At 40.3% G+C, this 288,358-nt stretch overlaps 7 protein-coding genes and 1 long non-coding RNA gene across 13 annotated transcripts in view; 3 read left to right on the top strand and 5 right to left on the bottom strand.

Moving 5' to 3' along the window:
* Positions 1–12,859, bottom strand: part of CNIH3 (cornichon family AMPA receptor auxiliary protein 3) — a 79,355-nt gene extending 66,496 nt beyond the window's left edge. For both annotated transcript variants that reach the window (XM_044448229.1, XM_044448237.1), the window contains exon 1: positions 12,779–12,859. In XM_044448229.1, coding sequence (XP_044304164.1) covers positions 12,779–12,859 — 81 coding nt within the window. The remainder of the gene's footprint in view (positions 1–12,778) is intronic.
* Positions 12,860–41,391: 28,532 nt separating this feature from the next.
* Positions 41,392–49,510, bottom strand: LOC123025242. The gene is made up of 3 exons (XR_006415085.1): positions 49,431–49,510; positions 48,369–48,552; positions 41,392–43,367 (listed from the first exon to the last, which is right to left on the bottom strand). It is a non-coding gene; the product is annotated as an uncharacterized LOC123025242 (long non-coding RNA).
* On the top strand, positions 49,173–85,305 carry WDR26 (WD repeat domain 26). 2 transcript variants are annotated; one of them, XM_044433722.1, is made up of 14 exons: positions 49,173–49,799; positions 51,518–51,617; positions 51,825–51,881; positions 61,536–61,672; positions 64,388–64,485; positions 65,122–65,278; positions 67,032–67,170; positions 68,787–68,927; positions 70,615–70,734; positions 72,992–73,137; positions 73,418–73,496; positions 75,080–75,209; positions 77,883–78,068; positions 80,826–85,305. In XM_044433722.1, exons 1-14 carry the CDS (start codon positions 49,444–49,446, stop codon positions 80,849–80,851), a joined length of 1,872 nt encoding a protein of 623 aa, XP_044289657.1. In that variant the 5' UTR covers positions 49,173–49,443; the 3' UTR covers positions 80,852–85,305. The 2 variants fall into 2 exon arrangements, with proteins under 2 accessions (XP_044289657.1, XP_044289582.1); XM_044433647.1 differs by lacking the exons at positions 77,883–78,068; positions 80,826–85,305 and adding an exon at positions 76,217–76,332 and having other exon boundaries at positions 49,350–49,799.
* Positions 85,306–89,057: 3,752 nt separating this feature from the next.
* CNIH4 (cornichon family AMPA receptor auxiliary protein 4) lies at positions 89,058–99,929 on the bottom strand. Of its 3 annotated transcripts, none has more exons than XM_044433435.1 (5): positions 99,796–99,928; positions 96,745–96,813; positions 93,383–93,495; positions 91,007–91,147; positions 89,058–89,260 (listed from the first exon to the last, which is right to left on the bottom strand). In XM_044433435.1, exons 1-5 carry the CDS (start codon positions 99,862–99,864, stop codon positions 89,233–89,235), a joined length of 420 nt encoding a protein of 139 aa, XP_044289370.1. In that variant the 5' UTR covers positions 99,865–99,928; the 3' UTR covers positions 89,058–89,232. The 3 variants fall into 3 exon arrangements, with proteins under 3 accessions (XP_044289370.1, XP_044289282.1, XP_044289455.1); XM_044433347.1 differs by lacking the exon at positions 89,058–89,260 and adding an exon at positions 90,534–90,747 and having other exon boundaries at positions 99,796–99,929; XM_044433520.1 differs by lacking the exons at positions 89,058–89,260; positions 96,745–96,813 and adding an exon at positions 90,534–90,747 and having other exon boundaries at positions 99,856–99,911.
* A 264-nt stretch (positions 99,930–100,193) lies between these two features.
* Positions 100,194–166,087, top strand: NVL (nuclear VCP like). Its single transcript, XM_044432972.1, has 23 exons — positions 100,194–100,494; positions 102,745–102,818; positions 104,040–104,092; positions 104,498–104,594; positions 106,635–106,683; positions 107,784–108,059; positions 110,582–110,708; positions 110,859–110,935; positions 111,561–111,695; positions 113,295–113,396; positions 119,605–119,722; positions 121,843–121,987; positions 124,174–124,444; positions 125,511–125,729; positions 127,316–127,420; positions 130,271–130,333; positions 130,948–131,067; positions 134,491–134,590; positions 137,693–137,799; positions 148,788–148,864; positions 149,508–149,596; positions 160,451–160,521; positions 163,770–166,087. The coding sequence occupies exons 1-23, from the start codon at positions 100,432–100,434 to the stop codon at positions 163,812–163,814; spliced, it is 2,583 nt and encodes an 860-aa protein (XP_044288907.1). The 5' UTR covers positions 100,194–100,431; the 3' UTR covers positions 163,815–166,087.
* On the bottom strand, positions 165,061–175,544 carry DEGS1 (delta 4-desaturase, sphingolipid 1). The gene is made up of 3 exons (XM_044433212.1): positions 175,370–175,544; positions 171,062–171,804; positions 165,061–166,527 (listed from the first exon to the last, which is right to left on the bottom strand). Exons 1-3 carry the CDS (start codon positions 175,449–175,451, stop codon positions 166,381–166,383), a joined length of 972 nt encoding a protein of 323 aa, XP_044289147.1. The 5' UTR covers positions 175,452–175,544; the 3' UTR covers positions 165,061–166,380.
* A 14,284-nt stretch (positions 175,545–189,828) lies between these two features.
* On the bottom strand, positions 189,829–217,666 carry FBXO28 (F-box protein 28). Its single transcript, XM_044433081.1, has 5 exons — positions 217,345–217,666; positions 203,424–203,533; positions 196,086–196,224; positions 195,431–195,626; positions 189,829–193,345 (listed from the first exon to the last, which is right to left on the bottom strand). Exons 1-5 carry the CDS (start codon positions 217,564–217,566, stop codon positions 192,951–192,953), a joined length of 1,062 nt encoding a protein of 353 aa, XP_044289016.1. The 5' UTR covers positions 217,567–217,666; the 3' UTR covers positions 189,829–192,950.
* Positions 217,667–236,491: 18,825 nt separating this feature from the next.
* Positions 236,492–288,358, top strand: part of TP53BP2 (tumor protein p53 binding protein 2) — a 63,318-nt gene continuing 11,451 nt past the window's right edge. Inside the window, exons 1-13 of one of the 2 annotated variants that reach the window (XM_044432715.1) lie at positions 236,492–236,762; positions 264,561–264,708; positions 270,302–270,415; positions 272,768–272,847; positions 274,322–274,423; positions 275,893–276,067; positions 278,339–278,520; positions 278,852–279,016; positions 279,248–279,482; positions 281,104–281,232; positions 281,831–281,985; positions 282,661–283,144; positions 285,094–285,872. In XM_044432715.1, coding sequence (XP_044288650.1) covers positions 236,736–236,762; positions 264,561–264,708; positions 270,302–270,415; positions 272,768–272,847; positions 274,322–274,423; positions 275,893–276,067; positions 278,339–278,520; positions 278,852–279,016; positions 279,248–279,482; positions 281,104–281,232; positions 281,831–281,985; positions 282,661–283,144; positions 285,094–285,872 — 2,775 coding nt within the window. In that variant the 5' untranslated portion in view covers positions 236,492–236,735. Of the gene's footprint in view, positions 236,763–263,867; positions 264,709–270,301; positions 270,416–272,767; positions 272,848–274,321; positions 274,424–275,892; positions 276,068–278,338; positions 278,521–278,851; positions 279,017–279,247; positions 279,483–281,103; positions 281,233–281,830; positions 281,986–282,660; positions 283,145–285,093; positions 285,873–288,358 lie in introns of those variants that run through there. The other variant, XM_044432632.1, reaches the window with a different exon arrangement.

The raw sequence follows: 288,358 nt of genomic DNA, 5'->3' as shown, positions 1-288,358 counted from the left end.
CACTCCTGCAAGTCCCTTGGACTGCAAAGAGGTCAAACCAGTCAATCTTAAAGGAAATCAACCCTGACTTGAAGATGAAATGCAAATATTTTGGATGCCTACTCAGAAGGAACAATTTACTGAAGAAGATCCTGATGCTGGGAACGATTGAGGGCAAAAGGAGAAGGGGACAGCAGAGGATGAGGTGGCTAAATGGAGTCACTGAGGCAGTGGGTATGAGCTTGGGTGGACTCCAAGGGATGGTGGAGGACAGGAGAGCCTGGAGGAATGTTGTCCGTGGGGTCATGGATCAGCGCGACTTTGCAACTAAACAACAAACAATGGCTACAATGTATCACAACTATTAATTTTCCCAATACCTTGCCCAAAATATTCAAAGGGGGAAAGTTAAAGCATTTGTGATGTGATTTAAAACAGTTCTATAAGTCCCAGCACTCCCCAACCAGCCATGCTCTTACATGGTATGGCAACTTTTCCTTATATGCTTGTAAACTTTAAAGATGATAGCATGTACTTTCCTTACATTGTTTAAATGGTACAGAAAACAGCTGGTATGCTGAATTAGCCCTCCTCAACCAGGTGCCCTCCGGATACAATTCCCAGAATCCTTCAGTTACCATGACTGACTGGGGATGCTGGGAATTACAGTCCAACACAACAAGAAGGGATCTACTTGAAGAAGACTATGCTAGTGAATTTTAGCAGCCCAAAGAAAGCATGTTATGCTGACAACCATTCGTCTTTTTCAACAGTCAACTGTCTTCTACTAAGCTTGTTGGGGCACCATCAGTTTTACTCACACCATTTATTAACTACATTTCAAGCCAAGTCATGAATGTATTTCAGTTCCATATTCTCACATACTTGCTAGGAATAATCACCTGATAAACATTAAAGATAGGTTTGAAACAGCCAAGTTTGCCTAATAGAGTATTTGCAATTGGCATCCGTTCATAGTAATGCATATATGAAACAGAAAATTTTCTACAGAACAATAAAGCACTGGATATTTTTCCTGAAAATTGTCCACTCTGCATCACTGCAAATGATCTTCTCTACCACCAACTATTGTCTCAGCCCTCAAAGATGTTGACGTAGCTTTCTTGCAGCTATGACAAATAATGCCACCCTATGTGAATAGTTAATACTGCTTTTTGCTTTTTGTTTCCATTTGTTATAGTTTCCTGTTTATTTCTGAGTTACTAAAGTTAATTCAAATATATTAGGGAACCATAATTTTGCAAAGACTGTTCAAAATATTTAGCATACCAAGGACTTATACAACCAGAGACTCATACGTTCTTATCTGAGAGACTATGCTGAGACTAAGGCTCAGTTCAGATAAAATGGCCAAACCGTGAAGCCAGTTTGGCCATCAGAAACAGGTTTCTGTTAATGCAAAGTTCATTTATTTTCCTTTTTTTTCAAGTAGTCACTGTACCATAAATGTCTAACACGGTATATGGGACAGCAGTCTAATAACTTTTTTGGGGTAGTAACAATTCTATGCATGTCTGCTCAGAAATAAGTCTCACTGAATTCAGTGGGACTAACACCCAGATACGTCTGTACAGCATGTGTCCAGAACCTCAATCTGACCTTTCCCAGACTCCCAACCCCCTTTTCCCCAGCCACTAATTATTTCATGCTTTCCAGGTTTATGTGCAGTTTTCTCCCATTCTAAGAGGCTGAAATGTGTCACCTAAGGCTCAAATAGCTGGAAGTAAAAAATTTAAACTAAAATATGTTGGTAATTTTGGAACTGTTGGTCCCACGACTTTGGTATTCAATACTGGAATGCACTCCTCAGGCTGAAGATCTGACACTAGGCCGTTTAGACCAAGAGTGAAAACCTGGTGCCCTTCAGAAGATTTTGACTACAATTTTGTCACCTTAGCCAGCATGACCATTTGCCAGGAATGATGGATGCTGTACTTCCAAACATCTGGATGGCACCAGTTTAGAAAAGGCTGTCATAGGAATGACAGGTATGGTACGACAGGAAAAGGAAAGGGCTTTCATACCTTTGGCTCCTACAACTCCACTTATACCTACAAATAGAGCTGTATGTAAGCTAGATAGAGTTATATAGGATCACTATTTGAACAAAGTCTTTCTCCCCACACAATGTCTAGGCAAAACAGGTGGGGGACCACATTGCGAATACAATTAAATATTTTTTAAAAAATTGGTTGTAAGAATGTAAGATTTTAAGGATTAACATTTCCTTTGTCCACACTGCAATTTTAAAAGCTAGCTAGAAGATGTGTGGGAGTGATATACTATGGTTTTACTCCAAGAATACAATTAACTCTCAATGACTTTAATGGCTGTTATTGTCATAACCTGTGTAACACTAAATTACACCTGAAACTGAAAGATCACTTAGACCCTGGGTAACTTCACCATTTCCTTTGTAGCTGAACTACAAGCAATTAACATAAAAGACTCAGTTAAAAGTCAAGCAATTAATTACTTACATATGTCCTCCATACAACCCCTATTAGTCCTGCTAGCTGAAGTTGCTGTTTAAATGCTGCACTGACTATTGTCAGTTAAGCACCTAAAGGGATTTGCAGTACAACAGAACTAAAAGAGAGAGCTGATCAAGCTATAAAGATGCTACAGATACTCAGTGCTGTCACAAAGTAATAGTGTCAGGAATCAGAAGTCATAATCTGAGTTCACATAATTAGACTTATTAGCCTCTAGGCTTAGTAGTGCAGCAGGACAAAAAAAAAAGATTCTTGAACTTTTTACTAAAACAGTAAAATTTTTACTAAAACAGTAAAATTATGCAGCTCAGGATCACAATAGCTGATGGAGCACCTTTCCTGGTATGAATCTACCCATATACTGTGCACCTGAGACCTTCCTGCAAGTGTTTTTCCAGATGAGTTTGAAGGATACCAACAGGTCATTTTCTATTCCATTCCTAATTATGTCTAGCCTGAGTTTGCCTTTTTTACAGCAGCCATGCACTGGACTAATATTTTCCTCAAGCTTTCCACTATCACCCCAAGATCCCCTTCTTGCTGTATCACTGTTAGTTTAGCTCTCATCGGCATGTAGTTGTAAGAGGGATTTTTGGACCCAACAAGCATTACTTTATACATATGTATATGGGACTGCATTGCCATTTAGATTCCCAGTCCCCCAGCTTGGTGCTTTGGAGTTCCTTGCAATCCCTTCTGGTTTTGACCATTCTAAATAGTTTGGTGTCATCACCAAACTTGGCCACTTCGCTACTTTCTCCTAATTCCAGATAATTTACAAATAGGTTGAAAAGTGTTGCTCCTCGTACAGAGCCCTATGGGACTCCACTGGTGACAACTCTCCATTGGGTGAAATTGCCATTTATTCTCACCTTTTGTCTTCTGTCCTTTAACCCATAGTGATCCATAAGAGGCCTTCCCCTTTGCAGTTACACTAATGTTTTGTCAGCTGTGAATACCCACATCACTTTGGCTATTGGGAGGCATACAAATGTAATGAATGAAATTTAATGAGATAACAAAGAGTCTGACTTGATTTGTACAATTCTTATCCCCACCTCACCTCATAAAGAAAATGATGTTCTCAAGAACTGCACCACTGAATATATAAAATCTTAAAGGGGCATATCATAGTTGGGTTATTTTTATACACATGAAATACTGAGGATAGGCACAGACAATGCACTTAAAACAAGTCCCCTTAGGGCACAATCCTATGCATGTTTAAATAGAAACAAGGTCCTACAATACAAAGTCCCAAGGCTGGCTGGCAAATGCTGGTAGGACTTTTTATGTTTAACATACATACAAAGTTGCCTGCTTAACTATGGCCTCCAAAAGGAAGGCTGGAGAATAAGAAAAAGGTATTAGCAACCTTTGAAAAGCATTCAGCAAAGCACATGAAAGAAAATCTTCATAATTGTAGAGAAGCATCTCTATCCACCCTTGCTATAACTTGGTGCTTGAATACTATTGTTAGAGGATGCTCATATGACACATTCTGTAAAGTGGTAGATTTGGAACTGGCAAAGGTGTAACAGGTAAAAACTGAATGACTCAACTCATTAGACATTCTGAAAGATACTTCCAGACAGAGGAGTTTTCAGGTGTCAGACATACTGAATCAACGTGCCTAACGCCTACATACCACAAGGGGACTGTGGCAAAATCTGTGCTGGTTGTTGCCAGTCCAAATAGCTAATCAAAGATTACCAGGATAAGCTCAAGTAGTTCAGAGGAGTGACTGCTGAAAATTCTTTTGCAAGCTTACTTCCTCTGTTTCTGATTCAATGCTATATCATGAAACCAGCTGTGAAGGGAACTGATGTCTGAACAAGTTTAGAAATATGTACTGTCTTTAGAAAGAAAAATACACAGGGAGTGTGTGGGGGATATTGCACTAAAAATACTGCACTTAAAAGCATCTTTGAAAGAAAACCACTATGTTGTTTGTTCATGAGGCATGGACTATAGTTCTCTAGGTCTTTCGGTTCAGAGCCTCTTGCAACTCAGGACTAGATCCCTTTTCAGGTAAGCTGGGGGGGGGGTCATTCCAGTGCTGCCTATGGTAAAAGGAAAATACCAGCATATTTTAGCCCATTAGAACTCATCTGCCAGAAACTCAGCCTTTGTAGAAACACTTCAATCATTCAGAATAAAGAAAAAGCTACCCAAAAGCTAAGAAACTACCCAACAATCAATGGTTGGGGAAACAGGTTGGGACCAAGGGAAGATGGTGTGGCCACCCAGTCCAAAAGGCCAAATTTGCCCCCAGGCCAATGGTACTGAACTGCTGCTCCAAATTATGTTTCATCAGTCATTGAGGGTATTTGTGTTGGTATCGAGACAAAGGCCAACCGTGGAAGCAAGAGTCACACAGGTAGAGAAGGTGAAGATATGACTCAAAATGATGGTGAGAGCATGGCAGGCTGTCATCAGCCTGCATGCCACAGAAGAGTAACTGTAGATGTGTGTAAGAGAAAGCAAGAACTAGGGCTTTTCTACATGAGAGATGTATTGTGCACCTGTAATCCCACACAAAAATTGTGTGGCCTTTTCATAACGTTGGCATCCTCCCAGGACCTCTCCTGTGTTTTCCAGTTATTTCCCCAGCTTTTTTAGAATGAGAAAATTCTGCTGTTTTCCTAGGTGGCACCGTAATTCACTGGAGAACACTAGTATATTTTTGCAATTTCACTGTATACCACAGTGCTACCTTTATGCTGCAATGGAGCATATAGGAATATATATAGAAAACTAGAGGGGGGACACTCTTGTGTGAAGGATGCAGTAATCTTCCACAGAAACAGCAACCTTGGTAAAGCATCAATTTATATGCCTTGTGTAGAGCAGCCCCCAGAGGTTGAAGTGATGCGGAGGCAGAAAATAGGTCTAGAGTGGAAGAAGGAGAGGATTTGAAAAAAGTTTGCTATATTGGGAGGAAGCAGGGTCAGAAGGAAAAGATCAGGGTTCCTGTGATATTTAAGTTATGCCTCATTATTGATTCTTTCTCCCTACAGCAGCCTCCCTCAGTCCTTCAGATATATCAGACTAAAATAGCCAAGACTGGCTCGGTGATGATGGGAGTTATAGTCTAATACAGGGGTCCCCAAACTTTTTGAACAGGGGGCCAGTCGACAGGTGCCAGCGGTGGCTAAGGGCCACCAAGGTGGTGCTGGCAGGGAGGCGCGGGCCGGTGTGGGGGCAGGGCATGCATGCATGCGGGGCAAGGCAGACATGGGGGGGGGCATGCGCAGGGCGAGGCATCAACTTGCTCACAGACTTGCTCGTGTGATTGTTTCTGAGCGAGTCCAAAACGATCTCCTCACGAGCAAGCTGCTGCTGTGTGCAAGCACTGTGAGGCACCGGCTTGCTTGCGAGATTATTTTCTCCAAGCGTTTCCAAAATGAGCTCCTTGCAAGCAAGCCCATAGTCTAATACATCTGGAGGATATCAGGCGGGGAGGACTTCCAAGCAGCATATAGTCCCTATTTACAGGCATTCAGACCTCTTCTTACCCCTAGAATATGTGGGGGATTACAATCTGAGCCAAAGGGTCATTTTTTCCATTCCATCATAGCAGGTGGGGTGCTGAGAGGTTCCCCGAGAAGCTCAAATGTTTGTCAATATTCTGTACCATCAGAAATGATCAGTCAGTGTCAGGAGCTTAATAACTCCAAATGCAGTAACAGAACATGGATATTTACTCAGATAAATGACCTGCTGAATTCAGTGCAACATAGGTCCAAAAAAATGTTCGTAGTGTTGCCGCTTATGGCTCTACTGACCCATAAAGGGACATAGGCTGGACTAATTTGGCTGTCCTGGTTTCATTGTCCCTAACTTTCCAGAAGACCTTGTAAAGAACAGCAGTGACAAACTCAAAAATGTTTGCTTCCCCCCTCATCTCACAGCATCCTGTCTGTTGAATATCCCTTGGCTTCCTGCATTTGTTTCTGCTTCCCAGTATCCTCTGTGAATATTTACCTTGGTGCTGGTACCTGATCAGATGTCCACCTCTTCCCTATTTTTCCTAGTTCCTCTGATTTGAACCTGACTCTAACATAACTTAGTCCCAAGTTAGTCCTAATCATAGCAACATAAATCTCCCCATATATATCCAATTAGGCACAATTTTCCAATTATATTAAATATATCCAATTAGGCACAATTTTCTTCCTTCAGATATGTAATTTATGTATTGAATGAAGTTTCTTCCTTGTCAGATTTTCTTACAATATTCTTTCCAGATCAAGTGAATGGGGTTTTTTATGTTGATTCTACCACAGGTTTGACTCAATGAGTCTCAAAGTGCTCAGCAGTTTTTAAATATTTCATATATTAAGCTACAGTACCAGTGAAAAACACTAGTGAACATAGTTGCATAGCAACACACTTTAAAAACAGAATCACATTTAAGGAATTGGCAAAGGGGCAGAAAGAAATGGCACGTAACTATATAGCGATCACCATCCAGCAGAAAGTTGCCTTTCAAAATCAAACCTTACTAGTCTAGTCAAACTGAAACATGCTTGCCTATGCACTGGATTGCAGCTTGTGGTTGTTCAACTACTCCAAAAAGATGACAAAATGCTAACAGATGATGAAGAAACAGCTGAAGTGCTTGATTTCTACTTGGTCTCAGCGGTCTCCCAAAGGAGGATCTATGACCTCCCTGGGAAGGGTGAAGTACAAAGGACAGGATTGAAGCTTGAGATTGACAGGCAAGAGGTCAAGGGACATCTCATTACTTTGAATAAATTCAAATCACCAGGCCCAATCAACTGCTTCCTAGAGTAATGAAGGAATTGGCAGAAAATCTCTCAATACCACTGTCTATTATCTTTCAGAAATCATGTGTCGGTCTCCAGGTGCCAGATGAGTGGAGGAGGGTTCATGTAGTCTCTATCTTCAAAAAGAAAAAAAGGAGAAATCCAGGAACAACGATCAGTCAATTTAACATCTATCTCTGGGAGAATTCTGGGGTAGATCATAACGTAGTCAATCTGCAAATACCTCAACATAATGTAGTGATTATTAGACATCAACACAGATTTGATAAGAACTAATCCTGCCAGATTATTCTGATCTCGTTTTTTGATCAGATAACATCCCTGGGGTACGGTAGGAATTCAAGATGCAACTGGACAGCCATCTGAGAAGGCTGGTTTAACTTGGAGTCTTGCATTAAGCAGGGGTTGGACCCAGTGGCCTTCTGGCCCCTTCCAACTCTACTGTTCTATAATTCTATGAAACCATAAAAAGAAGGTCTGCAGCTTCTTAGCCGCAATCATATGGCATTTACAAGCACGCTGATCATAAACAATAAGCCAGGATTCTGAATCCTGGTTTAATGTACTGTGTGAACCAGGCCATTACCTTGAAGAAACAATTGTGCCCTAAAAGGTATCTTTACCACATAATGAATTAAATAAAGAATAAAGCATATTAAGAGCTTCAGCTAGCTGATATTTTACTGTGCTTATGTAAGCATAGTCTATTCCTATTTCAGTAAGCAGGCTCATTTTGAAGGGTATGCTCATGTGAATCACAGGGTACAGTTTTATGTAGCAACTGATGGAGCAATTATTCTATGCTGTATAAATACTTATAAATGCACTTTCATAAGTTGGCAAAGAAACCCTTTTCAGAGAAGTTTCCACTGAGTTCAGAATAGTCCAAAAGCAATCACAGAGAATATGCTTCTCTTTAAAGCATTTCCCAAAAGAATCCTACAAAATAAGGAGCACATTTCATGTCTTAAAGGGTAAGTTGCTTTATTCTTCATTATCTGTGTGCTTTGCTGAGTCTAAGCATGGACCAAAACAGAGTTCAAGTCAGCGGACTGTGGCGTGCCTGCTTTTAAGAATACAGGCTTCAGCAGCAACACTCGCTTCATCTTTACCATCCCCAGAGCCTATCTCTGTAGAAGAGAAGCTCTTCTTCTTCTGTGCCTCCTGCTTTCATCACCATGGATGCCACCGTGGTGGCATTTTCCAAGCAATCGGTTATTAAAGTTACTCATTAATTGCAAAAAGAACTCAGTGGCTGACAGAGTCAGAGCTCTCTTGCCCTTCAAATTCTTGGAGCTGTCTTGACAGAAAAATAAATTGGTGTGGGTGGGTATGTGTGTCTTTACATTCTCATCCTGTAAAGGAAAACTGCTGAAAGGATCATAAGTGGAAACTGGCCACATCACTTCCTTAGCAAAGTGGTGTGTAATGACATGCTGTAAATGCTATCCCCTTTTTACACCTTGTCACATTTCAACCAGCTGAAAGATGAATACAAAATACCAGTTTTCCCAAAATTATGCCATGATTTTAAGTTAAAGACTGAGGACTAAGAAGAACTAGGCTCTAGTCCCCACTCAGCCATGATGCTCAGTGGGTGACTCTGAGGCAGTCACTCAGTTTCAATAACCCAGTTTCACAGGGTTGTTGTGAGGCTAAAATGGAGTGGAGGAGAACTGTGTGTTCTTCTTAAGAGGAGAAAAGGCAATATACACATGCAATGTGCTAATATTAATCATTAGTAGTAATAACAACACCAAGATACACAACAATATTTGTCAGATTTCAACCCATCTGGAAGGTTCCATATTGGGGAAGGCTGAGCTATCCCATTCCCATGAGAAAATGTGAGTGGCTATAAGATGACAGCAGAGTGAGAAAGCAGATAGTATATAGTCTTCAGTCATCTCCTTGATGCAAAGAACAGATGCCTCCAAGGCAGTCACAGGGAACTGTTAAATTTATTCATTCAGTTGGGACAACATCTGCAGGAATCTCATCATATTTTAAATGAAGTGGAGTAAATTTACTTTGGAAAGGAAGAAAAGAGGATGGAACTTAGATGGCCTTTGATGGAGAACATTGCTGCAGTCATTGTTAACCCAAGGTCTCCAGTGAATGCCAACTCTCCCATACATCATAAAGCTTTTTCCTCCCCCTAGGATAAAGTGGTCAAGTAGCTCTCCATAGAAGTGAATGCAGCCCTATTAATGCTCTTGACAAAGAGCGGACATTTACCCTTGTCACAGATCTTACACAACCTTAAAAGTGATGGGGAAAGCATGGAAAATGTTACAAGCACTGCAGCACTCAAGTATACTTTGGTGAATATCTCAGGAAGACAGACTGACACAATCCATGCCTACAAGTCATGGACTATTTTGCCCAACCTACACACAAGAACTCTATGTGGTTTCTATATCTGTATTGATGACTTATAAATGAATAATTGAAAACTAAGTAAAATTTACTTTTCTAAATATATTCTTCAAATTCTGAGAATTACGAGAAAAACCTCCTACCTGAACAACTTGATGGCAACCTTTTGTGAGTTCTTAGAAGGGCCTTCTCTGTGGTGCTCCCACCTGTGGAATACCCTCTCCATGGAGAAATACAAAAGCCTATTCACACCTTTCTGCTGGCTTGAATTCTAAAAACTTCATTAGTCCAACCTGATTTTGGTTGATTTCACTGCACTGTTTTAATAAATGGCTTAGTCATGACTGCTTTGTTAAATTAACTTCCTACAAATCATCCACATAAAGAGATTACTGTCCAGCCAAAAAAGCAGACTAAAATGCTCCTGGTCTAATTTTGTTTCATTGTGTTTTGAATGCTTTTGTTTCAATCTTGTCTAGTTGGCCAGCTTGAATAAAATGTACCTGGGCCTGAAGGAGGAGTTACCAAGACCTGACTGCTGACAAATACGAGTTTTGGAGGCATTGGACAGCAAGGGAGGTGGCAGTCCATTCTGTGGTATGGATACAGGGCTTTTTTTGTCATAGAACGCACCGGAATGGCGTTCCAGCACCTTTCTTTTCAATGGATTTTACTAAGTGATTTTGAATCACCTGTCGGAGTAGTAGGTCAGCAGCAAACATCATTAAGGGCTGCTTTTGTGTCCTTTTGTGTCCCTGCTGATAGCGAGATAGTGAGGGCACTGCTGGGCTCGACTTGGGATTGGTGTGTGTGGTCGCACACTGCTTACTGCCAGCCGGCCACGACCATTATGTTTATCTGTGTGACGTGAGTTCCGGCACCTTTTTTTTTTTTTTTTTTTTTAAAAAAAAAGCACTGTAGGGATATATGGTTTATATATGAAATAGAGGTATATAATTGATTCTTATATTATTTCCACAAGAAACAGTGAAAACCAGTATGGTCCAGTGGTTAGAGTGCTGGACTGGGACTCAGGAGATCTGGGTTCTAGTCCCTGCTCAGCTGTGAAACACATAGAACGGCTTGGGTCAGTCACTGACTCTCAGCCCCAACCTACCTCACAGGCTTGTTGTGAAGACATAATGGGCAGGAGGCGGACACTATGAACCATCCTGGTATTCAGGCAAAAGGGGAGAAAAGTGGGATATAAATGTAATACTACTACTACTACTACTAATAATAATAATAATAAAATAAGCACAAAAGAGCATACACGGTTGCTTTCCCACACTAGCTTTTGTGACTTGGCCATCAGAAAATCTTGCCACTAGAATAATCTGACAAGTGTGTTGTTATACTGGCCCCACATCTACCCGTATCCCCCATTCTCTTTCGTACTTGTGACACGTTTCATGTGGCATCAATGCAATCTTAAGCATAGGACTACAGCCATGGGAGTCAGTTCCATTGAACTCAATGGTGCATACTTTTGATAGGAACATAGAAAACTGCCTTATACTGAGTCAGAACATCATTCCATCTGTCAACACTGACTAGCTTTCCACAGGTTCAGACAGAAATTTTTCTGCCCCTAACTGGAGATGCTGGGGAGTGAGCCAGGGAGCTTCTGCATGTATGCATGGACTGCTCCATATTGCTAAGAACTATGGACCTCAGTAACTTGCCTAAGTACACATCCAGTTAGCCATTGCAAAAAGCCAAACTCACGAAGAAGGAAATAGAAATAAACCAATCAATTTGCTTGTTCACCCATGCTGATATACATCATTTAATTTCTCTGCACTTGTTTTGCATGCACTGAGTGCACAATGTTTGGAGTCCAAAGGACTGCACAGGTTGTCAGCTGGGGTCCACACATGCATACATAGCAAGATTCTTCCAAGATCCAAGCTTGCTGAGATCTGCTGATCTAGAGATTGATGGGCTTTACAGATGAAAGCCCCTCCAGTATCCCTGCATTCCCCACCAAGACTGCTGTTTCTCTGATGCTATTCACTGTGGGAAAACAGTGCTCTTGGAAGTCTGGAAAATGTGGGTGGTGGTTAGATGACTTCAGGGACTGTGTAGGAACAGCCAAGGCCCACATGTGATCCCAAAGTGTTCACCATGGGGTGTTTGCAAGACCTTGACGCACACACAATTAATGAACAAGTAAGGATTGTACCCACTAGCCATGCTGCTTCAGGCTCATGCATTGCACTGGCCTTCAGGGTCATGCAAACGGGAAACATAATTGATGAGGATTCATATTCATACCCTATGGCCGCCTTCACAAACTAGATGTCCTCTAAAAGTTCTGGACTTCAGTTCCCATCAGTTCCAGCTAGCCGGGTCAGTAATCAAGAAAGCTGGGAGTTACAGTCTAAAACATCTAGATGGCAGGATGGTAGGGCATCTGTATGTCCCTCTTCACCTTGCTGCTGATTGAATGTACAACCACCAGGAGGTGTGGCTAGAAGACACATTTCTACTACCCACTCCTGGCAAGATGGCCAAGAGCTCTACTTTACAAAGAATAATCCTCTATTTGAAGAGCTGCCTGAGGACGGTCCTTTATTTGAAGGTGTCCCCTAATTTATAGACTGCCCATTCTGTGTTGAAGAAGCACAAGGCGACCATGAACCCGTAAATTCCCAGACCAAACCTAGCACCTAGACAGTAGACGGAGTGAGCACACAGGGCAACTGGTCAGTTTTGCTCCCTCTACAAACACGGATTTCTATTTATATTATAGCTATTCAAAATGTGCATTTGTCTATATATCAATGTATGCAAATATTATGTAAATTGGCTCCCTCTTTTCAGCAGTGGCTAAGGGACCACACTACCCCTCACACATCACTGGTCATGATGGGTTCTTTGAAACGTTCCCCACTCGTGATAAAAACGACTTACAGCTTTGCCTCTTAGGCGATGTAAAAGTTCTAGCTGTGGTCTTTTGATCCACCACACACTTCAGTCCTCAAGCGATTCACGTGTATTGTGTGAACCGTTCCTACGAAGAAGGAGGGGAAGTCTAAGCAAAAGCTGCCACTCGAGCTGGTGGAAAGATGAGTAGGAAAAGGGTTGCTGTGGGAAAGGTCTACTCACATGCCAGATAGCGAAGAAGATGAGAGCGGCGCACAGGACCAGCGAGAGCATGTAGCAGAAGGCAGCGAACGTGAAGGCCATGGCGGGAGCGGCGCCTCGTGGAAACGGCGTGCATGCGCCCCGCTTGAGAGGCGGAACACCCTCTCAGGGAGTGTGGAGGAGGCGGGAAGGCTTCTTCTCTTCCGCTTACCACGGAGAGGCCCGCGCAAACTCGCCTCGGAAAGCGGCCCGGACGTGAGAATACACCCCTTAAGGAGTACGCGAGCTGCACAAGCTTGCGTGTGGTTTAAGCCGTGGGGAAGACGGCGGTCCCGCGCATTCCTCCTACGGCTGCTGAGCGGCTAGATAAGGTGGCCTGGCGGAGGCGGGCAACCAGAGGAAAGAAGGGCGCGCGCTCCTTCCCCCCATAACTAGATCAAAGTGGGCGAAAGTCCTCCGAAATGGCGAGAAGGAGTTTTATAAAAAACCCGAAAGGACAGAAGAGGCTGGCTCAGAGCGCGGAGAGGAGCATGCCGGAGATCCCAGAGCCAAGCGGGACGCGCCCTCGAAAGAGAGGGCTCTCCTGCGCACGTCGGATTTCGCTGCGCCCATCCGACGATCTGGGCGGCGGGAATAAAGGAGCCGGAGCGGAAAAGCACGCTTGGTGCCGGCTTTTGGCTCCCGCAGTGGGTCCGTGGCTCCCGCCTCCCCACTTCTTCAGCTGGAGCTCTTTTGTTCTCCTGTCTCGCCGCGAAGGGCCGGTCGCGCCACCCGCCTCACCGCCCCCTCCATCATCGCTTCTCGGTGACCGTGTGGACAAGCCGCCTCCACACAGCCGACTGCTCGACGGGTTGGGGGCAGGAGGAACTCGCCGTCCACTTGCTGCTGTCGCTTCGGTCTGCCCGCCTGTCTCGTTCCTTCTCAAATGTGCAGCCTCCCGGCTGCTCACACGCTTCCAGCGGCACAAACTAGCCGGCAAGGAGGAGACGCCGTGGCCTGACTCCTCCCGCACATGATGCTCGGTTGCCTCCCCTCCAACTTGGGCGCGCTCTCCTGAGTTATTGCAAGCCCGGAGGGAACCACGTGGCTCCGCACCGGTGCGTTGGATTGCATGTAGGTGGTCCTTTCCTCGGTTCCCCCTCCCCGCCCCTCAACTCTGCCAGACTGAGTGAGCGGGAGCGTTCCTTTTAACTCCAGGGTCGTTTCCCCCTTCGGAAAGCTGTCGCCATGGTTCTTCTTTAATTAGAAAGTGCAGGAAAGATCCAATACGCGGGCCCATGGGGCAAAAAAGTGAAAAATGCGCAAATGTGCACGTGCTAATTTGCAAATGCTCTCAAGTATGTATGTGTGCCTTTAAGGAACTCTTGTCCCTAAAGTACACAACTGTTTGTATAAAGGGGCGCAAAGTCAGGGAAGAGAAAGGCATTTGATTTCGGGGAGGGGGGGACTCAGATTCAGGGCTGCGGGGGGAATCCAGCAGGAGGTGAGGCAGATGTGGGCAAAAAGACGCCAAATCCTTTGGGATCAGATGCAACAGAGATCATAAGGGCTCCTGCCCCACTGCAAGGTGATGGAGTAGATGGCCTCCCAAAGATGATAGTTTTCCAGACAGTGGCAAGCTAGCAGAAGCAAACTTTGTTTTATTTTCATAGTCATTATGATGCCTATGATTTAAAGGGGTTTAAAATGTTAAACCCCACACATTCAGAGTATTTTATTTTTTATAAATGAAGGCTGGCAAATCTTTTTGCTGTTTTTCTAACTTATCAGGAATGGAGAAGCAGTTGTAAAGCATAGAATGACAGTTGCGTGGAAAAGACAAATGATACTGATGTTACTACACGTTGCTGTATAAAGTGATCCTGGATAAGTTTAGTGTGAACCACAGACCTTAGATGAGAGAGGGCACAAGGAGGGCACAAGTTCAATTCCAGAGTGCTAATCCGGAAAAGAGAGATGCAATCTTTCCAGTAGGTAAAAGGGATTTGAAGAATTGCTTTTGGAAGATAATCTGAAAAGGAATATCATATTCCTTCTTCTTAAATGAGAACTTTAAAGTCATACATCATTTGTGCAATGAAAGATCGTACAATTGATTTTATTGATGTTTTACCCTCATGTTAATGTTTTTTTATCTTTGCATTTTACTTCTGTTGACCACCCTGAGTACTGTTGGGATGAAAAGGATACAAAGAAGTAACAAAGAAAATGAGGACTTTTTATCTTCTTCATTAAGGAATATCTTGTCATTTGAATGATAGTACATTTTCATTAAATCATATGAGAAAGCCATGATCTAGTGGTTATAAATGTTTCTTGTTTAGAATTACAAGATAGGGTGCATATATGCATATTTACTGCATATGTGGAAAGGTAATTTGCATATGGGGTACCAGATCCTACTAAGATACTGGATCCACTCAATGCACATTTACAGCCAGTTTGGGCATATGTATCAGTCTCCATCTTCTTCAAATACCATTTTGTTTAGATTTTTAACAGAAGTCTTCAAGCTCAAACTGCTTGTTACATTTATTTCCCTATATGATCCGCTTCTGCTGCATGCAATACTGTTTTGACATAAAGATTAATTCATGTTCAAGGTATGTGACATTGATTCACATGGAAGCACACACAAGACTTTGCAGCCACAGCTGTATGGAATGAGAAGCTAATGCGTTTGATAACTTTCCAATCTGTAACTCAGATGAGATGGCCAGCACCACCCAAAAGTAACACAATGTTTTGGTACATGTTTGTTATACATTTTCTTACATGGAAATGATTGCTGTGATAGTCATTATTGTCATTCATTTGTTATGGTCACAGACCAAGAAAAACTATAAACAAATACAACAACAGTAGTAAAATAAAGACACAGTTAAAACAAGGACAATTTTTTTGTTCAAGCAGATGACCACATTTTTCCTAATGTATGTTGCAGTTGCTGTGTTAGAAAAGAAATATATAGGAGTCATTAGAAAAGGTGCACTCAAAACACTAGTAAAGTTTGTAATTCTGTACTGTTTACAAAGATTGTCCAATCATTTGTGAAAAACCTGCTTATGCATATCCAAGTCACCATTTGTTAAAAGATTGTTTCTTTCTAGTTACTATGGCTATGTCTCCTCTCTCCTTGAGTGTTCTATTCCTTGTGTCTTTTAGTTGCTGCTTCAGCTTTCAGCAAACAAATTCCCCAGTTACATAGGAATTCTGGTTCAAAAGAGGCAGAGAATATGCAAACAATAAAAGTATAAAGCCTTTACCTGTTGCATAACCTGAATTGATGTGTGATTCAGTACAGAGAATGCTTGACTATGACATAGTCTGCAGTTCTATATACACTTATCACAATGGTGCTAACTTTTGTCAGAAACAAGCATAGGGTTAAGTATGTTCCTGACGAAGGGGCCTGTTCAAGAAAAAACAAACCCTCATGAAAACAATATTTTAAAATAAAACCTTCAATTTGTCCTCAACATTCTCATACCTTTTTCACTCTCTTTATTCCCTTTAAGGTTATCTTCATTCTTTATAAGCTCATACTATACCACCTTATACTTTTAAATTCCTTCTTATTAGATAAGAATTAGAAAAATAACACATGTGATGAAACCACTAAATAAGCACATGGTATGGCTTTGTTTAGAAAAATGTATGTTCTTTTGGCCATCTCAGAAAGAAATTGAGATTAAGAAAATGGAAATACAATTATTAGGCATTGATTTTTGCCATATGAGGAAAGCCCATTTTGGCTTCAGTTTTGCTCTTGGTACCTGAGCTCCATCCCATCTGCAAATACATCTCTTGCCTCTGGCTTCCACCTGAAAACACATCCTGTGCCTGGTGATCTCCAACCCAGTTGTGATCACACCTAGACCATTTCTCTTTTGTCTTCCTGCAGATTCCCACTGAAGCCTGTTGTGAATCTATATTCCAGCTCTTTCAGCAGCCCTATCAGAAGTCTCCATTTCCGTCTTATTCATAGATGTCAGATAATTCTGAGCTATGGTCTCCAAGTCATGCATAAGAACATAAAAGCCATACCGGATCAGACCATGGGTCCATCTAGTCAATCATTCTGTTCACACAGTGGCCAACCAGCTGTGTGAGCTTTGAGAGCTTGCTGTTAACAGACAATATACGTAAGCTAAAATAACCAGCTGCTTATGGAAAACCCACAAGCAGGACATGGGTGTAATAGCACTGTTCTACTCATGTTCTCTACCAACTGGTGTACATAGACACACTTCATATGATACTGGAAAAAGCATGTACTCTATCAGGATTGTTGCTGTTAGTTGCGAAGTCATGTCTGGCTCATTGTGACCCCATGGATAACATTTCTCCAGGCCTTCCTGTCCTTCACCATCCCCCGGAGTCTGCCCAAGCTCACGCCAACTGCTTCAGTGACTCCATCTAGCCACCTCATTCTCTGCCATCCCCTTCTTTTGCCATCTATTGTTTCCAGCAATAGGCTCTTCTCCTGTGAGTCCTTCCTTCTCATTAGGTGGCCAAAGAATTTGAGTTTCATCTTCAGTATCTGACCTTCTAAAGAGCAGTCAGGGTTGATCTCTAAGACTGAGCAGTTTGATTGCCTTGCAGTCCAAGGGATTCGCAGGAGTTTTCTCCAGCAATCAGGATTAGTTCTCCATAAATATGTCTAATCACCTTTTAAAAACACCCAAGTTGGTTGTCTTCACTACATTTTGTGGTAGCAAATTCCACAGTTCACTAAGGACTTCTCTGCCTTCTGCTTAGGTTCTTGAGCAGTCTATTTTTAATCCCTTGTTTCCCTTCTTGGAAATGACTGTTTTGTGATCAGTCATGCCCATTATGCCAGTAGTATTATGAATGGTCAGTCGCTCCCCTCCCACACCATCCATTTTTTGGAGAGCACCCGCAACACTCCCAAAATCCAAATGTGCTCACTGACACAAAAAGTTTGAGGAACCTTAAGCATCCTTCTCATTGCTGACCTATTTTCAACTAGTTCTTAACCACTTTAGAGAAATCAAATTTGGTCATTATGTAACAAGATCTGATTCTGTGAAGGCCCTTCTGTAAAGGCACCCTTTTAAAAAATCTGGTTTCCAAGTCATACCAGGAGGCTTTACTTCCTGATCAGGAAGTGAACATAACTTTTTACATCATGGAGAGTGGCTTTATGCAAAGCTAGAGGCATGGCCCAAATTCATAAACTAGACAGGAATAACATACCAGGACCAATGCTGTTAACAATAATTCATTACAGTATATTAACTAGTTTCATGAAGTGGAGCAAAATAACTGCACTGGAAAATGCTGAGTTTACTTTGGTCTGTTTGCCCTTTTACAACTGAACGCCCTTTTCTCTTGCAAATGTTGAAGTTAAATTATTTATCCGTAACAGTGCATTTTAAACAAAGACTTAAAAAAAAAGAAAACAAAACAATTTCTTTGAAGAAACACCACCATCTGAACAGTATTGTGTTACATTTCCTTCAACACCTGAATATTTATCGTCCACATTAATATGGATGAAAAAAACAGCAGATGGGTTGTGGATAATCTATGAAAAGCATTCTGTTCTGAAACAAATCTACAACAAGAATACACAGAACACAGATGAAACATCTACAGCATTGTAGTGCAAAATGATTTTTCAAAGTACATTTGCTATGGTTTTCTGCTACATTTCTAAGCACTAGAATTTAGCTTACATCAGTACATTATTCCTAAACACCGGTCGTATCGACAGTTATATCAGGACAGCGATAGAAATATTAAACAGCTTGGCATGATACACTGAGCAGCTCTATGAAAAAGATACACCATGACTGAGATTGCATGAAACTACCCATTGTGGCTAGCTGCCCAGGATGTATTGTGCAGATCCGGACCAATTGCTCCAGGGCAAACTGCAGACAACCCATCTGCTGTTGCATGGATTGCTCAACGCATGAGGGGTGGGTGTGTTGGCTAGACGCAGGCAATTGACCCCACTGTGGATACAGGTAATCAGTTAAAGAGTTCCTTGGCAACTGCAGCCAAGGATCCTTGCTGCTCTTGCCAGGTGGCTCAAGTGTGAATGCCAGTGCCAGCCACCCCAAAAGTACAGAACACTTGAAGGTACAACACTGGCTTCCATCCTCACTACCATGATCAACGGACATTTTGGGCTTGCCATGCAGGTTTTCCCTTTAAACTGCTTTTCCTGGATATAAAAGGCAGCTCTCATGCCTGTTTTTACGGCTCTTGATTTTGACCGCTAAGAACAGTCCCTTCTAAGTGCCACAGTGGCACCTTGGAGGGGCTGTCCAGGGTTGCCCAACATTTTAATATATTTTGTCCCCAGTAATTTTCACAAAATATTCAAACGTGAGTTTGGAGATAGGCAACTTGCAGGGGGTTGCCTGTTGGCAAAATCCAGCAGGTGCCTACCCTTGACATTGTGCCACAGAGGTTGCAAGTAAGTTTATTTTTCTTTCAGTTATGTCTGACAGATATCAAAAGGCAAGGCTGTGAGTCGCCTCGCTTTGTCATTCACCCCCTTTGTGACAACATTCTCGGGTTTGGTGGGGACTTGGGGAACTTTTGCATTTGTTCTGGCAATTCTGCCATCTTAGGAGCATTCAGAAATGCAAGCGACCCCTACTTTACAGAAGTTAACATTGGCAGCTCTTGGAGTTAATTATCCGTTTTTAAAGTGGGGTTTAGAAAGGGTTACAAGAAAAATTTTGGCAGAGAACTATACTGTTGTATAGACTCTATATACCAGGTGCCCACATGGCTCTGAAAAGATGACCAGGCTCATCACTGCTGCTTCCCCCTCACTCTTTGGTCCTCCAGCTGGCATCTCATCTTGTCTCTCTACCCCTTTTCCTTTCCTACTTTAAAAAAACAGACTCAAAATTGTGCACTTGAGGTTGCATATTCATAATTAGGTGTTCATAATTTGCTTGCCTATGTATTTATTTTGGGTCAGCCTTTTGCAAATGAATGCTTACAGCTGTTCAGTATATGTAGACTTACCCAGCCAGTTTCCTTGCATGTTTCAGGGGGTGAAGTAGAATGAGTAGCATGTACTGACACTGATGAGGTGAGAATGCAGGTAAGTTCATTTGTGCATAGTTGCCACGCTGCCAGTTGAAAAGCTTTGACAAGGGTGGGGAGGTGGCACAGGTAGGTGTCCCAAAAGGAATGGAAAATCCTTGGCCTTTAGCCATGTGAGCCTGTAGCTTTTAAATTCTGAAGTGACACTTCTCAGTGGCTTCCATGTCTATTCTTCCCCCACTCTCCAGCTACTCCAGGAGAGGGGGATATTGGCTTCCCACGCTTTCTTCTGCTCCTTTTTGGAGCTCTTACTGCTACAAATACTGTGGGTATCTGATAGTTAAGAAAAGAAACCTGAGGTGGTGGCTGGATGGATGGAATTGTGCAGCACTTCCTCAGAACATTTATTGTTCATGGCTTCAGGTAAAAGAGTTGTCCCCATGGAGAACAAGGATATCAACGGCTGAGTCATGATACGTATTATTATATATTACCAGAGGTAGTAGGAGAAACAAACAGGAGGATGCTAACACATTCCTGTCCTGCTTGTGGACTCTCCATAGGCAACTTGTTGATCACTATGGGCACAGAATGCTGGTTTAGATAATCCTTTGGTTTAATCCAGAAAGGTTCTTCTGATATTCTTAAGGGGAGGGTACAAATCCTTACAGCTGTACAGCAGGGATGAAGGACATTTTTTCCTGCCGTAGGAATATAGGACGTTATAATTAATCAGGCCATGGGTGCATCTAACCCAGTACTGTTGACACTGACTGGTAGTGACCCTCAGGGCCTTCAGGTAGGTTTATTTCCTATCTGTGCACCTGGAGATAGGGATTGCACCTGCCTAGAAGGTATTGTACATGCCTAGAAGTTGTGGGCTCTCCCTTGCTGGAGACATTCAAAAAGCATCTGGACAGTCGTCTGAGTGGGATGGTGTAACTTAATGTCCTGCAACAGCAGGGGGGTTGGACCTGATGGCCGCCTGAGCCCTTACAATACTGCTATGATTCTATGATTTTATGAATGAGCAGGCAATAAAAAGAAAAATACCTGACAATCCACAAAATAATGGATTATCTATCACTATCTAAAGAATTTGATACACGGTCAGCCTTTTTTCAGCGTGTATCAGCAATCAATTAACAACAATTTGCAATAGCACTGAATCACGTATAAAAATTACAGACACGTGTTATTCAGAAAATTTGCATGTTGCAGTTTTGACACACATATGGCATGATAAATCTTTGTTGTTGAATATAAAGGTTAGATTCCAAAAACATGGCTGTGTGTTGGCATATTCTCTTGCATTTAATTAAGTATTGTTCTAAGTGGTTGGGAATGGCTCTAAAATGAAAACAGGCAAAACAAATCTCTTGTCTCAGAATAAATGGTTTGTAGTTTGTGGCAAAAGTTAAGTTTAAAATAGAATGCTTTTACATTCAGAAATTCTAGCTTCAGTTCCAAAAGTCAGTTAAACCTGCTTGTTTAGATTTTAAAACAGTAGTCTAGAACATTATTACTACACTGTCACAATAAAATGAAGTGATTTATCTTTTCCCAGGAACTAAATCCGTGAAAATGATCATTATAATAGCTAACCATTGTTTAACATGTAACATTTCAGACCAATTGGTTAGTCTTCAGCATATTGTTTTGCCTAATGTTGGTCTGTGTCAATGCCTGAAATTTAATTTGTTCAAAATAAGCTTTTGAAAGAAGCGTTTGAAAGAAGAGACATTTAGTGTCTGTTTTTTGTTCTAGATATCATGAATAAATTAGGGTAGCACCCATCAAATCTATCTAAATTTGAAAAATGTAATATATTCAACTATTAGCTGAAAGAATGCTTGTGGTGTATTGAGATACATATTTAATAATAAAGAACTAACCCAGTAGTTCCATACATGCACTGTGGTTTTTTCCACCTTAATTTGTATATTTAAAAAACCCATAATAGATAGGTCCTTTCTCACTAAGCTTATGAAATTATTCACATATGCCAATATACTTGTAGGCAGAGTGAACTAATAGATGTCACTTAGATTACAAAAAGACTTTTGATAAAATCCCTCAGCAAAGAATCCTGAACAAATTTATACATCATAGAATAAGAGAAGAGATCCTTTCACGGATCAGGAACAGCTTAAAGAAGGGAGCGCAGAGTGTAGAATCAATTTTCACAAAGGAGGAATGTAAACAATGAGGTCCCACGAGGTCTGTACTGAAAGCAGTGCTTTTTAACGTATTCATTGTCTAGAATTAAAAGGGAGCAGTAAGATGGCCAGGGTTTGCTGATGGATACCACCTTATTAAAGGTGGTTAAAACAAAAGAGGGGTTGCAAAGTGCTTTAAAGGTTACCTCCAAAACAAGAATGTGAGAGTTAAAATAGCAGATGTAGTTCAACATAAGCAAGTGTAAAGTAACACACACTGGTGAAAAAAATATCCCACCAAGCAAGAGATCTTAGTGTTGTGATGGACAGTTTGATGAAAATGTTGACTCAGTGTGCAGTTGCTGTGACAAGCTCAAATTTCATATTGGACTTGTTTAGGAAAGAATTGACAATAAAGCTTCCTCTGTAATAGTGTCATGATAGGCATCTATGGTGAGATCACTGTTGGAATCCTGTACACACTTCTGGTCACCATATCTTATAAAGGATTTTGCAAAGTGGTGCAGGAAAAGGTACCTTAAATGTTCAAGGGGCTGCAGCACTTCATAGAATCATAGAACTGTAGAACTGGAAGGGTCCATTAAGGCCATTGGATCCAACTCCTTTTTTGCTGTAGGACACCAGTTTACACCGCCCCACTCAGATGATGATCCACTTTTGACTTGAATGTCTCTAGTGGGAGAGCCCACCACCTCTCTAGGCAGTTGGTTCCACTGTCATATGGATGTGACAGTGAGGAAATTTTTCCTGATATCTAGCCTGAATCTGGGTTGTCACAACTTGAATTTATTATTTCGTATCCTATACTCTGGTATCAGTAAGATCTTGACCTTCGTCTTTGTGACAGCCTTTGACTGTGACTTATAGATTGATATCATGTATCTGCTCAGTCTTCTCAAGGCTGAGCATGCCCAGTTCTATCCATCTCTCCTCATAGGGCAGTGTTTCCTGACCCTGGATAATGTGTGTTGCCCTCTTCTGGACCCTTTCTAATTTTTCTGCATATTTCTTATATTTTGATGCCCAGAATTGGACACAGTACTCCAGATGAGGTCTGACTAGTGAGGAATACTCATGATTTGGAAGTAATACTTCTTTTAATGCATCCCCAAATGACCTTTTTGAAGCTGTATCATATTGTTGACTCATATTTAGCCTGTTGTCCACAACAACTCTAAGGTCCTTTTCTTTTTCCATTTTGTTGAGCAACATATTCCCCATTTGTAGTGATGCATTTGGTTTCTTTTCCCTAGGTGGAGGACTTGGCACTTGTCCTTACTGAATCTCATTGTGTTGCTTTCAGCTCAGCATTCAAGCTTATCAAGGTCAAGATTGCCCTGGATCTTCATTCTGTCTTTTAGGGTGTTTGCTGTTCCACCCAGTTATGCATCATCTGCAAATTTGATTCTCTTTCCTTGTACTTCCTCATCCAAATCATTAATAAAGATGTTGAGGAGCACTGTGCCTCCAGCACCCCACTAGTTACCTCCCTCCAGTTTGAGAAGGTGCCATTGATGAGCACTCTTTGTGTCCAATTTAGCAGCCAATTTTGGATCCACCTAATAGTTTTTCTCTCTACTCCATTTTTTGCTAATTTGCTTATCGGAAAGTTGTGGAGCACTATGTCCAAAACTTTGCTAAAGTCAAGATAGATTATGTCCACAGTGTTCCCTCTATCCATCTAAGGAATTCCCTCTTCCTGGATAAGGAAAAGGTAAAACACCTGGGATGGTTAGAAAAAAATGTGAGTAAGGTAGATAACAATCATTGTGTGTGTTATGAAGAAACTGGATAAGAGAACATTTTTCTCCTCTCACAATATTAGAATCAGATGTCATCCTCCGAATCTGATTGGTGGGAGACTCAGGATAGATTAAAGGAAGTACTTCACATAGCACATTGTTAAACTATGCTGTCACAAGGTGTAGTGATAAGCACCAATTTCGGTGGTTTGAAAAAGGGATTAGCCAAGTTCACAGAGGCTAATAGTACTGATGGCTGTATAGTATCTCCACTATGAAAGTAAACCTTTCTATAGCAATTGCTGGGAAGATGAGTGAGATGTTGTTATTGCACTCACATCTTTTTTGCAAACTTCTCACAAACAATTGGTTGGCCCCTGAGGGAACAAAATGCTAGACCTGGTGGACCCTTGCTCTGCTTCAGCAGTGCTCCGGTTATGTTGCTATGAAATGCCTTGGTCTCTTCATAATTCAGGTTTAACTGCTTTTCATAGAGCAGTTTCTACTTTTATGACACAATAATCATAGCTGTGTCATTGCTTCTCACAATGTTCTCTTCTGTGTACCTACGTTATATATTTTCCTGGAACCATCATGAAGAGTTGTTACCACTCAGAGTTCTCAAGGAAATGTTGATTGGAAGATCAATGAAATTTACTTTCCAGAGAAATTAAAGTGCTAAATATAATCATAAGTATTCATTACCTGAATCAGAATAATGATACTTGTCATCCTGAGAAACATGAGTACTCAATAAAATGTCACTGCTCACAAAAATGTCATATATTATATATGTATGTATGTATGTATGTATGCGAGCAAGGGGAAGCATTTGAATTACATACCATCTAGAACAGCATGATATCCTTTGTGCTGGATTGTCTATTTAGAGAGAAGCAGTCCAATTTCCTTGTTATTTTTACCTCAAGATTTTTCCAGTGTTCCAACTATTATCTAGCCAAGCATTACAAGAACTTGAATGGCATTGGTCTTAATTATCTACTAATTAAAAAGTCAAATCCACAAGGTTTTACTTTATATCATATGATGGAGCAAATCCTTGAATAATGGGTTCTGAAGCTGTACACAATTAAGGTCATTTGGAAATCATGCTAAAAACAAGCATTCTGTGCATGCTGTTAAAAACAAGAATGCCACCCTTTTTAAGAAATCAGAGGATTTGTGCATTTATGAAATACTCTCATACTTATATGAAGATAAATTCCAGTAAGGTTTGCACAGACACAGAACATTTCCACATGAGGTTGTTAATCCAGTGAATCTACTTTAGTTTCGTAGCAGAACTGAGATCCAAGCACTACATGAGGGGAATTTCCTTCCCTGCTTTTTAGTTACATAACCCTGGGTGGCAGTATTAGGTCCAGATTTTGTAGAACCCTTATGCAGAATGTCTTCATTGGTTCACCAGGACCAGATGATTGGGTCTGGAAGTTGCAATAGTAATTCCCACACTCCCCTCAACCTATCATTCTGGAGCATTATGGGAAATTACAAAGAATGCCTCCCAGCCACCTGGTGCTGGCAAGAACACTGATTGCCTGGCACTGTAGTCAGAGTATGCACAGTCACCTGATAAGCCTGTCAGGAGTCACATGCACTACAGAGCATTTTTCCAAAGAACGCTTGTAATCTGGAGCCAGACCTGGCTCTGCAAGTCATCAGCAGGTCCACTTCTGATCAGGTAGTCCTCAGCAGGGGACTACCTGACCCCTAAATCAGCCCTGTTTGGCCCTGAATTTTTTCAGTAACTAACACCACCCTGATTCAAAATCGTATTGTTGCAGCACAGAATTGAACATGCTATCTGCCTGATCAAATGTTGGGCATATTACTCCTTATATGATTTTATCATTTAAAAATCTTTTTTAAGGATCAAAAGTAGGTTCTTCATTTAATGGCCCAGAGCAGCTTCCCAAGTATCAAAAGGAGAAACTGCAAAGGAGAACTAGCACTCTTAGGTTCACTGTATGCAACTCAGCAATTATTATTCACTGCTATTAGTTGTTAAGTTCTGTTGAGGAACAAATCATTTCTGCTTCAACTACTTTGATTTTTTATGTCTTTGTTCCTGCCAGCAGACCACTAAAATTGTTTTAGTGTTTTTATTTGTGCTGTGAGACACAAAATGTGGAATCAAAAGACAGTGCATTTAATAAAGAACTCAATTGTTCTGCTTTAAGAAACAACAACAGAATATGTATACGTTCAGAATGGCAGGCTTATAAAATTCTTCACTGCAACCAATCAGACGCCTATGAGAAACCCACAAGCACAACAACACATTCTTCTCACTTTATTTTTTCTATTCCATGCACAAGTTTTATATACCTCTCTCTCACTAGACTACCTAGCTTTTTTTCCCGAAGCTTTAAATTTCCCAGACGATATAATCTTTCCTTTTGGGGGAGCCTTTCCAGCCCCTCATTTGTTTTGGTCATGCTTGGCTGCACCTTTCCCATTCTTCATTATCATCTTTGAGGCTCAACAACCTGAATTGTATACAATATTCCAAGTGGTGGGAGGGCAGACCTACACTAGAGCCCCTTCCATTTATCAAGGGATGCTATGATGGGATTTATGCAAAAAGCATTTGCCACTTTTGGGAAACATGCATCCAGTTCTGGGCTCCACATTATAGGAGAAACATAGCTAGGTTAGAATTGGTTCAGTGCATGGTCACAAGAATGCAGCCGGGTTAGCAGGGATGACATATGAGAAGAGATGGAGGGAACTGGAGAAGAGGCAACTCCAAGGGGATCTTTTAGCAACTTACAGGTATGTGAGGAGACGTCATGTGGAGGAGGGCCATGACCTGTTCTTCCCTGCAGTGGAGGGCAGGATGCGTTCCAATGGGGTAAAGCTCAAGGAACCAGGCTTCTTGACCGTTAGACCCTTGGGATATAAATAGGCTTCCAAGGGAGGTGGTTGAGGGCTCATCAGTGAGAATGTTCAAAGAAAGTTTGGACAACCACATGTTGGGGATTACATGAGCGGAGCTAGCTGGACCTGGAGGACAGACTAGATGACAGAGGGGACCCTTTCTGACTCGCTTTGTTTCTATGAATACAGCTCAGTTTCCATTGTGTTGAAAATGTGATCTTGTGTCACACAGAAATGTAGGAGGACTAAGAGGAACTGGAAACATGATGGGTGCAGGGAAATGGCACTTTTGTTTGTTTGTTTTTAGATCCATCCAGCTAAATGCAGATTTGCTTGTGCAATGGAACAGACTTTTTAAAGAACAAAAAGGTGTTTGCCAGCTCCTCCTACCCCCTTCGCATAAAAAAAAACAGAGAAGGAGAAATGCATGGGGAGAGAAGAAAGGGGGGCTTTGATGCTGTTTGCTGCTGCCCCCAACCTCCCATGGGGGAAGCCAACAGGACCAGCTGCATTGTTCCCCACCACTCAAGTGCAGTTCTGTGAAGCACGTGCATCCCTTCTCCCATGCTGACTTTTCAAAGTGTAAATATCACTGATGATAACATGATTTATTTCTCAGTAAGCATCATTGAAGAGAATGTGGCTGATTTCTGAGTAGGCAGGTAGAGCAACATTTTTCAGCTGGTTGTTCCTTGTGATGAGAAGGCAAAGGACATGTTTGAAACAGCATTCCAAACTTTATTTTTTTTTTTTCAAAGAACGAGGAAGAAGAGAGGGGAAACAGCATGCATTTAGCCTCCAGTTCATTGAGCAGGTCAGAGAGACTGAGAGAATGCCATGGGCTAAGTGGGAGGAAGAAAAGCAATCCAATGCATGTTTGGACAAGGAAACAGCCTACAACTCCTAGCATGACCCAGCCAGCATGGCTGTCTCAGGCATGATGAGAATTGTATGCCTTTTATCTGTCTAAACATACATAGGATCATAACCTTGTTAATTTTGTCATTTTTATAGTTTTATTTTTATAATAGTATATGCTCCACTCTGGGATTATCTCCTACACTGAAGGAATGGTACAGAAAAATTAATACAAAGAATAAAATAAAAATAATGAGACACCTACTGAAGTTCCTCTTTAGCACAACAATTCACAGTGCAGCCAGCTTGTCGATTTTTTGCATTTGGCTCATCTCCTGTCTAAAGCTGGTCCCATGAATGTCTCTGTGAAGCAGGCAGATCCTGGATTTCACTTCAATCCTGTTTTATGTTGCTATTGTTTGAGCTTGTTTTTCCTGACTGTCTCATAAATATTCATATATGAACTTCACTAGGCACTGTAGGTGTTATTGTAGGCCAAAATTGATCCTAGCATACTGTCAGCATCAAATGGGAGGAATTTAGTCAATGCAGCTTACCAGCTGAAGGTTCATTTGCCTGACTCTCTTTGAAAGTGAGAATAAAATAAAAATGAAATTCTTACATTTCCCACTACTGGTATTTTAGGCCTTGGTCCATATCATAGTTGATGGGATTATAGCCAAGAGTGGTAACAAGGGACAAAGTTCACCAAGCATAAACATGTAGAGTGATGTGGTAGATATTATTTAATTGGACTTCTGAAAGTCTTTTGACAAAGCCCCTCACCAAAATTTCCAGAGCAAGCTTTAACTGTCATGGAACAAGAAGAGGGGGTCCTTTATGGAGAAGCAACTGGTTAAGGAACTAGAAGGACAAAGCAGGGATTAATGGATTGTTCTCTCACTAGAGGACTGTAAACTGTAAGGTCCCTCAGGATTTTTTCTTAGGACCAATGCTCTTTGATTTGTTCATAAATGAGCTAGAATTAGGGGTGAGCAGGGAGGTGGCAAAGTTTATTGAAGACACCAATAATTTAGGATTCAATTATTTAGAGTTAAAACAAATGGTTGCAAAGAATTCCCAAAGACCCTACTGAAATTCCTTCTGGGACAAACATTGCATGCAGTCCCTGGGATACAAACAAGTTCTGTCCCTGAAAAAGTGGAAATTCTTCTTTAAGTCAAGTTTATATGCAAGTCAGACCACGTAGAGCCAGCACTCCAAATCTGTGTTGGTTAGAGGTGCAGGACTCCCATGCAAGTGGAAAAATTGCATATATCTTTACCTTCACCCACCCAAACTCCTCAGGGCATCCTCTTTGCGGCAAGAAAACGCTGGAAAGATTTTCTTCTCCACATGGGCAGGGCAAGAAGGCATGCTTTGGAGGCCTCCCTCTCTCGCCTTTTGCTCTCTCCATGGTGATGACATTTTTTCTACAGTATTTTTTTTAAATTAAGAGGCTTTATGGTAGTTCATTTCTAAGTATGGGTTGTTCATGCCTCAGACATTTGTAACCCAGGGACTGCCTGTACAAATGAATGAGCCCTGTCCTCTTTTGCATCTGGCCAGCCCACGAAGCAGTGGAGGCACCCAATCAAACCACTGCAAAACATGTCCTTGTGCATATTTACTCAGAAATAACTTCCACTGTGTTCAATGTGGGCTATTCTCTAGTACAGGTCCCCTATTTTTGGAGTCAGTAGACACTTTTAAAATTGTTAGAGAAAATTGTGGGCATTTTCACAAAATTGTTGCCACAGCAGGTTGCCCATTCATTGAAAGGCTGCTATGATAGGCAGGCCAAGCACAGAATAAACCCAGTCCCCCAGTTATGAATGTCCACGTTAAGAACAAGTCCTACTTATGAATGAGCAAACTCAGAAGTCCCGCCTCATCCTCAGGTGGTAAGCAGGTGCTCATGGGTGGCGAGCGGCAAGTGGGTGTCCGTAAGCAGTGGAAAGACTGTGCCAGGCAATAAAGAGAAACAGGAAGGGAAGAATAGGAAGGAAGGGAGGGAGGAGGGAGGGAAAGGGAAGGAAGAAGGGAAAGCAGTGAGCAGTGCTAGTGAGTGGCGAAGTCAGCAGTAGAAAGCGACTCCAGTGGTAACACACACACCCCCCGCAGCACAATCAAACCCTGACTTTCCAGCACTTACATGCAAAATTGACTTAAAGATGGTCTCAGGAATGGAACTCGTTCTTAACCTGGGGACAGGGTGTACTTATTTCTCAGAAGGCAATGTGGTGGGCTGAAAGAAAAGTTGCCCAAGAACTTAAATATAAAGCAGGGGTGGAAGCTGAACTCAAAAATACAAAACCACTCTTCTGGAAACAAATGAAGATGGGACTGGAGTCAGCCCTTCCTTCTGAATCATGCCAGCTTCCCACCAGAAAAGAAAATAAGGTAAACATGTTAAGAAATACAATAAAAATGAGGAAGGCTGAGGAATCTGGCAGGCCAAGAAAAGTGTCTATGGATACATTTGTGCTCATTAAAACTAGCAACAGCTTTTAGGCTAACCCAATAACTCATGTGGGGTTTGTTGATCTGCTGATTAATTAAAGATGTAAAAGTTTTCCCATTTCAGGATTTTTTTCTTTTTTAAGCTTAAATAGATAATAGGAAGTTTTTTAAAATCTTTAAATGAAGCCATGTTGTTAAAGGAGCTGTTGATTTTGCTCTTATATTATTTAGCATAGGCAAAAGCATCAGACAAGACATTTTTATGATTTAGAAATACTCAGCCAAGGAAAATAAGAATGGAAGATGGAGTTTCCTTAGCATAAATCAAAAGCTATTATCTTCTCTCTAGATATTTCACAAATGCAGGATTAAGCCTTTCTAATGGGGCTTCCATCAGCATAAACACCTATAAATTTTTCCCCTAAGGATGTTATAATTAATATTAGAATAAAGAACAGTGAAAGCTTCAAAGGTTTTATAGAGAAATAATACCAATTTCTTCCCTTTTATTTGCTTGAGCAATAGTGTTATTTATTAAAGGAATTTAGGAAGACGAATTTCAAAAACCAGAAACCAAATAAACCAATAACATTCTGACATTCAGTGTTTGCTTTGAAGTTAAAAAAAAAAAAAAAAAAATTAAATCATTCAGTTATGCAGATTTGGTGCCCCCTGCTGTCCTTTTTAACCATGTGAGCATTGACTAAAAGGAAATGAGCACTAAGCAATTTAGAACTGCAGAAATATCATCTGGAAAACTTAAGGAACTCTCTCTCTCTCTCTCTCTCTCTCTCTCGCACATAGCACATGACATGTAGGAATTAATTATCACAGAACTGTCCACATTCACTGATTTACACTCTCTCAGGATCCTACTTTCTCCCCAGTGAACCCAATTTGTTGTTATGTCATCTCCCAACAAGTCATCTCCCACTTATGGCAACCCCATGACTGAAAGCCCTCCAAAATGTTCTGTCCACTCAGCTCTTCTAGTTCAAGGCTGTGGCTTCCTTTATGGATTCAATTCATCTAGTACTTGGTCTTGCTTTTCTTCTGTTGCCTTTGACTTTCCCTGGCATGATTGTCTTCTCCAGTTAGTCTTGCCTTCTCATGATATGCACAAATATGACAGCCCCAGTTTTGTCATTTTTGCTTCTTGGGAAACCTCTGGATTCATTTGATTTAGGGCCCACTTGTTATCTTTCCATCATTCAGAATATTCACAAAGATCACTGCCCACAGCATATTTCAAACACATCAATTTTCTTCCTGTCGGCTTTCTTGACTACTCCGCTTTCACACCCATACATGGTGTTTGGAAATACAATTGTATGGATGTTCAATCAAATAGTACCCCATAAAAGGAAAACTCCAGTCATTGCTAATTAGAACTGCATCTTGTTAACTTTACATACCACATTTTAATCTTACCTACTCAGGGTTTTTCTACATGATACTGTTAATTGTTATATTTACTTCAGGTTTCATTGCAGCAAATTGAGATTCAAGTTCTCCATACAAAGAGCTCTTCCTTTCCTGACTTTTAGCTATGTAACCTCTAGAGGGAACTGTGTTATGGAAGAATAGCTTAAATACTAAGAGAAACTCCTCCATTTTCCTTGTTTAAAAAAAGGTGCGTGTGGGGAGTATTCTGAAAAAGCAGAGGAAAAACTGGAGGATCATGAGATTGTCTAAAGATGGCATAGGCAATCATGTGTAAGGAATCTCAAAAACATAAAAAATCCTAATATAGAAGAGCTGTAACTAGCATGCCCATAATTTTCATTCCAGCATCATTATTCTACCCCTTTCTCTCCAGATTTTGATGATAAACTGAAGTACATCTCTTGTACAGCTACAATATTATTCAGGGTGGAGCCAGTCTAGATAATAGTAAAATAGGAAATAGTAAAAATAGTAAAAAATAGTAAAATAACATTGAATTTATATATAATCCCCAGGAGGTGGGCTTATTCGTTTCAGGGAGAGTCCCACTCTCAAAGAGCAAGGCTGCAACTCAGGAGTGCACCTGAACCCAGCTCTGTTCCTGCATGACTAGGATGCAGCGGTGGCCAAAACTCTGCTCAAATTTTTGCTTGAGCTCATGAAGGCCAAAAGTGTAGAGAGGCAGGGTGAACCCATTCATGAAGTAGGGTGAGCAGCCTGCATGAGACAATAGACCTGGATGATATCAATTTGCCCTAGCCAAGACCTTATCTTCACCTCTTGCAGGTGCACTGGGACTTCAAACAAGTCACTGTGGCTTGTCTGGTCATACAGACCAACCATGGGCTATAGCTCCATTCTGTGAACCTGTCGTCTGGGTCATGGGTTCCTGTGAGGGATTTATGTTTTGGTTGTAGTCTGCTGTGATTGGGTGTTTGGCCATGACAACATTGGAAGGGAGGGTTTGTTGATGTGGGAACAGCTTCTTCTTTTCATTCACCCCCCCCCCCCATTCAAGTCAAAAGAAGGGAAATTCAATGTGCCAAATCTGAGGCTGGTGTAAAGTTACTGAATCAACAGAATGTGGCTGTAGGTGGAGGAGTCTAGGAGAATGTTCCTCTCCTGCTGCATGCCATTCCAGGCCTTCTGCCAGAGGACCGTACCACTGATGCGTCTTGGGTCTTCCACCAGAGTATTTTGGTGCTAGTGGCGATGTACCTTGCATTACCCCAGAGTAGAATGGCTCCCACCAAATCCTGTAGATCCTCAACCATTTTCCTTTCTGCAGTTGTGTTTGAATTGGACCAACATCACCAGTTGCAAATGGTTTCTTCTACAAAATGTATTTATTTAAAACATTTGTATGCCGCCCGATTGTGCCACAGCACCTCTGGGCAGCTCACAACCACATATATGGTGAATACTTGTGTACAGATGCTAAAAATGTAATATTTCACTATTGTAAATTCATTGAATCTCTCTTTTTAATGAAACTTGTATTTCCGATTATTATGCTTTTCAGTGTTATTATAAATATATCATTTAAATGGACACCTTTAAATCTGGAAATGTCTAAATTTGCTAAATGCTGCACAAGGCCACTAGGTGTCATGATTTCCAAAGTGCTTTCTGCATTGGACAGAGCCACACATCAAGCTAAACCATCTTGTGAATAAGCCATGCTAAACTGGTTGTGCACTAAACAACCCACGATGCACCAGGAAGACAGCTCATTGTGGGTTGCTCTTCCTCTCTTTCACCCTCAGTCTTCCAGGTGGTTTTCCAGTGTCCTTTGCAGGAGAACCTGACTTCTCTCCTCAAAAATTTCAGTAGCACAAAAAAAGTGAGGTGGAATAGGTATTCTGGCCTATGAAAATTTTGCAAGAAAATATTATAAAGTAATAAATAATATATAATTGTCTAAAATTATAAATAATATTAATAAAATATTGATTATATTATGTTTATCAATTGTTCAGTGAATGGGGAAGGTGTGCTGAATGGCTCTCCAATATGTGCAGTCTTGGCTATTCAATTTCCTTGCCTGTTTCAGCTATCAAAAGGATCACAAGGAGAGATGGTGCATAGGCTAATTTGCTCAAAGATGCCAGCTGTCATTTGCCTCGCTGTTAGTTGAAAAGCTCTGATAAATGGAGAAAAAGTGGGGTAGTAGGTGCATCAAAAGGGGGTGGCAGCAAAGTCACCTACTTAGAAATGTAATGTTTTGAATGTTAATTGAACTGATAGTTCTTAGCATATTCCAAATTTTTAATACTTCTCTGAGTCTCCACCTACTACAGAAAGTGAAGATTTTAACTTCCTACAGACACTTTTTGCAACCCTTTTTTGGAGGATTTACTGCTGCTCTTACTGTGATTTTATGGCCATTCTGAAAACCTCATCGAAATATAAGAATATTTAAAGTCCAGGCAGTAGGTCACAGAAAAATCCATGTACCTGCAGTAACTGCTCTGAAATGAGGAGGGGGTTAATGCCCCCTTTCTAGAGTAGCCTCAGACATGGGGAAGTGTTGAAAAGTTGAAGGGCAGTGAAAAGTTTCTGTTCAAGATTTAAAGCCACATGATCACATGGACAAGAGGGTAATAATATCCCCAGTCTTTCTGGTGCCATTTCTTGTTCTGCTTTTTGTGCATTTAACAGTGATGTTTCACGAACAGCTAGGGACTTAGTTCCTGTCATCAATATGGTCTCATCTTGTGTACAGTTGTGGACCTGTGAAGAACTGATGATGATAATAATGGTGATTTTTTTAAAATGTGCAATTTTCAGGAACCTGCTGTCCCCATCCCTACTGTCCTTTCTGAGGATCTGAAAAAATAAAATAAAATATAATAAGCAATAAGGGACACTCCTTCCAAAGTGCTATCTTTGCACTGATGGAAGGACAGTCACTGGTGAGTTCACGAAAGCAAGTGGCAAGGGCCACTGGCCACATTGGTTGCACTGTCCACTTTCTAACAACCCATGATAACATCACCCTGCCAGGTTTGGATGACTCAACAACCCTTTACAGGTAGATTAAACCCTAGGAGAACCCATGTGTTCTCAGGATGCCTTCTTTATGAAAAAAATAACCCACCCTGCAGAAACTGTACCAGTTTCAGTTGACATGACAACCCATCATGGCTGGTTACCCATGGTGGGTTGTTGTGTCATGTGAACCAGGTCAATGTTGAGACTTACTCAGTGCTTTAACAGAGCATTTTAAACTTCTCTTGGGGCATTTATTGTATGTTCTTGTCCATGAGTGTTACAAGAAGAAAATCTAGTGAAGATGGATTTATTTAATTAATTTTTTTATTTTAAGCAATTTTAACCTTGCCCTTCAGCTGAAAAAGCTCTCAATGCACCCTGCTGGTCCCTTTTCAAAAATGCCCACAATGTCAATCCCTGCCCTTGAGTTTACTATCTAAAACACATGAATCAAAAAGGGAAAGGGAGAAAATAAATAGGAAACCCAGGCATCAGTGACCGAGTTCTTATAACAAGAATCTGGAGTGGAATGAAACTTCAGCAAGAGAAGCCTGCCAGGACCAGGGTTCTTATTACTCATCTTCAAGAGAACTCTCTGTCCTCTCATAGACAGAAGCACCAGCTTATGCCCCTTTCATTTCAGAGCCCTCAGACCCAGAAAATCCCCTGCAGCTGCATCCCCTGCTTCTGGAGGAGGTCACATTGCCATCTTCAGACTGCAAGGATTCTACCTATGAATCCACCATTACTTTATTTCTATATTACCAAATAGCCACAGTTATTTGTTTCCAGTGTAAACGTGCTTAGTACTGCACCTTAAAAGCCTAGAAGAATCAATCATGTCTTTGTCTAGTGCCAAAATGGTGTCAATGTAGGTGCCAACTGAGCTTCATGGGAGAAACATTTCATAATTTGGATATCTCTAGAGAACTCTCCAAATTCTTAGAATATCAGGGCAGGAAATTAAACCTCTGAAATTTGGTGACTGATACATCCACACTCACAGAATAATTTCTTAATTGAGCTGCAGAATTTTGTGAACACCCCCAAACCCAGACATCTTGGCAGGCACCTAAGTAGTACTGCCCGCTTTCATCAGTGTGGATCCAGCAAGCTGTCGTGTACTTGAGGGAATGGTGATACTCATCAACTTTATCTGAGATTATCAGCATGCATATTGTTAGATGCAGCACGAATCTGGCACTTTGTCACTGGAAAGTAGCTTGAGCTCATGTTTGTGGAAGAGAGCTCTGTTGACTCCTCCCAGTCTTGAAGGTTGTGCTTCGGAGCGCCCACTTCCTATTGTGCCAGTAATTGTTCCTGCTAGCACAACTTGAATGCCAGCCACTGGTGAAGTGCCAGCACTGGATATTGCCCAGGGTATTTATTTTTAATACTATGACCAGGGTGAACCAAACTATTACACAAGCAAACAGCAAGCTGAAGTTTAGTTAGAGGTTTGTGTAGTGATTTTCCATGCTATTTCATTTGCTGACTCATTTCTAACTCCTCTGCACCTAATTTTCTCTTCTGCCTTTCAACCTTCTATAATTTCCTCCATGTTCCCCACGCTCTACTTCAATAGCACCATTCATTCCTTATGTCAAGTATCAAAACTTTTTCTGAAAAAGTTAGACTACTAATTCATATCTAGAAATACATTATGACATATATATTTCCAATTTTGTTGTATATGGATATTTTATTTACTGTTGAAATACCTCTATTTTGTTCTCTAAAGTTTTCTGAGTCCTTCACATGAAGTTTATACATTGCATGAGCCTTTCTTTCATAAAGGAAAGAGTTTAGAAACATAGAGACACAGAAACAGAGCAAGTCAGAAGGGTCTCCTGGGCTATCTAGTCTGACCCCTGGCTCCAGCCGGCTCCACTCATGACATGCCTTCCATGTACATGTCCTGCCTATCCTTAAACACTCTCACTGATGGGGCTTCAACCACCTCCCTTGGAAGCCCATTCCATACCCTAGGGGTCCTAACAGTCAGGAAGTACTTCCTGGCATCCACCCTGAAACTTGGTTCCCTGAGCTTTACTGCATTGGAACGCATCCTGCCCTCCACTGCAGGGGGAAAAAGGTCACAACCTACCTCTGCGTTTCTATTGTCCAATGCATTGGTGAGCAACTTTTGGCTGCATCTGGCTGTCAGCCTTCATGAATTCAATTCCTGGTGCCTCACACTGCTTCCTGGGCTTCAAAGGTTTTTTTAGCACTCTATTTGCTGCCCTCCATAGTTTTTTCTTTCTCTCAAGAATAAGATCTCCACGGCTAGTTTCTCTCACACATTCAGCCAAGAACAAGTAAGATTTAGAAGACTTCCATATGCTTCCCCTTTCCCTCGATGGGAAGGAAGCACTTAAACCTGTGGGTGACAGAAAGACTCTGACCTGGTTTGTACTGAATGAGAAACCACCATGAATGAATTCCTCTGCAGGGCTTCTAGTAGCACCATTGCTGGTCATTTAAATATCTGAGCTGTAGCAAGGGCATGCTGTAGCTTTTCATTTCATGTGAACCCAACCACGTGTGTTATTGGGATGTTTGATGAGACAATAGTTAACTATTCCAACAATTCACCCTTACCAGGTTTGCATTGAACAAGAAGCTACAATATTCCCCCAGCTGTGGCTCAAATATTAAAAATGGTGGCAACCGTCACAATGAAAACCCCCACAGAGAATGTCCCACATGGCAGCTTCTTCTTACAGGCACAGTAGGTGTGTTCACACAGAGCAAGCCACAGTGGAAACTACATAGGCATGGCTTGTCATTATGTGTGAAACCAGCACCCATGGTGAAGTGCAGCAGGTTTGGTTTCTATGACACCACATAGAGAAACAATGGTTTGTGTAAGGTTTCTGCACTTTACCACAGCTCGTCATAATGTGTGGCCCCAGTGCCACCATAGAGTTTGGTGGCAAGAGCAGCTACTGCTGTTGCAGATACTCTAATCTGGTGTGAGGTTTTTTTTTTTTTTTTTTTTTTTTCCTGCTCTGCCTAGCACCTGCTGAGGCAACTACAACCATGCTCTGATTGGCTGCTTCCTGTTGCTTTTTCTCTCTGTCTGTGCACTGCCTTCCCCAGGCCCAGCTGCAGTTCTGGAGTCTTAGCAGCAAGGGGCATCATGCCAAACCACCTCCAGCAGCAGCGACCTTGGAGATGGCCACTCTTGACACTCCTTTCTGGTCGCTGCCCTTTGCTGGAGTAGCATTTTGCAATGGCTGTGTGTTTGTCTCGCTTAGGGGAGCCAGCAGTCTCGTCATGTGAAGGCTGCCTTACACATGAGGAGCACACAGGCTATGTGTGAGCTGCAGCAGCAGTCTAAGAAGAAGCCTGTGGCTCCCACTCTGTCTCCCCTCTGTTCCTCTCTTGTCCTTGACATTCTTAGGGACTCTCAACAAGCTCCACTGCCACCCCCACCCCCTAAAACTGTGGGACAAACACTGTTCTTACATGGTGTACTAGAAAAGTTTCCTGGAAGAAGCCCAGGGAAAGTCGGCCTTGGGACCCTTGGGAAAGTCGGCCCAGCAGGACTTGCTTCTTCTGCCTCTGGTGTGGGTACCTAAGCTGATGCCTTCTATGTGCCTGGCTGCAGGGAGGAAGTGGCCCCCTCCTGCATGTGCGAGTCCTGCACAAGGGGGGCAGCGAGTCCTGCACAAGGGGGGCAGCGAGGCGGGAGAAGAGGATGTTGGGGTACATGTGCTTGCACTTTGACACAGAGCAGGGCAGCACAGGGGAGAGATCCTTTCATGTTCCTCCTGAGCAACAGTGCTACCCGAGTGAGTAGGCAGTTACCTTGCTGAGCAGCAGAACTCAAAGAAAGTAGAAAGCAGCTGGCTGCAGCCATGCCCAAGGGATTGTGTGAGCTAATGAGGGAAAAGTAGGTGAGGCAGGCAGGAATGGTGCATGTTGGGATTGATTCTGAGTTGTCGGGGCCGATGAGATATGTGCTGCCATTTGGAAGGAAGACAGAGAAACATGGAAACCAAGAGCATGCCTGCACCCACATCACACTGAGGTATCGTGGGTAGCCCCATGGCATGACTAAGCAGTATGTGCAAACACACCTGGTAAGTATGTGTTGGTGACTGGGTAAGAATCCAGTGTATATGGGGGAGGGGAAGGCTGTGCACACCCATGCAGGCCACATCTCTTTACCCTCAAGGGAATGCAGTCCTTTGCGAGGAAAGGTTGCCCATGCCTGGTGTGGCAGATAAGTAGCATTTGACTAAGCAGTCCTGGTTTGAATACCAGCATAGTTGCTTAAGCACCCACTTTTCTCAGTTCTCATTTGAAAACTGGAAATTATTGTTTGAATCTAGCCACTCTGCAGATCCCACAGCATAAAAAGTTCTAAGTACTTGAAGCTGTTTGACCTCAGCTCATTTATGTGGGAGTGCATCAGAATCAAACCAACATTGTTTCCTTGTGCCTTTCTCTTCTATTATATACCATTTGGTCTTGTATCTGTTTTGCCCATTGTATGCACAACATTCTGTCCTGTGTATGAATCACAGAAACCATGATTCTCCAAGATCAGAGGTGAATAAAATTAAAAGGAGTACCAGGTTTCATTATAATGCCAGAGCAGGCTAGTCAAGTTATAATTGGATCTAATTAACACCTTTACAAGTTGCAGCTTTAATTACTAGTGCACACATGAAAACAAAGAGTGAGGCATACTTCCCTATCTCTGAAAATATCTCTTTCAAAAGTATATTTGATCATGTTCTTTCCAGGCAACAACTCTGAATCAGTTCCAGCATGCTCAAGTGACACACATTCATGGAAACTAGCATAGAAACTAGTATCACTGCAAGCTCCTAATGTAACTGGTGAATCCACAGTTCTTGGTGATTTAAAATGAAAGACTGGAAAATATGTTACCCTAAAAACTACAACTTAAAAGATTAAAATCCCTCAAACTGATTTCAGTTATATTGTTTGAACTAGGAATGCAAGAAATGTTCATACGTCGTAACTTATATTTTTTATTTATGTTAATTATATTACATTATTTATTTATTTAAAACATTTGTATGCTGCCCTTCACTATCGTGTCTCAGGACAGCTTACAAGATTAAAACAATCAATAAAACAATATAATAAAATTACCAAAAACCAATACAAATAAATCAAATCCAAACAAAAACAACTGTGAGCCTACTAAAATTCCTAATTTTTAAAATGACAATTAAATAAAAAGGTTGTAACCTGGCACCAAAAAGAATATAAGCTCGGCACCAGGTGAACCTCCCTGGGGAGCATATTCCACAATCTGGGTGCCACCACAGAGAAGGCCCTGTTCCAAGTAGCTGTCATTTTTACCTCCTTTAGGGAGGGTTCTCAGAGCAGGGCCTCTCTCACAGATCTTAAGGGGAGTGAGGGCATATGAGGAAGGAGATGTTCCTTCAGGTATCTTGGTCTCAAGCCATTTAGGGTTTTATAGGTCAAAACCAGCACCTTGAATTGGGCTCAGACTTCAACTGAAAGCCAGTGGAGCCGGTAGAGAACTGGCGTTATATAAGAATAGCGATCAGTCCCTGTCAGCAGCCTGGCCACTCTATTTTGTACCAGCTGAAGTATCCAGACTGTTTTCAAGGGCAGCCCCACATAGAGCATGTTACAGTAATCCAACCAGGAGGTTACTAGAGCATGTATCACCGTTGCTAGGCAGTGCTCGTCCAGGTAAGGATGCAGCTGATTATTAAAACTCATAATCACCAGAATTGGGTAAATTATACCGCATAAGAGCTGAACAGGGATTCATTTTCTTTTACTTGAACATTCTTTGAAGCCAAAATACAAAGGGCCATATCAGAATATTGGTAGGTTGAATGTGCTTGTGGAATGGGAAAGTGCATTCTTTTTTTTTTTTTATAAAGATTTTTATTAAAATTTTTAAACTAAAAACTAAAAACATCAATCATCAAATACATCGGATGTACTGGGTCAGCCCCTTACAACATATCTTTTTAACATTCTATAATCAAATTCAAACCAATTTATAAAAATTTAAAAACATCTTTAAATCTAAGCCAAGTGCCGTTTCTCCAGCCAATCATAAAAAAAAATCCCAAGTTTGATAGAAGTCAGTATCTTCTTTCTCCTTCAGTAATAGAGTCAATCTGTCCATTTCTGCACAGTCCAGAATCTTTTTTAAAATCAGTTCCTCAGTGGGTAATTTCTCACTCTTCCAGTATTGAGCAAGCGCAATCCTTGCTGCTGTGATTAAATGTAGCATCAAATACATTTCTTGTTTGCTAATATTTTCCGGTATAATGTCTAACAAGAAAATTTCAGGTTTAAAAGCTAAGGGTTTTTGTAGCATTTCCTCTAGCCATTTATGTATTTTAATCCAATACTTTTTCACACATTCACAGGTCCACCACATATGGTAAAAAGTACCCACATCATGTTTACATTTCCAACATCCGTTTGACATATTTGGAAACAACTTAGCTAATCGACTTGGCGACAAATACCATCTATAAAACATTTTATATAAATTTTCTTTATACGAAGTTGCTAAAGTTACCTTAATGTTTCTCTCCCATAGCTTTCGCCACTTTTCTAATTCAAGGGAAAGTGCATTCTTGTTTTATATCTGGTCATGAAGTCACAAAAAAGTACAATACCACAGATGTCTGTACCTATTGTTCTTTCCTTTTTGCCTCTGTTTTAACAATTTGGTGAAAATATGTATACTCCACGCCATAACAGAACATTACAAGATAAAAGATGGGCCTCAATACTAATACCTGTAGAAGGTGAGGCAGTGTCCGTCCTGAACTGGTGCCTGAGCTCAGTAATGATGAGGGCCAGCAGCCTGAAACTCAGGCCAGACAAGACAGAAGTACTGTAGGTGGGTAGTAGGTCAGATGCGTTGAATGACCAATACCCTGTCCTAGATGGGATCATACTCCCCCTAAAGTATGATAAAGTATTAATATTAATATTTTTATTGTATAACTTTGTTTTCGTATAACTTTGTATAACTTTGTTTTTGTTGTAAGCCGCCCCAAGGCTTTGTTGCGATGGGGGCGGCATAAAAATGTTTTAAATAAATAATAAATAAATAAATAAAGGACAGGGCTCATAGCCAGAGTGCTCCTGGACCAAAAACTCTCACTTTAATCCCAAGGGGACTCTGTGGCCAGGAGAACCTTCCTTCACCTGCAGCTAATTTATCAACTACTATCTACCATATATTGACAGACAAAGCTTAGCCAGAGTCACACATGTCATGATAACATCCCAGTTGAACTATTGCAATGTGTTCTGTGTGGGGATGCCTTTGAAGATGGTCCAGATACTCCAACTAGTTCAAAATAGGGCAGCACAACTTTTAACAAGAACTAGCTCATAGGCCCATATTACACCAGTTTTATATCATCTACACTCGCTACCAGTAGAGGTTTGGGCTCAATTTAAAGTGCTTGTGCTTACATGTAAAGCCCTAAACAGCTTGGGCCTTGGGCATCTGAAGGACTGCCTTCTCCGATACGTCCCTACCCTGTCCATTAAGATCAAGCCAGGAGGTCCTTCTCAAGGAGGCATCTTCCACGGAGATGAGGGGGATGGTGGCTGGAAGAAGGTCTTTCTCAGTGTTTGTACACCATCTCTGGAATAGGCTTCCCAGAGTGGTATGCCTGGTGCCATCACTGTTATCATTTTTGCATCAAGCAAGACATATCTTTTTTTCCTCCTATTTTAATAGTGGATTTAGTGGAAAATTTTGATTTTAACTTGTCCGTATTTCTGGCTTATAGGTTTATCTTAATTTTAAATCATTTATTTTAAAAGTCTCTAGGTAATAATTTTAATTTTTTGGATTCTTTTTCTTTATATTTTTGGATGTTATTTTTAATGTTCTATTGTTACAGATAATGTAAGCAGCATATACATTTAAATAATAAAAAGTGCCCATTTTATGTCCATTATTCCTTTCAGCAGTCAGAAACTTTAAACCTGAGGCTACTATTTGACCTGTTCAGGAGGAGACACATTGCTGAGCCATCACCAATGACCTCCACACCTAATGGCACTTTTAAAAAACAAACATGGGGTACATTCATATCACTACTTCCTGGTTATAAAGTATGGCACTTTGGATGTTCAGAGAAAGCACAAAAAGTAGAAGTAGCTGTATTTGCCTTAAGAGGGAAAAAGATCCCAAAGTACTATTTCCCTTTTACAAGTACAAACTGTACACACAGAAAAACACATGCTTTTACTGCATAGATAATATATCCTGCAAATGGGCACTTTTCTAAGAAAATACCCAGCTCTGGCTGGCTATAGTCTTATGTACTCTATGTTGGGAATAGTTCCTATTGAATGTCCCTGAAGAAGGCATACATATTATTATTTATTTCCGGACTCTACAAGTTCAGTATAAATTTATGTGATTGCTAGGAAAGACCTTAAACTATTTAGAAACAGTTGCATCAACTTATTTCACAATATAGCTGTAACATTTGATGACACTATCAGGATCTTTTCAGTATATTTAGATCTGTTGAAATGAATTGGCAGCTCAGAGCTATTTTTATCTTCTTGTCAAATTCTGTTTCAAATATGTCTTGTCAAATTCTGTTTCAAATATGTCTTTCTCCACTAATGAGCACAAAAGTCATGAATATATTTTACTTACTTTTTAGATTTATATCAGTATGATGTAGCTAATTCATTTCATACTGATATACCTAAGAATGCCTGGATAATTTCACATAGTTTCTACACAAAAGCAACATGATTCTGAAGGTAGTCCTTCAGGTCCTTCAGATCCAGCACCAATGATATTATCTCTTCCTTTCAAGCTCAACATATGTTTATCACATAGACATGACAGTATGCACTGACCCAACAGACAGATCTTGTACCCACAATGGCAGCCCGGTGTAGGGTAGATTCAATTATTGTTTATGTTCCATTTTGCAGTTGGTGAGATCCACTTAGAATTAGGGTTTCCTGAAAGGGAGAAATGCATTGTAAATATTAAAACTATTACATTTTAGAATAGTCTCCCCCAACCTGGCACCTTGAAGATGTGTTAGTCTATAGCTCCCATCATGCCAACCAGCCATACTGGTTGGGAATTATGGGGGCTGCAGTTCAATGTGTCTAGAGGATGATGGTTTGGGGAAGACTGCTTTAGAGAAAGTACAATCAGTTTCCTTGTTGACACATACATACACAAATACAATTTGTTGTAAACAATTGAGAACATATTTCTATGGATCCTTGCAAATAGAGAATGCCTATTTCCATGTTGTAGTTAGCACAGACTGTGTCCACCTCATCATGCAGCATTCATGCTAATTTCACTGTTAGGCACATACTGGACTAAAATGATAGCATTACTTCTACCCTGTCCCACTCCATCAAAATGCAGGAAAAATGACCTGATAATGAAGCTGGGTGGGACAATGATCAGGAAAGAGCCGATACAACATCCAGTCTTCATAGATCACTGTGTGTATCTCTTTAATAAAATATCTTGTTTTGTACAAGAAACTGAGAAGTGGAAAGTTATCAACACCAGACTGCATGAAGAACTGTTGGTGCAGATAAAGCCAGAAGATTCAAGGTTTTCTCCACCACCATCCTTGGTGCATGGCCTTTCAATATTTAACTGAGGTACATGGGTTAACTTGCAATGTTCACTGAGCAGAACAGAAATAGCACCGCTGTAAATATGCCTTTTATACCACCTGGCACATGTATCAATTGATTTCATTTTATTTATCAATAAATAAATAAATAGCAACAACCACAATGGTAACAGTAATGCAGAAGTGAATGAGTAACCTATTGTAATGAGGACTAGCAACACACTCTGCTAAGCAATACTTAAAATATTAATAAAATATACTTTTATTGTTGCTGCTGCTGTTATGTGCACCAAGTTGTCTTTGACTTATGGCATTCCAATGAATGTTCTCCAAAACATCCTGTCCTTCACAGTACTCTTCAGCTTTTGTAAATATTGAATTCATTTCCACAGGATGTAGTGCTGGCCACCAATATGGATGGCTTTAAAAGAGGATTGGGCTTTAAAAGAAGATTGGTCAAGCAGGTTAAAGCTAACAGTGGCTGCGAGTCCTCATGGTTACATGCTACTTCTAGCATCAGAAGCTATATGCCCATGTTCCCCAGCTGCTGGGGAACATGGGCAGGAGGGAGCTGTTGTACTCGTATCCTACTAGAGGAATCCTGTAGGAAGCTGTTTTGTCACTGTGTACACAGAATACTGGAGCAGACAGACCCTTCATCTGATCCAGTTGGGCTCTTCTTTTCATAGCTGAACTTGCTTCTGATTCACACACAGCTCATGGTACCTGAAGATGTGCAAAAAGAGCTGCTGCCTGATACTAATAAAAATTTTGAAGGCAAATCTTTAACCATACAGATAGCATGGGATGCCTATTTATTGCTACTGAGGGACATTGCACAACAAAATAATGGCAGGAAGTGAGAAAGAATACTGTATCCTGTTGAAACCAGTGGCATTATTTCAGTAGGCTGCTGGGTAATTGCATTTTATAACATGGCATTAGGCAAACAACAACAAGAAGAACAACCCTATTGATGTCTCCTCGAAAACTATGGGAACTAGATACCTTATCATGCAGCACCAAGAGAATGTTAGGTATGTTCAGAAATACATAGGCAGAGATGTAGTGTAGGATAATCCAAATTAATAGAAAGAGAACCACAGGAACGGAGCATATTTCCAGCTTGCAGAAGTTTAAATACCGATGACAATATCAGTATTATTACTATTAATAAAAATTAATCTTAAAGATTGTTATAGCAGCTTCTCCCAAACTAACACCTTCCATATGTGTTGGACAACACCTCCTATCACTCCCCAACCTTACACAGCTGTTGGTCTGCTGGCTTGGGATGACAGAAGTTATGGTCCAACACATCTGGTGGGCATCAGATTAAGAAAAACTATTTTAAAGACTGGTAAAAAGTTGCTATTATTTACTTATTATTTACAGAGCCCCTTGAGTGCCACTTTTTAAGACTATGAGAGAACATGTCCTTTCCCCCATCCTTTCCTATCTTATATTTGCCATAGGGAAAGTAACTAGGGTAGGAAAGGCAGCAGGGGTGAAAAGGGAAGAAATAAATGATTAAGTTACACTTATGCTTAGGATATTTCCAGGTGGAGAGGTCCTAGTGTTACCATTCAAAAAGCATCATACAGCTATATCTTCTTTCCCTCCTAAATTGCGATTTTTTAATGGTTATAAAAAAGATGGGAAAACACACAGTGGTTATTATACATAGTTTAGAGAAAATGGAAAAGGAGACTTGTTTTTTTTTTATTTTTTTATAGCACTACAACCCACTGGGGTTATCCCATGAAGGTGATTGGTGGAAAGACTTCTTGATACAGTACATAGTTAAGCTACAAAAATTGTTAACACATAGTATAGTGATGGCCACCAACTTGGATAGCTTTAAAAGGGGATTGGACAAATTCTTGGAGGGTAAGGTTATCCGTGGTTACCAGTCCTGATAGCCATGTGCTACCTCTAATATTGGAGGCAGTGTGCCTTTTTGTGCCAGTCCTGGGGATCATGGGTAGGAGGATGCTCTTGCAGTCATGTCCTGCCTGTGGGTTTCCTAAGGGCAAAAGTTTGGCCACTGTATGAACAAAATGCTGGACTGCATGGACCCTTGGTATGACCTGGCATGAGTGTTCTTATGTTTTTAATAATGGCAGCCTTTCCAGTCCACAGTTTTTCACACAATAAACGTGCAACACTTAGTATTGATTGGATTTGCTCAAAATGGCAACCTAGTGTAGCTCACAAGCATGGTGAGTTGTCATACCATTTGATCCCAGACAGCTTCCTGCAAGCTGATTTCTCTATTGGCAACAAGCCAACCTGAGAACCCATGGCTTCTTCTAGTGCTTATTGTACCTGCTATGCTGTCTGAATCTAGGGGACTATCATTATGGGTAGGCAGGAGCAGCATGAGTAGTTCAGAAAAAGTGGCAAAAAACACCTAGAAACATAGAAACAAAGTGAGTCAGAAGGGGTCTTCCAGGCCATCTAGTCTGACCCCCAGCTCCAGCTGGCTCCACTCATGACATGCCTACCATGTGCGTGTCCAGCCAATCCTGAAACACCCTCACCAATGGGGCTTCAACCACCTCCTGTGGAAGCCCATTCCATACCCTAAGGGTCCTAACTGCCAGGAAGTACTTCCAGGCATCCACCGTGAATCTTGGTTCCCTGAGTTTTGCTCCATTGAAACGCATCCTGCCATCCACCACAGAGGGAAAAAAGTCTGCTCTTGACAAATTTGCCTAGGCTACCACTGGTGACAGCTGCTCCACCAAGTACTAAAGTGACACTCAGGAAGAACTGTCAGTGGGTTGATCTCCTCTGCACTAACCACAACTCCTTTTGTGACTTTCCCCCCTTCCCCCCATTTTTGGAGATTGTGCAATCTCTGAAGTGATGGCCAGTGACAGCCCCTTCGAATTGCCCAAGTGGCACACTGGAGTGGCTGACACTGGTTGGCCAAGTATTTGTTGTTATTGTTGTACTTGAGATGTGCTCATTTCTTAATAATTTCAAAAATAGCTTTGAGGAGCCTCATCAATGCCCTGGATGTTGTCTGCTGTTAAAGAACTTGAGGCACCATCCATGGGCATTGACAAAAGAAGGTGACAAATAGGTTAAGCTGCAAATAGGCTACAAATGGTGAGAAGCAAAGCCATGAAGGGACCTTTGCTGATGAAAGGGAGTAGTGTGTAAATCATCCCCTTCCTAGGAGGATTCTTTAATTTTTTCGACAAAGACATATGCAGGTTTCATGACTGCATATGTCCCTATCTAACCCACCCCCTAAACAGTGCTGTCAAAAGTCCCTTTGTAAAAGGAAGCTTTGACAAGTGTCTTCACTCATGCTACTATAAATGGGGTGGCTCACACTTTTCCACTTTCCTGAACATTTAAAAGAGTCTCAGGAAAGGGTAGGAAAGGCAGAGGACACTGAGAACATGTCGGTCCAACCCAAGAAACTAGGGGATCTTTTGTTGGGATTCTTGACCTGAAAGGCAGCAAGAAATATTTTACATAAATACATTTCTAATGCAGTAAATAAGCATTATTAATTTATTGTGTGAGACTGAGGCAAGTTTCTTCAAAGGAACAGTTTATGATAGGGACATATTTTCCCTATAGTCAATCAACATTTTGTCCCTTGGAGAAACACAATTCCTATGCTATTGTGTTCTTTTGCTATTGTCCATGCTGTGTGGTAAATGTTGGTGTGCCTCAAGTACCTGTTGGATATATGGGTTCTGGTCATGATGGATCACTCTTCCCTGCATGCCACACACCATAATGTTGGCCTTGAAATATTTTTAATTTTTAATGTATTTTTGTAGCATGGAAGTAGTTTAAAAAGGGATTTGCACAAATTCATGGAGAGCTGACATTTTCAATACTATGTGTTCAGGTGCATGATGGAAAAGATGCTTTTGTGTACATGTCAACTTCTGGCCTTTGCCCTGTGGATGCTGTGGGAATGCAGTGTTGGATTAGTCAGTCTTTGGCCTGATCCAGCACTGCTCCATAATGATGTTATTTTATGAGAAGGTGAATACTACTAAGGCAAGCCCCATGTCCTGCAGAAATTCTCAATCATTTCATTAATCCTTTGATAAATGCATCCCATTGTTAATATTTTGTAATTTGAAAGTTATATGTAACTCTTCTCTAACACCAGAGCCTGATCTTTGCTTCTTCATCATCACCATCATCATGTGGTATGGAAAATGAATGCTGAATTACTAGCTCAAGTTTGAGGTAGGGGCACAAAGCGAGAGCAATACTTTATTAGTCTGAAAATACTTCACCTAAATTAGTGTTTGTGTTCTTACATAAATATGTTTCTAATGTTTAAGGTATATTTATGAACTAGAAAGTAAAAACTCACTCAGGAGGACTGAAATGACCTCAAGGCAGATGCACACTTTAGTCTGGTGTAGCAAATACAGCAGAGTCCTGTGGCACCATAAAAAAGAGCATTCATTTTTAAGGTACCATCTTTGCTGCTCAGAAGGGGAAGTTTTCACTCCTTAAAACACGAAGACAAGTGCATCTAAAACAATGTTTCAGATCTGAAAGAGCAAGCCAACAAGGAAATAATTTGTGGGCCATTTAGGAACAGGTACTGAGCGTGTATTTACATATACCTACAGCCTTCCCCTATATGGGCATATGAGATAAGCAAGATGCAATCATAACCAGCCAGCCGCACGCACGGACACGCAAGCAGAAAGGCAGGAGTTGTGACAAAAGCCCCCCCGAGTCGCGGTCTGTGCCCGCCCAGTGGGTGGTGCTGTGGAGACCGTCCAGAGCCCTTTCCGCCACCGGCCCAAGGCTGCCCTTACACACTCCACACCCCAAAGACTACCCCAGGCGGCGGCGGAAGTGAGTGTAGGGGGCAGTATAGGAATTTCCTGTGACGTCCCGGCCTGGACTCCATTAGGCTGCAGCTAGACAGAGAAGCCACAAAACCAGCAGCTACTGGAGAGGAGTGGGCCAGGCGCCTGGGGCTGCCAGGCGCGGGGGGCGTGTTTCGGGCAGCATTCGCTGGAGGGACCCTAGAGCGGGTGGCGGGTGCTGCTGCCGTCGTGTGAGGGACCCCCGGGGGGAGAGGGACAGTCCCTCCCCGCTCCTTACCCCGCCACCCCCCCCCATCCCCCCCCACCCCCCCCCCCCCTCCCCCCCCCCCCCCCCCCCGGCTTCCCACCACGGCCGCTCTCGGCGAGGAAACTCTGGCCTCCGCTTCCTCCTCCTCCGACTCGGACACCGGCGGAGCCTCCCCGCCACCGCGGAAGAAAGCGCGGGCCTCCCCGGCGGCGGCGGCGGCGGAGGGAGCAGGAGAGCCCGGGGCTTCCTCGGGCAGAGCAGGCCTCACCTCGTCCCCGTCCCCCTCGCTCTCCGCCGGGCTCGCCCCCCTTGCTGCCAACCCCCTCAGAGCCAGCGGCAGTACCAGCAGCAGCGCCATGCAGGCCAACGGGGCAGGAGGGGGTCAGCAGCAACAGCCGCCGCCGCCGTCGCAAAGTCCGGAGCTGGGCTGCCTCAACGCCCAAAACGGCGAGGCCTCGTCGGGCTCGTCCGCCGGGGAGCAACTGGCTCACGCCAACGGGTTGCTGCCGTCGGCCAACAACGGCGGCGGGGGAGGCGGCGGGCCGAGTGTCAACAACGGAGTCTCGGCCCCCGGGGGATCCGCCGCCGAGATGGGGGGAGGCAGCGGCGTCGGCGTCGGCGGCAGCGCCCTGAAGAAGAAGAAGAGGCTATCGCAGTCCGATGAGGACGTGATCCGGCTCATCGGGCAGCACCTTCACGGGCTGGGCCTCAAGTAAGTGGGGCAAACCGAGGGCGACCATTCGTCTCCCCACAATATGTAGAGTTGAGTCTTCTGAGGGGTGCGTGGGGGGGGCGACCCCATATGATGAGACTACCCACTTTTTTCTTCGATCTCCAGAAACCTGTCGTCTCTTCCCCTTTATTCTGAGGTCACTTGGGAACTCACTCTTGGGGAGAGACCCAGATCCTGGGGTGAAATAGTTGACACTCCTCTCGTTAATATCTAGTCTATTATTACAGCTCAAGCAAAGTCAGATAAAATGTGTGTGTGATTGAGGAAGACACTATATGTATCTAGGTTTGTGCCAAAGGGAATAATTGCCCTAGCAGACTTGTTTGTTTTAGGACCCATTGTATGCCTGGAGGAAAGAAGCCAACACTTTTTGTGTATATGTGTGTTGATCCACATTTCTCCAGGGAAGAACCATTTCTGCCAGATTATCCTGTCGCAGTTTAATATCACAGAGAGAGGTGTGGGGGAGGAGATAAATCCAGAGAATGAAGGTCTAGAGGGAGTGAGTTCGTGGGGCCTATTTTTCAGGCCTAGTCCAGTGTCAACTTCCTTCTGAAAGAACAGGTAGATTTTCTGTCGTCCATGACAGTGAGAGACCCAGCAACATTTTGAGGTAAACAGGTATAAAGAGGGAACTGATAAAATGGCATTTTGAACACAATAGTGTATGGAAATCTCTTTGTCTAGGTGGGTCTAAAAACACTGGGTTGCTAGCTGAAAAAGAAAGAATAGAGATAGGCTTCTGGTTGTAAAATCTATATTTGTCTAGTTTGGATTGAAAAATATGTTAAAATATAGTCATGGGTATAAGTTTAATATAGCCTTTGAATATATTAATGAACTTAAATTAATGTCAGATGTGTTGACAATTCAGTAGCTTGCAGCACTGCAGTGCTTTGAGCTGAGTAATAGGCATGCAGCTGGGGTGGGGGAGGGTGAAAAGCAAATAAATACAGGACATCAGCTATTGGGATTAACAAGACAAACCTGATGATAGTATAGTGTAATGCCAGCTAGATGAATATTGGTCTTTATGAGGTGTGTCTATTAGTGCCCTTGGAAAACTAAGAGCTCTTGTATGTTGAGATCATGTGTAATTGTGGGAATGGATTGGCTTTAATTAACATAGTACACAAAATAAGCACACCACTGACATAAGGCAGGTTTACAACAGCAGGCAACAACTCGTGACTGTTCATAGACTACACCATAGTAAATGTGCTATTTTTAGTATAAAAAGTAGTGGGAGAGGGTTGTAGGCTTATAGATTGGCTTATTTTATTAAGTGCCAAACCTAATGGACAATTTACATGAAGGCAGAGAGAATATGTTGGTAGGGAATAACAGCAAGTTAACTGCTTAACTCCAGTGAACAGATCTAATGACAGCTGCTGTGTTTTTTATATGACCAACTTCCAACTTGCTGCTTCAAACTTCTTTTTACAGAGCCATATTTTATCTTGATTGTCAAAATAATTAAGGAAAACTACCTTTGTATTTGAGTGGAATGATGTTAATAATCCATACCTAACTTCTGAGTTTGTGGGCTTACATTTGGAGATGTCAGTACCCTGCATTCCTAGAATTCGATTTTTTACCTTAAGCTGAACCAACATTGTATATGTGTATGTATGACTTATTTTCTGTAAGAGTAAGACTGGTTAGCTGTTTTTTTAATATTGTACTCTTTCCTGCAGTCAGACTGTTGATCTTCTCATGCAAGAGTCAGGATGTCGTTTAGAACATCCTTCTGCTACCAAGTTCCGTAATCATGTCATGGAAGGAGAGTGGGATAAGGTAATGGAAGGGACACAGGTCTGCCTGATCCTAACTAGGGCTGTAATCCTATGCAAAATTATTTGAGTATAAATCCATGGAATCTGGTGAAACTTAGAGTTCAGTTAAGATTTTCATAGGTCTGGACTATGTGTAAATTGCTTGCTGTATTTCACAATCTTTCACTTAGCTTTTTTCCTTTCTCTTTTTAAAAATTGCATCTTTTAGGCTGAGAACGACTTGAATGAACTTAAGCCTTTAGTGCACTCTCCTCATGCAATTGTGGTAAGAGATTCTTGAACTGTTTTGGATATAACTTGAAATAATTGTACTAATTAATATGTGTGCAGTTATTGATTTTAGTTGAGATATCCATACTACTTGCTTAAAGAGTACACATCAACAGTAATGCTAATGCTTCTGCTAGGTAATATTTGAAATTAGAAGCCTTTCTGTATTAAAGCTAATGCTTAGTACCATGCATGTTTGAACATCTTGCTGCTGTAATGTGGACATCATTTGATTTACAGTGAAGAAATGTGAATGTGTACAGTTTTGTATTAAATGCTTTAGAGTGTAGTTCAGTGGAGAAGCCTGAACTCAGCATCCTGCTTCTCCTACCCTGTAAGTTAGCTAGATGGCAGATGTTGTCCATCTAGTTGTGGTACTACAGATGGGGAGGAAAGGAGGCTGGAGTATCTCCAGAGTATGTTTTATTTTGCTGGACCCAGTCTCCTTCCCTCTCTCGAACACCTCTTTTATCCCTTCTCTGAAGTCAGTCTTACCTTGGAGAAGCAGCCAGAGTGGTTCTTTTCTGTGCCAGCTGTGAGGCTGGGCAGTGAGATCTGACTTTGGACTTCCAGCTCTGAAATCAATGTTCTGACTCTCTAGACAGATCTAGGGTTTATAGGTTCTCTTTCCCAGCTGATCCTGAGTGAATCATTCTGCATGGGTAGTGTTGGGGCATGATGCATGGTTTCTATGAAAGAGACATAATGAATGAATGTCACTGAAATGCAGTTACTATTTTAAAGTAAACAACAGTATTCTCTTTCCAGTTAACTCCTGCAATTGAATGGCTGTCTGAAACACAGGTCATTATATATGTTTTTCTGTTTAAAACAGGATAGTCTTGTGATCACCTCACTGAGATTTTTCAACTGAAATCTATGAAATACTTTTTGATACCTCTTTTCCCTTCTGAGATGTGTTTTTTGTGTACATTCTGTTGCCCTGTTACAGTGGTGTTTGTTCCTCTTATTCAAATGGCAAATACAGCATTGGTTCTGAAGTGACCATAGAAACACTGAGAAATACATACCTACTTAGCTATCTTTTGGTTGATTTAGTTTTTGTAAAAAGGATAGTTTTCTTGTTCTCTCTTCTCCCACCAGGCAGGAAGTGAAGTGTGGAAAAACTCATGTCTTGTTAAACTTCAGTTGCTGCCTGAGCATATCTGTATGCTGTTGTTTTACTCAGGTCAATGTCTAACAATTTCCAAACTTTTACTGTCAAACAAATAGATCTGTTATTTCTTATATCACACCAATTTCTTTATTTCATCACTGTGTAAACTGTTCATATGTCTAAAAGGTCTTTAAGTAGTTTACAAAATAAAAAATTAAAATGTCACCATAAATACACATTTCATAAATTACAGTGTTTAAAGTATTTATTTTTATGGTAGCATACTGAAATGCAATGGGAATAAATGCTATAAACAGTACAGTGTGCTGGGACCAATAATACAAATTGGCAAAACTTTTATGTGGTGGTAAATATATTAATGAATATTGCAGTTCAAATTTAACATACTGAAGTTGATAATCTAGACCATGCTAAGCATCTAAAATGTCATTTTCTATTTTCTATAGAAAACAGAATAAGCCATAAAACCAGTGGATTGGCATTCTTTTAGAAAATTGAATTTTGCAGTCTTTCTCAACTGTGGGCTCATTATCTGTATCGTATTCCAAAACCATCCTGATGGCTTTTTCATAGATGCCATATGGCTTTTTCATAGATGGTGTATATATGTTAATAATATAAAGCTATCTGGTGATACAAGGTTGGGAAAGGTTCATGTGAGCAAAGAACAGTCTTTTAAGTATCCAATCTGAAGAAGAGCTGGGTTAAGTTTGAACAAACTGGGTTGCCTTCCATGTAAAACTGCTTAAAGTAGACCGAAAATATTATTTCTGATATTCTATTCAACTGAAGTAGGTGAAATTAATAAAACTAGATAGAAACATTTTCAAAGACTGATAGAGACATACTTTAAGAAAACATTGATAGAAACAGCTATGAATTTGACTTTTTCCAGCTTTTAACAAACTACATGGCCTCTTATGAGACAAAATATAGATCAGTAGAGGTTGAGTGGTGTGCATCATCAGATCTCTTTGAAAAGAAATATTTAGCAGCTGAATTTCTTTCATTTTTATTTCTAGCTCACTCCTCCCAGAATAATGTCAGATTTTAAAAATCTGTCATATTGCCCTACTACATAACGAATAATGGGTGATGCATTACCTTTTCCTGCATACCTCCAACTAAAATGGTATAAAATGCTAACTTAGACATTTTAAAAAATCATAAAACTTGGAAAGCTGTTCAGCTCTGGAATGTAGCAGTTTCTCAAGAAAGGGAGTCTTCTGTTTATGCACATGGGCTGATGCTGCACTAAAAGGTAGAACTGAAAGGTTGTACTCAATTGACCATTTGGGTCTTTATATGGCTTTGGAAAGAAATTATCAAGTATGTTGGGCTCAGATTGTTTACAACCCTGCAGTCTGATAATATTCACTTAAAAGAAAGTCACACTAAGCCCAATGGGCATGATCCCAAGTTGCAGCTTTAATGAATTGGACACAGAAATCTGTCTTAAAACATACCAAGTCTACTTCACATGTTCTGTCTTACAGTCTTACATGAAATCAGTTTTATTTGTCTTGTAATTGGTTTTGTAAGGATGGTTTACAATGTTTTATAACATTAAAAGCAGTCTTGCTGGATCAGACTAAGGGTCTGTCAGGCCACCATTCAACTTCCAATAGTGGCCAATCCAGTTCCTGTTAGCTGCCTACAAGTAGGGGCATGAGGTTCTCAGTGGTATACTATTCATCCACATTTTTTAGTTATGGCCAGATACCAAGAGAACAATAAGACTGGGAATTGAGTGAAGTGAATATGGGGGTGGGGCACATTGATAATCCTTGATGTCATGCTTCTGTATTGCCTAACCCACAGGCTTCAATCATTCATGCAGGAGCCCACTAGGAAAACTTCTGATGTCATAACTAGATTACCCTCCTCTGTGTTTTCTCTTTTATTTAAATCAAGCAGACAAAAACACCACTGGAGCAGAACCATGGAATGCTCACCATTGTCATGTTACCTATGATAACTGTTACCAAAGGCCATAGAAAGTAACAAGTTCAAAATAATGCTTTTTATCTACCTCTAAGTAGAGTTTCTCAGAGTTTCACAGCTTCAGTCTTAATGTTATACTTAAGCTAATTAATTGGTAGAGACCCCAGAAAAACTGAGAGGTTCCGGGTGACACTGTTTCTGGAAGAAGCAGGACTGGGAATTGGGAATTAATCAACTAGAAGGTGTGTGAGAAGAGCTTACAAATAGTCGCTTGTATAGTATTAACTACATCTTATGCATTCATGAGGAAGATTAACTGAAAGGGATTTATTAATTGCCTAATTTATTTGTTACAGCAGTGATTCATCTTGAATCAATAAATAACAGTTGGAAACTAATAAAATGTCATAGTATATAGAGTATAATTATCTATCTGTTTTTCACACATAAAATATTATATAAGTGTTATACAACATGTAGGGCTCAGATATTTATCACTAATATCTATGATTTTACCATTGATTACTAATAGCTTGTCCCAAACCATCTAGTAAAAACATGCCTGATCTAGTTTTTCACTTATTATTTTAAAAAATCCAACTTCATTAATTGGATAGCCATAATAAGATTTTTATTTTTCTGTATGGCTACGCTGTTTCATCATACACTCAAATTATCTTGCGTGAAGCAATCCTAGTTTTCCCTTTTCTTTGTGGTTCCTGTGCAGTTGCACTGATAGAATCTCTGCCTGTAGAGAGAATCTTTGGAAACTTCTAGAACTGCTGCTCACCCTTCCCTTACTGTAAGGTGCATACCCATGCCTAAAGGATGGGGGTAAGCACTTTCCTGCTCAGTTCTCTTCTGAGTACTCTGCAGCATCATGCTTACTGCAAGTTTTATTCAGGTTTTATCCTTTTATCTTTACAATTTTTTGTTTCTTTAGGCTGCTGCTTCAATTTGTTGGCTTTTCCAGGAGATAAGGATTTCTTTCTCCTTTATTAGATATCCAATGCCTTAAATAGCAGCTGAGTGTCAAGTTTCACTTTTTGTGTGAGAAGCAGCTTTCTAATATGTGTTTTAAATTAATTTTAGAATGCAAAATCTATGACCAAGAGCTTTGTTATGCCTTTGTGCAAACCCTTTTTTCAAAATGTAGAATAGCTCTCCAAAATAAAAGAGCTATGCAATAAGTGTAGAATAGCCTACCAAAATACTAACTTCACAGGTCTTCAGTAATTCAGTTTTTTATGTAGAATGTAAAACCTCTTGGTGTAGATACTCTATGCAAATTCAAGAATTGGAGAGTTCTGTTAAAATAGTAAACAAGGTATTCTATTTGTTTGTTCTATTTCTGTAGTGCTCAATAGCCAAAGTTGTCTGGGCAGCTATTATAAGATAAACGGTATAAATGTAAAGGTATTAAAGATCTGGATATCTTATATGAAGGAAGACTGAGAAGTTTCAAGTAAGTTGTCATATAAGAACTGTTGTGCAATGTGATTTTGGACAGTTGCTCCACAGTACGCCTAAGTTGCACATCTGGAGGCAGTTTGATCACCTTGGATTTTAAGATTTGGAATTTTGTGCAGGGGAGATTGTACCATTACAGGCTGAAAGCTGAAGCTTTTCTTCCCACCCCCAGTCAAAGGCTAAGGTTGGGGAAGAAAATGGCAAATTACAATACAAAGCAGTACCAATAGTAATTTATTATATGCAGCCATAGAGATACAGAATTAAAAATTCATATGGAAAATAAAGTACATAGAGAATGGAATCATGAAACAATCATAAATGGCCTGATCCAGATAGCTGTATTTAAGTATTAAAGACAACTGGGTTATATACCTTGGTTTGGTCCTTCAAACTAATCAGCTTTCTCAAAGCAATAGTCAGGGTGGGAAACCGAGTCTGTACAATGAGTCATGTGATGACATCTTCTGCTGCCTTACTTTGGAATGTAGCCATACAAGGCCCTCCAGTGTAGTCAGTGTTGGTATGATTTAAATTCAAGTCTATCATCAAGTTACTGTTTTCTGATTCATATGTTTCCTAAATAAATGTCCATACAATTTGATTGTTTTAACAATTAAAACATGTTGGCTTGGAACTATACAAAGTATTTTATGCTACCTAGGAGCAAAATCCAAACCTTCTGTCCCACAGTTTAGTGACTATTCCAATATAGAATTTATATCTGCTTAGAGAAAGGAGAGTCATTATGAAATCAAAGGTCTGTGTGGCTGTGTTTGTACACATACAAAAATATTGAGCTAGAGCATTTACTTTAAGATGATGTGCCTGGAGTTTTCTGAAACAAGGGCTGGTACCTTCTGGATAGTAAAATGTCTTCTCCATAAGTTGGAAACTGAATATCCAGAACCTTCACTAGATAGGATGGTGATCTGTTTAAAAGAAACCTTAGCTCTGTTGTACATGTTCTAGTTGACCAGTTAATTAACTCTGTTTAAACGTGCACATGAGAATAAACACATGAGAGAAAACAATAGTTCTAAAGCAAACTTTCTTTGATTTTAGGTGATGCACGCATGACTTGCAACAGGCATCTTCTGAAAGGCATTGCTATTCTCATTCACATGGAAGGGAGTGCCTCTCTTAAGATGGCACTTGCCATCTATAGTTTTTATACATACTGGTATTAAAAATGACTATGATTTGTAAAACTCTGAGTACTTTACTGGGAGTGGACCACACATTTAGTCTGTCAAAGTGTTAGGTTTTTTACTTCATTTATTTATTAAATGTTGCAGCTAATTAAATATTCATAGTTTGCACAATCATAAATACACTATATTTGCTCTATTGTATTAAACTTATTTTGCCCAGCAAAGTTAGATCTTTATTTGGTTTTGATTTGCTTTTTTACATAAAAGCCGATGGATATAATTTTAAGTGATGATGAATGTATACCTTTTTACATGCTCTTACTAAGATTTTGACAACATTTTATCCAAACTGTACCTATTTTTAAACAAAGTTTCTATTTACTCAGGCCTTTTGGCTACTATCCTAGCTGCTGATTGGACTAATTTTAGTCCCAGTAGCTCTGTGATTCTCTTATATTTCTTTTCCCTTGTTTGAGTTTGGTGGCACTTTAGGCTTTATCTTAGCCTGACTTTTAGATCTTGTTCCTCTGCCTTGAGTGCCTAAGCTGCCAGACACCTGTCTCCATCTCATTCCTAAATTGATAAAAAGACTGAAATTATTGAAATAAATTTCAAATGAGATCATTTGTATATTCAACTGAGAAAATAATACATTCTTTTTTATCTGTTTCTTCATTTCCATTTCCTCTGTTGTCTCCTTCATGTCATTTTGTAGATTGTATACCTTCTGGACAGAATCTTCTTTCTTTAAAAAGTGCCTTGTACATGAATGGCACTAAATAAATAAATAAATAAATAAATAAATAAATGCCTTTTGCTAATGAAGTTCTCCTATGTATCTTGGTCTTTCCTATTACTTATAGAGTATTTAAAAATGTTAGGGTCTATATAAAAACTAGAAATAACAAGTCTAAATGAGCTTGGATTTAGTTTGGCTTTGTGGATGGAAGGAATAGTGCCTTGTCACCTAAATGTTTCAGTAATGTCACAGTTACAGCCTTCTCACCCACCCTGTCCTGAGTGTAGTTTTTCACTGGTGAAACGCAACATGCTGACTTTGTAGCTACGTTTGCAATGCCTGGCTTTCTTACAGGCCTGTAAAGGCTTTTTATGAGAGAGTACTCTAACAAAGAATGTGAGGTCTTCAGCCTATGAACTTTTCACCTGTAGTTCTTCCCCCCAGTCCAAAAGGTATGTCTTTGGTCCCAGGCATATGGTGGCTGCTTATGATTACTTAGTGGTCAGAGATATTCTGTATCTGTTGAGAGGGTGTTCACATTGCATTGAAATAGGATGTAATTCTGTGAACTCTAGTTCAGAGTAAACCCTACTCTTTGTATCTGTGACTGAATCAATTAGCTGATTTCCTTTTCAGGCAGAGAAGTGGCTTAGTGCTTGAGAAGCTACATGGATTTGTTTTTATGACATGCAGTTTGGAAGCAAGGGTTCTTTTGCCTTTGATATTTGATGTGTGTGTGTGTATTTTGTAATGGGTGCATATATGTGTTTGCCTAAAACCATAAATTCAAGAATGAATGCAATGCGTTATGACTTAATTGTACATGAGAGATACTGAAACCGTCCCACCACATGGAAGCCATCCCCTCTGTATGCATGTACTGATGTTTATTGCAGAGGTGGGGAATAAAATGTTGCTTGCACTTTTAAAGGTACCTTTTCTTTTTTTAAAAGTGTGGGAGAGAGGGGGATGTTTAAAAACTGTAGCACCACCAATTTGACAAGTAATCAGCTGTCACAGATAAATTAAATCCAGGGATTAAGTAAGCAGATATTTGCTCTCAGGAGAGTCCGACTGATAAAGGTGGGGGACGCAGAACTGTTTTCTGGATTTGTCCCTGGGCTTCTGGAAGGTCTACTCTGGAGGTTTGAAGAACATTCTGGATCAGCATTGGAGGTGGTGAAGAAAGGGAATCATCAGAAATTGCTTCCAATCACACTTGTCTGGGCATAAGCCTCTGCTGGATCAAAAGCCCTTGTGGGATATGAAAGAGTAGTTTGTGAAACAAACTTTAGGTTGGATCCAATCTGCTAGCAGAATGGAGTCCTCCCTCACAACTCAAATCTTCTCCAAAGGACTGGAGGATCCTCTGGAGCAGATTGCAGGGAGGAGACCAAGAGAAAGTTCTGTTGGATTTAGGTGTGATTCTGGGTATTACTGAGTTAGAGAAAAGAGGTATTTCTCCTCAACCATATGACTTGAGTATTAGACTGAAAGCCAACAGTAATGTTTTTAATGTAATGGGCACTTAAGTTGTGCTGCTTTTAGACAGCAAAGTATGTAAGATTATGCTTTTTGTTTTTACTGTTTCAAAAACTTTTTAAAAAATCCCTCTTACATAAAGTAGTACAATTTCATCAACAGCCACAGTGTAAACACTGTGGGAGTTGAAGGGTTGATGACTGTGGGGTTTTTTGTTCCACCAAAACAAGATAGTTTTGCTCAAAAATGCAAATGTTTTTTATCTGATGGCATTCTGATTTTTACAGTTTTGAAGCAGAAATTGAGTTTATTGCTTCATTTTTTAATGGTTATTAGAATGCAATCGACAGCTTTCATAACTAAGAACATTAGCAAATTATACTGTTGGCTTCTAGCTGGATTCTGCTTTGTTTTATATTAACATTTGGAATAACTTATATTTATTTTATGACATTCTAACTATGTGATCTCATGCTACAGCTATTATGGTATGATTACACAGGTATATATAAAACACTGAAGAAGAAACTGCTTCTAAAGAATGGTTTATAAGTTTTTTTTAAAAAAATAAGAGTGCATTTAGAAATGTGTTCTCCACAATGAAAATAGATTCTAAGTAAATAATTGCTAAGTAAGTAAATTATGTCACCTGGTATCTTTATGTCATTTTTCTCTCTATCCTTCTGATGTTTTCTCTCTGTCAAAACTGGATTGTTAGCTCTGGCTGTGGGTCTGTCTTTTATTGCTTATTACTGTGTAAAATACCATGTTAATTAACAGTGCTATGATAGTAACAAAACACTACCACCATTTGAGGTTTCGTCAATGAGTACTAAATATTTATCTCCCCTACTTTTTCAATACCTTGTATCCATGGATATATTAATATTTAGTTATGGCTATTAATGAGAGGCCTAACATTCAAAATGTCTGAAGGTTATTGCCTTTGAACATCTGTATTAATTTCCTCCCTATGCTAACTGAACTGTAAATCTGGAGAACTAATATTCTTTACTTTCCTTGGAGTCTAAACTCAAAGTATATACTTCAAGTTAAGCCTTTTACTGTACCTTATTTTGCCATGTTGTAGCATCTCCTTTTTTATATTGGAGATCCTTTACATTCTATCTAAATCTTGTTAGCTGATCCTCCTAGTCTGGCATTCTGTATTATTATCTAGAGTCCTTTATTTGAATAAATATATATATGTGATTGAGGAGATAGCATCCCTAGCTGAAAAACTGATTTTAAAAGTTAAAATGTTATTCAGTTTGCTATTTTTCCAGGTGTGAAATATTTTAATGCTGCTGTTTCAAGTTGTTTTTTATTTTAAATTGCTCTTATGTCTGTAATATCATTTAAACATGTATTTTTAGTAGTTTTGTTTTTATTTTAAGCTGTTTTGTGGAGGCCATTTACTTGGAAAAATGTGATTTAATTATTAGTGGGCTTGGGTACTCAGAATGGGAATCTGGAGGAAGCTTGAAAATATAATTGTGCATTAATTTAGTCTTGCATTTGGATGATTCCTAATGAGTTTCAAGAATCAGTATATTTTGCCAATAATAAATGGCTGTTCAAAAGGTTTCTTGAAAACATACATATTTTATTTCTAAAGGGCAAAGTAGAATGGTATATACTCTTTTGTTTAGGTTCAAATGTTTTCTGAAATTTCAGTCAGCCTTTTCTCCCCACATGACCTGCTGCTTTCTGTCATGTCAGAGGATGAAGTTTTTGCTGCTGCAGCAAAAGTATCTAGAATATCTGGAAGATGGTAAGGTTCTGGAGGCACTTCAAGTTCTGCGTTGTGAATTGACACCACTGAAATACAACACAGAACGCATTCACATCCTCAGTGGGTAAGTACTTTTGGTTGCAATCCTATATATACTTACTTAAAATTAAGTTTCATTGAGATGTACTTTTGAACTCAGATGGATAAATTATACTGTTAGTGTGAAACCATTAGCCTTTTCTAGGGATATTTAAGTAGAGGTTTGATGGACAGCTTCAATACCATCTTCTGTAGTGATAGCATATGTGTTCACATCATATGTGATAGCATAAGGTGTGGATCCTTATGTAGCCAAGATGGAATCAGTCATGCCTTGGTAGGCTTTTTCACAGGTTAAAAAAAATTAGAATAAAATTGAAGCGTGGTAAAGGGAGGTCCAAACAGTTCAGTGAAGACTGAGCATTCTCAGTGGCTATGGAATGTAGGTTGACTGAAAAGACAAAAAATGGAATATTCTGGGGAGTAGGACGAGATTAAATGGAATAGAGTGGTGCATTGGCTCATGAACTTAATCCATTCCAGGACTCTGGTTGTGAGCCAAGTTAAATTTCTCCATAAGGTTCAATGTAAATAAGGTTAATCCATTCTGTAACTATTTTTTTATCAGAAAAATGTGAAGCAAAGTGACAAAGAACAACAAAGATCACGGCAATCCCCCCCCCCACCCTGTGCAAGAGAGTGGCCATCTCCCTGCACTCCCCAGAACGACCGTGATTGAGCCTGTCATCCCTGCATGCGCCTGTCATCCTGGTGTGCTGGGGGGAGGGGGAGAGTCATGCACAAACGTGGGTGCACTGGGGGGCGGGTGTGATCGTGCTGAGGGGGAGATGGTCAAGGTCACAGTTGTGCTCCTGCAGGAAAGACCGGCACAATCTTGGCCATCTCTCCCGCCTATCCCCAGAATGATTGCGGCCATCTCCCCATTTGGGGGTGGGGGGTGGGGAGATGGCCGTGATCGCCACCCAATGCAGAGTTCACAACCTGAGTCAAAATTTTTATGAAATTTTTGCTTGCGACCTGATTTGGCCGTGAACTGAGGTGTTCATGAGCTGAGGTACCACTGTATGTGGAGGCCAGTATGCCTGGATGGGATCCCTGAATAAAAGCCCTTTTTGCTGAGAAAGCTTGCTGAAGCAGGTCCCTCATATCCAAGTAAAAATGCATCTGGCAACTCCTCTGTTGTCAAAGTGGGACATGATGATGGAGTATTTTTCCTTGATCTTCAGCCAAAACAGGGTCTCAGAGCAGCTTACAAAGATTAATAATGACAGTCCCTGCCCTCAGGCTTGCAGTCTGAAAGACATAACACAGAATGCCAGCTCACATGATTAAACAGCCCACTATTGCTTATTTAAGCCATGATGGGTTGTGTGTGCTGGCAGGCAGTTGAATATTCAGTCCATGACCACAGCGAATTGTGTTGCCCAAACTAGGGGTCAATGGGTTACACAAGTGTTCTAAAGCAAGCTGTGGGTTCTGTTAGGGTTGTTTAGCCCCTGTATAACTAACAGTCTCTAAGCTCAGTCAACACTAGCTACAGCTGCAGCTTTGAAGATTCAGGGTGGTATCAATGGATGCCTTAGCTCTCCTTGTCTTAAATATGCCATAGTGAACACCAGAGGATTGTGCAAACCCAGTCACTGCTGTGGTTTGCCTTATCAAAACAGCACACACTAGTTTTTGTAAGCCACAATGTGCTGTAGCACTTGTCAGATAGGCTTCATCTATTCAGTGGTCAGGCGGGGCTTCTTACGTGATCCTGGACAGCTGGGCATTGTGAAAAGGTTAAACAATCCATGCACAATCCATGATGTGTTATTGGGCTCTGTAAGAGTCATTTAACTGTCTCACAACCTCCATTAACAAGTTTCATACAACATATCAGGTTGTTGCTTGCCCATTGAATAGTCCAAATGGACATCTGCCTGCATAGCAGCCAACTGTGGCTTCAATAAATAAGCCATGATAGCCTCTTTGATGGTAAAGAGACTGTTTACTTCCCTCACCCAACCTGGGACCCATTCTTGATTTCAAAGTTCTTAGTGGTGGTCTTTCTGGAACATAAACTTCCTTGATTCCTGCTATCAGAGTGCTTAAATTTGTCTTAAATATATTACACTGTATTTTAGTTGCATAGGTCTTGGTAGGTTTTATTTGAATAATTTAATTACTTCAATATTAAATAATTAACATTCTGAACCAATAATGTACTGTTGTCTACACTTTTCAAGTACATCTTAAAAAGAAGCAGGCTGTTAAAATACAGAAGTCTAAACTGGTCAGAATTGGAATTCACAATCTGTACAGTAATTTCATTATCATGTTCTTTAATTCAATTCTGTTTACTCATAACTGGCAGATTATGTGTGCAACTTCTTTGGATTGTTAATTGTTGTTGTTTTGTGCTGTTGATTCATCCCCAACTTATGGCAACCCCATTAATGAAAGCCCTGCAAAATGTTCTATCGTTGTCAGCCTTGCTCAGACCTTGTCAACTCAAGGCTGTGGCTTCCTTAATGGACTCAATCTGCCTTGTATTTGGTCTTTCTCCTCTTCTGCTTGCCAAATTCCTGAAAAATCTGTGCATTTGAGCTTTATTAAACAGAGAGCAAACATTTACATCATGAAGACTTCTGTGTTAGCAGCTCACCTGCAAATTCATCTCCTTTTCTTGTATGAGAAAAAAGTAACTGTAACTGTTTGGCTCAAACACAATTGAAGTACTGGAATTCCTGTTGTTCCAAAATATTTAATCCATGTGTTTCTTTTCAATATGCAGATATCTCATGTGTAGTCATGCAGAAGACTTGCGTGCAAAAGCAGAATGGGAAGGGAAAGGAACAGCTTCCAGGTCTAAACTTTTGGATAAACTCCAGAGTAAGAAAAATCTTAGTTTCTAGTGGACCTGCAATGCCTGTTTATATTTAACTCTGAAAGGACAAATTCAGAATGGTATAGGAATGCTTAGCAGTAACAATGGCAGGATAATTCTGGTTAGTAATTGAGTAACCGTACTGAGTCATACCTAGTTAAGCCTTCCTAACAGTGGAACAGCTCAGGTATGTGGAACAGAGAATAGGGTGGTTACGGGAAGATCTGCTTCATAGGCAGAAGGTTACTCATGCTTGGCTGGATTTTGCCACTATCTGCTGTTACCTGTGTTTGCCTTCTATATAATTTATAATGTAATTTGCACCAGTTGAAGTACATTGGAACTGACTTTGCAGGAACATAGGTGCAAGTTATACAGTCTGTAGTAGCCAGGCATTTTCTTAATGATTGAGATGGTATTAAATAATACTGTGTTTCTCAGCATAAAAGTCAGGGATAAGCTAAGTATAACATGAAAAGACATTATTAGTATCCCAAAGTTATGGGTAATTATGAAATTAATTTAGATCTGATCTGATCCAATACAGGAACACTGGATTTCATATCTGCTCTTGTTTCTTAAAGATAGTCCACATTCAATACTAACTGCTTACACTGAAATGTCCTTTTAATTTATTGAAGCTTACCTACCCCCATCAGTGATGTTGCCCCCAAGGCGTCTGCAAAATCTTCTGCGTCAGGCTGTGGAACTACAACGAGACCGGTGCCTCTATCACAATACCAAACTAGATAATAATCTAGATTCTGTATCACTGCTCATAGACCATGTTTGCAATAGGTAAGAGAATCACTTAACTTTCTAAGGACATTTTCATTGCTTTCTAATACAACAGAATTCTTTAAAGCAATTCTCATTCTTTTGTGAAGGATCTGCATGTGTGTTAGTATGAGTAAGCTGTAGTTGGGGAAAGTCCATTTCTTTCAACCAGCTGATCTGTTTAAGAATGTTACATATAGTACAGATATGTTTGGAAATATTTGTTGTGCAAGAACTCAGCTGGTCAGTTTAGAAGTACTGTAACAAAAAAGAAATGAGAAAGCATCTTTATTTCTGGAGCATTTGAGCATAAACTTCTTGAAAACCACATATTACTCCAAATAGTTCAGAATCTCTGATAAATTTTCCATTTGCACGCACTGTTGTTGATTTTGATTTAAGTACTAATAGTCTCTTGGTGGTAAGCCATGTTGAGTTCTGGTAACTGTGTATAGGATAGCAATCCAAAACTACTAATTTGTTACAAAAGAGGATGGTAGCTTGGATTGCAGTTCTATGCATAGTAGCATCAAATTCCATTGAACATGTTGAGATGTAAGCAACTTAGCTATTGAAATAATGGATTCCAATATCAAATAGTAAGAGAATGTTATAAATCCAGTTTTCAGGGTAAGTGATTGTTTCTCCTGACATTCCTATTCATGTATATATTTGGGAATATAAATATATTCACAAATCCTAAAAATGGCAGAAATAAATACTAAGTAGTTCGCTTGTCAAAGCAACAATTTCTGGGCTGTTTAACCCAGGAATTGTGGGCATCAATGTCAGATGCTCGCTGCATTCCAGTGTGGCAAAGTGAATAGAGTTCTGAACTGTGTTTCAGGACATCTGAGTTCTGGTCCGCACTTAGCCATGAACCCACTCAATGACTTAAGGCCAGTCACAGACTCGTAGACTCACTCAGAGGATTGTTGTTATGAGGATAAAAATGAAATGGAGGAAAACCTTGTAGGCTGCCTTGCATTCCTTGAAAGAGGAAGAAAGATGGAGTATAAGTATAATCTTCATCAACCTAGGAGCTCCCCTTTGTAATGTGTGCACTGGACACTGGTTGTTTCTCAGTTTTTAAAAAAAAAACTAACCCTACAACAAACTATTCGTGATTGTTGACTCTGGCTTATTTAACCAATAGTTTCTGAGTTCATGTGTCACAGTACAACCCAGGAACAGGACATTCCTGGGTTGTTAATTAAAAGAGGAGATGAGCACACAGCTCACACACTCTACTTATCCCTGCAACTCCTAGTTTAAACAACTGTAACATGCAACTAGTAGGACTAAGCAAGACTTTGTTTTCACATTTTCATGGCCTGAGCTTTTAAATGCACTCAAGGACTTGTGTGGTGTAAGGGAGCCTCAAAATTGAACAGTAGACTTCCGTGCCATTTCACAAATTCTTCTTGAAAATCTGCTCAGCTTCAAATGTAATTTGCCCTGCAGTATAGGAGACTAGTCTTCAAGCAGCACAAGTCCAAACACCTCTTGCAGCATAGTGCCAGTTAATATGTTCTTTGGATCCTGGCTAATGTTTGGCATTGTCTTCATATGTAGATGTGAGCCAGTATGACAGTTTCAAAAAATGAAGATGGGAATGCAGAAAGTGACATTTGATGTAGTATATCTGTAAATTCCTTCTTTGCCTTTAATTAGATTGTTTTGCCTGATGATGTGATCATTATCTGTGCTTAATTAGTTCAAGTAGAATAACTATCTTTCTGCTATACAACTTTTTTGGTTTATATTTTTTTAGGAAACAGTTCCCTTGTTACACACAGCAAATACTAACAGAGCACTGTAATGAAGTATGGTTCTGTAAATTCTCCAATGATGGCACTAAACTAGCAACAGGATCCAAGGATACAACTGTTATTATATGGCAGGTTGATCCAGTAAGTGCTGTGTTGCTCTTCCCCTGCAATGTAGTTCTCTGTTGAATTGTGTGATATTCAAAATTAATGTTCTTCTCTCCTTTAATATTTTTCCTGTTTGTCTCTTCAACAAAACTGGAACAATTGCGTGCCATTTATGGCCAGCTTATTTATTTATTTAAAACATTTTTATGCCGCCCCCATCGCAACAAAGCCTCAGAGCGGCTCACAGCTTACTTGTGAAGTAACTTGTATAATATGTTAAAATTTGTTAAAGTTCTTCTGAGACAGAAAAAGTGTAAAATGAGGCATGAAATGTTATTTGTGTCTGATACACAGCCTTAATCATTGTATAGTTCTTGGGGTGGTCACAACTACCAAGCATTTAGGTACCCTAGCTTATTCATATCCCAAATGAAGATGGACGGTTAGCATAATTCTGATAGATTGAGGACTACTTATAAAACACCTTCAAAGTCAGTATAGTAAGAGGAATTCAAGCTATTTCTGTTGATTTTAGTATTAAAGTTTCCAAGAGGAGGATTTTTAGAATTGGTGCTGAGTCACGTTTTGTATGCAATTTTTAAACTTCAGTATATTTATCAACTAAAGGTCAGTTACTGAAAGGGTGATATAATCTTACTTATGACCAACATCCTTTGGGTTTCATAAATATTAATTTAGCCTTTATTTATTTATTTTATTTATTTATTAGAACATTTCTATGCCGCCCCTTGCCGAAGCCTCGGGGCAGCTTAAACACAATAAAATACAAAAATAACAATATAAAATTAAAATTAACAATATAAAATAAATATAAAATATAAAATTACTATTAAAATGTCCCAAAGTGTTCCTTTGCTGCCATGGTACAGTTAAGTAAAATTTTACTTTTAAGAGCCAGTATGGTGTAATGGTTAAGATCGGTGGACTGGAACTCAGAGGTTCTCGGTTCTCGTCCCCACTCAGCCATGAAGTCCACTAGATGAGTGACTTTCAGCCTAATCTATCTCACAGTGTTGTTGAGAGGACAGAATCAAGAGTAGGGCAAATCTTGTAAATCACCTTGAGTTCCTTGCTTATGGAAGAAAGGTGGGATATAAATGCAATGTGATATTAATTATTATCAACGACCACTTTCTTCTTTCTTGTAATTCTGCTGATAAGTTAAATTGCCTTTGTCTGTATCAGAGTGGCTATTTACATTTTCTAGGCAGTATGCTAAAGCTTCTTTACTTTTCAGCAGTTCTCCCATTTTGAAATCCTACTGCCACTACTCTCTGTACTCTCTTGTATTTGAGAGTATTTTGCTTTTCATAAATTAATTTCAGATAAAGTTGTTGAACTTGAGCAAGGAGGTAATTTCTGCTCCTAAAATCTATTTTGGTTTGCCCTGGTATAGCCTCTCTTAGTATTTGTTCTGTCAAGTAGCAAGAAGTGTTTGTGTGTGTCCACTATAAGGTAAGTGGAAGTGAGGACATGGAGTATCTGAATTCTAGTCATTAATTTACTGCTTTGTAAACTAGCTTGGGGAAGAGGTGGGGAGAGAAGGGACTACAAAGCTAACTGCTTAAAACTGTGCAAATCTTACCAACTACCCTGATAGTTAGGGAATGAATATTTTATCTTTTTGAAAGGATACGCATCAGCTAAAACTGCTGAAGACACTGGAAGGCCATGCATATGGTGTTTCCTACATTGCTTGGAGTCCAGACGACAATTATCTTGTTGCATGTGGCCCAGATGACTGCTCTGAGCTTTGGCTCTGGAATGTACAAGTAAGGATTATTGATACTAAAGTTTCAAAAATGAGATGAGTATGAATTTTCTTTGTTAGTATCTCCTATTCATTAGTGCAGTCATAAGTGCTTAGATAATTGCTATTTTTGAAGAAGATTCCCATTTTAGTTTGGAGATTGAAATCTGTTCACAAACTGCAGTTGCTTACATGGAACAATGGTTTCTGTTTGCTCTTTATTACCAGTAGTATTCCAGTGATGCCACCAATAGCTGCTTTTAATCTTGGATCATGTTAACCTACACTGAAACATGTTTGGATCCTTTTCTCAGGGGCCTTTGTTGGTTCAGTATAAAACACTTAATTGTTCTTCTAATGTAAACGCAGATATATGGCAAATGCTTCAGTTTCAACTAAAATGAAAGGAATAAAAGAAAACCACATTTTTGTTTGCTTCAGTGTTGTATGCAGTGTATATTTCCCCTCTGTGTATTTTACATGTTTGCTTTATCTGTTTAGATAGTAGCAGGCACACTACAGATTGTGTGACGATTATAGATTATAAAACCATATATAGAAAGTTATATAAATGTTTTAAATTTATTTTTGTCAGACAGAAGTTTTGTTTTTGTTTTGTTTTAATTTAAGATGGGTAATACATTTTATCCTGTTCCAACTTGATGACCCTTTCAACAAATTTTCATTGTTTCTTTAGGTGAAGAACTCTATAAATATTGTTTAAAGCTCAACTTTTTACATAGCTGATAGTGCAAGGATTAAATTTAGCTTAAATAAAATGTTCTGCATTATCTCAGGACCAACTAGTTTATAGCCGCATCCTAGCCTGTTAGACATATCATGTTTCTGTATACTGGATAAATTACATACATTGAAGCTCAATTAAGAAAAAGCAATGCTTTTAATGGTGGGAAGTCTGGCTAACCTGGAGGAGTTGGTGATTCCCTTGTTGAGGGTGAGAATCACATTTTCCCTGAAACATTTGGTGCACAGTTTGTTAGCAGTGCTGCAGTTAACAGCGGTAGGCCAAAAGTGCTTTGTTACCCTAGCTGATCTCCCAGCTAAGGATGCTCCTAGAAAAGGATGGCCTGGCCACTGTGATATGTATGTTAATAATGTTAATCCTCAGCTTCTGTACTCTGTTGTCCATTGGGCATCTTTGTTCAGATCCTTCAGTTAAATGAAAATGCAATTTATCAGAGTTTCAAGATGCTGCATTTGATTTAAAAGCCCTAAATGGCCTGGGCCCTAGTTATCTAGATGAATGCCTTTTCCCTTACCAGTCCCTATATGCCAAAATCATAAAAAAAGATTATGAAATCCCTTTCTTTTTAGGCAGAAGAGGAGAAGGACATTTTCATTAGTAATAGTGCCCTTCCTTTAAGGCTGTCCACAAGCTATTTCCATCCTGCCCAGGAGACCAGTTGAGAAACACTTCAATAGATCTTTGAGAGATGGCCTTTTCCTAAATACGTATTAAAAGTTAAGCAAAACTGTCAGTATGCCATTAATATTGTCATGGTTGGCATACTTGGCTTAAAGTGCCTTGAGACCTTTTTCAGTTTATGTGGCAAGATAAGCATTTAAGTAACTATTAATGAATGGACATTATTAATATTAATAGTTTTCCATACACATTGCTCATATTTTTAAAACATTTAAAAGATGTATAAGTTTAGCTATATCTATATATAAAACTTTATCTACAGACAGGGGAGCTGAGGACAAAGATGAGTCAGTCTCATGAAGATAGTTTAACAAGTGTGGCCTGGAATCCAGATGGAAAACGTTTTGTGACAGGAGGACAGCGTGGACAGTTTTACCAGTGTGTAAGTAATCCTTTTGCGGGGTAGGGTGAATAATACAAAAGGCAATAAGTTTCTGAAACTTAGGACTCATTAACCCAGTTATTGTGGCATATGCTTTAGTTTATTAGTTTATTTTTATAAACACATGAAATTTTATCCTTAATTGCCTCTTGAAGAAAATGCAGTGATTAATAGAAGCCAGCATGGATTTATTAAAAATAAATCCTGTCAGACTCATTTTTTGACTGGGTAACCTCTCAAATGGACAAAGGGAACACTGTGGACATAATCTACCTAGACTTTAGTAAAGCTTTCAACATAGTGCCACACAACAATCTGACAAGCAAATTAGCAAAAACTGGATTAGATGGAAAAACTTAGGTGGCTGCTGAATCAGACACAAAGAGTGCTCATCAATGGCACCTTCTCAAACTGGAGGGAGGTAACTAGTGGGGTGCCACAGGGTTTAGTCCTGGGCCCAGTGCTCTTCAACATTGTTACTTATTTGGTTGAGGAAGGACAAGGAAAGATAATCATATTCACAGACGATGCATAACTGGGTGGAATAGCAAACATCCTAGAAGACAAAATAAAGATCCAGGGCAATCTTGATAAACTTGAATACTGGACTGAAAGCAACAGAATGAGATTCAGTAAGGACAAGTGCCAAGCCTTCCACCTAGGAAAAAGAAACCAAAGGCATCGATACAAGAAAAGGGAATACATGGCTCAGCAGAACTGAAAAAGAAAAAGCTCTCTGAGTAATTGTGGATAATAGGCTAAACATGAGCCAGCAATGCAATGTAGCTGCCAAAAGGGCAAATGCTATTTTGGGATGCATTAACAGAAGTATTACTTCAAATCACAAACAGTAGTAGTTCCTCTATACTCCTCGCTATTCAGACTTGACCTGAAATACTTTGTCTAGTTCTGGGCACCAAGATTTAAAAAAGTTGCAGGTAACTTAGAAAGGGTCCAGCAGAAGGCAACAAAAATGATCCAGGGTTTAGAAACACTGCCCTATGAGGAGAGACTGCGGGAACTGGGCATGTTCAGCCTTGAGAAGAGAAGACTGGGGGGGGGGTGGCATGATATCCCTCTATAAATACCTCAAAAGCTGTCACAAAGAGGAAGGTCAAGATCTCTTCTCGCTAATGCCAGAGTGTAGGACACGGAATAATCAATTCAAGTTGCAACAACCCAGATTCAGGCTGGACATCAGGAAAAGCGTTCTCACTGTCAGAGCAATACGACAGTGGGACCAGCTGCCTAGAGAAGTGGTGGGCTCTCCCACACTAGAGACATTCAAAAAGAAACTGGACAGCCATCTGAGTGGGATGGTGTAACATGGTGTCCTGCAACAGCAGGGGGATGGACTCGATGACCTTCATGGCCCCTTCCAACTCTATTATTCTATGATTCTATGATATGTTTGTAGAAAGGAAATCAGTAGGGCCAATAGGCCAAGTAATGCATGAAAGATGGTTGTGATTTGGTTTACTAAAAGTCCTCCGTCTAATTGTTGTTATTACATGTTGTCAAGTCATCTCCACCTTAGGTTACCCTGTGAATGAGTGCAGTCCAAAATGACCTGTCCTTGACATCCCTGCTCAGCTCTTGCAAACTCAAGAGTGCGGTTTCCTTTATGGAATTGATCCATCTCATATTTGGTCTTCCCCTTCTTGTTTTCCTTCTCCCTAGTATTATTGTCGTCTTAAGTGAGTCTTGCCTTCTCATGATATGCCCAAAATATGACAGCCTCAATTTTGTCATTTTTGTTTCCAAGGCAAGTTCTAGCTTGATTTGATCTATGACCTGCTTGTTTGTCTTTCTGTCAGTGGAGGATATTCTCAAAGCTCTCCTCCTAGTGGGTGGGCCTTTTTATTCTGTTTCTCAAATCAGTAGGCTGAAAATACCTGAGGCATAGTGCCTATTCAGTTTGTTCAGTGTTCAGCCACTTGAGGGTGGATCAGAACAGTATCTTTCTGTACTAGATTCCAATTCCCCCACTGAAATCTTTCACACCTTCCTAAAGCCTGGGCACATGGAGGAGGTCCCTTTCCAGAGCAGATTTCACTTGAGCGTAGAGGCTTGTGGGGAAGGGAAGAGGAAGAGAAAGTCGGATTCTACCCATCAAATCTACTTTCTCTTTCTGTATATAGCTCATTTTCCCCTTCTGGATCTGACTTGGGGATACAGTAGTATTGTTTCATGTTGCCAGTTGTTTTAAATGAAGATAGAATTTCTAATTACTTGACTTCATTTATTTCCTGTTTAGGATTTAGATGGTAATCTCCTTGACTCCTGGGAAGGTGTGAGAGTTCAGTGTCTGTGGTGCTTGAGTGACGGGAAGACTGTATTGGCGTCAGACACACATCAGCGAATTCGGGGCTATAATTTTGAGGACCTTACGGACAGGAACATGTAACTACTTCTTACTGTTCATCTTGATGAACTAATACCAAGGCCAAATTATGAAACGGAGTTGAATGACTTAAAATTCCACATGACTCCTGAGTTCATGTGCCAGTTCTGAAATGATGCTTTTCTAAAAATACTCCTGATGGACATATGTTAGTGCAGACCTAATTAGGACATCTGTGCCTGCAAGGCACTAATCATAAAAGATGCTGAGATTGCAGTTAAATTGTGTAGAAATACACTTATTCACAGTTATGTCTCTAACGTTGTTGTTTATTTTCAGAGTACAAGAAGATCATCCAATTATGTCTTTTACTATTTCAAAAAATGGCCGGTTAGCTTTGTTAAATGTTGCAACTCAGGTAAGTAGATTCAGTTTTTAAAAAATAGTATTGTTTCTCTCTAAGAAAAGTTGGCCTGTAGCAGTCATGTAAGAGTCACTTACCAATTTTAAAAAACCTCTCCCAAATGCTTTTTTTTCCCCTTAAGTCATGTGAAGGGTGAACTTTCACCTACCTTTGCTCTGTTGTCCAGGTTTAGCTAGCACAGTGGGATTGAGTAGCTATTTTCTTCTCTTTTTCTCTCCATGTCAAGGAAATAAATGAGAATACAAGCCTGCTCTCCATTACACCACTATGATTGCTGTGTTTTCCCTCTAATTCATAAAGTTTGTAGTTCTGGGAGAGACAAAGAGAGTCAATAGTGCTACATAGCATTGTCCATGTATTTCTCCCACCCTTGCCTTCTAGGAGCAGGAGAGGAGTACTAGTATTAAAAAAAATGGTTTGGAGCATAGGGACGTGGAGACTTAGGTGAGTAGCTCAGGCTTGGGTGATTACACCTAGCTTTTTTATTTAAAAGGCTGAACACTGAATACATTTACATCATAATATATTTATTACCCATTACATGTACCATAATACATGTATTAAATCAGCCTATTTCAGTTTGTTAATTTTTTGTTTAGCTCAGTCTTTTAAATAACTTAGGTTATCTGAACCTCTGTTTTAATTGAACTGTATTTAATGTTGGGGTACTGTGTTTTGTAGTTTTTTATATTGCTTTTTATTTGTTTTGTTTTCTGTTTTGTTTTTATCTTTGTTGTAAACAGCTCAGAGACATAAGTTGTTGCCCCAAAAGCAGAATAAATGAGTAGCTTACAGAAGATGAGGCTTGTTGGTATCACTTAATTCTATATGATGGCATGAACAAACCAAGGCTTGGGAGCAACATGTAGCTCTTTTGAGTTTGTTTTGTGACTGGCTGCTTGCCTTCCACTGCAGCTGCCCATGGGCACCTGATTGCCACTTGCCACCTCACGTTGTGCACTTGTGGCTCTCAAACCTCTGACATTTACCATATGTCTCTTTTATTGAGCAAGTCCTGCCACCCTAGCCATAGGAGAAGGCATGACCTCCACCACCTAAGGGCTCCTGTCTGTGCATGCTTAGACAGAAAAAATCTTAACTTCTAGAGAATGCTGGGACTTGAAAGACTGCGTTCTTTCTAAACATGCACAGGACTGTGTCCTAAATGAAGTCATTTAGAACTGTTTTATATTGTTGCATACAGACATCTGAGACCAAATGAAATTTGCTAACCCAGAATGATTTCCAAATAGGCAAATTCTGTACATTTGAATAGATAAAAATTGTTGGCATTTAATTATGAATGCTTTTGGAATCTAGTTGAATCAAATTTATGAGTAAGTGGCTTTCCAAAGAATGTACCTATAAATCAGGAATGTAGTAAGTGTCTCTAAAGGTGGAAGTGGTGTGCAGAACTGAAGTTTTGAATTTTAAAGTTGTGCAATTGGAAAGCAGCTCACGTAACAGGGCTTTCCTGCACCACCCTCCCACTTTTAGTAATTCTGTACATAGTGAAACCAAACCATGGGAAAGCTACTGTTATAGTAAATTATCTCCACCATATTCTTTCTTCTCAGGGAGTTCATTTATGGGATTTGCAAGACAGAGTTCTAGTGAGAAAATACCAAGGTGTTACACAAGGGTTTTACACGATTCATTCATGTTTTGGTGGTCATAATGAAGACTTCATCGCTAGTGGCAGTGAAGGTAACAGTTATTTTTTTTAAAGAGATCTGTGTATGTGTGCGCGCACACTTGTGTTCAAGCTCATACTTACTACATAGGTATTGTTATATTTTTATTTTCTCCATTTTAAATAGCTAAGTTATTTACAGTAATTCCATATGAGGTATCTCTTTGCTTACTGAAAGGAAATGACTCTGATTCAGAGAATGGTGGATTAGATCATAGGATGTATGTTCCGTTGATAGCTATGACTGTATTTTTGGTAGGCTGAGCGTGACATACTGGAATAGTTTTGGACTTTCTGGTGATGTAACAACCTTCACTTGTAGAGGGTTGTTTTTCAAAGGTAGGTGTGGTTATGTAAATCCATACGAGTTCTGTTACCTCAATCATAAGTAATTATGGTAAGAGAAACAAGTCTTGTGTTCTGCAGGAGATTTGTCATTTCCCATAACTTGGACTATGAGCAACCTGAAATACATAGGGGTTTTAAATTTTTGTAAGTTGTACAAGTGGCTTGTTCGGTAGCTTTTCTAGGCATTAAGGGTGCTGATTCACTCTCAGGATCTCTCTCTGTACTGGTGGTAGTAGTGATTAATATGGTGTGGGCAGCAGCATTCCTGTGGCTCACGGACCTGAAGAGAATATGGTTTTGGGCTGAACAGAAGGGCAATCATAGGTGGGCTCTCAAAAAATAAATAAATATTGAAGGAATGTTTCTTTACCTTTAACCAGTGAGTGTTTCACCTGAGAACAGCACCTTTATTGTACCTTGTATCTTCAGTGCATTGCCATTGTAAATAGTTGCATCAATCCTTATGCATGCATTTAACCCTGTCCCCCTCCAAACAGTTTCTGGTTAAGGAATGTCTAGTCAACTGTATTGACTCTTGGTGTATCAGTCTATGCACCACTCAGGACAGCATGGACAAGTCACTTAGTTACAGCCTACTGTTTGTTTGACATGAATGTGCAGATTAATTTATCCAGGTCAACTTAGAACAGCTTTTTATTTTTTTCATTTTCAGTGTCTAAAAACTACCCAGCTGTAGTTGAAGCTGATGGCACCTTATTTAGATTCGGACTGCCTGAGGCTGTTGCCTCTTTGCACTGAATTGTTGCAAATATGGCTGCTGTGAAAGTCTCTATGTACAAAAAAAGTAACAGATTTAAATGTCATAACCTCTTAAATGTAAAGGTATGTTCTCAGCTAGGTAGGCTTTTCACCTACCAGCCCCAAACATCAAAGTGTCTGCCCTGGGAGTAAAAATCACATCTAAGTCTGTGTAGTTAAGTGTATAATAGCCAAAACAGTTCTCCTCTTAAGAGTAAGTGCTTAGTGTTAAGGTGAATACTTTGATGACTTTGAACTACACAGAGTATATAGTATGGTTAGCTTAGATTGAGAGCTTGAAAATGAAAACAAAAGCAGGTGTGTCTGATGCCATTTAGACGCCGTAGCAGTTTGAGTGTTTAAAATTTTAATATGAGTTAATTTAACAAGTAGGTTATAGCATGACTTGTAAGGGTTGGGAACAGACTATAACATTTTAGACCCAGAGTCACTGCCAAAAGTGCAACCAGGGAGAATGCTGGTATTTTTTAAAGTTACTCTTGTATATTTTGACTTTTTTTTTCTTGTAGATACTTCTATCTGATCACGCATTTAAGTAGAGGCCACAAGCTTGTTACTATAGAATGTTAGTATTCAGCAAAAATCTCATGTTAAGCCAGTCACTGTGACCTTTGGTTTTTAGTAATGCAGACAGTTGCACATCTGACATGGAACCATCTCTGTATGATCTGCAGTTCACCATTACTGATGCCTGCCCAGTGATAGAAGCAATGATGGTACAAAGTTGTTCCATGTCACACTGCTGCTGTTCAGAAGTATACAGGTTTTTGTGTGAGCTCTTGTACTAACTTCATTATACGTATACACCTAACTAAAATGAAACTGGGAGTGTAAATCAGTCTTACTTCAAGCCTTTGGAACTGATAATTTGTTGTTCAAAAATATCTTGATAGAATTTGTTCTGATAGGATAGGATACATAAGGCAACTGTGCGGCTACGTGGGGGTTACTTCATCCTTTCCCTTGCTTCTGCATGTGGTGGGATCAAGACCACGCTTGCCTCGCCATGCTTACCTTCTTCCCTGTCTTTATAATGCAGCAGTCAATCCTTGTATAAAGGAACACCAAAGTTAATTGAATGCAGAATCTTCCATGAAACTATTCAATAAAAGGGGTTTCACTTTCTAGGCTTGGATGGAACCCTGCACTCAAATGGCAGCTTGGGAATTTTCTGCACTACTCATAGGGGTTGTCAGAAATAGAATATGGGGGATGAGCCTAGGGCTTGTTTCTATTCTTGACATATGTAGAAGTGTTGGCAGAGGAAGGAACACCCAAACCACCTTCTAGTCAGATAATATAAAGCCCTCTCAATATATAATATTTTTCCAGTTAAATGCAAATATATTCATCTTGCAGACAAGGTTTGTACTTGCTCTTAGTTTAAATATGGGATTGTTGAAGCTGTTGGATTCACCATTCAGCAGACTTCAGTTCTTGAACATGCATGGAATTTTAACTTGGAAACAATCAAAACATGGTTCAGTGCCATATTATATGTAAATCATATTTTGAAGTTTAGGACAGTCCTCATGGTTTTTCAAACCTATCTGTCTTAGATCACAAAGTATATATTTGGCACAAACGTAGTGAGCTGCCAATTGCGGAGCTGACGGGGCACACACGTACAGTCAACTGTGTGAGCTGGAACCCACAAATTCCATCCATGATGGCCAGCGCCTCTGACGATGGCACTGTTAGAATATGGGGACCAGCACCTTTTGTAGACAACCAGGATATTGAAGGTAAATAAAATATAATTTTATAGAAGTTGAAGCTTGTGAGATTGTTACTTTATTTTCATATTCACTTTGTTTATATTCATTTTTTTTCTTCCAATAAGCTCATGGTGATGTGCACAGTTCTTAGTTTGGTTTGAGGAGGCATCCAACAATCTTTCCAGGAAAAGCAGGGATTGTGTGGCCTAGATAGCTTCACTATGACCTCTGTTCAAATCTCTCCCCAATACTTTTCTCCTTCCAACTATCTCTTACAGTACAGTGTCTATCTTCTCTCTGGCCATTAATGAGTTGCTTCATATAGTTTTATCTTAGCAGTCCTTGTTCAATAAAATAATGACTTAGGGTCAACAAAATCTCCACTAAAACACAACTCAACTTAGAGGATAGCACTAGGTTCTCTTGACTTCAGCAGGAGGCAGAAAACATGCTGTTTTACAAGGAGATCAGTTTCCTTTCAATCTCCATCCAGCACATCAAGGGGATTCTTGGTATAATGACTAACTAATTGGACTGAAGGGAGTGAAGTTTCAGTGTACTGTGTTTCTTGCTTTACTTTGAGAGTCAATTTCAGAGTAGCTCTCTGGACTGCATTCTTGTGGTGGTCGGGAATGAAGGCGGCAATGCAGGGGCAGGATACTAAAAATATCAACATGTTTAAGCTTAAACCTCTTATTGCTCACAGTGAAGCCTTGGCAGTATTTCAAACTTCTAGAATTAGAAGAAAACCAAGAAACCACCAAATGATTAGAAGTTGTGGGGATGGGGATGAGACCATCTAGAAAACCCCAGAGGCCTGGAGTTGGGACCCAAGGCAGGCTTGATTGTCTTATGGCCTAAGGTTCAACATCTGTGCTCTGTAGAAATGCTTTGGCCATCCAGACAACTCCACATCCCCAGCTAGATACCTGACAAGCAAGACAGAGGCCATAGATACCTTAAGCTCCCCCAAGCTGAGGAAGTTCTTGTATGCTTGTCCTTGCATAGCTCTAATAGCCACATATCAGGTCAGAGTAGAACAGTTTGTAGTCATTGTTGTATCCTTCTTGTGACCACACACTGATTCTTGGAAGTTCTTCCCCTATGGCAAGAAACCTTATGGCATAGTGTTCCACACTGCATCAGTGTCCTACTTGGCTGTGCCTACCTGCTTGATATTAGAGAAGGATAGATTCCCTACAGCTCTGATAGAGAGAAGAGGTGATCCAGACCTTTATGTCTTCCAGGAAGCCATACACCATTCTCACATGGAGGACCATGTGGAAAGCCTTCATTAGATAGTCTAGGGGTAAGGCAGTCAAATACCAGTGGCATAAAGTAGCTCTTGTAATTCCTACAGGATGGCTTTACACTAGATTTCAAGCCTAATGCGCAGCACAAGCAAGCTAGAACACCTTCCTTAGTACTTTCCTAGGTGGTCCACATAAAGCTCATCTACACCTGAAGAGCAACTGTAGCATGTAGAGCCACAGCTCATGAAGCACAACATTTGCCTTGGCCATTCCATGTCACACCTCATTTTACCAGAGTAGCAGCTGCACCTGCAGCTTTTCTCACTAACGCTGCCCTCTGAGTTATGTAAGAGTGTCATATGGATGGATGACTTTTGATCCACGAAGGCTGCCTTTGGGAGAAGAGTGCTACAGCATGTTCTTCCTTCCCCATAGCCTCAGCCATTCTTTGTCTGTTTACATAAGGTTAACTTATGCACATACCATTGTTGGATGCCTCTGCACACCAAGGAGTTTTGGGCACTTCATTGCGAAGATACGTCTGCCTTGATGTGATGACTGGTCTAAGTTGTGCCTTAGATTTTTCTAAGTAGCTGACAACACATTTACTGTGGTTCTAGTTTCTGCTGGCATCTCTTTGTCTTGTGTCCCTATGATAGGTTTAACTGGATGTGGAACCTTACCCCTTTATTTTCTAAATGTTTAATTCTGTGTTAGATACATTCTTTTCTAATTTGTGAGTCCTAAATTTAAAAAAATTGCTCTAAGTTAAAAAGTTGCAAATGATGGCAAGTTGCAATGATGCAAATGATGGCACATTTTCTAATAAGCAATAAGTAGAAAATTACACACTGTTTTTAAACAGTAAATATGAATTTAGTTAAACTTCCAGTTTGTAAACTCTTTTCAGTCTCTTGTCAAAATGTTTGATTTGGTTTTAGTAAGCACTTTCTAGGGCAGCTTATATTTCTGAATAAATATTCTATCATTATTCAAAAGTGAAATTGTTTATAAGCAACTTGTCTGCTGAATTTGCCCACAGTCTGGTGTCTTCAGCCCCCATGGGTACCTCCAGTTTAAAGTCTCATGGACTAGCAACTCTTAAACTGTATGAATATCCCAAAGTGATTTTCCTGTATGTTTCTGGGTTCTTAAACCCTTTGAACTACAGTTGATGGAATTTATCACATTATTCAGCTGTATTTTAACAGTTGCATGTTCCTGCAAGGGAAGTTTCAATTCAGTCTTGCTGCAGTCTACTTTTTTCTTTTTGAATGCAAAAGACCTTGTCTCCTGATAACAGGCACTTTTCCATACTATTCCTAGCATACATTGCAGACTGTGCTTGAAACTTAGTTATGAAAGCAGCATACAATTCTCTGCTTGGATAGTAGAATGGTGACTGTAGTTGCTGTGAATGAATTAATTGCTTTGCACAAATATCTGTATATATCTGTATATAACATCTGAGGTGAACAGTTATTATAAAGACTTAATACTTTTCTTTTACATTTCATCTTTTTCCCATTAGAGGAATGCAGTAGCATGGATAGTTGATGGTGAATTTGGAGCAGACGACTTCTGTTTAAATTAAATTTAGTCGTATTTTAAATGGCTTGGGATTTGGTGCAAACAAAACATGATTGATAGCTGGACAGACATGCTCGTCATGAAAAAGAACCATTTCTGAAGCCCGACTGGGGCCAAACATTTTACCACCTTGCTTCATAGTAAACAGTTGAGATGAAGCACGTCGTTAGAACGTTGTTGGACACCATGTTGAAGTAACCCCCCATCGGTTGTGAAGAACTGTGCTACATTCAGGCTAACCATTGAACTCCGTATATACATTTTTCCCTTCTGCCATTTTGTCAGGCAGACTACTGTTCTTGTTGCTCTTCTGTGTAATGAAGTTTAAATGCTTGTTTGGAAAACCTTTTATTTAACAGTTTAGAAGGCTTGATAGAAAGAGTGCTTTAGTCTGAAGAGTACATGTTGGATAGGAAAGTATTTCCTTCTCTTGTTTCTCTGAGTCTCTCCGCCTTATTTAGCTTGAGATCTTTGCAGCTTGGTTCATGGATTCTAGCCTTGCCCATTGCGCAGTGTATCTAAACCCAGATGTTAAACCAGTGAATGACATTTAAAGCACTCTCAGTATCACACTTGACAAAAAGGTTTTGTACTTTTCACATAGCTTGTTGACCTATAAAGGGGTTAACAGCACAATTTTTAAAAAAAAATAAATTATTTATAGCATTCAAATGACTTCATTTGTATACATTTGGAATTTAAACCAGCTTAAAAAGTGTCATCTACAAGTTAATGCAGTATAAGTGGTGCTCCTCTGGAGTGTTGTGTAATTTGGCTGACAGGAGTTTTACACAGACTATATAAAGTATTTTAAAAAAAGAAACTTTGTTTACCAACAAAACGATTTGAGAGCTTTCAGAATCGCCAACTAAACTATTACAATGTAAGTTCTGAAGTTAATAAATGAAAATTCCAAATTGGCCTTAACTTGTGCAATGATTCTTATTTCAAAATGAGAGTAGTACTGGTAGCAGTATCATCGAAAATTAAAGAGTTGATTGTCTCCTGTGAGTAAACTATACACATTGTACAATTTTTATATTACACTCTCCCTCCAGGACATTTTCTGAGGTGCTGGTGTCAGTTGCCTGGCATTAGGTATGGGTCCTGTGTGCAAATGACACATAAAAGGAAGCCAGCCTGATGTTTGCCCTACTTAACTGTTGATTTCAGAATTTCTCCCTTCTAGTTAAAGGGCAAAAATGCACTTAGGGGCATTTTAAAGTGTAAAAACAGAAAAGAAAGTAACTCTTAATAAAAAGAACAAATACACACATGCTTGTGGCACCAGCTAAAATAGGAACTCAGAGATGGAAAGATGTCTTTGACTTCAGGAGAAGACAGACACAGGATCAGAAGGAAATAGCCTTTCTTGTGCATTTTTGTTTGTTTGTTTGTTTTTAAACACACAGATTCTGTGGTTAAGGACTTAGAGTTACATCCGCTGCACTTGTGTTTATCCCTTAACTTGGACTTGCGATATTTCCCCTTCAGCACCTTTTGATCTGATCAGATTCCCATTAGGATTTCTTTAAATATCACCAAAGCAAGAATAGGTGATATTTCTGTTCCTTGATGTAGTAATCCAGTTCTCTCTGAACAAACACAGAACACTATTTTCATAATCAAAAAAATCACTAAAATGGTGACCAGATTTACAGAGAAATCTTTAAACAGAATGCCTTTCTCTTTCATCCTCTTACATAATGGATTTAAGAGCAGTGAAGAAATTTTCATCCATACTTTGGCCCATCTTAAATTGACAGGTTTCAGCTTTATGCAGAAGTCTAAATTACATTTGATATTCTTGTCCATTCACGCATATTTTATTTGGCACAATTTTTCCATCTTACAGGCTTCTTATACTCTGCCTTTAAGCCTGTGTAACATTTTTTGCAGATACTCCCATTCCGTATCTTTAAAAAATCTTACCACTCTATTGTATTCACATGGTGTTGGTACTGCTTTCTAAAACTACCCTAGGAGATTGGAGTGGAAATCAAGGATGAAATGATCTAACATGCATTTGTTTGATTTGCACTTCTTGATTTCTATATTCAGTCTGGTGCTTGTAGTTAAGAATTCTTAGCTCCCATCCCAGTTAATAAATTTTGAGCCACTGATTTTGCTACTTTTGAAATGTAAAATACCTGTGGGAAGCTAAATTAAGAACACTGAAAGGAATACACTGCTGCACATATATTAAGGAATCCCTGGATGTAAAAACAACGTAAATAAAGAGCACTTGAAGAGTGTTGGGCTGAAAGAAGCTTGTTTTGCAAGTGCCACTTCTATAATTGGTTGCATAATGCAGGCAATGCAACTTTTTAAGTGGAAAATTTTCAGATGATGTAATTAACTTCTACTGTCTGGCACAGCCTTCTATTATGTATAACACACTCAGCCACACCCCCCAAGTCAATATTTTCAGCAGCAAAGTTAACGGACTGTATTAACCCTGCTAGGATTCTTTGTGGATGCACTAAACAGGTGAGCATCCTCATTTTTTCTAACATACGGACTGAGAAGCAATTCACATTTGTAATAACCATAACTATATTATTACAATAAGAAGACACAGAATAGGTGTATCTGTAACCTTCATTTTCATATATATTAGATAACATTTCTACTTCTGGCTGTAAATCTTGGCACACTATCTAATTGCTGACCATATGTTACCTTGAGCTAAGATCACGAGGGAAAAAAATATAATAGTTTGAATTTTGCCTTAGGTGTTTGTACCCATCAATTCCAAAAAAAATGCACACCAGCTATAAATCACTACAATATCTTGCCACAATGCTTCTGAACTTTTCAGGTAAGTCATTTTGAAAGTAGGAGCACAAAATAGGAAACAATTTAATTTTTACACAGTCCTTAAAATAGCCTTGGAAATATGTGACTTACTTCCCTTGCTTTAACTTTTTCATTTTTGAATTAGGGGAGTATAAGAGAAATTTTAATGACATCAGAGATGGAAAACGACCCAACTTTTGCCAATAATCTCTTTATGGCTTCCAAGCAGATTAATTGTTGAATGTAACTTAATTTAATGCTAGGTGTTTAGTGCCATCTTAACTAAAAAATAAATAAATCTTCCACCCCAAAGGAAAAAAAGGCTTTAAGTTAAAATATTTTCTCTTACCAGTCCTATGCTGGCAATAAATATATTGGAGGAAAGAGAGTTCTTGTATTTTTTTTTAGTTAACAGCAGAAGAATGTCTAGTTTATAATTTTGGGGTAGGAACAGAAGGGAAAAAGACCCAGTTTTCAGTAGGACTTGGTGCCCTTTGTCAATACCCCAAAGCACACGTTGCCTCAATTTGATGCATTTCAAGTGAACTGTTAAACTGGAGTATCAATCATATATGATTAAAATATATATTGCATTGGCTTGAGTCCATTTTCAGCTGCCATAGAACAAATTGCTCATTTGACAGACATTAGAATTTTGGAAACACTTTGACACTTTTTGAACAGGGTGGACTTAAGTGATTTGTGCAGTGTTGTCTGCAGTAGCTGCTCTAGTTGCTGGAACACAAACTAGAAAACCTATTTCCTCTTTGCTGACTTTGGAGGATCTAGATTCAGCAAAGTGTGTGTATGTGTGGGTGGTATGAATGTGTGTGCGTGAAACACAAACAGTCATGGAACCAATTGTTCTAGGTACATGTCATGTTTTACTGCATACTTTAAGTCATGTTGTGCGTATGTGAATTGTCTAACTTTAAGATTTTGGTTAATACCAATATATTTTTATAAATTTGAAATTCAGTGTGCCCCATCTTTTAAGTGTTTCATTGTTAGGATAAATGTACTAGATTTAATTCTTAACACTTCTTGGCACAGATGGAAAAAGTTACTGGCTCCTTGAAAATGTATGAGGAAGAAACGGATCCTCAAAGCATGTTATGTACTTACAAACCAAGCTGTAGAGATCAAGAAAAGAACTTTTATTGTTCTCAAATTTCTAAATTGTCAAGATTTATATGGAGTTGTGGTGGAACTAGTTAACACTTAGAGCTTTTGGTATGTAATGACTATTTGCTATGGACTGATATTAAATGTTTCAAAGGATTGCGTTCTTAAACTTCCTGGATTTTTGTTACTCTCCTCTTGGATTATATTAAGTAGCTTTAAATTTCTTTAGTCTATTACATTAAAACATAAGAACTTTGGGTCTCCATATTTATTTTCACTTGTTTTTACTAATTATTTACAGAACACCATAACTTTTTAATTTTATAAATATGTAGTATATTAAACATCTCAATGTTCAATTCAAACTACATTAATTCCTGATTTTGTTTTTATTGGGGTTTTTAAAAAAATGACACTTTTCCATGTTGGTGCACAGCACTTAACAAATATTTGTATTCCCTTTCTTTCCAATTCAATAAACAGAATGAATAACTGGACTTGAATAGTTCTTAGCTTTCTAACCTTAAGTGTACTATGACTGCCTTTTTGGATTTCTGTTTCACAGTGTTAGGGAAGAACAAATCTTTCCAGCTAAGACGGTATTTCTCTGCATGGCAGCATAGCTGGCCGACCTGTATTATACCCAGGAGTGTGTAGTTCTGTGCAACAGCAAGAAAGCCTGGGTTCTAAGTGCTATATACTAGTGCTTGCTCCATAGAAACATAAAAATAGCGAGTCAGAAGGGGTCTCCCGGGCCATCTAGTCTGACCCTCTGCTCCAGCCAGCTCTGCTCACGACATGCCTAGCATACATACAAAAAGCTCATCTACACTAAGGAATAAGTTTACCAACTAAGAGAACAGCAATTTCCACATAAATCAGTAGCTCCCAAGTTGACTTAAGAAGCTATTTTTTGAAAAGGGAGTTTCAAAAATTAATTTCTGATTTATTGAAAAGAAACTGGCCTGGTGCATTGAATGAGCTCCTCTAAAGTGAGTTACTGGATTGTGGGTTGTTTTCTCAGCTCTGACTTGAAGCAGAAAAATGCACTGATATCTCACACTTGCAGTTGTGATATTCCAACAGACTCCCAACTATTATTTATTAAATTTAAATGCCATACCCTTCGCCAAAAAGGCTTCCTTGGTAGCTTATAATCAAATTATTACCTTTAGTAAATCATCCAGCAATACCTGATCTTGTAACATTAACACTATGATTCATGCTCTGGCATCTTTGGCAAAGCTTTAATACAGCAGGAGCAATATGTCACTGAAGGGGAAATGTGTTTGAAACAGATACTACTCGTCCACAGCAAAAATACTAGCAAAGGAAAAGGATACAGAGGAATTGAATCCCTCTTGCATCACATCTGTGTAAACTATGCCAATCTACCTGAAGCTACTTAAGTGAAAGTATAAGATTGCGTTGCTTTGTGCAGTGTTGAACTGATGAACATTAGCGTATTTGGCTCTTAATGTACTTTTTGAAATTAGGCTTCAGGTCAGGCTTTTACTCTATTCCTTTTGACTTTTTCGCATGTTCTAATATTCATAATTTTATGACAGATATTTAACCCTATTCTATTCCAAAAGAGGATTGTCTAGTGGTTCATTGTATCCACTGATGAAAGATCTCGTCCACAAGTGGAAAGCACTCTGCTTGTAATGGAAATTTCAGTTTGATGGCAACCCCCTCAACTTCACAGGATGCTCTTTCAGAGTCTTCCTTCATGGATAATTTGGATTTTTGTGCAGGAGTTTAAGGAGTTCCTGCACAAACTTGACTATTGTTCTGATTGGGAGTGCTTTAGCAATAGAATTAATCCAACCCTTTAATATTTTCCTCAAAGTCTCCTTTCTCTTTAAGATACCAGTACAACCACATCTGTTCTGATTCCTTTTTAATGCAAATAAACTTCTAGTAATACTTCTTTCCAAAAGTGACCATGCTGTTTGAACCTCTTTCCAGATTCTTTCCATAGAAGTATATTTGCCAAAATCTTTTTAAAAGATACATCAAACTTAGTTTATTCGAATTCTCACTCAGCAGTGACAGCCAGGTCATATCGTTTCCTAGACACTATAGAGCAGGGGTCTCAAACTCGCGGGCCCATTGCCGGGATGGGTGGGGCACGGGGGCGGGGCCCTGCGGCCTTCAAAGCACCGGCGGCACCCGGGCCGGCCTCCAGATGAGCGGCCCACCACCGCCGCGGTGGTGGAATACTTGATGCGGTTCAGCCTCACCCAGACTGCCCCCAGGTAAGTTGAGCTTGAGACCCTGCTATAGAGGGAGGGTTTTTCATGCAGAGGGTCTGAGAGGTGACGAGGGGGGGGAACATCCTTGACTTGGTTTTGACCAACAGGAAGGAGCTGATAGATGAAGTACAGATTAGGGGAGCTGTGGATGCGAGTGATCACTCCATCCTTTGCTTTGAGATCAGGGGAATGGGGACGTGCAGCAGGTTGAGCACTAGAAGCTGGGACTTCAAGAGTACTTTGAGAATTGGCAGGGGTTCTCTCATACCTGCTGGCCTCCATTTTTGAGGCCTCGTGGAGAACGGGTGAAGTTCCAGAGGACTGGAGGGTGGCGTCAGTGGTCCCAATGTTCAGAAAGGGTAGTAAAAGGGACATGGGGAATTACAGACCAGTTAGCCTTACGTCCATTGTAGAAAGAACAAATGGAAAGGCTCATAATAGCGAGGGATCTAGTGATGCTAGATAAGGAAGGGAGGCTGGCGGCCACACAACATAGCTTTCGCAATAACAGGTCCTGCCAGACAAGCCTCGTGGAATTCTATGACAAGGTTTCAAGGTGGCTAGGTGGAGAGTACACAGTGGATGTGGTTTGCCTGGATTTCATCAAGGCCTTTGACAAAGTGCCCCATGATATCCTGGTTGAGAAACTGAGGAGTTTTGGGATAGACCAATGCACTGTCTGATGGATTAGGGCATGGTTGACTGACCAAAAGCAAAGGGTAACCATTAGTGGGAAATCATCAGGATGGCACCTAGTGACAAGCGGGGTCCCAGGGCTCTGTCCTGGGGCCGATCTTGTTTAATCTTTTCATCAATGACATGGAAGAAGGGGTGGACAATCTGCTGATCAAATTCAGATATTACTAAAATGAGGGCAGTGGCCACAACTGAGGAGTAGGTATTCCAGATTCAAAAGGATCTGGACAGGCTATGGAAGTGGGCAGGAGACAACAGGATGACATTCAGTGTGCTTAAGTGTAAGGTCTTGCACCTGGGGCATAGGAATGGAGATATATGTGAGAGAGTGGGAACTTAAAAACAATGTTTCTACCATTGGAAGAAAAATTGTTAACTATCAACTCCAGGGCTGGCATAGTTTCCCCATTGGGAAGAGAGGGGCTCTGCATCCTATGGAGATGCAACCTGTCCTGGAACACCTGTAGAATTCCTTTTTGTTCTCTCCAATATCAGGAACAGTACCATCTGCACCTTCACAAAACAGTCCTGTCAGGCTGGCTCTCCCTCCTAACCTCAATGGGTGATCTGAAAAAATCTTATGAACTGAGAGGCTTCCCTCAGGATTGTAGGATTCCACCCTTAATGATCCTTTTCATCTTTTATCCAAACTATCTCACGCCCCGCACACTCTTCAAGAGACAACCACATTCTCTTTCTTATATTTGCATACTGGCAGTCCTGAACCCCAAACAATTTAAGAATATAGCTCAATACACATATTAAATAGAGTTAGTCTGCTATCTATGAGTCAACTCTGGCTGAGGGGCTCTTGAAATTCTTAGGCCCTTCTACTCCTGAGGACTAAATGGGACATCCTGGGGAAGAACTAATCTAACAGCAGTTGTCAAACCCAGTCACCAGAGCATAAATGCAAGCAAAAATAACTAGCTATTCTTAGAGCAGTGTACCACTGAACTGAAAACGAAGTATTAGGTGTCTGATACATTCATCAACCAAAGTGCCAGTCCGTGACTACAATTAAAATGACCATTAGTTTAAGCAAATCAATTGATGGATCATGTTTGTAACAGCTGTGTGCATGAAGCACTCACAAATCACCCACCTCTGGCAAGGCTTTGTGTGAAATAGGAAACCTCTTCATATGAAATTGAGGGCTACTGCTTCATCTAATTAGGTGAGCAGACTTGGCTTCATTTTATGACTGCTATCCTGAGAAGCCCCATATACCCTATCTGGATTTGGCAACAATGAGACTGTAGACATAAGTCAGCAGTACCAGAAACTCAGTACCATGGTTTTTTAAAATATTTTATATGTTAAAAAATACAGCAAAAATATTATTTGTTCGAAGAGGAAAAAATATACTGCATGACAACACTGGTCTAGATTTACTTGAAAGCTGCTCCTAGCTCCGCAACATTTCAATGGAGTGACAATTCAGGATTTGGCAACCTTAAGAGCTCCACGTCAGTCATTTATCAAAGCCAGGATCATACTGCAGGAAAGTGAAAATAGCATATCACTGACATGCACACAATATGATTTTTAGCAAGCCAACATCAGCAAAGCTGTTCCAGTTCTTTCCTTTCTATAAACAAATCTTACTGGCTGCCACTCGATTTCCCCCCAGCAAAATGTATTCAGGAATATGTTTAAGCAGAATGTGTAATTGTTTACATAAAGGCTACATGAAATAAATTCCACTATTAGGCTCAGTGCCTGGATCATACCTGAGGGGGTGGCATCATGTAGGACTGTGCATGACTGTGCACAGGGCTGCCTCCATAGAAGATTCAGAACTTAGTGCCCTCTGTTGCAGATGTGTTTGACTTTAAACTTATAGATCATGGTAAGAACCACTTTCAATAGAAGCTGCTTCAGGCACAGTGCACATACCCCAACACAAAATGAGATATTGCTTTGTATCCCCAGCAATCTTGATACAACTTGGCTGGGTTATTTCTATGATTTGAACTTGTTCTTGGGTGTGGAGTCTAGATTCCTGGACATCTAACATCTCAAATCATTCTGTGATTTTTCACGTATGTGCACATGAACTTGATTCCAAAAGTAATTCCACATATGCAGAACAGTAACACTGGCGATGGGTCCATATTCTAACATAACTAAAGGAACAGAAGGTATATCCTGAAGTATGAGACCAGGTCTGTAAATTAATTTTTTAAACAGAAACCCGTAAAGTTAATCCAAAGGCAAGAAATATATGATTATTTTTTAAAATAAGGTATTATCTCCTGCAACTTTTTAAAAAAACCAGGTCATTCTCTCTTGCAATTTCTCCTCCTTGGAGCATATAGAAATTATATTCTAAAGGACAGAGAAGAAACTTGGAATCTCTAACCAAAAAAAAAAAAACCAAGCCTATTCCAATTAGCTACAATCCCCAATGTTTGAAGGATAACACCATAAAAGTTAACCAATACACATTTGTAGATTAATTAGGGAATCAGTGCAAGAATTCACAACGTACCCCTCAACTCGATAGACAAAACATATTACACAGAGATGTAGACGTTTGATGCCCCACTGCATGGTGAAAACCTCACCACAGAAAAATGTCTCCCCATCACAGCTTTGAGAAAGTTCATAAACAGAAAATCAACACCATGGATGTCTTTGTGATAACTACAGTCACCACATGACAAACCTGACTGTGTGATTCTATCCACTAATGGGTAAAATTAAGTGCTGTTAGCAACAATAGCTAAGGAAGTTTAAGGAACCATGTCCTTGTTTACTTGCCTTAACATGGGAATCACAAGTTCAATTAAGTGGTGACAACCTTTGCTGTTGCTGCATGTGGATTAAGTGTCAGCCGTTAAGTTTGGGGATGTGTTTCCGAAAGCAACAGAGGTGCCTTTCTGGATTGTTTAACATTAGATATATCCAGGTCTTGAATCCCTTTCCTGGATGAGTTGCAGTGTGACATCCCAGAGAGTCACAAGATGTGACAGTGTAAACCTAAATCCAGTTACAAACAAATCAGTCAGATCTTCCCATGTACTCTAAGAAAGGCATAAGCAAATATGCAGAGAAAACTGAAAGACAACTAGTACTTTATAAGATAAAAATGAAGAGTTATTAGCGTTTGGCCACTATAACAGAAGCTCAATGTTGCAAAGAAATTAGTAGAGCCCAAAGGAAAACTAAACCCAGCAAGGTCAGATATACGTGTATTAGGAGGAAATTTCAGAACCTGGCTAGCTTCCTTAAAACTTACCTGTAAAGGTACATGAAGAAACAAAGAAGGTGAAACCCAAGCTTAATCATGGCCTCCTTCATATGTGATTTTAACTGTCCTCGATTATGGATCTCTGTTGGGTCAAATACTCCCATGTTTCCACTGGGAACCATAATATACCTGAAACAATTTAAGGGAAAACGTTTCAGTACCAACTATGCTCCAACACCGAGGATGACACAATTTGAGAAAAGAATGCAGGCAAGTTAGTTGGCATGGGCAAAACAAAGCTTTTCAAGAGATTTTTTGAGGATGTTGGATAGCTGAGGGAAGGCTTTAATAGACAGAGGTAGACATGATAAAAGGAGGGTATCAGAAGCATCAAGCAGAATGGGAAAAAAAGGCTACAGGGAACTGCTGAGGCTGAGCAGAAGTGCTCTTAGCTCCAGTAAAAGTGATGTTGAGGTGAAATGTAATACAAGCTTTTGCACCGCTGTTTTTTTCTACCAAAAAAACGGGAAAAGGGAAATAGAAATCTGGCCTGCAACTGGAGTCATGGGAGCAGATTTCCACTGCAACTAGAATTCTTCCCTCCTGCTGAATCTTTCGAGGGTCTCAATATTGGAGCAGATCTGAGTAAAGGACAGGAAAATCCCTTCCATTGGCAGATGGACACCAGCAGCCTTCTGAATGAGATCGAAGGCCTACCTAGTCTAGCATTCTGTTCTCAACATGCCTATCAGAAGCCCTAAGGCCCGACAGAAGTGCAATACCACTTGCTTGTGCTTCCCTAGAATAGTAGGCAACTTTCATTGTTTGAAGAGACCTGGTACTGTGATGGCTGTGAGTTTGAGTGGAGCCCCATCTCTAAATGTAGCTATAAAGATACATGCATAGCTGTTTGGCCAAACTAAAATCAAGACAGAAATTTTCAGTGCTTTGATTTTCAAGAAAACACTTGAACCATTTTTTAAAGGTGTAGGCTACTGAGTCATCATGCCTTCATTCTGCCTTTAGAATAGGAAAATTAGGTAGGCTTTCTTTAAATACTGAAGTTACAATATGGCAAATTTTAAGTTTGTTTGTTCATGCCTACAAACAGATAAGGAATGGACCTTAGCTCAGCTATGTCTACAAGTCTGAGCTATAAGTTGTGACATAGGCGTCTGGATTTCTGTTCCTTTCCTGTATCTGCAGTGTGAAAGCAAACTTGATCAAATTACTGAAGTAGCAGTTCAAAAAGCTTCTGACAGCTTGGGATGAGAGCTGTACCAAATACATTTTCTACTTGCATACAAGCATTCTGAGAACGTAGCAAAATATCAGGGTAAAATGTTTCCTTCTCAACACATGCTAAAGCGGGTCTCATGTAAGGACTCAACAGGCATTTGACCCCCACCCTCGGCCACCACACTCTTGGAAAGTGGTGGTTATGGCCCACAGAAGCATGGTGGTTGGCTAAAGAACAAATTGTGTGTTAACACCTATAGGCACAGAAATCCTTGAGATGGGAAAAAACCCACTTGCCTCCCCTGTTGGTGTTAATCTAACAGTGACAATGCACTTCTGGTGGCTTCCAAATTTGTTCCATGAATGGAAATAAGGTGCATGTGCACCAGCCTTACAAAAAACACTGCCTTTCTTTTTAAAAGGGTTGCAAATGTAGTCTTTGTATTACAGCCTATGAGTTGGCCAAAGAGAACTTTAAAAGCCTTCATACAAAAGAGTCCAAGGCAGAGGGGCAGGAGGGTAGCTCAGTGTAGAATAAGTATTTTGCATGCAGAAGATCCCTGCCATCTCCAGAGGGCCAGAAAATGCCTACCTGAAACCCTGGAGAACTGCTGCCAGCCAGTGATGAGAAGGCTGCTTCCTGTGCTCCCACTCTTGGTAACTTTAGGCCTTTTCCCAAAGGCCTCAAAAGCCATATCAGAAATATCACACTGTTGACCATTTTCATATCACTTTCATACACATGATTGCCACAATCCAGCTCTAGTCAGACACAAACTATTTATGTGCAATTATGAGATCAGCATGGATGCAAGGCTCCCACCACAAGTCACACAGCATGGACAACTGACACTGGCATGCTTTTGCATTTTTAGTCAGCTTAGGAGAGCCTCTTCTGCTTCCACACTTGCCTCTTGTAGCAAACAGACTTCAAGATACATTTAGTAAAATGACCCTAAAATTTCTTCAGAGAAAACATTTACATCATACCTTAAACAAATATACTCAGAAATTACATTTCAGCTTCTCAGTTTCTACTGATAAGAGATTAATTTCATAAGTTACGGAACAAAGACATTTTATGAACTGGGTGTGTTATTTTAAAAGAACAAAACAAAATGACTAGCTTCAAGTCACCGACACCCCATTTTAAAAAGACCCACTAATACACCCAGTGGCTCTTACCTATATATATTCCAGGTTGCTACAGGTAAATTGAGAAGGAAGATGAACCAGTGCAGTGAAATAAGCATTAATACAGTGACCATGGTGTGGCCAACCAATTCAGGGATCACCCACTGGAAAAGAGAGAATTTTTAGAAGCAAAAACACTTATACAATAATCTGTGGAAGTCTTCCACCAAAAACCAATGGAGAAGACAATTAACTTATGCACCTTAAGTTAAGCATACTTATTTATTAGGATTTTTTTGACTGTGTTGACTGATTGCTTAACTAGTATCTAGCAGTCAAAATTTAAATCAAATCACATGCTTGTGAGTAATCTTTTTGAAAGCATTTGGATTTCCAGAATGCCATCAGAGTATCTGGACTACACAGGATACAATGTTGTGCTTCTACAGTGATGATATGAAGAGCATCAGGGACAGAAGTAACAAGTCTGTTTGAGGACACATGCCAGGCTAGAAATGTTCACATTCTGCAATTTTGGGCAAGTGCAGAATTTGGGAAGAGGCGCATAATTAACCATCCTGAGAATTTCAGACCTTTCTTCAAACACAAGTTTCTAACACTTGTGTTTTGCTTTGTTCTTAGTTTAATTTTCAAATAAAGATAATATAATCTGTGTAGCAAGAAAATATGAAAAGATGCATTCCACAAAGTGTCTTGCTTGACTGTGCCATGGGAGGCAGATGTTATATGGATTAAAAATGACTGTGGGAATGCTACAGGGGGAGAACAATGAAGAAATATGAAGTCATGATCTGGAAAGTCATTTACCTAGAACAGGAAAAAAGGGAAAAGAGCTGGAAATGTTAGGACTAGGCAAGAAAAGAAATGGCTTGCAAATCACAAGATGGGTGAAGAGTTTTTGGAGGCACTACAATGACAACTATGGGAACCACTGGGAAGGAGGGCAGGATGAATAAAGCATCCTGAAAGGATGATACTGACATTCAGGAAGACAAGAGTCAGACGGTCCTGTGCAAAGTAAGAAATCACTTTGAGGCTCTTGTGAAAATGAATGGCTCTATATCAGATCTCATGGGCAGGATACAAGTTCTACAGAACAGAGGTATAGAACTGCTTCCTTCAGCAGGAAGAAATAGGTCTGCTGTGGTTAGTGACTGCCTGCCACAAAGATCAGAAGGGGAAGTGTGCCAGCCAGACCCACACAAGAAATATGTTGTTTCCTAGGCACAACATTGGTGAAGTGACAGAGCATCTCCCAACATCCATCAAGTCCACCAATAGTTATCCCCACCTACTTATACAGGTGGAAAGGTACAATATTGCCAGGCACGGCTGTGCCTGTATTGTGTCAAAGTTCTAGGAAGGAAGTTCAAAGCTTTGGGGGCATAAGTTGCATTCTTCTTCAAACTTTCAGTCCATGAAAGAGTATCAGAAGGGCAAAGAAGAATTCTGAAGGCTATGAACACTTGTCAGCAGGGGAGATTTGATTTCTGGAACCACTGTTTATGATTTTTGGATGAAGGACTGCTGGCGGGAGATGGACTGCACCTCAGAAAGACTGGGAAGAAAGCATTTGTCCCAAGAATGACAAGTTTAAGAGAGCTTGTGAGGCATGGAAACAGCAGCCCCAAAGTGAGGACCAGAGTTAAGCTCTTCATGCACTATAGCAGGATCTGGAACAGTGGCTATAGCAGGGCCTGTTAAGCCTCTTAATAAAAAATCTGGGAGATCATTGAGCATAAGTCATGGCTTTTGATGTCTATATTAATGCTCAGAGTTTGGGAAACAAATAAGATGAGCTTGACCTCTAGATTAAAGAAAGTAAATATGACTCAGAGGTATGACTTGAGACCTGATCAGATGATTCTTATGAGTGAGATGTAGCAACTAAAGAATGTAACATTTAAAAAGGACAGAAACCACACAGAGTGGGCAGAAGCTACACTACCTGTTAAAAACATAAATACTTGCTAAAAGAACCAAGAGATTGAACATGGTAACTGTTGTACCCACCAACTTAAAATAAAATAAAAAACATCCTATGGTTAGAATTTACTCCTAACCACCCAACTAAGGAAAAGATTGTGCTTTTCAAAACCAATCTGCAGTTGTGTCAAGAAAGCATGAAGTAGACTTTATTTATGAATGGAAACCTTTACTGCACAGATGCTGAGCACAGAAGGGCAAGGGAGCCGATTAGAGGCCCAGAGACCCAGAAAGTCTTGGGCAAAAAGACTGAAGGTAGTGGGTATGTTTAGCCTCAAAAAGAGAAGACTCAAAGAGGGAAATGGTAGCACTGCTCAAATACGTAAAGGGTTGTTAAACTGAAGAGGATTGCAACCTATTCTCTATCAAGTGAGATAGCAGGACACAAAATATTGGGCTTAAGAAACAGAAAGGCAGATATCAATTAGAAAAACTTCCAAACGGTCAGATCATTCAGATCATGGAACCAACTGCCTAAAGAGGGGTACAGTCTTTGTTGCTGGATGTGTTAAAGCAAAGACTATCAAGCACCTGCCAAATACTTTTAACTGGATTCCTATGCTAAACAGGGAGTTGGGCATGATGACATAAATTGCCCCTTCCAACTTTATGATTCCAAGTGAGCAGAATCTAAGTGCAAAAGTTGGACTATTGGGTATACAAGGAAAACAAATACCGAGATAAAATGAAGGAACTAAAATATAATTGATTAGGGGAGGGAAAGGTCTTAAGGGGTCAAGTGTTGGAGGCTTGGTGTTAGAATCTAGGTTATCCAAGAGCAGGAGGGGAAGAAGTTCTTACTTTTTCTCCAAAGGCAAAATATTATGATTTTGTGCTGAACAATCCCTGCAACAAGGTTACTACCTGGAGAAATTACATGTGAGGGATTCAACTGGCTTACTTCTGATGTCTGACTTCAATACATTTTCCATCAGTAACAAAATTCTCTATACTAGATTAGTGTTCCAAGAAACCCTAAAGAGATGACAATTGCCCAAAGCACTCACCTGATTGACATAATTTCTGCACACTGTAAATATTTTACAATATTTATTTCAACCAGTAAGACAATCCTACATTTACACAGACAGCAATGCCACTAAGTGAAGCTTATTACCAGGTAAGTGGGTACAGGATTGCCGAGGTAGATTATAATTTCGAAAGCACCTGGCCTTACTCAGACCACCCAGGAGTCATGGGTAAGGTATATATCTTATATTCTGCTTACTGGATTAAAGTAACCCCATTTCTAGGGAGATGATAGCTCATAGCTGCCTAACAAACATGATGGCCATGTTATGGTAGCATGTACTGAAAGGATTCATAATTCTGGAATTTCATATCAATTACCAAAAATATGATCATTTCTCCATCTAGAAAAACAGAGAAAAGAGGAGAAAACTTACTTTATTTAGTTTTGAGCAGCAAGATCTAGCATTAATGTAGTCACATTCCAAATCTGATAGTATAATTATCTAAAGATCATGATAAGGAATTATTGTACTATATTTTGCCCGCTCTATCCAGATTCTTTCACACAAGAGCCTAAATGTCTCACCACTGATAAGAACAACAGAGATGAATTCATTTTGTAGTGTTACATAGGTGTCTGCAAGTAAGATTCTATTATTCCAACAAGGGCTACAGCATAGAACCTTCATGAGCAGAAGACCATTTGAAAAGATTCATCTATGAATTATGGCACAAGCCACAACCTCACTGCCCTATGCTAGCAGTCAAACCCCAGTATATCTGGCATCCTAGATACTGTAGGTCTCAGTATCTGTGGAATGACTGTTGTGATGGGTCACCACCAATCACACTACAAGACAAGCACAATAAACCCAAAGGATCCCCCCTTCATGCCCCCACCACCAGTGGACTGAGTGCCAGAACCCCAGGAATGGCTGAATTCACACTAAAACATGGCCACACAAGATCCCAAATACACCTGGGATTTTCTGAAGCTTGAAATAGTTGCATCTGTGCAGAGTTCTGGATCTTTCCACTATCTCACACAACACCTTAAATGTTTTACAGACTGATGGCAGAACAGCTGCGATAGTACAAGTATACAATCACATACTGATCTGGTTCAGCCACAGCTAAAAATTGTCGCCTCCCATTATGTACATGAGTTGCCATGAGCCTTTGGATCACATACTTCTCCCTTCCCATTTGTCATACAACAGGATATCTTGTTTAAGTGTCCATAGTGTCTGCATTTAAACAATTTAGGTAATTCATTCAATTATTACTTAGAAAACAAACCACAAACTGTAACTATTGCCTGATCCATGATTGTTCTCATAAAGTACAGTTTAAAGAAATCACAGTTGGCTATCACAACAACATATGGGAGGGTGTATACTGAAAAAGAATTGCTTCCAATATGTTTGCAAGCACAACAGAAAAGGGGAGTTTGAGTGTGGAAAAGTACAGCTTGCTATGATTCATTCACCTGGCAAGAAATTAGGGCTACTGTGACTTCACACAGCACCAACAGTAGAATCATCATCTTTACTGAGTTTTCCAACTAGAAGCACATACAGCCTGTTCCCAGTGAAGGCAGAAAATAGCTTTAGAGTATTAAGTGAAATAGTTGAGTGATGCTAGGCATCCTGATACCTTACATACGAAAGCCAATGAGATCATACTGTACTTATACAAGAATATTAGTGTTACAACATATGAAAAGAGTACAAGCTGAGACTTTCAGCAAAGTTTTTTTTTTTAAGAAAAAGAACAAAGTCAGTGTTTCACACATAAACCCTTAATGTCAACATCCTGTGTGTAAAATATGAAATGAGACTTGATATTAGTGCAATATGAGAAGAACAGAACTCCTGCTAAAATGGTTAATCCTCAGCATGTATCAAAGTAAGAGCTGTCCAGGTATACTTGAAGTACTTCAGCTTTTGAAAATAATCTGCAATATGTTTTAAAGCATTGCCCTTTGTATCCTTCAATGCCATAAAATAACCAGAATGATAGGGAAGTGACCCTTGGAACATTTACTCAAGAGGCTCCAATCAAATCATATTCACTTCTAAGTAAACACTTCTAGCACTAATGTGTAACTCAGGAACAAGCAGGCATTTCTATACAAATGTTCCATATCTTATTTCATGTTAAAAGATACTGACCAGGTTTGCACAATCACCAGGAAAAATAACCCTCAGAGGATTCTTTTCCCCAATCCAACTTGATTTGCTTAATTACCCTCATCATGCACAGGTTGCTGTGTCATCCTAAGTAGGTGATTTGCAGAGGGGAGAGTGCTCCCAAACTACTCCAGAACTCTACAACAAACCATGGGTTCTGGGGTGGTTTGGAAGCCACTCCCACTACATATCTTGCCAATTTTGTACAACACAGCAACCCACATGTTATAAGAGTAATTTGGCAAATTGCACAGAGTATGGAAAAAAGTTGCTATGGATTTTTCCCCATGATCATGCAACATGACAATTTTCAAAGAGTGGTTGTGTGTTAAAGAACTCGTAGATTCTACTGCAGAACTAAACATATGTTTAATACAAAATATTTAACCAGTAGGTAACGTTGCCTGAAAGGCATCCTACAATGAAATGAGGGCAGCAATCAGCTAGGATTTTACAGATTTTCTATGGCTGGTCTCATAGTACAAATAATGCTAGAAATATTCCCTCCACCTTTCCTTGGGTATTATCATAACCACAGGTTAGCATAACTGGGTATTTGCTAAGGCCCACCAACTCAGAACCCATAGCACTCACAAAGCAATTCTGGCATTGAAGCATTGATCGCCACAGACAATCAGGAATGTCATGCAGGTGAGTGGATGGAATTCCATACAGGTAATTAATCTGATCAGCAAAGGAAGCCTGCACCCATAATGGAAACAATGTTCAACTGCCATTCTGGAGCAAGCTTTCTTCACATAGTTGTCCTAAGCTTGCGTATAGATCCAGCCAATTAGTAGGCAGCGTGGACTATACCAAAACTGACTAGGCCTGGAAGAACCAAAAACAAGTTCCAAAGTTCCTACTACATATGAAAGGAAACTCTAGGACCATTTCGCTGGCCCGTTCTTGCCTACCTTCACGGACTATGCCCTCCCTTTCTCCCACCCTAATAGATAAGGGCTATGTTGAGTCATTTTTTACACAATGTTACAGCATTTTTCTACCCGTATTTTCCTCTAAGATTCCTCCGGCGTAGGCAAAATAGCCCTGGACTACCCAAAATCCAGAGTCGGTTCTTGTCACCTCAGGCACCCCGTCTCTAGTTCTCGTCCACCAGCTCTACCCCGTTATGCCGCCCCGGCCCATGAGACAGCCATTAACGTCCCTCAAGCCCCTTTCACAGCGCCAACGTTCCTCCCCAGCACTCTCACCCACCGACCAGAGAGAGCAAGGGCGCCTCACCCGCCACTCCCCATTCCCAACCCCTAGCCGATACAAACGGGAGGATACAAAATAAACGGAAAGGAAAATCAGAGCACAGCAATCAATGAGCGAAAAAATGAACACCACCGACTCCATCCCGCTGCCGAGACGGCCGCCTCCGATGTCCTGCCGGCCACCGTATACAACCACGCCCCTCTAGTCCTTTCGCGGCCACCGTAGAACCCACCTTCCCATTCTCGCAACCGCAATCGCCCTGTCTAATTTAAAGGCGTTACCCCGCGATGCACTCTGGGAACTGTAGTCTCATTCGGTTGCGTAAAAGAGGCGAAGCGCGCCCCTCGAGGTGAAGGTACAAAAGACTTTGCATTGGTTCCCGCAGCGAAGGGGTGGGATTAAGGGCTGAAACCTGACTGAGAAATTAAATGTGGTCCTCTGTGGATGGGACATAGGTGTCCTAACTAACGCCCGAGTAGAAATCTTAATCCACCGCCTTGTTGTGCCTTTTTTCTCGGCTGCACTGAAACCAGGAGGTGTCTCACGGAGCGACTCGAGTCCCAGCGTTTGGAGAGGCGGCCCACAAAGCGACGCCGACTTTTCTTGTGCTCAGGCATTCCTAAGGCAACCAAGATCTCAACCTCCTCGGCTCGGAAAGGCGGAGCCTCGCCTTTGCTGCAGGTGGAATGTGGAGTGTTGGGAGCTGCCATGCGGAATCGTGGAGGAAGCTACCCAGTCGGGGATCCCAGGCTGAAGCAAAGAGTCAAGCAGGTGCCGCTTCAGCTCCCTCTCTCGCGATTCTTCTGAGGCGGACATAGACTTCCCTAGTCGAGTGCCGTCCAGATTTCTGTTATTCTAGATTTTCCTATTGATCTTAACCTGCAACGGCCAATGGTCAATGGTACTGGGTGTTGTAGCCCAAAATATCTGTAGAGGTTCAGGTTGGGAATGTCTGGATTAGGCTGTGGCTCGGCTGTCCGTCTTTCATTTGGATCCAGTCTGGGGCTGAGCTCCAGAGCATTTCTTCCATTTTAGGGCTTAGCCTTTGGATGTGAAGTACAGAATAACGTACTTCTGAGCGTCACTACCGTAGTCCAGCAACCATGGCTAGCTTTTATATATCTAGCGCTAGAAGAAGCTCCGCAAGAGTAGTAATTTTGCTCAGCTTGCGAGGGCAGTTACGCTAGAGTGAATTATTCTAGCTAGTTCTAGGATAAACTTGCAGTCCGGTTTAATAGCTATGTTTACTTCTTATGAGTTCACAAAAATGCACTTAAAGATGTGGTTTAGAGCTTATAGCCCAAGGCTAGGCATGGGGTTCAGCAGTGAGCCCCATAGCTTGTTAAGCCTTCTTATGTACAAGGTTGTAGACCCACAGCTCAATTTTATGTGCTTTTATAACGATCTGTTGTCTTACGACTTGTGTGAGCTTCCTCAGGATTTGTGAAATTGGAAAACTGTGTAAATTTTATTCATGAATAAATAAATATGAATAAGATTTGGAACCAGAAAAGGAGAGCAGAAGGGCAGACACAGAAGTCCAAGTTTTATTGTGGCTTGTAACAAGAACTGCAGTAGGGACTATAGTAAGAGTGCTCAGGAACTGCATGTAGCGCTTTGAGTTTATCTTGCGGCACACCGCCTGGTACTCTGGGTGCCTACAGGCTCCCATTTGCTGCTCCCTGCCTGCAGACGCTTGCAATACTCAAACATCTGACATTTATTATATGTTGAGAAAGTCTGGCCAGCCCTGGACTATATCTTAGAATAACCTTCTCCAACCCAGTGCCTTCTGGATGTGATGCACTGCAACTTACATATTATTCAGTGAGCACTTAGACATATGGCAGGACCCAGGTTAGAGAATGCCAGTTTAGCACAGTGTCCAAACACAGCCAGTGTGTGAGTTCTGAGTGCTGGAGAGTTCCATTCAAATCTTGTTTTAGTTATACATCTGCAGTAGAGAAGCAATAATACTAGCTTACCTTACAGGTAAATTCTAAGGATTACTAAGATAATGTATGTTGAAATGTAATAAATGCCCAAATGTGAGGTATAGAAATGGTAAACATTACTGTTGGGTCCACCTGCAAATTGGATGAAGCAGCACTTAATGATATGCTTGGGATGAAAAGACCCAAATCTAAGGTCATAGTATAGACTACATATCCCAAGAAATATGCTAGTTTAGGATGCCACTTCCTCTGTTAAGAGATTGTAATATTCTCGGTGTTCTTTGTGTTTGCCCTCTAACAGCTTTGCAATTAAAATGAAAGGCTATAAGTATGAAATCCTTCATGCTAATTCAAAGTTGATTATTAGACAAAAGTAAAATAAATGGCAAATAACACAGCATCAGTATTGGGAAGGGGTAGGTTCTTGTTTAATATTCATGTTTATTGAACATATTTCAGTAAATGAAAATGGTGGGGAGTGGCAGGTTGAAGTGCTTCCTTGTAAATATGGTTTGGTTTTAGACTTATATATAGTAGATTTATTGAAATCACTTGAACTTTAGTTAGTCATTACTTGTGAGCCTAGATGTAACTGTATATCTGCATTTATGTAAGTGGTTGGGTTTCTGTTGGAAATGGCTGGCTAGTGAATCATCCATAAACGAATATGTTTGCAAGGAAACCCTCTAGTCTGCTCTTTTTAATTGGCTGGCTGTTTTACCAGTTCCTTGCAGGTAAGCATCCTAGCCTGTTACTTCAACAGCAAGTAGGTGTTTGGTTATATTTGTGAGGAAGGCACTCTGCCTGTGTTGATAGAGGCATTTCCCTCTATTTCTGTGTTATGAGAGGCTTGAATTCTCTCAACCCATGGATCTGCTTTATAAGGAAAGGCATATGTTACAACTCAGGTTTGCAGATTCCCACACTGGTTATTACAATGATAAGGACATATAGTTTGTCCTTTCTTGTGTTTGACTTGTTAAAAATATACACAGTTGTCTTTTGCATACATACTAATGCAGAATATAAATACATTTTTAAAGCATGCAAAAATATTTTATTACAGTACCTGAGCAGTAATAAATGTGGCCAGTATGTCGACATTGGAATTTTGGCAGCAGATCTACAGAAAACTTACAGGTAAGTAAGATATAATTCCTCTGGTTTATTCAGAGAGAGAGATAGTGTATGACCTTTTTTTGCACATAATGCTTAATTGTGGTTTAGTATGTGGTTTAGTATAAGCCCTCCTGCAGTCACTCGTGCTATGCAAATCCGCATAAGCCATCATGGTGCATTACCATAATGGGTAACCTAGAAGTGCCAAGAAGTCATGGTAAGCTTGTTGTGGTTGCTCTCCTTCTCCCTTGTCCCCACAACTTTCCTCCAGACAGGAGAGATAGCAGGAAGGAATGAGATTCTTTTCTTTGACAGCTGCAATTGGAAGCCAAGTAGGCTCACCTGGCTGTTGAGCTGCAGTAGCAGGGGTGTCCGATCCACTGTCAGGCAAAGGGAGGTGCTGTGGAAAGGAACAGTGCTGCTCGGCTGCTTGCCTAAAGGAAGTTCCCAGTTGCAGGTTTGGGGTGGGCAATCTTACCCTTGGAGTAAGCCCCATTGGGTAGTTCTGTGTAGGATTGCACTATTAAAATTTCTGAATATATCCTAACAGTTGAAAGGTACTTGGTAATTGCGGGTAACATCCCTTTGCTACAAAATGCATTTTACAGAAATCTTTCCTGATGTCTATCTTGACTTTTAGCAAGTTTTTATAGAGCTGTTGTAGTATATGCTGCTGCGTCACAAATTATAGGTTCCATCTATTCCAAACTAGAGGGGCCCTTCAGAGCTTAACTGGTACCTACTTTTCTCCCTTCTCCTGCTTATGCATTTCAAGAAATTAAAAGGTTAAATGGAGATTCATGCACTCATTTCCACCCATTTTCATTTCACCTGGTGCAAGTTGCCTTCACTCTGGAGCATGGGATTAACTTGCATTGGAAAAGGAGGGAGGAGGACATGGGAAGTGTGAACAAACTTCCTGTTCTCCCTTCTCCAAACAGCTGCTCACACCTGCATAGACCTTTATTGAGCCCTAAAAGGCACCTCCACATGCAGGTGATGGACTCGTAGTAGACTGGAGAATGAGACTTCCTTTTAAAATAAAGACTGCCATTTGTAAAACAAATTTTATTTTTAAAAATCTCAGTTTTTAAACTTTCCTTGGTGTCATCTTGGACACCTGTGGGTTGGGCAGGTTTTCTTCTTCTGGTGTTTGCATTGCATTCTGTTACTATATTAATAATGTCGTATATGCAAATAAAAGCCATCAGTGATTCTGATGTGTTCAAAATTGATTTTCAGTGCTGATTATGGACGAAGAAAAAGAAATGCTTTTAGAATACAAGTTGAGAAAGGTGAGTCTGTTACTGCTATGATGGAAGTCATTTTATTAAGCATAGTCCAAGTTATACATGTTTAGACTAAAAAAAGGGCCAGCAACTCCCAGCATACCACTGCCAGCTAGGAGTTACAGGCCTCTTTTTTATCTAAAAGGGTATAGGATTGTATCCTTAGATATTCCCCTCTGCTTCATCCTGTGCACACATACATATCCTAGTAGCTGCTGCTGGCTTTAGCCCTGAGACCACTATGGTCTTATCATTCAGTGCAAAGGGATTCGCTCCTCAATATTTGCACAATACTGGGACTGTTTTTGCTTTTTTGTTCAAGTAGATGCTAAATGGACTTGTGGAGTTCTTCTTGCACATCTTAGGGAGTAAAAACTGCAATTTCATCTGTGCTAATGTTTTTTTCTGTAGTTTTTGGTTTAATCAATGATGAGCTAAAGACAGAGGCTGTAGCGGCTCTCGAAGATGAACATCTGGCAAAGAAAGCAAGACTCAAAAAGGACGAAGAGTAAGTTGAAGTTGATTAATTCCAAGTGTTGCTACTTTTCATGAAGGACTTTGTAAATTATTTGGTCCAGTGCATTACACAGCACATTCTCCTAATGATTGGTTGTGTCCAATTATACACCCTCCTGCCAATGCAATGGCTTTTGTAATCAGAACTGGAAAGGGGGAATCACCTACCCCTGCGTTCGCCTGCACACCCACAAAATCTGCTGTAGAAGGTTGGGAGAGCTGCGATGAGGTTTTCATTTCCTCTTTCTTCCAGTTTCAGAATTAGCTAGGGCTAGCATTCCCTGGTAGTGGTGTTTTTGTTAAACAGAGTCCCAAAAATGTCTTCAGTTCCTATTCATGGTTAGGAGATTCTGCAGTGCTATATCTGCACCAGGCCACCTCTGCTCTGAGTGAATGTAGATGTTTTAATTTTCTGGTATCCAGTACTGTGAGCCATATTGCTTGCTTCCACAGCCTCTTGAAAACTATCTTCATTTAAGCCGCCACTTAGGTGAACTGTGCTGCTATGAAAGTAATACCTGGTGGAGGCACATGCTTGTCCAAAGTGGGATGAGCCAGTTGTATACCAGCTTATGGTAATGTTACTGCTCGCTAACGGCACTACACTCCTATGTAGTTATTAGCATGAATATTTGCTTATTTCACAACAATGACCTCTAGAATTCTTCCCCTTTGGGCTAAGCAGAAGGTCTGGCCATAAGAAGTGGTGCAACATCAGTAAGCGATAAGCCATTGCTATATCTTAAATCTCTTATTTACTTGAGAATGTTCCCTGCCTGATCACTCTGGTCTCTGGTATGACCACAATTGGAAGGCAGAAGAAATTTGGGGGCCCTGATGAATATACTCTGGCACTGCTGGTGCTGCAGCGCTGGTGACATCACCTCTTGCTCTGCCACCAGTGTGCTCTTGCCCGCTGTCGTTCAGTTCAGTGGCATTCTTGGGTTGGTTGAAAATTGAGATCTGAGGAGGCCTCATTGGTCATCCCATAACCAACATGGTGGTGGTAGGTAAGGGTACATAAATGGGCATTTAAGTAGTGGCACTCACCTTCTGGAACACTCTACCACATATGGTCCAAGAGGTGGAAATGATGGTTAACTTTAGGTGCTTCTTGAAAACTGACCCGTTTATTCAGTTTCCTTCAGTAGAACTCCATTCTACTCTTTGTAACATCTTTAGTTCACCACACAGTGAGTTCTACTCTCAGTGCTCATAAGCCTCTGAACTTGGAGACTTAGGAGCATCTTCTGTGATGTGGAAAAAACATTATTGCTGGCAGTCTCTGCTTCCCCACTCTGCAGGTCAGCTAGATGGCCAATATTGGCTGTCTGCTGGCAGTGACTAGGGAAGGAGGCTGGAACACCTCCAAGATACTTGTATATTAGCAGGCCTGATCTCCTCCTCACTATGTTTAACCTTTCTCTGAGGTCAAGTTTCTGACCTCAGAAAAGCAGCCAGTGTGGTTCTTTCTGTGCCAGCTGCTCTGGGAAGGGATCCAACTGTGGATGTACAGCTCCAAGGTGGGGAGTTTTTTTTCAAGCCTCAGAGCTGAGAATTCAAAGACTCCTGTGGCTCTCTACATGCTGTTTAGCTTCCACAGGATTGCTCCATTAATATAGTTATAGTTTACATTCATTTTAATACTTTATTTTATGTATTTTTCATGTAAACTGCTTAAAGATCCTAGGAGATCAAGTGGTATATGATTAGTTTAAATATACACAAAATAAATTTTGAAGGAAATTTGTTATTCAGAAATGGCCTTTTTATAGGAAGAAGTTGTTTCACATGGTTTTGTTAGTTTTCAGTAGTATAAAGTTGAATGTGAAGGTTCTGAAGTTTGTTTCATTAATAGGAGAAAATAAACTGGTGTGATTTAAACACAGCTTTTTCAAGAGCTTCATGGAGATCTGATTCGAGGGAAAATGTTGTACCAGTTGTACAAATTGTTGTACTTGAAAGGAACTGTGTTAAACTTTTAATCTGGAGTTGTTCATCTCTCTCTCCTCCACACCTCATGCTCTCAAAGTGAGTCAGAAAGCTGCGTGGATACCTCAGACACTGACACAGATCTACCAGTAAGTGTTTCTCTGTCTATGACAGTTCTAATAAAATGCACCTAATGTTGTATTTAAAATACAATTTATCCTTCTGAAATTGAGTGATGAAATAAACATATGTAGCTTCTGCCCTCTAGTGTCATGAAGTGGTTTTGCCTCTGAAGTATCACAACACAGAGAGATTATAGTTCAGATTCTGTCACGTCCAGCCAGTAGCCTTCCTGTCAAGGTGTATCCCGAATTCTTACTCTTTCTGTGGCATGCAGCACTCATGCTGCAGATGAGCCACCCGTGCCATTCATTTATAGTCCTTCCTTCCTATTCGTCTGTGTGTATGTGCGTTTCAAGCTGCAGCAGGGCTTCCCAGTTGCATCCATCTGCAGCATTGTCCAGCCAAGGGTGGCACTATGGCAATTTCATGCATACTTGGCTGTCTTACCAGATTTCTTGCATCAGTGGAACAGTGGAAAAAGGACTTTGTGCGCAGAATCTCACTGAGCTATGCTGGAAGAATGGATTTCTCCTCCCAGCCTGTTGGCCCCTTTTGCCCTTCAGATCTGCTCTAGAGCATCGGGAGCATTCCAGGGAAGCTCTGAGGGGTGTGTGGGAGGCTGCAGTGTGAGGAAGACACCTGCAAGAGGTGTAGGACATCTGCTCACACAGCTGGGTTGAACCCTGTGCGTGAAGCTCAGATTCTCTCTCTGTCCTATTTGCAAATAGTCCCCGCAGGGAAATAAGAGCAACAGTCTCATGCAAGAGTAGGTGCATCTTCCTGCAGAGTGACTCAAAAAGCTACTTTCTAGCTGCCTCTATATACGGCAATACATTTTACCCTGAGGTTAGCTAGGTGGGCATGATTACTATTTAGCATTGATTAGTATTCATTTTGTGTTTAATGCTGACTTAATGTTTTATCTTGTCCCTATTTATTTCATTGTTGTTGTTATTTCATCTACCCGTGAATTTGAATTGTTCTTGTTGGGAATCGTTATGATTGAAAAGTGAGCTTAAAATGAACTAAAATGCATCGTTTCATATTTTCTGTATATAATTATATTCAAGCATACTTTGAACAATACTCTGTGTTTTTTTAAAAAAATCTCCTGTTGTCTCTTCAGCCCTCAAATCATATGAACGTGTCTTTGCTGACCTTATACCGGAAAGGAAATCCAGATTCTGCACCAGCATCACCTAAGGATGTGCTGACCAAGTCCGACTCTCCTTCGCATGGGACAATAGCTGGATCAAATACAGTTCTCCCCCGAGTACCACCTGATACCAGGATTTCAGAAGGTGGATGGTTTATTGATAAAACCCCAGACAGAAAAGAAGATAACTTTTTTATTGATCTTTGTGCTGAAGAAGAGAGTGATGGGTCTAAACAAATACCTGAGGTACTCTTTTTAGCACTTCTGTGGCTTCCTTCATTTTACTTGTCCTATCCAAAAAGATCAGGATCAATATTAGCAACATAATATTATGACAGAGGGAAAGTGTATGAGGAGCCATAGCATGCTGGGGATTCCCCAGTTGGAGGGCAGAGACCTCTGACCTCAGAAGGAGGAGTTGCAGACCCTTGTAGCTGGTGCAGAAAGAGCCATGCTAGCTGCCCTCTAAGGTCAGAAAATCAACCTTGGAGAGAAGAAAAGAGGGTGTTACAATGGTTTGGGAGCAGGGGAAATCAGCAAGGTCAGCAGATGAGTCATTCTGAACCTCTGTCAGCCTCCTGCCCTCCCCTCCAAAATGCCATTGTTCGGCAGGCTAAAAAGCCTACCTGGCAAAATATCCAGGTCAGGATAACGGGAAAATGAGGATCCCCTCTGCCACTCCTTCCATCCTGCTCTGGGTGCATGGAAGCCTTGAGGTGTGAGGGCTTCTGGTCATTGAGAGTGATTGATATGATTACATTTTGAAGTGTACATCTACAATCTACCATAAATCATTTTTAAACTATATTATCATAGAAACTAAAGCCTAGGAAATCATATAAAAATAGTGCTGGACTAGGAGTCAGGAGTTGTAGATTCTAGTCCCCATTCAGCCTTGAAACCCACTGGGTGACTTTGGGTCAGTCACTGCCTTTTAGCCTAACCTACCTCACAGGGTTGTAAGGATAAAATAGTGAGGAGAACTTTGAAGTCACCTTAGGTTCCTTGCAGGAGGAAGAAAGCAGAGATATATATGCAATGTAATAATAATTCAGTAGATTTATTATTAAAATAAATAAAAAGATTAAAATAAAACCACCAATAGCACCTAATAAACCTAGATGGTAAACCACTAGTAGGGATACAATGGTGCAAAGAGAGAAGCACATAAACAGTTGCTAAGTGCCTGGGAAGGGAATAAGGCCTACCCAGTCCCAAAAAGAGCATCGTAAAGATGCCGGGTGAGCCTGGGTTGGACAGTACACAGGTGAGGCAGTACCACTGAGGAGGTCCTCTCTTGCAGCGATCCACCTTGCCTCAATGGCAGGGGCATCAGGAGGAGTGTCTCCACCAGCCACCTTAGCCTACAGGTGGCATATGGGAAGGCATTTGATTGGGTTTCTGCCTTCAGGAGTAACCCTTTCCAGTAGGCCTTTTAACTTGCTATTCATTGTATTGCCCAGTTATATCCAAAGCTGTTTCGGTCTCGGTGCTTATCTTATACATCTCTTGTTTCCTGCATGGGAACAAGTGAGCCATGGTTTAAAGTTGGTGGGCAGAGAAATCCTGTTGTCCAAGGCACTACAGGATATGGCAGATTTTGCCTCCCAGGGTTGTAGACATTACTGTGACCTTGAGGCTGGGAATCTGCTATCAGACCATTCCCCCACTCCCAGCAGCTGCCTTTTGAGGTCACCAGATCAAGCTTGGGGGACTTCAGGAGGACAAAAGAAAGGAGGGGAGAACCGAAGAGAGGATCAGCAAGCTTCAACAGCCTCTCCATTGTTGTCTCTGCCCACCGCCAGTCAGGCAGCTAGACAAGCTCAGAAGTTTTATTTCCTCCTGCATTGCTTGGCTCTCACTGGCAGGGCTGTGGATAGTTCCCATCTATCAGTAGCACAGCCTGTAGAAATACAGTGGTACCTTGGCTCACGAACTTAATCTGTTCCAGGACTCTGGTCATGACCCAAATTGGTCTTGAGCCAAGTTAAATTTCCTCATAAGGTTCATTGTAAATTAGGTTAATCTGTTCTGTAACTATTTTTTTTATCAGAAAAATGCAAAGCAAAGTGACAACAACAAAGATCGCAGCCTTCTCCCCCTGCCCACCCTAAGTACGAGTGGGGACATCTCCCTGCCCCCCCAGCGTGACCACGATTGCGCCCCTCGTCCCTGCATGTGCGTGTCATTAGTGCGCTGGGGGGGAGAGACGGGCGCGATTGTGGGCTCGCTGGGGGGGCGATAGGTGCAAGCGTGGGCGTGCTGTGGGGAGAGATGGACGTGATAGCGGATGCACTCCTGCAGGAAAGATGGGCGCAATCACAGGCACACTTGTGCAGGAAAGATGGGTGCAATCTTGGCCATCTCCCCCCTGCCCCCAGCATGATCACAGCCATGTCCCCACTCGGGGGGGTGGGGGCGGGGAGATGGCCATGATCATGGTCACCACCCAATGCAGAGTTCATGACCTGAGTTAAAATGTTTATGAAATTTTTGTTCGCGACCCAATTTGGTTGTGAACTGAGGTGTTCGTGAGCTGAGGTACCACTGTAGTTTGTTTGCAATCCATTGACCATGGCATTCGAGTTTGAAGCTATAGGTAACTGGGGGCTTCTGTCTTTGTGTCTTGGCTCATGAATGAACACAGATGTGGCTGTTTGGGGGCATATGAGGGGCATTAATATGTCTGCATAATATATAAGGTATATGTATAAGATATGTCAGCAGTTCCGTGCCCCAGCACACCCATTGTACTGTCTGTGTTGTAGAACACAAATGATATATCCTTTCTGGAGACTTCAAGAAAAAAACACAGGAGCAAAAGATGTAAAAGGAGGAAAGGAGAATCTCAGGATGTAGATGAAGAAATAGAATCTGCTTTGAGGAAACAGAAAGGTAAGAGAGAGTTTTTCTTTTATGGGGCACTAGTCCTAAAATTGCAAAAGAACCAAATTCTTTCTTAACATTTGCCTGCATCTCCATAAGATTTGGAAGAGCAGAGCAGCCATGTTCTTATTCTTGTAATATTTCCATCATTTCCTGCAGTAAAACAGAAAGGAGTGGAGTTGCGGACATCTTCAGTGAAGTTTGAGGATGTGGGAGGCAATGATGAGACACTGAAGGTTAGATTTAATTAAATTCTTTGACTGCATAAAAGTTGTCACGAACAGCACCTTTGTAGAGACACAGTGAAAGATAAGCATCTGTCTGGTAAGAGAGAGAGTTGCTTTTTGCTGCATTAATTGTGTATGATGCTGATTTTAAAGGCTTAAGTCACAGTGTTTTCTTTGCAAAAAGAAATTAAAATTCTGTGCCAAGCTAGTCCCAATGTAGAATTACAAAAAGCTAAATTTTACAGACATGTTTATTATTTAATAATTCTATTTTTGCCAAATATAGGATGGAACACTGAAGCACTAGCCTCTCCCAATCTTTGTCAGACACCTTTCCAGATGTTGAGATTGTACTACTCATTGCTCATGATGTTTCAAGCATATTATTGTGACTTTAAGGGCCAGAAACTTGCTATACGGTGAAATTAAATGTGCAGGTTTCAGGAAACTATTCAGGCCCTAGGAAGTATTCTCTGTTTCATCTCTGTACTTGTTATTATATCACACAGCTTTGATATTAACATTCACTAAAATGAGTGCTTGAAGTATTTCCTTATTCACTTCAGCATTATTACTATGAAAGGCAGTGACTCTAACAAAAAAAAGTAGGCTAACTTCACAATTCTTGCTTTAGGAGGTGTGCAAGATGCTGATACATATCCGTCATCCTGAAGTGTACGATCATTTAGGAGCTGTTCCACCTCGAGGATTTCTCTTACATGGACCGCCAGGATGTGGAAAGACATTACTGGCACAGGCAATTGCTGGGGTGAGGCCTCTTGCATATCTTCTTCATTCTCTGTCTTTGACTATATATGGCTTAAACTGTAAAACCACAGGTATATTTGTATGTTTGCAAGATTGGTACTAGCAGTAGCTTTGGCATTTGAGGTATTGCAGAGCGTGCTGTAAAGCTAGAGCATTCTATGGAATGCTTTCCCCAGGGGTATCCAACTTGGCATCTTGCCTGTATATGTGTAGACATCAGATTAGACTTTCTTCTTCCAGCAAGACATTTAAGTCACAATCCTGTACATATTTAGTTAGAAAAAAGTCCTACAATTCCCAGCATACCCCAGTCAGCATTGCTAAATCCTTAATATTTAATCTGTTGCTCTGAGTATTAGTGTCACGGCTGGTTCATTAATCTTTTAATGATTTAATAGATCGAACGCTTGGGGGGATCTTGCTTCCCGCTGGCTCATATTTTGTTGTGTCATTTGTGCATAAGTAGACTTACAGTCTAGTCGTTCTATACCATTCTCAAAATCTGGCTAGTCAGAGTCCTCAGATTTCAGCCTCCTGCCTTGTAAAGTTTTTTCCTATAAACCAAAACATGCTTGTGGTAACAAAAGTATATAAGTGTAGTTTTGTGCAGTACTTTTGTGACATCAAGGAAAGGCCTCCAAAAAGGAACAAAAGAAGGTTAAACACCTCATCTTTTGAAAGCCAAAAGTCTGATCCAAAATACTCCAGCAAACAGAATTAAGGTCTATTAGGAAAGGATTTTTTTATTCTGGTTTGAAGTTTGTAGGCCAAACTAACTGTTATGCAGATGAAAGGTCAATAGCTCAAGCATTGTTTTTCAGGTGTTATTGTCAAGATTTCTTAAGCCTAAGCATAACATTACCTGTACTTTCCGAAAATTATTCTTAATGCAGATTGAAACCACCTAGGGAGAATCATTCATTCACAAGGAAGGCCTTTCATAGGCAGCATTTTCCTTGCCTGAGGCACTTCTTCTTGTGGTAACAAAAGGTCCCCAGACATGAGTAATACTAGGTTTCATTTTAACACAGGATGTTAATACTGTATTTATTTTTTCTGCACCTGCCACTTGGGTGGTGTATGAACTAAATAATCAAACAGCTGGCTACCCCACAGCAGTAACATTCTCAGTGCTAGATCTAGTGGGAACACTGTGGAAAGCATCCTAAAGCTAAAAAAATATGTGTGGATCTCTTATCATACTTTGCATTAGGCTGCCCACTTCTTTTTTTTCCTGGGAAGTCAAAATTTAGGACAAATATTTCATTCAGAAGTTCTCATCTGTTTCTTCCTCGTGCAGGTGAGGCCTCCTAGAAGCTCCCAAGGCATTTTCTGGGGCTTCCTCCCTGGGCACCTATTGCAGCTTCTTAAGTGGTACTGCACAAAGGAGTACAGGCTGATATTGTCATGAGTTTATTATCCTGCATGTGTCTTCCTGTTCATTGCCTGCTGAGATCAGGTTTGACATTACTGTCGCTCTTTTTTCCCAGCCCCTTCCCCCTAGTCCAGCTTTTTACTGCACAAGCCTCTATCACTCTCCTGAACCTTGGCAAGTGTTTTTCCTACAATCATCGTCTGGGTTTTGTTCTTGTTGTTTTAGGAACTTGAACTGCCAATGCTCAAAGTAGCTGCTACTGAGATTGTGTCTGGTGTCTCAGGAGAGTCGGAACAGAAGCTGAGGGAGCTGTTTGATCAAGCTGTGGTGAGACCAGCAGGAAAAAAAACCCTTATTACTTCACATGCTTCTTGGCAACTCAATTAACTTTGATGTGCAGGTCGCAGTCTACATTAGCTTGAGTTAATATGTGCTGGATAGCTCTTATGGAAATTTTTCTAGACCTAGTTTCTCTTTTGTGCACTGAACTGTGGTTATGAAAGGAGAATATAATTAGTCAGGCCAACTAACCTCCATTCTTCCTGTGCTTTGCCCCAGTTCTGCTTAGCATCTCCTTGGCAATAGCAGAATCTTGCTATCATTGCACAGAAACAACATTTTAATGCCATCATAGCCTTCTAAAAACATAAGATAGGCAAGCATTGTGATCACACAGCAGCCACCCAGCCATCTGGAAAATCCACAAGTAAGATCCAGTGGATCCATGTGGAAATCCACAAGTAAGAACTATGCTTTCTCCACCCAGTGGCAGTAACTTGAGGATACAACCACTTGGTTAGGGCATGTATACCAGCCTTTACTAACCTAGCACCACTCAGATTCCATGCTGGTTGGAAAGAATGGGAATTTTATTCCAACATATTTGGAGTATGGCATTTTGGAGAAAGCTGTCCTACACAATTGTCTTTGCCTTTTGTTTATTGCAAATAAGCATTATTCTTTACCAGTATATTATATAAAGGGAATTAGGTTTGCTCCTATCTCAGCATGTAGTAGTTAAGTATGCATTTGCTCTGCTAGATTGCAACCTGTTTCTGCCCACATGGGGTGGGGTGGGGTGTATAATGATGCAGGAATTTGTGCTTGGACAAAGTGGAAAGGCTTTTCAAGGTATTGGCTGGGAGGTCGTGAGAGGCAAGACCAATATTGTACGTTTAAGAGAATTATGTAATATATAAGTGTATACCTTTGCTTTCTAAGTTCCTCTCTCTGTATTCATTAATAATATCATTTTTATTGCAATTACATACCCTTGAACTATTGTCCTTTCCTACATAAGGGCATTTTGGTAGTGCCTGGTAGGTGGCACAGTTCTTCCACATTTGGGAATATGCTTCATGATATTATGTGAGCGCCCTGAGAGCAAAGTCATTTGTAAAGTAATAGAATCACTTGTATAAAAGTAAAATAGTTTTCTTCAGTGCACAGATATGATCTAGATTTTACCCTTGCCCTATAAGATTTATGACTACGTTCCCAGTGCTCTTTCCTTTTTCTTGTCTTTCACATTTTAGCTTTCTAGATTTCTCAGCAGTAACAAATATGGCGAAAGAAATAAGCAAAGCCTTTATTAGCTTTGTTAGATTCTATCTTGTGTTACTTGGTACACTTACTGTGAATTTCTTGCAGTCAGTCCTAGTAATTCATGAAAAGCAGACCTGCTTCGCACAATCACTGAGACTTAAACAAGTCATCATGTGCTATTTAAGTTGCAATGCATGCCAGGAGCAGTTTGCTTAGTTACCTCCCTGTGCACATCTTACCGTGTTGTCTGAACCAGGGCAGCATGGCTTTCTCTACAGGTTATTTGAATAATCGGGGCAGTGGCTGTGCTGGTTGCAGATGCTGAGAGTTGTAGCCCATTGTTTCTGGAGGGCAGCAGCTTAGGGAAGGATGGATTAGGGGCTCTGTTTCCCACTTAGTAGTACATGAATAGCACCTACATGCTCACTACCACTCTTCCTTCACTCTCTCAAAACTGCCAGTGCTTTCTTACTGATCACAAGGCAGAGATATCTGTGGCTAAAATTGGTTTGCATTTTTCTTTTCAGTATGGAACTTCTAGCCTCATTCAGTTCTACGTGCCCCCCACCCCCCATGCTCATTGCATGCATACTCTTGTTAGTTAATCCAAATACAATCTGACAATGGGAAATTATTTCTAACCTTACACATATGAAACCACTGTGCTGATGTACATTTAGCTGCCAGTGTTGAACCAGTGATGATGATGCTTAACATTAAGTGTTGATAGTTTCATGATTTAGGTAGCATACTTGGAAGGGTGTAGTCCACATTGATTAGTCATGGTCATTCCTGGGCCCACTGTTCGTCAACATATTTATTAATGATTTTGATGAGGAAATACAAGGAAAGATAATTGGATTTGTAGTTGATAGAAATCTGGGTGGAACAGCAAAAACCCTAGAAGACAGAATGAAGATCCAGGGCAATCTTGATAAATTTGAACACCTGGCTGAAAGCAACAGAATGAGATTCAATAAGGACAAGTGCCAAGTTCTCCTAGGAAAAAGAAACCAAAGACATCAATACAAGATGGGGAATACGTGGCTCAACAGAATGGAAAAAGAAAAGGACCTTAGAGTTGTTGTGGACAACAGGCTAAATATGAGCCAACAATGTGATGCAGCTGCCAAAAGGGCAAATGCTATTTTGGGATGCATTAACAGAAGTATTACTTCCAAATCACAAGCAGTAGTAGTTCCTCTATACTCCTCACTAGTCTGACTTCACCTGGAATACTGTGTCCAGTTCTGGACACCAAGATTTAAGAAAGATGCAGGTAAATTAGAAGGGGTCTAGTGGAGGACAACAAAAATGATCCAGGGTTTAAAAACACTGCCCTATGAAGAGAGATTGAAAGAACTAGGCATGTTCAGCCTTGAGAAGAGAAGACTGAGGGGGGACATGATATCCCTCTATAAGTTCCTCAAAGGCTGTCTCTAAGAAGAAGGTCAAGATCATTTCTTGCTGATGCCTGAGTGTAGGACACGGAATAATCAATTCAAGTTGTGACAACCCAGATTCAGGCTGGACATCAGGAAAAGCTTCCTCACTGTCACAGCAATACAGCAGTGGAACCAGGTGCCTGGAGAGGTGGTAGGCTCTCTCACACTAGATGCATTCAAAAAGAAACTGGACAGCCATCTGAGTGGGATGGTGTAACGTAGTGTCCTGCAACAGCAGGGGGTTGGACTCGATGACCTTCATAGCCCCTTTCAACTCTACTATGATTCCATGATTGTCTTTTTGGTGAAAATATTGGGCAAATTCAATATTTCAAACACTGTATCTAGTATTTTTACATTATTGCTGCTATTTGCACGTACATAAGCAAAGACAGTATTTGTGGTATGGTATGGCAAAAATTATGTAATACAAGGAAGTACATATGTTGGTTACTTGAGTTATGAATGGGAAGAGGGAGGAAGGGGACATGTTCTGCTACTCAGAGTCATGTGGGCATATAGCCCATCTATTATGTTTCTGATTGATTGCATAGTTATATTCCCCAATAGCCAAAGCTGGGTGGTACACAATAATTTAAAGCAGTTTTTCATATTACATATCAAGTCATCTCCCACTTGTGGTGACCCTATGAATGAATAACATCTTGCCCTTGACAGCCCTGCCAAGCTCTTATATTTCAAGGCTGTGCCTTTCTTTATGGAGACCATCCATCTCATATTTGGTGGTCTTATGCCTTCAAGTTTCCCTAGCATGTTTGTCTTCTCCAGTGAGTTTGGCCTTCTCATGATGTTTCAAGTAAAGTTCTGGCTTGACTTGATCAAGGACTTATTTTTGTTCATACCTTTCTGTCAAGTCTAGAGTATTCGCGAAGCTCTTAGCACCATGTTTGAACACATCAATTTTCTTCCTGTAGTATTCTTCACTGTCCATGCCCTTTCATGCCCTTACATAGTGAGCAGGAATACAATTGTATGGATGATCTTGGCCTTGGTCTCCAGTGAAATGTCCTTGCACTTGAAGAACTTTTCTAGTTCCTTCACTGCTGCCTTTCTAAGACTTTGCTCATCATCCTATTTCTTGGTGGAAGACTCTACTCGAAGTAATGACTGAGCCAAGTTATACAAGATCATCTACAATTTCAATTTCTTCATTGCCTACCATAAAGTTGTGTGATTCTTCTGTAGTCTTGACGTTTGTTTTCTTAATAGTTGGTTGTAGTCCTGCTTTTGCATTTTCTCCTTTCACTTTGGTCAGGACTCCTTTCAATTCATTGCTGCTTTCACCAGTAAGATGGTGTCATTTGTATATCTACAATTACTGATGTGTCTTCTGCCAATTTTCATCCCTCTTTCCTCATAATTTCCTCTAATCCAGCTTTCGTATAGACAAACATTTATAGATTTTCTTGTCCGTTATACAGGTTACGTATCGGAATGATGAGGTGCTGAGGCATAGCCATTTTCTTTAGCACCATCCATTGCGTATCGTGAGCCACACACTCAAAGGCTTTGCTGTAGTCTGTAAGGCATAGATTGATCTTCTGAAATTCTTTGCTGCGGTCCAGTAGCCAACCTATATTTGCGATATGGTCTCAAGTGCCTCTTCCTTTTCAGAATCCAGCATTTCTCACTCCTTAGAGGGTTTAGTCTTTCTTGCAACACTTTAAGCATCACTTTGCTCACATGGGAAATGAGTGCAGTGATCTTTTACTTGCAACGCTATTGCATCTCCTTTTTTTGGAATTGGCGTATATACTGATCTTTTCCAGTCTGTAGGCTGTTTTTTTCTTTTTTCTCTTTTTGTTTACCACATTTGCTGGATTATTCTTGTTAGGATTTGGACCAATTCAGTCTCTGCAGCTTGACTAGTTCTATCTATTCTGATTGCTTTATTTCTATCAAGTGTTTACAGAGAAGCATTCAGTTTGCTTTCTAAAATTGCAGGCTCTTCCTCATAGGATTCCACTGTAAAAAGCAGTCTGTTACCTTTGTGTCTCTTTCATATATATTGTTTCTACCTTTTTGTTATTCTTTCCTGTTCAGCTAGTATATCCCTGTTTCTCTTTCAGCATTCCTAATGCACATTTGAATTTCCCTTTGATTTCCTGGATCTTCTGGAAGAGGTATCTTGCTTTACCTTTTTTGTTGTTCTATTTCTCTGCCATGGTCATTATAGTGGTTCTGTTTGTCTCTACACAATAGTGCTGAAAGGTTGCATTCAAGATTCTTACCATATTCCTGTTATCTTTTGCTTTTGCTTCTTGCTTGTCCTTAGCAATTCATTTAGGCCTTTCCTTTCTTGTTGTTGCAGGAATTGTCTTTTGTGTTTTTCTCTAATAATGTCATGGGCATGTTGTGAGCGAAGCCAGCTGGAGCCGGGGGTCAGACTAGATGGCCCGGGAGACCCCTTCTGACTCGCTATGTTTCTATGTTTCTGGTTTCGGTTAACAGTTCTTCTGGTTCATTATCAGTTAAGTTCAGTAATGCAAATCTTTTCTTTATGTGGACTTTAAATTCCTCAGGAAGGTTATTTACTTGTGCATTGGCACTATGTTTCTGTTAGTGATTGTTTTCAGCTTGATATTAAGATTTTTGATTTTTGATATTAAGAGTTCCTAGTCACTACCACGATCTATTCCTGGTGCTGTTTTGGCAGAGTGAATAAAGCTTCTCCGTCTGATACTTCCAATTGCATGGTTTGTTTTGTGTCTTTGTTGGTTATATGGTGATATCTGTGTATATGGTTTTTTGAAGCATATGTTTGCGATTAACAGATTGTTGTCCACAGGATTCTATGTCCTTTTCCTGCTCCATTTCTTACTCCTAAGCTAAATTCTTCCACATTTGATTCTGCTTTGTTTCCTATTTTTGCATTCCCATTACCTAGGATTATTGAGATGACTTGTTTTGGCATGTTGTCAATTTCATCTTGAACACCTGCACAAAAGTGTTCAAAATCTTCTTCAGCATCTGTTGTTAGAGCATAGACTTGAATGAGTATTATATTGATAAGTTTTCTGGGAAGTCTGTTTGATATAATTTGGTCAGACTTTGCATTATAATTCTTTAATGCTTGTGCTGCATCTAGCTGTGGTATTAGAGACATTCCATTTCTTCTGAGTTTATCATTTCAGGAATAAAAGATTTTGTGTTTGTCTGACTGAAAGTGTCCCATTCCAGTCCACCTTAGTTTGCTCACTCCAAGAACTGCGATGGTTAGCCATTCCATTTCTTTCTTTAGGATTTCCAGTTTGCAGCAGTTCAAATAGTTAAAATGCAATATACAGTTTAAAGCAGACTGAAACTGAGATGTGCATCTCCCATTTTCTTTAGTTGCATGCCTACGGTAAGGCTCCTATGCTGACCTTTCCTCAGTTTACAGAAGCCTCCAAAGCTGAGTAATACATATGTTCAAATGTAATTTTGATAAGTACTTTTTTCACATCATGACATGAAGAATGATAACATGTGGCGTGTTTGCAATATAAGTTCTGGTACTGATTCCCCTTTCCCTTGATTCCTAGGCCAATGCGCCATGCCTTCTCTTCATAGATGAGATCGATGCTATCACACCCAAGAGAGAAGTTGCCTCAAAGGACATGGAACGGAGAATTGTAGCCCAGCTTCTGACTTGCATGGATGGTCAGGGACTTTTTTGAACGTTAAATAATTTATCAGATTTCCTGTTGTTCATCAAATGCTAGCACTGATCCATTTGTTTTTAAGTGTCATATTCAGTTGAAATATTCTCTTACCACAAAAGTCCAAGTCCAAGATCTCTTTGTAGAGGAGCAAACTCCAGAGTGGGTTATTCATGTGTTACAGTCAAAGCATACACCTAAAGGTCTAGTGGCACTTTGAAGACAAACTGGTTTATGCTGGCAGGAGCTTTCATACTTGGCAGCTCCTTTTTTCATGCATAACTGCAGACATAGATTTAAATAGAAACTGTGGAGAGTGCAAACAGAAGAAAATTATGTTGTTAGTCTGAACGGTCTAGCAAGGCGAAAGGATGTGCTGAGTGTATCACAATGATTTGTGCTCTGCCAGTCAAACAAATACAAAATCCAATCAGCTTCTTTATGACTTACTGAAACTAGCAGCCACCTGTGATGAATAGGCATTATAAGAGACAATGTTTTCTGTACAACCTCAAATTCTTCCTTGACCAGTTCCAACAGGACAGGTTTTGTAGGGGTGGGGAAACAAGTAGCCCTTCAAATGTTAATGGAATTCCCATTATCCCTTACTACTGATGGCTGGCTAAAGCTGATGGATTTTTCAGTCTGCCAACAACTGGAAGGCCATTTGTTCCCCACCCCTACATGAGGAAGAAGATGAGCTTCCTGCCAAGTGATTGTTTCTTCCTGTGCTCCAGAAAGCACCTTCCAATTCTTGATTGCCTGTGGGACAAGTCATTTCCTAGGCAATTGACATCCCTTTGGTTTCTTCAGGGACAATTTGATATAGGATGGGCTCTGTATTTTTTTTATTCTGATCTGTTGCTTTTGCCTTTCAGACAAGATTAAGATGTAATATGGTGTAGCAATTAAGAGCCTATGCTGAACATCAGGAAGTTCTTGATTTTCAAATGGGATCTTCACCATAAAGCTGCTTTTAGCAAGCAATGTTTTCTCACACTTCCTAGTCTACAATACAGGAAATATTGCTCATATTCATGTCTTTGTAAATATTACCTATATACTGAATGTAAAAAACTTTGAACACTCAACGGTATTCTATCCATGCTGAGAAGTATAAGCTTGACAATGATAGATATAAGAACATATGAAGGGATGCTAAGCATCCACCTAGTTACTCTGCTCATACCCTGCTCAACTAGCTGCCACTAGGAAACCCACAAGTAGGACCCACAACCCTCCCACCCATTTTCCTAAGCAACCCTTGTACATTAGTATATTGCCTCCAATTCTGAAGATAATATATGGCCATCAGGACACGTAGGCATTGATAGCCTTCTCCTCCATGAATTTGTCCAGCTCTATTTTTAAAGCCTTCTAGCTTGGTGGCTTTCACTACAACTTGTGGAAGCAAGTTCCATAGTTTAACTATGTGCTGTGTGAAAAATTACTTCCTTTTATCTATTTAAATTACTTCCTGGTTGAATTTTCTGCCAGCCAGCTTCATGGAGTGACCCCAGGGTCTAGTATCATGGGAGAGCAAGAAAAAGTCTCCTTGCCAACTGCCAGCACACTGTGCATAATTTGGTACACCTCCATCATGTTTCCTCTTGCTAGCCTTTTTTCTAAGCTAAACAATCCCAGATTTTCCTCACAGTTCAATTGCTTCAGCTCCGTGATCATTTCAGTCACCCTTTACTGCACTTTTTTCAAATCTGCAATAACTTTTTTTAGATGCAGTGACCAGAACTGTACACAGCATTTTAAGTACAGCTACATTGTATATTATACTTTGTATAAGATATCATCTCAGCTGTTCTAGATTTTGGTGTTAGCTCTATTTTGGATCAGCATGGATTCCAAAGATCTTGTTTAGGCAGGTGTGGAAAGAAAGCATTTTCATTTGTTCTTCTGATCCTGCCCAATAGCATCCTTGTACATTCTACCATGGTTAAAAGAGAACTCTGGCATGTATGCCTTACACTGTAACAGCAGTAATAGCACATGTTGTCAGGCTTGACCGCTCTGTGTGTTTAGCATAAACAACGGTGCCCGATGACAAAGCACAGTCTCCTTCGTTAGGTGCTTGTGAGGCTGATGTTTCTTTCCCTCATTCCTCAGACTTGAATAATCTGGCTACAGCTGCTCAGGTCCTGGTGATTGGAGCTACCAACAGGCCAGATTCACTGGACCCAGCCCTGAGACGCGCAGGAAGATTTGACCAAGAGATTTGTTTGGGGATTCCAGATGAAGCAGCCAGAGAAAAGTCTGTCAGCTTTGTTTTTAATGTTCTTGTTTAATATCGTTTGAATTTTGGCTTCGCAGCTGCTGATCTAACATATTTAATAAGGGAAGCATAGGAGATATAGCATTTCTACTCTTGCAGTGCTGGAAGAAATCAGTATCAAAATTCTTCCCATTGCATAGTTTTGGAATATACCTATACTGTTCAACGCCAACATTAATAACTCCAGCTTGTGCAGTTGGTCAAAGTAAAATCAATAATAGAAAAGGAATGAAAGTGTTTTTATTCTGTGTTATAATTTCTCATGGTTTTGCTTCTTTAGATGCAATATTTTTTCTGCTGTCCTCTTACTATAGACATATAGTAGAACATGCAGTACTTAGCAGGTTTTCTTAGAAGTAAGTTCCAGTTTACCTTCCACTGAGAGTGTGACTACGTTTTCTCCACTGACTCCCATACAGATTTGCCAAATACAGAAATCAAATCTCCTAGAATTCTTCATGTACCTTCCATTAAATTGTTGGCCCACTCCAGTTGAGGTTTATCTGTGCATTCAGGATCTCCTAAAGGAATATGGTTTTGCAATAATATTGGCTCTTTTTAATTTGGTGAACATGGTCACTCAAAAACAACACATTTAAGGAGGCCTGCTGAATTTGTTTTGACTTGCAGAGTAATGTCCTTGAAAAACAGTGGTGGTGAATGTTTTTCAGCCTGAATGTGTTGTAGACACATGCACACGCTTATACTAGACATTCATACATAACACACATGTATTGCAAGCCTACTTGTTGTCTGGGTGATGGGAGGTAGAAGGTTGTACGTTGGTTGGGGAGGTTTTATGGATTTTTCCACCCCTGTTATAAAGGATGCGAACATATTTTATTAATTCATTTGTTTTTAAACTGCTCTATGTCAAAGGTTTTTTAAAGCTATTTGTCAGATCTGTGCTCTTTCTTTTCCTTCCTTCCTTCCTTCTTTTGTTCTCTGATGGAAATAAACATAAATCTCATGACTGGGCAGTAAGTGGAGAGGAAATGTGTGCTACGCTTATCCTCCAAATACTTTCCAACCATGAAAACTGAATAGATATCTCTGCCCAAAACAATGCACAAGTTTCCCAGAGAGCTTAAAAACAAAATTCCGTGGAGATAGCTGAACAGGACAGATCCTCAGCATGGCCCCATTCACTCAGTTCTATTCAACCGCCTTCACCAGGATTTCTTGACAGCTGTCAGTAAGCCACAGTAACAGTTCCAAAACAGAGCCATGGATGGGGGGCAGCCTTATAATCTCTTCTTTGTGGAGTAGCAAGGGACCTGGGGAAGTGGGGAAATGGTGGGGAGAGTAATGACATGTCAGTTCAGCATGGAAATTAGAGGATTTTATTGCTAAGGGGAAGATCTTAAGCCCATTCACTTTTGGTCCACCTACGTTTTGTCTTTCCAATTGATAACTTACGAAATAAGTGACTGTCATCTGTTCACAAACATGCATTGTCACCTCAGTCCCTTCATTTTTGTCAGATGAAACTGATGTGGGCATAGACCAGGCAAGGCTGTTTTATGATGGTGTGGCAGTGCAGTTCTGGAACTGTAACACACCAACCCAAAACAACAACAGCGTTACATTTTTGGGGACAGGGAACTTTTTTAACTGGTGTGGGGAAGGGGAAGCCCAACCACAGTGTCAAATGTAAAGGAGTTGAGTTTGGAGTGCGGAAGTTTGCTGGTTCTGCCAGAAAGATCACTGGAGGCCAGCTAAAGAGGAAGGAGAGGGGGGCCAACCCACAGTGAGCCCAGCTGTTTGTCAGGCACACTGTGGATTGTTCTCTTATCTACTCACACAGCATAATTTACTGACAGGGAGGGTTATCATGCAAACTTGCCCACTGACTTTGAGCATATTATTTATTTTATTTTATTTATTTATTAAAACGTTTATATGCCGCCCAATTCGCCGAAGCCTCGGGGCGGCTCACAACATGAAGTAAAATACAAAAATAACAATATAAAATAAATAACAATATTATATCATGTTTTGCAAGAGCAGAATAATTCTCTGTTTAATTATCATCTGGGTTGCTTTCTCCATTGCACAATCTTACCCCATTCTGCTTTTAGCTTAAAAGATGAGAATCTGGGTGGAAGAGAGGTTGATAAAAATAAAGACTGTCACAATGCCTTCCTTTGTTGTCTCTTCATCAGAATTCTGAAGACTCTGTGTCGAAAACTTAGACTCCGCGAATCTTTTGACTTTGGCTACTTGGCTCGTATGACGCCAGGCTATGTCGGAGCTGATCTTATGGCACTCTGCCGAGAGGCAGCCATGTGCTCTGTGAATAGAGTCCTTGTTCAGCTGGATGGGAAGAAACCTGAAGTCATGAGAAGTGAAGAAGGAGTATGTGGCAAAGATAAGGAAAGAAGTGTGGAAGAGCTTGCAAAAAGGAACGCTGAAAAGCCAGATCTTCCCACTAAAGTATATATTCCTTCAACTGTAATCTACCATAACTTTTTAATAAAATATTTCCCAATTTTACTATATCAAAGAAGTTATTTGTATTGGACCAGCACTGTAGGCACAGGGAAAAAGAAAAACAACCCCCAATAGTAAGCTGATACTTCTATCAAGACGAGCTAAAATATGACAAATACTAAGCAAACCTTTGAGTTCTCTAGAGTTCATTTTCAGGCATGTTGTGGGGAGGGGAACCATCTCTGCTGCCCTGAATTCCTTGGACAAAAGATGGGATAAAATGTAATAATTAGTTAATTTGAAATACAGGGCAGGGTGTTTCAAAGTCAGTGATATCCTAGAAGTACAGAAGCTGTTATGCAGATTTGCTTAGGTTAGCTGCTTCTAGGTGAAAAGAAAATTTCAAGTTATACCCAGTGCTGCTCCTAATGTGAAGATACTACAGCTCTCTTAACAAAAAAGTTATAATGCCAACAGTAGTATGGATCTGCATTGACACCAGTTCGAGCACATTTATCCCTCACAGCTGAGAGAGCTGAAGTTATGAAAAGCATGGTGATTCTTAGATTAAAGAAGATTTTTTTCTGAAACTACATCTGCATTATTTTTTGTACAGGAGTAACATCTTGACTCAGGCAGCAAGGATACAGTGCCTTGCTGAAATATTCAACCCCTCTTTGACTTTTCCACATTTTGTTGTGTTATAACCTAGAACCGAATTTTTTTTTAACCTATTTAATTTTTTTTAACCTATTGTGAATCCACCAATCATTGAACCAGCTGCCTTTAACCAGCTTGCTAACTAAAATATTTATGAGCACCTGATCACATGCTTTGTTGAAGCATGTGTTGTCATGCTAAATTCATAGCACTTCCAGAACTCATTAAGCTAATAAGTATTCAACAGTGGATGAGGTCGGGATAAGATTAAGGGATTTATTGAGAAATATTTGCTGTTTTCTGCTATAAATATTAGTGTATATGTGCTGTAATTGAATGCTTCTCATTCCCCCCCCCCTTAAGCACTAGTCTGACCCATTTGTGTATTGTTTATCTCCTACTTATGTAGGCTGAATTGCAAAGACTGCTCAGCTTGCTAAAGGAACCAGACCCACTGAAGGAGGAGCATCTGGAAAAGCTTTGGATCGAGCTGAATGATTTCACTGCAGCCCTCTCTACAGTGCAACCTTCAGCCAAAAGGGAAGGCTTTGTCACAATCCCAGATGTGACATGGGCAGATATAGGAGCCCTGGAAGACATTCGGGAGGAGCTCACCATGGCAATATTGGTATGGATAGACACTATATTTTAGAAAATCCTCCCATGTAGGTACAAAACTGCATACCTTCCAAAGGTTAAGCTGTGTGATGCTGCCAAATATTCTGAACCCAGCACATTATTTGGTTTTTCCTTGGAAGCAAAAGGTCATAAGATGTGCAAGCTTTTTAGTTTTCCAGCATTCTTTATCAGACAAACTGGGACTTTATTGTCTAAAGGCACATATTGTCTACTATTCCATTTTATTTATTCATATCCTACCTTTTTCCTTCAAGGAACTCAAGCAGACTTACATAATCCTCCTCTCAATCTTATCCCCACAACAGCTTGTGAGGTAGGTTAGGCTGAAGGTCACCCAGTGAGCTTTCTGGCCAAGTGGGAACTAGAACCCAGATCTCCTGGAAACCCAGTCCAACACTTTCACCACTACACTAGAGCTATCCAATTTGGCTTCTACTTACTTTTTGAACCTAATGTGCCATTTCAATTATCTCCAGACATTTTGTGATGGTACCCAGGACAGTTTCTCAAACTGCTGAACATGCTAAGGCCGCAAATTTTTGCTGAACATGTCTGGCTCCCTTTTCCTATTTCCATATAATGAACTGTAATTTTAATCTAAAGTTGGAGACAGTTCTTTTTTTACTTTCAAAAATTGAGAAATAAACCATTGTTTTATTTTTCATCGATGCAGCCCTGGAGATAGTGCAAAGTGAAACCTGAAAGCATCAGAACTCCTGGAAGCCCCTAATTTGGATGTTGGGAACCTCCTACGTTTTATCTTAAAACTGTGACTAAAGGCAGCCTTTGTGGCTTCAACATCAGCTGCTTTCCTCCACACACTTTTTTCTGTTTTTTACCATTTTGCCAGAAGAACTAGAAAAGCATCTATGCTGTTTGGTGACCTTTGAATTAGCTTGATAAAAGCACTGCCCTAATGCAGTTTTTGTAATTGAGCATATGTCTAGGGAAAGGAAGCAGTGCTTGAAAAGGGTAGCTCAGGGGGTTTCCAAGTAACTATTTCTGTCCGAATAACGGAATTATTTTATCAAATACATTTGTTTCATCCCCTTTCTCATTGCAGGGATCAATGGTAGAGAGGCTTGAGCACAACTATATTGAGAAAGAAGGAGCTAGTCCTAAGAGGAGCTGAAAGGGCTCTTATGGGAGATGTGGGTGGAGGTAAATGCAGAGATGCTCAGTAGGTAATATCTAAACACCATTTCTTTTTTCTTTTTTGGTTGGAGCACTTATTTTAATATTAGAAGGCTAGCTGTGTTGGCGTATTGTAGACCTAACACTGCATCCTATAGTTTTGTCATGCTGAGACCTACCTCAGTAATCTCATGCATTTCAGAGAACCAGCAATGGCCAGGGAAGCTTGCTTTTTGGTTCTCAGAAAAAGACCATCAGAACTGACACCTCTCATTTGAGAATGAAATGATTGCTGTGGTTTCTTTTTCCCTCTTTTCATTGAGCAAGTCCTTTTGTGTCTCTTCCAGTTTTCTTCATCTCTATCTAATAAATATGCTAATGGTTATAGAAAACCAGTTATTTTTCAAGCTTCATTGAAATCTTTTACTTGTTCTGTTACAGGCTCCTGTGAGGAATCCTGAGCAATTCAGAGCCCTTGGCCTCACAGCTCCAGCCGGTGTGCTGCTTGCTGGTCCTCCTGGCTGTGGCAAAACTTTGCTTGCTAAGGTAGGGTAAGATGCTGTGTCTTACTTATTTATCTTACCACTGCCCTGAGGCACTGTAAAGGGTGTGGTGCAATACATACATACACACATAATTTTGGCTGTTTCCAGGCCCAATACAGGACTTGCCTTTCAGGTGCTAAGCAGCTTATAAATTAAGCAGCAAGAGTGCCACTCCCAGTAGGATCAGCCTACCCACTAATTAAAATAATTGGGGAAGCTTTTCTCAGAGTCTCTTCAGTAGGAGAAATCCATCAGGAAGGCACAAAACAGATGGCCTTCCCTGGGATGACACTCCATCCCTGGAATGCTCTTCAAAGAGAGGTGCTAAATCTAACCAAAAGTCTGTGGGGTCCACCATTCTTTTCACATGATGGCCAGCTGGGTACCTATGGGAAGACCACAATAGGAAACGAATTTAAAAGCACACTCCACCACATGTTCTCTGGCAACTGGCATGCAGAGACATGAGACATACCGCCCCTGGCATTGGAAGTCACGTATCTTCCATTGCGACTAATAACCTCTATTAAGTTGCCTGATTAAATTGTCCCGCTCACCTTGGTGATTATTGCTGCATCTTAAAATAGTGAATTCCATTATTTGACTATGTGCTGCATGGAGATGTACTTTTGTTTTATCTGTCTTGAATCTCCATCCATTCCGTTCCATTAGATGAGCCCAGCTATGAGAGCAGAAGTAAGAGGGAAATAGAGTGGAAAAAGTGTACAGAGAGAAGTTTTTCTCCTTTACTTGCCTTTTTTCTAAATGTAAAGGCTCCAAACATGCCAATGCTATACTCCAGGTTAAAGTACTTTTCATTTCCCCATGCAAATAGTTGATGAATGATTTACCCTTAGATTTATTATTTTATATTTTTTGTGTTTAATTGCATTGTTGATGTCTGTTTTTTATCTTTGCACTTTACCACTGTTGTGGGTGAAAAATGATGTAGAAAAAATATAAATAAAGTATTTTAAGGATCATAGTAACTCTGCTTGTGATGAGAGGGATAGATATTAAAGATGGTTTCTCTATTGTGTGCTTGCTGTGACACATGGATCAGTACCAGCCTCAGACACTTTTACTGTGCCTTTGACTACTTAGTATGAACTGTGATGCACATCCTGTGTACTGAGATGCCTTTCTCTAGGATTTGAGTATCCTGACCTGTTTTTCTAAAAGTAACCCATGGTTTCTTTAACCCATGGGTTGTGGGATCCCATGTTGTCATGGTATGTGAACCCAGGCACTCTTGACAAACCATGGATTGATAACCACAAATAGCGAATAAAGAGAACCTGTGGGTTCTCCTATGGTTGTGAACTGTGGGTTATTTAAGCTGAAAGCTGTCTCTACATTTGAATCCAAAAGTGTGGGTTCTTCTGCTGGGCTGCCATGCCAGCAGGCAAGAATGGTAAATACAACTCAGTTACTCTAGTTGCCATTACTAAGAATTGCAAAGGCATTTGGAGTACAGGGAGGGTGTTGCCAAAGAATGAGGAAAACAGGTCCAGAGATTTAGAAAATAAACTGCAATTTGTTCAGTTGTCTGCCAGAGAGAAGCTAGGTAGGGCAGCAAAGCATAGGTCAACAAAGTGCTAAATAAACCATGTGATCAGGAAAACCACAGTGTTGCTATGAAGTAAGTTGTGGACTCTCCTATCACAGCTGTGGTGATGGCCACTAACTTAGATGGATTTAAAAGGAATTGGACACATTCATGGAGGAAGAGTCTGTTGTTGGCCATGATGGTTCTATCACGTCTTTAAGTTTGGAGATTCTCTTCCCCTGCACTTGCATCTCACATTGTGTGACCTAATGAAATCAGTTGGCAGGAGTTTCAGGATAAACAAAAGAAAGTCCATCTTGACATAATGTATAATAAACTTGTTGAATTTGCTGCTATGGGTTCGATTATTACCTTTGAAATGTGTCTTTTGGCATTCAAGAAATTACCAGTTAAAATAAATTATTATTACCTTATAAATAACAATCCAGTTTAAAATTGATAGGTGTCTCCTGCCTTTATGTTTGGGAATTTGTGTGACCATTGCAATTATGCAATGTTCTGTCATTAATATTACCTTGAAAATGTATAGTTAATTAACATTCTGGATATGTGGGTGATGGAGAACTGATGCCTGAACATTCAATTTTTTCAGCTGGGGCCATGCTCTCAGCTCCACTGTCAACTTAGGTACTGCATGTGGCACATAAGATGGTACATGTTTCACAGAAGAAATACCCACTTTGTGAAGTTTCTTCCCCTGGTTGAATGTCTCTCCTCCTCCTGCCCCATCTGCCCTGTTTTCAGGTGCTAGGTGAAGATGGTGCTGTTGCAATATGTGTGAGTGCTAATTGACCATAACTTTGATCTTCTTATAGGGGTTTATTTATGGCTAGGGAAATAATCTCTTTGGATAGGATGATTATTATTATTTTTATACTATTCCGTAGCCAAAGCTGTCTCTGTTGCTGTTTCTATATTTATTTGTATTGAAATGATATCGAAGTGTGAAAGGACATGTGTGTTATACATAGAAGGTCCAAGATTCAATTATCTGGCATCTCAAGGGAAGACTAGGGAAGACTCAGGTCTGAATGCTTGGGCAGCTGCTGGCGGTCCTTGCTAGCAATACTAGATAAACCAAGGGTCTTAATTAAGTCTTCATCCTATGCTGTTTCGGTGAGGGTGGGGTTTTTATTAATTTTTAGAGCAGGTGCATTGCTACCTTGAGGGTCTTCATAGTTTGGAAGGAATCAGTTATTAGAAAAACATAGATTACACTGTAAATATAAATTTAATTTTAAAAAGTAATATGAACTAGTTATACCTTTTACTTTTTTCTAGGCTGTGGCAAATGAGTCTGGACTGAACTTCATTTCAGTGAAAGGCCCAGAATTGTTGAACATGGTGAGTTTTGTTAGTAGTAGCATAGTTGCCACTAACTGGTCAGTTTAAGCTTTGGAAGCTATTGTGTGTATAAGATGAATACTGGATTGTGTTATAATGTAAACGGTTTAACTTTGTGACTTTTTAAGATTGTCAATAAAAAATGAGTTCTCAGCAATTATGAAAAGCCTTCGAAGTGTATAATTTGTGTCACAAATTGCATACTATGCATTTCATGACTATGCATTCTATAAAAAGCTTGCTTATTAGAGCTGGTTTACTAGGGCGGGAAATGACAGATTAAATTTAGTTCTTTTCTGACCTAGTTCCATGAACTTTCAAAATTATTTATTAGTGGTACTTATATTAATATTTGCTAAGAAGTGACATATTAATTATACTAATGCTGATATTTTAGTAATATCTTAACTGCTTAATATACTAAAATTTCTAAGATGGATTTTTTTAATGTGGGGTTTAAGGTTTAGAAGATGAAAGTGAATCTAAAGAACCTGTGGTAAGATCATGAGCCAGTCCAAATGATCTAGCTTTATTATGCTTATCTATGAAAGTAGAGATTATACAACCCCCCCCCCACTTACTTGACTTGCTTGTTTTTCCCTCCCCTTTTTCAGTATGTAGGGGAAAGTGAGCGTGCTGTACGCCAGGTTTTCCAACGTGCAAGAAATTCAGCACCTTGTGTCATATTCTTTGACGAAATTGATGCTTTATGTCCTCGAAGATCAGACCGTGAGGTGAGCCTATATTCACTTCATCTAGTCATTTAGGTTTAGTATAATAATAGGGGATGTGTGTATGAATGCATTTTGTCAGTTTTATTTGTTTTCAGAATGCTCTACAAAGTAAGTTATTGTCCCCATTTTACAGCTGGGAAACTAAGGAAGAAAAACAATGACTTGATCAAAGTTCTCCAGTTAGTCCCTTGCATAATTGATCTTGAACCCATACCTTCTGGATCCAAATCCACCAGTCTCTTCACTGTACCACACTGGTTCGTGTATTCTCTGCTTTAAGGCTTAAACTCATATTTGGAGAAGTGGAGTTAAATGTTGACTATCTAAGGGACACTACACTGGATGAATTATAATCTGAAAAGTTCATATTGAGTGACTAAAGAGCTACTGTGTGATACAGACCAGTATAAATTTTTATGGTGAAGAGATAAAGGAAAGAAGCTGTCTTTAAACACTTGGACCATCAGCATCAATATTTTCAGCCCTAATCTCAGGGAATCTCTGGCAATTGGACGTACTGTAGATCAATTCTACATGCCTCATTCAAGCAAACTAGATGTTCTTACATTTGATCCACCATACCACCAAAAATAGAAGTAGTGCTATTTATGCTGTAGCTAACTGTAAAAAATAGGATTTGAAGGAAGTATATTATTTCTCCTGTGAAAATGGACTGTGACAAAGGCGTCTTAATTGGGCCTGGTTGGGCCTGACTTTCATGGTCAGGAAAATCTAGGTGAGTCATGGCTTCCCATTGGTTTCAGGGAGAAGAAAAACAACATTGTAGGCAAAGTGGTGTTTATCCCATGTTGATTATCTTCATGACAGGGTATATTTTGTTCCTTCACAAAGATTTTATGTGCTTGCTTGTTTGAGGTCTGATCCCTTCAGAACCATCCCTGGCACAGACTCTCCTTCTGCCTGAGGCAGGAGTGAACAATCGCTGTCAAGGTGTGCTCTTCCCTCTGCATTGTGCCCTCTTCCTGCATCAGCCCCCCCCCCCCACACTTTGCTGCTGCCACTGTGCCAGCTCTGTGTAGGGCGCATGGTCAGAAGTGGCTGCGGAACTCCTGCAGGAGCCCTGCAGCCATTTCTTCGAGGTCCCAGCATTCTGTAAAGTTGATGCATTGGTAGCCAGATAGAAAGGCAGATAGAAGAATGGTGGATGCTTTTGAGTTGCGGTGCTGGAGATGACTGATGCACTTCCCATGGTCTGCCAAAAAAAAGAAGTCCTAGACAAAGAGGACTCACTAAATATATCATTTGAAGCCAAGATCAACAAACAAAGACTGCCATACTTTGGCCATGGCATGAGAGCTGACTCACTCGAAAAATCAATCATGCTGGGAGTGATCAGTGGAAAAAGAAGAAGGGGCCACCCCAGCACTCTTTAGCTGGACATCATGAAGAAACACACTGTGATGGACATGGCGGTCTTGAAGGAAGCCGTGAAAGACAGAGAGGCATGATGAGCAATGATCTATAGAGTGGCCAAGGGTCGGACACAACTGAATGCTTGATGAAGATGGCATATCACTAAGAAGCTGAGCTGAGATCAGCGGTGAATTGATTGCTGAAGGGCAAGGAAGAGGCAGAAGCAGGGTTGTAAAACCGGAGTTGAATTGGCAGTGCTTTGAAGCAAGTGTTTGTGCCATGTTTACTTAGCAAAGTCTTTATCTCACAACTGCAGGCAGTCTGAGGGTGCTTGCAACACATTTCTCCTACGTAACCTATTGGCTTGCAGGCAAGCATGTCTCCTTTGCAGAACTGTCTCAATCATCCACTTAAGTTGCTCGGAGGTGGTTCCTCTCCACCTTTGCTTGCATGCTCTTCTCTGTGAGGGCAGAATGCCAGGTGTCTGCTGGGAGGATCCTGGTTCCACTGCTGATGTCCACCCAGCTGTGTTGTGCCCTCTTTCCACTAACTTCCTAGGGACGGAGGCTCCTGAGCCACAGATGGCTCTAGAATTCTGGCCTTAAGATCAGTCATCCTTCTCTTCTGCAGATGAGTTTGTTTGTTTGTTTATTTATTAGATTTATATCCCACTTTTTCATACAGTGAATTCAAAGCAGCTTCATCATTGTCCTTCTCCTGCTCTCAGTCTTATCCCCACAACAACAATCCTGTGAGGTAGGCTGGGCTGAGAGCCTGTGACTGCACCAAAGGCATCCAGTTGGCCCTGTGGCCAAGCAGGGACTAGAACCCAAATCTCCTGAGTTACATTCCTAGGCTCTTGAGCACGGCGCCACACTGGATCTCTTCACACTTCTAGGGACGCTGTCACACAGAGACATTGTTGCTCTCCCAGCAAGTGGCATTTAGAGAGACATTGCCCTGGACCACAGTGTTGCACAGTACCAGCGTGACTAGTGGCCACCAATAGAATTCTCCATGAATGTCTCAAGGCCTTACCAGCAGGCAGGGGAATTTACTATGCTTGTAATTAAGCACCATTGTGCTTTAGCATCATGTAATCTATAGGAAGAGTCATTTTCTTTGAAGTTGGAGATGATTTGGAATTTAATTAACCATGTGTCAGATAAAACCAAAGCATAACCTCACCATAGTAAGTGATCTGAAGCATTGGAAATGAATTGATATTTGTAATCAAGAGTCAGCTCTCTGAAAGAGAGTTCTTTCATCTTTTCTCCCTCTTGGGTTTACTGTATAATTTTGCAGGTCAGAATCAACTGATTGATTTTTACGTCTCTTTTATAATTTACTCTTTCCCTTTTGTGATGTGGTGGCTAGAAATTCTTATGGTTAGTCTTTTTGGGTGGAATGATAGGTTGAAACTAGTGTGATGAGTGAACCAGTTGTCAGGAAAGAAGATAGATCATGGGTATGAAAAAGATAAATGATCCAGAACTTTTGTTTTTTACTTGTGAATGTAAGTTTGTGTCAAGGGTATAGATTTTTTTTTTTAATCCTAAAGGACTGAATTCCAGGCTAGGAAGGTCTCAGGGCTGTATTCCATATGATGATGCAGCCAAAGGCAGAGTGATGATAAGTAATCAGACACTTAATCCTAATTTTAAGGCTGCTCAGATTTAAACGGGGCACACTCTGAAGTCATGTATGAATAAGCCGAGCTGAATCACACAACATCCCCTTCAAATAGCATCCAGATACCAAGTCTCTGCATGTGTACTCATGAGTAAACAGGGCAGGACAAGCCTCAGAAGTAAGTGGGAGTGAATCACTCTAGCTTCCCCACCCAGCCATGTGCCTTCTCCCTCCTCTGCAGGAAAATCTTCTATCTCTGGGCATCTGCTGATCAATGATAAGAGCCTTTTGCTTTCAAAAGATGGTGCAAGCTCTGGGAGAGATGCTGGTGGGCCAGAGGAGAAATGCCAGTAGCCGGAAGTTTCCTATCCCTGATTATGCTGCCTGTGTCATTTTGTTGCCTTCTTATTCTTACAGTCAGGTGCCAGCATTCGTGTAGTGAACCAGTTGCTAACAGAGATGGATGGACTGGAGTCTCGTCGTCAGGTTTTCATTATGGCAGCCACCAACAGGCCAGGTTAGAAACCTTGAACAATTGGGGCTAATCTTAGGAGGATCACATGAGTGTCTGTTCTTAGGTATGCATGTCTCTTGCCCATGATAAAGAGGTAGCTATTCTGCTGCTATAAAGGTGCTTGTGTGTTTTAATTATAGTAGTGTGAAAGCTTTGTGACTATGTTTATTAAATCCAATGGAAAAATGTCATCAAAGAGTTTTATTTTCTGCTGCTGTTTTTTTACTATTTGATTTATGAATAACCACCAAAATGTCACTATATATTAAAAATTCCACCTAAGTTCCTTATCCCTTAATTTTTCTGCTGCAGCCTTCAATCTTTTAGTACAACCTTTTAGTACAACCTTGTTCTCTTTGCCCACATTGTAGTGGTGTTTTAGGCAACAGACCTGGAAGGAATAGCAAAGGAAATTTATGGAAAGCAAATATACGGTGTTTGTGTGTTGGGAGGCATTCCTCAGCAAGGACTTGTGGATTGGCCCTGCTTCCTCTCTCGTTGTGCTGTTTAAAGGACCAATCACTAAGGAACCCCATGCTGGACATCCATGGGGCAGAACCTTATTCCCCAAACTTTATGTTCTGATAAGGCTCATTCAGTCTTTAGTCTTCTTGCATTTGGCATTTGTCTACATATGAAGAGGTTTTTAATTTGTTTTTAATTTTGTCTTGTTCATTGTTCAAAATTCGTTTTCGATATATGTCTCTTTGTTGTATACTTCCATGTTTGTATATGTTTTTTATAGTGTATTTTTAAGGTTTTGGACTTTGTGAACTGTCCAGAGAGCTTCGGCTATGGGGTAGTATAGAAATATAATAAATGAAATGAAGCACTGTCATTGTGTTTACTACTTCAGAATACCATTTCTTCATACATAGATTATATCTAGTGGAAGTTGTTATTTCAGTGCTAAGTGTTTTGAACAGGCTGAAGTTCAAGCTGGTTACAGTTTGGGGTAGTTATTAAGTGGAAAGTTCTCATCAGCACTTCCAAGTGAGTGAATATACAGATCTGAACTGTGAGCAAGTATATTTGCATGAAGGATATTAGGCCAAGTGTGACTCCAGACTAGAACATTTGCTTTCTAATGTAATATAAATAATACTTGGTGTCTTAGCTGGAATGAACCATTTGAATGCAAAAGGTATTCTCTTCTCCCATGGTTCCTGAAACTGTAGAACTACATATTGTAATTTCTTCTAGGAGAGCGGATACTATTTATCCTGCAATAGTGTTCAGATCGTGCTGACCTTTTTCATAAAATAAAGGTTAAGAGTGATTTACAGAAGATTTATTGTTGTTGAAACTGGTTGCTAAGTGTATGCCAGTTCATGTGTTTCTTGCTGTGCTCTGAGGAAGCCAAGCATACAGTGGAATTCCTAGTTATTCCTGTGTACAAGGCTGAATAAGATATTCCCCAATATGCATCTGTCACTAGATTTTCTGAGGGTGACACTGAGGTTGCTTGTTGGAAGATGGGTCAGATGGTATACTTAGCATGTTTGTGGTTTAAGCTTTAGAATCACCTGTAAAAATGGTTTCAGGATAGGAGAGATGGAAAAATACTGTGCTCAGAGGTTCAGTGATCTGATTGCATATAACATGCATCCATTTGTTCCTAGGCCTTTGAACTGCTCCTTCCTTTTTAGCTTTCCTGAAGCAAAGATGTGGCAGCTGAAGTAATGGTGAGGAGTTCAGTGAGATATGCCTCCAGGTTTTTTGTTGGGATCAACTCTTTATGTGGCTTAATCACAATGTAAAGGCAGATCAGAATGTAGAATTCAGCAATATAACACCTATCCTTCCATCAAACTTGAGAGGTGTTCATAACAGTAAAGTAAAAAAAATGTTGAAGTCTTATTGTTTGCTGTAGTTGTCTTAATGCAGCGATTCATCCCAGTTTGTTCTATTATGAGATAATCGCAACACTTCAGATTACATTAGTTTAACTGGAAAAGCTGTGATAATGTTTAGTGATGCAAATGTACAACAAAAGTAGAAACTTGGAGCTTTGTGCTTAGAGAACACTCAATGAATATTCTTTTCATGTTTGTAAAAAGGTTCTCCAATGGTATTTGAATGTAATAAATACATTAATAATTTTTAAATGAAAAGATTGGTCCCATAGTGAATACATTTGTTGAAGGTCTCCTATATAAGGCTGAAGGCAAAATTTCTTGGCTTAATGTTTTGTGATGCAGTTCTTCAATTTAAATGTATATAGGAATGCATATATTGTAGGAAGGTGCACACAAAGAATCATATGTTTGTGAAAATAATATACAAAAATGCATTATATGAAGGTAAACGATTTGCAAAAAAAGTATATTAGGCAAAATGCACATAACATATGTAGGACAATCTATGACTAAAAAATTACTAACTGATGCAGAAATAGAATGTAACCAACTTAACTCTGGGTAAAGGAGAACTGAGAAACTGAATTTGATAGACGCCTCCATCCCTAGTGAGACATGACAGATACATATAAGCAGATAGTGTAAATGCTGCGTTTATCTAAGTATTTTTAAGCTAGATTTAGTCTTCAGTTACCCCCTTGTATCAGTATTAGTCTAGTGGTCTGTAATTAGATCAGCTGGCAAAGTGAAGAATCAAGTAACTGAGTTTCTTTGATATACAGCTTATAATCGGAGAAAGAGGGGAGTAGAGCATGTGAGTGACTCATAGCTCATCCTGTATAAGCCAATAAATTAGCAACAGTGGAGAGAAGAAAGAAGAATAAAGTAGTAATGGAGTTGGAAGGCGCTTATAAAATTATTGAGTTCAACCCCCTGCTTTGCTTGCATGTGAGGTCACCCATCCAGCTGCAGACCTGTGCCTTTCCAACTTAGCAAAGGTGACTCAACATGCTAGCCTGATATATAGCTATGCAGACATCTGTAAAGCTTCTTGGTGCCTAAAAGCTGTACAGTTCTGATAAACAATTGAATTTCTGTTGCTAGAGATAAGGTGCTTTGTTTTAGAAATGTGTCTTTCTGTTCAAAGAAGCACTTCATGATATATCTTATGGTAGTTTTTGTTCTCAAGTACTTCCAATTTTGTATCCAAAGTCTCAATAATGCTTGTTTATAACTTTCCCTTCAGATATTATTGATCCAGCTATTTTGCGCCCAGGAAGATTGGATAAAACACTCTATGTTGGTTTGCCGCCACCCACGGATCGCCTTGCTATTTTAAAGACGATCACTAAAGTAAGTTACGATAAACCCTTATATTCTGGTGTTGCTTAACAGTTGTGTTCTCTTGAACATCTGATAAGTTAGTAAGCTAGCAGGCAACTTGAATAAACCTATCTCTTTCTGAGTACATATGCAAAAGTTAATTTCTTCTTTAGAATGACCTATTTGGTTCAAACTAGCTAACCTTTGGAGATGTAGGTTTAAAATCCTTAGGAAAACGGATTCAGTCAATTAAATCATTTTCTGATTTGTTGGCTAAACTGCTGGCCTCAGATATAGAGGCTATTGAATGTTTGAACAAAAGAAAAATCAAGACTCTGGTAAGGTGTCAGCTTTTTCTAAACTCAGATTCTCAGAAAAGTAAGAGTTTGCCTTTCATATATCATCTGACTGGATGGCAAGATAGTCCCTCAGAGTCTCCTCTGCAATGAACTCTGTGTATGCCTTTTAACCTGAGTCGCTACAGCTAGGTTACATGTAATGAGATGTGTTAGACTGACAATTTATTTAATGAGACTTCTGCCTGATCATTGCTTTCTCACTTTTTAAATACTTGTACATTTGGCTTCATTGTTTTAAAAGGATATGCTCATGAAAAATGTTTTTTCTAATAGGAAGGATTGCATGGCTGCAAAAATACTGTTTATATGCTTAGGATTTTCACAAGGTCTTTGTTTTCCTGTTTTGTTGAGCTTTGGGGGGGAAATCTTTGGTTTCCTGAAGGAAAAAGTTCTTGGGAAAATAGGGCTTGAACTCCCCCAAAAGCTTGGCAGGCTAGGCTGGATCAAGAGGTCCATTCTGTCTGGTGGCAGCCTGTCAGAGATTTTTTTTTTTTTTTTGAGGTATGCCACTAGCAAAAGTCATCCCCACTCCTGGTCCTATAACAAATGTATTTTGAAAAAGTATCCCGTGTATTACCTTTGAAAGTAGATTATTAAGCCATTTCCCCTGTAAGTTTACCTTCCTTGGAAGCCTTGTGTCTGTCAGGGCTACCAGGTCAGGGATGAGTGAATGGCTGAACAGCATTTTTCTTCTCAAGTCAGCCTGGAGTTCCAACAAAGCCCTGTATATCTTCCGCCATGCATGCATAATCTGGATCAAGATGTAGCCATGTAGCAGTTCTTTGTCCCCTAGTAAAATAGATTATTTGCATGTGAAAGGTGGTGCAGGTGTAACCAGCATGAAATTTTTTGTACAACTTCTCATACTGCCTCATTCTCCCTAGTTGACCAGTAAGTTAGATTTTCTATCATGTTGTTTTGTTCCTGTCAGTGGTGAGCTGAGTAATTCTAGATGCTGGACTTAATTAGCTTAAGCAGTCCTCTCTTTACATAACACTATCAATTACTTCGCTCATTTCAGTGGGGCTTCAGGCCTGATTTTAGAACAGCAACTGCCTTGGTTGTCTTCTGGGATGATCTTTGCCAAGAGGGGGACAGAAGAAGTATGATCCTGTTGATACTCTTGAACCTCTCAGCAGCTTTCAATACTGTTGACCATGATACTCTTCTGCAGACAGGTTATCTGAGGCATGAGTTGGAGGCACTATGGTGCAATGGTTCTGATTTGACTTGGGTGGCCAATTCTAGAAAGTAGCACTGGGAGATCATCGCGTTCTGCATTGGCCCCTGTGCTGTGGCGTTCCACCAGGATCTATTCTATCCTCTTTGTATGCAGCATCTACCTGAAACACGTGGAAGAGATCATCTAGGCATGCGAACTAACTAATATGTAAATGACACCCAGCCTTATTTCACCTTTTAAACAAATTCAGGCAAGGCAGTATTGGACTGAATAACGGCCAATAAACTGAGGCTCAATTCAGACAAGACAGAGGTGCACTTACTGTGGTGGCTCCTTTCTCCAGCAAAGTGGTTTTAAACCAGTTCTGGAGAGGATTATGGTTCCCGCAAAGGTTCATTGGCTGTTCTTGGCAGGCCCATTTCTTTTGTCAATAATGAACTTGCTTTTTGGAATGAGATCGAAACACAAACAGTCCTTCAGAGTTTGCAGCACAGAAAAATTGCAGAGATTAGAGACTCAATAGTAAATAAGCTAGTTCAATTAACAGGGCTGCAAATCCAGCACTGAGTTTCAAGATACAATCTGAACAGAAGCTGGGAGAAAGTTTCAAAAAATCAGCAATGTAGTCTGAGGCAGAGTTTCAAAGGCCTAGGCACCTAAATTCCAAGAGTCAGAATTCAAAGTATGATTCTAAGATAAGATCCCACAAACATGGGAACTGAGGCAAGCCAAAAGATTATGGTTCGATTGTAGTCCAAGCAAGAGAGGTTTCAGGTGCATAAGATGTCATTGGGTTCTCGCATCATACTCACCCATGCTCTTAACCCAGCTGTGCACCCAGCAGATGACTGAGCCCTCCATAGGTTCTCCCATCCTCAGGCCTCCAGGCAGTAGTCCAAGGGAGTAAGCATCTGTCTCCTCTCCCTGCCACAGTTGTGAGACTGCTGACCGAAGGAGAGCAAAAAAGGGAGCCTGCCCAGTGCTCCAGTAGTTGGGGAGTTTCAAAACCTAGGAGCAATCACCAAGAAGACCCTCTCTGTCCTTGCCATCAAACATGTAACAACTGATGGTGTATGAAGAGCAGAGCCTTCCCTGCAAATCTTTACAACCAGGGCAGTCTTGTATGGCACTTGCAACTTTGAGCACATGTCACACTGGCTTCTCTGCTGATGTCCACAGTTTGTGCTTTGCAGACAAAAGTTTCTAGAAGTGAGAAGGATAGCGTCTGTACAGGGCATAGTCTTTTAGCCAGGCTGCTGTCTTTGTTCCAGATAATTGTTCTGGCTTGTGCGGTACTATGCCTGAAGGTCTGAGTGCTGCATCCTTGTACCAAAATCTTCGCATAAGAATAGTTCATATATGTACAGCAAGATCCTATATCCACTGGCTTAGTTATTGTGTTTGCAGTCGCCCTTGGCCGAAACAGAAGTCATAATATGCCATAAAGTGCCAAAGGAGGTCTTAAAGTGCTTCCTTCACTTGAAAATTTTCGATTTACTAGGGCAAGAAATAAAATTGCATGCTGAGATAAGAATGAATGAAATTGGGAAAAAGAAATGTATATACTATAAGTCCAGCTTCTAGGGCTACAGCAAAAGCAGTTGCTAAAAGCAGTCAATTTCTGACCCTTGTCTAAGTCAAAGGGAAAGTCTGTATTCAGAAACAGGATTCCGTGTTTGCAGGTCTTGGAACAGATCTACATGGATACAGGGGTCCTGCTCTATTTCTTGCATTTAAACTCCTTTCTACCAAGGGAATATGGTGCTCAGGCTAGCAAACCTGAACTGCTAGAATCTGCTGGTGTGTGTTTTTGCAATGTTGGAAGCAGCCAGCCTTGCTGCAAATGTAATGCAAATGTACACAATGAAGGCAAATCCATGTTTGCACCAGGAAAAAAAGGTAGAAAGTTGAGATGCTATAATTCTTGCATCCTTTTTTCAGGGGAAGAGAAAAAAACCGCCACAAGAGTACAGAAAGGAGCCGGGTGTTTGCCCCTAAGCCAGTGCAGATTGCTTTGCCTCAGCATTAGTTAACCAAGACACAAAGAATGCCACTGTGTAGCCTGCCCATGCTTGTGTAATGGAGGATGAAAGGAATACTGCACCAGAAGCATAGTGCATGAAAGGCAGCCTTTAGAAAGGTAGGGGGGAAACAGAAAGATGAAAAGGTGTGCAAATGCCATAAATTTAAGTCTGAAAATCCTATGTACATTTACTTGAGAGAATAAAGCCTGTTGAACTTAGGAAAAGCAACTTTTGGGTAAAAATACAAAAGACCAAGATGTAACAGAATGGAAAAGAGGGTGTGGGGAGGAATGAGAAACATCAAGTTAAGCCAGAAAAGAAGAGAATGGCAAGTTTGCATGTCATGACAACTCACTCTACAAATAGGATATCAAAACTCTCCAGCTCCTTTTAAAAGGGGCTCTTTGACATGAGTGAGCATGAGAACATAAGTTATGCTGGTTCAGACCAATGGTCTGACCAGTCCAGCAGTCTGTTCACATGATGGCAAACCAGCTGCCCGTAGGATCCCTTTAGCAAGAGGGGTTCCACCTACCTAAGCACCTCAGTAAGCACTTCTGAAAACAGAAGTAGCACAAAACCAACAAGGTTAGTAGCTGATGATATCCTTTTCTACCATGAATTTGTCCAGTCTCCTCTTAAGCCATTCAAATTGATAGCCATTGCTACTTCCTGTGGCAGTGAATTCCACAGTTTAACTATGTGCTGTGTGAAGAAGTAACTCCTTTTATCTGTCCTGAACCTCTTACCAGTCATCTTCATGGGATGACCCCCTTGGGTTCTACTATTATGGGAGAAGGAGCCAGCTATTTATATCCCTCCTTGGGAGAAATTACAATTTATCCTCACTCCCTGCTTCCTGTTCTTTAACCAGTTGGTGAGCCATAAGAGAACCCACTCCCTTATTCCAGTCCTGCTAACTCTGCTCAGGAGTCTTTGGTGAAGGACTTTCGAAGTTCAAGTAACCACTTCTGTCCACATGCTCATCAACACTCTCAAAGAAATCTAATAGGTTAGTGGGATTGAATTTCCCCTTGCATAAGCCATGTTGATTCTTTTTCAACAGGACTTATCCCTCTGTGTGCTTACTGATTTTATATTTAATCACACTTTCAATAGATAAGCTTACTGGCCTGAAATTCCCTAGATCCCTTTTTAAAAATGGTTGTTGCATTGGCTATTTGCCAGTGCTCTGGTACAGAAGTCTGAGGAATATTTTGCACATTTTTGTTAAGAAGGTCAACTATTTCATATTTGAGCTCTTTATGAATAAGATGGTAATATCTTAGATGGATAATAGCTGGACCTAGTAATTTATTAACTTTCAGTTTGTCAATAAAGTTGAGATTTTCATATTTTGGCATTAATTTCTGCCTTAATTTCTCCAACTCCCCTCAAGAAGAGGTTCAAGGTCCTATTTAAGAACAGGCATCTGTTCTGCATCCTCAGATGTGAAGACAGAGGAAAATAATTTATTCAGAATCTTTACACTCTCCTCATCCTCCTTTAGTGTTCCTTTAATTCCATTATTATCCAGTGATCCAACTGGCTCTCTAGCTGCTTGCTTCCTTCTGATATAATTAAAGCACTAAAAAAAGTTCAGAGGAGAGCACCCGAGTGGAAACAAAGCCATATGAGGCAAGATTGAAAATGCTGGGCATGTTTAGACTTGAGAAGATTGAGGGGTGATATGTTAGCACTCTGCAAGTATGTGAAAGGCTGTTTCAGAGAAAAGAGCCAAAATTGTTTCTCAGTCATCCCAGAGGACAGGATACAAACTGATGGGCTCAAGTTACAGGAAGCCAGTTTTCAGATATCAGAAAAAAATTCCTATTAGAACAATTTCCTAGAGGCGTTGTGTGTTCTCCCACACTGGAGGCATTCAGTAGGCAGCTGGACAGCCATCTGTCAGGGATGCTTTAACTTGGAATCCTGCATTGAACAGGGGTTGGACTCAATGGCCTTATAGGCCCCTTCCTGTTCCACCATTCTGTGATTCTATATTGTTGGCTTTGAAGTTGTTAGCAATATGCTTCCTAAAATTGTCTGCTTGTATATCTCTTGCACAAGTTTGCGCCCAGTTTTGATTTCTTGATTTGGGCAAGATTACAATTTCTTGAAGAAAACTTTCTTCTCTTTAATAGCTTTCGTGACTCTACTTGTTAACTATATTGGTGACCCTTTGGACTTTATGCTACCTTTGCTAACTCGTGCTATGCATACTATCTGTGCCTCTATTCTGAAGGGGGTTAATATTCTTAAACTTCTTTTTTGCCAGTTCCCTCATTTTAGAGAAGATTTCTCTTTTGGATAAGACACAACAGTGGACCACTTTAGTAATCTTCCACCTAACTATATATTGAATCTAACAGCACTGCGGTAATTGTTTCCTATTGGTTCAACAACATTTGCACCTGGTGTTATGTCATGGGCAACCCTGCTGAGGATTAAATCCAGGGTTGTCTCCCCTCCAGTTGGCTGTATGACAAACTCTGGGACAAAGTCATTTAGGTCATTAACAAATCTACCCCCTCTGTCAGAACTAGAACTTCCACTTCTTCGTCGTGGCCTCTGTGCATCACACATATGGGGGTACTGCACAGATGGCCACTCGAAGAACATCAGTGACAGGTAAGCAACCTGCTTTTATCCAGTAAATGTGTAGGTAGTTGAAGTTACCCATAATTACAGCTCTGTCTGTGAAGCCTTCCTGATTTCATTCTCCATCTTCAGTGTAGAGAACAGCATGCAATATTTATTTATTTAGCAAGCTTCTATGCTGCCCTATTCGCCGAAGCCTCGGGCAGCTCACAACAATAAATAAATACATATTAACCATATAAAAACAATATAATTGGAGACGTCCTAGCCAAAGATATAAAATCAATAATGTTAACCATTAAAATGATGTTTAAATAAAAAGGTCTTGGCCTGGCACCGAAAAACAAATAACAAACAAGTAACAAATATGCCCTTTCCTGACCATCTAAACAGTCTATATCCAGAGGTGATTGTATTGCATTGAGTCTCTCCATTCCACCAGGTTGTCATCAAGCACTCTATATTTAAAGCTTCTCCTTTAAAACCAGAGATTGTAGCTCTCCTGTTTTGACCCTGAGGCTGCTCACTTTTGCATGGAAACACCTAAGCACAGCTTCCTTCCTAGATCTGTGCAACTTACATTTTGGCACATAGGCCTCTCCAACCGGTTTTCATGCCTCAGTGCATGCTTGTGGCTTATTTTCTCCTGTCTACATTTGGGCAATCAGAAATTTATTTTCCTTCATTCACTAGGGATGGTTTAACCAAAACAAGCAAACTGGTTCCTTGAGAGCCAAGAACTCATTACACTGAGCACACACCCATGGCTTACATACAGTTAGCAGAGAGTCGTACATGTGGCACTCAATACAATACCCTGGATAGCCCCCACACTCTTTTGACTTTCTACCTTCATAACTGGGTCTAATTAATATTTTGGAGTTTGTTCACTTGAAAAACCTAAAATTTGTATTTTATTTCTTTATTTTACTGGGAGAGGATAATGGATTTACTTTAGTTTGCTACTTTATGGTTTACCCCTCTTGACTAGGAAAAGGGAGAACAGAATTCTTGGCCTTTTTGACTTGTTGATGACCTTGCCTGGTTGATTAACTCACTTGTGGGCTCATGCTTCAGTATTGGGGCTCCTTGTGCTGAGAAAGCTGGTTTCCTTGCAAACCAGCCTTCATCTATAGCTCTGGGTAGGCTGGTCCAATTGCTGCTGCAACCATTGTGATTAGAGGGCCTTGTTTGAAAAGCTTTTGAACTCCTGGCCTGCCGTCATTTCCAGTGATTGGGAAAGAACTCTCCCTGGAAGGGGAGATATTCTGTTCAGTGCAGGGCACAAAAGTGAACAGGTTTTTGGAAGCAGACAACAAAGGATATATGATTTGTGAAGGGGAGTAGTTTGGAAGGCTGAGGTCCTTTGTGTGAGATTTAAATCTAACCATAGTTTGTCAGCTTCTCTATAGCCCTAAATACCTGATCCTCCACTGGGCCCAAATTGAAGCTAGCCTTCACTTTAGGTTTATAAGCAGTTTCTTGCAGTAGCCAGGCCTGCTCAGTGGCTTTCTTGAGAGCACAAAGGTAGCAGAATACTTTGTGGGAATGCTTTCCCTCTAGTATCCGTGGTCTTTGTTTTGTGCTTGGCCAGAATCTTTCCCTCTAGTATCCGTGGACTTTGTTTTGTGCTCGGCCAGGTCATGCGAAGCAAGCCAAGCCAAGACGAATTCGGTGAACGCTTGCGGAGCACCAGTTGCACAACCAGCAACCTTCCCCAGCAGATAAAGAGTGGCTGCAGGATGCGGAAGAGGGGTTTGCTAGCAGTCGTGCCAGGCACCATTCCTAGCGAGTCCAGTGACCCACCTTCTTCCCCACCTGAGCCAACAATGTGATGCAGCCACCAAAAGGGCAAATGCTATTTTGGGATGCATTAACAGAAGTATTACTTCCAAATCACAAGAACTAGTAGTCCCTCTACTAGTCAGACCTCACCTGGAATACTGTGTCCAGTTCTGGGCACCAAGATTTAAGAAAGATGAAGAAAAATAGGAAAAGGTCCAGAGGAGGGAAACAAAGATGATTCAGGGTTTAGAAACACTGCCCTATGAGGACAGACTGAGAGAACTGGGCACATTCAGCCTTGGGAAGAGTAGACTGAGGGGGACATGATATCCCTCTATAACTACCTCAAAGGTTGTCACAAAGAGGAATGTCAAGATCTCTTCTTGCTCTTACCAGAGTGCAGGACAGGGAATAATCAACTTAAGCTGCAACAACCCAGATTCAGGCTAGATATCAGGAAAAGCTTCCTCACTGTCAGAGCAATACCTGACAGTGGAACCAGCTGCCTAGAGAGGTGGTAGGCTCTCCCACACGAGAGACATTCAAAAAGAAACTTCTAACTCTACTCTTCTATGATTCTGTAAGGATGCAGCCCATGACACCTAGGTTTGGTTGGGGGTATTGGTGAAAAATTGTTTTTAAAGCCCAAATACATTATGTGCCCTGCTCTCAACGTACTAGCAATTTGAACTCTGTCATATATAGCATATAATGTCTGGAAAGGTGCTCATATTTATTTATTTAAAACATTTGTATGCTGCCCAATTGTGCCGCAGCACCTTCTCATAATTGTGGACACAGCACGAAACTATGCATTTGGCTGTGGATCTCTGCTACCTATGTGCTAGATTTAAAGAGGCTTTTTCACTCGCACACAACATTATGTGAAAGCTGTGGAGCAATCTGCGGAGCAATCTGCTATAGTATCTGTTTTATGTTTATTTTACTATTAAAATATTCAGTTGAATGAAGGGTGTGGATGATGGAGCTGGGTTGGTGGCACCAGTTTGCTTTGATCATCCCTTTGATCATCCCTTTGATCATGCAGGTTGTGTTCAGCTCAAGCCTTTTTGTGTGTGTTGATCTTCTCCATCTGCCTCAAACTAATATCGTAGGGACAACATCAAATTGCGTGAAATCTTATCAAATGTGATGTACGGTACCAAATGGGATATTCCTCAAGAGATGGAAATTGGTGCGTGACCTACAGTGCTCATTGGTTTTGTGGGACTTGCCATGATTGATCAAGTGTCTGTTGAAGTGTTGGTGCATTGTCTTTACCAGGGTTAGGAGAAGAGTTTCAGCTTTTGAAGCTGGAGGAGTTTCTTCTCATGATGCTACCACTATTGTGACCAGGTGATAATTGGATAGTTATTTAGATAATCTATGGACCAAGAGAGGGTTTTTTCTTTTTTTTCCAGGAGTTTTTCCACCACTGCCTTCCTCAAGAATCTAAAGGAGTTGTCACATCACTGCTTGTTTTTAGCTTCCCAGAATGGTGCTCATTGCTTCTGACACTGATACCATTCCAACAGTTTCATTCCCTGAATCCCTCTGGTGAAATGCCTGCATAACATAATTGTGGCTTAAGAACTGCTTTTTGTGAAATAGTTTGAACTTCGGGCGCAGGGGCATGCATCCCTATGTTATGGCTTTCCATGCAAAAAACAAAAGGCATGTGAGAAAGGATTAGGCATCTATCTGAAATTATCTGCAAGTTTTAAAAAGTATAGGAACATCCTTCACAACTGATCCAGTAGATGCATGTTGTGCTTGCACATATATATGCCTGAGAACAAAATTTACATTTAAAGTTCTAGAACAAAGCTCTACTAGATTCAAGTGGATATTTGCCAGAAGAGAAGGTGGTACACATTAGGTGATTTTATTAAATTCTTCCTTTTGTTGCCCAGTGTATGTTAGCATGATGCTTCCTATTCAGGATATGCTGTCATAGCAAGGACTGTGTGTCGGCATGCTCACGACAGTAATATTTATTGTGCAATCTGTAGCCAAAGTGGAACCACTCTGCAACCTGCAGGTGAATCATATCACATTGTGAAGCCTGTGTGGGCCACCTGCTGCCGTTGGGCACACTGCCTCTTTTCCCCTTCTCCACAGCATGGCAATAATACTCTCTGCTAACAAAATACTGATTATCATGTAGGTGTCTGATGTGCACACATAATGCTAAGTCACCTGCATGAGCTGCAGCTGGCCCAGTAACCCTCCTGTTTCTCTCTCCACACTCTGTGGCTTGTTATGCTTGAACTAGAGATTCTGGTTTAAAACAGGGTTAGATAATTAAACAAGTCAGCAAAAAAACCCCTAGGATTTATCACTGGTTTATTTTAAGCCACAATTTCTACTTTGATCAGAATGACAGGCCGGTTCACTTGTACAATAGAACTAAATTCAGCTAAAGTCTTATGCCGTGTGGGAGAAGGGAATGTGCAAGGCTGAGGCTTTGCTTGAACTTATTTTAGCTAAGGCGCATAACTTGTTCTAGCAAATGCGCATAATGCTAAATTCTGGCTTAGAGTTATATGTCATTCAGGTCAGAACACAATACATCTCTGAATCTCTCTCTCTCTCTCTCTCTCTCTCTCTCTCTCTCTCTCTGTGTGTGTGTGTGTGAGAGAGAGGGAGAGGGGGGGCGGGTGGAAGAGGGAGGGAGGGAGAGAAATTTAAGCAATCAGTTCATGTGCTTCTCCTGAAGCATGTTGCTTCTTGGGCATTCATAAATCCCTTGAGGTCAGTGGGTACTTAGAAACTTAGTGAATTGTTTTATAAAACCTAGTTTTCCAGAGTGACAGGTTACAAAGAATGTATTTAATTTTGGCCTTGGGGAATGTTAAAAAATCGTATATTCCAAGCGAACCAGAAGCAGCCAGCTGTTAGCATTCCTCAGAATTCTTGAGGAATGGAAACTCTGCCATTCAGTTGATGATGAAATGGAGTTTTGATACTAGAGTGTTGTGGGCTGGAGACGATTCTGCAGGCCTAGGCAGATACTTGATTTTGACTGAAATCTCTAAACAGCTTCTCTGTTCTCAATTTTTATAGGATGGAACCCGACCTCCACTTGACACTGATGTGGACCTTGAAGAAATTGCTCATGATCCCTGCTGTGATTGTTATACGTGAGTAGCTTCTCCCTTGTTATCTTCCACAACCTCTTTGTCAGAGGTGGTCTTGTCAGTTGTCTCTGATTTTGTTTTTTCAATAGCAGAAACTAAGCACATCCCCAAATGGTCATCTTTTAAGTTATTTTCATCATTCATCGCCCTAAGCATCATTAATGCTCCAGATTTCTTCCTATCTGGGTCTACTGGTTTGTGCAGTAGTGAAATATATTACATTTTGCCAAATTAAAACAACAGTAACTTTCTGATTCAATTACTGTTGAGGCTGTGTTGATATTCCAATTCTGAATTAATACCATCTGTCCAGAGGAGTGCAAGAAATGTTGTATGGAGTTCTTAGAGCTCCATCCAGATTCTTGTGAAAGCTAGCAGAATATACTCACTTCATGCAGAGAAAAATGTTTTTAGGTTGTACTTCTGCACAGGTTTCCTCCCAGTTCTCTCTTATCCATGAGCCAATCTGCTTCTGTTTTGTTTTCACCACTATTAGCAGTTTCTGGGCTCCTTTGTAAATATTTAATTTCTGATTTGTTGTGAAAATAATTAGTGCACATATGCTAATACTACAGTGTTTATGTATTTCTGTTTTTTGGTCATTGTCTTCTAACATGACTCATTCATCTATTCTGTGTTTTTGCAGGGGTGCAGATCTTTCAGCTCTAGTACGGGAAGCTTCTGTCTGTGCCTTGAAGCAGGAAATGGCAATGGCCAGTACCAGAAATAGGACAGGTAACTTGGGGAGGTGGGATTAAATACAATCACTCAAAGATAACCAATTTCCTTAACTATTAAAGATAATTCAATTATAGCCAACCAAAAGCTAGGAAATAGGTTTGTGTTGCATTTGCTGTGGCATCTGTTGTATAAAATCCATAGGTTTTTAATGTATTGAGAAGTTGCTTTGGGCTTGGCAAAAATGCAGAAATTGCAACATAACCTTCCCCTTGTGAAAATCCTTTTTCTCCCTGAAAATGAATATCAGCCCACAGCATTCTTTCATCTCTAGTTTTCAATGGCTGTGGAAAGTTTCAGTTTTTAGATCATGAATTCTCTCTCTTTTCATGGCCTCTAGTCATACTCTCAGCCTGTATCTGCTTCCCACTAATGATATCTAATGCCCATGCATTAGGTTTCTTCTACAGGTAATTCCATGGCAACATTGTTAAATTGATGCTTAGACCAGGCAGGCAGCAGATCATAGCTAAGATCAAGGTCTGTAAAGTGAGAGGGAGATTATTTGTTCAGAGTGAAAAGCCAGGTTAAACTTTGAGCTTTCTAGGACTTGGGATCCCATTAGATCATTTTATGTACTACTTTCCTGTCAGATGCCTCAGGAGTCATCGAGCAATGGGCTATGTGCAAATTGCTAGAATAGCAGTAGGTGCTTGAGTCAGGCAGCCAGCAATCTTGAACTTTGGCACTTGATCCTAGACACATTTTGTAAAAAGCGGGGGCAGGAGTGTGATATGGGAGCATTGCTAGAATTCGCTTCCATGTTGTGATTGTTAATTATAAATTATAATTTATTATAAATAATAAATTGTGCAATTGCCAGCTTTAGTCATAGAAAGGATGCTTTCAACTGCAGGATGCCTTAGGAAATCATTATATACCCAACTCAGACTGTTGACCCTTTAGGCCTGGTATTGTCAAAAACAATTGGCAGCAGCTCTCTAGGACTTCTGGCTGGAGATTTGTCAATGCTGCCTAGAGATGGTGGGGATCAAACTCAGGACTTTAGGCATGCAGAGCTATGGCCCCCTTTCTTTCAAGCCATTCTGACCTCAGTTTCAAAAAGGCTTCAAATGAATGACATTCCAGTGAAAAGTAGCAGTCTTATTCTCAGACCAGGAGGATAAAATATGCAGTTTTTATGCCAGAAGTCCTCTCCCAAGTAAGAGCAACTGGTCCTCAAAAACACATATGTTAAGCAGTATTATCAATAAAAGCAACAGTAGTAAAAGGTACGATAAGCCTGAAGATCTTGTCTTGCTTTGATAGTCCACAGTAGGCAGGCTGATGCTCCAGTTGTGTGTTAAGACCAAAAAAGCACAGGAAGAAACATGGAAAGAAAATACCAAAATGCTGCACATCCATGCTAGCTTGAGTTTCCTTAAATCTGAGCGAACCAAGCCGGCCATTCCAGACTATGCAGTAAGTGTGGAAGCTACTTGAATTTGTGCCCAAAATACTGGAGAGCTGTTGCCACTCAGAGTACATCATACTGAACGAGTTGAACTCATGTTGATATGTGAAATCCTGTTTTGGCAGGCAGGTAGCTTTTGCCCGGCACAGTAAAGTCTTCAGCTTACCTCATGATCAGCAGTATGATTTGAACAAACTTTTATTTCTGATTAGCTCCTTCCTTTATCAATAATAAACACAGTAGAGTTTCCTTGAGAATTTTTAAAAAATGTGTTACATTTCTATAGGTTCTCTGGATGGTTCACAAAACAAGAGTTAAAATCATTAAGCACAATTGCACAATAAAATATTAGACAAAAACATTTAAAGGTTTAAAACACAATAAAGCCAGAGGAATCGATCCAAGTTAAGAGTCAGCAACAAGGCAACACTTTTAAAAGGTAGTCAACACATTTAAAAAAAAAAAAAAACCCGAATGACTAAAAAAGGCTGGAAAAAAGCTTTCACCTAACACCAAGAAGACCCCACTGTGGGCTTCAGGTGGACCTGTCTGTGGAGGGCATCCTGCAGCCAGTGCAAATGTCTTTAGTGTTCACCTGTCTCTCCTTATCTGATGAGGGGATCCAGAAAAGGGCCTTCAAAGAAGAACCTAATGGGGAGAGGACAATAATTCAGGTAACCTGGCCTAAAGCTGTTAGCAGCTTTAATACTAGCCGTTTGAATTGAGTACAGAAATGCACTGGAATCAGTGCAAAGCACAAGCATAATATGACCTTATCAACCGTTCCTGTTAACAAACTTCACTGAAGTTTCTAGATCAAGCTTCCAAAGACAGCCCTACATGTTGCAATAAACCACACAAGTTTCCCAGTATAATTATAGCTAGGCTCTCTCTGTCCAGATAGTACAGTAGATAGTAAATCAGTCTAAAGTGGAGAAAAAGTGCTCTGGATCAGCAAGGCCATGTGTGCCTCTGGTGAGAATTCTGGATCTAAGAGCACCCACAAACTACGAGACATCCTTTAGGGGAACTGCAGCCTTCTCAAGAATCAATTGAATGCCATTCAGAGGGGCAGACAAATCCACTAACAATACCGCCCTGCCTTGTCTGGATTGAGCATCAGATTATTGATGTTCATCCAGACCTACCTTACTAAAAGGCACTGACTGTGATTGCACAACATGACAAGCGACAGGTGGTTGTCATGTCATGCATATGAAGACTACTTTAGATAGAGTGACTTGTATAAGGAGACCAAGCTATCCTGATAACCCATGGCTTGTTTGGGGGTGGCTCAACCTACGATGAGTTGTCATGCCATCTGAACTTGGGTGACTGAACCCCACTGTGGATTGCAGGTGGTGGTGAGCAAGCAACTCAGCAAGAACCATAGAACAGTAGAGTTTGAAAGAGGCTATGAAGGACATTGGGCAAACCCCCTGCTGTTGCAGGACACCCATTTACACCATCCCACTCAGCTGGTTGTCCAGTTTCTTTTTGAATGTCTCTAGTGTGGGAGAGCCCACCACTTCTCTAGGCAGCTGGTTCCACTGTCAGGTATTGCTCAGTGAGGAAGCTTTTCCTGATGTCCAGCCTGAATCTGGGTTGTTGCTGCTTTACTTGATTATTCTGTGTCCTGCACTCTGATATGAGCAAGAACAGATCTTGACCTTCCTCTTTGTGACAGCCTTTGAGGTACTTATAGAGGGATAACAAACTAATTCAAACTAATGGAAGGAAGGAAGGAAGGAAGGAAGGAAGGAAGGAAGGAAGGAAGGAAGGAGCAAAGAAAAGATAAGGGGAAAAAAGAGAAAAAGGACAAAAGTGGATAAAGCTATTTACTTAGCCTTCTACTAATATTAGAATTATTAGCCCCATTCTGTCTCTGTTAAAATATTAGTTTGAATTAGTTTGTTAAGAAGAGGCATTGTGCCAACTTTCATATCAAGGGGCCTTGACTTCTACTCCTTTTCAGGTCCAGTAGACAGAACTAATGGTCGTCTCATAGTACATCATGTTTGTTTTTGTTCTTTAGGATTATTTATTTTTTATTCTTGAGGCAGTCCAGGATCAGCAAAACTATTCCAAGTTCCATCAGGGAGATATAATTGTTCCTTAAAGCAAATCATGTATAATTTAGATCAAAAACAACAACAACAAAAAATCACCCAGCTCAAACAACCAACTCCCTTGAAAATGGCAATGGAGGGGGAGAGAACCATCTCTTCCACTGCAGCGAGCTTCAGCCAAAATCAATTTATAATGTCCAGGATTCTTGAATAAAAATATCAAACAATTTACAGCTGCAAAATTACATAGAAGAGTACTCCTTTCAAAGTCCTTTCCAGGCAGTGAAACAGAAATGTCTTAAAATCTGGATCACAACTAAAATCACAGCCTCAAGTCTCAGCTGTCTGAAAAGCAAGGTTGTCCTTCTCAATTTAAAAGGCACAATTAGACAGAAAAATCCCTCCAGCTAGTATTTTCATACCAAGGTCAGTTAACAGTATTTGTAATTCTTAGTTCCGGAGTAGAGACATATGAGATGCCATCTGTCAACAAAAGATTATCCATTTCAGAGTCCCTTCAAAATATATAAACAACAATGCCTTAAGAGTTCAAGCTGCATCAAATTGCTGTGTTACTCCCTTGGCAAAAAATGGACATAATATAAAAACAAACAATAAAAACTAAAACAAAGATAAAAAGAAAAGAAAAAAGGAGTAAGTGTGGGAGGGGTCAACTTGGTTAACAGTTTCCAATTTTACCTTATCAGGCCATCTCGATGTAATCAGAGCTGTAGACCCAAAGTCTTGATGCTCACCTGTCAGTCAGAGAGGCAAACCCCCCTCAGGGCAATTTATAATCACACAAACATGATAAAGCAGAAAGCAGCAACATTTGCTGCTGCTTCAAGTCGTCATTCCTCTGGAAAAGTGACTCCTTTTCTCTTTTTTGTCTGGAGGGTTGGACACTTGCTGCTCCAGTGCTCCCACCTTTTCTTGTACCAGGGCTACTGCTGCGCAGCCGTTGCTGCAGGCCACCACCACTGTTGAATCTCCTTGGTCCACTGTTTCTGCAACCTTAGTGATTCTGTCTGGGATGGGGCGGCTGTTGTGACAACTGGTGCCTTTGAACGTCTTCACTAAAAGCTTAGTAACACAGTCCTACTAGTAAATGGGAGTGCGTTTTGTAACAAGTGAAGAAAACCAGTGTGCATGTGCGCACATGTGCACCCATGGCAGGAATTAAGATGAAACAAGAGAAATGGGGGGGAATGTTAGGGGCCTCCCCCGTGACCTTCCCCCTCCCTCCCCCAACTCCTCTGTCAAACTGCTTGCTCTCCCTGTTCGCTCGCTCCCTGGGAGCTTGGCTGCTTATTTCCCAGAGGCCCTAGACCTGCTGGGGCGGCTTGCTCTGATCTGCTCTGTTCTGCTAGGAGTCAGGAGCCAGAAATACCCTTGCTGCTCCTATTGAGCTTCTCCATGTAAACTTGCCCGCTGTCTTGCCTGGATTTAATGTGAGAGAGAGCAAGGACATCCACTCCGTATTGAGGCCCAAGTTGTGAAATAACCATCCGTTAATTAAAAAACATAGCTGGACAGAGGTTTGCACTTGAGGGATCCAAAATGAGAAGCCGTGCCTGAGCAATATTCTGGTAAATATTTGTTCTCAAAGTGCACCCACCATAGACTTTTACCCAGAGAGGCTGCAAAGAGGTTGATTTTTTACTTTGATTTCCCCCAGCAGCTATAAAAAGACAAGTTATTAAGAGAAAGCAAAGTGACAAGTGACCTTTGGGGATGGCCAAAAATCACCGTTTCAGTGAGATCCTCTCATCTGTTTTTGTGGAATGTCATTCTTCTCAGTGTCCTTGCACTTTTCCGCACTTTCCCAAAACAACAGATGCTTGGGAAAGTGACAAGGTGTGAGCTATCCCATTTATGGGAGTGTAGAGCTTCCTTTTAAAATGTTTCCACAGAGCTTAACAGGTTTTCTTGACAGGGACATATGCATGTACCGGGGGGGGGGGGGGGGGGTTTTCTGGGGGGTGGCCCTGTCCCCACCCCCCAGAAAAACCCAAGCAGCTCTGTCAAAAACCTATACTGCCAGCTCCTTTTGTGACTAAAGATCACTAGCAGCTTTTGCCTCCCATTTCAGACCCCTGCAGATACGAACATTTGTGCTTGGAGAAGCCTTACTTAATAAAATTATGCAAATATATTGCATTTTTAAAGATTAATATGTGGGTGTGGGGAGGAATGGCAGCAAATGAAAAAGGGCTTGCAGTTACAGTAGAGAGAAGAGACAAGGCAGCTTTGGTTCTTCGTCGTGGCCTCTGTGCATCACACATATGGGGTACTGCGCCTGTGCAGTGCCTGTGGCCGGAAGATTGATAGCTAACGGTTTTTGGCGGGAAGCTCTGCTCCCCCTCCTCCTTGTGGCCTATAAAGAGCGGAGCGTCCGCCATTTTGTTCAGTCTTTGCGACCGCTGTTCACTGTGCCTCGTGCCGCTTTCGACTTTCGCTTTGGCTATTCTTGGTTCTCTTATATATTGCCCTTATACTACTTTCCCCTTTCTTCGTTCCCGCTTCTGTGTAGTTTTTCTCTTGTTATTTCTTTCTTCGATCTATCCAAAAAAAAACCCCCAAAAATGTATACTTGCCTTCTGCACTATCTCTCTTCTTCTTCTTCTTTTCTTCTGCGATGGCGCAGCGAGCGGCTTTCTGCAAATGTGCGGACTGCGGGTCAAAAATGGCACCTACTGACCCGCACGCCCTATGCCTCCTCTGCCTTGGAGAGGGGCATAGGATGGATAAGTGCGTTCATTGCCTAGCCTTCTCAAAGCAGGCTAGGAAGAACCGCGAGAACCGGCTTCGGAGGCTCCTTTGGGATAGGGCTCTGATGCAATCAGACCCGCTTGTCTCCATCCCAAAACCTGGCTCCGCTTCTGTGGCTCCACCCTCACGCCCTTCGGATGAAGGTGTGTCTGCTTCGGTGGCCCCCTCTGCTTCACCAAAAAAGAGGCATGAGAAGCGGAAGCATGCCGAAGAGAAGCCGGCGGGCCATAAGAAGGCCAGAAAGGAGAAGGCCTCTAAGCCTCCAAAGAAGGCGAAGTCCACGGACCGTCCCCGACATCGGGACTCGGAGCCAACGGGACCCTTGGTACCGGTGGCGGTTATGATACCGACCCCGCCCAAACCGATCCTTCAGGAGGCCATGCGGGTTACCCCTCAAGGGTCTCCCCGACGTGCGGTCGACCTCCCGCCTGCACCCCTTCCAACTCTATGGGGGTCTATTTCGGATGGGGAAATCCAGGACTCCCCTCCTAGGGCGAGGTCACCGACACCGATGCCCGCAGTGACATTGGAGACAGAAGCTGGCCTGACCCCACCAGGGAATCGGAGGAGCTGCTCGGTAGAGCAACGCCCGGAGAGTTGGCGTCGTCCCTACTACCAACCTTGGGGAGACTCGCTCTCTGTGAGGTACTACCCTGCTCCCAGGGCACGATCCTCACCTCCGCCCCACAACCAACTGCGGTCAGTGGATTCGAGGAGGGTGCCACCTCGATCCCCGCAAAGCGGAAGCAACCGCTCCTTCTCACTGGCGGAGTCATCATCTTCTGCCCCACCATACTACGGTGCTGATTTGGATGACTCTGAAGTAGACTCAACCTCCCTGGACGTCGTGGTGACATCCCAGGATCTTGCGTCACCCGATGAGTCCCACATCTCCTTTGCGGAGCTGATGTCGAGGCTTGTCCAGTCCCTGGACATCAACACTGCCCAGTGCCCGGGACCGTTGACGGACAAGTTTTACAACGTCGTCCGCGGGGAGCAATCGACCTCCATCGTTCTGCTGCTTATAACCACCCTGTGGCAGGTGATGACGCAGCCCTGGGACCTACCTTCATATCCTCAGCTGACGTCCAGGAGGTATGAGTCTATGTACAGGGTCCGGGAAGAAGTCATCCCCTTCCTGTTAAAGCACCCAAAACCAAACTCGGCGGTCGTTGAATCCTCGCAAGGCAGAGAAGCGAGAGGACATACAGCGCTGAGGGATAAGGAGGGCCAGAAAATAGATTCCCTGGCCAGGCGAGTCTATGCTGCCTCGGGCTTAGGACTTCGCATATCCAACTACGAGGCGACGTTGGCGCGATATTATTGATATCAATATTTTATTATGCAGCGCCTCCACAACATCGCCTCCACCCTCCCAGACCACCAGGGTGACCTTGCGAAGGTCCTAATCAAAGAGGCCATGCAGGTCGCGGTGCAGCAGTTGTCCACGGCACTTCACCACGTGGACACTGACTCCCGGGCCTTGGTCGGTGCTGTTTCCCTCCAGAGACCCGCATGGCTCCGGAATTGTAATTTCCCGGAGGAAACCAAGCAGCGAATAGAAGAGATGCCTTTTGATGGTTCTGGGCTCTTCCATTCACATACCGTCCACAAACTCAAGAAACTACACGATGGCGCGCAGGATGGAGATCCAGTCACACAACAGACGTAAGTGGTCCTGGAATCGGCCATCCTATAGGCAGTCATACCAGCAGAGACAGCTGCCGCAACACCGCCAGCAACAACAGCATCAACAGTGCCACCGCCCTCAGCCCCAACAGCGCTTCCAACAGGGCCGCCGTCATTTCGACGATCGGAGGCAGCACTGACGGGACTGGCGAACCACTCCTCATGCTCCTCTAATACCCACCCCCCTCTCATCTGGGGATCGGCTCCGAAGCCAACTCTCCATTTGGGAGTCTATTACATCTGACATGTGGGTATCATCCATCGTTCAACAAGGCTATCGAATAGAATTTGACATCGTTCCTCCATCAAGTCCGATCCAGTCTACTTCATGTTCAGGGCGACCCAGTCACTCCACAAAGGCTTCCTAAATGGAGAGTCCACACTATTGTCTTGTGTTATCAGTTAGCTAAGCTCGAATTGCCCTCAGTTCCTCGAGGCCATTCTACTAGAGCTGTCGCTACATCTTCTGCATTCGCATCCGGGGTTCCGATTGATGATGTTTGCAGAGCCGCTACTTGGGCGAATCCCTGCACTTTCGCCAAGCATTACCATCTCGATGTTCAGGCTCGATGGGACTGCTCCTTCAGTAGAGCTGTTCTCTCCTCCATCCTTCGACGAGGACACCTTTCCTCCTCCTTTGATGGTAAGCTTGTTAATCTACCCATATGTGTGATGCACAGAGGCCACGACGAAGAAAAGCAGGTTGCTTACCTGTAACTGATGTTCTTCGAGTGGCCATGTGTGCAGTCACACAACCCGCCCGCCGGCCCCGCTCGGTGTTGGTGAGTCGATGCATCGACAGCTCAATGTCGATGAGAGAGGGTGTCTTCGGTACCGACCATCTCCTTTACGGTACCGACAAAAAAAAATTCTATTAAGATACCGTACGTTCAGTCGCAAAGACTGAACAAAATGGCGGACGCTCCGCTCTTTATAGGCCACAAGGAGGCGGGGGAGCAGAGCTTCCCGCCAAAAACCATTAGCTGTCAATGTTCTGGCCAAAGGCACTGCGCAGGCGCAGTACCCCATATGTGTGACTGCACAGATGGCCACTCAAAGAACATCAGTTACAGGTAAGCAACCTTCTTTTATCAAGCCCTCTAAGGATACCAGCAGGAGTACCAAAGTTGAAGGACCACGGGGCAGGTGAAGAGGAACATGCTCCCCCAAGAGGTACACCTGGTGCCATCCTTGCTTTCCTTTTGGTGCCAGGTGAAAACCTTTTTATCTTCCTGTTATACTTTCTTGAATTTCACCACAAACTGTCAAGGCTTTAAAAAATGTCCTCATGATGAGTATTCCAACAGTATAATTGCCTCCCTTGTTTCCCTTGTAGAGCCAAAGACTTATTCCCTAAGACTCACTGGGGAATGGAAACTGAATTACTGTCACCCAGATGACTTATACTAAGGACTTTGTCTCTCAGCATAGTATCATTTGAAAGAATGTGTTTCTACTCAAGTGGGTTTTCAAAATAAGGCAAATGCAGCTTTAGAATATTGACCTGATCAAAAATAGAGTGAGAGTTTGAGTTATCAACATTCAAAAGTTACTTAGTTTCTATCAGAAAGTGGAAGGTGGTTAGCTTTTCCCTTTTATCCTTTTACTTTCCGAATGAAGTCATACCATGCTAATCCATATCCTTTAGATTTTAGAGCTTGGAACTGGAACAAAGAAGAATTCCAGCATGCCATGAGTGCCAGCTTCAATTTTTTTCAGCAGGCATTTGAAGGGCATCTCTGTTACATATCAAGTACAACTGTTGACAAATTTAGCTTTCTTTTGATTGTGCTTGCTTGTGTCGCATTGGGCTTGTATCTTTCCAAATGTTTCTCTAGCAGGTTGTAGGAAGAGTATGGCAGAGTTAACACCTTAGATGCTAGCAATAAAGAGATCTTAGCAATAAAGTGTGCTTGCTTTAAAATTAAGGTCTATACCAGGCATCCAATCTCATACATTTTAGCTGAGCTGGTGGGGAAATAGCATGGTAAAAAGGAGTTATGTGCTGTGCCATACATGCTGCAAGGCTTCCTGAGCCAGGTCTCTGAAGGATGAGGTACTTGTATGGAAGACCTGGTTCACGGTGGAGCTTATCTGTATGGTGAAGGGCAGTGGAATTCATGCCATTCCACCATGCTCTTTTAGAACCCTGTTCCCCTATAAACAAAGGCAAAACCTTCTTTAACCAGTTTTGGGCAGTTTTGGGCCCTTGTGAGTAAGCAGTAGGAATTAGCTTTTTCTGAAGGCAGATAGCTTTCTCCAGTTCATATATTTATTTGCATGATACTCAAATTGTTTAGCTTTTCATCTATATAGATAGAACATAATCTGGAATACTGAGCTGCTGAGTTGAGTGAAAAACCCCCCAGCATCCTGACCTTAATGTAGATCACTATGTTGCACTCAAATTTTAGTCTCCATAAATCTTCTATTGCAATTTGAGTGTCTAGTATGCCCTTGCCATGTTGAATTGTGTATGGGCACTTAGCCCTGTTCTGGCCCTTGCCTCAGTTAAGCAGATTTGGACAAATCACCATGAAAATTGGTGGAAATTGAGTACAGGGAAGGAAAATATATGGCAAATTCTGTCCTGTTAAAAGACAAGGGGTAGGATTCATATTTATGTTGGATCAAGTGTGCTGGCAGAAGTGACCTTCTGCACTTTCTGCTTCCCACAGCAGCCCCTTGAAAATACTGCACAGAGAGGAGACCTTGCTGAATGGGGTGAGCTGGGGTGGAGATGGGTGGGCAAAAGGATGTTCTGCAAGTAGGGGCCTTCCATCCCAAATGATGCAGTTACTAATATAATATATTACTTTTTGTTAATTGATTCACGTTTTATTTCATTAGAATCACTGTATTCTGGAATCATGTTAAGCTGCCCCTCTTTTGCCATATTCTTCTTAGGAGAAATCAAGATTGCTAAAAAACACTTTGTAGAAGCTTTCAAGAAAGTAAAATCTTCTGTATCAAGAAAGGTAAGAAATGCTGTAAGTTTTTGATTGGAGATTTATGTTGACAGTGATATAGAATATTAATGTAACCAGAGACAGCAACCAGAGACAGCAAAAGGTAAAAGTAGTTTTTAAACTACTTAGTTTGGCTGAGAACTCAAATGTTCGCTAAAAGACCAATTTCTGTATGCTCAGTCAGCTTAGGTACTTATTACTGTGAAGGAGAAGGCATCCATTAAACCAAAAATTAATGCTTAAAGCATGACAGCTCTCTTCAATCCAGCCTCCCACCCAAGGCTTCTGGTAAGTGCAGAATCAAAGCTTTCCTGCCTTGTTCCTTCCACGTGCTCTGCTGATTAAATGTGAGTTCAGTGTGGATCTTTTGGGAGAGAAGAGCTGTGTTTAGAAGAGAATATTTCTACACACAGAAAAGATCAGTAACGCTAAACAATCGATCTTTCTCTGGGAATCTCATTTTCTATAAATAGAAAATGAAGTTCCCTGGAACGATTTAGAAACCACAGGCTTAGATTAGTGTATTTTGCTGGGGAATTGGACAGAACAATTGTTTATGTTCTTTGACTATATTCTATCATTTTGGATCTATTTATATCCAGAAGCTTTTACAGTCCTTTAAGTGTTTCAAAGCAGTTCTCTCCAAAAAGCAGTTCAATTACCTTTTGTCAATAACTGTCACATACCTTAGCGAAGTTAAAGTTTAGCTCACACCTGTCCTTTTTCATCAATCTTCTGTCTTGAATTATCTTCATACTATCATTATTTTATGTTAAAAATTACTCTAAGCTTTTTATCTGAGCTTTTCTCCAGGATAAGGAATACAATGGATAAAAGGAGGCTTTAATTAATGCCTGAGACTCCCTGGCATTTTTCTATTACATGCAGGAAGCTTTTAACGTAGGAAAGTATTTAGATAGGTGCATTCTGAAGTACTTTTATTAATGTTTTGTTAATGTTAATTGGCAATTTTATTCTGTAATGGCCGCCCAGAGAGCATGTTGCTATTCAATTTGCTTTAAACAAATTGAATAAATAATAGAAGGGCTGTACTTAATATTTCTGGATTTTAGCTTAAGCTGTCTTCTGCTACACAAGATAGTGTTCTTTTCTGGTTCAGACTGGAAATAGGGTTCACTTGAACCTAGAGAGAGGTGGAAGTATATGTGAATGGTTTTTTCCCCCTTGATTTGCCACTAGCTGGAACAGTGGCTAATTCCCAACAGACCCTTGATCCAGTCACTTGGAAATTAGATGGGACCATGCTTTCTGTCACATCATTTAGTTGCTCTAAATTCTCAGGCTGGTACCTTAATGCTTTTGGGTTCTGTGCTGGACTTTAAAGCCCATTTAAGTTTGCTTATTTCCCAGAGCTTCATTTGTTGACATTCAGCTAGGCAAAACACATAGAAGACAGTCATAGCTGGAAAAGAAACTGGCAACATGACTTTATCTGTGGCCTGGCATAATATATACTTTAGAAAGAATTTTGTTCCAAGTAATCATTTCCAACAAGCATAATTACAGCTGGAATCTAACTCAACATTAATTAAAGCTATTGGGAGCCTTTTCTCTGTTTAATCTGGAAAATTGTTGCTGAAATTCTAGTGAGGTTTTAAGAAAAATCTCTCAGAAAACACAACTGAGTTAACATGTACGATATCTTTCTGATAAGCATGGTTGCATTGGCATAGTACAGGGAAAATTGTATTGATAGCTTTTCTTAAAAATTGCGACTCCAATCCAGCTAACATTAGTTGTGTCACAGTGACTAACCCTAATGCACTCTATCTGGAAGGAAGTTGCATTGAACTCTGTAGGGTTTATTTCTGAGTAGACATGTGCTGCCCATCTCGCTGAAACCTCTGAAACAAGTTGGGCACAAATAACCTGTATGTCATTGAGTTCAATGGGATATAATCATGAGTACCTTTAGCTAGACCGGGGTTGGCAACCTGCGGCTCTGGAGCCGCATGCGGCTCTTAAATCCCTCTGCTGCAGCTCCGTTGCTCAAAATACGCGCCGGCACAGCTGCCGATCTGGTCTGCCCAGGCCCCAGTTACAAAATACCAATAGGTGATGATGAGGCGTCCACTCAGGAATGCCACCCTAGCAGATTAAGTAAATTGTAACATTGCAAGGAAAGAGTGGAACAAGCTTCCTGCAGGCTCTCATGTTACTCAAACCCTGCTGAAAAGATTCTCTTTGTCCAAATGTAATCTCCATCTAAATATTAAAAGCTGCGCTTGGGACCTGTCACAATTCACAGCACTTGACTGTTTATCTGCTCATCAGTCACTAAACATACCTATATCTGCGACTTCCCCCGGTAGGCCAATCATGGATAAATTGAAGAAAAGTTTCTGAAGAAAACCAAACGTTTAATGATACGTGGGTAGATTCATTTGCTTTTACTGCTGATGAACTTACGGGGTTTGCTGTTTAATGCATGCAGCCCTTTAGCACTGACTTTGACTCTTCAGGAAGCTGTTCTCCTATTCAAAATATATGAAAGGAGTCCTACTAGTTTATAATGTAAGATTAAAAATAACAGTTTTTAGTGACTGAACAAGAGCTGCAGCTAAATCATAATGAAAATATACATAGCATTAAGGTAAAAAACGATATATGCAGTGTTATCTTCATTTTAGATGGCAAAAGGGTTTTGCAGCTCCCGGTGTTTTCTTTTGTGTGGGAAACGGGTCCAAATGGCTCTTTGAGTGTTAAAGGTTGCCGACCCCTGAGCTAGACGGACCTGTGACTAGATGTAGAGGCAGAACTCCATACAGACAGCCTGTAATAAATTTAGATTGTTACATCTTTATTTAGCTGCATTACACATGGAGCCACTTATTGAGTAGAGATTTTTAAAATATTGAGCCTTTTCAAGTCATCTTCTTTCACTTTTCTCTAGGCATCTGATCTGATAGTACATGTTACACCAGCAGCATGTCATCTGCCTTCCTATTTGGTTATAGTGGGTGGGAGTCTTGCTGCCAGTAGGGAATGCTTCTGCACAAGCTATGGTTTAATAAATTAAGACACCACTGAGGTCTTAGAGAAGCTTAGGAAACTAGCTGCTTTGCTTTTTCCTAGATTTCTTTTGTAAATAGTGGAGCCAGATCTTTGGCACTAGGCACAGGGAGCTGTTTCCTGCTAGCTTTCCTGCCAGCAAGTTGTCATGAAGCCTAGAAAATGTTGCAGTATTACTGAATACATTTGTTTTTGTCTCCCCTCCCTGTGCTGGATATCATTAGGACCAAATAATGTATGAAGAGCTGCGCCAGTCATTGAGCAGGTAACAGCTGGATGACCGTCTGAGATCAACATACTGCTTACCAAGAGTTCTGCTAGACCGTTTCCTAGAAGCCCTTTTGTGAAGCATAATTTTCCCTCCACTTTTGTTTAATCTCGGAATTGCTGGACTTTTTCTAAAAGGAGCTCTGTGTTGCAATCATTTGACATATGGTCCCTGCTTGCTGTGTTAGAAATGGGCACCTTGTCCTTCACATTTTGAATGTTAAAAAACCTTCCATCTTGATGCATTGATTTGATTCTCTCAGTATCCCACTTATAAACAGTCTTTTAGCTAGAAGCAGTAAAGGGGAAAGTACCTTATTTTCCCTGTAAATAAGCATTACATCATTTGGAAAAGCCTGCCAGCTTTCTTTAAAAATGCAATGTTTCTCACCTTACAAATTCACAGAATAAAGTTGTTCAGGAGTATGTTTTGTTTTTATTGAGCAGTGTCCTTTGACACTGCCTGACATTCTGTAGTGTAGCTTTCAAGTATCCTGAAAACATGAGGTAATAGGAAAAAGCAGGGGTGGGAAGTGAGATTGCTTCTATAAATGAAAAGGTAGTTAAGAGTGGCTAAAGAAGGACCCTAGCCCAAGTCTACAGGGTCTGTGCTTGTGGCTAATGAGGCTGACAATGCAGGGAGTATCCTCAGGTTTGTGGGATCAGTTCTGCTGGATATTTTTCTTTTCTTTTACTAGAACCTTGAGATGTATCTGAGGTACTTAAGTAGTGTGTTTCATCTTCACATCTTTTTCCAGGTAAGAACATGATGAAATTCTTAGACGTAGCACACAGCTCCTTTATCATGGTTCATTTCCACAAAGCTTGCCTAACATTAGGAGGTAGAGCACTAGTAACGTGAATTTAGATCTTTATTTCCCCTATGATTAGTAGAATTTGCATCATTGGCACTCCAACCTATCAACAAAACCAAACCCAACATTCTTAAAGATATCCACTTCCCCACTGCAAAAAAGTGTAACCATTTTCTGGCTAAACTGGATGCTAGGTTTCAGTACAGTAAATACCTACTTAGCAAGTGTACAAAGTTTAGAATTCCCACATGTGATGTGATCCTATTTTCTTCAAACTGCTATTTGAATTAGGCTCTTGTGTTAAGCTGCCTTGGCACTTTATGTTGATATTACATTCCTGACATCAGGTTCCTAACCAGGCATTTCTCAAACAACTCTGTATGTAGTGGTTAGAACTGGACAGGCAAAAAATGCACACAATATAGGAAGCATGTGACAGAACTTAAAATTTATCGGTATATTCTCTCTATTGAAACAAATACAGAAGTTGGGGCAATGAGCAAGGTGCTCTTCAATGCTTTTATAACCTGGACCAGCCAACCTTTGTGTGAAGTGCTAAATGATTACAACAGTTTCCATCTGACTACTGTATACAATACTGTGGCAGAGAACTTCATGAGCTTAATATCTTAGTGAAACTTCTTGTGAAAAGTTGCTCACAATGCATCAAACGTGTGCTGCATGAACTGGAAATACTACTATACAGACTATAATACTTGCATATTATACCATGAGTTGCAAGGCAATAAAATGGAAAGTTATTCATTTAAATAGTGAACAGAAATGTGATACACACTAAGAAAATTATATTTTAACAGCTTGTTAGCAGGGTTGGGTCATCACACTCCACAAGTTATGAAGGAATATAATGTAGTTTGTGAAATTAAAAGCAAAGAGGTGGGCATGCTACAGGCAGTGCACTCCCCACTCATCCTGGATAGACCAGTCTTTATTTAACCCATGGATTGTCTTTACATGTGAACAAACCTATAAAGCCACAGAATGGACTCACGAACAGCTTGAGAAAGTTTACCCAATTAAGAAAGTTTCTAAACTTCAAGGCATTCCGCCTGTCTCAGATGACCCAACAGCATGAGCAACTTCCATTGTTCTTATGCATGCACACAAATACATAGAAAGAGAAGGAACACAGCCAATTTTAATTGTATTATGCCTAAGGAATGTACAGCTGGTATTTTATATCCAATTACTTGGCATGACTATTTTGGAGAAAAGAACACTAGCATGCACCAAAGGCTCTGGTACTTTTTATAACATTTGTAATATATACACCAACTGAGTTAGCACTTGGATTGGTGCAATTTAGGGGTGGTGCCACAAGGCATTTTGTTCATTTACTATATTACTATATTAGAACAATGTTGCAATTTAACTAGAACGTAATTTAAATTAAGCTTTGTTAACATTAAAAGCCAGTGGGGCATCAAGTATAATCACAAGTACTTGTGTTTGTTGAATATTGGTTTGTTCTTTAAATGTTTGGCGTTAACAAGCAAACAGCTATCAAAATACATTAGGTAACATTAAGACTAGCACTATGCACAGATTGTAGTAAACTATTATAGAAAATATTCAAAACCGGAATATTCTAGTTCTGGCAATATTTTAATTCCTCAAACATCTTATTCTAAAATATTCCAGCCTAATCAGGATACTGCTTGAATGCATCATGTACCAATAAGAATGAAGCGATGTCCTTGGAGGTCACAAAAGTAATTTTTTGGTTGATAATTTAGTCCTGTATCACTTCACCACGCAGGTGCCTTTTCACGCGTGAGTAGGGGCTGATAGTATCATCCATCACGAAATCATAGAGTACTTTTATCCAAGAGTTATATTGTGGCAGATGGTCATAGTATTCAGGGGCCATTTTCTTCAGCTATAATTATAAAACAAAATATTCATTCATTCATTTAGAAAATTTCTAGGCTGCCCCATTCGCCGAAGCCTTGGGGCGGCTTACAAATAAATAGATTAAAATACATAAATAGCAGTATAAAATACACATAACTGTATAAAATAAGTTGCCCTGGCCAAAAAACTTTAAAATAAAAATAACATTAACAATTAAAATGACGCTTGAATAAAAAGGTCTTCGCTTGGCGCCGAAAAACAATAACGACGGCGCCAGGCGGACCTCTCTGGGGAGCGCATTCCATAGATTGGGCACCACCACAGAGAAAGCCCTCCTCCGAGTATCTGTCCTCCTAATTTCCTTCACGGAAGGTTCCCGGAGAAGGGCCTCTCCCACTGATCTCAGGGGGCAGGCGGGCATATATGGACGTAAGCGCTCCTTCAGGTAACCAGGACCCAAGCCGTTTAGGGCTTTATAGGTCATCACCAACACCTTAAATTGGGCCCGGACTTCAATGGGAAGCTAGTGAAGCTGACGGAGGACTGGAGTCATGTGAACATAACACCCAGTCCCCGTCAGCAGCCTGGCAGCTCTATTTTGAACCAATTGAAGTATCCGGACCATCTTCAAGGGTAGCCCCACATAGAGCGCATTACAGAAGTCAAGTCGGGAAATCACCAACGTGTGTGTCACTGTCGCCAGGCAGTCGTACTCCAGGTAGGGGCGCAGCTGATGGATCAGCCGAAGCTGAAAGAAAGCACTCCTCACCACCGCTGTCACCTGAGCTTCCAGTGAAAGCTCTGGGTCAAGGAGCACTCCCAAGCTGCGGACCTTGTCCCTAAGAGGGAGTGCAACCCCATTCAGGACAAGGTCCAGGTCCCCTACCCCGAGGCCCGATCCGCCCACCAACAGGACCTCCGTCTTGTCTGGATTGAGCTTCAGTTTATTGGCCCTCATCCAGCCCATTACCTCGGCCAGGCACCGGTTCAACACAGCCACTGCCTCATCTGGATTGGTTGAAAACGAGAGGAAGAGCTGGGTATCATCAGCATACTGATGATTCCACAGCCCACACCTCCTGATGACCTCTCCCAGCGGTTTCATGTAGATGTTAAACAGCAAAGGGGACAAAATGGACCACTGCGGTACTCCATGGCATAGCTGCCATGGCGCAGAGCCATAGTCCCCCAGCACCACCTTCTGGAAACGGTCATTGAGATAAGAGCTTATCTGGTATTCTATCTTACATCAACTTAAGAACAAACAGTAAATTGTTTCATAGAGACAATATTCTTGAGCCCTTCTGAACAATGTAGGGTGCAGCATAACACTTCTGTGATTTTCCTTATTTTATGGTCAAAGCTGACCATCAACCGTGGTATCCTTCTGGGACAGCTGTCTTGAATTGGAAATAGGGGATATTGCATTCCAGTGATTCCTTCCATTTGGATAGTCAACTTCATAAGGTGGTAATTGGGGGATATTGCTGAAGCCCTTGGATTCTCCAGTGTGGAGGTTCCCAAGGGTTAGTCTTGTACCTCAAGCTATTTAATACCTACATGAAACAACTGAGTGGGGTTATCCAGACTTTTGAATGCCTGTCTTCAGTAGTGTAATAACGTAGACCTCTATTTCTCCGTTTCACCTTTAGCAAGGGAGGCTATGGATGTGCTAAACCAGTCCTTGGCTGCAACAATGGACTAAGTAAGAGTTAACAAACTGAAGCTTAACCCAGACAAGCCTGAGATGCTGTTAGTGGGTGATTCTTCTGAGTTGATGAAAGGTGTTCAACCTTTTCTGGAGCGGGGGTCACACTTGCCTTCAAGGAGAAGGGCCATAGCCTGGTGTTTCTGCTTGAGCCATCTTTGTCACTTGAGGGTCAGAGTGCCTTCTACACCTTCAGCTGGTAACCCAGCTATGCCCCCATCTGGGCCTGGTTTCCCTAATCTATACTCTGGTAATCTTTAAACTAGATTACTGCAACACATCCTTTATGGGGATGCCATTGAAGACTGTAGCCTATGCAAAATGCAGCAGTCAAGTTATTAACTGGGACTAGAAGGTTCAACTACATAACACCTATTCAAGATAATGGTTTAAATGTGAAAAGCCCTACATGGCTTGGAACACAATATTTCATAGAATGCCTCTCCCAGCCACAAAATACTTGGACACTACAATCAAGATCTGGGGCTTTCCTACTGCTACCTCCAAAAGAAGCTTGCTTAGTGGCAGTGAGGAGGGCCTTCTCAGTGGTGGTCCACCCAGTTATGGAACAAGTTCCCCAGTAAGATCTACCTGGCACCAACTCTATTATCTTCTGGCACCAAGTTAAGATTGTCCTCTATGATAAGGCATTTAATTGGCTCTAAATAGTAATAGGATGTTATGTCAGTGGTCTTATGTCTTATTTATATCCCACTTTTTTAAAAAAATGAACTCAAAGCTGCTCATATCATTCTCCCCCTGTTGCTCTCAATCTTACCCCACAAGAACAACCCTGTGAGAAAAGCTGGGTTGAGAGTCTGTGACTGGCCCAAAGTCACCCAGTTGGCTCCATGGCCAAGTGGGGACTAGAATCCAGATCGTCTGAGTCCCAGTCCCATGCTCTTAATCACTACATCTCTAATGTCTTAATTTGTGTTAGTTACTTAAATCTGGTTTTTCAGTTTTGTAAAATAAAAAATAGCTTCAGCCCTTGGCTGGTATAGAAATATAAATACATAAACAGGAAATATAAATAAACAAGCAGCAAGATTTGTGAACACTTCTGCTAGCCTTTTGAGAAGTGTGCCAGTGTGATATACTGCTCTTCTATGTAAATTATGAATTGCCTGATTTCTTAGCTAGCTACCATTTCAAGATCAGTTAATGTGAATTGGAAAATCCACAGCAAAGCATTATGTTTATTAGATCAACCAAAACATCCCAAAATAACAAGGAAACTTTCAAATTCTCCAGAATTGTTCCTCAGCCTAGATATTTATAAAGGTGGGATGGGGCAGAAGCTGGCCATCGCTTAAGCCATGGTTCCTGCACTGAGTCACAACAAAAACAATGTGGGAAAGGAGAAGATTAGGCTCTACCAGGTGCCCTGCACATTTCAGATTGCACCAAGGACTGATAAGATACTATTCAAGAGGATCCTAAACTTGGGCCACAAGGGAGGAGTGTCAGGCTCACTTGTGCTGGCACCCCATTTACTCCATGCTGTTCTGTTACCTTTCAGGGTTGTTTTTTCAAAAAAAGGAACAGAACTTTTTACTGGAAATATATACAAATTTCATGGGTGTGAAGTAAATGGAGGGGAAATATAGACAGATGTAATAGCTACAAAGTAAGTGGAGAAGAAACTTGCATCATATTTTCCTCCATTTACTTCCAAGCCATGAAGTCTGTATGATTCTCCCTACAATCTGCTTCTCAACTGTGAAATGTGTGTATCTATCCTAGCTAAAAAAGGATGCAGAAAATTCCCAGATTGTTTTTTAATGTATGATTGCCAGGACAGGATAAGGTTTTAGCACCAGTGGTCCCAATGTGGCCCCATGCAGCTGTTGCTTGGGGAACTTTTTCAGACCTATCAAGGACTTGCAGTAACCAATCCAATGAGTATTCCAAAAAGGGCCTACAAAAAGGATCAATTAACAGCTCCTTTTTCTGCAGTAGGTTGAGACCTGGGGCTTTATCAAAACTGTGGAGAGTACTCAGAACCCATCTTGTCTCCGCACTCAACTCTGATCATTACCCATTTTTATGCTTGGTAAAGTATGTGGAAATTGACATGGTGAGACTGCATATAGGTACAACTGGCAAGGTCAAATGAAAATCACCAGTAAATGTGCATGCAGGTCAGACTGTAGCTGCGCTTGCCAGAGTGGCAAACAAGATTTCCTGCTAAATGATATAATCCTTTAGCTCTCAAATGTTGAACTGATAGTTCTGTCATGAAAGACACTGGGATACCAGCTGGAGAACTGAGAGAACATCATTGTCAGGCACCCCCTGGGTTGTTCCAAACAACAATCCCACTGTGGCTCATTTGCATGTTGGGCAAGCCCACCCTGGATGTAGCACAGGTGTTATGCACATGAGCTACAAACCCCACTTCCAGTCTGAACCTTGCTATTCATTAATGTGCTTGGGCCAGCCTACTTCTGTTCATATACTGGCTGCCAAGCAATTCCGCTGATAAGAACTGCTTGATAGTGTCCACAATATGGAATATAAAAGGTCTGTCCTTGCCATGTGATTGTGTTGAAGACTTAACTTTAACCAGTGCAAGTATTCCAGGAACACCTCACTAACTGAATATACGCTATTGGTACTTCTCCAGTCCTTCACTTACTTGAGCATCCTAATGAAAGCGTGCTTAAGATCACATGGCACATCACTTTAATTTTGCAAACTTAAAATAGACCTGCCCACCTAGAGCTGCAAATCAGAGCACTGAATAGCAGCACTTAATCTAATCAGCTATATGCAAGTTTATGCATGTGAAATGAACAGTTTAAGTAGCTTGTTGCAAAAGCTAAGAAATATGCACTTATGTACTTACCAGTGGAAGGCTTTTTCCAGGAATATTAGGAAAGTCATGGTGCTCGTTATGATAACCAACATTGAATGTAAGCTTATTAAGTGGTCCATAATAAGAATATGTTTCATATCCCTTTAAAAACATGTAATGTTCAGCTATGAAATGTCCCGAAATAGGATGCAAACCCAATCCAAGAACTGCTCCTGCTATCAGGTAAAAGAGTGATTTTACTCCAAAGAAATAGTATACTGCAACATCAAAGAGAAACTGAATTGACAAGTTGATGATTTCAAGTCGAGAAATTGGTTTGGGGTTAATATAGAGAGGTCGAATGGCATAAAAAAGAGGCTGAAGAATAATCCATAACAGCTTTCGAAAACGGGTGCAGAAAAACCATCCTTCAAAGTCAGTTGGAATGTCCACATCAATTCCATCGCCACCAAGATAACGATGATGATCCATGTGGTATCTCTTGAAGGATACCGAGTAAGGAATGCCAAGTGCGAGATTGGCAAACATCCCAAACCATCGATTCCATGCAGCTTTAGAATGACCAAAGGCACTGTTGTGTGCAATCTCATGAATAGCCAGAGTCATGGAATGATCAAGACAACTGCCAAAAACATAGGCCCAAAATACAACCCATTTCCAGTTCAAATCTTTAACTAAATAAAGGGCAACTAGCTGTGCAACCACCATCAGTACAGTCAACCAGACCACACCATAGTCTGGTTTCATCAAGGCTTTTACTTCAGGATACTTTCCTGTAGAGGGGAAAAAAAGGCAGATAACATCAAAAAGTCCATAATCAACACAAGTACCTTGAAGTCCCTGCCAGAACCTTTTTTAACATTTGGATTTTGCTTTCAACAGAATTCCTTCCATATGCTAGAAGTTTGAATAAATAGTATATACCCCATTTGAGCCATAAACTAGTTGAAAAGCCACACTAACATGATACAGAAGCAACTGTTCTGTTTGAAATTTATACCACATTCAGCAATATCACAAGCACATCAGCCTACCAATCCCAATATAAAGTATTTTTCCTCAGACCAGTGGTGCACAACCTGCAGCTGTGCAAATAATGTTTGCTTCTAATTCATATCAGCCCCAGCCAACAGGAATAAGATGCATTTAGCTCAGGAGCCAGAAATGGGGTTTTTTGACATACAACTGGGAAGAACAATGGGAGATTTAAGCCAAAACATTTGGAAGGTCACAAATGGCCAACTTCTAATTTAGACCTCTGCTTTTGCCTTACTATCACTCAATTTAATTTCCAAAAGGTTGCTCTGATCACGAACATTCATTTCTGCATCAGCTAAGAACTGCAAGAACCCTGCAAGGCAGAAAACAGGACTTTTTTCATCTGCCAACCAATTTCTCCCTCCTCTGGTTGTTTTGCTGGACTGAGACCTTGCATCTCACCTGAGTTGTTGGTTTAGCCAACAAGGAAGCTGCCTTCAAAACTGATTGGAAACCTGAGCCAGATATGTTTTCCTTTGGCGACTTTTATCTGCAGGTCCAAATAAATGGTGGCAATGATCCTAAAGGAATTCACCCCTTGGGTGAAGGTGGACGCTCCTAACATATATGTTTTGGTATTTTTAATGTGCTCAGAGTTCTCTTGAACTCCTTAGGGCCTGGGAATGTGCCTTGCAGGGAAGACATGAAGCCAAGTATGGGGATGTGTGGAGGTGGGGCAATCAATGTGATGAAAGGTAGGAGGATACACAGTGCTTGGGAGGAGGACTACCCACGCTAGAGGAATACAACCCAGGTAATTAATGGCAGTGCCATCTTCCAGCCCTTCTTGCATCTACAGGTCTTGTGGTTGCTTAGTTGCTCCTGGATTTCCAGATGCTACTTTTAAATGTTAATTTAGTCCAAATCAAGGCCTCCCTCATCCATAATTTAATAGTGAATAATGTGGCTGATCTGACATGCATCACTAAGGTAGCATTACTGAGCCCTGAACAAGGAGGATTTTTCTCTCCCAGCTATGCCCACTGGGGTACTTGGTCCAACATCAGGGTAGACTCAAGAACCAGTGAATAGGGGTATATGGACCATGGTCCACATAATTTTATTTTTCTTCATGCTCCATGTCCATCTGACTACCAGTGTGGAGTGTTTGCATCTTGTGTTGGGCAAGCAGCGCCGATGAACATTTCTGTGGATGTGCCATGCACCCTGCTACTCAACAGACTCCCTGTCAGAGCTGACTTTAGTAGTCTTAGTTGCAGTGCTCTATTTGAAACAGCTCAGGATTTCATGGACTCTATGACAACCTGACAACCAGACAACCAAGGGACTGCCATGGACATACTAGATCTTTTTCAGCAGCGCATTAGAATATTGACTTGAGGGCAAAGACTTTGAATTAGCCCCTTTGTCATGGTCAGATCACACTGCCTGTTATGATTTAGACTAATGGCAACTTTTCCCTTCCATAAGGCTCTCGGAAACCTATTGAGATGGTCCACCCCTAGAAGTTAATGGAACCAGATGGTTTCCAGAAAGCCCTTGGGGGTTTTCCAGCTGATATGGCTGGAATTTCTATCAAATCCCTGGCTGATCTCTGGAATACAAAGATGATGCAGGTGATTACTCTTGAACATCCTCTCTGTAGTAGGACCCATAAAGCTCTGTGCTATATATAGGACCTGAGAATAAGGAAACGAATTAGGAAACAGCTTGAGTGCAAATGGAAGAAAACTGCTAAGGCAGACAACTGAATCTTGGTAAGTGCCTATAGCCAGGTATACTTAGAGGCAGTGAGGGCAACAAAGAAACAACATCTCACAGCTTCTATTCAGCCTCTCTCCTCTCTTCCATCCAGTGGAGCTTTTCAGGGTCATCCAGGGCCTATTAGGTGACCCGGAAGAGCTCTAAATAGCAATTGGGGGGGTACTGCCAGCTGTTTCAGGAGCCCAACCCATATGAACTTGTCTTAGCTGTTTAAAGCTGGTCTGGACATCTAGAATTTGTTTTGTTCCACAAAAGAACAGGGAAAAGACATACATCACAAAGTGCTATTTTTAACTACAAATATCTTGTCAAGCAAAGGGCACAGCTGATGATCCCATCTGAGGAAATCAGGACAATGAAAAAATGTTGCAGAAAGATAGTTTGCCTATCTTTGCTAGCCCATTATGCACAATTGCAAAACTTTTGGGATGTTCTAGGGCAGTCTTTTCCAACCTGATGCCTCCTGATTGTGCTAACTACAACTCCCAGCATCGTCCAGTCAGCAGATGGAGGCATGCTGAGAGATGCAGTCAAGAACATCTGGAGGGAACCCAGATATTCTAGAGCTCCACCTCAATTCGAGGCTTCGGCGAATGGGGCAGCATAAAAATGTTTTAATAAATAAATAAATTTACATATATGGTATCTAGATTAGTAAGCTGACAAGAGCAAGGTATGCAGTATCGGCCCATGATTACAGAGTGGTTTCTTTTCCACCTTTGTGCACATCTCATTTCATGTCATATGAACCCTGCCAAGGGGTGGCACAGTGGATTCACAGTGGACCTCACAAACCTTGTCTGAGAGTGTATCCTACAATGTACTCCAAATCCCACTGATCCATACACATGAAACAACATTCTGAAAGACAGGAAGTTTGAAAGCTGCCACCCAAGCACACTATTTTCTAGGGGAAGAGCATTTCAACTCTGGCCGCTGTGGCTAATTCCTAACCTGGTGCCTTCCAAAAGTTTTGGACTTCATCTCCCCTCATCCTCAGCCAGCATGCTGAATGGTGAGAAATCCTGGGAGTGCCTAGCCCAAAGCATCTGGAGGGCACGGGACTGGAGAAGGCTGAGCCCAGCCGTAGGCTCATCATCCAAAACCTCGGCTCCACTCCTAGCAGGAGGGAGTCATGAATAAGACGCTTCGAAACCAGCTATCCTCAACAGGATGGCGGAGCAGCGGAACTAAGACAGACGAAGCCGGCGGGCAGAGAGAGGACGAGCTCTTCGAGGGTGGCCTGATGCTTCAGCTCAGCCGCAGGGCCTCTATCCCGCCGCCACTTCAGTTATAAGTGGGCAGCGTCGGCGCCTCCGAGGAGAAAGCCCTCCTTAGAAAGCGCGAACAGAAGAGATGCCAAACCCCAGGCCACGGACGAGACGGGCGTCCCAGGCAGCCCTGCCCGGCTGCTTTCCGAGAAGGGGAAGAGCAGCGGGCTAGCTTCTTCTTCTTCGTCTCCAAAAAAGGCGTTGGGGGAAGGGATAGACAGTTAAGCGCGTGAGGGCGGCGGAAGACAAGCCCCAGGGCGGGCGGGCGCGCGGCACGAAGCGGCGAGAGCACGCGCGCACTCACGTAAGATCTCCTTGCGCCGGTCGGCGTGCGGCTGGTCCGTGTAGACCCATTCGAAATCCTCTCGCGCCACGGTGTTCCCCATCGCCGAGGACGGACTCGCAGCCGCCCAAGGTTCGGCCTGTTCCACGCGCCCCCCTGCCGGAGTCCGCCCGCCGCAGCTTGTACCAGGCTTGTGCCGCTACCTCAGAGGGCAAGCGCCTCTCATAAAGAGAGGAGGAGCCCCCGCCGTCGCCACGCCTCAGCGGCTCGGGCTCATTGGTTGCCGCGGGCGGCGACGTCATGGAAACCGACTGGCCCCCGCGCGCGGGAGGGGGCGAGATTTAACAGTCGCGATGGGCTCGTGCTAGTCGACGCTTATTCGTCGTGGTGTGTCCTAGTGTGGGAGTTAGCATTCGGGCATACTGATTTTGAGGAATAAAGTAGGGCTCAAGGACCGTGTGAAAGGCCAGAGGTGCCGCTATGTGAAGGTGGCGGAGCGGGAGCCGAAGGAGTCCTCCCCTCACTCCGTTTTTCCTCCTCCTCATTCTGTGCTGTGTCGAGAGACGTCGCCCGCTCACCAGAGCAGCAAGCCCGCTTCGTCTCCGCCGTAAGGCTCTTCCAGCTGCCTCAGCGCCCTTCGGAGCCGCTCCTTCACGGTCGCCTCAGTCCTCTCGCCTGCATATCGCCCCCACGGTTCCCGCGCCTGAGCTTCCCAACATGTTCTTTAAGGGACCGCTGCACTCCAGACAGACAGTTCTAGCCTCCGACAGCTGCAGTACGGCAAGGGCAGCCACGCCTTGGGAGACTCACGCTTTCCACGTACTTCTGCCGTTGTCTCAGTCGTAAACCCGACTGCAAGCGATGGGGCTTCCAAGTAAGCGTACACAGGACCGGAGCCTTAGGCGGTACGGAATGTCCAGCTTTGCGCTTTTAGTCAAAGAACGTTTTGAGGAGCTGCCCCAGCCTCCTATATCAAAGAAATGGAAGTCGGATAATAAATTGCCACTGCTATTATCCTGGATATGTAGGCGTTGCTGGGCTGGGTGTGAGGACAGCGAAACCTGATCCAGACCTAAACTAGGCAAATTAATACAGGCAGATTGCATGTTCGCATCTCTGGCGAGGTGAGGCTGGGATTACACAAGGCTTAGTTGGTGAATCTTGAATTGTTCTGGAGCTGGTTTTGACTGATTCAGCGTCTCGTATCAAGGATGAGAAAAGCTCTCCTCCTGATCTTTCTTCTACTCAGCTATTGCGCTCTTTTGCACCTGGTTATGTTAAGGAGGGACTGGCTCAAATTGATGTCCCAAGCAGCTCCATCACACAGTCTGAGAATTGCGCTCTAGCAATCTCCGTGGCCTTGCAACTGACCCTGGAAATCTACTTGGACAGTTTGCTTCTGTAGTACTCCTGAAATATTGCCATGGGAGCGTATTTTGATGGTATTATGACATAAATGAACATTCATTGTGATGTAATGTTCTAGAACACAATGCAAAAATGTTCCACAAGCAATGACACATGTATCTTCTCAGAAAGTCCCCACTTAAGGAAATAAAGAAGGTGGCAACTAGGGGAAGGGCCTTTTCAACTGCAGCACTGCACTTGTGGAATCAGCTTATCAAGGAGGTGTGCCTGTTGCCTACGCTCTAATCCTTTCAGGCAAAAACCTTTTTTATTTACCCAGAATTTTAATAGTTAAAAGATTTTAATTCCTTTAAAACCAATTTTAACTCTGCATTTATTTGTATTTATTGTTCTGCTGTACCTTTGCACTAACTTGAATGCAGTTGTTGTAGGCCTGCTGTTGTTTTTATCTTATGTATATTCAATTTTAATGTTACTGATTTAATGCCCACAGTTTCCCTTTCCCCCCCTCTGTAATAGTAAGTGAGCATTCCTTGCCTGTTGAGCATGCTCAATCAATACTTGGCTGCTTTGGAATTTTACCTACAGGTTTTTGTTTTGTTTTGGTAACTCTGGGAGGCGTAAGGGGGCACAGTTCTAGGATTTTGCCAGTCCTCCTGAATCTTGTGCATACTATCATTTTGACTATGAAGGATCCACATTTGGAAGAGTTTCCTATTATTTATTTATTTAAAACATTTATATGCTGTCCTTCATGTATAACATAGAACGGCTTACAACATTAAAATCAAAATTCAATACAACAATCAATACAGCAATACAATAACACAATATATAACCAATAAAAATAAATCAAAAGCGACTGTTAAATATTTAAATGCTGATTTTTAAAATAACACTTAAATAAAAAGATTACTAGGTGCCAAAATGAATATAGGCTCGGCGCCAGGTGAACCTCTCTGGGGAGCGCATTCCACAATCTGGGCACCACCACAGAGAAGACCCTTCTCTGAGTAGATGTTCTTTTTACCTTCTCCAGGGAGAGTTCCCAGAGCAGAGCCTTTCCCACAGATCTCTATTAGTACGTATTATACATATATATATAATATTATATATATATATTCATATATATATTCATATATTCATATATAGGATTCAGATTATGTGCTACAGTCTTCACCACTATGGTATTAACAATGAAACAAGTACTATGTAGCCTAGTAACAGAGTTCCTGACATCTTTGACTTAGCACTAAATGCTCATCTTGCCTCATTGGACCTGGGTTTAGCAAATACAATGACATGATTAGTGTTAATTCTGAATTTTCTGCACAAAGGCTTGGTGTCAGATGAAGTAGTGGTTTGGATAAGAAGGGCCTACAGGACTCATTCTAATACTTTGACCTGTTCCAGGCTAAAAAAAACAGTCTCGTTTATTTATTTCCTTATTCCATTTTTATAGCACCTCAGCCCTAAGCTCTTTGCCATGCAATCCTGTGTGCCCCTACTCAGAATTTGGACTTTCTCCTTCCCAGGTAATTGCGCTGGACTCCTTCCCAGGTAATCTCACTGGACTTACTCCTTCCCAGGTAATTGTGCTAAGAGCCCAAACAATTCAAGGTGTTGGTAATGACCTATAAAGCCCTAAACGGCTTGGGTCCTGGTTACCTGAAGGAGCGCTTACATCCATATTTGCCCAGTCGCCCCCTGAGATCAGCGGGAGAGGCCCTTCTCCGGGAGCCCTCCGTGAGAGAAATTAGGAGGGTGGCTACTCGGAGAAGGGCTTTCTCAGCGGTGGCGCCTAAGTTATGGAATGCGCTCCCCAGAGAGGTCTGCCTGGCGCCGTCGTTATTTGTTTTTCGGCGCCAGGCTAAGACCTTTTTATTTAAGCAACATTTTAAATGCTAAATATAATTGAATTTTATCTGGCCAGGGCGGCTTATTTTATAATGTGTGTTTTAATTAAGATTATTTTATATGGATATTTTAGCTTATTGTTTTATCTATGTTGTAAGCTGCCCCGAGGCTTCGGCGAATGGGGCGGCATAAAAATGTTTTAATAAATAAATAAATAAATAAAACATGTTTTAGAATTAAACTTATTTTTAAAGTTTAGTTTAATTTTGGCTCAAGTGCAACTTCACATTATGTTGCTCTGGTCCAGGCAAATAATAGGTCAGGAACTGGTTCAATCAGTGATGCTTCCTGGTTGCACCTTCCAGCCACCACCAGCATCTTCTCTTCTTTCCTATGATTGCCACTACTACTTGCTTCACAGGCAGAGAGGCCATAGGCAAGGAGGGAGAGCCATTTACTGTCCCTGCATCTCACTACCTGCTTGTCTGACTAGAACGAGAGGCAGGTTGACAACAAGTCCAAAACACTTTTGTTAGTGCACCTCTGCTTGGATATGAGACCAAACAGAAGCACCCTGGCAGATGCTAACCCCTGCCTACCCTTGATGCTGGCCCTGAAGTCTGCAAACATAACCAATGCATTCAATTCCAGTTACATCAGAATATTTAAATATAAGTACATTATTTACAATGTTTATTTGTACACTGGAGTGGAACAGGAGAATAAATCTGAACATGTTGCAACTATGCATCAGTAATGAGCACTATGAGGCAGGCAGAGCATGAAATTAAATCTTGGTACTTAAAAATAAATTCTTACAGATGCATTAATTGTGCACCCGCCATGTACAGACACTGTGTGAGGACTACACAAAGGAGAAGTTATTCAGCAGTACATAGTAGGTGCAAATCAATAGGTTTGTCAACTGTTTGGGAATTGCTCGTCATGGACCCAGGGGCTTGCACCTCAAATTTTAGCTGGCCTCCAGGTCTAGCAATGTACTAACATTCCCCCCTCCCAAACTTTTCTTAGGAGACAAAGATGGAGTTGGAGTGTTAACAGAGCATCCAACCGTCTGTGAAGGAGTTCAAACAGCAGCAGCCTGAGGAGAGGTCTGGAGGAAGAGAAGGAATGAGTGAGCAAGTCAGCAACTCATCAAAACTAATGCACAATGTCCAGTTGATCCTAAGTACTTCTGCTGTGATGCAAGTGCTGCCTGCCACAAGAAGCACTGAACTAGACATTAAACTAATATATATAGCATTTTGGTAATCCTGCGATGTCCAAAGAAGTGTGGAGAGATGACTTCATTGACATCAGTAAAGTTTCTCCCCTTTCTTAAGCTCCCATATGGGGGAGCATTTAGGGGCAAAATCAGCTGGGTGGAAGATACGACACCATTCCCCCATTTACACATGAGGTTTGCAATATAGATTGGGTATGTTTGCATGTATTAACAAAGGTGGGATCACCTAAATCCCTTTCATTTTACAGACTATCTAGTTCAGCACTTGACTCCTCTCAGCAAACAGTGCATGAGTCAGTAAAGGAGACTTTGGACAGAGTTCAATGATGCATCTCATAACTCAAACGAGCACTTTGTTTCTCCCTCTACCCTTCTATGCATAAGTACAGACATTTCAGTTTTACTGAATTATTTAACCCAAGACTATTGGTTTGTTGCTGCTTAGCCCACAAACAACAGATTAGTTCAGGTTTGCACATCATGCTGACATCCTCTGATAGCACCAATCAGAAGTTGTTTACGATTAATGGAAACAGCTTGCACAAGGCACGCTGTCCATTATTTGCTTCCGTTACATGTGAACAGACCCACTGGTTCCACCAGAATGAGAACAACTACACAAATCGGTTCTTGTCAAGGACTAAGAAGTTTTAGGCTGATCAGACTGGAGACCTGCTTCCTCTTTGTGACATATGTTTAAGTCAACATACAAGTTAAACACAGAAAGGATGGACATACAACATACAGTTTCACATGCATCACATTAGTAGATTACAGGGTTTCTTTTTCCCTCCTAATCTATCTCTTATGAATATAGAGAGAATGAATCCTTTTGTGCTCTCTGAAGGGAGAATATGGAGGAGGAAAAACAAAAACTGGGAAATAATTTGGGAAATGCATTTTGGTGAGGTTACCATCAGTTATTTTGCAGAAAATATTTCCTCACTGAGTACTTATGCATCAGAAATAGCCATCTGGGGAAGGCTTAGGCATTCAAAAAGGAGTATCCTCTTTCTTTGCCCTAAGTAATCATGGGAAGACTACACAATCTGAAAGCACTTTGTAGGCACATTTGGATATCATCTTCATAAAATTACGAGGAGGGCCATAGCTCAGTGGCAGCATATCTGCTTTGCACACAGAAAGTTCCAGCTTCGATGCCTGCTCAAGACCTCCCACTTAAGACTGGAAAAAAGCCCTGTTTGAAATTCTGAAGAGCTGTTGCCAGTCTGTGCAGGCACTGCTGAGCTACATGGATCTACTGTCTGAGTCGGCAGTGGGCAGTTTCTTATACTCCTAGAACTGAGTAAACCCAAGGCACTTATTTCACACAAATATATCAGCTGGGAACTGCTTATAGGCCAGGGAGTGATGCAAATGGTCAAGATAGGCCTGCACACAGTTGCCTTACTCTTGGTCAGATCCAAGGCTCTGAACAGCAGCCTACTGAACTGGGCTAGCTAGCAGCACAGAATACCCGCTTATCGCTTATTGAACCTAGCCCACCCTTGCACACGGCACACCTACTTGCTAACTACTTTATCTGAAAGGTACAGGGTATACCCCGACCCTCTCAGAGTCACGTAAGCATGAACATGCGAAACAAACAAAAAAAAAAAACAGGAACAAGGTGGTGATGGCTATGCACAAGAAGCACGAGCAAGGTCAGGCAGGGAAGATAACGTGACTAAGAGGCCTGCAAGACCCGGATACCAGCACGATTAGGAGTGGTCAGCAGAAACTGTGGCAAGAGACATGCCGAAGACATACGTTAGTACTTTTCCAGAGATAAAAAAATGCTATAAAAAGGCTTGTAATACCGTACATAGGGACCGCACTTTACTAAAGTGTTGGTCCCTGCGCAGGTAAAATAAAGGAGCTTCTCCTCCTCTCCACTCTGGTCTTGTGGTCTGTTTGCCAAGGACTGACAAGGCGTCCTTTGGGATATAACACCTACACAGATGGGCCTCACACAAACCTGATAGTCAATCCATAACAATGTGATTGTTCAGTAGGGGTGGCCATTGGAGTCTTTGCCTGAAATCAACACATCAGATTTGGTGAGACAATGCTTTGGCTGCTTGTTGGGTCAGTGAGAATAAAAAAGATTATTGCAACTTCCCTTCTGCAGTTCGGAAGTTTTTCCTCTGCTGCCATTTCCATAATAGGCAGACATATACAGGTTAGTTGCATTTGTGCTGCTGTGCTGGGTACTTACCTTTAAAAAAATTAAGAGACTTAAATGTTGTTAGCTTTTTATCAGGTGGGGTGGGATTATAACAGTTTCCAACACAAAAATGGTTACTCACTGGAAAAAAGCTTTTTTTTTTTTTTTTTTTTTAAGGTAAAGGTTCTGGACACAATGTTTGTTTGTTTGTTTATCAATTAAAAGTTTTTCTGTCCCCCTACAGAACATCTTGGGATGGCTTACAATAAATAAATAGAACAGTTCTACAGCATCCAACCATTAATATACTAAAACTCCAATTAAAATCAATTAAACATTAAAATGACAGCAAAATAAAAGGTTTTTGCCTGACGCCGAAAAAAAAATAACATCAGTGCCAGGCAAACCTCCCTGGGGAGTGTATTCCACAGTCAGGGCGCTACTGCGGAGAAGGCCAAGCCTCCTTTTCTATGGACAGGCAATAACAACAAAGAAGTTTCTGGCATTTTAAAGGCTAAGGCTGAAATTCTATGCATGCTAAGTAGTGAGTAAGTCCCATGAGAGCTCTTGCAAAAGAGCACTCATAGGGTACTGAAAGGAGAGATGGTTGGAAGAAAACCAAGAAATATATGATGATGTTTGATTTCAGGGTTGTTTCTCCTCAACCCTTATTTTGGGACAGGACAGCCTGCTGTTATAAAGTAAAAGCTGCTTTTTTGGGTATCATAATGAAAGGACTATAGTCCTTGTCACATGAAAAATCAGACTACTGGTTGGAGTTTTTTAAGGACAGAAGCCATCAAATCAATCAACCCAGGAGTAAATGTTATACATTTGTACAAACCTTTCAGCTCAAATGTAAGTGTAGTATATATACATACCAAAACTCGTGTGTGACACGTTAGACACACAACAACAGAGGTAGTAGTACCAAGTATATGCCAAGTGAATACAGAACGATTCTGTTTAACAAGAAAGAATGACTGATGATCTTATCCACATCAGATAAATACACAGTACAGTGCATAGCCATATCCAGCAATTTTCTTGCATTACCTCTATGCAACAATATTAAACCATTATTATTTTCCCAGTAACTCTGTACAGGATTACTAAACTGCCATGGATTGTCTTCAGTACATGATCCTAAACTGCCTCCATACACAAATAATAAACAGTAGTAGATTCTAATGAAAAGAGGTTAGCTTTTCATTTCCGCACTTGTTTAATTTACTTTTTCTGTTATTTTTTTTTTTTTTGTTATTTTCCTACTGCCTTCCTGTTTTCTTTGAGAAGATGTTAATTAAAAGGAAAAAGTTTGGCTGCTGATTTCAACGTTTTACCAATGGGAACAATAGTGTACTTTGCACTTCTTCAGTGGGAAGCCAATGCCTTCATTAATGATATTTTTCAAGTTTTATGATTGACCTTAATTAAACTTGCCTGCCAGTTGATCAACTTACATCAGCAGAATGGAGAGGCAAGAATTCCAAGTCCCTCTGCAGCCCCTGTTCACCCTCAAAATCTGCTCTAGAAACACCTTCCAGATAATATTTTGGGGGTGTGAAGGTCCATGGAAGAGGGCAAGAGTAAGGGTGAGTCCCAATGCTCTAGTGGAATTCTGCTCATGCAGCACTGGATTTTGCATTTTGATTTTTTAAAAAGTGAAAGTAAGAGTATTAAATTTAGTAAAGTTTTGGTGCTATTTCTAGAACTGCTAATAAAATGCTTCATAAATTTTTGTGTCAATGTATTGCCTTATGGAATTATTCTAGAACTTATCCAATTTTTATTTATTTTTTTTAGAAAAAAATTAGAACAATTTTTAGAACAATCCTACTTGCAGTTGTGTTAGTAAGAAAGTTAGGGCCACTGTCAAAGGTAAAGGCAGGAGACAATCCACACATCGGATGCTCTGGTGAAGAATTAAGCTATTCGGGAATTACAAGGGAGAGGCTGGTGCAGCCAAGGCCCATGTCAAGAGTAAGTGCACCCCGACAGAGGCTCACTTACAAAAGTCTCTTGAAGATGCTTCTGCTCTTCTCCATTGCAACCTGCTCATTCACCCACCTCTTGCTCTGGCCCAGACCCTGGTGGGAGCAGGAAAGAACAGTAGATGCTATTCCCTACATGCTGACTGCCTGTCAAGCCAGTAGTAATGAGAAGAAAGTGGGTGGGGAGCAGTGGCCCACACAAAAGAAGACTCACTGCTGGAGAGCATCTTGGTGACTGCTCTAAAAAGCTGATGCCCACACTGAGTGCTCAGATGTTGTGCCAGCACATTCTGCCTCGAACTGAAGGTTATAACCAACCAGTTTCAAAACGGGTGCTGATGTTGGGAACAAGGAAACAAATTCCGCTGCAAAAGCATGTGGGATACATGTGGGAGGACTGACAGAACAGAATTAGCAAGAAAATGGCTCTGTTCGCATTAGCAAGAAAATGGTTGCTTACTCACAGGAGGGTTCAGCATGATGTGCAGATCACCAATGTTTTGCTAGAACTAGTCTGGCAGCAGTTAGCAAACAACCAGTACTTTCTACTGATGACATACTACTTCTGTTTCTCACAATATGTCCAATAAAACAACTGTTGGAGTTTATATGTTTTTATCCTGTGATCTCTCTCCATTTCCTCAGATAGTTTGCTCCAAAACATTGCTATAATTGCTGAAACATTTATAACATGTACAGATATATCAATCTAATTTCTAGTTTGAGAAAAATTGGATATAGTTTAGAGACTAAATCTTGTGTGTCTTATCTTCCTGAAATTACATATTCAAAGGATGTAAGGGTATTTTATGTGCCCTTTAAATACCTGAATACATATATACATACATAAATCTTGCACTAGCATCTCCATCTCCCCACCTCTATTACATAGAAATGTTGCAGTTGCAAAAATTACCATTTCCCTCAGTTTTGATTAACCTGGGATGAGAGAATTTTCTTCGTGGGTGTGATGCATTTCTTCCTATGTCTAGCATTCTCTTTTGATGCAGTTTGAAAATCTGTTCTTTATAGGATCACCCAGATCCCATACATTTCAGGTCCTTCATAGCTGCACCTTGTATTGTTCACTTTAACTTGGGTTTCCACAAAAAGTATTTCTGTCCTTTCCGTATATATCACACTTGGACTTCAAGTTTTGCTTTTGAGAAACAGGACAACATTTGAATATAGAACTAAGATCAATGTAGTCAGTGGGTTAGGGTGCCCACTGACTAGGGTGGGGAGTGGGTTTCCATCCCATGAGCTTTTCATAGTTATTGCCATAGCAAAACATATATTGGAAGGGAATTGTGCTGGGCAGACCTTTTCCTGCTGAAGACAAAGGACAAGATAATGCTTCCTATTCCACATGTAGAAACTGACTGGACTGGCAGTCGAGTCTTACTTCAATATTGGCAAAGGAACAGCACACCAGAGGGAATCAGGCTTGCATCAGGGACACGACACATTGTGGGGCTCACAAAGCTCCGTCCTCCAACACCTTTCCACTATGGACTGCTTCTCACTATATCTTCTGCCTGAAGCAGTCACCCAATTTAGCATCCCAGTAGAACTGGCCCCATGATGTGCAACACTAGGAAATTTGATCCATTTGAGCTTGATGGCTTCTCAACACGTTGCCTATCCAGTGATGAAAAACAATCCAAGGTGGGAGCAGAGGGAGCTCAGCTTCTGTGAAATTGCAAATTTGGAGTCAGAAACTGGTTACCTCTAAGTGTGAGTTGTATGTGTCATGGCTGACTGTTAGACTGAAGTTGTTTTTGTAAGTTGTTGTAGCATTTAACATGGGAAGTACTAAAGTTAGCTTGAATTTTCAAACAGTTCATTTCAGATTTGTATAAAATTTCTCCAAAAATGGGGGGGGGGGGTCCAAATTGTGCAAATTTACCAGTCGTACTCTCTTTTTGTGTATGTGCAATAATTTGCACAAATGATGCGCAAACCATGGGCTGTTTTAAAAATGGAAGGATGTGTGCTGGCATAACTGGCATCAGTGCCAGTGCAGGGTTGATGGAAGAGTATCCATGGAGCCAAGCTGAGAAAAGCCTTCAGTTCTTCACCCCTCCAATGGATCCCTCAGATCCTTACTGTCCCTGAGTTTGTGGTTACTGTATGCTGCTTTTGCCCCCTTGTGTCGCTTTACAAAAATGCCTATTTCCTTTGTGCCAGTATTCTTATGGTGTATTATATTACTTTTACTTTAATATTTCACAAATGTGAAATAGATATATTAGGTTATGAGTCAATGAAGTACTTTTAATACAGTTGTTAATGTTGCTTGCTTGGGATGACTTGATGGATCTATCTAGAGTGTAGGTTAATAGCAAATCTTTGCTTTTCTTATTCTTGGCTTAGTTTTCTTTTTGTGCATAGTATTGTGTTGCCTATTGTATTATCTTCCCATTTTTGAGCCTTCAGCTACTGGCCAATGTAACTTCAGCAACTTAAATGATAAAGTGATTAAGTAGAAATACTTTAAATAAATAAATAAAAATAAGTGGGTGCTTTCCATGTAGTGGCTGAGTGGGTTATTGTCTTGCTGGCAAATCCAAGTGCGCAAGAAGGAAAACTTGATTTATAGAGGGTTTTTGTCTCGAGCAGTTCCTCAAGAGTGTCAGGTCTGCAGAATCATTAAGGGAAATAACCCATAGTGGTTCTTTGTGCCTGCTGCCTAATTAGCATTCGTGGAAAAACAGGGTCATTCCTCCACCCCTGCTTTTAAAAATACAAAAAACCTTATTTTTTTCCCCTCCCTTCCCCATCTCTTTTTGCTTAAGTGCTATGTCTTTTATATGGTCACCTGCAAACAGGCATCATCTCATTTAACTAGCTGTACATAAGCTGCTACAGGAGTGTTTCGCTGAGGAGGATAAAAATACAATTTTTAACAATGAATTTTAAATACAATTTGTACTGTTACAGTACTTGAAATTATTTTCAACAGTGTATTTAAATGGACTTTTAAAATATTTATCTGTGAATCATTTGCAAACTTTACTATATTAGGTAGTATCTGAGTATTAATAATAAACTTAAAAATTGACAGATTACTGCGTGAAAAACACTCAGCTTTGGCTACATTTTATATGGAGTGTTGCCCTCCAAATTGTACATCTTCCCACCAAGGAATAGAAACACAGAAACAGAGCGAGTCAGAAGGGACCTCCCGGGCCATCTAGTCTGACCCCCGGCTCTGCTCACGACATTCCCACCATGTGCTTGTCCAGCCTATCCTTGAACACCCGCACCGATGGGGCCTCAACAACCTCTCATGGAAGCCCATTTCACACCTTCGGGGTCCTTACTGTCAGGAAGTGCTTCCTGGCATCTAAATGGAACCTTGGTTCTCTGAACTTTGCTCTTTTGGAGCGCGTCCTGCCTTCCTCTGCAGGGGAGAACGGGTCCCTACCCATCTCCGTGTGACATCCCCTCACATACCTGTATGTCTCCAACATATCCCCTCCGAGTCTCCTCTTCTCCAGGCTGAAGAGACCCAGTTCCCTCAGTCTCGCCTCATACAGCATCCCCTGCAAACCAGCCACCAATCTTGTGGCCCTACACTGCACTGACTCTAACCTGGCTATATCCTTTCTTGAGGGGCCCAAAACTGAGCACAATACTCCAGTTGTGGGCGCACCAGAGTCGTATAAAGTCATAGTAACATCCTTCTCCGTCTAGAAGGCACACTTCTGGCTAGGCAACTATAGGGCTTCCTCCTCCTCCTCCTCCTCCTCCTCCTCCTCCACCACCACCACCACCACCACCATCTAGCAATTTAGAAGCCATCTGCAGTTCTAACAGAGTCAAGAAGGCTATCTTGTTCTTGAGAATTCTTTCTCAACAAAGTAACCAGAGTTCACTGATCAATATTTTGCAAATTCAACAAAAGCTGATTTCTGTGTTTCTTGTATTGCAGAACCTATACAAAACCAAGAGCAGTTGGTTTTTGACAGAGAGCTGGTAATTGATTTCTGGGTGGAAATGGAAAATTGAAGCCTAAAATTTTATAGTTGTTTTAAGGTGGAATTGGTGCCAAATATCTTGGGAAGCTTTTTGGCTTATTAGAGAATGTGTGTTTGGCTTATTAGAGAATGTGTGTTTGGGCCATTCAAGTATAGTTACTGCAAAGAGTTTTGACTGGTAAAGTAGTTGTACATTGGCTAAGGTCTTATTTTGCAGAATCATCAAAATGTTTGTATGGCAGACATTGAAGTATAGTTTAACTTTCCCTAGAAGGAAGGGCTTGTTAAGATACATGTCATGCATAGTTTGACTAAAGCATATTTAAACAGCAGCTGCTTTAGACAAGTTTGTTTAGTTTGTATACCACTTTGACATTTTAGTAGATAAGGTGGTTTAGAAATGTTGTTACATGCTTATTATTTTGTTAAATCCATTAGTTAGAACTGAAACCAGCATTGTAGAATCCAGTCTGTAAACTCCATCTTTTCTAGCACTGAGGCTTACTAATTAAAATAATCTTACTTCATTCCAAGATGCTGCTAATTTCTTGTTAGGAATCATTTATTCAAAATATCCATCAGTACCAGGACTTCCTTTAGTTTTGTAAAATTGTGCCATTAAACAATCAGAGCTTTGTGTTACAATGGTTGAATACGCATTTTTTAACTGTACTGTAAACTCAGCCCTTATCCGAGTGATAGTTGAAATGTCTAAGCTAGTTATGTGCCAAAATATACTCTTACCCTTTTTATCATTCTCATTCAATTTGACAGAAAAGAAAGTTTTTGCAAAGAAATCCACTGATGAAGAAAACGTTGGAGAGACTATATGGGGTGAGTTTGGGTTTTTTGTACTTACCTTGCTTAGCAGGAGGCTGAGGATTCTGCATGAGTGTATCATTCTTCATTGTACAATCCTCTCTCCAGCTCCCACAGCCTCCTGAGCTGCCCACAATTCTGCACATAGGGTTTTTTCAAACCAGGAAGCACAGGCAGCCTGAGAGGCTGCAAAGCAATGGAAAGCCATGTAACAGAAAAGAAACAAACCACACAAAGCATCCTCAGCTACCTTAGAGTTATTAGGTAACACCACTAGAATAAATTATAAAAACACCCTGGGAAATGGAAAGAGAAAAACCTCTTTCACGGGGAAGAAAACTCCAGGGGCATTAAAGGACAGCCTCCCAGGCACAGCACTGGTTTTGCTTCTTCCCTGGAGCTGGACACAACACCGACCCCCTCACATCTTACATAAAGAGGCTGTGCTACAACTTCAGCCTATGATGAGCGCTACCCCTGAGAAACTGTTGAGAATTTCTCTTTGCCCTGGAAAAAAATGGTGAAATGCCCCCTCTCCCATTTCTCTACACAGAAGCCATTCGTGCACAGCTCTAGCTTAAATCTATAAGGCTCTCACCCCATGTGGCTGCGCATACTCCTCCAAAGGATTTTGTGCCTTCACTGGAAGGTGGGAAGTGCATTAAGACTAGGCCAAAACATTTTAAAACAGTTGGGTTTACTTATATAAATATTTTTCTGTGCCTCACAAGGAAAGTGAGGCATCCCAACACTGCTCAGAGGACAGTAGTGCCCCGCTCCTTTCCTCCCTGTCCCCTGGAATGCTCTAATTGCAGGGCAGCTATGAAGACAGGAGAGACCATGCCAGCCGTGAGGATGAGGGGGGCCCTCTAGGATGCAAACCCCATCCCCAAGTTCGGAAGACCCTGTGGAGGTCAGGACTAGGATTCTGACATCTCCTGTGATCACCTACACAATGTCAGAAGTCTACAGGATTATGCCCTTAATTGATTTATTGTGCTTAATTGGGGTTTATCAGATCCCTATTTTTCAAAACAATCAAATAATTCCTTTATTATATGTTTATTTAGATATGAAGGTTGTTCGTTTTTATTCTTGCAATTTGTACATTTTATTTGAATCAAATATAAGAGATTTTGCTAACATTCATCCTGACTTGTTTAAACTTGGCATAAAAAATGAAACATGTAAGGGAAATAGTTGTTTTCAGCCTCCAGCACTTAGATGTGCTAACATGTAACAGTTTTATTTCATTTTGATGTGTATGTACATTTGAATTGTAATGCTGGTATCGTTATTTAAAATTCTGGCCATGATGGAGTTAGAACAACTGGATTCTTTTTCCTAATTTTATATATACCAAAAAACAGTTCCAGCGTGTTTTTAAAAAATCATAGCAAGCAATGAATGCAAAGGAAGATGAATGGACTGCCTACCCTGTCAAATTGTTGGTTACTTAAAATACAAATTTTAGTAAATATGGATTGGCAACTTGTCCTCCAGATGTTTTGACTTATGACTCAAATCATTCCTATTAGCTATGTTGGCTGGAACTGATAGGCAGCTGTAAGCCACAAGTTGACAATCTATACCATAATGACCTGTTCCATTTATGTACAAAAATTATACTCTAGAAGTTTGAACTTTCCAGCTTCCATTCCCTATGTCTAGAGTTCTTTCCCAATTTCAGTTCCCAAAACAGAATAGTACTATTATAAACCAGTAGTAATAGTAGTGTATGAAAGATTAGTGTTAAAGTACATATCTAATCCTGTAGGCTTTTGTCTGCCAAATCCTGACTAGGTATTACTTTTAGTTAGTACAGCAAGTAGCTGACTTTTTATAATAAAGTTAATGCCAAAATTAAATAATGCAACTTCATTTTTCTATATTGGATTAGACTAAAAGGGAAAAATTAGGGGGGAATTGTGATTTTTGCTGAAAGTTTGATGGCAAATTGCTGCTTTCTCCCCACTGCCTCAAGTAAGCACTAGTTACGCCAACGGCTTATGCTAGGGCAACATCACCTAGCACTAAGCTCAGAGGAACACTGGATACTACCAACTATTCCAAACTCATCATGACATAGGGAATGATGGAAAGTATCCAGTTTACCTTTGTTCTCAAGGGATCAACATCATAAACAGACTAGATGATGGAACAAATTAAAACAAAATACATTAAGTTTTGACATATACTGAAGTAATATAATAATAATTGCTGGGAAATCTTCTATTCATTTATGCAGATCTGGAAAGCACCCTGAGTGTTTTCTTAGTAAACGATAGTGATGCTTGCTGGGTTTGGTACAATTGAGTGCCTTAAAATAAGAAACGTTCAAGTGAATGTTTCAAAACTCTTATATTATCCTTGAGACAATTCAGTGTATGCCCACTGCTAAGATACAATAGCCTGCTCCCATTTAAAATAAAACACACACACACAGTTAAAAAGGCCTTAAGATAGTAAAAGAAGAATATACTTTAAAAAATTAAACACTCCAAACTCCTGACATCAATTTGCAATGTTTTGGTTTAGGGAAAACCTATTCCAAATTATTAAACATGGACTTAACAGTCCAGAACAATCTTTAGGAGAGCTTTGTATTTATCTTTGAAAAGTGAAAACAAGAATTAAGCTTCCATTTTAAACAAAGGTACTGCAGCAAAATGCCTGTCAAGAGTGGCCTTTGAACTACCACTCAAATGTAATTTTCTGTTCCCAATTCAATCTTACCAAAAAAGTCCAGTTAGCAATAGCAGATTAAAAGAAAAATGTAACAGTCGCGCAACAGAGCTACATCATTTAGTAACAACAAATTAAACCATGGATAGCAATATTTGTTGAAGGTGAAAAAAATACAACTGGAGGAAAAATCACTGTACATTACAACTTGGAGGCTGTTAAAGTGACAAATCCAGAGACTGTACAGTGCAAGACATGCTTTTCCAGTTACAACTTCAAAAGAGGAGTGCAAAAGAAATTAAAGCTTTTTTTGTCTGAAGTCAATTTACTTATTAGGATAAAGTAAGCTAGAACACAGCATTACAGAGAGATTTTTCCACATAACAGTAAGGTCTTTTTCTCAACACAAACTTTTAAAACTTGAACCATTGCCTTAGCAAGCTGGGGTACTGTAAGAACATAGACCTTTATGTCCAACACTTAATCATCTTTTATCCTTTGAACTGGCATCAGTAGTGTATCATCAGAAACCTACAGGCAAAAGGAACCAACCTCTGAAGTTCTGCTTTAGCTAAGAGTACCTGTGCTATCTACACGCAGCAGAAGCAGCAATACACCTTGGCTTATATACTCTCCTGAAAAAGTGAGACAAAGCAGCCTCACAAGTAAAGAAACAGTAGTGCTGAAAGCATATGCAGCGTCATGGCTGAGGAACCAAGAAACTGCTCTACAAAAAGGTGGGAGAGGCCAACGATTTAACAGCAACTCCAGGCAAATGCTTTACCAAGCTGACTAAGCAATGCATGCATCTCTCCATGCAAGATAAAAATATGGCTCCAGATGCTTAGAAGTAGGGTATGCATTTGTGAAGATTGGACTGAAGTCCCTTGCTTGTTAAATTTACAAAAATATATATAGCCAATACTGTAAGCTTAAGAAGTCATCATTACTTGTTATGCAGACTCTCACATGTATAAACTACTTTTCAGACATTCTAGAGAAGGTCACTTGCAACAAAAAAGTCAACGTTTTTCAGAATGCAAGATTTTTAAAAAGTGGGTCTTTCAAGTGAACAGGACATCTGCTGTTTATCCAATTTTAATTTTCTAGTCAATTAAGTCTGGATTTATTTAAGATGCTCATCCGTGGGAACAGATGCATAAACATAAGTTTCACTTTAATAGTTATCTGCACAGAAAATGGAAATTAACTGTTCAGAACATGATAGAGTAGGTTTGGTTAGTACAAATCTATGGCAAATTAGAATGTTCCTGTGCAGTAAGCCCACTCAAACAGAAGTAGGGTACAGTTGGGGCTGGGTAGGGAAGTAATGTCTTAGCAATCAACGGGAGAGTTGTTCAAGTCTATCGTGTTCTGAAGAACAAGCAGCCGAAATGACACCATGCTGTGAATCGCAGCATCCAGACAACCTGCTTGGGCTACTAAAGCAGTGCGTTCTCCTGGAGGCATCATTATCTCAAAGTTATTTATTATTTCGAAGGCGTTTCGACTTTCTAAGCGAACCTATTGATTCAGTGGCTTTCTTCCGTTTTCTAGGAGCCTCCTCACTTGGTGTTGATCCAGAGGAATTTCCTACTGCACTTTCCATAACTTCTCGCAGTTTGCGTTCGAGCTCAGCCAGTCGGGCGTTCTGCTCACCTATGATCTGGGTTTGCTCAAGCAGTTTCTGATCTTGGTCTTGAAGTTGCTTCTGCTGCTCTTGCACTTTGGTGCGAAGCTCTGAAATTTCACGCCTCAGCACAGTCACACCCGCACCATTGGTTTTAATTTGCTGCTGGAGTTTGGTGACCTCCTGCCTTGATGGATTTTGTTTGGAGAAGAGCTGCATTGTAGTTAAGGCTGCTGAAGGACCTGGAACTGGAGGGAAAGAGATTTAAGTTCTTCCTCCTTAATTTCAGATTCACCTATTTTTGCCTTCAACCCTCCCCATCACAGAAATGCATCCCTGACCTCAGTCCTTCTTCAAAAGCAAAGCTTTTATAAAATGTAGTGATAGCCACCAATTTGGATGCCATTAAGAGGACAGGACAAATTCAGGGAGAAGAAGACTATCAATGGCTTCTCGTCCTAATGGTTATATGCTGCTTCCCATATCAGAGGCAGAATGCCTCTGAAGAGAAATAGTGGGTGCTGTTGTACTCAGGTCCTGCAGGCAGCTTCTGGGTAAACAGAATGATGGACTAGATGAAACCTTAGTCTGATCCAACATGGCTCTTCTTACTTTGTTATGATTTTTGCCCTTGGTCTGAACAGGGCTGCATCCCTGCTATTTAATCTATGACCAAGGCTTGAGAAGTTTTTCTGAGGGTTCTTTTAAAATGCTAACATTCCTACTTAAACGTAAAGAGGAAAATCCCAAGTAGAGGAAGTACTACCCTAGCCTGCAGTCAGTAGAATAGGTTGCCATTGAAGCCTGAATCCTTTTTGACTCTTTAGATGTCATTCCACTGTCTCATTCCAGGCTGGGTATGCTGGAGTGCACCAGTGGTGTTTTGTGAGGAGCTTCTGTGTGGCTGGGTAACAGTCAAATGGGCTAAGACTAATCCAATAGTTCTTTCTCTTGGAAATCACAGCCCCTCTTTCCTGGTGAAGTGTTGATTCTTCACCTACATGATGACATCTCACCAGATATCTTTTGCTATTGGGCAGCATATAAATTAGATAAATAAAAAATAAAACAAATAAATATGGCTCCATGTTTTAAATCTTACAGTCTGAGGATGGCCTGCTGGTAGCACAGGTCATGATGCCTGTGGACATCCACAGCGAGTATCTTTGGGTCTTCAAAAGTGGTAGTTTACACTCTCCGACTGGCCAGCTGAATTAGAACAGCTTGTTATGATGGAGCAAGTATATTCTAATTACAGGGTTAATTTACTATAACCATTTCTATTCTAATTATTGATGTATTATTACAGCAGTTTGATATTCTCTATTATTTGGCTTATTATTTTTCATACTCAATTGCCACTATAGATTAAAAATTCTCATTTTGCGTATACTGTATTCTACCTATATTACACAGTCATTTGTCATGCTCTGTTTCTGATCTCTCTGTTACCTAAAACTTCAATTCCAGACCCAAAGTGGGTAAGAGTTAAATGTGGTAATCCAAATATTATTCTTGGAGGAACCAGGGTTTGGTAGGCTATTAATTTGCAGAACATTTTAATTGCTGACTGTTTTAGGTTTAATTTTCTTTAAAATTCTGACTGGCATTGTAACTAGTAAATTTGGTATTTTAATTGTGATCTTTTAATATTTATCCAATCTGTTATGTTAATGCGTGCTGCTACCTGGTGCCCCTGCTGTGATGGGGATGTTGTATTGTTTTACTGTTTATTGGTATTGATGCTTTATTTATATAGTTTTTATGCTTTGCTATGGTTTTATTATGTAAACTGTCCAGAAAGCCATGAGGCTATTGTGACAGTATACAAAAGTGTTAAAAAAATACACCAATATGGAATTTCATTCATTGGTATAAAGGACATTACTAAGCAAGATGCCTACACAATGCAGGTTATTTTTTCTGACACCACAGAATTGGATTCAAATGATTTCTTCCATTTCCAAAAGGCCTTCAAACTAACAGAGGTTCACACAAACAAAAGGGGGACTTGATTTCCACTAATCCTCTCTACAGCCCCCTCCTGTGGTATTCCAGGGGGTTTTCCCACCTTTCTGAGCAGATTTGGAAAGCACAACAAAAGGCAGAATTGGTAAATACTGTTCCTTGTTACCTAAGAGAATTGAAAGCACTCTTTCTATGAGCAGAATTCTGCTCACAGGATCTCTAGGACCAACCAACAGTTTCAATTTTAAAACATGTTCTGCTTACTGCAGTCTTAAATATTCAACAGAGACTTTTAATCCTTTGTTGTTGTGGAACCATTGATTTCCTGCATAAGGTATAATACCTCAAAAATCTGAAAAGGGTACCTGGAGCTGCTGCAATAAGACGTCCTGATACATCTGAGCCTGGCAATTTCCTTTTAAGAATTGGAACAATCTTCTCATCAAAATATTCCATTGCCATAGATGAAATGTCCCTTAATTCCTGTAGGACTTCATGGGCTCTCTGAGGAGCTTTAGTAGAGTTTACATACCTTAGCACACGATAAATTTCATCAATTACCTAAAACAAATGGGAAAAATTGAACTGTGGCAACTGGCTAGGCTAATGATTCCTATATGTTTCTACTGGGACATGGCTATTTACAGTGTCTTTTAATTTTTTTCAAATCTAATTTAAAGATACTTAAAATGACCCAGAAAACACTTTAGGGGTCAATTACATTTTGTCTGATGTACAGAAACAACACATCTGAGCAATGGGAAATTAGCCAATTTTAATCAACATTTTATTAGGATTTTTAGCTAATATGTTGGCATATCATATGATCAAAGCCCTAGCAACCAAGTTAAGTCAAACTGTTATAACAAAGAAGAGCGGTCTCACACAAGAATGTTTTGATAAGAGACACGGCTACATTATGCCCTTCTATCAATAAGCTCCTCAAAAAAATATTTAGAACTTACGGAAGCTATTTTTTCTATTCCATTATAATATAATACAGCACTTTTTGGAATTTACCTTCCCAGGAATAAAGCAGCAGAGGTTAGAATCCACATACTTCATAAATGTCATATTTAGCAGCGACAACCTTGTTTCTACAGCAGCAAGAATGTCTGCATGGCGAGCTAGTGAGTGATTTCTCCTTTCTGATTCCCGTCTGAAACAAAAAACAAATGAGCAACGGAAGCTCTTAAGTAAAACTGGGGAACTAAATAATTAGCAGGAAAAGCTATGCATCATAGGAAAAGGAAATACTGTTGTCTGGACCCTTGCAGAACAGTCAGATTCTGCCAACAAGCAACTTTGATCCCAAAAATGATGTGTGCTACAGGAAGCAAAACAAAACAACCAATTCTATTGAATATTCTAGTCAAAAACAGCAACTTAATTTCTATCCGCTTCTGTTTGGACAAAGCAATCATCCTATTATTTTTCAAGTAATTTTCCAACATGAACTTGCTTGGTGGGAACATCACTCATAGGCATTCTTCACCTACAGCTCACATCCAAGTAGCCAAAATTCCTTGGTCCCTGTGAGCTTCCAGTCAGAGCTCCAACTGTGGTTTGCAGCAAGACCCACAAAAGGCCGTAGCACTTTGTTCCTAAGCATTTGCCTCTTCCTGAGCTGAGCTTTTTAAGAGGGCAGAAGAACAAGTATGTCCTTAAATGTAGTTTGAGAAACAGCAACTCATTTACTCAACTATCTTTACTCTTATCAGCTGTTTCCCCATTTCCCAATCCCAGATACATACACTTTTTGCCCTCTGAATCGAACATAATGCTTCCTGGCATTACATTCTGATGTTTGCTTCCAGAAGGAGAATTGAATTCTTTAAAGCAATTTAAACTTTTCCACCAAAACAAGAAATTGGCTTGTTTAGCCTCTCAATATGGAACTGCTTTCATTTCAAAGTCTGCCAACTGCTGTCCAAGGTTAGCTTGCTTTTATAACTACTCTTGCATTACCTGAGCAGAGTACTCACAGCAGTTTCATATGTCATGATACTGCTGTAAGAATTTGGACACCAGGAGCATTGCTTAAAGTAGGATTGCAAAACTGGTCAAATTCAGAACCCAAAGATAAAAATGAAAAGATAATTCATTTGAACAGGAATTTTTGCCTTTGCCATCAATTGCTTCTTATATGCCCCAAGAGTTATTGATGTCTATTCTATCAGATGTCTGATTAATTAATTTTTAATTGATTAAACACATTCTGGTCAAGTCAAAAATCCCTTATTATAAATAAAACTGCATATAAAAGCCACATTTAGACTCAAAACAAGACATAGTTTATTGTTGCAAGAAAGCACCAAAGCCAACCTTGGATTTTCAGGCTCCTCCTTTATCTACCTTCATTGCACTTTCAACAAATTGCAGTTTCCCACATCATTGAAATATGGAAAGCTGTGGTTTATGCAAACCACTATCCAGTTAATAAATCAAGGTATTCAACCAAAATGTACACTGTGATAAAAAATGAAAAATGGTATGTTACAAATCACAAATGAAAGCTTCACATTTCTTCTGTATGAAGGAGTGAAGAATGAAGATATAAGTCCAGGGTTTGTTAGCCAAAAATGCACAATTCATGACACCATCTTAGAAGAGGCATTGCCTTTAGTGTGGAAGATGGAACAATCTGGTTCACATGATCACTGCAGCCCACCATGGCTCATTTAAGTCACAGTGAGTTGTGGCACCCACAGATGCCAAGTTCCCAACATGAACCATTGAGAATGGCTTTTTAGGTTTTTACAAACCTCCTCCCAAGAGGCCATGAGTTTAGGGTTCTTAAGGTGGTTAACAAACTACCTCCCAACAGGCCCTAACAAACCATCCTCACCATGTTCAAATGCCACAAGAAGCCACATCTGGTGACAGTAATTCATGTTCTGCAAACTGATCTAATGTCTCTTCTGAGATGAAACCTGCACATTGTTTTAAACTAACCTTTTCTTCCTACGAAAAGAACGCTATTATATGCAAATTTATGCAAATCACTCAACTAAAAATGATCCACTAAGTTTTAACTGGTGATAGCCCTTTGAGACAGCCAGATTATTTTCAGCTGTCCCCCAGAGAAAACACTGGGTTGGGGAATGCTTGGAGTTATAGGATTTTTTTTCTATCAAACCATGTGTAGGACTGCTCCTGAAGTGCACCTGACAAAGCAACAAAGTGGAACATAATCTGGAAATCTCATCATCTCAGGCTCAACTCATTACCCCAAATCAGTGCCTATGTGCAGTTTATAATAGTGCATTTTGGTTTTCTTTGGTTTGGCTCCAGCGTGTGCATTTAAACATCCTTTTCAGGTAACATTGTAATACATTGTGCTGTTATTTTCTAATACAAATAGCACTTGTATCACTGACTTATTACAGGTTCCACTGACTTGGCTAAATCACAGCATTGACTGAATCACAGCTTTAGCCAAAAAAGCAATCCTTGTGTGGGGTTAGATTTTCTGTAACTGAATTAAAACCCCTCTCTTTCCCAACCTCTCTCCCCACCACTCTTGTCCCTGCTCTCACCAGGGTGTCTGGAGGGGGTCACTGCAGAGGATGATGGTTTATGGGACTGCTGGAGGGGGCCAGGGAGGCTCCTTGGCAGCAATGGCAATGATAATGGTGAACCAGGCATGGTATGGATGGCCTTGGGCACTGGCTGGCTTAAAAGGCCTCACAGGGCCTAATCTATCATCTCCTAATATCCCCCTGCCACCCCCTTTTTCCTCACTGCCCCTCTGGATCTTTCCACTGTCCCAAGGAGCGGTACCACCAACTTTGGGAATCACTGATTTAGGAGAAAGCCCCACAACTAAAGGTCACAGAACTGACTGTAAAGGTGGCAGGACCTGCCACAGAAAGGCTTCATTTGAGGATCTAAAACAGTAAGGGTGGGTAAGAAGGGATGCATTCCTTGAAATCCAAATCTCAAAAATCTGCAGTCCTAAAAAACTTATATGGAAAAATGGCTTCATATCAACTTCAAGCTATAGATTCCACAGGAGATGGTACTCCACAAGAAGTGTTAATTTTCTCTCTTAAATGCCACAAACATGAATATCAGCCCTTAGGTACTTGTGGCAGGATATAACATGCTGGGTATGCTATCCTCTACATTCATTGGGTGGGGGGGCCCTTCAGCACACATACCTGGAAATTCAACAGCAGCCTCCTGAACTCTCTGAAGGTCAAGGCATTTTGGAGCAGCATCTCCAGCATGAATTGCAAGGGACTGCCACTTGAAAGAAAGTTAGTGAACACCTGAACAGATGCTACATTAGGTCCCAACCTTAGATTTGATTTTAAAAATTTGTGAAATAATGCACAGAGTTTCAGCATGATTGCTCATTTATGGTAGCTTTTTTAGATGGTTAGAGTGGAACTGTGTTCAAATGTACTGCCTTTTCAGAGACAAAACTGTCTACTGTCTGAAATACACATGTGCTTTGCACTTGGAAAGGATAGATCCACTTGTATTATGAGGAAGGGGCTAGGACTCAGGCCCATTTTTTGATCTTTGCTTTCTGGGCAGAACCCATAATCTTGTACATTTTGGTGTTGAAAAGACCATCACCATCAAAGGGCAAATCCTCTGTGAAGGAACAAACTTTCTGCAATAAAACTGTAGACCTGAGACAAGAGTGATGCTTCAGTGTGTATGCTCTCACCATCACTTTAACATCGCAATGGGCCTGATGTCTTTCCACACTGATCTGCTGGCTGGAAAGACTGGTAACTTTTATCTGGAAAATTCTGGTCAGTTTTAAATGACCATAGAAAAACCCTACCTTCCCTCATAGAATTGTTATTTCTACATTGCAGTCTGGTAGTTTATTATTTATTTATTTAAAGCATTTCTATGCCGCCCCCATCGCAAAAAAGCCTCGGGGCAGCTCACAACTCAAAGATCTAAGGCAGCTGAAGAGTATACCTACCATCCCACCAGACTGAATCTTCAAGCCTTTGTTGTCTTTACATGATGAACGTACTCTGGGAGATCTGCTAATGATGATCAAATTTGGGGAGGGGGGATTTTGAGAAACAGAAACACTGCCCATTTCCTGAATCTAGTATATGTTCTCCAGCCACTTTGAGGTAGCAGTCTTGGATGACAGAGCCTTCCATGACTGCTGCACTGCCTGTTGCAAGGTTGGGAGAAACAGCATCACAAGCAAGTTAACACCTCTGTAAAGAGGGCTCCAAACACTGGACTTTTCACCTGCTGGATGGGCTGTTGACTCTCCCAGCCTAAAAAGTGTGCCTGTCATGGTTGGTTTTCTTCCTCTCCTTCTATACAGGCCAGGTCAATGGATTTATCCATATAACCTTATTATGTTAATACCTAACGGTCAGTATTCAAGACCAATGAAGAGTATTGCAAATGTCAATAACAAAATAGCAGCTTAACCATAAGAAGGTAATTCCAAGCTGGGATGATGAAATGACATTTTCAAGGTGGGTCCTCCTGCTTAAGGACCAAACACTTGGAAAGTCTGACGTTTCTCAGCTGGCCTACTCTCTTTACCTAATGCTGCACCCCAGGTCTGCTTGCTCTGCTTCCCTCCTCATTAGCATGTTCATGAAGCTTTTCCATAATATTTGAAACTGATCAAGTCTCAACAAGCACATGGCTTATCTACGAGTTCCCTGGCAATTCAGGGATTTCAGCTGCCAATTCAAACTCCACCTGCTCTTCTGACTCAGAATCTGTTCCCACACTCCTTAAAGGCTCTTTCATAGGAAGAATGGGCTCAATTCATACACAGGATTTAATTTGAAAAATGAGCAAGATCCTTCTGATGACAAGGCTAGATCACAGGTCCCTACAGCACTGCTGAGGAAAGAAAGTGATGGAGCAGCTGATGAGCAGGGTAGGCTCAGAAGGGTAATCCTTCTCTGTGCTACCAGCTATGCAGCCAGGCAATGCCTCAAAGCCAATGTCCTCAGCAATGGTGGAAGAAGTATGAAAGCGGAATAATGGAAAGGTTGTCTGGCTCAGCTGCTGTCTGGGTTGCGACAACAAAGGATGGTGGTAGCACTGGAGGAGTGGGCAGAAAAATCCTTCTCATGTGGGTGCACAAGAGTCACTGACAGCTCCATGCAATAGTACCTAGGTGAATCCATTCTCAGACAAGAAGACCTGTGATACCTATCGTGCTCACATCTGTACCACTAGATGCTGCAGTAGTCATAATTCCTTGGTAGCAGATTGTCAGATTAGTTGTCCCATTCTGTTATGAGTGATCAGGACTGAGCCCAATGGACCAAAGGGCAGTATTCAATATCTCAACTCTGTTTCGAAGACTGGGAAGCCATCAAGTTGCACAGAGAGATACAGGTGGAGGATTTATTTGTGGTTCTTGAGCTGATGAAATCCTCCTTATCTCCCCTTCCAACTCCAGTGCAAGTGTGACAGGTTCTGGGCTTGGTACCAAAGCATTAATTAGTGGTACTGGAGACTTGTGACAAGGTACCTGCTTTGAAGTGGCTGGAAAAATACGTCTTAGTGATTGTTCTTTCTTTTTTTTCCCTTTTGGCCATCTGATAATCTGAAAACTCATTAAGGATATACATATCAGAACAATGGGGGAAGGGTGCCCACCTAAATTCCTCTTATAGAAGGTTCTCAAAATTAGGATCCATGCAGTACAGATCCCGTATGTGTGATTCACAGAGACCATAAAGACGAATGATGGCTTAAAGATGTTTAAAACAGGTGTGGCTGCCATTCCCAATAGGCAGCCTAATCTTCCTAAGGTAAGTGAGCACTCAGTAGTTTTCCTTTCATCAAAGATTTTCCTGAATTTCACCCCAACCAATTCCTTGTGAACAGGAAAAGATGTTGCACAACTGTGTTCTGTTTTCTCTTCTGCTTTTCCTGATTCTTGTGACTTTTGGAAGGATTTAAATGTTTCAGAGACTATTTGCATAAGTTCACTCCAGTTAGACACAAAGCAGGAACCCAACCTGATTTGCTCACAAAATTATCATATTTGGTATATTAAAATGAAACACAGTTTATTCAGGCAATAATTAAACACTGACTACTTTAAAATGTTTTTAATTTTAATGATGAACAAATCATCTTGAGTCTTATCTTCCTAATGAAGTCATTTTAGATCTGTCAAGAGTACTAAAAAAAGAAGTACTATCCATTTTTCATCTTTCCTAAGATTCCTTACCCATGGAGAAAAGCAGTTCTTTTTTCCAAAGCTTCAAAAAGCCTGGTAATAAATATTTATATCCTGTCTTCTTCCTTTCAAGAAACTCAAGGAAGCTTACACAATTCTCCTCCTCCCCTCAATCTTATCCTCACAACCACAACCCTGCAGCTAAGTTGAGCTGAGCCTGTGACTGGCTCAAAGTAACCCACTCAGCTTCACGGCTGAGTGGGTCTGGAACCCAGATCTCCTAACTACTATACCACACTGACTCTCTGCATATCTAATTTACATGTCAACACATTTCTGATGGGGAGAAAGAGGGCTGAGGTGTGTACAACTGATGAAGGGAAAAGAAAAAAATGTTTTTTAGGTCCAGTTGTATTGATCTGGTGAGGTGGAAACTGATCAGATGCTGGAAGCAATAATGGAGTTTTGATGCAGTACAGTCTGAATGATGAGAGTTAAATTAAAATGGCTGTGAGGAGTGTGAGGGTCTGGATACCTGTAATACAGAAGATCAGTCTGGGGATATCACCCCATTGTGACACCTAGAGTACAATACTGCACCGCTGGAGAATTCACTGTGACAGTATCTTATACTGAAGGTATGTATTCATTTATTATATAAGCTAGTTTAATCCAGAGACATTTTGTAATTGTTTCAAACTCTGTAACCGAACCACAGATGTGCACCTATCTCATTACAGTACACTCATTGAAATCAGTAGGATGTAAAATTGATTTCAATGTGTTTACTCCAGGTAGAAGCATGTGTGGATCCAACCCAATATTTATAATACAGTGCAGGTCACAATTCCCTACACATTTATTACTGGAGCATTCCTTTATATCTTCTCTGAAGGTCGGGGAGAAAGTAATGAAATGGAAAACAGCAGCATAGGCTGAAGCAGAGGCCTGATCATCACAATATTCTAGCCCTGTAACGTCACACAGCAGCATCAAGGAAACTGCAGGAGACAGGGTAATGTATCCTCCATGCTGCATTATATTCAGAGGCTTCACAGCCCTAAATCCTTCTGTCACAAGTTGCGGATACTTTCTTTATCCTTTAAAGATTTGTTTCACAAGCCATTTTAAGAAATGGTGCTTGTATAATCTTCTGTACATACAAATGATCAGTCCAGTATTACTTTTGACCTTCAGCTGTGGAGAGCACATACCTTGGAAGCTGTGCTTTAACCTGTTTCTGGCACAAGTTATGGTATCTTTCCACTTTGAGAAATCCCTGATTCAGCATTCTCTGGCACACCAAGTCCATTCGCTTACAGACCTACATTGAAAATACAAAAGCAAAACATTTGAAGTAGTTAATAAGCTGAGAGCCCCCTTCATGATTAACCAGCTTATGTAAAGCATTCCAAGGTTACACAGAACCATTTGAAATGAAGTTGAGTAACAACTGATAGTGGAAACACAGCTCTTTGCCTTTTCCAAATAATGTGTTCCAAAGCTTCAGTTTTCATCTCATCACCTATAATTCTGGGAAAAAAAGGTTAGCTAAAATTAAAGTGCAACCTTGATAAGGCTTCCTGCTCAAATTTTCTTTGAGAGCCTTCAAAGAGGCTGACATTTTCAATATATCAAGCATACGTTCCTCTCCACAGAGAGAAAATTGGGGTTTTAAAACTACAAAGAAACTACAATTCATACACACTACAAAAATGTATAAAGCTTGAATGTATGTATGTATAAATGTGATAAAGCTTAAAATCCATTAAAAAACTTACAGTTCTATGGGTTGGGAAGAATTCGTTGGTTCATGTACTTCCTACTATATATATATATATATATATATATATATATATATATATATATATATTTTTGGTGAAGAGCAGGAGGTGGTTTCAAAAATCTGATAAGTTACAAGCAAATATATATTTAAGACCAAATGCCTATTTCTAGCAGGGAACTGCCAGGCAGTACTGTCTGTGAAGAGCTTCCAGCCAGGAACGTTCTCTTCCTGAGCCTATTTACCTTTGATCTTGGCACACTGGCAATGAAGATCTGCATCTCTCTGCAGAGAGATCCAAATCTTTATCACTGATGTGCCCTGATAAGGATAAAGACTGGGAGCTTTCTAGAGTTCAGTTTATCAGGTGAACTGTGCAGAAATCTTGGTCTTCATTTCAATTGGGGTACATTACTCGTAGTTAGGGAGGTTTCGACTTCCCTGTGCAGCATGCTACAATGGGAATAAAAACACCCTTCCCTTCGGCTTATCTATATGGATGAACTGAAGGGGACAAACAGGTGTCTCTGTGTGAAAATGTGGGATGAAGCACTCTGAAGATATGCTTTTGGAGCTTTGCATATCTTTTTCATCTTAACTACCATAAATAATTTGGTGTTGTCAAAAAAAAACCTGGTTACCTCTCTATTCACTCCAAATTCCAGATCATTTATTAACAAATTGAAAAGACCTGATCCCAATAAAGATTCCTAGGGAACCCATGGTTTACATCCCTACATTGGGAGAATTGACAATTTATCCTTACTGTTGTCTGCTCTTTAATTAGTTACTGATCCATAAGAGGCACTCTCCATTTACTCAGGTATGTTCATGAGTCTGGCAAGGGACTTCACTGAAAGCATTTTAAAAGCCCGGAAAAACAGGGACTACCAGATCCTGCCTGTCCATATGTTTGTTTATATTCTCAAAGATTTCTAAGATAAGTTTAAAGAGACATGGAACCACTGATCCAGGCTTCAAAATTATGTAGGCTAAATTACATTATGACTGTTTTTATAAAATATAACAGTAAGCTTGAAGCATTTATGTATATCCACAAGTCCTTGGAAAACTTATTTTTTAATCTGTTACTGGATTATGTCAGAGAAGTCTTCAAAACAGTTGCAAAAATAGGTTCTTGGGCAATGCTAAAAACTATTACCAGTTAAACAGTTATGCCATAATCCAAAAACCAGGCAACTCCTTCCATCCTGGGGGCATGGATTCCTCTGGTACCAACCACACCCATGCCAAACCATTTCTGAAACAGACAATTCAAGAGCAACTTGTAACAAGGCATGAAGTCCCATTGGTCATGCACAAGGTTCAACACAAAACAGTTTCTTGAATCCAGCTCCAAAGTGCAACTAGACAACAATTGAGAACCATATTGCCTTTTATAAAGAAATGTAAATATTGCAACATTTCAAGTTACATTTCTCTTTAATTCAGTAGACTGAGTTTCAGAAATATGTGGTTAAACCAGGTTCAGGTGGCACTGAATCTTTCTGGGGTGGGGGCACACTGAAGAGGAGATACAAACATAACGTAGCCTAAATCAATTAAATTACATCAGGGGATAGGGCTTGCAAAAGTGGCCTGGGAATGCAGAAGGGATGAGAACCTTTGGAGACTCCCATATATGGTTTAAACTAGCAATGGGCAAATACAGCAATGGGCAAATACAGCTCAGTTTGAAACCTGGCATGGAAACTACCTTACAAGGGATTTGAGTTATAGTCATTAAAAAAGTTATCTACAGCCTTTGTAATATTGCAAGCAGTGCTTGCCAACTCAGGCCTATCTGCTATGCAAGAGATTGGCTATTAAAACCAAGAATTTAGAAATTAGAAGACTATATATTCTTACAATTTTAAATGACACAAGCTTCAGTGCTCTTCCAGTTTATTGAAGATAACAACTGAATTGGAAGACTAAGGGAAAGCATGACTAACACTGGTTTATTTGCAAAAACTGAGATTTTACAAAGTCCAACTGCTTACATGGCATGGACATGAAATCGAGGTGCCTTAACTTGTCATTTCTATACTTCCTGCTGCATATGTCAGTGGTTTTTTGATTTCGCTAACAGCTTTTCTCCAGTTTCATTAATTATATGTTCATCCCAATTTTCAGATAAACATATTCCGAAGAAAGTTATGTTCTATCAAGAATTAAGATGCAGACTCTGCCCTTAATCTTACAGAGCATAAATGTAACATATGCTCAAAAAAGGAAGTGGAAGGAAAAGGCAACGGTCGGTGGGAGGGAGAAGACTATGCCATAAGAAAGGGCTATTTAGCTGTGGCAGGGTGATCTGTCTGGACTGATATGGTTGCTTGACTACAGGTGGAACAACTTCTGGTGGAAGAAATTGGACAGCATCCTTCCAGAGTCCCAGAGCAGAGTTCTTTCTGATACAAAAGGAAAAAGCAAATTCCCTGTAGCTGTTCTTTCTCAGGCCAGTGCTTCAGACTAGGATGATCCTCCCTTTGGAAACTGCAGATATTGCATAGGACTGCAGCCTAAAATGGTAACTCTTCTATAATTTTGTACTTTCATTCTCATAGCGCATTGGAGTAGGTAGTTTTTAGTTTAGACATTACAGAAGCAACCCTAGGAGGAGGAATTTGACAACAAAGGAATAATGCAAAGGAATAAGTAACTTGGGTGCAGCACCACATCCTTGCAATTCACGGGTTAATTAAACAACATTAGGGTGCCATGACATATGAACATGGTCTTTAGTGCTCTTGAAAGGCTTACAATAATCATAGCTCTGCCTTCTCCTCATATTTCGAAGCATATGGCAGAGATGTGTTGAGATGATGTCAATACTTAATGTTAAGATTCTCCACTTACTACATGTAAGTAATTCCTTGATGGAAGAATTATATAGCAAGTGATGGTACTGACATCTAGTGACAAAGTAGAACATTGCAGTTACAAGTCAAAGTTTTGCCAGAAGCTTGGAAGGAATCAAGATGGGATTCCTGAGACCAAGGTTATGTAATTCATTCATAAATACTTTTGAGTAAGGCTAAGTAGACAGGCAGCCAACTACACAGAGTGATGGCTGAATGTTAAGGGAGATAAATCATAAGTAAAAAAATAAGATCTTCAAAAACTAATTTCCAAAGTGAAACAATAAAATGGCAGCAGGAGGAGTAAGACAGGGAAAGTGCCGCACACTGCAGCAAGTGAAAGCAACTGATGAAACTAAGCTGCACCTTCTGGGTATATTGGGTGGGGTGTCACAAGGGGCCAGGCTCATGGTAAGTGTTAAAAGCCCTGTCATCTTGAGTGCACACAAGATGGCACTACTAAAATATCATTTCAAGAGGATTTGCCCTACTTTTTAAAATTTAGATGAAATATGTAGAATGTATGAGAAATAATCGCATGTGCTCTTATATAGTACCTCTGTTAAAGCCACACACAAAACACTTTTGCGACCGTTAAAGAGAAGTCACTGAAGATGCCAACTAATTATGCTGCAACTTGGGGAAAATTCCAAGGCAATGTGTGGAAGTCAGTAGGAAAGATACTGAGAAGATGATCATAGAAATATGTGGTGTACCCATATCTGGAATTTTGTGTGCAAGTTTGTCACATGAAGCACATTACAAAACCAGGAAGGGTACGTATGGAACCCCAGGGTAATCCTGTGCAAGATAAATTGGTCAGAGCTTCTAGAAGGGTGGTGGCATTAATTGGACAATGCCAACCAATTTATTATGGCTTGAACTGTCCTAGACAGTCTATCACCATCAAATGCATGAAATGAACATGCACTTTGATGGAGACTACTGCTTAAGAAAAGCTGAAACAGATAACTCTTCAGGCTTTTTATTTATCTGAGAGGTCCATGAATGACCTGCTGTATGAATAGAGAAAAATTCACTTTAGATAGCTGGTGACCATCCAGTGAAACAAACCACCTGGCAACAAATATAATTCAGTAAGGAAACACGCCATGCAATATGTAACTTATGGAGTTTATTGCCACGGGATGTTGTCTCTTCACCAGTTCCATAATTTCTTAACATGAAATTAATTAGTTAAGGTTAAGTACTAGTTAAAATTGCTGGAAATAGAACCTAAATGGTATATACTGCCAATTACCAGATATACTTCCCCAGGGCAGTGACCAACCAAATGCAGTAAACAAGAGTGATGGACTTTGGAACTGATGCTGCAGGGTAAATGTTATACTGTTATGGTATCTTCATTACTTATATATGAGACATATCTTTTCACTCTGGCTTTTCCAGAGTGATCCCTCCCCGCATTTCACTTTCCTTCCTAGTGTGCCTCACTTTGCAGTACGCCTTTTTTAAATCAGGTTATAAGCCTACATGAAATGCCTGGTTATTTTAATCCTATGCTCACTTGCTTGAAAGTAAGCTTCACCAAATACAAAAGGCCTTACTTCTAAATGAACATGCATGGGATTACACTGTAAATTTCATTAATTCAGCAAGTAGTTTTAGGTGCTTTAAATTAAATTACAGAAGTGAGGCTGCAATCCCATGTATGTTTAGACAGAAATAAGTCCTATATCTCTCAGCATTCCTCTGGCAGAATAGCTTGATAATGCTGTCAGTTTGCAATGAGTTGTACATAGTAATGTCAAGACTGTACACCCCAATATCAAGTTTAAGGCATGTCTCCTTCTCATTCTACTGCCTTCCTATTTGCAGTTGCCCTATCTTAATGAGTAGTTCCAAGGAAAAGTTTAAATACCAATCCCTAAAATAGCCAAATGGTACCAGCTTGATAGGTTTAGACATTTCCCAGACAATAATACCAACAAGCAACCCATACTAATTAAGACTTCTTATTTCTGGTATCACATGGACAACTTAAACATATTTTTTTTAAAATCTGGTTAAGAAAAAATGTTTTTTTTTTAAATCCCTAGACAGCACAACTAAAGATCGTCTTACAGTGCTGAGAATTATACTATTAACAGTTGAATTTCTGGAGAAGATACCATAGGAAACAAATAAATATGTCAATATTAGCCAGTGTGGGTGGGCCAAGCAGAGACTATACTCTTCACTCGTAATTATGAAAGGTTTAAAAAGAAGTGGTCAGCAGACTCTGCTACCTAAAGACAGAATAATAACTTTACCACTATAGGTATTTTTGAAGATGAAATACCTTATCTTCATATTCCACTGACTTCCTCCTCTTCAGTTTTCACAGTTACAAAAGAAACTGGACTCAACTGCTGGTTCAGTGACAAGCCTTTTAGCCCCAGGAGGCAGACAGGGCATGCTGGGCAGAGGGACTGCAAATGTAACAGGCAAAAGTACCACTTTCTTATATTTACCAGGAGCCCCTAGCAACTGAAGAACATAAGAAAAGCCATGCAGGATCAAGCCAAAAGTCCATCTTGTCCAGTACTCTGTATACCTGGTGGCAAACCAGCTGTTCAAAGGATCTCTCAAGCAGGATGGGTGCAGGACCTCCATCTGCCCAAGCTCCTCAGCAACTGGTGGATGCAGGCAATCCACCTCTGGTAAAGAAGGTAGAACATAGCCAGCAAGGTTGGTAGCCACTGATAGTCACCACCTCCATTAAACCTAATCACCATCCAAACTGGTGGTCATCACCACTCCCTGTGACAGCAAATTCCACAGTTTAACTACATTTTGTGTGAAGAAGTAACTCATTGTATCTGGCCTAAACCTCCCACCAATCAGCTTCACAGGATGACAGGAAGTGTGGAAGCACCAAGGATTTGTATAAGCAAGTTAGATTTTTGGCAGTTAAATTTTCTGTTCTGTTCCTAATGATGCCTAACATGGAGTTTGCCTTCTTCACAGCAGCTGAGCACTGGGTTGACATGTTCATCAAGCTGCCACCACTACCCCAAGATCCCTTTCTCACTCAATCATGGCTAGTTCAGGTCCCATTAGTGAACTGAATTAGTGAAGTTGGGATTTTTTTACCCCAACATACATTATTCTACACTTGCTTATATTAAACTGCATTTGCCATTTTGATGCTATTTTCCCAGCTTGGAGAGATCCCTTTGGAGCTCATCAGAGTCCCTTTTGGTTTTAACCACCCTAAAAAGTTTAGTGTCATTAGAAAACTTGGCCACCTCACTACTTACTCCTAATTTCAGATCATCTATGAACAGAATGTATTAGCAATGGTGCTAATGCAGAACGCTGTGGGACTCCACTGGTGACATCTCTCTGCTGAGAGAACTTACCATTTATTCCCACCCTGTCTTCTGTTCTTTAACAAGTTAGTGATCCATAAGGAGAGCCTCCTTTATTCCATGACTGCTGTTGCTCAGAAGCCTTTGGTGAGGAAATTTGTCGAAAGCCCTTTGGAAGTCCAACTAAAAAAAAAAGTCTACTGATTTGTTCTTGTCTATGTGATATTGACACCTTTTAAGAACTCCAATAGCTAAGTAAGACAAGACTTCCTCTTACAGAAGCCATGCTGTTTTTTTTTTTTAAAGCAGGGCTTATCTCTAATATTGCTTTCAGGAAGTTTACCCAGAACAGATGTTAAGCTAACTGGTCTGGCATTTCTTCGATCCCCTTTTAAAAAACTGGTGTTACATTGGGCATTCTCCAATTCTCTAGTACAAGGGCTAATTTTAGGGACATGTTAAATATTTGGTAAGGAGGCCAGCAATTTCATGCTTAAGTTCTTTGATAATTCTAAGAGATGCTGAGCACAACATGGCAACAGTAAGTCCTAGACGTCCCCAGCCTTAAATGTTGCTTGGAGGATAACTGCTACTTAGTCCAGGCAAGCAGAAATCACAAAGCTACATTAACTGCTTTGATCTAGCATAAGTAAGACTGCCACCTCCACCTCCTCTTCCCCCTATATTGTTTAGCATTTGAAACATGGACCTCCTTGCTCTAACCAATACTCTAGCCCAGTTCTTAGAAAGAAGTTGGGAATGTGAACAGAATTTGGCAGAGCCTATAATTTTACTAATGGCCAGAGAGTCTCAAATTCTTGCTTCCTGCTATATCTATAGCAACTGCTCTCCATTGAATAGATGACAGTGAGCCAGTCAGCCTGGAGCCATTTGGAAAGAGGTACACTCTGTTGCTGATGTTTGCTGGCACAATCCTGTATTATTTGAATTTTGTTGTGACTTAAGCTAAGATTCCACCAGATAATTTAGCTCTATTCACATTTATTTACTTACTTACTTACACCCTGCCTTTCCTTAGGAAGAGCTCAGAACTCTTGAATGTGACCACCACTCCATTTTTTAATGAAGCTACTATTATCAGTCTTTCTGTTAGTCAAGAAAAAAATAGGTAGAAATCATGCCAGTCTTCATACCTGCAAAAATTCTGACATATTATTCTGTTCAAGCATTGCAGCTTCCATTAGCTAAGCCTGTCATCTCAAAAGAAAGACATATACAAGTGCTAGATACAAGTGCATCTTCCATTGATTTTAGTACATCTGGTGACATTTTGGATTTTTCAACCTGCTTCAGAACTATCAAGTGAAGACTGCAATTAAAAAGGCATCTCAAAGAGGACTGTTATGCTATCCTCTCTTCTTACAGTTCATCCAAACAAAAGAAAATGTGAAGAGGCTCTCTGAAATTGAGAATGGTATTAGCTTTCAAGCATAATATCAGAATGGTATTAGCTTTCAGGTTTATTTCTATATATTTGTCTGCTTGACTGTTACATTGTTACATGTGCTGTTGTGAGTAGTAAGATGAAAATCAAAATTCTGAAGAAGAAATAATCAAAGCAGAACACCTAATGCTATTCTGTCATGTATCTATTCCTCTGATGAGAAGCTGCCTGAAACTGCACATGTAACGATTTACCTGTAACTGATCATTTACTTTTTTACTATTCCTTATTTCTTTCTTTGTTTTTACGTTTATATATCACTCCCATAGCCCTTCAGGGATCTCTCAGTGGTATACAGTCTTACCTGACATTATTGACTCTTCACCATAAGAGACAGCCAAATACCTAGTGCAGGCTATGTTTAATGACAGGAATGTAATTTTCTGCACTTTGGTAGAAGATGGAAGTCTACAAGTACTACCTCAACTCAACATTTTAACTAAGGTCATGCTCAACTAATAGCATGGTCTGAATTCTCTGGGCAGGATACCATTAGGTGGGCAGAATCATGGCCAACAGTGAAAATCTGTTGGAAATACAAGACAGCAGTACCCAGAGTTACACAAATGCAAGGTCTCTATAATGGTCTATTGCTCTCCACAGAGACAGTTCAGAAATGAGATAAATGGAGGAATGGTAAGCTTAGGCATCCTTTTATGCAACCCTGGTAGAATCTATTCTTATACTGGAGGGACATCATGCCTCCAAAGCACATTTTGCTTCTGTCACTTCAATGACATAGACAGTAAGAAAGGATTGTACCAGGCATACATATACATCACACCACGGAAGCAACAAACAGATGGGACTGCATAACTCATCTGCCTCAAACAAGAGAGTACAAGTATTAGGAAAGGAAGCTAACTGAATAATTGTAGAATATTGAATCTTTTAGCCAACTAAGTATATCAGATTTTCATAACACACCATGAACACAGTTCACTCTACACTATTAGAACAATGAGTTTCTGAAGCAGAAAAGAATCTTACTAGGGACCCTTCTTGTCAATTGCTACATATACAGTCAAAATGGGTAGAGCGTATTTTGTTACTTAGCTACATCAGTTTGATGCCTGTGGTGCACAAACACATTAGCAGGTCAAGAGAAGAGAGGTTTTGGCACCTGCTTTACAAGGTCAAGTAGAGGCCCATTGTAACTTTCTTACAGTGTTTTAATAGTTTACCCAACCTAGTTTTTAAATATCACAGTGATAATCACAACAGGAGTTCATTAGCAAGAAAAGAGAGAATCCAGCTAAAGCAATTCCAGCAATGATATTTGCAGTAATTCTGGCTGCAATCCTAAATTCATTTACCTGAAAAAAAATCCTCAGAGAACAGAATGAAACTTTCTTCAGAGTAAACACATAACTTAGGAAACATCACTCCACCCCAAAAATGAATAGAATGTGTGACAAAGGCAATTATGCTCATTTTCCTCTTCCAGTTTAGCATCTGGAACCAAGTTAGATACATGCATATAACTGTTTTTCTACTGGGCTACAAAGCTATTCCCCTTCATGGATCACTGCCTTGTCGTGGCGAAGGGGCTTGCATAGCTCAATGAAGCTATGAGCTATGCCATGCAGGGCCACCCAAGACGGACAGGTCATAGCAGAGAGTTCTGACAAAAAGTGATCCACTGAAGAAGGAAATGGCAACCCGCTCCAGTATCTTTGCCATGAAAACCCCATGTACAGTACCAAAAGGCAAAAAGATAAGACACCGGAAGATGAGCCCCTCAGGTCGGAAGGTGTCCAATATGCTACTGGGGAAGAGCAGAGGGCTAATACTTGTAGAGCCAGAAAGAATGAAGCAACTGGGTCAAAGCCAAAAGGACACACAGTTGCGGATGTATTTGGTGGTGAAAGGAAAGTCCGATGCTGTAAAGATCTATACTCCACAGGAACCTGGAATGTAAGATCTATGAATCAAGGCAAGCTGGACGTGGTCAAACAAGAGATGACAAGACTGAACATCGACATCTTAGGAATCAGTGAACTAAAATGGCCAGGAATGGGTGAATTTAATTCAGATGACCATCAGGTATACTACTGCGGGCAAGAATCCCTCAGAAGAAATGGAGTAGCCTTCATAGTCAATAAAAGAGTAGGAAAAGCAGTACTGGGATACTATCTCCAAAATGACAGAATGATCTCAGTTCAAATCCAAGGCAAACCATTCAACATCACAGTAGTCCAAGTCTGTGCCCCAACCACTGGTGCTGAAGAGGCTGAAGTTGACCGGTTCTATGAAGGCCTACAACACCTTCTAGTCACCAAAAAATGATGTCCTTATCATCATGGGGGATTGGAATGCTAAAGTGGGAAGCCAAAAGATAACTGGAATAACAGGCAAGTTTGGCTTGGAGTACGAAATGAAGCAGGGCACAGGCTGGTAGAATTTTGTCAAGAGAATACAATGGTCATAGCAAACACTCTTTTCCAACAATCCAAGAGATGACTCTACACATGGACATCACCAGACGGTCAACCCAGAAATTAAACTGACTATGTGCTCTGCAGCCAAAGATGGAGAAGCTCTATACACTCAGTAAAAACTAGACCAGGAGCTGACTGTGGCTCAGATCATGAGCTTCTTGTTGCAAAATTTAGGCTTAAATTGAAGAAAGTAGGGAAAAGCACTAGGCCACTCAGGTATGACCTAAATCATATCCCTGATGAATATACAGTAGAGAAGACAAATAGATTTAAGGAATTAGATCTGATAGACAGAGTGCCTGAAGAACTATAGACAGAGGTTCGCAACATTGTACAAGAGGTAGCACCTAAAACCATCCCAAAGAAAAAGAAATGCAAGAAAGCAAAATGGCTGTCTGAGGAAGCTTTACAAATAGCTAAGGAAAGAAGGGAAGCAAAAGGCAAGGGAGAAAGAAAAAGATACACCCAATTGAATGCAGAATTCCAGAGAATAGCTAGAAGATATAAGAATGCCTTCTTAAATGAAAAGTGCAGAGAAATAGAAGAAAACAATAGAATAGGGAGAAAAGAAAATTGGGAGAAATGAAGGGAAAGTTTCATGCAAAGATGGGCATGATAAAAGACCAAAATGGCAGGAACCTAACAGAGGCAGAAGAGATTAAGAAAAGATGGCAAGATTACACAGAAGAACTATAAAAGAAAGAGCTTAACATCCCTGATAACCACGATCGAGTGGTCACTAACCTTGAGCCAGACATCCCGGAATGTGAAGTCAAATGGGCCTTAGGAAGTCTGAGCAACAACAAAGTTACTGGAGGAGACAGTATTCCAGCTGAGCTATTCAAAATCTTAAAAGACGATGCAGTAAAAGTGCTACACTCAATATGCCAGCTAATTTGGAAAACTCAACAGTGGCCACAGCATTGAAAAAGGTCAGTTTACATTCCAGTCCCAAAGAAGGGCAATGCCAAAGAATTTTCAAACTACCGCACCACTGCACTCATTTCACATGCTAGCAAAGTTATGCTCAAAATCCTATATATGGCTGTGATAGTTGGGCCATAAGGAAGGCTGAGTGCAGAAGAATTGAGGCCTTTGAATACTTTGGTCACCTAATGAGAAGGAAGAACTCGCTGGAGAAGAGCCTAATTGAAGGCAAAAGAAGAAGGGGAAGGCAGAAATTGAGGTGGCTAGATGGAATCACAGAAGTAGTTGGCGTGAGCCTAAATGGACTCTGGGGGATGGCGGAGGACAGGAAGGCCTGGAGAAATGTTGTCCATGGGGTTGCGATGGCCCGACATGACTTCGTGACTAACAACAACAGCAACAATGCTATTTGATGCAGAAACAATAAAAATGGAAACTGAAAAGTGGAAATATTCTTCACAGCTGGACAGATTGTAAAGCTGTGACAATCTAGTTATGTGTTTATTAGACTGTCTGTAGTCGAGGCATATGAATAAGAAAAAAGAAAGAAAACCAACTTCTGACATAATTAAACAAATATATCATCACACATATGCCAGTCAGCTACATGGTTTTCCACATAAAGGTGTCTTACAGTACATTTGTATGCATAGTCTAACCAGAAAATGTTTTAGAGTTTAACTATGCTTACTCTAGAGTAAGTGGGTATGGGATTGCCACCCAAAATACCAAAACTTGGGAATAATTCCCTCTGATGAATGTGGGGCTCATTTGTGAGTAATTTTCCAAGCATTGCACTGTTAATCTTTCTTCTGCAAGGCAAAAATCCTTACAACAGCTTTATAAAGAAAAAGCTAGGTGCTTATTCATGCATAGGCACATACATAGGTACATATGTTACCTATGGGGAAACACACACTTAGGGGAAAACACTGAGCACCAGGCTGGGTTAGGTAGTAACAATCCCGAGAAGCTTTCAGATAATATTTACAGCAAGAGCACAAACAGCTGTACACATTTTCCAAGCATTTTTAAAAGTCTTACATAAACACATAATAGAAATATTTTACCGTTCATTTTCAACTACCCTTACAATGTGACTAAACAAGAACAGCTATTTTAGGAGAATGATGTAAGCCTTAGAATAATCTATCTCTAGTTCATTTTTCTCAGATTCTAGAACAGCATTCTACAACCTGGTGTCTTCCAGATGTATTTGACTACAGTTTCCCTAATTCCCCAGTCAGCATATAGGAACTGCAGTCTAACCATCAGGAGGATACCAGGTCTGGAAGGCTGCTCTAGAAAAACTCACTGCATTCAGGCCTCCTGCTCCTGTAACAAATAGCCATGTGAAGAAATGCTCCTATAATTCCACATATTTACTCCCCCTCCACCTCATGAATGCTCTCCATCAGATGTACTTTCTGTACAAAGATCAACCTTCTCCAAGCTGAGATTCTCCAGTTGTGTTGGAGTACAATTCCCAACGTTTGCAGCCAAGCTGTCTTAGATGAATTTGAGATTGTTAGAATTAGTTGTCTCTAATTCTTCAAAATTTTAATAGCATACATTTCAAAATTATTCCTCCAAAAGTTCTCTACACACTAAAAAGCAAATCCAAATGGACATGAACAGTTCTGGACACATTTCTATAAAAGGATATGGTGATCCAAAATATCAACAAAAGATATTGCTACAAAGAGATATTGTGATCCAAATTCAAAATACATGAAGTATCTTGGTGGGGGGTGAAGGCAGGGTAATAGTAAAGACTGGAAAAATGAGTTCAAAGAGATTCTTAAGAAGATGAACGTATGTCTGCAGAGACCTCATTCCCAATGCTTTCCGATCAAACGTTAAGTCCATGCGTTAAAGGTGGAAGAACGGAGATAACAGAGCTCTGTCGCAAAGGGACTGCGACATGTAGCCCTTCTCCTTTCCCTCTTCTCGCAAACTCGAATCTCCCAACGAGAAATTGGGTGCTTGATTAGAAACCCGACTTCGGGGAAAGGGAGCCCAGAGGTCATCCAGTTCGACCATCGGCTATACAGCACTACCACCCTACCCCCGCTCTCCTCAGCGCAGTGGCCACTAAACGTCCAGCGAGGGAAGAGAGGCATTTGGAGGAAAGGAAAATCCAGATTCCGATTCGGTTCTGTCCGAGCGGAAATACTTGTAATAGCCGGCGGCGGGGTGTGGGGAGAGATGGAAGGTGAGGCCGACGGGTATTTCCCGCTCCCCGACGACTCGCGAGCCACCCCCACCCAACGCAAGCCCGAGTCGCCGCTTCTTCCCCGCGCTAGCCCCTTCCTCTCCTCCCGGCGACCCGGCCCCTCACCAGGCGGAGCTGGCTTGTCTCGTCGTAGGACAGGAAGCTGAGGATGCTCTCGATGGCCACAATGGGCAGCCCCACCAGCGTGTTGCTCTGCGGGAGCTGCTCCAGGGTTTGCGCATCCCCCCGAGGCTGGGGCAGAGGCGGAGGCGAGAGCAGCGAGGAGTCCATGGCGCCTCCTTCCCCCTCCGTCAGGATACGCTCAGCCGCCGCCGCCGCCGCCGCCATCTTGGGGCCTTTCCCCTTCCTCGGCTCCGGGAGGGGGCACTTCCTGCGGCGGCGTTCCCGCCTCCTTCTCTGGCTGGACCCTTAAAGAGACAGCCGCTCCTCGGTGAGGGTCTCCGCCGCTCGCCCTTCCTCACTTTCCCCCGAGGGGGCTCGGAGGAGGTCTGTTCGGTGTACTCCTTGCTTGGAAGCCCCAGTCACGCACACTGCAGTCTCGATCCAGACACATTTGAATTGGTTGTGGTTACTTAGGAACTTGTTTACAAATGCTTGCGTGTCACTGCTTGATTGAACACTTGGATTGGTGTGAACTGGCTCCCTACCGTCTTGATCAATACTATGTGAAAACCCTCACTCAGCGTTATTTATTTATTTGATTTCTAACCCGCCCCATTAGCCACACGGCTCTCTTGAGCATGTTTTGTGGATGTAGGTTGTTGCATTGTGTGAATGCAGCCCTGCAAACAAACCATGGTATGTTAGCCACAGGGCGCCCACAGTGTACACCCAAGCAATGAAGAAGGAGCTCTTTTTTTTTGTGTTTGTGGTTAATATCCTGTAGTTTGTTAAAGTGGTTGGATTCCCGTGACAACACCCCAAGGTTCAGCGACGGGTTCAACATCAGCCCATACTCATTCATGAGGGTTATCCTGTTGTATGAATGCAGCCACTTAAAAACATTGGTATGAGGTGATACAAACTTTCCAAAATATACAAAATATTCCAGCAGTGGAATATTTGTAGTTGCCCAGTCACATGAGCAAGTAATCATGTAGCAGGCACCAAGTGAAGAATATGCATGCATCAGATCTTCATAGTGAAGGAAAAACATTTGATATGTGCTTGAAAACTAATGACATGTCTCAGGGCTAAGTTTCAGTATTTGGAACAAATTCTTATGCTATGGTGCCCATTATTAATTGATTTACTCGGGACATTTTTACCCTGTATTATACAAACAACTCAGGACAATATGCTGGCAGCATACAAAATGTAACTATCTAATAAAACCAATATTAAACCCACCATCAATGCTTAAAGCACCAATGTGCCCAGAGAAATCTCTCTTGGCACCTTCAGAGCTCCTTGCCTTGCCTGATTTTTATTTCATTAATGTAATTTTAATTAAAACAGGAAACAATAGGAGGCTGGTATGCTGCAAAGCAATGAGCTGCCCTCTACCTTCATTTTTACTTGGTTTCGAAAGAGTGATTTTGTGTTTTAAAGCTCAGGTGTCACCTCCATCTTATTGCTCACTTAGGTTTCTAAGTAAGTTACTTTCCTTTTGGTTTTTCCAATTTGTCTTCTGAGAATAAAGACTTTATGACCACCCATGTACACCAGGGCAGCCTTTTTACAAATTTGCAATCTATGGCCACATGGCAGCCATTCTGCAGAACACTCATGACTCTCAGAATTACATCTGCCTATCAGGAGGGCTAGAGAGCCTGGTGGGAGGCAAGAGAAGTGTCCACAGGCACTCAGGTGGCCAGAAGCAGCACACCGGAGACCCCAGACCTAACATTTGAGGTAAAAGCATATGAATGTTGCAAATGGACACTAATGTAAGTAATACTCATATCAGCTGCAAATAATTACAATTCCCTGACATTGGTACCTGTTTGGTGTGAACCAGTCCTGAGCTCATGTCTGCCTAGGTTATCATTCTTAACAGCTACTCCCTACAAGCCATATTCAAGGATTCACACTGACCAATCAATCGAGAAAAGTCAAGTTTAACTTGACTGTGTTTGTTTTCCGGATTGTAGTCTAAATTATGTGGTTCTGCAATGACTGAGCTCTCTGATACCTCACAGTTCAATCATTCCTAGGATGGAAAGGTAAGTGATAGACACTAGTGAGGGGCTGAACTACATTAATGTAATATTTCTAAGTATAGGCTAAAGTATCATTTAGGCTGGTTGATGTGTGGTATTTACATGTCAACAGAATTAAAGTACGTCATCCTGTTAAGATGCCAAAAAGATGTAATTAACATATTGCCTATTAATATCAGGCAGTTTATAGGGTTTGGACTTTACCTATGGGTATTTCTGCTTGCTTTGGCCAAGGTAACAGAACTCTGTCCTGCTGCTCTGCAGTTCTTATAGCCTCTTCTAGTAAGTCTGACTAGCAGGGTGCTAAGTACTTCAAATAGAAAATAGACTTAGTTTGAATCTGGTGAGATCCACAGCTTGTCTTTTTTCATGGAAAGCGTTTTTGTTGGAAGAGGGAGGCAATCATTTTATATCCAAAGCCAGCTCTGTCTTGTCAACAGCTTGTGGCTCACTATATTTTTAGCAAGTTTAAAAATTAGGGTAACATTTTAATGCAAGTTTAGACAGAAAAAGGCCTACAGCTATGTTGGCAGGGGCATACTGCAGACAGTAGCCCCTTTTCTGTCTAAACTTGCACAGGATTGCACTCTAAGTCTGTCAAATTGATGCTGGTTTCAAGTCTGTATGACCACTGAGCTGCTCATAGTGATAGGATAGAATGCTCTTACAGAAGTTTCTCTTATAATCTTTGCTGTTCTTAGTAAATTTATGGCATTTTATGTTGTTTGTATTTTGAAATCTAAGATTCCTTGGGTATCTGACTGAAGGAACAAGTATCAATTACTATAATAAATAACATTGGGGTACTCATGAATATCTACAATGAGGTGATACTTAAAAATTAACATTGTCTACAATTGTTCAGCTGTCTACAACTGAATTTACCCTTTAGGGATTTGGTTTTTTCCCTATTCAGAATCATATGACCACTTTGATTTTGTTATGGCCACTGTTAATAACTTAAACCAGAAAGGACTTTGAGATGCACTGACGGGAAAACTTTAAAAAGGAAACTTTAAAAAATTATTACATGCATTTTCTTACAGAGTTCAGAGTTTAAGGCTTACGTTGTAATCCTGTGTTTATTTGTATGGGAATAAGTGTCATTGGATACCGTAGCTGCTCTGAGATACTGCTCTGAGATAACGTACATAGGGTTGCTTTGTTAGCACACAAATTGACTGAGGCTCAATAAGTGAGCACATAATTTGGCTGCAATCCTATATCCACTTTAGGATTAAGACACATTGAATTCAGTTGAATTGAATTCTGAAGAGAGAGGTATAGGACTGCTTTTCTGAAAACAGTGCAGTTCTAAGGATGGCTGTTCGGAAATATGTCCTACCAAGCTTGCTCCAAAATACATACAGAGAAGGTTATGGTCTTAGTGCAATAGTTGAATGCTTGAGGCATAAAGTAAATTAAATACAAGTACAGCAACTCAAATGAACTGTGGATCATAGTCCAAGTAAGAAACAACACTGTGGTGTATTTGCTCTGGCTGATTACAAGTAAATATTGTGTTGCAAATAAGACTTCTTTAAAAAAAAAGAAGAAGAAGAAGGTGGTACAGTAAGCATTTAAAGACTTTAGCATCTCCCCGTTCTTGAGAGGCTGCTTCTGACTCTTCTTGCAATAACTGCACACAGTTGTAAAATCTTTAACAGTTGAAATTCTTAAGCCTACACTTCCCTTTGTTTAGGGAGGCAGTGCAATAAAACTCCTATAGCTTCTCTTTGGACATGTCTAACTAGACAGCTCCTATAGAAAAATGAAGGACGATTTGACAACTGGATGTAACATTAGCAAAAGAGCTTCTTCTCTCCAGCTTGACAACAATGATGAACAATTGTCACCTGCCCAAAAGAACAACCTGCATCCTACTAAGGACAGAAATAATATGCTGCTGATTGTGGTATAGGAGACACTTTTAAGTAACCAGTGCTGTGTAAGTTTTAGCTTATTCTCTGAAAGAGTATCCTATAAAGATCACTCTGTTGCTCTCTTTCTTTTAGACTATACTCCAGACAAACTTAATTACTAGGCTAGTTACATGACATGCATGTTTATACTTTCTGCCTATCCTTCTGTACTTTTCTCTTTAAAGTTTCCTGAAGTACAAAAGCTGGTGACATTAACCCAGGAAGGCCAAGAAGTTTGCTATCTTAAATCAATGATTTTCCCCTCCTTCAAACTTTACTGACAAATAAATTATGATTTTCTCCTAATTTACTTCTTTCTGGAGTACCTAGAGCCTTGGGGAAGTGTGGAAAAGGCTGTGGCACTGAGAACTGTGACTTTGACAGCAGTCACATACCAGGACATTAGCCAGTCAAGACTCTATGTTTCAAGCAACCATAAGTACACACCTGCAAAAGACTGCATTTTAAAATTGCACACATTTCTGCAACCCCCCAAAAAGGGGTTACAAGTCTGTGAGAGTCACTCCAAAGTGCCACTTGGGGGGGGGGAGGTTCCATTGTACTTGGCACTATGGGAAGGATGAGTTCTTCTAGACTTCTGCTAATTGTTGGATGCGTGCTTGATTTCTCTTGATGACTTGATCTATTGCTGTCTGTGTTACATGATACCATACTCAAGCTGCATCTAGGGGCTCTTTCATAGCGTCCATTTTAACTGAATTATTGAGATATTTCATGGCAGAATATGAATAAAGATTATCTAAATGTTGCCCATTGTCCCAAATAATTTCTACATGAAGATCAAACAGCTTCTGTTAATACATGTGAGTGCAACTAATGATAATTTTATTCCCTTCTTGCTTCATCCCCTTCAACTTGCTTCTATCCAGGTATAGAGGATGTAACCATTATGATCTTTTAGCTGGTTATTGGAACCATAGTACATGGAAGGCATCTACCTTTTTCATTTTTTGTGATGAAATAATTTCAGGGCTTGCCTTAGAACCAGTCCAATAAACTAGTGCTGAGAAACGTAGAGCAGTTGCTAAGGTCAGCAATGTACTACTGAAAGTTCATCTTTTGCAGGCACTGTATTGGCCAAGCTGAAGCATCTTTTCAGCAGCAAATAACACACTGGATTGCACTTGGTTTTTCACCACCAGGATTGACTTCTGGCCAGAATTCTGAAAAACCAGACAGGACAGTCAGTTCTCATATATTGACATGAGGTAGCATGCTTCTAGGTCAACAGAATTGTTTCTTGTTCATTCCAGAGTATGGGACATGGAATAACAGACTTAAAAGAAACCAGATTTAGATAAGAATTTTCTCACTGTCGGACCAGTATGACAATAGAACCTATTATCTGGGGAAGTGAGGAAGAGTCCCAGAGACATTCAAAAATTGTTTGGACAGTCATCTATATGGGGTTGTGGAACTTAGTGTCCTGCAATAGTGACGGGGGTGATGGGGTTGGTCTTGATGGCCTTCTGGCCCTTTCTAACTCTACTATTCTATTCTACTATTACTACTACTACTATCAGCAGGATTAAACCATGGCACCTCTTATACACTGATGTATGCTACTAAGTGTATCAGCAGTGTTGCTTTAATATATTAGTACCAAAACCAAACAAATGTCAAACTGAATTAACATAACCAAATCATAGAACTCAGACCAGAAGTAAATCCTGCAGGGCCAGCTTCAGGACTGAGCAAAGTGCATTCTCCTGGGCCACGCCTCTCTCGCTGTGCCCTGGCAACTTATCCTGGTGGCAGCAGGTAATAGTGGGCAGCACTGCTCCATATAGCACCAAAAGGTTCTACCTGTCAGCAGAACTTCCTCAAATGTCCCCAACACAGTATCCCTTCAAAGCATTGTAGAAATGGAAACTAAGGCTACACACAATCATCTGGCATGGCTTGAAATATCACAGCAAGTCAAAAATAGCAATGGCCCATGTCTTCTCCAATGTGGTGCCCTCCACATGTGTTAGCCTGGCTGATGAGAAAAGGTAAAGGTTGTTGTCCAACACACTAGGGAAGGCAACACTGGCAATTTCCCAAGGTGCTGAGGCCAGCCCTGAAATAATACTGAATTTATTTAATTCCCTAGGGTAATTTTCCTAGGGTTAATTTCTACATTAGCAAATAATAATTAGGCTATCAGTTATAATGATTGCAATTAGAACCTTCTAAATTACACCAAGGTTGTTTATAGTACTGAAATGTGTATTACCAAAGAGAAAGGGTTTCAAAGAGTGCTTATATGTGAAAAGAGAGATCCAGGATGGAATTTCTGGACTTTTTTTAAGTGTCAAAGGAAGGTCCAAATCCAGTGAAAGCTGTAGTACTGGCTGACGAAATAAAGGCTGACCTTTCCTCTCAAGGCAGCATACAAATGTTTTAAACAAACAAACAAACAAACAAAGTTTAGAACATACCTTCTAATGGCATCAATTATTTTCCTAAACCTCACTACCTTAAGGGGGAGTAATCTGGGAGGACTGCAACACATGGGAAGAAAGGGGTTAATCATGCTCTCTTCAACTATAATTTCGCCCTGAAATCACACACATTCCTTACAATTCTTCTTGAGGTACTCATGAGCCTCTGCATTAAACACGCAATGTAGCAACTAAATATTGAAGGCAACCCGAGCAAAATTAAGGAAAATAGTTAAATATTGAGGCATATAGAAAAAACTGAGAAAAAGTCTTTTATTAGTATCATTAGTGTTCTTGGAAATAAATTTGCTTTGAAAAAATAGATTTGTAGCCTGTGCCCAAGGAACCAGGCCTATTGATTATCCTGCTCCTACCACTAAAATAGAATACTCAGGCAAAAGATTGCTATTAGTTTGTACTGATGCTCAGTACAGGATACTTTAGAAATGTACTCAAAGAATCAGGATACTTCCAAATAAGTCCTTCAATGTGCAATTGCATTGTCTCATTCATGATTTTACAGGGGTACAGACAGTTTAGTGCTCTCCCATGTTTTATTACTTTTTCATCACCAGGAAAACATTAAGGAAGGATGAAATAACTGTGCAATGCCTTTTGATTGTTAGTGATAGCAGCTCTCTATCTAAAAGCACCTTGTGTAAAAACTGCAAGAGAATAGTTTGTGATTCTATGGACACAAAGACGCTTGTTTATTACATCACAAACAAAGATGGAACTAAAGGAACACTTAAAAGGTACCACAAAGCCTCCCTCTTGTTTTCAAATGAAGACCAATTAATGTGTTATGGCATAACTGTAGTAGACAGAAATACTTATTCAGAATCTCAAAACTATCTGAATAATTCCTGGCAAAATCCTATACCGCACTTGGCTGGATTGTAGAGAGTGAGGAAAGAATATGTCAGTGGAACGGTTATCCAATGCATGCTTAGCCTGGGAGAGGAAAGAATATAAAACACAGAAAAGGCAAAAATTGTCAGAATAAAAACAGATCCTCAAAATAGTACATCTGGTTATGGAAAACCTCGGACTCACCTGATTCTTCTCAAGATCCCACCCATTCTCTTGATAGAGAAAAGTGCTTATCTCCAATCAGCAGGTTATTTAGTGTTTAGGATACTATTGGAAAGTGCTGCTGAGTGATTCACTACTGTCTACTTTGCAGAGGCTTGTCCTAGTCTCTGTAGGCTTAAAACCAGTAAGGATCATATTTGGTCCCACCTTCAGAAGAAATGTAGCTCCTGCTTCAAGTTCTTTATCAGATTGGAGTTTGGCCCTTCAGCTAAAAGATGTTCCCCATGCCTACAACATAACATGCTTCCCTGATTTGGACTTTGCAGCACTAGTAATGTTTCTACAACACTGGTGAGGAGTGGGGGAAAAGGAGGTCCACTTCAGTGTGATTGCAGCAACTAGTTACTGCTGTTTGACAAGAATATCCTACATGTCCAAAATATGGTGTGGCCTTTTATTCACATGGGCCTCTTCATTCCATGTGTAGTTTAACTGCTAAATAGCAAAGGCAACCTGAGAAAATTCAGCAAAATAACTTAATAACATTTACATGGCATATATCCCAGAATAGATGTATTTAATCACAGCAGATGAGACATGTGCTGCCACAATGATGGAAATCACTCCTAGGATGCTGTGGGTGTCTCCAACGGTAGGATAAAAATGTAAGAGACATGCTGAATCAGATCAAAGACCTATCTACTTCAGCTTATCTTCACACTGTGCTCAATCTGATACCCCAATGAGAAGTCTACAAAGCAGGGCCTGAATGCAGTACAACCCTTCTGTTTATGTCCCCCAGCCAATGTGATATGGAGGCACTAAAAAAAGCCACCATCTCAGTCAAAAGGAACAGATTGACACAACTACTTTTGAGATTTTAGGTGGAAATAATCTTATTTGTTGCTAGTTGCGAAGTCATGTCTGACCCTTTGCGACCCCATGGACAACACTCCTCCAGGGCTTCCTGTCCTCCACCATCCCCCGGAGTCCACTTAAGGTCACACCCACTGCCCCAGTGACTCCATCTAGCCACCTCATTCTCTGCTGTCCCCTTCTTCTTTTGCCATCAATCGTTCCCAGCATTAGGCTCTTCTCCAGTGAGTCCTTCCTTCTCAGGAAATAATATTATAGGTAGATCTTAATTTTGTCTATGGTATGAAAATATGAACATAAACAAATCCTTGTCTACATTAATACTTGTTTAACCACATGCTTCTGTATAAACTGATACAGAAATGTTTTTCATTATTGAGTAAAAATAACACGTGTTTCTTGATCATTCTAGGAATAAAGTATCACCCACAGCATAGCAACCTAAGATTAACCTAAGAGGTCAGTACTGCTTTCCAAATGTTCTCTTTAGTTATTGGCATAACTGATTGGGAAGAGAAACAAAATGTTTGCAATTTGAATGTACAAAAAAGGACATGTAACACACATGAAAGAGTTAACTGTAGTGTTTTTTGGCTGTTCTAAAGCGTTGCTAAGAAACACTGTTGGGACTTAACCAATGAAAAGCACCACTGATGAGGTAATGGTGTTGCTTTATGTTTCCCTAGCTTGCCAGTCAAACATTACTGGAAATTCAACAAGCTACAGTACCCTGGGAAGCAAGATTTTAATTCCTGATACAGTAACTGAAGTTGTTAACCTTCCTTCTTTTCCAGTCTTTTTCAGTTCTGAAAATATAACTCTTCAAGATCCTGCAACAATTTCAATGCACATTACAAGTATTTCTAAAACCAAATGGTCAGCTGATTTCTTTCCATATGTGACTAGAATGGTTTTCATCTGGTGATGAACTGTATTAAACAATATTCTTTTCACTGGGAAGTGAAAATCCAATAGTTGTGGGATGGTATAATGATATCATGTTGAACTTGCTGTATGGCTAGGGATTATTGTTGATCATATGATTCGAAACATTGTTTTTTTTATGCTACCAAAGCTTGACTGCCCTTGATTTAAACTGCAGTCCTGTTATATAGTACTGGAATAAGTTCTAGTTTTATTTCTATTTTAAATTTCTGTTTTTAATTCTTACAGTTACTTTGAATTTTGTTTGAATTATAATTTAAATTGTATTAACACTAATATTGTGGGCCATTTTGTGAAGACTTTTTGTTGGAAAAAAGACAGGGAGATGATTTCTTTCTTCCTCAGCTGGAAAAGCTCTAAGGCATAAATATAATAAATAGCTGCAATGAGTTAGTAACCCTTTTTAAAAAGCTAGCAAGCTTGGCTTCTCCACATTTGAATTGGGGTTGGAATTTAGATCTACTGAAGCATATCAACTCAGAGGTTTTCGCACATCTATCTGATCATTCCAATACTTACAGCACTCTATTATCAAGGTATCAGATGTGACCAAAATAAGGATTCATTTCTGTGTTTTAAAATGTAGTCTACAACTTGAATGTGTTCTAAGATGATACACCTGCCCATTGTACTAAACTGGAGTTGGTATCTACCCAATTTCTGCCACTGTATTTACATTTGTCTGTCCCGTTTCCTCATTTCTAGTTCATTAGACAGTACCCAAACAAAGTACCCAAGCAAAGGTTACACCCAATTTTCAATACATATAGCCATTTATTAGGAAAAAGATATTCCAGTATGTTGCAAACTTTAAAAAATTCTTTTAATTTAGAGGGAGAAAATCATTTTATTGAAGAATATGACTGCAAAGATATACCATGTAGGAAGAGAAACCTTTTCTTAGACCTTTAGTTCCTTATTTAAAAATCTGGGTTCTTTTGAAATAGAACAGCTACATGTTCACATATTGCTAACTCACTCACACTTCTATTTCTCTCCCAACACTCTGAATATCAGTGTAGTTTTTGATGTTAACAGACATTTAGGGTGCAATCCTACACGTTTAAACAGAAAAAAACATTCTACAACTCCCAGAATTTCAAAATATATTTTGTGCTAAACATTTTAGCTTCTATCATCATCAGTTTATGACCACCAAGAGAGATATTGTGCTGCTTTATACTATTCTCTTTCTCTCTTAACAGTGTGTGTAGTATAGTAAATCTGGATTGATGATATGAAACAGTTGGAAAAAAACCCCCTTCTTTAGCATGTTCTTCCTGCACTACATAAGTCAGCATGGATTGAACTTTAAAGCCTTGATTGGTACTTTGTGAATCAGTCACTGGTCCTTCCTTAATCAGGCTAACCATGGCAGGCAGCCAATATTGTGTCATTTGAGCCTGCTGCATTCTCTTTAGGATAGCTTAATTTTCACAACAAGCCACCCCGAGAACCCATGTGTTGTCTGCACATGAGAGACTGATTTTATTTTAGGTTGTTATTATCAAGCCACTTAGGCAAAAAAATCCACTTTTTGTGAGCTTGCCAGTAGAGAGCCACTGTGGTGTAGTGGTTAAGAGCATGGGACTGGGACTCGGGCGACCTGGGTTCTAGTCCCCGCTTGGCCATGGAGCCAACTGGGTGACTTTGGGCCAGTCACAGACTCTCAGCCCAACCTACCTCACAGGGTTGTTGTTGTGGGGATAAGATGGCAGAGGAGATGAAAGCTGCCTTGAGCCCTTTGTAGGAAAAAGGCAGGATATAAATCGAAAAAAATAAATACTGCCTCTAACCTCTTTTGTTGGTAACTGCCCTTTCATCAAAATCCAAACAACACTTCGGAGAGCTTGTCATTCGTTCAACCTCTTCTAAACAAACAATTCAGGAATACATAAATGTGTTTACAATTTCAAAAAAATATTTTCCCATTCTTTCACAAATATGCAATAGTATAATTTTGTACAGTCGAGATATAGAGCCTTGCCCAATCAATTTCCTTGTACATTTCATCTGTCAAAGGGAAAGTTGGAGTAGGAGCCACATAGGGAAATTGACAAGGTGCACATGGGCTAATTTTGCATATTTGCAAAGGTCCAGGGAAGAAAGGATAGTAAGAGAAAGGAGGGACCCATTAGCACAATTCAGAAACACCAAAATGCAGGAAAAAGGTAAAAAGAGTAAGTGCACGAAAGTAGTTGGGAGACTGTCTCCCACTTGGCAATATAATCTGCTTACTTTTAACTCACATTTCTGTGTCTGCCACTTTTCTTGCTCAATTCTCCAGCTAATCCAGAAAAAGGAGTTATTAACTCCCTCATCCTTTTTACAGTTCTTCTCAGAGCACCTGCAGTTACTGTGCTTCACTAGATGTGTGCAAATCTCCCTGACATTTTTTGTTAAAAAACAGCCCCAAGGCCACTGAATGGGAAAGAGTCAGTCAGCCCAGTGGGGGAGGCAGGTGGGGGTAAGTACTGCAGATGTAGGTACCTAATTTGTTCAAGTTCATTCAAGTTTTTTTTAACCTGTCAGAAATATTTGTACAAATGTAAAAGCTGGAGAGTAAAATTTGATAGGGAAAAGTTGAGTGGAAGGAAGACACTGACAAGTACCAATTAAACTTGTTAAACAACATCATATTGCCAAGAGGGATATATTATTCTTTCCACTCTGGTGTACTTACTGCTGTCACCTTTCCCCCTCCATTTTCAGTGCTTCTCAATCACATTACTCGGTCCTTCCTTTCTCGTACTATTATGCCTCCTTTAAAAATCTGCCCACATAACCCTATATGCAACCTTGTCTTGTCAGTTTCCTTGCATTTTACATATTCCACTTTCTGTGTTCCCATGGGGCAGCTACAAGATGTAAGGTAATCAATCAGTTAAAGTTATACTTGCACAAGTGTAAAAAACCAGGAAACATGTTAGAAATTACAAATATTTGTATATGTCTGAAACACTGGTTTATTTAAAAGATGGCAAATGAAAAGGTGTAGTGATCAGAGTGGGAAGGGGACCAGGGGTTCTGTTTCAAAGGTGAGTGGGATACATGCCAGAGCCAGCTAGAGGACTGAGGAGAACAAACCATGGCAAGCTGAAGGGTTGTTCAGCAGACAACTAACCCATCATGGCTTATTCATCGTAGTATGGCTTTCAGTGATGTGTGAATCTGCCCATCGTGTTCTGACAAAAAGGATTGTTGACAGATATTCTGATATTAAGGAATCTACACCTTTGTTGTTTTGTTAGTTCCTTCTGTTTCTCCCGCTTTCCCTTTGCTGCTCATGCGTCTTTAATTGAGAGCGAGCAGAAACAGTCAGGAAAGACATTTTATCCACATTCTTCTCCAAGTATAAGAGAGTTATGGAAATTCCTACAAGAAAAGTTTAGGTATATTACCCTTGTGTATAATTCTGGAATGTCCCCCAACTGCAGAATTTCAGCAGATTCCTTATGTTTGTTCCCTGTGTTTGTGAAAGAGTTGAATAACAATGACTTTTAAAATTATGCAAATATTGCTTACCCTACTGTTGTTAAAATTCATAGTTTAACATTATTAGCTGTTCATATAAATGATAGCCAATTGGCTTCTTAGCCCTTCTGATGCTGGCACCCATCTCTGAATTTGTCTTGAAAATGCTATAGATAAAAAGTTATTTTTATATGAACACTGTAAGATCTGCTGTATCTCTAGAACTCTGTAAGGAATTGCTGTTAAAATAAAGGACTGTGTAGACTAAATTATATTTTCTCAAGATAGTTTATAGTCATTCAGCAGTTTAGACATATAATAAATACAGAGTCACAAAGTTACACACTGGGCACTTTCACATGGTGTGCCAAAATACTCAGGCAATAAACCATGGTGAGTTGATTGTCCTGAAAACAATCGACGCTGTGCCTGCCAGACGATCAGATGGTGGGTTTGTACTTCCCTCTTCCTTGGTCCTTCATTGGGTATCCCAAGGGACACTGTGGCAGAACCAACTTGTCTCCCCCTTGCTACTGTGATCTAGAGTTGCTTTTGGCAAGCCACAACTTTTTTTCCTTTATCCTTTGTTTTATTCAGAGATTGCAATCTCTGGTTTGACAGTCAACTTCCTTAACCCGTTTTGACAGCTGCTGATACTTGCTTCAAAGTGCCTAAGTAGCACCTTAGAGGGCCTGCCTGTGGTTGTAAACCTATTAACTTTGTGGACCCCTAATCTGTGCAAATATTTGCACACTTTTAAAATCAGTCTTGCACAAGTATGTATCTATGTACTTCTGGAGATCCAAATATGGGAAACCTCACCTGGGCAATGTCAGGGAGGCACCTGATGGTAAAGTACAACAGCTTGAATATTGTACCTACCCTATGGAGCCAAAGGGTCCAGGTAGCCTTTTCCCACTTATGGTTTGGTTTGACAGCTGCAAATGTCCCTGTGAAAAAAAACATGGAGAGCTCTGTCAACGTCACTGTTTAAAGGAATCAAGATTCTGGGTTCTTTTTAAAATGGGAGGTTTGCACTATGTTCCCAAGTAATTAGATGCCCAAGCCCCCAAAATATAAGGATCTTGCCATGAAGAGATCATAAATTTTACTATCCCCTTTTTATAAGTAAATCCCACTGGATCCTTTGGTTTAGCTATTCAGCTCCTTATCTGAAAAAGAACATTATTGAGTTGGAAAAAGTATAGAGAACAATATAAATTGTCAAGGAGCTGGAGTTACTCACCTATGAGGAACAGCTTCAACAACTGTGACTGTTTAGCTTAGAAAAAAGGTGAGTAAGCGAAGACATGACAGAAGTGTTCAAAATAATGAATAGAGTGGATAAGGTCATCCAGTTGACTGGTGGAAGGTTTAGGCCAGATAAAAGGAGTTACTTCTTCACACAATGTATAGTTAGACTATCGAATTTGCTGCCATGGGAAGTGGTGATGGCCACCAGTTTGGATGGTCATTAGAAAGGTTAGTGGAGGAGGCAGCTATCAGTAGCTACTAGCCATGTTGGCTATGTGCTACCTGCTATACCAGAGATGGATTGCCTGCATACACCAGTTGTGGAGGAGCTTGGACAGGTGGAGGTCCTGCATCCATCCTGCTTGAGGGATCCTATGAACAGCTGGTTTGCTACTATGTGTACAGAGCACTGGACTAGATGGATTTTTGATCTGATCTAGCATGGCTTTTCTTATATAATCACCCTTTGACAGCTCTCAAACCAATAGGGGAAAAGGCTATTTGGAGCTACACTTTGCCAGCAGCTACCTCTGTGGACATTGCCCAGTAAAGGATGCCCATTTTTGAACCTCTAAAAGTGTGCAGTTGCAGAAGAATGGAAAAATATTTGTTTTAAAAAGTATGCAACTATTGCGATCATTAAGAATTTCCCAGAATAATTTAAAAATAAGTTTGCAATCATGACAACTCCTTCAAAGTTTCACTGTGCCATTTTGAAGGAGGTGCACAAGCTGGATGTCAAGCCCAAATCTTCAACCACTTCTCTCAAAAAAAAGATTAAAGGGGGAAAAAGCTGCAGTGAGTCAAAAACAATTCACAATCATGGCAGAGAGAAGATGAGAGTGAGAGCTACCTGCAAGTACTGCTTGGGCACTTCTGAAGCAGCTGTCAGTGCCAGCAGTGAGTAAACTTTGCATAAGTGGCAATGGAACTTGCTTTGCTTGCCAAGCAGCTTGCTAACCAGTATCTAGGGTGAGGACAGCTGCACAGGTTCAGATGACACAGCAACCCATGGCAGGTAAACAGCCTCCCAAACAAGCCATGTGTTGTCAGGGTAGTTTGTTGCTCTAAAGCAAGTCATTCTGCAAGACGGAGACTGGGTGTGCACCATCTGACATAGCTAGTCGCCCACGATGGGTTGTTTTGAACTCATAAATTAGCATTAATTTGCTCACATGATTTCACCATCATCCTCATCACTGTTCAAAACTGTTCTTGACTTAATTGCTTGCTGGTATTCAAGTAGATTAGCATCATTTAAGAGGGAATACCCAATTAGCCTCACAATGTTGATTCCTCCTAAAAATGAATGTATTTTTGCCATTTTTCACTGTGACACCTCCTGTTTGAATAATGAAGCATTTTTTCCTCTCCAAAACACCAACTGCTTAAGCAAATGTCCTAACATCTTCATGGTGATGATGTATTGCAAATGTCAAATTAAATATGATACTTGGAAGTCTGAGGATTATAATGCAATAAAAAGTCTTGAGCTTCCTAGAAAAACCAGAGAACAGAACTTTTGTATTTTTCGTATTTTTCAGTAAACTTTCAAAATGTCATAGTGGGGACTTAAGTAGAAGGTAGGCCACAAGTCGAAATACTCAACAATGGACAAAACAGTATACATTGTCCATCCTTCCCATAATATTTATTTAATTAGTGTATAAGCAGCTTGGCTGTGTCTAAAAAGAGATATGTCAGAGTAGTTTACAAGTCTTTAAAATGCAAAACATCTAGTTAAATATTTCAAAACAGAAAACATGCATCTCTCTGTTAAAACCATTTAAAACATCCTCACTTAAAACATTAAAATCAGAACAGTAACAGTCAAACAGGGCAACACAATAAGTTAGGGAAGACCTGAATGAAAAGATAGTTTAACTGACACCTCATACATGGCAGTTATATTTACTTATTTATTTTATTTAAAACTTTTATATGCCGTCCTCTATGCATGGCATCTCAGGACGGCTTACAACATTAAAATCAAAAACGAATAACAATTGATACAAATATAAAGCAATATACAACCAATAAAAATAAATTAAGTCAAGAGTGACTGATTAAAACTATTAAAATATTAATCTTTAAAATAACACTTAAATAAAAAAGTTTTGACCTGGTGCCGAAAAGAATATAGGCTCGGTGCCAGGCGAACCTCTCTGTGTATATATATAATAATTTATCTTGTTATATAACAAGTAAAGCCTCTTTTGATTATTTTAGTGATTGAATTATTATATATTGGAGATGATATCCTGCCAGGTAACCTGACCCCAAGTCAGAGCTTTATATGCCAGCCAAAAACCTTGAATTTACCTCAGTAGCTAGTAGGCAGTCAGCACAGGTACGTCAACATATGTGCTATATAATAAATGTACAGTCAGTCACCTCACTCAACATCCTGGTTGCCTCATTGTATATACTCCCTACCTATAAAATCCAGGATGAAGTGTGCAAAGCAAGCAGAGAACAGGCGTATTGTAATAAGGTGCTAACACAGCAATGAGTTCCAGATGGCTAGTAAATCAAGCTGCACCCTTCAGGTACAGGACAGACAAAAGCATACAACAAAAGCAAACAAATGCATACCAGGCACTACTTAAGTCAAGTCTACCTGGTAGAAGTGAAATTTTGTCCAAATAATCTGATCATATTCATACCAAATATGAATATGATCAGTATGAATCTGATCATATTCATACCAAGTATCATACCAAATAATCTGATCTGGTATAACAACTCTATTTCTGAAATTGTAGCCTTATTAGCACTCCTATTAGGAAAGAGGATGTTTTAAGTGCTGATGGGCTAAGTGACAAAGTGAGAGAGCAGGAGTAGGTATATGGTGGCTAGAAGTTGGGGAAGAATGAGGAAGGTCTGGAAGAATTTTTTCATTATTTTTATTATGAATTTTAATAAATCAAAAAGTCTTAAGGTATTATCATTTTATAATATAAAGTTTGACTATGCTCATTATAATGGCTATATATAGAATATGTACCCCAGTATGTTTTATACATAGCAAGATGTACTATTATTGATAGGCCTAATTATGCATAGATTTCCACACAGACAGACAAAATATCCATTTGTTGTTATGTGCTATCAAGTAATCTCCAACTTATGGCAATGCTATAAATGAAAACTCTCCAAAATGTACTATTCACTATATTCATAGAGTCATAGAATAGCAGGGTCGGAAGGAGCCAAGGTCATTGGTCCAATCCCCTGCTGGTTGCAGGATGCCAAGTCACACAATCCCAGTCCAGTTTTGCATTAAATGTCTCCAATGTGGGAGAGCCCATGACTTCTCTTGGCAACTGGTTCTACTGTTATATCGCTCTGATAGTTAGTTAGGAAGTTTTTCCTGGTGTCTAGCCTGAATCTGGTGTGCTCTAGTTTAAGTTAATTGTCCTGTGTCCTGCTCAGCTGTTCAAGTATCATTCTACTAACTAGACCTTAGTTCTGGGTAGACATACACTGGATCTTACCATAAGTCAAAGCAAGTACAGAGGTCAAAATGGGGAAAGATACTTGAATCTGACCTCAAGAGAAAGTACTAAAAAATAAGGGCTTATCTGGGGAGTCACTCAGTATGTTTACGTCCTCAATTTTATTGTATTTTAACTGTTTTAAAATTGCATTTGTTTGTGTTTTCTGTTCTACCTCAGTTGGACTTTTTAGGACCAAAAAAGAGGCATATAGATAATTGCATATATGATTAGAAATCTTTATTTTTTGTGATGGTGGGCCAATTTTACTGCTCTACTGGTCAGCATAGAAAGTACCAAGATTACTTAAGGAATAATGAAAAAGTCCAGGGAGAAAGCTTTAAGTGGCCCAGGAAAGCTCCTCTTAGAACCAAAAAATAAAAAATAAATGGTGGGAATCCAGAAAAGAATGGATAAGTGGAAAAATCAAGTTCAAGTTAAAACACTCAGCATTAAAGTTCAAATCAAACTATGATAAAGTTGTTAGCAGATGGGAGGATAAGGATTTAATTCTTTTTAATTGATCTTATGCTGGTTTGGTATTTTAGCTGTTGTTCACTGTTTTACTTTAACAATATTTTCACTGTATACTGTATTTATTATGTAGGTCACCACACTCTGAAAGATGGGTCATATAAGTATATAAATAAAAAGGAACAGTTCTAAATTAAACTCAAGAAAAAAAGAGTTGCTAGCATACATCCACTAAACAGAGCTATTAAAAATTCATGAAAATGCCAAAAATGAAGACATTTAACAGTGTCAGTGTTTTAAAAACACAGCACATGGAAAATTATGCCAGAATAAATTTGTTGATGTTTAAAGTGCCATAAGGCTCTTTTTCTGCATTCACTGTAATTAAACTTTTTTGCTTTTTCTGTGTTTGCTATCCCTGGAAATTGTTAATAAGCAACTTAGTATGTGTATCAAAATTACTCAGACATTTCAGCTATGAAAAAGAGATTATTGCCTCTTACAATACAAAGATCATTGCGCCTTCAGAATGTTTACATGTCTTGTGTGAGCATCTAGTTTCACACCTTTCTTAAAGGATATACCGCTACAGCAACCTCTGTTTTGCGCTGAGATGCTAAATTTCCAAACTTCACCTGACCATGTATCTTGACGAACGGCCCCAGCTCCCCTAAATCAACACTAGTACGTTTCATTGGATTTATTATTTTTTTTAAGTGCGCGTGTTGTGAGCCTTCCACAGATACAAACAAAAAGGTAGGAAGGAGCAAAACACTCACAACCCGCAGAAATTTTGTGCTGCTCATTCAACTTTCGTTCAAGGTATTCTGTCGTTTGCGGTCACTGCTGCAACGTGTTATGGCCAGAAGCCCCCAGCGCATGAACCGAAGCAGCTGCTCACGTCCCGGGGTCCCGACACCTCCTGAGCAAGAATTTAGGGAGGAGAGCGGAGGGGCGCTCTTCCAAACTAATGGCGGGAACTCCTCCTCCGCCCCTGAGGCACCAATTCCTCTCACCCTTGCGGGAAGCAAAGGAAAGACACGCGCGGCGTGAGGAGCGGCTTGCTTCTCCCGAGCCGAGCCCAACCCGCTTGGGGGTGGGACTCCGCTGCTCCTCCCTGCCGGGTCGGCGGGGGATAGTTTCGGAGCGGGCTCGAGGGCGGCGGCCGCTTGGTCGAGGGGAGTCGGAGCGGGGCTCTGAGGAGACAAAGGCGTCGAGCGCAAGCGGGGCCCAGGTCTGACGGGAAGGCAGGCCGAGGCGAGCGCCGACCAGCGGGAGAGCGGCGCGGACCGGACTGCCTCTCGCAACAGGTTTCCAGCCAAGCAAGGCAGGCCGCTCCGCCTCCCCAGGCCATTGGTCTCCTCTCCTCGGTCCCGGAGGGGTGGGGGGACGCCGGCAACACCCGCCTCAATGCGGTTCGGGGCCAAGATGATGCCGGTGAGTGAGAGTGCGTATGTTGCGGGGGGGGGGGGGCGCTTCTCTCCAGCGGAGAGGTCACCAGAGCGGGGAACCAAGACTGCGGGGACTGGGTCGCTCGCTGTCTAGGTTTGGGTCTGCTTCTTCGGATATTCTGGATCTGTATTTCAGGGTAATCAGCTTGGGGCTCACTGGACCCCCCCCCCCCATGGGGTCCAACTTCACTTAGAGGGAGCAATTGGAGAAAAAGTTGGGAACGGAGGTTTAGGGTGGAAATGCTGAGTTGCAGCCGACCGAATCTCTCACGGTTCCTCGGCAGCAATCGGTGTTTTCAGACCCTGCGTGTCTGTGTACGCACGCTCGCGCTGGTCAGCCGCCCTCCCAGGATCTAAGATGGGGCAGACTCAGCCTGGGGAGACGCAGGAAGGAAGATCAGCAAATGGTGCTGCTGCGGTGCCTTCTGCTCCTCGCAGCGAAGTGTGAGAAGAAAATGGAGAGCTGCACTCCCGTACCTTAGGGATCTCTCTCTGACTCTCCTTTTTGTTGCCTGATGGTTCCCATTTCGGAAATTGAGGCTGCTTTGGTTTGCTTCCTGATCTTTCCTTTAAAAACAAAAAGAAAAGTTCCAATAGAACTGTACTTCTTCCTGCTTCTTCTTGCGGTCAGTTTAGTTAAGGAAATGGAGGACTGATGATAAACACACCTTGTACAGAGAAGGCTCTTAAGTTAGTAATACAAAAGCACACATTGCCAGGTAGGTGTGCCGTGTTAAGTTAAACTCTATGGAAAACCCCCAGTTACTGATGGTGGAGCAGCAGGTACCTTCTCAACAAAACATAATAGAAGATAAAGGCTGCCTTCCAAGCATTTAAAGAGATATTTATTTCAAAGGAAGTTTAAAGTGAAAGGCAGCTAATCTCCAGCCTGTGTAATATGACTAATAACAGTACTCAGTTGGTGTTGGTTATACAACCTCTGCAGTGATCCTGCCTATTATAATTATTTTGTATTCCTATGGTTTTAAGCCACTAGGATCAAAAAATAGGCTTTGATCAGTCAGAATTGTCTTAGTGGTTAAAAGACCCATCACATGGAGAAGTGCTACTTTCTGAATAGTTACTTATGACTCATGTACATATTTATGTACCAGAGGTAGAAGCCTTTGTGCATCTTATAAAATTAAATGACTAGTTCTGAAATATTCCTATGACTGGAATGCCAGTTTTGGGAGGATCAAGTTTCTTAAGAACAATCCACAGCTTCCAGATGCATTGTGGGAACAATATGTGAAAACACATAAGTGGGAAAATAGATGAAGCCTGTGTGGAGAATGTCATGTGTAAAAGTCCCACTTACTAAATTCACTAGGTATGCCTGTGTTGGGGAAGCTATTAGATCAAAGCAAATTGCATTCAGTTAGGATTTCATGGGTAATGATCAACACAGAAGTTTTTTGTTTAGGAAAATCATAGCATTGCATAGCCTTAGCTGAAAAAGCAAGAAGGATTCAGTTTCCTTGTGCAGTTATTTGACCAAAATTTAGATTACATTTGGTCATTCAGGAAAACTAGAAACAAATGTAGCAATTTGGATATTTCTTCAGCTGTGTGTTTTTGTATGTGTGCACATATGCACCCTCTCCTCAAGTTATCTTATAATTATTTTAGACCTAAAATATACAGTTAAGGATTTGAAATAATTATCAGCTGTTCAAGGAGCATCACAGCTGTTCTATTGCACAAGAAATGTATTACTCAGTTATGAAGGAGGGCAGGGATGGGAATTTAAAGACTATCTCCTAGCAAACCTCTTTTCAGGGGGAGCTGTATTTTCTTAGCACTCAAACAGCAGTGTTTGTTACTAGGGAAATTCTTTCCTAAGTCTTGAATGCTTTGTGGAAATTGACACCACGGGAAACCAGTGGTAAGCTTCTAACCACCTATTCTCTGTGCTTGGCCTATTTTGAGAACATTTTCAATACTTGAAGGGAGGTGGTGTTTTAAGAGCTGTTTCCTAGCTGAATGCAGATACATTATGTTTAAATAAAGAAAAAAGAGAAAATGTGATCTTGGAGGTGTGGCTGTCATCCTTTCCATATGGTGGGATAAGCCTATGATATTTTATCAGCACTTTAACACAATCTTGAAGTCCTTGTTCTGGGAAGGAGAACTCTACTTTCGAGTTGCAATGAGAGAGTCATTAGTGAAAGCAATTTCAAATTTCATTGACAAAATAAGAAAAAACCTGCTCCACAGTAAATCTTGGTTATCTCTTACTAAAGGTTTCCTTGTTTGCAATTTATATTATCAAAATGGAGATGAACCCTTCCTGTATACAATAAGAATGATAGTTTAGTACAGATTGATAGAATAAATCTAGGAAAATATTTGTTGTTGAAGTAACTTATGATAGAACAATTACGTGTCTTTGACAGACTATATCTGCTTGTGAAAATGAGTAAACAGCATGATTATAATAAGGCATTTGTTTAAAACATTAATCATTTAAACCAAGGAAGCAGTCTGTCATCTGGCAGTGATACTTGCTTAGCAGCATCCTTATTAACTAACCTTCTGTCTTTTATGGAACTTGCCCCAGATAATTTAACATTGCTAATTCATATTAACCATCTTCTAGATACATAGCCAGGATCATTAGATATAGCATATTTATGCTATAAATATGGATACTCTCATTTTCAGTTAATATTTATAGAGGACCAGTTCTAATCTGATTGCTAAAGTATGTAGAAATCTTTACTTGGGGCATTTTTTGTATGCATAGAAGCTGGAATTGCTTTGATGGCCTGAAAACACTTTCTATAAAAGAAAGACCACTGAAGTATTCATTGCAAAATAGTCATAGCATATCATCCAGCTTATTTAAATCAAGGCTTTAGCTTCACCAGATGATTTATTTTCATTTTTATATTGCTCTTCCTTGAAGTACTTCAGGATGGTGTATAACCCAGTCCCCCAGTTATGAACCTCCAAGTTAAGAACAATCCCTACTTACGAACGAGCAAACCTGGAAGTCCCAACTCTGACCTTGAGTGGCAGGTAGTGCCACTGGGTACTGAGTGGCAAGTGGTGAGTGATAAGCAGGTGCCGGTGGGCAGCTAGGAAGGGGATAATAGGAAGGGAGGAAGGAAAGCAAGGAAGGGAAGGGAATGGAAGTGGGGAGGGCGGGGGAGGCAGTCAGAAGCAAAGTTGGAACTAGAAAAGGACCCCAGTGGTAACCCCCAGCAGCACAATCAAACACTGCCACTCCAGCAGCAGGTCCATCCTCTCCAACGCCAGCCCCATCTTCATCATCATCCAGTTAATGTTAGGCTTAATATTAGCTCAAGAAGTTGTTAACCTTTAATAATTTTTTTACTGTTTTTTCTGTCTTTCTGTCTAAACTGTTTTAAGAACTGTACTGTATACCTACACGCACACACAGATTCTCTCTTCAGCACTTGTAGTTTATTAGTACTGTATTATCATTAAAATGCTATATTGTGTTTAAGATGTTTTGGTGTATATGGAAGTGTTTCTTAAGTGTTTTTATATGCTTTTTATTTATTTGATCTGACCTACATACAAATACTACATAAAGACAATCTAAGGAATGGAACTTGTTCTTAACCTGGGGATCAGATATGAATGGTATATCTTATTTCTTCAGCAACCTTCCTCAACATCATGCCTTGCATATGTTTTGGACTTCAGGTTCCAACAGCTCAACCAGCATGGCCTATGATCAGGAGGCCTGGGAGTTCAGCCCAAACATCTTAGGATACATAATAGGGGAAGACTAGGGTGAGAGATAGTGCTTTGCCCAAGGGCACCCAGTGGTTACTAGTGTGGATTTGCTCCTGGATCCTCTTTGGAAGGTTAGTCTTTTGTGCCACACTGGCTTTTAATGTTAATGAATTACTTAGTTAATGAGTTACTTTGTTCCACACACTTCCAAGTCTAGTGCTTTTAAAGTCTTTACAATTTGAAAATAGGAAGGTGTTTTTAGAAGATTCTTCTATTACAACTGATGATATACTGCATGGATAAAGGGAAAATACCTAAATTCTAAAACTAATATATAAGTTTTATCTAAGTTTTCATCCTTTAAAGAATGAGAGCCAGTGTGGTGCAGTGGTTAAGAATAGGGGACTGGGACTCAGGAGATATGGGTTCTAGTCCCTGCTCAGCCATGGAGCTTACTGGGTCACTTTGGGCCAGTCAAACTACCTCACAGGGTTGTTGTTGGGGGATAAGATTGAGAAGAGGAGGAGACTGATCTAAGCATACACACATAGGATATATGTATCACATACATAGGATTTTCTGATGGAAATTGAAATATTTTCATTGCTGTTTCTAATGAAGCAATTTTGAATATTATGACTTACACTTCTAACAGCATATTTTCTTACTGTCTAGTAGCACATCTATTATGTTGCTTTCTACATGTTTTTGTTTTGCAGAGAGCAAGGAAAACAGTATTAATCAAACTAGCTAGTGGTGAGCAAAGGGCACTGCAGCAGAAACCAAACAGGTCCTGCAACCTGCTCCAACAAGTGTTATTACAAACCTTTAATAGTGTAAAATGAAGTGCTACTTGTAGAGATAAAGAGTTAAACAAAGTGAGTGATTACAAGTTCTCACCCTTCCATATGCTGCTGATGTGTAGGAGTGTGACTGCAGCAGTGAGAGGCTAAAACACTTTTTAAAAAAGCATAGCATTTTGCTATATAAGTTTCCTTTGTCTATTTTTTGTTTTGTCATATGCTGTGTTTTAGCATGAATACATTACAAACTCACAGTATCAAGGAATTCATATTAAATAAGGTTTCAGATTATTTTTTGAATCATAGATGTACCTGATTTTTAAAAACATAATGTTTAAGATACGCTGCTGCTTCAGATGTAACTTTTTTAGAGGCTGGATGCCACAGGTGTCGTGTTTGGTATGAGCATGAGTTTCTGAGTTGAAGGGTTTATGCTCATTTCTATACAGTAGTGTCCTAAATTTGTTTAAGCCTATTATAATTTATAAAAGTTATTTAAAGTAAAAGAAATTTGCATTCTGGAGCTTTGTATTGAAGTCTTTGAAAACCATGCCTGTCAATCAAAGGTACTGCTAAGTGGGGGAACTTAGAAATTGATTTCATGTGCAGAAGGGAAAAACAAGCTATTTAAAATTTGAACATGATTGTATAATGTGTGTCAAAATACTTGCTTAAATATAATATTTTGAATTTATATGTTATTATCTTTGCATACTACTGAGGGGAATTAGATGAATTTGGAAACATAGTATGCAATGCAGAGTCCTCATTATCTAACCAATTCCAGAAAATTGACATCCTCTTAAGATTAACTTGAGCATTGTCAACACTGTGCTTTCCAGTAAGATGATCTTTCTTGTGAAGTTTGAACTTTTAAAAAAATGCTTTACAGAAAAGACACTTACTTTTAAAAAGCACTCACTGTTTTGTTCCATTGTTTTAAAGCCAACCAGATAAAAATATTCATATTGTACAATAATGACTTACCAATATCTGCACTTGAGCAAAACTGCTCAATACCGTAAATACTGCTGTACCTTATGTCGGGCTATCCTTGACGACTGCAGCTTATGCAAAGCACAGCAGTCAGCTTAATAACTGGGATCTGTAGGTATGTTTTGGACTACTTGCTTTGGCTGTCTGTTTTGCATCTGAGCCTAAGTCAAGGTGTTGGTTTTAACCCATAAAGCTTAATATGGCTTGGAACCAGAGTGTTTGACTAAGCATCTCTTCCAGCCACAATCTGGCCATTGTGTTCAACATCTGGGGCCTTCCTCCAAGGGCCAGCCCTGAGGGAGGCTCAGAGGACAGCAACAAGAGGGTGGTGGTGGTTCCCCATCTGTGGACTGAGCTCCACACTAAGATCGACCTGGCATCAACCTTGTCATTCAGTGCCAGGTTAACATGTCCCTTTATGTTGATGCTTTTAAAGATACACATGGTTGTTTGAGGGCTTGAGGGGATTAACTATCTCAGGCGGGTTTTTTTTTAAACAAGGCTACTCTTCATTGTACATTTTAGCTGTTTTAAAATTTTTGTATTTTGAAAAGATGAGATTTCATTATATTGTCTTTATGAACTGCTGTCATCACTCAGAGAGCTTCCTCTGTTGGGAGGCAAATAAATAAATCAATGGGATACATTTAAAAAATGCCACAGAAGTGCAATATTTTGAGTTTTCTACAACTGTTCATCAGGCTAGGTCAAGGTCTCCAGCTTTTTGGTTTGGTGGGCACAATTAGAATGAGAAGAACGTAAATATAAGGCGGAGGAAGGATCCAAGCTCCACAATAGAAAACTTTTTTGAACCCAAATGAAGATGGTGATAGACACCCACTTTGCAGTATGCCAGTCTCTCATTTTGGCAGTTTAAATGAGGAAAATATTAAGGAAAAAATAAAAACCAGAAGGGAGAGGATATTTGGTGGTTGCCAAGAGTTGTCAGTGATCACATTGCTGTCCATGGACCTCATGTTGGAAACCCCATGGTACAAAAAGCAGGGGATGAGAGAGGAAATGGAAAAGTTTAAAAATGTGGCCAGATTTGGGGCCCTGAGGCTTAGGTTTAGAACAAAGTTCAGTATGAGGATTTGCAGACTGAATGTATTAGTCACTGTTGGGTGTTGCAGGGGACAGATTACACCTTGCAGTGAATACTGGAATAGAATGCAGTGGCTGATCTCTGCTTCTGCAAGTATAATGGCTGGATGTCTGGCTGATCTGTCTCTTTGCTTAGGTGCTATACACAGCTTCCTGAGGTGGCACAGAGCAGAAGTAAAGAGAAAAAGGGCCATCATTTTATTAGCAATGCCAGATATTAAGTTTAGGTGGTGAGCTAAGTTAAAAAGTGAATATTACCTGGAGGTTGGAGAGATTTACCAATACTGCACCTTTGAAGTGAGATTACACTTAGGGGTGAATCTTAAATAGCTTTTTTAGCTCCTCCTTACTCAAAATTATTTATGTTAGATGAAAGTGTTGGTTCCTTGAGGCACTTTCATGCAAAATAGCCAATGCTTAATTTTACCTCCTGTTGTTCCTGTATTCTTAGATAAATCCAAGCTTTTGTATCCATCTTGAGGCACATGACTAGTTTTCAGGCTTGCATACTGATGCAAGGAAGAAAAATGGCAAGACACATGATATTTTTATTTCTGTACATCTTGAGAATTTGATTTCTCAGATATTAGGACAATTTACAATTAGCCACCACATACAGTTCTTGCTTAGAATTATGTGAAATGTTAACAAGATAGAAACTAATTCTATTCTGTAATAGAATTGCCCAGAGGTTATGGGGCAGTATACAAATGTAACAGATAAGTAATTCATAGCCTGTTCTTCGTTAGACAGTTTGTTAGCTATTTCTGTTTTCATTTATGTTCCAAATTACACCAGTGTCATTGCCCTTATAAGTATTTCATATTGTTTCTGTAAACTCAGCCTGATGCTCATGAATAGAAAAGTTGAACTGATGATATTTTCTTTAGCTGGAAAATAAAATATAAACGACTATCCTGTTTTCCCTCTTTTATTTGTTTGAACTGAAGTAAGCAGGAATAATTTGAACAGGTGTGTCTGATTTTTGTACATAGTTCACAAGCCTTAATTGGATAAGTGAGTTTATGAGAGATGACAATATATAGTCCATTTGATATATCTATGTTCCATGCTTTTCCAGGGGGTTCAGAATTCTTGACGTTTTTCTTTTGTGGGGGTGGGGGGAGAACATGAAAATTGGGTGCTCCACCCAATTTGGCATAATAATCTGGCAATAACTGATAGCATTTTCTGTTTATATTTGGTCATTCCTTAGAAATTGTTGAATTGTTCGCCACATTGATTTTCTTGTGACAGAGATGCTCTAACTTTCCTCACATATTAAGTACAGACATTTTGAGCTATCAGGATTCACAGCTGTATCCATTATTAACCTAGCTTAAGTCCTATTCATTTCAATGGGTCCACTCTAGGTAGGACCAACATTAAAGACTTTAAATTGAGAAGATAGTGCATTTTGTGCTTTTCCCTGCCCCGTCATACATTTCTTTCAATACATTGTTACTCATGCCCTCTAATTTCTTCCCTTCTGCTTTCCCACTTCTCCTGTATTTCCACCAAACTGCTGTTTTTTATTTCTCTCTCCTGCAGTCTTTACCTTAAATTTACTTATAGCAGACTCCCTCTCTTCTCTCTCCCTTTCAGTTCAGTTTTTTGCTGTGGATATTGATAATAAACATATTAATCTTTTATCTTGCTTACTAACGTCCTTCAAAGTACTTTCTGCCTGTCCCCTTCAGCAGATGAGGACTCTTCCTTCTTTTCTACCTCCCTCCCCCATTTCTTCATCTGCTGGTTTCCATAATTTAACACTACCTTCCCCCCACCCTCCTACACATGTGCACATTCTTCAAGTCTCAGTGCCATTGCACAGTGCCAGACTTTCTTCTGAGGAAGAGGAGGTGTTTATTGCCATAGCAGCACCAGTCCCTGGTGCTTTTCCTTCATTTGTCCTTTTTTGCTTCTGTTCTTTTCCCATTGTTTCTTCACCTTCAGTCACACTCAGCCAGCCACTCCCTGTTGTCAGTTTCCTCTCCTTCCTTCCAGCAAGCTACAGATTTGCTTTCTAGGTAACTCCCATTCCCATAGATGCCCATGTACTGTGCATGCAGGGAACTTTTGTTCAGGTTTCAACCAAAATATAACAGGCAGGCAAGCAAGGAGCCCTCGCTAGGTAAGCTGCAGGGCTGGGTTTCACTGTTTGAGAAATCCTGCACTGGCACAGTTGAGTACAGCTCTGTGGAAAGCCAAAATGGAAGCTCCACTTGTAAAACAAATCCTTTAAAATTTGCAAGTGTCTGCAAAATGCCCTATTCTGTTCCACATACTTGCACATATTAAGTTGTATGTATGCAGCACTCCTGCGACTCCTGTGAGTCCCTTGGACTGCAGGGCGATCAAACCAGTCAGTCCTAGAGGAGATCAACCCTGACTGCTTTTTAGAAGGCCAGATCCTAAAGTTGAAACTCAAATACTTTGGCCACCTAATGAGAAGGAAGGACTCACTGGAGAAGAGCCTAATGCTGGGAACAATTGAAGGCAAAAGAAGAAGGGGACGGCAGAGAATGAGGTGGCTAGATGGAGTCACTGGGGCAGTGGGTGTGAGCTTAAGTGGACTCCGAGGGATGGTGGAGGATAGGAGAGCCTGGAGGAATATTGTCCATGGGGTCGTGATGGGGCGGACACTAGCAAGAACACGCAGCACAATCAAGCATCTGTTCACAGCAGGGGTTTCTCGTTCCTTTCCCCACATTCTATACCCCTTTGGAGTTTCTGAGAGTTTAGGACTCATTGAAATCCTAAATGGGATGATGTTTTTGGGGCTTCACTGAGAGGGGAATTGCATAAAACCAAGCTAAGACATCTTATGCAAGAAAACTTTGTTCTGGTTTCAACTGTTTCCTGCCTGTTTTTTGCTGGTACCCCCTGTTCCACATCCAAGCCCTTCTCCCAAGGTTGCTCTAACTTGTAGGAGAGATTTTTTTGGAGAGTTAGAGATTTGCAGAGTCCATTTTATGTAATAGTGGATACAGACAACTGAACTGCTTTTTGTAGGTTTAATACGCTACTGACAAAAAAAATATGTTAAGCTCTAGGTACTTGTATTCAGAAGTAAGTTGTGTTGAAACAGGATTTGCTTCTGAATAAATGGCCAGGACCCTAGAAAGTTTGAGATTTATATTGCTTGTCTGACATTCCCTTTCCATCTCCATGCTGCATGGAAAATTGGCAATTGCATTTTAATCTGTGGTTTAGTCGCAGTGTCATGCCCAACCCCATGGACCACAGCATGCCAGGTTCTTCTGTCCTCCACCATCTCCTGGAGTCTATCCAACCCCACACTCATCACATCAGTGACTCCATCCAGCCACCTGATCCTCTGCTGTTTCCTTCTTTTGCCCTCTACCTCTCCCAGCATCAGGAACGTTCCAGTGAGTCCTTCCTTCACATTACGTGGCCAAAGTATTTGAGCTTTAGCTCCTGTATCTGTCCTTCTGAAGAACAGTCAGGGTTAATTTTGTTTAGGATTGACTGATTTGATCTCTTTACAATCCAAAGGACTCTAAGTCTTCTCCAACGCTACAGTTCAAAAGTGTCAGTTTTTCAGTGCTCAGCCTTCCTTATGGTCCAACTCTTACAGCCATACGTTTCAACTAGGAAAACCATACCTTTGACTATATGAACGTTTGTTGGCAAGGTAATATATGCTGTCTAGATTTCCCATAGCTTTCCTCCCAAGGAGCAAGTGTCTTTTAATTTCTTGGCTGTAGTCACCACCTGCAGTGATCTTGGAGCCCAAGAAAATAAATGTGAGGGGAATAAAAAACAATGCTTTATATGTCATGAAAAGCATTCCCCCTCCTGGCCTAGCACAGTCCCTTGGCTATGCATAAAATAGCTGTTAGGGACCCCATAAATATATTTATAACTCAAATGCCAAATATTTGTTTATGGTTATAGCAGACTGAAGAGGAGCAATACTTTCTGGCTTTGAGCTCTGACAGTTCAAGAATATGTGTTGCCACTGTGCAAATAGATTGTTGGAGGATCACAGAGTGATAGTAATGTTCAATCTTGACCATCATGTCATGGGTGCTGTCACAAAACGGCTGCCATATCAACTTGTCCATTCATAAAATGGCTGCCATGGGGCCTGGCTGTCCAAAAACACTCATTCCTCTGATGGTAATTAGTGAAAGTTAATGAAGACTAGCCTTCTTAACAACCCATGTACAAACCACAGGTAAGATTTAGTTGTTAAATGAAAGTCCCATGGCAAGTGACTCTAATGAGAAAAGAAGTCCAAGATAGGTAGGCATTTGCAGAAAAGGAAATTCTAAAGACAGAATTATAATTCCAACAAGGAAAAAGGTTAAAAGACAAAAGAAGAGCTCCTTGTGGCTTCACATAAAGCTTAGAGATGATCTGAAAATGAAAAAGGACATGTATAGGAAGTGGAAGGAAGGCCTGACTACACAGGAAGAATAAAGGGAGGTAGCACAGAATTGCAGGAATGTCATCAGGAAGGCTAACGTGAAGAATGAACTGAGGTTAGCAAGGGATGCTGGAAGCAACAAAACAGCCTACAGATATGTCTGTAGTCAAAAACAGAGGAAAAAAATGGGGGTTCAGCTACTCAATCTGGATGGCAAAAGTGTAACAGATGACAAAGAAAATTCAGAAATGCTCAATTCTTACTTGTCTCTGTTTTCCCCCAAAAAAAGATTATCTTCATGGAGGAGTGGAAGTACAAGCTGAAGGAGCAGGATGACAGCTCAAGAATGATAGGCAAATAGTCAAGGATAATCTAATTGGGTTGAATAGGTTCAAATCTCCAGAGCCTCATGAATTCTGTCCTAGAGTCATAAAGTAGCTGGTGGAAGAACCACTATCTATTATCTTCAAGAAATTATGGATGACAGGGAAAGTGCCAAATGGGTGGAGAAGGGCTAATGTTGTCCCCATGGTGGGCATGTTGTGAGTGGAGCCGGCTGGAGCTGGGAGTCAGAGTAGATGGCCCGGGAGGCCCCTTCTGACTCGCTCTGCTTCTATTTTTCAGGAAAGAACAACAACAGCCTGGGAACTACCAATTTGGGAAAATTCTAGAGCAAAGTATAAAGCAGTCATTCAGCAAATACCTTGAAAACAATGTAGTGATTACTAGAAGCCAACACAGATCGGTCAAGAACAAATCCTGCCAGACTAATCTGGTTTCATTTTTTGATTGGGTAACCTCCCTGGTGGACAGTGGGAATACTGTGGATGTAATCTAGCTTGGCTTCAGCAAAGCCTTTGACAAAGTGCCCCATGATAATTCTGATTAGCAACCTAGCTAAAAGTGAGCTAGATGGGGCAACTGTCAGGTGGATTCAGAATTGTACTCAAAGAGTGCTCATCAGTGGCACCTTCTGAAACTGAGGAGAGGTAACAAGTGAGATACTGCAGGGCCCCCTCTTCGACCCAGTGCTCTTCAACATTTTTATCAATGATATGGATAAGGAAGTACAGGGAATAGTGATCAGGTTTGGAGATGACACAAAACTGGGTGGGATAAATAATATCCTGGAAGCCAGAAACAAGATTCAAGGTGATACGGATAGGTCAGAGTGCTGGGCTGAAAACAGCAGTATGAAATTCAAAAGGGACAAATGCCAAATTCTGCAGCTAGGAAAAAGAAACCAATGCATTGTTATAGGATAAGGAATACCTGACACAACAATACCGCAAGTGAGAAGGATCTTGAAATTGCTGTGGATCACAAGCTGAATATGAGTCAACAATTTGATGTGCTTGCAAAAAGAGGCAAATGCTATTTTAGTTTGCATTAATGAAAGTATCACTTCCGACTCCTGTGAAGTACTAGTTCTTTACTCAGTGGTAGTTGGACTTCATCTGCAGTACTGTGTCTAGTTCTGGGACTTACCTAGTCAGCTTGCCAGAGAACATGGTATCAAGCATCGTCAGCAGGTACCTTCAAAGTATGGTGCTGACATTGGGAGGCTTCACAGAATCTGCGTCTATCTGTTTACAACCAGCATAATTTCTGCACTGGGTGCCTCCTTGTGGAAGTGTAACTTAATGTTTGCAGGGTAGGTGGCAGTTGAATCAGATCTTAGATGAAGAGCACCAAATGTCCTTTTTTTAGCACTGAACGTATGTTTGCGTCAAACAATTGAGTTTCTCACAATAGTATCCCACAGGGCCTCTGAATACATTTCTGCTGGACTGCAGCCATCCACTGGCCTCACATAATAGCACTTCTAACTTTAGGAGTGGCATCTCAGTGTAAGCACAGGACCTGTTTTTAAGCAAACTTTCAATACAAAATCAGCTTGTATGTCTGACGCAAGTAGCGAAAAGCAAAACAATGGAAGCTTAAGATTGCTGTATTCAAAACTTCCTTTTCAAAAAATGTAATTTTGATTGTCTTAAGCTTGAATGGTTTGTGCACACCTAACATATTACTAACATATTAGTGCAATGTTACTTCCTTCTGTGTATTGGTCCATTAGCAGACCTTTGTATTTGTCACAAAAAATGGGCTTTGCTGACTTAGTTCTGTTTGAAAATACTATTGATTTTTTGAGTGCTGACAGTGCGCTTCTAACAGAACATCAGGTATGGAGGTGAGTGTGTTGTTTGCCATGAGTACAATCAAAGAAGCTGAATCTGTGGTTCAGTTAAGGGTGGGAGTCAGTTTGAAATGAGGCATAAATAATATAGTTGCAGTTGTAGTGAAAGAACTGTAATTAGATCTCAGGTTTTATGTGATGTGACCTCCATATGGGTTGGTTTATTGGTTGCCCCTGAAATACCAAACAGGAAAAAGTATGAAGGACTTTAAAGGAAGAAAAATGGGAAATTAAAAGAATGGGACCACTGTGAGGTGTTTCAGTGGGAAGTGGCTGCCCTGCTGGAATAATCGGTATCTTGATCTGTATTGACTCCAAATCACACATTATGCTAACTGTATAGTGTCTAGTTGAAAGTTGGCTTCTTGTTTACTCTAGGATAAGGGTGCACAGTGCTTGATTCAGACTGGGACCACTGTGAATCAGAGGAGAAGATAAAACCTTCCCTCCACACCATCCCCCCCACCCCCCATTTTAGAAAAGAAATAGTCCTCATCGCTGTCAAGGCTTTTGTTTCCTAACTTCCCCTGATGTGGTAGTGGTGGGGAAATAATGCGGGGTAATCCTCTTGCGTAGCAGTCCCAATCTAAATTGAGGTCATGCATACTGACACTAGGATAAAAATCTCACATTTAGTTACACAAGTTCAGAGAAGGGCAACAGAGATGATAAAGGAACTAGAAACTATTTAATTATTGAAGGAATTGAGTAAGAGAAAACTGAAGTTGGATATAGTCTGGGCAGTCAGACAATAGAGTCAACTGCCTGGGGAGGTGGTGAGTTTTCTGTCAGTGGAGTTATTCAACCGGAGAGTAACTGCTATCTGTCAGGGGTGCTTTAAACTGGATTCCTACACTGAACAGGGGGCTAGACTCGAAAGCATGAATGGCTTCTTCCAACCCTTTGATGTTTTCATTCTACATACAGGGTATATCAAATGACCCTAAATTCAAATGTTCCAGAGTTTGAACATTTTTTGTTGTTGTTAGTTGCAAAGTTGTGTCTGACCCATCGCAGCCCCATGGACATCATTCCTCCAGGCCTTCCTGTCCTCCCCCATCCCCTGGAGTCCACTTAAGCTCACGCAGACCTCATTCTCTGCTGTCCCCTTCTTCTTTTACCATCAATTGTTCCCAGCATTAAACTCAAGGTAAAAAACATTTTGACATTCGAACAATGCTTCTATGTTCAAACTGTGTGCATAGTGAAAAAAATGCAGTCACTGTGGAAACATCAACTGATGTGTGCCCAAGTTCTCGATCGTTTTCAGTGCATGTCTTTTCAAGTGTTTTCAGTGCTTTTACTTTTTTGGTTATATATATATAGGTTATTTTTTATTTTTTTGGTTATATATATAAAACCGCTACATTTGCTGTTTAAGTTTATCGAGATGGGTATTGTTCAGGGTCTGGAAACAGATTAATTCACTTTCCATTATTTCTAGTAAGGAACATTTCTTCGGACTGCAAATAATTCAGAGTTCAAATGGCCTCCTGAAACGAATTAAGTTTGAAGCACGAGGCACCACTGTATTATGTGCTTAGCAGAACATATGGTTTGGCACTCAGTTTGGTTTCTAGTTGAGTTCTGGAATCAAAACTACCTTGATCACTCTGGTAGGTGGGCTATGCCAGGAAACAAATGAGGGGAGTGTGACCCTGTTTTTCCTTGACCTGCCATTGGCACTCAGTACAGTGACTGAGCTATCTGTACATCTGGATACACAGGCAGTAGTTGGGATCAATTGTGGAATTTCCTAAGATGACTGCTCAGAACATAGCCACTTTTTCTATGCTGTATAGGAAATTCATAGGAACACGGGGGAAACCTGAGTCAGAACAATTCTAGCTAATTTTGTTGTTCCTGACTAGCAACAGCCCTCCAAAGTTTCTGGAAGGATTTTTTTTCCTAGCCCTGAAGAAACTGTGGACTGAACTTGAGACTTTCTGTATGCAAAGTGTGTGCTCTACCACTGAGCTACTGCCTCTCTCTTAAGTCTTGGGTGACATATCTACTATCGTATCTAACAAACTCTTGCAGCATGAAAATCATTTTATAAAATTGTGCTTGGAAACAATATCTCAAATCTGTCTGGTGATCATTGAATTTAGATGGTGGTGTTAGTATTAGTGATCTAAACCACTATGAAATCTAGCCTGACTTAAGTTCTGGTCTTAAATTATGTGTAGATATAGAAAGTACTATGTACAAAATTGTGGGTAGGGTAGGATACAAAGAAATTGTAGTTGGATGTGAATGAGAACCCTAAGTAGAGTATACTACAAAGTAATGTTGATTCAGAGTTTCATTACGGTACACATGGTGTTCCTAGTGTGTTGGGGTGGTTTTGCTTCTTCATTTGCCTCTGTGGCTTGGAGTACCATGGAGGCTTATGTGGACAGAAAGCTTGACTGCAGTTCTCCATGCTTGGTAACAGTAGCCCAGATTAAGCAAACTGAAGCTGTCCTATTTTGGGCGCATCATGAGAAGGCAAGACTCACTGGAGGAGACAATTGTACTAGGGAAATCAAAGGCAAAAAATGGAAAGGAAGAAAAATATGGGATGGATCAACTTTATAAAGGAAACTATAGCCTTGCATGTACAAGAGCTGAACAGGCTGTGAAGGACATTTTGGAGAGCATTTATTCGTAGGGTCACATAAGTCAGAAATGCCTTGATGGCACATCAGAGCAACATAACAAAATGTATAATATGAACTGTTTATAAAGATGAGTTGGAACTATAGCTAAAAAAATGTAGTTGTCAGTTTAGTAATTGGCACCAGCCATGTTTATCACATTAGATCAGTGTTTAATGTTGGGTCCATTTCTGGGCCCAATTCACAGTGCTGGTTTGACCTCCAGTACCATTAATGGTTTTGACTTTCATGGCTGCCCATGCTGCCCATGTGCCAATATTTTCAACAGCAACCCTACTTTCAGTCCCCCGCTGCCTGGGCTAGAGTGGATGACTGGTAGGAAAAGGATCTTTCCAGTGCTTTCTCTGCAGTAGTAGAATTCTCTTTTCAGACAGGTTTGCCTGGTTTCCAGTTTCTAGTTCATTACCATTGTAGCACAACATTTAATCTCCAGGTTGTTTTTATTTCTGCTGAAGGTTTTACTATCATTTTAAGGTTCTTCTGATTTTTATGATTTAAAAAAATTTATATGTTTTGGTTTGGTACATTCTCAAGAACTCATTTTAAGAGCAGGCAAACATCAAGAATAATAAAAATGTATGTTTATTTCCCATTCTTAAGTCTGCTGGCTTTTTGGCTGGAGGCATAACTTCCTTCAGAAAGCTTGATTTCAGTAGACTATTGATTTAATAAGCTTGCCTGCTGTGTTTTGTATATAGCTTTATTTGAGCCAACCGTTGAAATGTTTGAAACTAAGCAACATTTTGTGAAAGGCAACTGCTCAGTGATCACTGACTGTACTTTTAAAATTTTAGTTCCTTCTGACAACACACATTACATCTGTCTATAGGTCTATCAGTTTGAGGTTATCTCTGCATGCATGCAATAAATGTCCAGAAAAGCTTATGGAAGAATTAATGTATTATTCTTGAAGGGGCCACAAGATGATCAGTGTGATACAGCTCAGCATTTTTACTGTATTTGTGTACCCATGTTTTACTTTTTCTCTTAGAACAGCAATCAAGGAACATTTAATCAGTCATATCAGCTTCACTAGTAAGGATGTGTTTCTTCTAATATTGCACAGAAAATCTGCCTTGGAAAGTGTAATCATGGAATTAGTAGTACAAGTGTGAGGTATATAACTAGATTTGATGCTTTGTGTTTTTTAAGTTTGAACTCATTGCTAGGAATATTATGTTTGTAGCTTGTGGCATAGTATACTGAAACTGATGCTGATGTTCCAAATTTGGAAGTCCATCATGTACAATCCTATGTACATCTGCTCAGAGGGAAGCCTTTTTGAGTTCTGAGAAGACATATATCAGGTTGTGAAACTAAGAAAAAGTAGAAATTATCCTCAGCCTTATCTTTTTATGGAATTTCTCTAGGTGTTTTACAGATTAAAGCATAGTACACAAAAACTAAAACACCACAGGTAAAAAAAGTCAACAGTCTCCTGTGGTATGTCAAAAATACTCAGTTTTTCTCAGTTCATTTCAGTATTCATTTCTGAAAGACTGAGCTTCCCAAGAGATATATGTGTATGTCCCCAGAGATGTATGTGGGAGGGAGAATGTTTTGTTAAATTTCTGAAGACAAAGAGTGTTTCTTATTGTCAAAGGTAACTTAAATGGCATCCTACACGCATAAGTTATTTAGAAGAAAGAGATAATTATCCCCTTGGAGGAGGGGGTAAAAGGCCAAGGATTTTATATTCTCCTGTGGGACCAATAAAGGGGAAAAGGCTTCCATCTTAATCCCAGAATAATTGTAACGATTATGTTGCACTTCCTACTGTACTCCACCTACCTTGTATCATAATTTCCTTTCTTACATTTGTGGCTAAATGCCAGAGCAGCACAAACTGGTCTGTCTGCAGTAACAGAGAAGACAGAAACATAGGCTGACCATCAGCAGTAGATATAGGTAAATACCAATTTTCTAGTACAGTAAGCAGCTAGCTATGAAAATTGTTCAAGATACCAAGATATTTTATATATTTTTAGTTAGTTTTTCTGTTAGTTCTAATGTTGCTTATTTTAATCTTCAGATGTATCCACTGAATCCTTTCAAAATTTGAAATTAATGTTTTTCCACTGCTGTGTATTTGACTAAAATGCTGTTTATTAGACGATTAATCTTTGTAGAGACTTCTTTTTGTCATTCAGAAAGTTATAGACAGGTCAGCAGAAATAATAGAAGGTTTTTTGTTTTTTGAGTTCTATGTGATCTGCTGGTGAAGATATTACCTCTATGTTTTCTGGGATCAGGTAAGATGGAAAATGGTTTAAATATGCTTACTGTTTGGTGAAATGCTGTAAATGTTTGGGTATTTAAGTATGGCTATGTAGATTTCATAAGAACTTAATTGTTAAGCTTATTTACCTCTTTTCACATGACTTAAAATAACTTTTGTTCCTGTTAGAATATATCTGTGATGCCTTTCTGGACTTTGCAAAATTGGTTGTTGCCTGTGTTATTCTTTCTTGAATTCAAGGATGCAATTCTGTTTCTTATGAAGCAGGTTTGCTATATAGAAATAAATATTGATGGTAATACAGCACAAGTTGCTTTATGTGACCTTAATCCTGTTCTGAATATATTCTATTTTGAGAGATAGAGATATTCTGTTTGTATAACAGCACAGACTTCAGGGGTCTTTCAAAATATTGCAATTAATAACCAACCATCAGTGGCTTCAACTCATTTATCTCATGTATTTTGCTTTACACTACTGAAACTTTTGTCAATATTTTAAGTAGCACTTGTTCAGATTTCTGAAAGATATAAACTATGTAGGGAAACCAAAGTCATCTTATCAGATGTGATCGTGGTTGCTTCACAAAAGGCAACTTTCATACGTGGGTATCATCTTTGCATATGAAAAAATGTGTGTATAGTGTAATGTGTGATGTACTCTTGTTATGTGAGCTTGAGAAGTTACTGTGTGAGTAGGATTTTTTGCACTTCTAAAGATATTATTCAATTAAATATATTCTTGGTAAAATGGTCACTGTACTAAATTATGCCTTCAAGTTTTATGCCAATGGGTCTACTTTGAATTCAAATGTGAATAAGGAAAATTCTGGTTTTTATTTTATTATTTGAAGTTGCCTAATTGGTGTTTTTCATTAAGAGTATCTGGACAACACAAGATCTCTCAAAAGAAGATTTTGAAAATTTTATATAGATTAACATATATGAAAAATATTAATTGATTAACCAAATATAATTAAATAAGCCAAAGATGGTTTTTACTGTTACATACTTCAGTGAATATGCATTAGGAAATAGCAGGCAATACCCTCATTCAAATTCCAACTTATCCATAAATCCCATGGGTGACCTCATTTTTTTAGCCAAACTAGGAAATGCATGCAGAGGGCCATGCATGCCACTTCGAACTGCATAATAGCAAAATAACATTGCATTTAATGTCTAATCATGGGCATGTATATGGTTTTAATGTGTAGATAAGCCAGTTCAGTGTAGTGGTTAAGAGTGCTGGACAGGACTTCTGAGAGTTTGAACTCCTCTGGGTTGTAAATCATAGATTCTCAGCCTCATCTGTCTTACAGGTGGCTGTTGTTGCAGTGAAGATAAGAGAGAGAGGTGGAGAAACTTGTAAGCTGCCTTGAGTTCCTTGCAGGAGGAAGAAAGGCAGATTATAAATGCAATATAATAATACTCATAATAGTGATAATAATGGTTGTCTTCTCCAGTGAGTCTTGCCTTCTCATGATGTGTCCAAAGTATGACAGCCTCAGTTTTGTCATATTTGCTTCTAGGGAAAGCTTTGACTTGATTTAATCTAGGACTATTTTTTGGCTTTCTATTTTCAATATTCATAAAGCTTTCTTCTGGTACCATGGTCCGAATGAATCGATGTTCTTCCTGTCAGGTTTCTTCACTGTCCAGCTTTCACACCCATATGTAGAGATTGAGAATACAATGGTGTGCATGATCTTGGGTTTGGTCCCCAGTGAGATGTTCCTACATTTGATGATTCTTTCTAGTTCCTTCATTGCTGCCCTTTCAAGTCTCAGTCGTCTTCGAATTTCTTGACTCAGTTAGAATTGATGACTGAGCCATCATATAAAAAAAACTTGTATTTCTTCATTGTTAACAGTAAATTCTTTGTCAGTTGTGATTGTTGATATCTTAATGTCCATTGCAGTTCTGCTTTTGCACTTTTTCTTTCACTTTCATCAGGAGTCATTTCAAGTCATTGCTGCTTTCTGCCAGTACAATGGTGTCATCTGAATCTTAAATGATTGAAATGTCTTCTGCCAATTTTCACTCCTTCCCCTGATTCTAATCCAGCTTTTCTTATAATATGTTCTTTGTACAGATTGAATAGATAAGGAGAGAAACATTGTTTGATGTCTTTGCCTATAGGAAACAATTCTGTTTCTCTATATTCTCACCTAACAGTAGCTTCTTGTCCACAGTATAAGTTACATATCAGAATAATCAAGTGCTGAGGCACATCCATTTCTTTCAGGATCATCCATAGTTTCTTATGGTCCACACAGTCAAAGACTTTGCTGTAGTCCATAAAGCATAAACTGATTCTCTTTTGATATTCCTTTTGTGCTCCAGTAGCCAACATATATTTGCCAGATGATCTTGAGTGCCTATTCCTTTTCATAGAATCATAGAACACTTTCTATGTGCATAGCCAGAAGCGTGGCTTCTCGATCGAGAGAGGTATTACTACCACTCTATACGACTCTGGTGCTCCCGCAGCTGGAGTATTGTGTTCAGTTCTGGGCCCCTCCTTACAGGAAGGATATAGCCAGGTTAGAGTCAGTGTAGCATAGGGCCACAAGGACGGTGGCCGGATTGCAGGGAAAGCCATCTGAGACAAGACTTGAGGGAATTGGGTCTTTTCAGCCTGGAGTAGAGGAGACTCTGAGGGGATCTGTTGGCGACATACAGGTATGTGAGGGGGTGTCACACGGAGGTGGGTAGAGACCTGTTCTCCCCTGCAGAGGAGGGCACGACGTGCTCCAATGGAGCAAAGCTCAGGGAACCAAGGTTTAATTTGGACTCTAGGAAATACTTCCTGACAGTTAGGACCCTGAGGGTATGGAATGAGCTTTCATGGGAGATGGTTGAGGCCCCATCGGTGAGGGTGTTCAAGGATGGGCTAGACATGCTCATGGTGGGCATGTCATGAGCAGAGCCAGCTAGATGACCCAGGAGACCCCTTCTGACTCGCTCTGTTTCTATGTTTTTATAGAATAGAATAGTGGAAGTAGCCAGAGGGCCCCTGGGTCTGGTCCCCCGCTGAGTGCAGGAATCCAAGTTAAAGCGGAATCCCTCTCAGATGGCTCTCCAGTTGCATCTTGAATGCTTCTAATGTGGGAGAGCCCACCAGCTCCCTAGATAATTGATTCCATTGTTGTACTGCTCTAACAGGAAGTTCTTCCTGATGTTCAGCCAAAACCTGGCTTCCTGTAATTTGGGCCCTTTATTCTATGTCCTGTACTCTGGGATGAAGGAGAAGAGATCTTGTCCGTCCTCTTTGTGACAACCTTTCTAGTATTTAAACAGTGCTATTGTATCTTCCCTCAGTCTTCGCTTCTTGGGGCTAAATATGCCCAGTTCTTTCAGTCTCTCCTCATAGATAGGGCTTTGTTTCCAATCCCTGGATCATCTATGTAAGTCCTCCTCTGAACCCTTTCCAGCTTGTCTGCTTGTCTGCAACTGTGGTGTCTAGAACTGGACACAGTATTGCAGATGAGGCGTATCTAGCACCGTGTAAAGAGGAGCTAGTACTTCACAGGACTTGGAAGTAATACTTTTATTAATGCAGCCTAAAATAGCACTGGCTCTTTTGGAACCATATCACAGTGTTGACTCATATTCAGCTTGTGATCCACAACAATTCAAAGATCCTTCGCAGTTGCAGTATTGTTGTGTCAGGTATTCCCCATCTTGTAACAATGCATTTGGTTTCTTTTTCCTAGGTGCCGAACTTGGCATTTGTCCCTTTTGAATTTCATTCTGTTGTTTTCAGCCCAGCACTCCCAACCTATCCGTATTACCTTGAATCTTGTTTCTGGCTTCTAGGGTATTAGCTGTCCCATCCGGTTAGAATCCAACTTGAGCGTCAGACATTTCTCATTCCATATATGGTAATTTTCTTTGTTGCAGCACTTGGTGTTTCTTTGCTTACTTGGGAAATTACTGCACTGGTCCTATGGTTGCTGCATTCTTTTGCATCTCCTTTCTTGGGCATTGGAATGTATATTGAACATTTCCAATCTGTGGGGCCATTGTTTTCTTTTCCATATTTGCTGGCATATTCTTGTTAGTATTTGGACTGATTCAGTCTCTGCAACTTGGAATAGTTTTGTTGGTATGCTATCTACTCCAGGTGCTTTATTCCTTCCAATTCCTTTCAGAGCTGCTTCAATTTCTGATATTGCAGACTCATAATATCTCCTTGAAGGAGCCTGTCCTCCTTCCACCTGTTTTTTATGTTGTTATGTGCCATCAAGTTGTGTTTGACCTATGGCGACTCTATGAATTCCCAAAATTCCCTGTTTCTGACTGCTCTATTTGGCTCTTCCAAGTTCAAGACTGTGATTTCCATATGGATTCATTCCATGTCATATTTGGTCTTTCTTTTTGTCTTCTGCCTTCAATTTTCCCTAACATGATTGTTTTCTTCAGTGAGACCTGCCTTCTCATGATGTAGTCAAAGTATGACAGCCTCATTTTTTATCATTATCATTTTTTTTCTCCAAAGGAAAGCTCTGCCTAGTCTTTTGTACAGTTGTCCTGTATATTGTCTCCACCTTCTCTTTATTTTCTCTTGGTCAGATAGTACCTTGTTTGTCTTTCAGTATTGCTAATCTAGGTTTGAATTTCCCTTTGATTTCTTGGATTTTCTGGAAGAGTCTCTTGTTTTTTTCTTCTTTTGTTTCTCTCTTCTGTTTCTTTGTACTGGTACTGTAAAAGTTTTGTTTGTCTCTGTGTGATAGTCACTGAAAGGTTGCATTCTAGATTCTGATGCTATTTCAGTCACTATTTTGCTTCTTGCCTGCCCGAAAAACAATTGTTTTTCGTTTGCCATCCATCTAGGCTCTTTCTTTCTATTTGGTACAGGAATTGTCTTTTGGCATTCTTCCCTAATACAGTATCTGGTTTCAGTCCACAGTTTTTCTGGCTCATGGAAACTTAACATAAGTAGTACGTATCTGTTCTTTATGTGGATTTTGTCAGTTATGTTATTGAAGTTATATTTTGGCACTATGTTTCTGTGAGCTGTGTTTTTCACTTTAATATTAAAAATTCTTGGTCACTACTGCAACTTGCTTTCAGTCTTGTTTTGGCAGCAAGAATACAGCTTCTCTGTCTTCCCTATCGAGTTATATAATATGTTTGATTTTTGGTGGACATCTGCTGATATCCATGTATAAAAATCATCTGAGCAATTTCTTGAAGTATGTGTTTGTGATGAGATTGTTGGCTTGACAGAATTCTATGAGTTCTCCTCCCTCCTTTGTTTCTTACCTCTAGGCCAAGTGCTCCCATATCATTTGATCATGCTTTGTTTTCTACTTTTGCATTCTGGTCCCTTAGGATTATCAGCATTTCTTGTTTTGGTGTATTATCAAATTCTTCTTGAACACCTGCATAGAAGTGTTCAAATTCTTTTTCTTCAGCATCTATTGTTGGAGCATAGACTTTAATGATGGTTATGCTGATAGGTTTTCCATTAATTCTGATTGATATTGTTTGGCTGGATTTTTCACTATAGCTCCTTTCTGCCTGTGCTACACGTTGCATCAGTATCAGAGCTACTCCATTTCTTCTGAGTTTTTCATTTCTGGAGTAAAACATTTTGTGTTTGTCTGACTGAAAATGCCCCATTCCAGTCTACATTAGCTCACTCACACCAAGTAGTTCAATGTGTAACAGTTCCATTTCTTTTTTTTTTACAGTTTTCAGTTTACCTTGATTTATAGTTTTCACATTCCATGTACCAATGATATCTGTTGTGTAGTACTGGACTTTCGTTTCACTTCTATTCATGTCAGCCACTAGACTTCCTTTTGGCTTTGATCTAGTTGCAATATTAGTGACAGTACTATTCATACTTGTTTTTTGCTCTTTCCCAGTAGCTTGTTGAATGTCTTTCAGCCTGGGGGATGGGGTGTCTCATTTTCTGGCACTATATCTTGTTTCATTTTGGACTACTTCATCATAGGATTTTCAAGGTAAGAAGGTACAGAAGTGGTTTAACATTGTCTTCTACACATTGCTACTCAGAGCTACTTTGAAGATCACTGTGATTACCTGTGAAAGATCCCCCATCATTGTTGCCTTCCACTACATCCTTGCCCCCATCAAGAGAGATCCATTATCGTCTGATAATTCCTGATGGGGTTTGAGAATGTCAGAGAAACTGAGAGCAATGCCAGTCTGAGAGCAAAGGAGGCCAGACTGTCTCACTAAACCAGTCTCTTAGCAGAATCGCCCAAGGCAGAATGGTCTCAAACCCCATCACCGCACTAAGGTGTGCATCCAAGAGGGGGAACTGAACAAAAATCATGACTACAGAAGACAAAATCGTGACTACAGAAGAATCACGGAACTTTAATCTCAATAATGACGATATTAAAAGTATGAAAAATTTTTCCATACCCTGACTCAGTCATCATTTCAAATGGAGATTGCAGTCAATATTTTAGAAGAAGACTGAGATTTGGAAAGACAGTAATGAAGAAAGTAGAAAACATAATCAAGTATAAGGACAGAATCATCCACACTATTGCATTTCTGATCACTATATGGATGGTGTAAGTGGACATTGAAGAAAGCTGACAGAAGGAAAATTGGCATATTTGAAACATGGGACTGGAGGACACCTTAGAGAATACCTTGGACCAACAGAAAGGCAAACAAGTAGGTTTTATATCAAATCAATCAGAAGTTTCCCTGGAAGCAAAAATGACAAAAACTGAGGATGTCATACTTTGGTCACATCATGAAAAGGCCAACTTAATGGAGAAGACAGTAAGTCCTCCAGCCTCATGCTTGGGAAAGTCTAGCAGAAGAAGAGCAAATATGAGATGGATTGGTTCAATTAAAGAAGCCAGTGGCTTGACTTTACAATTGCTGAGAAGCTCTTTCAAGGACAGGGCAGGTTGGAGGGCATCCATTCATAGATATGACTTGATGGCACATAACAATTCTTAAAGGAATCTCAGAGACTGAGTTCAATGCAAAATAGCTCCCACTATAGTTTATCAAGAAGTCTAGTTCTTTCTTCTGTGGCTTGAATACGGCAATATTTTATGTATCTGATCTGTAGTCCATTAAAATTTACACCATAATAAATGTGACAGTCTTCAGTGTGCCACAAGACTGTTTGTTGCTTTTTAATGAGATCTTATTTTCTTTTTACAGTAGCAAAACTGTAGATAACAAAACAGGACACATACGTTAAACACTTGGCAAATTATGAGATGGCATTAGTTTCAATAGCACAGAGTAAAATTGTAATAACTGGCAAGATTGTTAGGGAACTTGGAAAATTAAAGTTTAGTATAATGCCTGTACAGAGTAGCTCAAATAAGAAATACGCTTAGTGTTGGGTGTTTCACATTTTAATTTGCACCTTCCTGTGTCCACTTGTTTTTCTCCTTACACCCTATCATCTGGCTTTAGGGTGTGTTAGAGAGCTCTACCCTACAGAGGACAATATTTAGCAGTGATGTGTAAGGTGTGTAATTGACATGTGGGCAGGAAGGTGTTGAAGGGAATAGGAATACAAGATTTGAAATCAAATTGTGTAACAGATGATGTTGAGAAGAGGAGAAGGTGTAAGATATGTCCATACAATTAAATTGGACTCATATCCTGTCCACAAACCATTTTTCAAGTGAAGTGTTAACTAGTGGAGCACAGTAATGCTTGTTGAAGACATTTTTCCTCTGGAAGTCATGAATCTGGCAACTTCTGCAGATAACTCCTGAAAGTGAATAAATGCAATTACTTAGTCATTATCAGTTCACAGCTGGATACAGTTTCCCTAGATTTTTAGAATCACTGAAAATCACACCTGTTGTTGAAATTATTGTATCTGAATATCAGATATAAATTTAATTTTATTTCCAGAAGACATTATCAGTATAGCTTGTGAATTTCCAGCTGAAGGGTAACTGGTAAGACTGCCACAATCCCCCCCACCCAAATTGGGAAAACAGCTAGCTCAAACAAATTGCAGAAAGTAGTCTACTGAAAAATACAATATCCATTAAAATTACGTTGGAAATGTTTTGAGATAAGGTACACAAAGTTATGCAGCAATTTCAAGGTTGTAAATTTAATTTAAATATAGGAGGGACTAGCTAGGAGGAATTTAGTGCTGGAATAAAGCTGTGTGGAGAAGTTGTAAGATGTGTTCCTTAGAAGCTTCATGTGAAAGTTTTATGCATATCTTGTGCAAATGCTTCAAGGCAGAGAGAGGGTTAGGTAAGAGTGAAACTTCGCAACAATTTTGTGTTTCCAGTATGATTTTCTAAGTGACTTGTATTTTATATCTTTTAAAAGAAGCAATAGTTGATTGTGTTATATTGATGGGTTGTTGGATAGTAATATCCAGACAGTTAGGACCTCTTGTAATTGACCTAGATCTGGAATTAGGAGTAAGTAATGGAGTTAGCTTAGTTTGTTGATAGCACTTCCACAAGATTGACATGTTCCTGAAGCATAAGTCTGCCAATAGCTACTTGACTTAATGTCCATGTACTTCCTTCACTATCAGAGGGAGCAAGCCTATGTACACAAGTTGCTGGGGAACTTGGGTGAGTGGGTTCTGTTGAACTCATGAACTCCTTATGGGTTCCCTCATGCAGCTGGTTGGCCCCTGATCAAATAGAATGTGGAACTAGATAGACTCTTTTTTTTTAACCCAGCAAGGAGGTTCTTGTGCTCCATTTGGATTGAGGATGTTATATAGGTCTTACCAGAGTTACAAGAGTTTTAGATAGCAAGAGATTTGCTATGTTCACATATGCCTTAAATAACAATAAAGATTTTGCTAGCTGTTTTAACTTCACTAGTGATAAGATTTAGTTTTGTTTGGCAGCGGCGGTGGGGGGGTTGGTGGTGGTCATAGAAATACACATTTGTTTTTAAATTAATGAAGCCATTTGGAAAAAAATTGCTTTGTTTTATCCAAAGTTATATCAATGTAGGAATGAACAGCTGTATAGGTTTTTCAGGGTTTAGTTCCTTCAAAGCTATTAGTATTTTTATATTTCTTTTGCAGTGTAACATGATTGATCAGGATGTGTAAGCTATCTTTGGGTTGTTGGGTTTTGAGGTTTTTTTGTCTCTAATTTTTTGTAAGTTCTCGGCTGCATTTTGTACAGGTGTTCCACAACAGATTATTTAGGTGTAAGCCAATTACTCCTAACTGCAGAATGACACTGCATTCCTGGGTCAGCTGGGTCCCCAGACCTCCTGTGTTGAGTGCAGAAGTTTAAACAGAAAATTCTGTTTGTGCATTGGAGCTCCACACAGTCCAAATATATACTGTTGCAGGGTATTCTGCAAGGTGGAGCTTTGTACCACAGACCTAACTTAGGAGTATGATTTTGGTGATGAGGCCAGAAGTGCAGGTCCACTTTGTAAGTATGTGAGTAATGCATAAGGCTAGAGAAAGAAGTAATTTTCACGAATTAAGACCTCATTCTAGTTACATTGATACAAATAAGATAATTAACGAATCAAAGTTGTGGAGGGATCTCATCTTGATTCAGTGAAAACCAGAGATAAAATACATTAAGCCTTTCTCCAGTGTTATCTGTGTGTAGTTGAGGTAATGATATAGAATGTTTTGGTAACTCAAATGTTGTTATTACTTCTTCCACATAGTTTACAGTTAATGGCATATTCTGATCTCTTCCAGATGTTTCTTACAGTGTACCTCAGCAATAATGAACAACACTTCACTGAAGTTCCAGTTACCCCAGAAACCACTTGCAGAGATGTGGTGGATTTGTGTAAAGAGCCTGGTGAAACTGAATGTCATCTGGCTGAAGTGTGGTGTGGCTCAGGTATGTGAAAGATGGCTGTTGTAACATGCAACCATCTAGAAAATTTGCTTTCATTTATTTTAACACCATGGTTAATTAAAAACTTTGAAGAATCACACAAATTCGTAGAATATTTAAGTAGTACAGCTTTTTTTAATAGTACCTGCTTTTATGTTAACATGAAATGAAAAAGGACTAGGTGAATCAGTTGCACACTGTCAACCTGGGCTGACATCTTGTTTAACTTATGAATTTTTTGTGGAAGACACTTAAGACCTGGTTCTCACATAGCACTAACCTATCGTTTATTTAAATTGTGGTTTGTTTTCCTTCCTAGGGTTGTCTGCAAACCATGATTTACAACTCAATCACTAGTTTGATGGTTTCCCTTCTTCACCTTCTCCCTTCATGTATCCCAAGCGCCTTTGTAGCACTCACATCTAAGAAGCTTATTTTTTTTAACTTGTCTTGCCTACTACTTTTTAGCCAAATAAGAACACACAATTGTTGCTTTACATTTGTTTAAACTGTAGTCCATGGTTTAAACAACTCACACTTCATAATCTGGTTTGTATGACACAACAGCCTCACCATGGGTTTTTCAACCTTCAATGTGCTAAAGTATGTGCCAGGTCCAGTTTGAATATGCAAATCTGGATCAGTGCAATTGGGGAATTGCCATGTCGTACAAGCCCACCCACCATGGATTATTTGAGGGTTAAATTCTCACCCTGGGTTAGTAATGCAGAGTTAATTCCATAATTGGACCATATGATTCAATTATGGTTAATTAAACTGCTGTTTGTTATGTGCAAATCAGGTTTTTACAATGGTTCCTCTGCATCTTTAATGCAAATGTAAAAACTACTGTGGAGATATTTTTCACGTACAGTTATTTTTCATTTGTTCTCTCCTGCTTCTGTCCCACATTAGCAGTATTTATAGTGTAAGGGAGTTTTAAATACATATGACATTTAAGCCTCTTTTAAACTGAGTTCTATAAAATTCAGAGAATTCTTTCCTACTTCCTAGTATTGGTGTAAATAAAGAAATGATACAGAGTTCAACACATCTTGCACTTTTAAAACAAAGCCATGCATAGAGATAACAGTGATGGATATACTGTAGATAATTAGTTCCTACTTAGAACTACTTGGTAACACTAGCTTCACTGTGCTGTAAAAACTTGTTTTTAAACACTTTTAAGTTCTTCAATAAACTATGCTCTTTAATTTAGGTTGTGTTAAAGTCTTGGAAAAGTTAAGGCTCCAGTGAAACATGCCTTTCTTCAAATATCATCTCTATTGAAAGTGGGGCTTACATTAAAGAGGGGAAAATGCAAAGAGAGATACTTGCTGTCAATTTTTCCATTTTGTAGGTGCTAGATAAAAACACTTAAGTCTTCCAGGGGTTGTAAATGAGGCAAAACCATTTAAAATGTTGTGTTAGTGAATTTTCTCCTCCTCCTCCTTGGTAAGGCTTTGCTTTGAAATCATTGATAAAAGATAGTATATACATGGTTTCGGCGAATGGGGCGGCATAAAAATGTTTTAATAAATAAATAAATAAATAAATAAATAAATAAATAAATAAATAAAATAATCACCTAAATTTATGTAGACAAGTAGAGCAATACCTATTAATAAACAATGTTAGTTCTGATCCTCTTAGCTAGTTGCCATAAATGACAACTGCAAACATTATTTTCACACTACTTTTTTACTCAAAGAAAGAGAATAGAGTCAGGAAATTTAGTTTGAAATGGGGCAGCTCAAATTCAGGACATAAGCCCCAAATTTTGTTGCCTGTCAGATTTGTTCTGGTGGCGGGACAGCAATGGTTTTGAAATTAATATATGGCCCTTTATACTCAAGCTAAGCACATTAGATCCCCTGCTAATATAAAACCATGCTTTCCCCCCTCAACTCGTGCATCTAAAATATTTTTAAACCCCTTGATTTTTATGGTATGTACAAGTCTGATGACTCTCTGGCTGGCAGAATTTTGATAGAATCTTATATAAGTGAAGTCTAGAATCAAATATGACAAAGCTGTAGCTGTCATACTTTGGGCACTTCACGAGAAGTCAAAACTCCGTAAAGAAAACCATCATGCTAAAGAAAGTCAAAGGCAGAGGAAGAAAAGGAAGCCCAAATATGAGATGGATTGATTCCATAAAGGAAGCCACAACCTGGAAGAGCTGAACAGCGCTTTCATGGATAGCACATTTTGGAGAATTTTCATTCATAGGGTCACTGTAAGTCCAAGATGACAACAATAGTATTTTGTGTAAGATAAATGGGTGTATGTGACCTAGTATTTTCTGTATCAGCTGCAAATATTTTCTAGTGGCTAAAACCATTGCTGTCCCTCTGAAGGCTAAAACTGAGTTCTGTTCCTGTGTAACAAGTTTAAACAATGTTTCTTTGCACATTCACCAGTGTTGGCTCCTTGAGTATGGTGGCACCTGATTACTGTACTCTGCTGGCATGTTGACCTTGGTCATCTTGCCCTACTGGCACAGAAGAGCAGGTAATGGCAACAGTGCAGCAGTTTTTCTGCCTTGTTCAAAACATCAATTTTCTGGTGCAGTAATTGACAGGAACAGGATTCTAAGATTTTACATTAAACTTTAAAATTCTGTAATCTTGGTACTTAGGCTGCAGGTTGTTTGTAGAAATTTTAGTCTACTTGTGCTTTATAGCTTTGGGTTATAAATTGCAAGCAATCATGGAGGTTATGTAGTGAAAATTCTAACACAAAAGACATTCCCTTAACATTAATTAGCTTTTACTGGAGTATTGACTAAAATCCACCATAAAACAGTCTTCTAAGCCTCTTCCAGACCTCCTTTTTCCAAATTATAGAGGTACTTTCTTCCCTTTAATTTAGGAGATGAGCTGTTTAGCTGTCTAGACAAATAACCATGGAAGCTGCTTTTTCTGTAACAGTGACCTACTTGCTTATACTGTAAAACTAATCTGTTTTGACAGTAACTCCAGAAAATTTCCTTCCTGGATTGCTTCAACATGGCTGCGGATTTTTTTTCTCCTATAGGGAACTTTTCTTGTCCTTTAAAAATGAACAGCAAAACACTTCATATTTGTATAATTTCAGATGTCATAAAAACCTACACCTTACAGAAGGAGGGATTAAAAAGGACACCGACATTTAAATGTTAGAATGTGAGATTCACATGCAGGATTTGGGTGGAGTCTCCTAGTGTCATTAAGCATTTAATTAACGCAAAAATACTGTCACTGTAAATCATCAATTGCTTATAACAGCATCCCAAATCTTATCATCACTTGTCCATCATAAACCATTACCTTGTGTTCTTGTTTTTATATATTATAATCTATTACATCCTGTCCACAGCTGGTATGCAGTAAAATGGGAAGTGTGGCTTTAATAGGACATGTGGGTGATGTCATAGTAAAAATTATACAACTTCCATTTCTTCTCCTGAATTCAGCATGAAAAGCCTTTACTGCTTTCACTTTTAAATGTATAAACATATAGTGAGTTAAGTACCTGAGGGAAGAAATGCTGTTTGATTATGATTAAAGATTAAAAAAACTGCTAGTAATGATGAGGTCAGGTTTGGCATATCATTTTTGTGAAGAAGAAAATGTTTTTGTAATATTCATGGGTATCAGTGGGTTGCTATGAGTAGAATTTGTATGACTTGGTTCTGCTAGTGTTACATGTGATGCACCTTTTATCAGAAATATATTGGTTTGGTCTTTACAACTCAAAGTAGCCTAGCAGTTTGAACAATAGCTTCATCCCCTCTGTTTACTTTACATTTTTCAAATTAACAGCCAGAGTTCTGTTCTATACCCGTTGAAACAACACATCAGCAATAAAACAATGGTATTGTGTATCACAGCACTGTCTATTTAGCTGTTATACTTACTCAAACGTATCTTTTGACCTGGTGCTCGTATCTCGGTGCCTAGTTATCATCCTTCTCCTGCCATACTGGGAATTAGAATAGAATAAAAGGTTTCTTGAAACTGTAGGGGACATCCTACAAGGATGAAGAATTGCAGCAATGTCTCAGTCCCTTGTGGTGACTATCACTGTGAGGACAAATGTAATCATTTTATTCCTGTCTGGGTCACATGTCTTCCAGTTCCTTGTGTGTGCACCTCCTGTGGTAGGTCTTGTGAAAGGTGGCTTTTGGGAGGCACCCCAGTTTGGGGAGACTGGGAACAGTGTTTTATTGCTCCAGTTGTTCAAGCTTGGGAAGATAAAAAGACTGATGAGTATCAGAGAAGGAACGGAAAGCGCTAGAGAGAGGGCACCAGATACAGAAAGATAATCTAGGACTTACATACACTTCTAGAGAAATGAGGCCACCAAAGCTAGAGCATTATAACTGTAAGGGTTGAGAACCTGGAAAGAATTAAGGTGCCAGACTCAGCAGTGCTTGAACTGGAGAACTTTAGCTGCTGTAATCATAAATAAAAAGGACTGCATCCTGTTTGGAGTATGAGATCTCTTCCTTTAGTGCATAGGGTAGAAATAGACAAAGCAGCAGCTGCTAGTTGAAAATGTCTAGCAGTGGAGGATCCTAAGGCTAATTGCAGTGTGAGCAGAGTTTCACTTAAGTTCAAACATTTCACTAAGATACCTATGTCCCAAAATTGTGCAACATAGGGTTTGGATTGAAGAGCTCCCAGGAAAACGTAAATAGGTAAACTGTTAATGCATGCTTGGTAAGACTGATGATGCTTACGCTTCACTCTGTAAGCCTGCTTTCTAAACTTGGTGCCTTCCAGGTGTTTGGAATAACAACTCCCAGCATTCATGGCTATTGGCCATGCTGTCTGGGGGTGATGGGAGTTGGTATGAAACTTCTAGAGGTTGCCAGCTTATGGAATACTGTTATAGGCAGTACAGACTATCAGTCAGATGGCAGAAAGCAGGGCCTGAATAAACCTACAGCTGTATTTTAAAGTGAAATTATATTTTGATTCTGAAAGTTAAGTATCAAATAGGAAAAGAGCAGTGAACTGTTCTCCGAAGCTGATCTGTTCTTTCATCAAAACCCATCTGCTATGTGATTCTCATTAATTAATCCTAATTAATTTAATAGAATAAACTAAGGCAGTAGCTTGAAGATTCAAAAGAAAAAGAACTTTGTATGCATTTTAGCAACACATTTCTGTGTTTCTTACTTGGCCAAAGTGTGATAGCTGTTGTATTTTGTTAAGTTCTCTTAAATGCTAGTTTTCTTATATGTTATACGTTTCAGTCTTTCTTGCTTTATTAGCTCTGGTGTTTTGATAATATTTCATTTTCACAGGAGGCTTCTACATAACTTGGCTTATCTGCTGTTCAGTATTTTTTCCTATTCTTCTTTATATTCTAATAATGGTTTTGTTTTGATTGATTAGAAAATGACATATTTCTGGGCATATTTCTTATTTGGAGGATAAAACGTAAAATATTTGAATAGGAAATTCTTATGGACTCCCATCTTCAGAATACCATGTAAAAGAGCCCTTGGCGACTGGTTGTGTTTCATGGAAATAAGTTTGGTTTATTACCTTGGGGTCAAAAGCACATAAAAGAGGATATATTGAGTTTGCTCTCTGTTTTTCAGAGCGCCCTGTAGCTGATAATGAGCGCATGCTGGATCTTTTGCAGCGCTATGGAGTCCAGAGAAATGAGGTTCGGTTCTTTCTTCGCCATGAACGCCCTCCTAATCGGGAAAATGGTAAGTGCTAAAATTTCCCTCACAAGTGCCATGAACATGTCCCCGGGATACAAACAAATTCCTTTCCTGAGAACATCCTTAATTCATATTTGTATGTAAGATGGATCACACGAGTAAGCCAAATGTTTGTCTTAATATATGCATTTATTTTACCTTTCTATGCATATAAAACTCTCAAGAAACCCTTCCATACTCACTAGAACATCTTGAACACAATGCAACATTGCAATAATGTTGATAATGCAGTAATAATAAACTAACTACAGGTACTGAGGAAAGAGAGTGAATTTTTATGTATGTGTATAGGTATACAGTATTGTTAAAAACAAATAAAATAACTGTTCTTAAAACAGTTTAAAACATTCTTGAGTTAATATTAACTCTAGCATTATGTTGGAAATGTAATAAAGTAGATGAGACTTCCCTAACATTATGTTGGAAATGTAATAAAGTAGATGAGTCTTCCTACCATATGTGGTGGATTTGTGACATAAGAAAAAGATTTTGGAAGTTGATGCGGAAATAGAAAAACTTTAAAAATGAGTTTCATATGAGTCCTAAGAATATGCTTTTGAACATAATGGTAGAGACTTTTTCAAAGAACATGTCAGAGTTATTCCAATACATGAGAACTGCAACAAGAATTATAATTACTTCTAAATGGAAAACTCCAGAATGTGCAACAATTGAAAGCTGAAAAAACAAGTTGGCTGAGCATGCAGTGATGGCAAAATTAACTTATTATGTAAACAAAAGACTGAAGAATTTAATAAATTGAAATTCTTTTATATCCCATATAATTAATATGTAAAAGGAAGCTTGTTAAAATATTGTCAATGATTTATAATTGATTTGGAGTGATTGGAAAATTTGTCAGTATACAGAAGTATATAATGATTCTTTTCCTGAGCTTCACTGAGTATTGACTGACAGAAAGATAGAAATTTTTGGTCTCTTTGGAAATTTGCAGGTTGTGAATGTATTGGTTATACTTTTTAAAGAAACCTTGGCAATTCTATTTCACTTGTCCCCTTATACTCTTCTTCTTTCTGTACTTTATCTAATTTAAGAAAACAATATTTAAAAAACCACATTAAGCCGAATATTAACTGTTGATGGAGATGGACCTGATGCTGGAGAGTCAGGGTTTCATTGTGCTGCTGAAAGGAGGGGAGGTTACCGCTGGAGTCTAGGGTCTGGATGTTGTGGAACAAAAAGCCATGTATCTCTAGGGAACTACATGGCCACTGAGGGATGCATCACCAGATGCTTTGCGTGATTCTCTAGAGATAGCAGTTACTGTTTCTAGGGAAAAGCCATGAATATCTCTAGAGAAAAACTGTGAATATCCCTAGGAAACGATGCAATGCATTTGGTGCCACATCATCAGTGACTACATAGTTCCTGAGAGATATCCACAGCTTTTCTCTAGAAATATTCATATAGGGTTTATGGCAGTCCACACATTTGTAAGTATGGTTGTTTGTAACCTGGATGTTTGTAACCTGGGGACAGTACCTGCATACAAATTTGGTTTGAAAGCCATATGTTCAGGAGAAGGTACACTGAATCTTTGTACAACCTATTTTATCCTAGACATATAGGGCATCTTTCTTTGTTTATGGCAGAAGATCCTTTATCCTTTGCCTAGGGTACTGTAAAATGCAGTCCCTTTCTTTTACTAGGGAAACACTCAACTGTATATGAGTGTTCATTTTCCAGCCTGATAAGTGTTTTACCCTGTAGTTACGTCCCACTGATTTCAGAACACACAATTCCACTTACTTAGCTCTGTATTTTTGAAAACACCCTGAGATTTCAGTCTCTTCCTTAGATAGTTTTGTTTGCATATCATTCCTGTAGCAATTAGTCAAAGAACCCTCTTTAGAGCGATTTAGCTTGATTAGGATGTGTGGCTGAAAACTGTTGATGAGTGCAAAATTGCAAGGAAGTTAAAATGTATCTGCTTTTACAGGTCAAACTCTTTGATTGTGCCATTAAAGCTGAGTTTATGCAAAACACTGGCATGGCTTGTTGCCATTTCTGCAGCTTGTCTACATGAATTTTCATGAAAGTTTATCTTTTGTTTCTCTTTTACTGTCCCCATCATATCAGACAAGGTTAATGCTTTTATTGCACATGCAGCATTTTAGGAGAAACATGGCCAGGGCTGCAACTGCAGTTAAATTGACTTGCAGATGTTGGATGACTTTGTACACAGTCTGAAGCAGCAAACCTAATTGAGTCTTCTCTTTCTTTTTCCAACCTCGTAACATAAAAGTTATATTGAAAATAATCCCTAAAATATTTTTTAGAAGTTTAATCTTTCCTTTCACTTTGTACTTAATAAAGGCAGTGGATCACGACTGCAGGATCCAAGCTTGAAGAGAAATGGTGTGAAAATGCCTGGTGAACGAAGAATAGAGAATGGAGTAAGTATCTTAACTACAAATAATTTATTCTACCAAATTTACAAATTTATAATTCAAAACAACTCAGCATGAAGTGAGAATTGTTCATGTTCTACTATTGTGATTAGTTGTTTTTATACATCTGCCTTATGTCAACTACATCAGTCACAGAAAACTAAAGAGATCTGTCACTCTGCAGTCGGCCGTTGTCTGTCTGTGTATTCACATCATCATCATTATTATTATTATTATTATTATTATTATTATTATTATTATTATTAAAACATTTCTATGCCGCCCCTTGCCGAAGCCTCGGGGTGGCTTACAACACAATAAAATTCAAAAATAACAATATAAAATTAACAATATAAAATAAATAACAATGTAAAAGACTTTACATGGAGTCCAGACTGAGAAATCCCAAACTGGCTACAAAGATTTTTTTAAAGAAAACACCCTTGTCAGTGTTTTCTTAAAAAAAACAATCTCCTATAGGAAGAGTGTGCACTACTGTTGTACTTGGAGGAGCCCCTGGTTAAACAGACAGTATGCAGTGTAGTGTCAGAAGTCTATGCTACACAGCTCCTTCAGAGTTAACCTAAAGGAACAAGCTGCTTAAAATAGTCAGTGTGGTAATCTGGGAGGCTTCTTGAATCATTATTTTGTCACAGGAATTAAGAAAATGGTATTTGATAAAAGGGATACAAACTTTTCATGTTTAATCATGGGGGCTAGCAAGAGTAACTAGACTTGTAGCTAGTAAAATGTTCTTCTTGGAAACTACAGTGGAAAGGTTTTGCTTTAAGATCAACATATTTAGTATAAAAAAGATCTTCCTCATGGCTTTCTATTTAATCCTGTTATTAGGGTGGTGCATCTTGGCTTTTGGTACTTAATAGGTCAGTATGTGTTGGATTGACACAAGACCAACTATAGAATGAGGGAAGTGTCTCTGGTGGCAGATGCTGGATTCCACCAATGGCAGCTCCCTGGAAGTTCCTTCTGACTCACTGTTCCTTTCATGTTGTTGAGGACAGAACTGCATCTGCTACACAGTCTGTCCCACTTTGCTTAAACTGGCCTGCTGTCTTCAGGCATAATAAGTTTGGCCATATGGAAGGGAAATTCAAATGGCAGTTCATCCAGCTTTCTACACATGGAATTGGGAAGAGGTGTCATCTTGTCCTTAGCTTCAGGTGGTAGATACCCTGGGCTGATGTGAGTTGTTGGCTGAATGCTGGTAACTTGGCCTGGGGATTGAACATGGATGGCTTCTAGGTACCTTCTGCATTGGTGATTTAGTCAGTGTCCATTGGAATAAAAGTAGCGTAACTGTCTTCCTTTTCTCCATTAATTTTGAGTAGTATTTGCTTTCACCATTTATTCTGGTACAGAGGCTGCTCTATACTTCTGAAGCCAGGTGGAAAATATGTTGTATGAACTTTAACAAAATACAGTGTTTGTGGCATATTTTGATTTTTTTTTATAATTGAAGATTAATGCTCCTCGGATGGATATGACTCTGGCTGAACTGCAGGAAATGGCATCACGACAACAGCAACAAATAGAGGCTCAACAGCAATTGCTAGCTAACAAGGTTTGTTGAAATAAGTTTCTGTAAAACTAACTTCAGTGTTAAAGTGCTATAGGCTGAGAGCTATGCCTTGGCCAATATCATCTGCTGAATCCACAGCAGAGTTGAGATTTGAATTCAGTACCCTTTGTGTCAAATTATTTGACCATACTATCATACCATATATAGCGCAGTTGTTTTCAAACTGTAGTTTAAGGATTGCATGGGTTGCTGACCCCTGCCCTTGTTCCTTGGAAGCATAGTTTAAGGGATCAGCAACCTTAAACACTCAAAGAGCCATTTGGACCCGTTTCCTACAGAAAAGAAAACACCAGGAGCCACAAAACTCATTTGACATCTAAAATGAAGATAACACTGCATATATCATTTTTACCTTTATGCTATGTATAAAAAACTATATTGTGTTGCATTTATGAAATCAATGAACTGCTACAGAGAAAACAATTTTTTATTTCTGCATGCAACAAAAACATTTTGAACTCCGAAAAAAAAGACATTGTGTTGAAGGTTACTTTCAAATAAAATACTCAGTGTGTATTTGATTCCTCCTCATATTTATGAAATAAAAGCTGGACTTAAATTATGATTTTTGCTCAGATCAACCTTCCACATCAGTTCTGAAATGGCTTTTTTTCTCTCATCTCCATCTGGATATTTTTCAGCAAAGGCTGTGTGTTTATTCTGGAAATGTCTTGCAACATTTTGTTGTTTGCCAATTTCTCACCACATATTAAGCATACTGGTAAACCAGTCTCGTCAGCAGTGAAAGCAAATGGATCTGCCCATATACCATTAAATGTTCTGTTTTCTTCTGAAACTTTTCTTTTCTGGGATTTATCCATGGTTGGCCTACTGGGGTCAAAAAGCTTAATAAATTGCGTGCTGGCAGGTGTCACACATTGGCGGTTGTGACGCATATTTTGAGCAGCAGGGAGATGCAGCAGAGGGATGAAAGAGCCACATGCAGCTCCAGAGCCATGGGTTGCTGACCCCTGCCCTGGTTCCTTAGAAGCATAGTTCTTGTTCATCTGGGAAGATTACTAACAGAACATGAGCTTCCTTGAAAGATACTTTGTCTGCTGTTGATAAACTTCAAGCAATGCTGACAGATCTAAGATCAATTCCCTAGCTCTTTTTTCAAAATAGGAAATTACTGGGTGGGGGGAGGTCTCTAACCCTTTCCTCTAGAACTAAATTCTCATTAGTCAAATTACACACCTTCACTTCCCTTCACTTTTGCTTTCTCTCTGCTTTCTACTGGTGGTTAAATATGCAAATGCTAAACCATTTGTTTAGTTCCTTAACATCTTTTTCCTTCAGTATTATGGGAGGTTTTCTAATTACATTAATCAAGTGAACTGCTGCAGACATGTACCATGTTTCATCTCTTCCAGATATCCTATGTCATCAGTGTATTGCTATTATATAAACTTATGCAAAATTAGCATAATGCTTGTTTTATTCATCTTTAGGAGCAGCGTTTAAAATTTCTGAAACAGCAGGATCAGCAGCAGCAGCAGCAAGCTGCAGAACAGGAAAAACTCAAAAAGTTAAAAGAAATTGCTGAGAATCAAGAAGCTAAGTTGAAGAAAGTAAGAGCTCTCAAAGGCCATGTGGAGCAGAAACGACTCAGTAATGGGAAACTAGGTGAGCTTTGTGTGATTGTCTTATCACTGCCTGTTATGATTTGTAAGTTGCAGTGTCCTTGGGCTCCAGGTTGTCAATTCAGGCTTCCTCAGTTGTACTGCATGTCATCTGTATTGGCAAGGGTGGCTTGTTTTTTTTATTTCTTAGAGTCATGGGTTCTGTGTAGTTCATTAAGTACCTCAAGACGTTTGAGGGTTTCACGTGTAATTACCCAGTAAGGGTAATTAGGGAAATGAGCCAGCGTCCAACCAGCATGCATGGGGGTAGTTGATAAACTACCAAGGTTTATTAAATGCTTTTGTGCTTGAACTGTTTAAAATTCTAAGTCTCATGGAGGGCTCTTTCTGGGTTGGAAGACAACTCAGAAATAATTAGTGGCATAAAATGCGCTCCTCACAGCCATTTAAAATAATTTCATATATTGAAGTATTGACATTGATTTATGAATGGAAATGGGAATGATCTACTGGTAACAAAAGAAAAGTAGCAAATTCTTGAGAAATAGATCATTTTATATGTACTGCTAATTTTGGGGAAAAATAAGCACCTAGCATGCTATTAGAACTAGATAAATATTAAAAATAGTAGTACTAATACTTTGATATAGAAATCCTGCCCCTTGATCAGCTCATTTAGCAAGCATTTGTTGATTTAGCAGCATTTGAACTATGTGCCGCTTGAAGTGTCTTGTAGTAGATAGTTTGAGCAGAGATTGCCACCACTTCCAGTGGGCTGTACAGTGTCAGTGGTCTGGCTGTATTCACTGCCATCACGACCCCTCCCCATTTTACCTTTTCCCCTGCTGAGACTGGAGAAGACAGCAACAATTTTTGTAGGAAGAATTCACAGTTTCTTTGGGCTAGATGCAGTACTTGGAAGTTCTCAATCCCTGTGAATAGAGCATATCTTAGTTTGTTCTTGTCCTGTTGTGGTTCTTCAGGGATGCCAGGCTTTGCTTTCCTCAGATTGCAGCAGTAGAGTTGCAGACTACAGCCCTCCTATTCATTGCTGACTTGCAGGATGATAATATGCACTCATGCTAAGCAGAAACTTCCTTCTAGTACTTTCTTATCTCTCTATTATATACAGGAAACTTTCATGGTGCTAGAAGTTGTCATTTTCCCCCTTCAAAACAGAGTAATATAGGTATTCATCTGAAATTTAGTAGAAACTGTTGGGCATGTTGATTTGGCAAGATACAAAAGTGAGGAAGGAGAGACTAAAAATGCAGAGGGAGAGAGGAAGAGAAAGACAGGAAGGATACATACAGAGGGGGCGGGGAGGAAGAGAGTATTGGAGAGAAGGAGGAGGAGTACCATTTGCCCTGACTACTGCATGCATATAACTCCAGGAAAAAAAATTCCTAAGGGTTAAAATGAGTTATATTCCCCTGTTTTTATCTTTCAGAAAGCTACATTCATTGACTACTACAGTATAAATAATGTTGGTTTTCTCAGTACTTTGATATTTCCCCTCACTTTAATACATATGTCAAAATTTGAAAATAACTAGAACAACTTGACTCAAATTTTCCTGTTCCTCACCGTGTTGTTTAAATACTGTCTGACCTAGTCTGAATTATCAAAAAACACATATGCTATTTATGAGTGCACATCTGTGAATTAGTGTGCTGGTTGTTGCTTATTGTTTGTCCAGGCCAAACCCTAACTTGGATGTCCATAAACAACCCAGATCTACTGGGTTCACACATTATGGAACGGCCCTAGGCTGTTACATGAAAACAGAAGTGGCAAATGTGTAGGAGGAAATATGCTTATCTGCACTCAAATGCCCTGGCCAATTCCTGGTTTGAACAAACTGGCTCAATGCAGTTTTAAATTAATTAATGGACTTAATTTATATCTCCTGCCCCACATCATTTTATACGTCCCATACATAGGAAAAATTTGAATCAATTCACATTAAAAAGCATTGGCTAGTGGCTAACTCTCCCAGAACAAAACTTCATCTCTTAAACTTGGACAGTACATACATGCCTTTTCTCACTCATTTGCTTCATTTTAGCCTCCAGAATTGAATATCTTCCTTAACAGAACATAATGTTCTTGTATAGTTCTATGGTTGTTAGTAATAATACAGTGAAGAAAACTTTTCCTATGATAGAGATCCTTTATAAAATCTGTAATTTGGTGTAGTCTTCTTTCAGCTCTGTGTTAGAAGGCGTTCCTGTCCCCTTAACAGCTGCCTTGGAAGCAGCCAACATTTGGGCATTTCTCAGTCACAGCTATTGTATTCTGTCTTCCTCTTCAGTGGAGGAGATTGAGCAGATGAACAGTTTGTTCCAGCAAAAACAGCGAGAACTGGTACTGGCTGTGTCAAAGGTAGAGGAACTTACCAGGCAATTGGAGATGTTGAAGAATGGCCGAATTGATGGTTACCACGACAACCAGTCTGCTGTAGCTGAACTTGACCGCCTCTACAAGGAGCTTCAGGTAACTGTAAATCTCTTCTGCAAGCCTGCAATCATGGCTAAAGGGGCAAGTCCCATATTGCCTTGCAAAAGAACTGGCTTTGACTTTTCATCTTTTCTGACAAAGTCAGAAGCATGCAATGTCTGATGTTACTTCTTCATCTGTGTTCTCAGTGTAGATTTTTTAACTACCTGGCATGCTGTGCAAAGAAGCAAAGCCTAAGCAGAACTTGCTTGCATAGAACTTCTAACCTTTTAACAACTCACATCTTTAAAAATATATCAAGTGCATGGCAGCCACCCTGAAAAATATTTGTTTTGCATTCTTGATTTCCCCTCCTGAATGCATTCAGTTGAGGAACAAACTGAACCAGGAGCAGAATGCCAAGCTGCAGCAACAGAGGGACTGTTTAAACAAACGAAACTCAGAGGTGGCAGTTATGGATAAGCGTGTTAATGAGCTAAGGGAACGACTGTGGAAGAAAAAGGCAGCACTACAGCAAAAGGAGAATGTACCGGTACGTGCCAAAATCCCAAAATTATTGTTCTTTTACTGAAGCATATTTAACTTACTGGGTGATGACAAAAGGGTGCTGAAAGGCTATATATATTAAATCGCTAGCACTTCCCTTGTAGCAGGAAAGCCATTTTGATTGTACTGAAGGATGCAGCTAAGTAATCCAACTGAATTTCCCCCCACTATGGGCTGTGTTGCAGATTCTTTGTTAATCTTTATGCCTCTTGTTTAGGTGCCTTCAGATGGCAATCAGCCACAACCAGTGGTGTCGACTCCAAGTCGAGTGGCAGCTGTTGGTCCTTACATCCAGTCCTCCACCATGCCACGTATTGCCTCAAGGAATGAACCTTTGGTGAAACCAGCCTTTCCAGATGGGACTTTAACCTTACAGGCTGCAGATGGTCCATTGAAAACCCAAACTCTTCCAAATATGAGGGCTGGAGTTCTTTCACAAATGAAAGCTCCTGGTAATGAACAGTTTTTTCTTCTGGCTGTTAGTTGTACGAAATATGTTGGCCTTTCCTTTCATCACCTGTTCTGATTTATCAGCAGCTTGATATGTAAGAAGCTAGGTTCAACAATTAGTCTACTGAATATCATTTATTTTTCTGAAATCAACAGTGATACATCTACTTTTCTGTTTTCTTCATTCATCTTAACCAACTTTTAGATAGGTAGTTCTTTTATTTTGTATGATGGATTGAAAACTGGACTCTATTGCTGTAAATGCAAAACACAGATATTCAATATACTTAAAGCACAAAAGAAAGTTATCTAAGGCCGATTTTTTCTTAACATGAGTTTCATTAATATTCTATGCTGTGTTAGCATCAGTGTTCACACAGAATTCCGAAAATTAGATTTGATTGGATAACACTGTGCTTGGAACTACTAGGAACAAATAAGTCATCCAAATGTGAAGCACTAATGGCTTGATATATTAGTTCATTCTGGTATGCAGGAATCCTACTTTTGTTTATAAGGAGAGCAAGAAAGTTTATGAATGTAAGCTTTACTCTTTAATAATGCAGATACTTTGATTAGAAGGTGAACTACACTGCATGAAACTGTGTGTGTGTGTGTGAGTGTGAGGGAGAGGGGGAGGGAGAGGGGGAGAGAGAGAGAGAGAGAGAGATGCTTAAAAGGGATATGCAGAATATTCATAGCCTGAGGAATCAGACAGTGCTGTTCAGTGCTTTATATTAGTTATAGCTCAGTGCTTTACAAAACCACTGCCCCTGAAATTTAGAGATAGTATGAAGAAGAGGTACAGGACTTGCTAAGAGTTGACCATAACCATAAATTATCCACAGAGGTCTTGCTGTACATTTGTACAGATGTTTAAAACAAAGATAGCTCTTGTGGGTTACTGATACATAAAACAGGTTTCTATTTTATTTTGTATATGACTTCCTGTATCTAGATTCTTGCAATTGGATACTTGTGAAAGCCATAATTATACATTGTGTACTCGTGATTAGTATACAGTTTATATTAGTCCCCACCCCACCCTACCCTCCCAAAAACCTAAGATTACTGATTATTAGGACAGGAACTTAATTGTAGCCTTCTGCATTTTCACAAGTGTATGGATGCTGGAAGTACTCAAGATTTGGTTTCTTCTGATAGTTCACCATCATGTTTGACTTGGTCCCAAGGCTGGTATTCTTTTCCACAGCAGAATCCTGTGTAGCTTTGTTAAATTCGCAATGATTAGGTGCACTTACTGTTTTAGGATAGGATAGGATGGAAGTCAGGTTGAAGGGGCCTGTAAGGCCATCAAATCCCCCCTGCTCTGCTTCCACATGTGGTCACGCATCTGGCTGCAGTCCCACACCTTTCTAGCTCAGCATAGGTGACTCAATATGCTAGTTCAATTATGCAGGTAGACTTTTGGATTAAAATTAATTATTAATTCTGAGAAGAGCATCCTTATATGCATTATTGTTGTCCTTGCAAGAGTGATGCTTTTCAAGAAGCCAAAAGAAAAGAGAAATTCTGGAACAACAATAAAAATGGCATTAACAATCCAGTATCTTTTTTTACTGGAAAATTATGAGAAATATTTTCTTAATATTTTTTCTTCAGGAACTACACCTGCTGGTTCAAAACCTCCACTTGCTATCAATGACTGGAATAATGCAGCTGCTGATAACTTGATCAACCAAGGGCTAACTTCCTCAGCAACAAAAGCCAATGGTAGCAATGAAGGGCTGGGTAAGTCTTATGGTGCAGGAGTTTATTTCATTGGCAGTGTGTTATGGTTATTAAAAGTTTTTACAAATATTTGTGCCTGTTTCCAAAATGAGAAGCAAAATGTCATGCTTATGTTACAAAAGTGTACTTTAAAGAATGCTTACCAATGTGTTTAATCAGCTCTGATGCTTTCCTTCAGTCTGCTAGATGGAATGCCTAACATTTTTACAGAACTGGTTTGATTGTTGCTCTATTCTTACTGCTTTAGCTTGGTGGATACTATTGAACCTTGCAGTCTGGACAATTGGGATTGACTCCCAACATGGCTGGGTTGTTCCTGATAGTGGGTATGATAGTAGTACTGTGACCTATCCTCTTCCCAATGCCCATCTGAATCTTGTTTGTTGGGTCTTTAAAGAAGGTTATGTAGTTCCACTAGAGGGTTTTGCTTAGAACTGAACTATGGAAATAGTCTTTTGAATCCGTTATTTCTGCTCTGTTTATTTTCTCTGCTAGCTGTATGAAATAAGTACAGTTTGCCATTTTTAACAACAGCAATAACTTTTTATTTAAATTTTAACAAATATTGAAATATTTCACTTTAGACTTTCTCTTTTAGCTGGGGATGGAGAAGTTCCTCTTAGAGAAAGAGAGAAGAAAGTACGTCCCTTTTCCATGTTTGATTCTGTTGAATCCAATGCCAGTACTACAACGCCCACAACAGGTATACTACGAAAAAACCAGAGTAGTGAAGACCTCTTGCGTGATGGCCAGGTATTCAGAAAATGTGTGGTGTCTCTTAAATTCTTACCTGTTCTTTCTCTCTAATCATAGCAGATGTATCTAAACCCATGTGGTAGCACGGTTATGAATCTGTGCCAAGTTTCTGATTGTCTCATTAGCAAGCTTGAACTACTGGCCATAATATGAGACTTGGTATTTGGTTTTGGGTGAGGTCAGGGCTTGGTGGGTGGTTTTGGCAAATGGTAACCTCTGCCATAAATTTTCCATCTGTTAGACAGGACATAATGGCAAATCTCTCTTACAGAGGGATGTTTCTTTGTGTGATTGAGCAGAAAATTATGCCATCTGCCTTTAGGAGTACGGGAGGGGATAAACATCTTTAAAATAAGTTTGTGCAAAAACAATTTGCCTCTTTTAGTCTTAACGCAGAGCTGCAGCATGATGCTGCCCATGACATGGGTCCAGTATATCTGTTACCAAGTGAAGAACAGAGAAATAACTGGGAATGTTATCTAAATATATATATTTATTTATCAATTTATTTTGAAGCTGCAACTATTCATGAGCAAGGATATGAGATAGTAATATCTGAGTATCTTTGCAGACCTGTGTGTGTCTTTGATTTGCTCTAGTGAGATAGTTTCACCTTTGACCCACCAGTGTTGGAATGGTTTTTTACTTTTTAGTTACTGTTTTACCTTGCAGATGGGTGCTAAAAATGTGGCAAAAGTACCACCACCTGTTCCCACCAAACCAAAACAGATCAATTTACCTTACTTTGGTCAAGCCACTCAGCTGTCCCCTCCAGATGTTAAGTCTGATGGTAATGTCCAGAAGTTGCCTCTGACAATTGCAGCTGTGGGAAGCAAACAGAAACCACCAACCTCACTGACACCACCAGGATCTCAGCAGGTTCAGCAAAGAATTTGTGTGTCCCCAAGTGGCCCTGCCACTAACCCGGATTTGACTCTTCCTAAGCAAGAAAGCCCTCCTGCAGCAGCTGTGAGACCTTTCACCCCACAGCCAACAAAAGAGGCCCCTCCACCGCCTTTCCGAAAGCCGCAGACTGTGGCTGCAAGTTCAATCTACAGCATGTACACAAAACAGCAGACTCCCGGAAAGAACTTTCAGCAGGCAGTGCAGAGTGCCCTGACAAGGGCACAAACCAGAGGACCGCATTTTCCAAGTGGTGAGTGTTTGGATATCGTTTTGCTTTTTCAAGGCATGCTTTGTTTCACCAAAGGAAACATAGATTTGCTGAATCAGGAGTAGAGAAAGTGGTGTTTGCAGATACCTGCACACCCTTGGAGAATGTCTTTACCACCCAATAAGGATCCCATCTCTCCCAGCTGTTTTTTAAATAACAAAGTTTGTTACTGGCAGCTGGAATTGCTTTGAAGTAAAATGCCTCCAGCTGCTGCCATCTTCTTTTCTCATGATGGCCTCTGGGCCATGCATGGGGCTTTGGAAATGAAGAATGGCTACAGGATGCTTTCTTTTGTACTGCATCCATTTTGTCATTATGATGGTGCCTTGGACAGTTTCTTAAATTGCCAATTGTACCATGGACCCAAGAAGGCTTGCCTATCACTGCGTTAGAGAAGTGAGGGGAGGTCATCTGCCAGAAGTGAGCAGCTTGTGGTCCTACAGATGTTTTAGTGTACAACTTCTGTAATCCCTCACCAAAGCATGTAGAGCAGGGGTCCTCAAACATTTTGAATAGGAGGCCAGTTGAAAGGTGCCAGGGATGGGCACAGGCTGCCAAGGCAGTATGGACAGGGAGCATGGGCCGGGCTGGGGGGGGGGCACATGTGCACGCAGAAAAGCAGGGGCATGTGTGTGCAGAGATCCTTTTCTCCAAGCGAGTCCAAAACTATGTCCTTGCGAGCAAGCCGGCACCTTGCTGCGTGTGTGCGCACGCGTGGCGAGCTATGGCTGGCCGGATCCAGCCCGCAGGCCGTAGTTTGAGGACCCATGATCTAGAGGGTCTCAGGTCGCTCATCCCTGCTGTATTGTAAGACATTAATGTCATCCATACTGAGAATTCAAGGAATATATTAAAATATTCTGGTCTAGTCACATCTCTTTAGTCATATATTGAGTTGAATATAGAATAAGTTAATTGCAGTTAGAGCCATGGAAACAATACAGAAGGTTATGATTAAGTGAAACCTCATTTTTAATGGGAACTAAATTGCATCAATTTATTCTGGACTCAAGCTATTTAAGATTCATGAAAATACCTTCTTTTTCTTACTGAGGGCTTTCTCTCTCACACTGTTCTCCTCCTGCTCTTTCCCCACAGCTACAAAGTCAAGTTCTTTTTTTGGGGAAATGGAAAATAAATAATTTATCCATTATATATATAAAACTTGCAGAGGTTCATACATTTGCTGCAATGGTTAGAGCTAATGTTCATTTTTTGTTTAGTGTTAATTTCACAGCAGAAATTGAACAAATGTAATCTCTCCTATGTATAAAGTGGGTAACGCTATGTTGATCAGAATGGTAGCAAAAGCAGGGCTGACCACAGCTTAAAGATAAGAGTTTTTGCTTGGGGATAAGGGCTGGCAAAAACTCTAGGTATATGGATGATTGAAATTATTTTGAAGATGAAGTATCCACTGAAAGTGCACAGACTAGTGGTTATGCATGCACACCTCTCCCACCCTTATGCTACCATAGGAGCTGTCAGCATGAGGTGAAAGATCAGGTACATGTCCTCAAATGACTGGGTGGCTATTGAACCAAAGAGCAGCAAGCTATTCAGGTCTCTACCCCCTTTGGTGCTCAGAAGGCTTCTCTAACTAATCTCTTCCTCCCAAAGGTATTTTATATTATTTGGGGCTTGTCTGCAACAAAAATGTGTTAGTCGAAATGAAAGAAGGAGTCACTTAAAATAAAAAAGGCGGAAGAACAAAACTCAGAATTCCTTATGCTTTGTTATATTCCCCAAGGTATGGGAGAGAGGGGAGTTCATGTGTATGATTGACAGGAGCAATAGCTGATATTCACAGTGTTGAGTCAAGCTGAATTTATGTAAAGTTTTATTCATGCAAAGTGTTTAGTAGTAAATTCTACACGTGCTTGCTTTCCTTGCTAAATGTTTTATGGCTTACTTTCTGAATTGCTCCTCAGTGTATGGGAAGCCAGTTATTGCTGGAGCTGGTACTCCAAATCAACAGCAGCAGATGGAGAATGTGTATTCAAATACTCAAGGCAAGCCAGCCAGTCCAGAGCCTGAAATGGAGATTACAGCCTCAGCCAGTGAAAATAACGAAACAGAACGTATTCCTCGTCCACTCAGTCCAACAAAGCTTTTGCCTTTCTTGTCAAATCCTTACAGAAATCAAAGTGATGCAGATCTGGAGGCTCTTCGGAAGAAGCTGTCCAATGCACCAAGACCACTGAAGAAACGTAGTTCCATTACTGAGCCAGAGGGTCCTAATGGCCCCAATATTCAGAAACTTTTGTACCAAAGAACAACTCTGGCTGCTATGGAGACAATTTCAGCACCATCATACCCATCAAAGCAAGCCTCACCAGCCATTACGGAGAGCTCAGTTGAAGTCCCAAACCCTTACCTAAGCACAGAAGCAGTGAAAGAAGTGGTTCCTATACCACCTGAGCCAGCTATTGCAGAGGAGGCAGAAAACCCAAAAACTGATCAGAACACAAGTTCTTTGCCTTCACCAGGACTAGATAGGGTTCCTGAAATGACATCTGACAACACTCCTCTTACTCAGCCTGAAATGGAAGAACCCAGTCTAGATGTGCCCTTGCCCATAGAAATGTACATGGAAGAATATCCTCCCTACCCACCACCACCTTATCCTTCAGGAGAACCAGAGAGTTTTGGAGAGGACTCATTTAGTATGCGACCACCCGAAGTCACTGGGCAGTTCTCTTTACCACCTGTAAGTAGAAGCATCATTTCCATCATTTTAGGCACTCATTGTCAAGGTGGTATGCTGTGCCACTTCCGCAGTTTAGAGCACTTTGTACTCAAGGTGACACAGCTTTATTGATTGTCAGCCACACATTGCTGTTTTGCAATATCTTCTAACCTCCTGATGGAAACCCTGTTTGTACTGAAGAGACAGAAGGATGAACTTTGATGCTGAATGAATTGTTTGTTATAGTAGAAAAGGTTATAGTCCTGAAGGACAAACTTCATGTAAATGAGTCAGGTCTTACTGAAGGCAATTATTCATTATCTCTTCTTGAAGCAAGTACTAGATATTCTACGCAATGTTTCTGGATCACAGTGTTAGAACTATGAATGATCTGAAAATGGTAAGAGGCAAACTCGTGCAAAATTTGCTGGGCACCATTTTGAATACATAGTCTCTGATCAGGGTGGTTGCTGCATCATACTAACTAGGCCACAGTGGGTTATTTGAGCATTAATCCTTGCATTATCCTACTACAAACCAAGAGTTGAGGGTTGTTTAACTCTCAGATAATCCTCAGTGGTTGGGTTTGCATGACATGGCAATTTCCCAATCACCTTGATCAGAGGTTGAATATTTAAAATTGTACCTGGTCATGGCACATTGGGGCTTAAGCAAAGCAAGATGAACTTGATCCATCATAGATGAGCCAGATCAATATTACAAAGAACTCTAGGTGCTTGCCAGCACAGGTAGACCATTGCCACTAATTAAGAAGCAGATAAACTTTCTGCATGCCCCCCCCACCTCAACCCAACAATTTGCACGCTCAGTCTCAGAATAACCCAGCTTTTTTCCTTCCAAGGAACTCCAGGTGGGTTACATATTTCTCCTCCACCTCTCCATCTTATTCTCGTAACTACCCCATATGGTAGGTTGAGCTGAGACTGAGGAACTTGCTCAAAGTCACCCAGTGAACTTCATGGTTGGGTGGGGGCTAGAACTCAGAACTTCTGACTCCCAGCCCTGTACTCTTAACCACTAACACCACACTGACTCTCAAAAAATATTTTTGCTGTTGCTGTCTTTGGTTCTGAATTGGCTATTGGACTCTGTTTTGTTTTCTTACCATTTTCTCTAATGGATTTGCTTTGGAATCCTTTCCCTCTAAGATTTGCTATGGAAAAATCTTACTAAGACTCCCTTAATGTGCTACAGTAACTATCAGGGAGGTTAAATGTATCCTAAATCTTTTGTTTAAAAATGCGGGGAGGGGAATCTCCAAATACCACTTCCTTAGACAGTGATTCAGTTGCACTTCATACTAAGGCACAGTTGGATATCAACTCAGGCGGCTACAGAGAGTCCTAAATGATATCCAAATGCAAAGCAACTTTCCTTTTGTTAGTAGATCAGTGCAAAGAAGCCACCCTGAAACAGAGTTGTTTCACAGAGTTGTTTAAAGTTGTTTGTTCTCAGGTTGGTTAGTGTGATGTTTGAACCCAACAGGGCAATTTCCTTCTTGGATTATCAGAATGACAAGGGCAGTAAAATAACCTCAAGGACTGTGGAATTGGTGGTGGAGAGGAATAGCAAGATATAGTGTCCAAATGTTTGAGCTAGATATAAATTCCCCATGGAAATGCTAGTTGGCCTTTTTTAATATTTAAACACAGAATAGTAATGTTATTTTGGAGTGTAGTAATGTTACTCTTAAAAGGCATGCATGCTCTTATACTTGAAAGATATCTTCCAAATTGCTAAAAAGAGAGGAGTCTTTTTCCCCGCTTTACAGTATGAATTGAACTGAAGACAACATGACTCATTTCTGTTGATGTTTTTTAGCCTGACATCTGTCAAAATTTACATATGCCTCTGAATAGTGTTTATTGCAGCTTCTCAACCAGCTGAAGTCTATCATTGTAATAAAACAAGAAATCCTGGGTGGGGAATAACACCCTACAGAATCTGAGTTGTATTTCACATAGCTGTAAAATGTTTGATCCTCCCAAGTTTCTCCATGTGAACAAATTCCATAGTATACATTTTCAGTTTTCAAATGCTAAAGGGCAAGTAGTAAAGGCCTTGCTTTAAGATTGGGTAACTAATTCTAAGTATCCCTTTCACTGTTCCTTTGAATGTCAGGTTGGTCTGTAATAAAACAGTAATCATTTGTGATCTGACTGGGGATGAGGGGGTCAACTTGGCCTGTCTCACAGAGAACTGGCTGGAAGAAGACACAGATATGGGCACAGGACCTCCTAGTTGGCTGTTGTGTTGTGGAGCGAGTAAGGGAATGTAGGTGAGGGGGTGTTGTGGCTCTGAACTGTAGGAATACCATCCCATTGACCAGGCACTTTGTCAAGGAACTGAAATGCTTTGAATGTGTGTACTTGAGACGGGGGTCCAAGGACAGACTGGTGATTCAGCTGGTATATAGAACACCTTGTTGCTTAGCAGAATTTCTGGCTGAACTTACAAAACTGGTCTCAGAACTGGTGTTGGAATCC

The sequence above is a fragment of the Varanus komodoensis genome, unplaced genomic scaffold (genome assembly GCF_004798865.1).
Source record: "Varanus komodoensis strain SLA01 unplaced genomic scaffold, ASM479886v1 scaffold1, whole genome shotgun sequence".
NCBI classification, from domain to species: domain Eukaryota; kingdom Metazoa; phylum Chordata; class Lepidosauria; order Squamata; family Varanidae; genus Varanus; species Varanus komodoensis.
This window is presented reverse-complemented; position numbering and strand designations above follow the sequence as displayed.

Coding starts and splice junctions, on each gene's coding strand:
- NVL (XM_044432972.1), top strand. CDS start 100,432: ATGCGGAATCGTGGAGGAAGCTACCCAGTCGGGGATCCCAGGCTGAAG. Junction 148,865..149,507: donor CCCTGCTGTGATTGTTATAC/GTGAGTAGCTTC, acceptor GTGTTTTTGCAG/GGGTGCAGATCTTTCAGCTC. Junction 149,597..160,450: donor CAGTACCAGAAATAGGACAG/GTAACTTGGGGA, acceptor TATTCTTCTTAG/GAGAAATCAAGATTGCTAAA.
- CNIH4 (XM_044433347.1), bottom strand. CDS start 99,864: ATGGAGTCGGTGGTGTTCATTTTTTCGCTCATTGATTGCTGTGCTCTG. Junction 96,814..99,795: donor TTTTCCTTTCCGTTTATTTT/GTATCCTCCCGT, acceptor CATGATCTTTAG/ATAATTATACTATCAGATTT. Junction 90,748..91,006: donor TTCTTCATGTACCTTTACAG/GTAAGTTTTAAG, acceptor AACTGGATTTAG/GTTTACACTGTCACATCTTG.
- DEGS1 (XM_044433212.1), bottom strand. CDS start 175,451: ATGGGGAACACCGTGGCGCGAGAGGATTTCGAATGGGTCTACACGGAC. Junction 171,805..175,369: donor CCGGCGCAAGGAGATCTTAC/GTGAGTGCGCGC, acceptor TCCCCTCTACAG/GAAAGTATCCTGAAGTAAAA. Junction 166,528..171,061: donor CTGGAAAAAGCCTTCCACTG/GTAAGTACATAA, acceptor TTATAATTATAG/CTGAAGAAAATGGCCCCTGA.
- FBXO28 (XM_044433081.1), bottom strand. CDS start 217,566: ATGGCGGCGGCGGCGGCGGCGGCTGAGCGTATCCTGACGGAGGGGGAA. Junction 196,225..203,423: donor GTTAAAGCACAGCTTCCAAG/GTATGTGCTCTC, acceptor TTTTTGTTTCAG/ACGGGAATCAGAAAGGAGAA. Junction 195,627..196,085: donor GCTGCTTTATTCCTGGGAAG/GTAAATTCCAAA, acceptor CATTTGTTTTAG/GTAATTGATGAAATTTATCG.
- WDR26 (XM_044433722.1), top strand. CDS start 49,444: ATGCAGGCCAACGGGGCAGGAGGGGGTCAGCAGCAACAGCCGCCGCCG. Junction 68,928..70,614: donor TTTGGCTCTGGAATGTACAA/GTAAGGATTATT, acceptor CTTTATCTACAG/ACAGGGGAGCTGAGGACAAA. Junction 75,210..77,882: donor CATCGCTAGTGGCAGTGAAG/GTAACAGTTATT, acceptor TATCTGTCTTAG/ATCACAAAGTATATATTTGG.